General features: G+C 37.8%; 2 protein-coding genes and 1 long non-coding RNA gene across 19 annotated transcripts; 1 reads left to right on the forward strand and 2 right to left on the reverse strand.

The window, feature by feature from the left end:
- Positions 1-6,737: 6,737 nt before the first annotated feature.
- SPEF2 (sperm flagellar 2) lies at positions 6,738-93,844 on the reverse strand. Of its 13 annotated transcripts, XM_057431114.1 has the most exons (35): positions 93,774-93,844; positions 93,015-93,117; positions 86,049-86,301; positions 84,200-84,370; positions 82,427-82,567; positions 81,340-81,410; positions 80,263-80,470; positions 73,494-73,682; positions 72,315-72,502; positions 71,095-71,263; positions 66,378-66,594; positions 66,130-66,260; positions 65,841-65,907; positions 64,004-64,077; positions 63,097-63,200; positions 62,005-62,252; positions 60,508-60,616; positions 59,828-59,985; positions 56,557-56,717; positions 54,971-55,098; positions 54,739-54,877; positions 51,136-51,273; positions 48,606-48,766; positions 47,590-47,773; positions 45,432-45,570; positions 42,960-43,082; positions 40,076-40,214; positions 38,545-38,774; positions 22,509-22,615; positions 20,465-20,647; positions 17,292-17,384; positions 16,477-16,647; positions 13,152-13,340; positions 12,888-13,010; positions 6,738-7,161 (listed from the first exon to the last, which is right to left on the reverse strand). In XM_057431114.1, the coding sequence occupies exons 1-35, from the start codon at positions 93,829-93,831 to the stop codon at positions 7,081-7,083; spliced, it is 5,148 nt and encodes a 1,715-aa protein (XP_057287097.1). In that variant the 5' UTR covers positions 93,832-93,844; the 3' UTR covers positions 6,738-7,080. The 13 variants fall into 13 exon arrangements, 11 of the variants coding, with proteins under 11 accessions (XP_057287097.1, XP_057287098.1, XP_057287099.1 ...); XM_057431115.1 differs by lacking the exon at positions 20,465-20,647; XM_057431121.1 differs by lacking the exons at positions 6,738-7,161; positions 12,888-13,010; positions 13,152-13,340; ... (2 more) ...; positions 20,465-20,647; positions 22,509-22,615 and adding exons at positions 28,587-28,909; positions 29,004-29,127; positions 29,213-29,421; positions 29,505-29,713; positions 29,816-31,008.
- A 385-nt stretch (positions 93,845-94,229) lies between these two features.
- PRLR (prolactin receptor) lies at positions 94,230-240,359 on the forward strand. 5 transcript variants are annotated; one of them, XM_057431130.1, is made up of 17 exons: positions 94,230-94,424; positions 94,592-94,774; positions 96,087-96,171; positions 112,047-112,137; positions 219,516-219,585; positions 224,500-224,613; positions 225,568-225,700; positions 227,777-227,946; positions 228,638-228,804; positions 230,300-230,441; positions 231,926-232,058; positions 233,301-233,470; positions 234,817-234,986; positions 236,203-236,347; positions 237,176-237,275; positions 238,200-238,269; positions 238,883-240,357. In XM_057431130.1, exons 6-17 carry the CDS (start codon positions 224,544-224,546, stop codon positions 239,909-239,911), a joined length of 2,499 nt encoding a protein of 832 aa, XP_057287113.1. In that variant the 5' UTR covers positions 94,230-94,424; positions 94,592-94,774; positions 96,087-96,171; positions 112,047-112,137; positions 219,516-219,585; positions 224,500-224,543; the 3' UTR covers positions 239,912-240,357. The 5 variants fall into 5 exon arrangements, with proteins under 5 accessions (XP_057287113.1, XP_057287112.1, XP_057287114.1 ...); XM_057431129.1 differs by lacking the exon at positions 96,087-96,171 and adding an exon at positions 97,189-97,276; XM_057431131.1 differs by lacking the exon at positions 96,087-96,171.
- On the reverse strand, positions 96,018-97,926 carry LOC130610931 (uncharacterized). Its single transcript, XR_008975118.1, has 2 exons — positions 97,193-97,926; positions 96,018-96,175 (listed from the first exon to the last, which is right to left on the reverse strand). It is a non-coding gene; the product is annotated as an uncharacterized LOC130610931 (long non-coding RNA).
- Positions 240,360-247,026: the final 6,667 nt, after the last annotated feature.

Here is a 247,026-nt window from a genome sequence, read left to right on the forward strand (position 1 = left end):
AAGGGAAAAAAAAATCAAATCGAGTGCAAATGTCATTTGCTAGAAAAGCAGCAATTGAAGGGTAATCAGGATGTAATGAAACGCCTTCAGATGAAAATGTACTCCTGCCAATAATTACGCAAGAGAAGTTTAAGCTTTCTTTTTGTATAGGTATGTGTATGCATACATAGACACACATATTAAAAGCAAAGCAAAGACAAACCATTATGAGAAAAAGAGAGGAAAATGAGGTCTGTGCATAAGTTGAACTATGAAGTCAGTGTGGGCGCATTCTTTGTTACTGGTAGGTACTGCTGCTGCTTGTTAATTAACAGGTATGGTATTCATGCGCAAGACAAGTACAGGTTTTTCTCTAAGTACAGACAGCCACTTTTGCCACCTTAATGTAGCAAGGCCAAGAGCTAGAAACCTGTCAAGTCTTGAGGTACTAAGGAAAAACTCTGCTATTCTAAAGTGTAAGGATGTCTAAGGACGTTGCTATTGAAGCCATCACAGTGAGAAATCTTGAATGTGAAATGACTACAGAAGACAAAGGAAATGAAATTCAAAGTGTTTCAGAGAATCTTTAAATGAAGAATAGAATATTCAAAGGTCAGGAAATTCCCTTTGCTTTTACCTTTATAATATGAATGCTTCTAAACTAAATGAAGATAGTGATGCTTTATTTCTGTTTTCTTTGTTGAAACTCTATTGAATCAATTTCTGTATATAAATGAATGGTAAAGTGCATAATGCATATATGGTAAAGTCAAGGGTGAAATCTAGCACACATTTAAAAGTGATGGTGGAAGATGTCATTTCTGCTTAACAACAGTGCTACCTGGAGATAGCCAAAGTCATACTTTTTGACATCAGTAATGATTGTTACTAAAAAGTTCACTTTTTCATTCCTCTCATCATGGTGCTCATAAGATAATCAAAGACACGGCATAGCATCCATTTTCATCTTCAGGAGAGCTAGTTACTATAATCCATTTACTTAGGCTTGTGTTGCATCAATGAAGTCAATGATTTTGCAAGGTACAACTGAAAATAATAAATTCAAGACCAGAGAATAATTCAGGAAGAGAACTGCAGATGTCATCTATTTGAGCTTCTTGCTCAAGCAGTGTGTGCATGAGATCGATACAGTTTGCTCAGGGCTTTATGCGATCAAAAAAACCCTGCAGACTGCACAGCCCCGTTGGGTAACCCATTCCTCTGTGGGAGTCTTCTCATGGGGAAAAATGTTTCTTACACCTGTTTAAAATGGTGCCTGTTGTTGCTTTTCCTTCTGCCGTGCACCACAGTAAAGAATCTGACTCCATCTTCTTTGTAACTGTGTCGTCGGTATTGTAAAACTAGCTATATTCTCCAAAGCCCGCTCTTCTCCAGGATGAACAAGACCAGTTCCTTCAGTGTCTCCTCTCCTTGCAAGTACCCAGGCCTCCAGCCCTCTTGGTGGCCCTGCACTGAACCCACTGCCATTGTCTTTGTGATATTGGGAGGCCCCAAACTAGACACACATTTTAGACATAATGAGTGCTGACTGATGGAGGTTGATGACTTTTCTCAATCTACTAGCTATCCTCCTGCTAATACATGCCAAGATGCTGTTGGTCTTTGCTGCTTTTGACTTGTGTTCATTTTGCTGCCCACTAAAATCCCCAGGTCCTTTTCAACAGAGCTGCTCCCGAGCTGAAAACCCCCCAGTGTTTACCAGTGCAGGAGTTTACCTCTTTCAAAGGGGCAGCCTTTTGCACCTGTTCTTCTCGAATTTTCAGGGATGCCCTATGATGAGATGTCAAACTACAGAATCTTCATTACACATCATAATAACATTATTAACATTATTATTAATAATAATAATAATAGAAATAAAAGATTTCCACTGTCCAGGAAATTTTGCAGAATCAGAAACAAAATAAAATTGCTTTTCTACTTACAAATGACTGTATTTCTTACAGAATCTATTAGAGGCAACAAAAGCAGTACCAAAGCAAGTAATCTATACTGATGAAGTGAACAACATTGCATCTTCTGAAATTTTTTGATTGCTGTTGTTTTGATTCGTAACTATAGTACTGCAAATAAGTTTGTGCAGTATGCTTGATTTTCAATTTGTAACTATCATTCTGTGCTTCATTTGATGGCTTGGAGTACTTCTCTTTAGCAGTCTTCACACGTTAAAAAAAATTAGTATATCTAAGAGGCTTTTCACAAGAAGACTTCCTTCATTTATGAAGAATACAAAAAGAAACCATGGCTAAACCTCATGCTCAGTGGAAATTTTGAGGTATGGACCACAGAGAAGATTGAGGAACATTTCTTGCTATTATGGTGACAATGTGACATCACATAGCCACAGTTTAAAGTGAAAAAAAAGTACTCTTTAACAGTGTTTTGGTTACTTGGAAGTTTTTTAATCTTTCTGGACCAGACTGCTTCCTGAGAAATGTGTCTAGAGGGATTCATTCCTGTACTTATGTTCACATTCCTGAAACAGACTACTATGGAGCCTGAATTCTTTACAGAATGAAATGCTGAGTTCAGTTTATACACAGAGGTTTTATGTGAGCCAATGAAAATGAGGTGGCATTCTAATTCAGCAGAGCTTTTTGGTTTGTTGTTTTTTTTAAAGAACAGTTTTGCAGGGATGGAATACAGTAATTTTAATTATGGTATGAATATGGTTAATACAAATTCCATTGCATTTTTCTAATGCAATTTCTAATTCATTTTTAAATGTTTTCAAAGGCAAACTATCCAAGGCATTTTCTTCACAGCATGTTTAAGAATACCTGAAATAAGTGGAGTTAAGAAGAAATACAACAATAAAAGATACCATGCTGTGAAAACAGAATCAAGTATGTTGCATTTAGTTGACTGAAAGCCAAACTAAATTTTCAGGTTTTGGTTTTTATTACATATTTTTAATATCAAAAGTGCAGTTATTTCTTGTTTCAGTTTCCACCAAAAACTGGGGTTAAAAGAATTATCTATCTTGATTATAAATTCTGTGATGAGGAAATTGCCACAACATCTAGCAAGTTGCTTCAACAGTTAATCCACTTTCCTGTTAAAAATCTGTATGTTACTTTGAAGCCTAAGGTTCCAGCCATTGAATCTTGTCTTTACCAAAATGAGGGCACGTTACATGGATTCTTGTAAATTTATACTTGAACCTCCATTAAGTTTTCCTTTGACAAAGTAAGTGTAGATATGAAAACTGAACATGGCATGACTGTAATTCTACTGCCAAATCTGAATGCAAATCTACTCAGCATTCCACCTTCATGAGTCAAAGGATGTTTTTTATGTCTGGAGCCTGCATTAGGCTCGGAACTCCAAGTCTATAGAGTAACTACTGTGGCAATTATACAGAAGTGGCAACTGTCAACAAAAATAAGTTGCTATTGTTAAGGCATACACTTTTTGCTTTTTAAATTATGCGTTTATTCTTACCATAGATAAACACGTGCTATTTGACACCTCACCATGCAATCCATTTCACTTTTTATTATTTGACATTGTTTCACAATTTGCGTTTAATTTCAAACTTTATCAGCAATGATAAACTTTACATTGATAATGATAAATGATAAGGAAAGAAAGTTCCAAGAGAGCTGGTTAATATTCAGGAATCACTTCTTCCAAGCTCAAAACTGGTGCAACCTCATGGGCAATAAATCAAGCAGAGAGGGTAGGAGACCTTCGTGGATGAATAAAGAACTCCTGTCAAAATTCAGACAAGCAGGAGATGTGCAGAGAAGGAAGAATGGAAAAGGCTGCTTGGGATAAATATAGGGATGTTGTTAGTGTATGCAGAAATGTGACAAGGAGACCCAAGGCCCAGTTTGAATTGTAGATGTCTAAGGATGTCATGAACAACAAGAAAGGCTTCTTCAAATGCATTAATAAGAGGAAAATTAGCAAATAATGTGGGCCCATTATTGGATGGAACATCTCTTACATGAGGAGGGGCTGAGGGTGCTGGGACTGTTCAGCCTCAAGAAGAAAAGGCTCAGGGCGATCTGACCAATGTATGTAAGCATCTCAAGGGAGGGTGTCAAGAGGATGGGGCCAGACTCTTCTCAGTGATGCCAGGTGATAGGATAAGAGTGACCCAGGTAATGGGTGTAAGCTGAAACACAGGAAGTTCCACCTGAACATGAGGAAGAACTTCTTTCCACTGGGGTGAATGAGCATTGGAATAGGTTGCTCAGAGAGGTTGTGGAGTCTCCTTCACTAGGCATACACCAGGCTTGCCTGGACACAGTCCTAAGCAATATGTTCTAGGTGACACTGCTTGTGCTGGAAGGTTAGACTAGATGATGCCTGGTGGTCTTTTCCAATCTCAGCTTATCTGTGATTCTGTGGTTCTGTGACTTTATGTTCCATTCTAGGCCATAAGTAAAATATATAAACAGTGTATGTCAAAAGACTAATACTTGAAGAACTTTACCTAAATGGCCATTTATGGTTTCCCATAGCCAAAGCTCCCTTTTACTTCATTCAAATTTACAGATTTTAGGTGATAGCTTTTTATTTTCACATGAGGAACACTCAGTAATTAAGGCTGGGTTCTGTTAAAGAAACTAAATATGGAAAAAAGTAAAAATGTAAAGATTTTGTAATATACAAAAGGCAGAGAACTGCATTGTAATTTTTTTATCTACATAGTATTTTCACTTTAGAAGAATAAAGTCAAAGTCTTGTAGTAATATATAAATGTAACGTTTCAAGAGTATTAGAGATGAAATTCTGACCCAGTTGTACAGACTATGGAAGAAATTACTCTGGTAATAAAGCAGATAAATTTGTATGCATCATGAAGTCTGTTGTCATAAGTAAAACAAGGATGTTGAGGTTTTAGCATGGTTTGCGGGGGCACAACAAAGTTACATCTGTTTCTAAGATAGTACTTAGCTACAATATGCTGGTGTGGTTAGCACCTCATATGTAGAGTGATGAGACACAACATTATTTGCCTGAAGTGATAAGCTTACTGGGTTCTATTCTGAGCTTCATATATCACATATAGAGGCTTTGATCTGCTACCACTAGACTACCAACTTTCCTTTCAAAATTTGACTTGTCTTAAATCAACAAAGAAACAAAACTGCCATTATTGACATCAGCAAGTTCAAAAACTCCGACAAATGTTGGTTATTTTATCATAACAGAAACCATACTGTTTTTACAGGTAAGTCTGCTAGTTACTGTCTGTAACTATGCCAGTTCCTCTTTTTTGTACGCTGCTATTGCTTTTTTGATACATAACTGCTTTATACATGAAGCAGGCAATTTAGAAAATCAATTAGAAACATCAGCAAATGTTATAGAAGTACTATCCTATGTCATGCATGCTTGGCTACAAGGTAATAAAGATACATTAAAAATGTAAAAGTATTCTGTGCAGATAGCACTTATCATAGGGCAAAGGTTTGTAGTTCCCTATAAGTTAAATGACTTCAATGGGACTATTTGTATTCTTAGAGAGCAACGTATGTTAGGGTACCTTACTGATTCAAACCAGGCAAAGGAAGCTTTAAAAGCTACTGCAAAGCATAGAAAAAAGTACTCCAGAACGACAATGTTCAGCTATGAGTAGACATCTTGGAAATATTTACTTATTAATTATGTTTCTAAGCCAGTAAAACAATGTAGAATGCACCAGGTTTGTTTAAATCTTGGGCAGCTGACAGATTGCAAGTTAGAAGATATACAGTGTTCAGATAATCAGCTACCTACTTGCTATGTCCAGTCTTGAGAAGACTTGAAGCTGTAGATTAGAAGAATTGAGCACCACTGAAAACTGAGGGTATGAGACATAGCAGTGTTGAATTCCATATTCATTAATTACAAAGAGTGTTCTAAAATTTGTTAAGAAATTCCATTAAAAAATATTTGCTATCATCTAACAGCCGATCATGAGCCACAAGAGAAAAGTTGAATAAAACTGCAAGAAAACACCAGCATCCTATTAACAAGAAAATTTCTATGAAAATCATTCAGAACAACTTCCAGGAAAGCCAGTAAGTCAAACTGGGTATGGAAAAAGAAACAACCATGTCAGTAATAAATAAGGAGAGTGTTTCAAGACTCTGATTCATCTGTCACAGAAGGCAACTGCTAGATGTACTCTTGTGCCATAGAGATTTTTAGACAAACACCTATCACCTAAACAAACCACAAAAGCCTGAAATGTGGGCTGTATGGTGCCCTTGAATACACTGTGCTGGTTAAAAAGGACTTTTAATTGATTCCTGAAAACAACTGTGTGGAACCTCACTGTAAAGTCTATTGACTTACTTACAATATTACGTGCAGAATTAGCAGTGGAACTACGAACGGTGTAGCACCTACCTACTGCTTTGTTTGGAGCCTGCTCAGTGCAGCCCTGTGGGTGGGGAGGTTACTGGACAGTAGCACCCTTTGCTACCCATGCCCTTGAAATGCATTTGGTGCTGCACCAGAGAAAATGCCTGCAGGGTTTTAGTGAGTAAGAGCAGAGTTAAGCTGCAGTGAAGGGTTAGACATGCAATGGTTGGCTAGTGAAGATTTTTCATCTCCACTGTTAACAAGCAGTCCATTTTCATGTACATAATGTCTTTTTGGTAGTTTATCCTGAACTTTGAGAAAAAGTTAATTTATTAGCTATGAATTGCAACAAGTCTTTAAAAACTCAATTAATGAAAAAACCTATGAATCAATAAAGTATACACATAACAAAAGGTGACTAGATAGCTTAGCTTACTTAATAGAACTGGATATACTCTGTTCTTATACCAATTATTAATGAACACTGTCAGCTTTCTTTAAATTCAGAAACTGGTTTAATTTTATTTAGAAGTATCATCAGATTATTTAATATGTACTAGCCCTAACTTTTCCTCTTGGTATTTTCTTGTTGTTTGGTTGGTTGGTTTTTAATTTAAAGTAACAGAAAATGTGTAATTTCAATGGGATTTTACTCTCACAACAGTAAACAAATAATCCCTTCCCATGGAAGGGAGGACTGAAGATGCAAGAAGCATTTCTTATAAACTTAATTTAAAAACCCAAAACAACAAAAAACTTTCTTAGTATTCATGAAGATCATTTATCCATACTTTGATGATGATTTTTTCCATCAGATGACTGTGCTTCTTCGGATCTTTGGAAAAATATTTTAATATCCTATGGAAAGAAAAATGAAACATTAAAAGGTTATTTCATATTGCAGCCTCTTGTACCTTAAAAATGTTAGTAAAAATGCCGGTCTTTCCATGGGGTGAGCCTTCTAACTAGTGACTAAATTATGATGAAAAACTAACTTATATTGCTATAATTAATACTACCCTTGGATTACAAAACATGTGCTTCAGAAGGGCACTGAAAACCATGCTGTAACTTAGCTTAAGCACTAGGTATGTTCAGCACACTAATGAAAACATAAACATACAGCGACAATTACAGAAAGAACATCCTTCATGGCAAATTCTAAAATTGTGCCTGATTTACTTAACTAATATCAGTGGTATTACTTAGCTAATTATTATCTACACAACATCATTGCCTTCAGCAATTTTAGAAAACTAGAGTGCGTTAAAATGCAGTTCTTGAAGTATGTAGAAATCTCAAAAGTTGGCTTAAACTTGTCAGTAAACAGGAGTATTAAGACTATTGTTTAAACCACTGAAATATTATTCAGAACAGAGTCAAATTCTTCAATAAGTTTCTTTTACTTATATGTCATATTTCAGGCTGAATTTCAACAACAGTTCAAGGAAGGGGAAATAAAAGAAAGTAAGTAATTAGCATTTGGAAAATACCCACATTTAGGGGTTTTTTTTGTGCAGTTCTGCATTCTTTATAACATATCGTTTCATTTGTTAATTTCCAATAATTTTTATTAGTACAATCTTCTCTATTTCCTACTTCAGCAATACTATCCATCGGGTAAGTAGGATTAACAAGGAATTTTTGATTAAAAAATAATGTGCTATATGTTTAATATGAAGATAAATGGTATTTAAACTTTCTACCACTTTCTGGTACCATCAGTAAATACTTTTCTCTTCAGTAAAATAATTGAATCAGAACTGTTATAAAATAAATTAAATACTCCAGCATGTATTTTGTGCATATTTGTAAGATACAGTAACAACAGTAAGATGCAGAAACTGCCTGTATGTAATGATGCTTCACATGCCTTGTAAAATATCAGGAGCATTTCAGTAAGTACAGAGGAACCATGTTAAAAGATAATTTTAGCAGTCTTTTGGTTTAGAAGGTAGTACTAACACTTATCTTTTACTCAAAGAAACCCTTCAGTCTAAGGAGGCCATTTTCAGCACCTTGAGTCAGAAAAAGGAGTTTCAATTCCGGTTTGACAAAAGCAAATGTTAGCAAATGGAGCCTTCTGCAAGTTCATTATCAGTACTTATCATTACCACGCAAAGCAGATGAGGATCTCAGTTTAACTGTAGTACTTCTAGCATGATAGAATGTTAACTATATTATGAGACTTCTAATAAACATAAAGTTCAAATCTATGCTCCTGTAAAAAATTAGCTCAAGCAATCTACCACTTGTGGAGGAAATGATATATAGAGACACATCCAGTACTGTCACTGTGTTCATCTGTGTGGGAAGTGGAAGTTTTAAACTCCAGCAATGCCACAGAAGTATATCTTAAATATCAGTCTAAAAGTAAGCATAGCATGATTGAAAATTATAATCAATGCAGAAAAGAGAGTGACAGAACAGCATTTAAGAATATTTTATCTGGACAAGTTTTGTTTATGTTAACAGTTTTGCAGAGGAAAGCAAAACTAAACAGCTTCAAAACACTGGAGGAATAGTACTCCAACAGATTTACTACGTCTGTGTTTAATGAAGCAAACTTCATGTTTCTGTTACATGAATAGATATTTTAATATTTTTTAAAATGTAATAAATAATATTTTTCATTTATATTTGCATTTCCTAAGATTATTTTTTTTAATTGGAATATGTGATAACGAGAAAAATAACATAGGTCTCTTTTTTAAACTAGGTATTTAAACACTGAGCTGAATTTTCCTTCTCTTGCACTCTGGGACATTTAAAACACCACATGAAAAAGGCTTCTCAGGTTTCATAAGTATTACAACTACTGCCTATGGGTAGACAGTGATTCAGCAGTACTTTTTTCTGCATTTACTGTTGACTGTGAACTACATGGTCTACCTCACAAGCCTTACTGAATGTAATATGTATGAACTCTCCCTAGAGAGAAAGCATTATTACTTTGTTAAATGATAAATGCAGTTCTGAATGTTTGTTGAGTTGTGTAAAATTAAATAGTTGCTGTGCATATAAACAGATTTTGTAATGACTGTTCAACATACAGTCAAATGTGTGTTTTTTTTAATAAAGACATGTTAGCTATACTATAAAATCCTGTATCAGTGGAACTCCTATTTATTTGCATGAATATTTGAGTAATATTACTGAAATGATTAACAGGACCAATAATAACAGCAATAACAATATGACAATTTAGAAGGAACAAACTTGATCCAAGAGCCTAATTAAAATATATTTAAAGGGCCTGTTATTCAAAACAAAGACACATAGAAATACAATATGATCTTAAGGTCCTTTCCAATCCTAGCTATTCTATGATTCTATGATATTCCTGTCTTCAAAACTAGAGTTGTGTAAAAAGGACTAATCAGGACAAAAAAGTAACATTATGAAATGCATAATATTTTTTATATCAACCAACTGAATGCTAATTATCAAACTTCTTTGTTATCCTTAGTAATTATATCATGCTGCCTCAAAATAACAGATTAATGAAAGCAAAAATTTAAGAAATAAAATATATTTTACATGCATAAATCCCCAAATTTTAATTTATCACAGTCAATATTCAGAGTTACTAAAATGTGTGGTTGTTCCTGTATTACTGTATCTGTCTGTGACAGATTGAGGATAGAAGGCAAAATTTATAACAAAAAATAATACCAGCCCTGAAAAAGACCCCTTAGTAGACAAATCTTAATACACAGACCTCTGCAGTGGATAAAAGCAGAATGGCTTGCTTCTCCCATCTGAATCTGTTAGCCTACTAAAAATATTTTCTTATTTATTTGATTCAGAATGTAATTGAGTGCATTCATAAACACACACTTACATGAAGGTGTGCTCTAACTATTCTAAAGGAATGAATTTCATCTGATAAGCAAAAAAAAATTGTTGGTAATTGCAAACCACCTGAAAGTTCTACTCAAGACCAGAAAGACTACTTATCAAGACAGAAAATAGAGACCCCAAACCAAATGAAAACAAAAAATCCCAGATGAAATGTAACAAAATTTCCAAGTTTATTTGTTGGCTGAGGCTAACAGAAAGGTCATCATCATGAGCAATGTTGCCAGACGACTGGTACATGATTGGAGAAAACAAACTCCCTTTAAAAGACAACATATCTTACCTGGAGCAAATATTTGTATCAGAGATAGTACTGGTTAAAATAGAAAAGGCAATCAAGAGGCCAAAATAATCAGGTGCTCTCACTAAAATTAAAAAAAAATTGTAAGCTAGATATTCCATTTATAGTTTTCAGCAAAACATTTTATTTTCCACTGTTTATGACTGCAGTAGTAGAAAGATTTTAACCTTGGAAACCACACCCTAACTTGCTATATTTATCTTGTAAAAGATCTCAAAATAACAGCACTGTGGTTGAGTTTCATTTTTATAGAGATTTTTATAGTCTTGGGAGAATTTCTGAAAAAATAATTGATGCTAAAAATATTGTTTTCTTACTTTGGAAATGTTTTGGGAAAAAAACCAAACAACACCTGTTCACAAAGTATAGAATAGTCAAACTGTTCTTGGAGTTCATGACCACTGGGTCACTGTGCCTGTTTGCTGGTGAATATAATAATTTGTTGTAAAGTTGAGTAAGAAATTATGGATCTTCCCTCGTTAGTCACAATTTGAGAGTAAGACTGTGAAGTGTTCATGCATAAGACGGCAGTCTGTATTTACCAGTCCACTCAAGGAATATAATCTTCCCTTTTTAAGTATAGAAACTATAAAGCGCTGTATTTGAGACACAGTCAGTATAAGCCCTTGAAGGGGAAATTCTATGCATTACAAATGAAAATTGAAGCTCTGCATCATCTAACTGCCAAGTCAGTAGATAGAAACATCAAATGGATCTGCCAAGTGAGTACAAAAATGTATTATTTAAATGGAATGATTCTAATATATCTTTGGTAGGCAATCTGTAGAAATTTCTTTGGCCTACAGCATGTGCTTTGAAACCCTCTGCTACTGCCAGGATTCATATACAGTATTTTCTCACCTACACTTTTTCTCATAGTCTGACAATTTTTATAATTGTACCGCCCTGAACATACCCTACCAGCCAAATATAGGTGATTAGAGGTACCTAGCAGATTTTAAATGCATACTACAGTGTACTCTTTAAGCTATATAATATGGTTCTTCCTGAAAGTAGTACAGGAAGATTAGAAATTTTGATGAAGAATAGATGCTTTGCTCTTGATATTCAACTATTGCTTAGTGAAAAAAGGTTTTAAAAAGCAGCCCTCCTGCCTTTAAATAGCAAAGTATATGCATATGGCATTACTCAGTTAACAGCTGCTACTTTAGACCACACATTTGGTCTTCATGGGGAGCTTGCACTATGTTAAATGTTGCAAGTAAAGGAAGTACTTATGTAAAGAACAGTGCTTGAGATTGATCATGTACAAGAACAGCGAGCTGGTTTAAGAAACTGGTCTATGAGAAATTCAGTGAAGTTGGAAAAAAAATTCAAATGAGGAAATGCAGTACTCGATTAAACAAAAAGGGTCAGGAAGAAAGAATCGGGAAGGGAAGGGAGGAATGACCTAACATTCCATGGTGCTTATCTTCCCAAATCAGTCAAGACATTAACAGAGGCAGGATAGATACACATTCATACTTGTAATCTTCAGCTGTGTTGTCTTTCTCTTACATTGTCCTTTTGTATCTCTTCCTACTACCAAAAAATAAAATTTTAACCCTTGTTGACACAGCAAACATATTCTATTATTCTTATATCATGTCTTTTACTAACGACGATTATGAGAGCTAAAATAAGTGCTGAGCACTTCACTTCTTACAACTGTATGAATATAATAGAAAAATAGAAATAGAAATAGAAAGTTAGTCCTGGAGCATTATGTACCTTATTCAGATTTAAAGGTTGTGCGATATTATACGCCCCTGGTGTTGACAATCTCAAACTTGTGAAGACTGCTCATGTTTGAATTTGAGCATGCAAATGCAAGCATCCATTCATTTTGTCTCACATTATTTTCTTATACCCTATATATCACATATTTTTGCCATAGTTAGACACATTTAATACGTATATTCTGGCCCAAACTTGTGTTATGTGGAACTGTTGTAACATACATTTAAACATAAGTACAGGTAACAGGGAAGATCTAGAGTATGTCAGGGAAGAACATTTAGACCTGTACTACCTCTGCATGCCCTTTTCAGCAGCCTAGCTCGCCTGGGATGGAATGTGTTCTATCACATATCTCATAGTGTTTTGCAGTAAGATGCTCTTGGGAAGATAATTCAATCGGGCTCCTTCCTATGGGCAGGGGAAAGGCAATGCCACATATGATAAGGCAGTAGAAAACTTGTAGGCAGCTACAGGCCAGCAAAACAGGCATTAAAAAAAAATAGGTCAGAAAGCCATGCAGTCTTCTATTGATGCTATTTTCATTGAAAAGGAAACATCTAATCTCTACCTGCTATGCTGTATATTTGGCAGCACCTAAATTAATTTCATTTACATTTCTGGGATGATGCAGATTTCAGTATGCATACTCAAAAAGTTCTTGGTCCCAGAAAGCAATACTTACAGGAAGCTTATATTCTTGATAGCTGTTGATCAAATCTTGAATGAAAGAATGCTTCAAAAGGAGTGCAACCGGAATGGGTGTCAGATCTTTACTGCCTAACTCTTTGTACATTCTGATGAAATGCTTTAAGAAAACAAAAACAGAAAACAAAAAAGTGGTCAATTTATTGTTTCAAAAACAATTGGGGAAAAGCAAAGAGTGCAGCAGGTATTTATTTAACATAAAATACAACTTACAAAACCTTCTTTGAATCAACTTGCTTACCTTATCATAGCTGCCTTCCTTCTCTGGATTACAAAATCTATTATTATCATCATCTTTATTTCCTCCAGTACGAAACACTTTGAGTAGAGTTTCCACTGAAATTATTCCTTCACCCATGTAATTCAGGATTTCTTTCTCTTCTTCTATTAAAGTTTCCTCATCTTCATCTATGTTGATACAAGGAAAAGCCTAAGAAAGTGTAGGTATAATACTTAGTATTAATTAGTCAAGTTGTCTGCCAGTAGGTCATCTGTTTCAGTCAGGCATTCACTAGGGATAAGTGGATTGTACTTCCAAACTTCAGTTCAGATTCAGTTCAGTTCAAACAAAAATTGTCAAGTCACAAAAAATTATCTACTGAATTGTAGGATGAAGGAATAGATCCTGAAAGTCCAGAAATATCTGTAATGTTGGCATTAGAAGAAATTTAATAAACAACTTTTTCCAGGAACATGGCCAACATTCCACTGAGAAATTCATAATATTCTGAGCAACAAAACATAAAAATACTTACATGTTACAAATTACAATATCTACTAAGAACTTTGTGTTAGTATAAGGAGTAAACTTGATAATTATGGATGCTCACATGAAAAAAGTAGCATGAATTTTCTAGTTCAGACTAAGGAATCACTACATGAACTTCATTTAGGCTAACAGCATAGGCTCATCACCAGCTGCTCACAGACAATGAGAAGGGCTTCATGCAGAAAAACTGGAAGTTTACTATGAACTGAATGAGGTGTCTTTGTTTAGAGATGCCAAGTATAAAAAAAAACCAAAACAACAAAACAACAAAAAGAAAAAATAAACACCGAAACACCCAAAAAACCCAAACCCCAACCAAACCAAAAACCAACAACCCCCCCCAAAACAACAAACAAAACAGCTGTAGAGATTGTGAGCACAAAGATGAGAAAGGACCTCACATAGGTGAACAATGCGTTGACTAGATGAGGCCACTGTGTAGACTAACCACTAACAATAACAGGAAATTACATTTATTTTCCCATTAGGAGGGAGAGACTGCTGAGATTCAGTTGCACTCGTGCTATTTGTCTTAGGCCTTAATACAAGATCTTTACAACAAAGAAGGAGCAGAGTCATTGACAGAGTGTTTTCAACAAAACTCTTTAACACTCAGCAGTGGAGATCACCCAAATATTGACAGGCTTTTCTGTCCCTCACTGTACCATTTACATTTAGCTGTAAGGTCAACACAACCAACAACAAAATTCTTGAAAGTTAAAAGCCAAGCATTTTAAGTGAAAGGGGTTTTGCTATGAAGCTAGTCAAAGAGAAATCTCTAGAATATGTTTGTCTGCTTTTATCCTATTACTTAACATCTTAAATCAGGTGCTGCTATGTAATACACTGGCTATCTAAAATGTATTACAAAACTTGAGGTGAGCTGCATAGCTCTTTGTATTCCACTGATGAATATTCCACTAATAATATTTACTAGATTTCCAGTATCCTTATAGGGGGAACTGGCATTATTTAGATCACATGTAAACAGCCACAGTTAGAAAAAGGTTTAGTTTCTTATTTTGGTGCTGAAAAACATTCTGTCTCCAGGGATCTCTTATCTTTCTATTTGATGGATCTTGACTCAAACGTATCACAATACCAACTCATAATTTACTTTTTGCCACCTTGTGGTTGTGAAATACCCTGCATGAAATGTTGGCCCTATTGAAGCCAGTGGTGAAACTCATTCACTTCAGTGGAACAGGATTTTTTTAATTCTCTTTTTTTCTGTATTAAACGTGATTGTTGAAGTGCGCAGATAAGGAACACAAGACATAAGAAGAAAGAAATATTAAAACTATGTTCTATCAGCCCTGTGGTTCTGAACACCAACCTATAAAAGGTTACTATAATGTCAAAGAGAATCCACACATGCAAGATGCTTACTTAGCATCTAATTTTTTGACATTTCTAGGTTTCTAAGGGACTTTCAAGTAATCAGGCACAAAACCAGTCTGTATAATACATTGTGAGACATACATCAGGCATATCATGGACTCACAGAGCAAATACATTGAGTGGAAAAAGAAGCATGAAGAAATTCTCAGGTTGGATGTGGTATAATTCTTGCTTCTCAAATACATTGTGAATTCTAGATTGAAAGGAATTTTTCACCTTCAACAGTGACTCACAGCCTTAACAAGTTGTAGACACATACGTGATAATGCCAGTGCATGTAATTAGAGGCTTACAAAAGTCCCGACTAAACAGATCAAACCAAGCAGAAAACAGTGAGGAGGGGAATAGGTGTGTTGCTTTATATCTGATGACATGAGAGTTAGAACTTTCCACTGAAATATGGGAAACTATTCAGATCCACTGTATCTAATTGGGAGCATTCTGTACTCTCCTTCTAAGAAATGTAAAAAAGAAATTGTCCTATTCAGTCTCTCTCATGGACAAAAACTCCATTGTGCCAAATAAAAGCAGACACAGGGGAGTACAAGAATATATTTTGTCATTTGAAGTGATAAAATGTAATTATTAGTATGGGTAGAATTTGTGTGGTAAAATTATGCCCTTTCTACAGTTTCTGGAGAGCACAACTATATTTTAAGTATTAAGCAAATGATAGAGTCGCTGTGGTTGTGACAGCAAAGTGAAACATTTTATTATTGAGAAGAACAAGCTCTTTCAAAGCTGTGTACTGACACAAATTTTTTGTCTCAAAAAATGACTTATAATTCAATAATAAGTAACTGACACATACAGTATACTAATGGCAGTTTGGGGATTTTAAAAATAACAAGATGCTCCAGAAATGTTCAAAAGCTTCATTTGTTGTGGCAATACATTCACCATAGCTGTAAAAATATTTTTTTAATTATTTAATATAAAATAATTATTGATCCCTCTTATTTATGGGTAAGCCAAAACACTTCAAAATAACACAAAGGTATATATACTTCTAAATACCCCAAAGAAACATAGCAGAAAATAAATTATATCAGGCTTCATATCTTTAGATAACGATACTGTAAGTCATATTACAGTCTAATTTCTGAGGATTGATAGCTGGACTTAGTTGTGTAAGATTAGGGTCCTCTGTTCATCTGTACAAGTAGTTCCCAGAAAATATCTTAAACTTTCATTGTTATCTGGCAAGCAAACTTTCAGACTTTTGGAGGAATACTTATGAGTATTATTACTAAAGTCAGTGAACTACTTGCAGAGTTCCTGTGAAATCAGTGGGACTCCTTGTAAGGACTGGAGCTACTCAGAAACATACAGAAATCTAGATAATTTCTAATTTGCAAGAACCACTATTATCAAATATTTTACTGTAATATTTTACCACGTATGGAAGAGAATCTTCTTTTCTATGAATATATGTTCCAGTAGCAACGCTAAGTGCTCTGTAAACACCTTCAACTGGATCAGAGTGGGAGGCAAAATAAAGTAGCATCTCAGTATAGCTGAGCAGAGCAGGATCTTTTTTGGTATCGGCAAACAAACTGAAGAAAAACTGCAAAAGGACAAAAATATATAAATTAGTTTCTACAAGTGGAACTTAAGCAGAAATCAATGACTGTAGAGATGAAATAAAGTAATGACTGCTGATAAGTGAAACTATCTTTAAAAATGTGTTAAGGCTGTGTAAATCAAGATAAATAAAACGTTATTCAAGGAAACAGAAATCATCATATTTTCTTTTCTAGATTGAGGGCTTTCCTAGAACAAAGAGAAAATCATGACAAATAGATCCAAAATATTTTCTTGTATTCAGAGCATTCTATTACCTACTTCTTCCTTGAAGACTTCCACAAGCTTAGATGCAAAGATCATTTGCTTCCAATTATTTACAAAGCTAGTTACTGTGTAGCAAAATTAATGTGGTTCAGAGAAGAAAAGGAATAAATTAAGTCTTTCCCTTTTCCTCTAGACTATAATTTAGAATACTGAAGGACAATTCCTCAATTCTCTTCTACATTATTTAAAACTTTGAGGTTTTTATACATGGAAATCATACCTTGAGGTACCACCTATCCTTAAAAAACACTGAAAAATTGCAGCAGTAATGGAAAAAAAAAGACCCAAGAAGCATTTAATGATACCCATTGGTTAGAATAGTGAGTGGTCTCTTCAAAATACCTGTTTTTTTAAAGTTACCTTTATGAGCTCTCTTAGCCTATCTGAAGGCAAAGGTTCTGTGCAACTTTCTGTTATGCTTAGATCTTCATTTCCATTAAACCATAAGCCAACCTGATTTAAAAAAAAAAAAAGTAATTTATTTTTACACAATGAAATACATTGGTTTTCATGCTCTGTAACTGTTCAACAGACAGGTAACTAAGAGCTTAACTCCTGAGCTTAATCAGGCTGAATTTGTTACTAACATACATCGACACCAGAATAATTGAGTAGCTGTTTGTACTTCGTAACAGATACTTTGGGGATTACTGAAAATGGAGTAAGCTAGGAGTGACTCTATGCCCTTGAAAAGAGTGCAAATGAACTAGGTAGTTGTAAACCTACACTACCCAAGAAACAGAATATGATGCCAAGTTCTATGTGTGTTCTAGTTTCATCCTTTTAGGGTATTCTTTGCTACATCATAGCTTTTGTCCTAGCTGTTCTTCTGGAAGAAACTGTCCACACACCTCAGTATAATGAAGGCCAGAGTCAGGGCCCTTCCCATGCTTGCTTGCTCTCAACAAGAAGACAGTGGCCTGTAATGCCTACAGAGCTATAGCTATAGCTGTGCCCAGAACCAGTTCTCCAAAACTAGGCCAAACAAACATGAACTACCAGCTAGATCTTACCTTGTAAAACAGGATGGCCATGAACAGACTGCCTACAGAAAATCTCACTTGCTTGGAACTCATGCACGTTAAACCAAGCCAGGTTTAACATGTAAACAACATGAAAGTACGGACAGCTGAGTACCATTACCGGGGGGGTGTTCCCTAGCACTGTGTAGTTTACTAATACAGATGCAGAAAGAGGGGCCACCTGGGGCATCTCAAATTCCCAGTGAAAGGTTCTTCCTGTTATTCTCAATGAACATGCTTGTCATTGTTTCTTGTTAATGCAGTAACATAAAATAGTTTCATGACATCTTGAATGCACATAAGTCTCAGTATTAAACACAGAATAAAGTTTGTTACCAATTTTATTGAAAGATTTCAACATATGAAAAAAATCTATGTTCCCTATTAATAGACTAATATGAAATATTTCAAATAATTGGAAATCTACATGAATCACAGTTGTTAATAAGATGCAATAGTCTTTCTGTGTAGGCATTAACTTAAAATATTGTAATAAAGCTATAAATTTCGGTAGCAACATCCTTTTTCGCATTTCAGGTGAATTACTAGATTCTTGATTATATGAAATACAGCATTACTATGTGTTTTCTTTACAAAGCAAGACAATGAAATACAACAAAACAGGAAGTTCCAAGAGATTTTCAGAAAGGAAAAGAAATCAATAAAGCTAGCTTTCTGCTATTTCCTTATGTGAGTTATCTTGGAAAACTGAACAAATTAGTAACAAGACAAAAGACTTCATGTTGCCTTTGAAATCTTTACCAGAAATAGATCAGATGGTTTGCTGTAGATGATATAATTATAATATCAATGATAACACTTGATAAAGAATAATTTTGGTAACTCTCTGCTATTGTTCTTTCCTTAATTTTATGCACTGCAATGATTCATTAATTATCTGGTGCACTACGTTCTACAGGAAGTGAATCATCTTTTTTTCAAGAAAGAAATGAATAAGAAAAAATGAAACAGGCATTGATCTCATAACATTTGCCATAAACTGGTCCAAAAGGATACAACAAGTATTCCAATAAAAGAAAAATCAGATGTTCTTTATCAATTAATTTTAAATTAGGGGACTAAATTTTACTTATGTCTGAAAAATTCTCTTCTTGTTCTTCTCATAATTCTATATGAAAAATTTCCAAGTTACAGTACTGTCAGTAACATGAACCCTAGGACCTTGTATATCTACTCATATACAGTAGATATACAAGGTTTTCATGAGGCTTTAAGTGAAGAACATTTTGGTCATATTTTCAAAAATGAAATAGGGGTGACAGACATTACAACTTTTATTTTCAATATGAACTGGTTTCAGAGCAAATCTTCCAAGCAACGCAGACTGTTAAACTGAGGTGCTTTGGATAGTCTCTGAAGGTTCCCATAACATTCTCTCATGTACCTAAGTTATGTGCCTATTGATATAGTTCTCTTCTCATAAAGACAGCTGTGCGGCTACCTGTGTGTTTATGAACTTTTTAGTCCTGTTTAGTCTTTAAGCCACTATATAGACTGTAGGTTCAGAGTCATCACTCTACTGAAAGTCTGGAGGAATTAACAGAGTATAAGCCTATAAACAAATTAGCATACACCATTGCATATTTACTATCATTAGCTGAATGATAGTAAATATGCAATCCAGAAGTAAATTAATCACTCAGTTAATATTATGTTGCTCAGTTAATACTATATTTGAACTAGGATTCTGTGTTAGAAATTTGTATTCACAGTCTGCATGTCTTGTAACTGTTAGCTTATTTTTAAGCTTTAACACTTCAGTAAAAATCACCACATCCATAAATAACATGATCAATAAATAATCTGCATCAGTCTAATAGATGCAGATAGACTTGAACATTTTGTGGGGCTTCTGGCTTTGCAGAACTTGTTTCTTTGCAACTTTCCGGTATGTAGGGCTTGGCAGGCCCTCATGGAAGTTTTAAATTATTGACAGTAGTTCTGAAACTGACATATATATATCTACCTATATAAATTTACATCTACAAACATATGATACATATAGCTAGTATGCATTAAATGAATGAACCGGCAGTCATCCAAAACATAATTAAGAATCTAAAGTAAAAGTAAGCGAAAATTTAATGAGCAGAATTTTGCTAAAGGAATAAAAATGTATTCTTAGTACTCTTTCATGAAACTTGTTTCCTGAAAAACATTGGTGAACTATGCAATGGTGTCAAATAAGTTAATTGTAGTCAAAGTGCTCACAGACTAGTTTCTTTTGAACAGGAAGGATTTTCACTTGACATTTACTTTGGGGGAAGTAGGAAATGGAAGTAAAAAGTATGCTTAATTAATTAGATTTGTGGAACTACGGATAACATGGGTATTAGGCTTTCAATTTCCTGAAGACGCTAGAAAGCACCCTCAAACCCCAAAACATTTAAAATTCAGACTGAGTTTCTGAATGTGAATAAACCAAACAATGCATCGTTCAATTCAGAGTTTAATGAAAGAATATTATTTTAAAAAGGAAATAATTACAACCTGCATATAGTATTCCTCTGTAACGAAGCCTGATCCAGCTACATCAATAGACTTGAAGCTGTGTAGTGTTTCGAGAAGTTGTGTCACAGATGGTATTGGCCAAGGCTGTGCTGCTGCTAGCAAGAATCTGCGCCAGTCAGTAAGTTCTGAGTTCACTGAGAATGCAGATGCCAGATTTTGTAACTATAAACCAAAAAAAATTTCTACTGTCAAATATGCACGCATAAACATACTCTTTCAATATGCTATGTATACTTGGGTCTTTTACCTGGTGAGGATGCAGGACATCTGCAGTGAGATTTCAAAGATGAATAAAGGACATGTATCACTAAACAAAACAAGTCACAGACCACTGTCCATCACTGAGGCCAACTGGTACATGTAGTTATCCCTATAAATAAATACTCCAGCTCTCTAAAGAGGGGTCTATATCTAAATTGCCTATGAAATAATAGCCCTTGCTACATGCTAACTCCTGAACTATGCTCCACCTGGAAGAGTACTAAAAATGGAACAGACAATTTAGCAGCACGTGTACAAAATCTAGTAAATGCTTAGGCCTGTGCTTTGGCTCTATGTTGCTTACTCTTACAGGTGAACACCACATGGCTTTCCCCTGCTCCAGCATTATTTTCAGTTAGAAAAAAGTAGTAGTGGAAAGACACTGCATGTGTCTTTTTACCACTGAAGAAGTATGTGGGTAGCAAAGTGGGGTACAGAACACACATAGAATACATGTAAAGTCTCCTGACACAGCATTGCAAAGGCTATACCTGATAGAGGGAAAAATATTGGCAGTTTATTTCTGGTGTGTTGAGACCCTACTGTGTACTTCTACACTATCTTTTGCCCTGCAGCCAGATTTCCTTGTCAAGAGAAGTGCCTGGTTTTCTCCAGACTGGAGTTCAAGAAGGAAGCAATGTTTTTTCAGGAATTAGGGCCTGAGGCAATACAGACTGAAACAATTTAATTTGGTAATACCATAGATGTCAACTGCCCCAAGATTGGCAGGCACAGTACTGCTTATTATAATTCCAAAATTTATTGGAAATTCTATCATGTCACACAATTATGAAATGGGGAGATCAACGCAGAACAGCTTGTGCAGAATAAACGTGTACCCTAGCTTATGCACCATGCACTTCCTTTTGTATGTAAGTTCTGGCTTCCACGATAAATCTAATAGTCTCATTTTAAAATGGTGCTTTTAAGGAAGGAAAGTATGTTTTTAAATCTAAAATAGTACTTATAAGCACTAAAAGTTCTCAAAGAATAAAGAACATGGGATATATGCGCATGTGACCTATTAATACACAATGTCTGACTCACATTTTTCCCCTATAATTAATTTCCTGTGCTAAGATTAGATTTTTATATACTAATGATAGCTGTGCTTAGTGTTTACTAAACTCAGTGGGAATCCACTGCTCAGAAACTTTCAAATGGTTTACTCATGCTGTTCATCTGTGTGCAAAATATTTGAATAAAGCTGTTTCCCCTCATGTAAAATGCAACAAAACCTTAATGGGAATCATGGCTTACTGACAGAAATAATGATAAAAAATATGCTAAAACAAGTAAACCTTTCCATAGGGTTACAGGCTTACCAACAATACCTGGAAGTAAAATTAATAAGAATATTCACTGGTGGAAGACTTGGCAAGATTAAACTATAAATTTCCATGTTCCTAAATCTGAAAAATCTTGAATAAATAATTTTAAGGTCATACAGCTACAGATTTTATTCTCCTGTCTTGGAATGAAGAACATAAACAGTCTCCTTTTAACTCCTAGAAATTATTTTTGTATGGTTTCTAAGGAACTGCTAGAAATTGAAAATTGAAAACAAACAGTGCTGACTAAAGCATTTTATTTCTGCCACAGTGGCTTCCAGAATCCTTCTCTAGTGAAACAGAAGAATTTTAGGGAAAAAGTGATAACACCCTGTAATAGTTATACTCTTGACTTTATGATAGTAAAGACAATGCTGCATCTTCTACACAAACCAACACTTCAGTTGAAATGAAAATAGTAGTAAACTTACGTGTGGGAGTGTTAAGTTCATCCATGCATCAGGAAGGAAATTTGCTTCAAGATTTAAATTAATCACGTCAATAAATATGTCAACAAATTCTTTCTTTTGTATAAAACCTAATAAAAGAAAGTCAATATAAAAAATAATATTTATAATTTTAAATGACCTTTTTTTTTTGTTAGATGGAATCTATTTTTCATTTCAGTGGCCATATGGGAAAATATTTTATTTTGCTATTACGTACTATTGATAGTTGTAGTATCATTCAAGCTAAACACAAAATTCTCATTTAAAGTAAACATATGTGGCCTTTCTAATATGCAAATATTAAATATATCAATACACTGCAATCCTTTTGATACTTTCCTCATCCGCATTGTGGTCACTAACCCATACTGATGCAGTCCACACTGACAGTTAATGAGCAGTTCATGACTACAAATCAAATACACATTCTACTAACCTTTTCTTTCACTGTGCCATTTTAATGAATCATATATCTATCTCTGCTCTTGAAAGTAAGCATCCTGTTAGAGAACAGGATGGAAAACACGAACTGTTGTCTGTTAGACTTTGAAACAAAACTCAATTGCTTAAAAGGCTTCTTAGAATTGTCTTGTGGGAATTATAACTAACTCAGTCAATTTTATTTTACAGAAATCATGCGATAAAAAAAGGTGCAACAAAACCTATTTGGTTTTTTAGTTAGACACAGATTTGCTTATACGCAAATAGAATCTTCAAATTCCATGCACAACATTATAACACAAAACTGTGTACCAACATTTAACAGACTTATATGGGTCTTTTCTTTCAGAAATGGACATTGCTGACTTAGTGAGGATTTACTGGGAAATCTCTGCATTAATGACAAAAAAGAAAAAGTAAAATTAGTTTTGAATTATCTAAATTTTGAGAGACAAAGCTGATTTGGTCAGGTTATAATCATTGCAATAGTGTCAAAAAAGTAAATTTTCAGATTACCTTTAGAGCAAACACAGTAAGTGAAATACTGGAAGGACTGACTTTTTTTTTTTCTCCTTTTTATGGCCAAACTTGCCCTTTTGAAAAGACACAGCTATACATATTCTGTCAGCAACTTTTCTTTGGAGTAGAGAAGTGAAATATGTTAAGTTTATCAAGAAAAATTAATTTTGTAATGTCAGTATCCAAACTCACGTTTCAAGCTGCCAATTTGAATTAATAGTCTACAATCTCTGTAGACATGTTTGCCTTCAACTTGGAAAACCAGAAGTAATGCCCTCAGCCCATCTTAATGCAGCAGAGAAATCCAGTACATATGTAAGTTTAGAAAGAAAAAGAATAGATTTGGGAAGCTTAAAGTTCATTGGGAGAGCAAGAAGGGGGAAACACCTGGACTTGAAGCCTTATGTCCCACCATAAATTTCAGCATGAAAGTGAAAACTGGCAAAAATACTGGGAGGCTGATAACAGTGCTCTGATATCACCCCTTGAAGGATTTTGTGTTACCTACTTTCAGAAAGAACACCATGTGATAAATCATGTCCTATTTTCTGAAGCACCTTGCACTGCTGATTTAATAATTTTAAAGTAACCAGAGACTTGTATTTTGATGAGAACCTCAAGCCACAAGAAACAGATGATTTCCAGACAGCACAATACAGCCTGCCTTACAGAGGTATCATTACTGGAAGACTTCATAGAACATTCAATAAACCATGGAACTTTTTAGTGGTTCATGGAGAGAACAAGCTATGGGCCACTAAGAAGCCAAAGAAAACTTTGTATTAAAATAACAGGAAAATTATTAAATCTTATTTGCCATCTCAAATTTTCTAGTGCTTTACCATGAAAAGCCCAGCTACTGTAGTTTATATTTCATGCTTTACTAAAGATTCCCCTTCCCACATCTGATCCCTAGTACTCTGGAAATCTAATTTTTTTCTCTCACATTACCTTATGGTTTAAGCTGTTCAATTCCTACTATGATTTCCCTATATGACAACAGAAAATGCTGTTCCTGTATTTCCTGAGTTTCTGTCTTCCTAAATGAAATTGTTTTTTGTTTTACTGAAAAAAAAAAAAACCAAACTAAAATAATATTTATATCCTCATGTCACTTTTCATGAAGCTACATGACTTCAGAAATATATCTAAGGGGTATGTGAGGAGCAAAGAAATTAAAAAACTTGAATTATTAATCAAGAGATAATGTCTGAAATGGAATTAAAGGACCATAGACTAAAACACTAATCTCAATTTATAGAACTCTGGATTGTAGAACATGCTAGAACATAGTATTCAAGTAAATTTGGTATTATTTGCTGTAAGCCTATGGCAGCACTGTCAGGTGATCTGTAGTGTGTGCCCAGTTTTCTTCCTTTGAGGTAAGTGTGAAGAAACAACTCTCTCAGAACTAAACTACTTTCAATCTATTAATTATAGAATTGCTGATATGCTGTAGGTCAATTTCTTTTCCTTTACTACCTCCTCTTAAAATCCCTCACGTGGGTCAATTTCAAAGTGTTCTCAAAAAGTTATAATAGTTCAAAAACTTCAAATTGGCGTGACCTACTTCCTCCTCATCAAGTATTTAGGAGGAATGAGGAACTCTCAGAGAGAGATGAAATCCGTCATAAACACATAATAAAGGTATCAAATAACTTAGCTCAATGTATTTTTAGATATTTTGTCTCAGTTTAATGTATCTGGTTTTATATTGTAGAGCATGTAACTAGTTTTGAATATCTGATTGCATCACAAGACAAAAGGTGATTCATCAATTTAATTTCAGGGTTGTAATTGCTTTATTATCATGGAAAGGTGCTATGATAGGGCAGCTACACAGATGGTGCTAAGAAAAAAAATAGTGGTGTCTGCAAACAGTACTCTGCATATGGTAAAAGGAAATAATGTCCTCTGGGAAAGAATGGGAAAACAATTCCCAGAATCAGCTTTGCTCATCTGAAGACTGGTTTCTAAAAAAAAAGAAACCAAACCACCCAGTAGGTTTTTGTTGGATGATGTAGGAGACTGAATAGAAAATGAACTTATTAAATGTGTACAAGCACTTTTAATAAGAAGGGTTAGCAAATATTTGAAAAAATATCAGAATTCAAGATTTTGAAATACCAGAGAGATGTTCAAGATTACCCAGTAAACTTCACTGGAAACACACCAAAGTACTCTGAAGAAACAGACTGCATAAATTAATATACTTATTACATTACAGATTAAAACAAGCGGGAAAAGACTTCAAGCACATTGGAAACAGGATTAGAATTCATAGTGAACTTTACATACAAATTGGAGTTACACTCTAGGATAAAAAGGATACTATACAATAAGAATAAAAGTAAAGTGCCACAGTGGGCTGAAATAATGAACTGCATAAACATGACAATGGGGAACTTTTTGCCAATGTAAAATTTCTGTAGAAAAGGCTCTTGGGTTTATGGCAGATTAGAATATTGCCAGAAAGTAGATGGGCATACACTGGAAATAACATGTGCATTCTTTTAATCTGTTAAGGCTTCTGCTGGCATATAATTTTGGAATTTTCAGATCTAGTATGGAAACTAGAGTGCCCAGAAGAAAGCAACAAGAGTCATCACAGGCCTAGAAAAAGAGCAAGGTTGAAGGAATTCTGCTAGTTTCATCTATGAAAGGAATGTTATGAAAAAATTCAGCACTAAAAGTTAGTTACAGAGAGGGTAACTCCCTCTCCATAGCTGCAGTTAGGAAGAATGATAGGAAACAAAATTTATTTGCAGCAAAATATTTCAGAGACTGATAAAGAGCCATGTAATCAGAAGGACACCAAAGCACTAAGAAAAATAAACCACACATTCTACAGTGCACTATTTTAAAAGCTTATGAAAAAACAATGAGGGCAAATACTGCATACAGATTTTCTAACTAAATTTGATCCCATTTTTAGACATGGATGACTTCTTGATATCCATTTCCAACTACTTGTTATGATAGTAAGATTTTGCCAGCATTTTTCCAAGGGCAATGCATCCATTAATGGTTGGATTTGATGATCTTAAAGGTCTTTTCCAAAGTTGGGGCTGTTCAGCCTGGAGAAGAGAAGGCTGTGTGGAGACCTCATAGCATCCTTCCAGTATCTGAAGGGGGCCTACAGGGATGCTGGGGAGGGACTCTTCATTAGGGACTGTAGCGATAGGACAAGGGGTAATGGGTTAGAACTTAAACAAGGGAAGTTTAGATTGGATATAAGGAGGAAGTTCTTTACTGTGAGGGTGGTGAGGCACTGGAATGGGTTGTTAAAGGAAGCTATGAATGCTTCATCCATGGTGGAGTTCAAGGCCAGGTTGGACAGAGACTTGGGTGACATGGTTTTGCGTAGGACATCCCTGCCCCTGGGAGGGGGGGTTGGAACTAGATGATCTTAAATTCTTTTCCAACCCTAACTATTCTATGGTTCTATGGTTCTATGATTACCTTCAATCCTAATACTAAAAATGTGATGCTGCCCCCATGCATCATGGAAGCAATTTCAGTGTTACAGATTCTAAACATCCTTTTGTTTGTTACTTTGTCTTCTGCTGTTGGGACATTCTAGAGACACATTTCAAACTTCTTCTAATCTCATTATAGTTAAAATCTTTCAATTTGAAAACTTTGAGGGGAAAAACTTTGTGTTATGTCATTAAAGACAAAAACCTTAGAACTGGCAATGCCACATATCTAATAAGGTATCCCCTATAACACATACTGTGTCACTTATTAGGTGAAACATAATTAAACACTTTTTGTTATCTATAAACAGGCATATAACTCACAGTACTGCTCACTTTTTCTCATCCCTACAGATTAATTCTACTTGAATGGACTAACATCCTTTAACAAGGGATTCATTCAAAGCCTACTCTATTTCTGACATAATGTTCAGACCTAGAAGTACCACAAATATACATGCAAGACACACAGAAAAAGACTACATATGTATGTATGCATAGCATAGCACAGCATAGCATAGCATAGCATAGCATGTCTTCTGCAATTACTAGACATATTTTATATTGAAAGTGATAATGTGAGGTCATTCACCTTCAGATTTCTCTCAGATTATTTCTATTTCATCCTCACCACTGCTGGAAGAACTAAGAATGATTTCACTTTAGCTACCTTTTGATATAATCAATGCTTTTTCCTTGATGGTGGAAATATATTCTGCTGGTGTGCTTTACATTGATTGAAAATTATAAAGTAGGAAGTTGCATTCAGAACATGTAAAATTATGAAATCAGATAGTTCTCTAAACAATTCTCATTCTCAACTCCTAGATTAAAAATTAAGATAGAGCATTCTTATTGTAACCCTTACAAACATTTTTACAGGGGAAAAAAGTGGCTGAAGTTGTGAAGTATATTAGTCATAAGAAGTAAGAGCACTTGCTATGGGAAGACTGACATGTGCAATAAATAATCAGCAATGCAAAATGGATCTGCAGGAAAGGACTTCCTTCTGCAGAACAAGTCTGACAAAGATCTATGAAAGGTCATGTTAAAACTACATCCACAAGTGAGTTAAGAAGCAGCAACATATACAGATATGGAGAGAATGTATGACCAAAACTTCATAGGCTACAGAGGTCAAGCAGTCATTTGACAGAAATAAGGCACTGATTTTTCACACATTTATGAAAAGAAAATCTGTGTTTCAGAGTCAGTGGAGCTTGTCGAACTACTGAAGACTGAGATGACAGTTAACCCCAGTGGTTATAATGCATTATAACTCAGCTAAATGCAATAAACAATCAGACAGAAGTTGGGATCAGTTAGACAGAAGTTGGACAGTCATCCCTCTGTCCAAATGTTGCCAAGGTAACAAGGTACTCCATTATTTTTCCATTGTCTTCAGTTTATAGAAGGATAAATGTAAACACCTACTGGTGATTCCGCAGTGAACATAAACAAAAGCCGTGTTTTAACATTATAATACATTATGAAAAAAATACAAATTTTACACTCATTAGCCATGCAAGGTGTTCAGTTAAAGCGTCCATGTATGTCACAAGAAGACTGTGAAATAAAAAAAAAAGAGTCTGCAAATCAAACTCGAGGATAATCAGGTTTTTGACTTGTCATCATTTGTCACCTTCCTGTTGTCTTCTATTTCTCTGCCAAGTAGCATTCCACAAATGAATAGCTTCCTGGGGGTCAAACTTTTTGATATCTGGAGAGTTCATCTGAACTATCAGAAGATCGGTCACACTTTCAGACCTTAGTTTAGAGTGTAAATGCATCATGCTGAGTTTCATTTGACTGAAGCCTCTCTCTGTTACAGCTGAGCTTGCCGGCAGAGTTAGGATCAAATCTACTAACGTCAGGATGTTGGGATACTTCTTTGAATAATCTGAGTTCACAGAATCCCATGTCAAGTTCTGGATGTTCTGAAATCTAAAAGGCATGGTAAGAAGTATAATTAGCTATCACTAAATATATTTCCATAATCCTTCTGAGTAAACAGACATAAATGTAGGGTTTTTCTTACCTGTTATACAGTTCTGATTTCAACATGCTCCATTCAGTTTCTACTTCACCTGTTTCCACACTGGCAGCTTCTAGTATGACTTCATAGTGTTTAATCAAGACAGACACTTCCTTTTCACCAAATTCTGTAACAGAAGCAAAACAAAAATGGTTTTATGCTTTTAAGAAGTTTAGAAGGCACTTCAAATAGCCACTCTCACAGTTCTACACCTTGTTTCATTTTGCTAGGCCACAGTTTAAAACTTCCAATAGTAGTTGCTCCCAGAACATCTTGACTTGCATCACAAAAACAATCACGTAGCCTATTCACCAGACCACGTAGTACTTTGGTTCGTACTGCTGAAATATTTCCATTTCCAATAAGCTGATAACCATGAAAGGGCTGAATAGTCTCCATTAGGCGTTCCTTTGGACCAGCTCTGAAAGATACAGAATACAAACCAATATGTAATGCTCTTTTATTATATTCTAAGAGATCATGGTTCAGTTAGAAATGCCAGACCTTGTTTGATACATGTGGAGTGTTTCCAATGTTAACTGTATGGTTGCAAATATATCTGCAATGGAAGAGTTGTGATCCAGTGTAACACATGACAGAATGTTGAGGACATTAATGACATCCAACAGGAAGTGAGAAAACTTGACTATCTCCATTTTCAGAAGGAGGTGCAAAAGACCTTTGACTTTCTGCTGGTTTGAGGCCGTTTGAGCCTGGAAATCAATATAGAAAAAGAAAATATCAGGTATGTGGAACAAAATTAGCTATAGCAATTAATTTTTCCTTAAGTTACATCCAAATATTAAATTATTTACCTTATTCAGATGTAGAACAATTGCAGGATAACCTTTAAGGAGAATTTGTAGAGCTGTTTGTAGACGAGGAAGCCACTGGGAGCCCCCAATGCGAGAAGGTATAGCTGGGCGTAATTTGATGGCTTCATATGTGGCTTTCAGATTATTCTTATTTAGCGGTGAGTTATGATAAAAGTAATACATATTTCTCAGGAGGCTGATTAAGATGTTGTACAGCTGCACGCTCTTCAGCACTTCTTTGTAAGCCAGATTTAGGTGGTGAGCAAAACAACGCAGAGACAGTATACAAGGCTGAATTTCCCTCAGGAGCTTAGCTACCCCACTGTTTTCTCCTACCATGACACCTGTCCCATCACTTCCAAACCCAACTAATTTTCTTGACCAGTCTTGGCTTGCCAGGCTGAGCTGAAGATTTATTTGTAATGTTTGCTCAATTGCATTTTTTATGGTTGAAGCATCGGTTTTGTGAACAGGTTGTACCCCAACAATCTGGCAATGGACTTTTCCCTCATTCGCAAAGCGCACATAGACGACTGCAGCCGTTTTGAGTATACTGTCTGTGACTCCATCACTAATAACAGAAAAAAATTTACATTTCTCCAGTTTCTCTTTCAAAGCTCTTCTTTCCACTTCAGCAATAAAATGTATAAACATTCTTGCTGACTTCTCATTTCTAAACACAGAACCAATATCCACTCCTTTCATATCATCTAGTTTGCACATCCAGTCAAGGTCTGTAAAGGGACGACCAGATTTAGCAATAGCATGGCATGTTCTAAAAATATTTTCTACTCTACCTAATGTTATGGAGTTCATGCTCTTCAACATGTGCTCAGTAGAAGCTGTATGTGGTGAAGCAGTAGTGGCAGCTTCCATGCAGGTAGCCCAGGCATGAGCTTCACTACTCTGGTGTGTATTTATAAATTCCAGCTTGAAATCATCAGTGCCAGAACAAAAATTATGAATGTTTTCTCCCAAATCTACATTATGCTTACGACATGGCGCACAAAACATTATTCCCCTTTCACCATCATATTTTAACCAGGAGTATTTTGTTAGCCATATTTTTGGAAAGTGGCGATTCCTCTTTGTTCTCTGATGTTCCAAATCTTTCTTCTCTTTCCCTCTGTCACCAATTTCTCTCTTGCTAGAAGAATTACTCTTTCTTTTGAATTGCTTCAGCGCTTTTATGGCTATAATTTAAAAAGAAACAACTAAATATAAAATAGGTTTTATTTAATAAATTATTAATTTTTTGGTTGTTTTGTTTTCTTTTTTCATTGACATTTATTCTGTTAATTTGGGACTAGACTGTGACTTGCAATAAACAGCAAGAGAACAGGGAAATCTGAGATCTACTCTTAAATCACTTGGAGGCTACCTAGGACCCTTGCAAGAAATGGTCAGTTTTGATTCCAATTTCCTTTTGAGTACCAGAAGTCTGTCAGAATATGTAACCAGTAAACTGCAGCAGCATCAATACCATTTTAGAAACAGAGGAAAACAGTGACAGAGTAGAATTCAGAATGGTCTTTCAGGCAGAATGCAGAACATATTACTGAAGTCACAAACCTGTTACAATGCCCACAACACCTGACATTAACAGAAAAGTTAACTTGGAGCAAGTCCATAAATACATAATCCTATACAAGTCATAAAATGCATTAAGATGTTCTACGGCATAGGTAGCTGACTGGCTCTTCTTAAAATATATTTATATGTATATATGTATCTATATATATCTCCACAGAATGATTTTATTAATGTTTTGAGAAGCTTCACATTTTGTCCTTCAAATTTGAAACATTCTCAAAGTATTGAGATTGTTCTCAACATTAATTTCACAAATTGTTCTCAAGATGGTCATTCTTGTTTTTTGTAGGAGTAAATGCCATATGCAGACTTTTTTTTTTTTAAATTCTATCCCTAGAACTAATGAATTTTCTAGTTTTGAAAGTAATTTGATGGTTCTTTTTGTATACTGTTGCCATAAAGTATACTTTGCAAAGAAAGCAGTCAAATAACTAAGACAAATTCCATGCATGACTAAGGCAATACAACAAGAAACCTATTGATAGGGAAATAGCAGAAGAAAAGCACTGAGCAAATGACCTAAAAACAATCTGACTCACACCCCTCCTTGTAACGCATACATGAAGAGACAAAATTAGCTACATTCAGCTAATCACCAAAAGAAATGTCATTTCTGATGCATTAAAAGGTCTTAAGAAAGAGAGTCTTTATACCACACCCTTTTCTATTTTTCAAAAGAGGTAAATTTTCATATATGCATTAGACAATGCGAGAACTATTTGTTCCCCTTGTCATAAAAATGACAGTTTGCCTGCCCCATTCTATTCTGAACATCCTGAAAGGCCATTATTAAAAATTGTTAAGAATATGCAGTTTAAATACATTGCCATTATGAGAGATTCTTCTAAACAACTTTAAATTTGAAGTAGCAGCTGTAATTCACATGGACAGCAGAAACAACTAGACTACAGAAGCTTCTCCTGACCCATGCCCAAGTACCATACCCAGGACCAAAAAGAGAGAAGGAGAAGCATTCTTAACATGTGGTAAACATTAAAATCTTCTCTAATACCAGCCAGAAAACTGCAAGAGAAGGTGAAAAAGGGTGAGTGGAGGGGTAAGATTAACGGATCTGCAACTGCAGAAGTCAGAGGGTGAAAGGGAAAAAAAAAATCACTGTAACACCTCTGTAGTGATCACTGCTTCTTGAGGTGTATAGGCACCTGTAGAAATTTGCTGATGATTAGAAAAAAGGGGATTGGAGCAGATTCTATGAGCCACTGTCAAAGATGAGTTTCCCTGTAAAATGGACCTCCAATGACACCACCTTTTTCAAGTTTTGAATTTTTTCATTTCAAAAACCAAGGATTTAAACCTTAGAAAAAGACGTTTGGGACATTGTGTGTAAAAATGTATAAAATAAGTGATCAGTTGTATGCACCTTTAGAAAGACAGCATATCTTACAGTGTGTGAAAACAGTAAATACACAGCTAAGAGTCACGAATCAGATCATCTCTTTAATCCATCTAAACTATGATTATACTCATTACAAATGCTCTCTGAAGCATACTCTTACCATGCTTACCTAAGTAATTAAGGTTATGCAGTTACGTTGCCTGTGTATCTCTAAATCAATTTGTCTGTCTGCCAGTTCTCCCACACTGATAATTTTAGAATGGCAAATTTGAACCAAGTCTGTCAGTGGGCTAGAGTTACGGAGGTCTTATGAATTTCTTTCAGATCTGCTCCAAGATACAGGAGAAAGATCCTTATAACACTCATGCTGAGGAACAAACAGAGAGATGACGAGCTTTTATCCACTCTATGGCCAGCATGCATAAATCAGCCTAATCTCAGTTCCAGACCACACACACAGCATCCACTGCACCCTAGCTATGCAGACAAAACACAGAGGTAAGATGATATGTTTTTTTTTTTGGTTTGGTTTGGTTTGGTGTTTGGGTTTTCGTTTGTTTTGTTTTTTTTTGGGGGGGGGAGGGTTGCTTTTTTTGTTGTTTTTTTTTTTTTAACTGAGACTAACAAACATGGAAAGAAACAGGAGATGGACTAGTAGGAGGAAAAGTTGTGATTTGTTACAATGGCACGAGTGAAAGAACACAATACAAAACAAAGACAGCCTGCACTACTTGTGAAGAGACCCCATTTTCACATAAAATTTTGTCATCAGTGAAATCAAAAGGAAAACTAATGTAGAAAAAGCTACATAAAGTAGAATTGGTTTTCTTTCTCTTTTTTTTTTTTTTAAGTATCATTCTGTGATACACAAGGTGACATAGACAAGCACTTATATTTACATAAGCAGTGCAGAAACATAATAAATAAATATAAAAAAAACCAAAACACCTTAATGAGGAAATTAAGATTGTGAACACTACTGAAACTGAAAACAGTAAAATTAGCATTCAAAAGAGAGTATTTAAGAATGACACCAGCATAAGCATACACTAGATATATAACCTGTGAACCAGGACTGTGGCATCTAAAGGGACACAAGGATAAAAAAGCAATCAACATGCTTCAGTTATAAAGGCACAGATATATAAAAGACAGTATTTCTTAATGATAAACCAGTCAGCAGGTACGGTATGAAAAAATTTCCCTAAACCAAGGATCTGGAATAAAGATTCAGATTATAAATTTACACAGATGACAGATGGGCAGAGATTCAGAGCAGCCCTGTGGAGACGGACTTGGGGGTGTTGGTTGATGAGAAACTTAACATGAGCCGGCTTCAGTGTGTGCTCGCAGCCCAGAAAGCCAACCATATCCTGGGCTGCATCAAAAGGTGGTGAGGCATTGGAATGGGCTGCCCAGGGAAGTTGTGAATGTTCCATCCATGGCAGTGTTCAAGGCAAGGATGGACAGAGCCTTGGGTGACATGGTTTAGTGTGAGGTGTCCCTGCTCATGGCAGGGGGGTTGGAACTTGCTGATCTTAACATCCTTTCCAACCCTAACTAGTCTATGATTCAATGATTCTAAAAGGAGCGTGACCAGCAGGTCAAAGGAGGTGACCCTGCCCCTCTACTCTTGTAGAGTTCTTGTGAGACATGGAACTGCTGGAACAAGTCCAGAGGAGGCCATGAGGATGATCAGGGGACTGGAGCACCTCCTGTATGAAGACAGGCTGAGAAAGGCTGTTCATCCTGGAGAAGAGAAGGCTGTGTGGAGACCTCATAGCAGCCTTCCAGTATCTGAAGGGGGCCTACAGGGATGCTGGGGAGGGACTCTTCATTAGGGACTGTAGTGATAGGGCAAGGGGTAATTTAAACAGGGGAAGTTTAGGTTGGATATAAGGAAGAAGCTCTTTACTGTGATGGTGGTGAGGCACTGGAATGGGCTGCCCAGGGAGGTTGCGAATGCTCCACACCTGGCAGTGTTCAAGGCCAGGCTGGACAGAGCCTTGGGTGGCATGGTTTAGTGTGAGGCATCCCTGCTCATGGTGGGGGGTTGGAACTTGATGATCTTAAGGTCCTTTCCAACCCTAACGATTCTATGATTCTATGACAAAATATGAAGTAATTGTAAACCTGTACTAGAGATAGTTAATTTTCCATTTTTATCTCCTTTTCATAAAAATTTACAAAGACATTTAAACATTCCTACTCCCCTCAATTTTCACTGAGAAAAATAAACCCATAGCAATTCCGGACTTGAAGTTTGGATGATGATCTAGGCAAGTTATGCACCTTATAGCAAAACTGTAAGGGATGAATGAGTGAAAGAAACCATGAGGCTGAATTATATTAATCTAATTTTAGCAGTTTAAGAACTATTAATATGAGATACTTCTGTCCGCAGATAAAAAAGACAGGAGTCTCGAAAATATGATTCATTCCCTCCAAGATACTGAGACACTCATCATCGTCTACAGATGACTTTCACTTTATTTATTCACCAATTATTATCGATTCTATCACCAATATTTACTAATTAACAAGAACTGGGATTTTAAATTTTGAATTACACAGAATAAGGTATGGTTGCTTCTGCACAGATGCAATGAGGGGAGCGTTCCTCCATTGAAATCTTAATACTCGGATATATATACATTCAAATGCACAAAAACATATAGAAACATGTGAAATATGTTTCATAAAAGCAATTGGATACATAGATTTTAAACACTATAGGCAAATAGAGATTTCTGAAATTAGATAATATACATGATTTAGTAAGAGATATAATAGGAGGTGTAAGTAAAACTAAATCAGTAGAATTACCAAATTTTCCATTATCTGTGGGAAGAAGTATTGTATCTATTCTAGGTCTCTGATTAAAGGCTTTATATCCCCCAAACTGAGGCATTTTCTATCTATATTGTTTGTCTAGCAAAAGACACTTCTGTCTACAAACTTAACCTTTGTTATTTTCAAGTTTTGAAAAAAGCACATAAAAAGAAATATAGTCTTAGAAAAGTGAAGTTAGAGATGATGAACTTATTTCTACACTCACAGATGGGCTTCACTCTATTCACATCAAAGTCAGAGCATTAGAATTACTACCATAAGGTCTTGAATTCTTTCTGCAAAAATGCCTGTGAAGAGAAAGCATAATCTATAGACATTATTCAAGGTCAGCATATAATTCTGACTATTCCACTCAACAAAATATTTTACTAAAAGGTAATATTTCAGCTGAAATAGATGAACTATTTAATAGCCTATCTAGCATATTCCAAATCCAGCAACCCAGAAAAACTTAGTTAACAAGTCTACAATATGAAAATAGCAACATAATTTGATCATAGGCTGTCCTCTATGTTTTACTTGAAACATTTTTTGTATATTTGATGTTGAAGTTTTTTAAACCTAACTGGAATTTATTTCTATTGAATAATCAGTTCTATAATTCAAACTGGAATGGTTCATGAAGATGATGACTGTAAAAAAAATGAATAAAATTTAAAATTCTCTTGTGCAATTCAATCACAAGATGGAGAAGAAAGGTCTTGGATAGAATCTTGATCTGTTTCCTAATGCAAAATATCACCAAAACTGCATTCTCTGGAGCAACATTAGAGCAAAAATAGGCCATTCCAAATAAGTGCTAATTGTATTGACAGTATATGTCGTGATAGGAAGGATAAAAGGGAATCAAAGAAGATGAAATCTAACGGATGGTTAGTTTAATCTTGTTGATAAGAACAGGACATATCCAAAGACACTGTAGAAGAGAAAAGGAGGAAAAAAAGTATTAGTAGCTTCTTTTTTGACCTGCCACAGCTCTTCCTATAAAAAAGCAGCACATTCCTGAGGCAATATTTTAAAGCACTGTTAACAAATTTATCAAAGGAGTTAGTGAAATTAAGAAATACTGCATTTGTGAATGAAAATACTCCCAAATACTGAGTTTAGGAAATGGCACTTGGAATAAAAAAGAATAATTAAAATATTTCCTTATGAAATGAAAGACTGTGTCAGTACGTAGAAAGGTCCAGCACAGGCTGTATTTTTTGTCCATCGGTGCTTAGAATGGTGAATAATGTGATGTGCTTCCACGAAGAACCAAGTGTGCAGGATAGAATAAAGTTGTCTGATGAACCAGCAGTTCTTTAATACTTTAAATTCCTAGGAAACACAAAACTGTTTACAATTTCTGTAAGATATCTTTGGTAAATACCAAACAATTTATAAGTATTTTAACACTACCACTTTTTACTTTAATTTTGGCAATTTTTTAAACACATCATGAAATCACATCCTTTTGACATTTACCAAATATCCTGTGAGAAAACTGTTCACATGTTTATTTCTTCCAACATATTTTCTCCTTTGTTACTCTTTTATTTCTTGGATTGCTAGATAAAATTCTTCTTCATGGAATCTCCATAATGTCATAGAAAACAAGCTTAATATTCCATTTTCAGAACAACCTTAGGCATTTTGCTATTTACATAGCATAGAAGATTGGTAGATTCATTCTGTTCAGATTTGCCCTATACTCTATGCCTCACATGCTCATTTGTGTGGATTTCTGATATGAATGCTCAGAGGAGTGAGCATACGCTCAGTGAATTAAGAATTAGAAGACTAAGATGTTTGGCAGCCCATCTAGATCCCTTTAGAGGTCAAGAACACTAGTGTTTGTATTAGACAATTTTTTTTTAGTTTTAAGGATCTTGATGAATAAATGACTTAAAAGCAAAAGAAAACCTTTTAAGCAGAATGACAGTCAAACTGGTATCTGTGTTTCACCTCTAATGATTACAAATGTATAGATTTTTAGTTTCACATGGCATTATATATGCAATACTATCTATAGATAAGATGACATACATCTCTAAAGGAAAATCATGCTCAAAATGTAATTGGAATTGCTGCATAATTATACATGAAAATAATTTCTGAATAAAGAATTAAATTCAACTTCTTTGTGCCTTTGTGGCCTCATTAAACTGGATGAATTGGATCCAAAAGTACATATTTACACATTGTAGTTCATAATTTTGGTGGCAATCATACTAAAATTATAATTACAATATGAAACCCTGGTAGAAATTAAACCCTCTGCAAATATGTTTAACAACTTTCCATCTCAGTTTAAAACTGCCTTATCTAAATTATTTTGTAGCATTTATACAGTAGACGTAAGTTTTGCAAGAAAGTATTTTCAAGCATCCTAAGACCAAGGTTCCCAGAATTAGAGGGTAGGCACACAAACAGATACACATACAAAGAGAAAAAAAATATGTATCTGAGTTGACACTTGCAAATCACCCAAAACAACTGGTACACATTGACTTGAAGAATACAATTGTTAATAGTTATACTAGACCCTATTTAATAGTTCCATGAAAATACTAATTTCTTTAAAAATGTCTTTTAAAATAATATAGTTTCAGTGTTCACTGACCTATGAATTCTTAAGTTGAAGACTGGCATGTCTAACCAAAGTAAGAATGATACATACCACTCCTAAAAACGCATTACAGAGGAACCAGTTTGAGGAAAATAAGTTAGTTGGTCTTGAGGATATAAAGCCCATAGCAAAGACATTAAAAGCTTTCAAGTAGTCTAGTATTTCACATTTTCAATATTCTGCACTATATTTTTATACCTAGCAGTATCTTTAACAATATTGGTAAGTAATGTTTAGTAGCTCCCAGTAATTATTTTAAATTTTAAGTAGAAAACTAACAGTCGTTCAGAAATGAAAAGGAAAATTTTTTCTTACCTTTAGGTGCTACTTGGAGAAACTGCTTATGAAGCGCAGTAAGTTGTGACATAGTCAGAGTACTACTTCCAGAGGTCTCCATATGAGGAACGTGTGGTGAAGGAGCAGGGTCAGGAAACACTTTTACATCATTGTTGATGAAGAAATCTGTTTCTTCTAAAATAATTTCATACTGAATTTTGCTAGAACTCTCAATATGATGTCGCGCAACCTCAACCAGCTTTTCAACACTGTGAAAGTGTAAATGTAGAAAAGAGTGAATACTTTTAATAGACAATGTTAATAACATAGGTTCGAATTTTAATGAGTTTACACATCAAAAGCCTTCCTGAAGTAAGAATTACAAATTCTCTGTGTGAATTCTGTACTCAGCAAAATCATTATGAAGTTTAGTTCTCTCCTGGCAGCAAGAAATCTTTTAACTATGGTAAGAAATTGATATAAAGGGATAAATAAGCCATAGAAGAAAGCTGATTGAAAAATATGAAAGGATGAGACTTTCTTTAGTCCATAGATTTTAGAGGGCCTGAGCACATACGTTGCATGTGTAATCATCCTTTGTCTTATTTCAATGCCTTATTTTCTGCTCTGCCTCTAAATCCTAGATGCACAAAGCACTTTCTAAAGTAGCTTTGTGGAGAAGCATATGAACTCCTGTTTCAAGTGTAACGAGTACAATTCATATAAGGAAAGATGTCAGCTTTCTATAATGTTTAACTAGATGTAGGTTTGGCCTGGGGTGTCAGGTCAAAGGACATGCTGTTCTGTAAATATTGTGTCTTTCATAGTGGTTGTTGTCAAGAGAGCAAATAAAACTGCCTGGAAGGCAGAGGCGCACCCTCTTTGAGCTACTGACTGTTAGAGCCTTCACATCCTACATTTCATGTCTCTTGTCTTTGGCTTGCCCTGACATGAATCAACTAGCACTGTCCCAGGTATGCTTCAAAAGTTATTACAGGCAAGAAAGATTTTCCAAAAGGAAAAATGACCTCTTTCTTTTGGAGAATAAAATCTTTTAATTATATGGATAGGTTGTTCTATGCCAGATGCCCTAAATATGGTAGTCACATGCACATTTTATTTACTTTTTTTTTTCTTATGGACCTTGAAATAATTTTGAGAAATATTATACCTGGTGATAATAACAGTAAGTGGAATTTTCAAGCATATGTAAAGCCCAGGAAAAAAAATAACACCCCAATCTGAAGTGGTGAAGAAATGTCACTAGAATGACACAGTGGCTTCTACTAAATGAAATAACTGGTTGTTTGCTGATGCTCATAAATCTGTTACATCTGTAGACTACAAAACCAGCAGAACTGATACTTATCTCTACTGCTGCCAGCAGAACCTTCTTATCATTCAAGAAATGAACTATTACCTTCAGGTAGTTAAGATGAAATTAATTACCAGTTCGTTAAATTAAATTATTATTTTATACATTTTTTCCAGGTTTATATAAACAACTATCTTTACTTGCATAGCCTAGTTTGAAAAAAAAGGTTCCTGTTTAAAATCAGCTATACATTACCAGGACATTTCTGCCAAGAACCTGGATCCAAGCCACTCTTCCATATCTTTATAAGCCTCTTCAGCTTTCATCGTTAGCTCTTCAACAAATGCTAAAGCTTTTTCTTTTATAAGTTCTAGTCGAAATTTTATGGCTGCCTCTGTTCAAACAGGAATGTCATAACAATTACTATTTATAAAATTTGACAAAAATTCTCAGTATTAAGCACCTACAGTTTAACATGTTGACTTGTCTTTGAGCAGTAAGTTATTTATTCAATTAATCATATTCTTGAATTATTTTTCAGATCATCCATAATGCACCATGTATTTTACCAAAGTGTGTCTTCTATGGGTATCAGAATTCACAAAATAGCAAATACCTTATTGAAACTAATACAGAGGTGCAGAGGATGTTTAAGTAGGCAGTGACATTGAACTAAATTAACCCTAAACAGCAACAGACCTATAAGATTAATGATGCATGTGTGAGTAAACTGTTACAGATAAATTTTAAAGAAAACACATCTAAATCATTCTGTATGGTAGTCACAATAAAAGTTTGCTTTCTTGTTTCTAACTTCCAGACCTTTAAAATTAACCTTACTGGTTTTGTTCCAAGCTTCCCACATATAACTATCCTATACCTAAAACTCAGGTTAGAAATGAGTTTGGTTAGTGAGCACTGAGAAAATACTTCACCTCTACCAAAGTTATGCATATTTACATGTAACTTTTAAAACCATTAAGAATTTCATTATTTTTAGTTTTCAGAATACGAAGAACGGAGGGGGAAAAAAAAAAAAAAGCTGTCTCTAAAAGGCTAATGTTTAAAAAGAAGGATATAAAAAGACAAGAAATGTGAACAAGTCAGCAATGTCCAAAGTGAAAAGGATGCCAAGTGGATGGAAAGGCAGCTAAGGTAATGTATTGAGTGTACACGGAACAGGCACTGGAAGACATTCAAAGCCTTACAAAAGAAGAGTAAGAAATGAATATGAGTAGCTAGAGATCATTTTCAATGCTGAAAGAAAATTCAGATTCAAGATGAGGCTTCTTTGTATTAAACTTTCTACACTTCAGAATCTTTTAAAGAATTAATGTTATATAGTAAGAGGTACAGTAAGTTCAAAGTTCTAGACTGTAAAATTATTTATATTATGATCTTTATTCTATATGCTGCCAAGTTTTCAAAATACTTCGGTTTGGTGCTGAAACTCTTTCGGCAACCAGTGTGGAAAGATGGACCCTGAAAAATATAAGGCATGGCCTTTTCATGCTATTTTTTAGTTCACAGTAGAATGCAATTGTATACACTTTCAGTTTTGAGCAAGAAATAGTAGTAGTTCAAAATTTTAAATATAGAATGGATCTGGGTCTGAAATAGGGTTATTTTATTTGATGGCAAAAACTAAAGCTTCTAAGCAACCCGAAGATGCTCTGTGCCTGTCTAGTCACTTTTCTTTAATACAGGCTGCCTTATTTGTGACTTCTCTGTATTTTCTTTTAGTAGCTGTTATCAGTATGATACAAAGGTAAGTGTACAGCAACTTTTGGCTTCCTGCATCTTCAGAAGCAGGTATTGCACACTCATAAAGCTGCTCTTTTAACAGTGAGTAAAAGGAATATAAAATCAACATTAAAAACTTAGCAACTGTCCACTACTAGTGACTTGCTAGTCTCTGTGCATCCGGATAACCAAAAGCTCAAGAATCAGTTACCATAGCTGTAAATGAAACTATGATCCTCAAATGTACCAGCTATGTGTCTGTGCAGTTGATTTATCACAACATTTTAGTCTTCCTTCAGTTCTTATGTGGGCTTTTTTGTTAAATACAAGATGAAAATGAAGCAAATTCAAGAAAATAAAATGTGTCAATGACTCACTAGGATTTATCTTCATACTATTAAGATCCTCAAACTTACTACCATTCCTCTCCTCACTATCCTAAAATCTTAAGATTATTTATTCCTAAAATGCTTTTGGATTAAACCGTGTTGAAAGTGGTAGGTGTACAAGCATTTGGTGCGGACCTAAAGAAGCCTTATGAATATGTGTTTTGTTTATTAACTGAAGTTTGCCCTCTAATTTTCATAGTAAGTACTATGCAAAAGTTAGCCTGCCATGAGGGTAAAGACATGATGAGGGGCTTGCCAACTCTTGACAAACAGAATCTCTAACAGGTTTTATCTTCTCCTTAGTGAGAAAGAGGGCTCTTTGCTCTAGTCTAAACACCTATAAAAAAAAATATAAATCAACCCATTTACAGTCTGGGACTTATCTGTTTCAGATATCTACATTTTGCTGAAATTGACCAGCCGGATTGGAAGTTATTCAGTAAGATGGACAAAGAGATAGAAGGACTGAATAGTACATAGTTTTTTGAAGTGACTGTTGGGAAAGGAGTTTGGAAGAATAAACAGAAGCTGAGTCTTGTTGCTTGAATCCCATGCGGCTTGAGGAAGAGGGAATCAGGGAGAAGAGCATTAATAAATATATAATTACCATCAAATTCTTTCCCAGATCAAAACATTTCAAATATCAAATTCAACTCAGTCGAATACTGAAGAACGGCTAACCACTAATGTGAAATTTACTCTCTCATGAGAAATACTTGCTTAATCATGGAAAATTAAATTAAATTAAATTAAATCAAGTGAAAGACAACAAAAAGAAGAACGAAAAACACATTTCTATTTTAAATATATTTAACACATAATCATTGATGACTACCATCCTAACAAAAGAAAAAATCATGATTTCTTCAGGCACTCCTTTCTCTCCCCCTTTTTTTTTCACTTGTCTATCCATTTTGACTAGGGTTTCTAGCTAGTTTTGACTATGAAACTACCTAAATTAGGAATAACAATCACTCCCCGATCTAAGTAACCAAACAGTAACATACCCTCATGTTTCAAGGCACTGAAATATTCTTGCTTTATTTTAAGTGCCAGTTCTTGTTTCTTTAACTCTTCTGGGTTTATAGGAACTGTACTGTCTTCACCCACAGATGCAGTAGAAGATAGCCCTGCAGGAAAACAGACCTCCACAGTCTTTGGACTTTTTGTAATAAGCTTGTGTATCCAAACACAAACACTTACAAGACAGCATATTGTTTTAAATGAAAAATGGCACTTTCCAACTTACTTGATGCGACCATGTATGAGAATACAAAAGTGATTACTCAGGTCTCTTGTGTCAAAATAACATATTTAGATTTCTTCAATTGTAATTGATATTGCAAGACATGCTGAGATTAATACTACATAAAATTACTTCAGCACATACAACTGTATTAAAATTGGTTAAATTACATCCTAAAATGTATTTTTAAATAGAAAATCATGAATGAGCACGTGTGTCTCTGTTGTGATCCTAGATGGTCAGAATGTCCTCTTTGATCCTAAAATCTACTGATTTATCACAACCAGCACATAAATAAACCTCTTCTGATTGACAGCTGTTTCTTCTGGAGCAAATTCATGTTTAGCAAACTGTGGTGAAAATACTATGGTAGTAAATGTCATTGGCTGCCATCAAAGCAGTGAAAATAATAATGTTATTTTTAAAAAAATCATGTCAGGGGAAAAAAAAAAAAAGTTATTTCATGCTTTTTCTAAACCATTCTGTTAGCTGCTTTTGCATCTTGTTTTAACTTACACACCTATGAACAGACATTGTAAAGGTATTTTATCAACTTTTCAAAGACTGCATGAAATTGTTCAGTAACAACACTTTGACTGTTACTCAAAAATATTCAAATATTTGCAACTGCTTTGTCCGAAAAGAAGAACAGATGGAAATGTTACAGGAAAAAAGAAAAAAAACCAAAATTTACATGACACAGAGGGTCAACATAAAGCAAATGGTCAAATCTCAAAGTGATAAAATCACACCTGATAATTCGTATCATGCAGTTACTAGCCTATAGCTGTATCCTAGGCAACTCTTCTGTTACAGAAGGACCATTAGAATACTGTGTTTGTCATGAAATCAAAATCAATACTTTAATTACAGATACATCATTTGATACCTCATCTTCTACCATGAGGAATGCATAGCTGAGTTCTAGTTGCAGTTCTTTCACTTTATAGGTTTGTGAAAGAACTGTAAGGCATCTATGTCTGAACAAAAAATTTAGTTCCAAGAAGCAAACCACAAACCCCAACCTAACCACTTAGCATGCACTAGGTGATAGCTGCTGGTTTTTTATTACAAAGTTTTTCTAGAAATTTGAAAATCTGATACTCCCTTGTCTGGATTGAGATGCTAAGCACACATTGGGATTCCTGTGGGCCACAAATTAGGCATCTGTGTGGCTATACTTGTTCATCCTATTATGAGGAGAATCAACCAGAGAGCACTGAATCAAATGCCTTTCAAAGAAAAAAAAAGGAACAAAAAACTGCTTTATGCATAATAACTCTCAGTTGCAGCTTTCTGACTTGGAAATTAAGTCCCTGAATTTCAGGCTTCCCTCACATCCACAGGGCTTAAGCCCCTCTTTTGCTGTGTACAAAGTCTTTACAAAAAGCCTAATGCTTAGGCATAGGGTACTAGCCTTGCTTCCTGCTGGAGCTACAGCGGAAAGAGGAAGTTACTTAAAGCAGTACATGCTTAAGGAATGATTTATGAAAAAATATATAAACAGCATTGCATGCCAGAAATCCTTCCATCAGATGGCCTGGATTGTTAGGTTAAAGAGATAGCTTTTTAAGGTCTGTTTATCTTTTGCAGATTAATTTTGTATTTTGGACAGATTCTTGCCAGGCCTATGAGCAAGATTTACCCCTATGGGAGCCTGGGGTTTAGGACTATATATGCCATTAGATTTTACATTATTTACAGTATGTTACAGTTACATATAATAATAATGGACATTGACAGATCCATGCTACTATATGGCTGACGAATTAATTTCAGAATACCTTAAGGTATTGGATAATTTATCCATTCTATTCCTGTACTTTTAATATCTGACTTATGGCTGTAAAGTAGATGGAATTTAATGGAATTTTATTTAATTTGATGAACTGTTTCTAACTATTCAATTCCAAAACAGCACATAGAAAAACATTAATCTTTACTTTCTAGGTTCTATTTAGAATATTTATTTGCACATAATAATCATAATTTGCACGTAGTAAACGCATAATAATCATTAATATGATTAAATAAATGCAATTGTCTTTCAAAAGCCTCCACACTGCTTTATCACTATCAGCTTTTCAAATTGATATGTCACATTCATTGGACATTTCAAAAGAGAAATTAAATCCAAAAGAAATGCCTTGGCTGTCTTTTTTTCTGTATTAGTCATATGTTTACATTTCAGCAATTTCAAGCACTGCTAAAACAAGTTCTGCATTTCAAATACCTTTCTTCTTAGGAGCTTTTTTTGGAGATTGCTTTTCGGAATCTTTGGTAGCTTTGCTTGATGGCTTTGAAGATTTCAGATTTAGCTGCTGACCTTCTTCTTCTTCTTCAGTTTCTCTAAACTGTATTTCAGCTGTTACCTTGACACCATAGTCACACATAGTAAAGTACATAGTATTAACGCTGTGCAAGTACTGATTTACATAGCCGATACTTTCTGAAAATACTTAAATAAAATAAAGGACATATCATAGAATCACAGAATCATAGAATCAGCTAGGTTGAAAAAGACCTTTAAGATCATCAACTCCAACCTCTACCCCAGGACTGCAAAGTCCACCACTAAAGAAGAAAAGAGATTCAGAGCAGCCCTGCGGAGAAGGACTGGGGGGTGTTGGTCAATGAGAAAATGAACATGAGCCGGCAGTGTGCGCCTGCAGCCCAGAAAGCCAACTGTATCCTGGGCTGCATCAAAAGGAGCGTGACCAGCAGGTTGAAGGAGGTGATCCTGCCCCTCTACTCTGCTCTTGTGAGACCTCACCTGGAGTATTGTGTGCAGTTCTGGTGTCCTCAACATAAAAAGGACATGGAACTGCTGGAACAAGTCCAGAGGAGGGCCACGAGGATGATCAGGGGACTGGAGCACCTCCCGTATGAAGACAGGCTGAGAAAGTTGGGGCTGTTCATCCTGGAGAAGGGAAGGCAGTGTGGAGACCTCACAGCAGCCCTCCAGTATCTGAAAGGGGCCTGTAAGAATGCTGGGGAGGGACTCCTCATTAAGGACTGTAGTGATAGGAGAAGGGGTAACGGGTTCAAACTTAAACAGGGGAAGTTTAGATTGGATATAAGGAAGACGTTCTTTACTGTAAGAGTGGTGAGGCACTGGAATGGGTTGCCCAGGGAGGTTGTGAATGCTCCGTCCCTGGCAGTGTTCAAGGCCAGGTTGGACGAAGCCTTGGGTGATATGGTTTAGTGTGAGGTGTCCTTGCCCATGGTAGGGGGGGTGGAACTAGATGATCTTAAGGTCCTTTCCAACCCTAACTATTCTATGATTCTATTCTATGATTCTATTCTAAACTATGTTACTAAGGGACTCCTCTACATGGTTTCTGAACACCTCCAGGGGCAGTGATTCCATCACTTCCCTTGGAAGCCTGTTCCAATTCCTAATTATCATGTCAATGAAGAAGTTTTTCCTAATATCCAATTTAAACCTCCCATGGTGCAGCTTGAGACCATTATCTCTTGTCCTATCCCTTGTTACTTGGAAGAAGAGACAAGCCACCTCCTCACTCCATCCTCCTTTGAGGTGATAAGGACCCCTTAAGTCTTCTTTTCTCCAGACTAAACACTCTGAGTTCCCCCAGTCATTTTCCATCAGGCTTGTGCTCCAAACCCTTCACCAACTTCATTGCCCTTCTATGGACCTGCTCCAGCACTTCAGTTTCTGTCTTGTAGTGAGGGGGCAAGAACTGAACATATTACCCAATTAAATTGATTAATTTTTGATGAATCAAATATAAAATTCTACAGCAAAAATGCAAGACAGAGATAATGGTTTTAATTCTTGAAACCCATTAGCTGTACTTTAGGCTAAAGTGAGAAATGCAAGATTCAACAGTATTCAAAGCAAGACTACAGCTACACTGTAAGGGTGCAGATATTTGTTTACATTAAAATGATCAAAGAGAGGGGAAAGAAAAAGTTAACCTAGAAACCAACCATTTGAAAAGCCAGCTTAATTTACTTTCAGCTATATATAAAAACCAATGTAACCATAGCCTTTGAAGTTGTGAAAGGTTTGAGCAAACACTGCATCACAGAATAAAACTTGTCCCTCTTCTCCTGCTTCTATTGAGGGATTACGGGAGAATTTACCATGGAAGAAGCAGACATATAAAGTCAACATTCAAAATATTTCAGTAATGGAATGATTGGGCCAGTTATAAATAGCGGTGCTGATAATACACAATTCCAACATTTTCCTTGTAGAAACACAAACATATTTCATAGAAATATCAGCGGTGGAGCAAGAGGCTTGAAATTGAGATATACAGCGAGAAGGCTGTGTGTTTAGGGTGCCTACTGAATGTGAGGCTTTCTGGGTCTGATGCAGAAATATTTCAGTAAATACATGTAAAATGTAAAAACATTCCTACCATATTTGATACTGTTGTTGTTGCTGTTTGCCATGTATCAGTAATAAGACTTTCGTCTTTTCTAACAGTAGCCACTCCATTTTCAGAATTATCATCCTTAGCACTCTTCTGCAGAGATCCCTTGGGTTTTGATTTGGTAATAAGTATTTCTGGTACAGGCATTTTCCAAGAAACTAGAGGAATCCTTAAAAATTAAATATAAGGCATTGCTTACATCCCCTTTATTAAAAAAGTGTTAATTTATAATAACATTGGAGAATATGCTAAGAGAATGCTATTTTCAAAATTTGCCATACCAACAGAAAAGGGATGAACTTCCTTATGACCAAAAGTGGTTAAATATGTGGATGACAAGAAAACTGTCTAGTTTAACTACAGAAGCTAAGGAATAGTAATAGATGGATAAAACTATGCCAAATGATTGTCTGATCTGCTGATATATTCCACATGGGCTAGAAGCACAGCTTCATTACTCAGTTTCTAAATGAACTGCAAGTATTTTAAAAAAGCGGGTGTCATTATCAACAAAAAAAGCAGGAGTCATTATTGACGGCATTTTTTATATTGTGAAATCACTTGATGGTATGGCTTTAACTTCTAATATAGCATGCATCTTTGAAGACTCCTTTGATTTATATTTTTCATTACATAACCCATTTAATTACCTATTTTTTAAACTTTTTAAAGTTCTGTAATAATATTTAACTTATTTACGAGAAGATTATGCTGAAAATTATCAGCAGCACAGAGGAAGTAGAAAAATTTTCTACATCAGATGCCTTTCTAAGGCAGCTTTTAAAATGTTTTATAATTCTGAGATGTGTTAATGAAAATTACATAGGTAAATCAGTAAAAAAATCTATATACTTAACATACACGATGATTCAAGACTCATGAATTTACTATAATCCCTATTTAAAAATTCTTATTTCACACACATATTTCCCCATACACCCACAAAACTATCAGTACAATATATTTGTTGATATTTGTATAATTTAATAATGTATTTCTACCTTCTTGAGTTGTTTTGATCTTCCTTTTGCTCTGAATCCGTAATATCTACCAATGGGATCCTAGTAAAATCTTGACTGTACTCAGTTGGGATTTTTCCTTCCATTGCTCTATAATAATCATGAAGAAGTCTCTTTGTATCTTGAAAACGATCCACTTCAACCTCAAAAAAAAAAAAAAAAAGATAGAAATACTGCAATTCAAAACATGACAAAAAAAACTTCTGTTACATTTTTAAATACATAATAGAAGTGATTCTAAATCATAAGAGTGTGAGGGAGAGCAAACAGACACAACCCTATTTGAAAATTTATAGTGCATTCAAAATACTTCTATTTGCATCTATAATGTCATCACACTGGTAGTTTTAAGGATTAATAAAATTGGTAGAACAGGAAAAAATATTTTAAAAATAATGTTTGATGCATTAAATTTAATTAAAACATACTTTTATGTATATATTTCTATAGTAGTAAGTATGCTAACATCAATAAATTATATAGATCTTTTTATTCAAAAGAAATAAAATCCTTAATGGCATAACATACAAAGGGTTGAACGATTGAGAAAATTTTAAAAGCAATAGATTTTTTTATTGCTGGACCAAAAAAAATCAACAGACCTAAGTGTATTGAAGATCTTTAAATGAATCATCTTGGAAGAAGATTCAAAAAACATTTCACACCTGTCAGCTTTTGATTTATTGATACAGTATGGCGTTAGCTTCTAACTGACAAAACAGTGCTAAGTATTCATGGGAAAATGCACAAAACCACATTCACAAAACGAAGGATAAAACCTTTGTGGTGTAAACTTATCCATAAATTAAGGAGAAAATATCTTCTAGTATAATTGTGTGTACACAGAAAGGTGGAAAGAAATCTGATAAACGGCATTTATAAAAATCTATGTGTTCACACAGTAACAAAAGACACCTGGAGAATATATGTAACTTCCCACAGAAAAACCCAGAGATGGAGAGCTCAACACCAAAGCAGCCTATTTTTGGCTGTTGCTCAAACAAAGCCATAACGTAAAGATTTAGTTATCAGAGTTTTATTTCTGTTGTTTTAGCATTAACAGCTCCTTTATTTTATGTAGTATATACAAAGTAAAGAAATTAAAAATGTTTTCTTTCGCATTTTTCTTTATTAAACTTCTATATGTTTAATATATGTATTTGTAATTTTAAATGGTTAGTCTGCATATCCACAGAAGCCAGATCAAATTAGATTCATAGTGAATCTACTCTGGACCACATTGTATGTGCCCATGAAATTCGGCTACAAGAGAATAAGGATTGCAAAATTATATAAGAATATAAAAGTAGAAAAATAAAAGATTTAAGCTCAACAATATTACTTTTGGCTCCCTTATGCACATAATTCAAGATACATTTTTAAATACTTGGTCAGCAGTTACTTGATATTTTGACTTCTTTTAAGTTGGTGGCCTTAAGTCTTTATTTAGGGTGTTATTTAGACTCTTATGATAGCGCCTAAGCAACTGACTACTTCAGAAATGTTACCTAAATTACCACAATATTCATGAGATAAGAGAGTGGTTCCCTTTTTTATTAAAAACTGACACTGAAAATTAAAGGGCAGGAAGCCCACCCTAAGATGATTAGGCCTGATTTTTCAGCTAAAGTAGCTTCATGTGGCATGTGTTTAAAGTACTGTTTTCATTGTCTTCTTTAAAATTGCCAAAACTTTCATGCAATGGTCCCTGAGTTTACAGAAAAGTCTGTCTAGTCTAGATTGGTCTATTCCAGTTCAGTTCAGCCCTAAACTGAAATTATGCACCTAGAACAGCAGCCACAGGGAAATCTTACTTTACTTTAGGACCTGAAGTAATCCACATCAGGCTGAATGAAAGGAAGGACTTCATGTGGGTGAGGGGTGAATCAACTAATTGAAGATGGTCTCTTGAAAACTTTAAGTTAGCGATGTGAAAGCTGGGTCATATTGGAACAGGTTTTCTTAAGAGTAAAAAATGACATCACATAATCAAAACCATTCCTTGCATTTTTTTTTCAGTCTGTAGGTAAAATTTCAAGCCACATTGGTACAGTTACAATAATTTTGTGATACGGGAAACACAGGACAACCTTAACAGCAAGTGGGCCTACACTGAATGACGGAATGTGTAAATTAAGAGTAGATGTCAGTATAACCACAGAAGGATAAACAGCTGTAACATACATGTTACAAAATTCAGATGATTCACTGGACTGATAAAACTGCAAAAATAAGACTATACACTACCAATTAAAAGCTTGAAGGCTTGGACTAAAACAGTAGTGTTTTTCTTAACCTTCTCTGCCTGCTAAACAGTTAACTGTATGAATGTCTACGTTTCGTCTTTTAGCTTTCTAGATAAATTCAGAGGAGGCATGAACATTTGCTTATCTAATTCTCCATCCCTCACTTATTTGGATCCAACCATATGAAATTGCTCTGCAGCTTACTTAAGTCCTTCAAACCTAAGTCACTGTCCTCACCCACTGCAGACTCCATAGTAGATCCATACCTGCATAAGTGATAAGAAATGGTTCACTGCAATCCCCCTATGATCTGGTAACCAGCCATCATTCATGATATCAGTACGTTCCTGCTCTGCTGCTTCCCTTCGGTTATCACAAATATTCCAAAGAAGATCTCTTAAGTCCTGAAACACAAAATCAAATTTTTTGTCCAGGAAGCTAGGGACCAGGTTAGGAAAGCTAAGGCCCAGTTAGAATTAAACTTAGCTAGAGGTATTAAAGATAACAGGAGGGGATTCTACAAGTACATAGCAAATAAAAAACAGAATAGGGAGAATGTAGGCCCCCTCAGGAAGCTCTCGGGAGAACTGGCTACACAGGATTTGGAGAAGGCTGAGGTTCTCAATGACTTCTTTGCCTCAGTCTTCACTGGCAAAGGCTCTGACCACACCACCCAAGTCTTGGAAGGCAGACGCAGGGACTGTGAGAATGAAGACCTTGGGCCCACTGTAGGAGAGGATCTGGTTCGAGAGCATCTTAAAAACCTGAATGTGCACAAGTCTGTGGGTCCTGATGAGATCCATCCATGGGTCCTGAAGGAGCTGGCAAATGAAGTTGCTAAGCAACTGGCCATCATATTTGAAAAATCATGGCAGTCAGGTGAAGTTCCTGATGACTGGAAAAAGGGAAATATAACCCCCATTTTCAAGAAGGGGAAAATGGATGACCCGGGGAACTACAGACCAGTCAGTCTCACCTCTGTGCCTGGCAAAATCCTGGAGCAGATTCTCCTGGAAGGCATGCTAAGGCACATGAAAAACAACAAGGTGCTTGGTGACAGCCAGCATGCCTTCACTAAGGGGAAATCTTGCCTGACCAATTTGGTGGCCTTCTATGATGGGGCTACAGAACTGATGGACAGGGGTAGAGCAGTTGATGTCATCTACCTGGACGTGTGTAAAGCGTTCGACACTGTCCCACACGACATCCTTGTCTCTAAATTGGAGAGACATCAATTTGATGGATGGACCACTCGGTGGATAAAGAACTGGCTGGATGGCCACACACAAAGAGCTGTGATCAATGTCTCAATGTCTGGCTGGAGATCAGCAACGAGCGGTGTCCCTCAGGGATCAGTGTTGGGACCAGTCTTGTTCAACATCTTCGTCGCTGACATGGACAGTGGGATTGAGTGCGCTCTCAGCAAGTTTGCCGATAACACCAAGCTGCGTGGTTCAGTTGATAACGCTGGAGGGAAGGAATGCCATCCAGAGGGACCTTGACACGCTTCTGAGGTGGGCTGATGCCAAGCTCATGAAGTTTAACCATGACAAGTGCAAGGTCCCACACCTGGGTTGGAGCAATCCCAGGCACAGCTACAGGTTGGGTAGAGAAGAGATTCAGAGCAGCCCTGTAGAGAAGGACTTGGGGGTGTTGGTTGATGAGAAAATGAACATGGGCTGGCAGTGTGCGCTTGCATCCCAGAAAGCCAACCGTATCCTGGGTTGCATCAAAAGGAGCATGACCAGCAGATTGAAGGAGGTGATCCTGCCCCTCTACTCTGCTCTTGTGAGACCTCACCTGGAGTATTGTGCGCAGTTCTGGTATTCTCAACATAAAAAGGACATGGAACTGTTGGAACAAGTCCAGAGGGGGGCCACGAGGATGATCAGGGGACTGGAGCACCTCCCGTATGAAGATAGGCTGAGAAAGTTGGGGCTGTTCAGCCTGGAGAAGAGAAGGCTGCGTGGAGACCTCATAGCAGCCCTCCAGTACCAGAAGGGGGTGTGCAAGGATGCTGGAGAGGGACTCTTCATTAGAGACTGTAGTGATAGGACAAGGGGTAACCGGTTCAAACTTAAACAGGGGAAGTTTAGATTGGATATAAGGAGGAAATTCTTTCCTGTTAGGGTGGTGAGGCACTGGAATAGGTTGTTCAGGGAGGTTGTGAATGCTCCATCCCTGGCAGTGTTCAAGACCAGGTTGGATGAGGCCTTGGGTGATATGGTTTAGCATGAGGTGTCCCTGCCCACGGCAGGGGGGTTGGAACTAGACGATCTTAAGGTCCTTTCCAACCCTAACTATTCTATGATTCTATGAAATATGAGAAATAACTATGAAAGAAAACTTAAATATCTTTTTCATATTTATTATTAATTTTTTTTTTTTTTTGCCTGTGCATAAGGCATCTTCCCATTTGGGGCTTTTTTTCATTGTTATAATTGTGAAAGACTGATTAACGAGTCATGTTCTTACAGAATGGTGACAGAAGTAGCTTTACAAATGTGCCAGAGAGAATAATAAAAGGTATGAGATGAATGTGTAGGCTGTTTTGCTTTCCTCAGGCAGAGATCTATCTAAGCTAGACAAAGATACAAGAATACGAATAGCTAAGCTCTCAACTGCACCAACAATTTCCCACTTGAATTGTTTTCTATTACACTTACAACAAGAACACAGAAAGGGGAAAAAATATTAGAAAAATTCTGAGTATGTCAGAGTTTCAGTATTCTTCCAATTAATTTGGATAACTTCATGCAATTTTTTTTTCAACATTCTTCATAACTAAGGACTCTTCAACCAGTAAAGTAGATCTGATAGCAGCAGTATGTAGCTTACTGACAGCACTGAAGATCTATTAAGGATACAACATGCACGCAACCATTCTGTTCCCCACTGCATCTCTGCATGGAAATGGTGTGACAGACTTCTGTGTAATAAGAGGCAGCAGGAAGAGAAGAGTGTTAAATGGATCAGCTTCCTTGTAGTAAGATGGTGAAAAAAAAGGAAAAAATGGATGAATGTGTCCTTTTCTATTTGGAACAAGACAAGTAGTGCGGCCTAACCCACAGTGACTGACTATGTTGGGTGATAGCAATGGAGTAAGACAGAAAATGGAGAAATTACTGAAAGACAGCGTAACAGAGATGGGCTGCTCAAGCATATTTTATCAACAGTGATTCTGAGGCTGGACCATGATCCCAAAGCCTTGGATGCCCTTTAGGCTGTAGGCCTTTGAGGAATTTTTCACACACCACAAAATGGGGTGGATTTTTATATTTTCCAGCTGATATCAGAGAAATTTGTTTTTTCAGGATTCACAGCTGGCAGCTTCCAACTCAGATAACATATGAAGGACATGGAACTGTTGGAACAAGTCCAGAGGAGGGCCACAAGGATGATCAGGGGACTGGAGCAACTGCCGTATGAAGATAGGCTGAGAAAGTTGGGGCTGTTCAGCCTGGAGAACAGAGGGCTGCATGGAGAACTCATAGCAGCCTTCCAGGGTGCCTGTAAGGATGCTGGGGAGGGACTCTTCGTCAGGGACTGTAGTGATAGGACACAGGGTAAAGGGCTAAAACTTAAATGGGGGAAGTTTCAATCGGATATAAGGAAGAAGTTCTTTACTGTGAGGGTGGTGAGGCACTGAAATGGGTTGCCCAAGGAAGATGTGAATACTCCATCCCTGGTGGTGTTTAAGGCCAGGTTGGACAGAGCCTTGAGTGACATGGTTTAGTGGGAGGTGTCCCTGCCAGTGGCAGGGGGGTTGGAACTAGATGATCTTAAGGTCCTGTCCACCCCTAACTAGTCTATGATTCAATGATTCTATATACAATGAAATAATATTTTAACTTTTGCTATTTACTTACAGTAACTCTTTGGTGTAGTTCTGCTTTTGCTTCCTCATCTTCTCGCAGGTCATCAGCAATTGAATTAAAATCTGATTGCCACAGAGATACAAACTCCTGCTTAATATCAGGATGCTTCAAATAATCTTGGAATTTTTTTCTGTAAATTATGGTAAAAATGATTTTGGAGTTAAAAGATGTATGCTCCTGGGAAACACTAATATTACTGTAATTAGCTACTATTTCTACTTACCTAACATCTGCTAAGTAATAAATCACCGAATGCTGTTCATCTCTTAGACATCTAAGTATACTTTTGATGGTATTCATATATGTATTTTCTACCATTTCCCAGTAAGGTACTAAAAAACCAGGTATCTCCTGTGAATTTTTAAAAAACATAAAAATTAATCAATATATTTCTTGGCAACCCATTTAACTGTAGCATTAGCAAATATAAGATTATCTCATGAAATCATATTACAGTTTTTCTTTGCTGTGTATTTCTTGTGATTTACAACTGTTTATAACTGATTATAGACACTGTACCAACATATAGTTTTATCCATGGATTTATTTGGGAAGAAGTGGAAGTACTCAAAATACATGAGAAATTCCAGCAGAATACTCCAATATCTGTGGTTTTGGAAATGCTCAAAAACTAAGTGAAGATCCTAAGTGAGCACTTAAGTATCAAAATTTGATGGTACACAACTGCTAAAGCTGGTAGAAACCTATGCCAACTGTCTATAGTGTTGCAAAAGTGACATTTGACTGTCATGAAATACAAAATAAAGCCCATGACTAGAGTAAATGCAACATATATTAGATTGCTGCAGTCATGAAAGCAAAACTGGTAAATATTAAGAAATGAGTTACAGAACAAAATACAAAGCAACATTAAGCAGCCTTGAAATCTGAGTCTCAAATACTTCATGTAGTCCCAGCTCCCCATCTCAAAAAACTTACAGTAGAACAGACAGAAGGGCAAGAATCATGACTAAACATATGAACTGCCCACATGAGGTCAATGAAACAGATTATGACTATATTGAAGAAGCAAAGAAACACTGAATTAAACAAAGATGTAATAGGTGTCTGTCGCATCTTGCATACCTTCAGAGGGTGATATAGAATTATTATTCGTTGTATGTCACGATCCAAGAAAACAGAATCATCAAATGACCCAGGCAAACAGCAGGTTTAAAGTGGAGAGACAGATTTTTTTTTCCAGAATGAACATAATTATACAAGCTATATCATGGAAACCAAAATGTAAATTGCTTCAAAAAAAAGCAACTAGACATAATCATGGAAGAATACTCTTCTGAGAGTACACAAAGATGCAAATTTAAAAGTATCTCAGGAAACCCCTAAATTTCAGATCACTGGAAACTAGGAAGATGTCCCAGGGGAAAACATGTTAGAAAAAAGTAACCTAGGAGAAAGATTCGTGCACACTTTCCCCATTCTTACATTCTTTCTAAGAGATTCACAACTGGCCCCTGTCAGAGGCAGGAAACTGACCTAGTAACAATATGTTAGTATTTCATAGTATTAAAAAGTATCATTAAATTGGCATCCATGTGCTATTGTTCATCATTGTGAAGAATTTAGACAAAAAAAATCACCATTTAAAAATGTGTTTCCTTATTTCATATATTTTAGTAGCAACCATTATTTGTATTTTTCAATATTTATAATACAGTACTAGTGTAACTTTCATTGAAAAATATTGAAGAAAAGAACATAGACAAAAGATTCAGGTAGAATACGCATAAATTACTGAGAAAAATATATACTTTGATATTTAAGTCATTCAATCATGAATTAATGTACCTTGGGGAGTGGTTCATCTACATAAATCCATTCATCTGATCCTGGCTCAGTTGGTGGTAGTTCCACAAGAATAGGAGGAAGCAGGTCTTCCTGGGTATGTGTACCCATATTACTTACGTCAGCTGGTGAAATCTTTTCTGGTGATATTTCTTTAGCACATCCTTGTTATATGAACATACAATTAGTAACTTCAAAAGTATTTTAAGTATCAGTAAAAAGACTTAGACATCTATGCTAGTGACTAGTTCAAAATAATGGAACAGATTAATTATTTCATTATTTAGGGGTTGTTCATCAAGAAAGATAAAAATCAAATCAGTGATGCCAAAGTTATAAAATCACTTTCCATTTAAGCTTATATTTTGCAGGACTGATACTTTTCTAAAACCAGCACTGTGAGGAAAACAGGAAGATAATGAATTATTATATATGCATATACATAACAAATTCTTTACCAGGTAAACCAAAGCCAGTGATGTTGATACAATTCTGAGATTCATTGTCACTGTTATAATTTCAAGGACTACCTGCTTAATTAAAGAATGGTTGTAAACACAGCTTCTGTGCTAGACTTGGGAAACAGCGAATCAACAAAAACAAACACTGAACAAAAAACAGATAAATTGAGCTAAATCTGGCCTAATATGGAAAATACACCTTACTCTGATGAGAAGCTGAGAAGTATGAAAGATGATGTATGGGGGAAAAAAGAGACAGAAAAGATCATGTTAGAGAAAGAAACAAGTGAAAAACTAACCCTGCTAACCTATCGTATAGCAAAACAATACTGAATGTAATCAGCATCTTCAGAGCATGATTCAACCCTAAGATCTGAACTGATGTTGAGAAAGATACCAGCTTCTCCTCAGTGACCACAGAAGGATCCTACAACAACTAGATTTTTAAGTTAACATTAATTATCTGCTCAGAATCATGAGCATGAACTCTGGCCAGTTTTGCTGCTGCTTGAAAATACACAAAGAAAATAAACAGGCTTGCATTAAACCACTGTTGGAACAGCCTTACCTTTTTGTTTGAAGGAAGCTTAATATTTAAAGAGTAGAGCTGTTTTATTTTACTTTAAGTGTGACAAATCTGCCTCTGAAAAATAGTCTTGCTTTAATGGAAAAACTGCTATCATTTTCCTGATTTAAATTTATAAAATGAACAAAACTGTTGACCACATGAAATATTTCAAGTGCTTCAGCTTCTGCTAAATATTTTGCATTCTCTGGATTTAGCCTTACCATGTCCTTCCTGGAATGCTACAAATTAATATATTCTCATACCTCTGTTCTGCCTATACAAACCTAATAGTGAAGGACAGCTTGGAATCTATTAACATAAATACAAAATCAGGCATTATTAACTGACTGCAGGGATTATTGCTCCACATAAATAGTCCTTAAAGTACTTCTGCAAGATAGCTGGTTTCTAACCAGAAATTTTCAACTCCATTTGCATCAACAGGAATTCTGTCACTGACTCCAGCAGAAGCCAATGAACTGGAACTCCTTGTGTAGGAGCAGTGGTCTAAATTTTTACTGCTATAACTGTTAGGAGTGCTTTTCAAGCTATTACAGGTTTTGTTTGTTTGTTTGCTGTTGGTTTTGGTGGGGGGGTGGGTGGTAGAAGACACATCAAGACTTTCTTGTAATAATTACAGAGAAAAAAAAATGATTATTCAGAAGTCTACTAGCTCTAGCTTATTTGAGGTATCTTTTCCCTTGGGTATGTAATCATTTTTCCTTTCTTTAGGTGGTTCTTTCTTTTTGAATGATTAAAAGGAAAATTGGAAAAAAAATGCACCAAAACACATGCAAAAACCAGTCCAAGTTATCCATGTTTTTAAGCTGATGATGATAGATGACTATAAGTTGACAAAAACAGTTGTGGTCAATGGCTCAATGTCCAGCTGGAGACCAGTAGCGAGTGTTGATCGGGGATGGGACCGGTCATGTTTAACATCTTTGTCGCTGACATGGGCAGTGGGATTGAGTGCACCCTCAGCAAGTTTGCCGATGACACCAAGCTGTGTGGTTTGGTTGACATGCTGGAGGGAAGGAATGCCATCCAGAGGGACCTCGACATGCTTGTGAGGTGGGCTGATGCCAGCCTTATGAAGTTCAACCATGACAAGTGCAAGGTCACACACCTGGGTCGGAGCAATCCCAGGCACAGCTACAGGTTGGGTAGAGAAGAGATTCAGAGCAGCCCTGCGGAGAAGGACTTGGGGGTGTTGCTCGATGAGAAAATGGACATGAGCCGGCTTCAGTGTGTGCTTGCATCCCAGAAAGCCAACTGTATCCTGGGCTGCATCAAAAGGAGCGTGACCAGCAGGTTGAAGGAGGTGATCCTGCCCCTCTACTCTGCTCTCATGAGACCTCACCTGGAGTATTGTGTGCAGCTCTGGTGTCCTCAGCATAAAAAGGACATGGAACTGTTGGAACAAGTCCAGAGGAGGGCCATGAGGATGATCAGGGGACTGGAGCACCTCCCATATGAAGACAGGCTGAGAAAGCTGGGGCTGTTCAGCCTGGAGAAGAGAAGGCTGTGTGGAGACCTCATAGCAGCCTTCCAGTATCTGAAGGGGGTCTGTAAGAATGCTGGGGAGGGACTCCTCATTAAGGACTGTAGTGACAGGAGAAGGGGTAACGGGTTCAAACTTAAACAGGGGAAGTTTAGATTGGATATAAGGAAGACGTTCTTTACTGTAAGAGTGGTGAGGCACTGGAATGGGTTGCCCAGGAAAGTTGTGAATGCTCCATCCCTGTCAGTGTTCAAGACCAGGTTGGACAGAGCCTTTGGTGGCATGGTTTAGTGTGAGGTGTCCCTGCCCATGGCAGGGGGGGGTTGGAACTAGATGATCTTAAGGTCCTTTCCAACCCTAACTCTTCTATGATCCTATGATTCTATAATGACAAGGTAGTCATTATCATCTTTCTTACAACATTATGCTATCCCATATATTGAAGAAAGGACTGAATTCACTAATCCTTTACATCATTAAATTTAAATAAATAAAATGGACAATTTTCTTTTCTTTTTTTCAAACTACCTTTACAATTTTGCAAAACAGGTTCATATTCTCTCAAAAAGTAAAATCGCAACAGAGAATTTCCAATTTCTGGCATGACAGTTATCACTGACTCATATATTCCCAAATTCTTTCAAAGCCAGTAAAATATATGTTTCCATATAGTTACAGATTAGTATTAGTTTTAATTATAAAGAAAAATGTCTTCTAAAAAGTAGGAAAAGGAAAACTTACTTCTATTCTGTTTATTGAAAATTTCCTGTATTATAATTTCCTTCACCGTTTCACACACAAGGCTTTCTTCTGTCTCTGCATTGACTTTCACTAGAAGATTGTGATGGACTGAAAACCATTTCTCTAATTTTGGCCAGGTATCTAGAAAGCCTGAAATTCTACAAAAATCGCATTAATGTATAAAATTAAAATCTAACTAATGGAAAGAAAATATTTTACTAAAACAATAAACAAAAGAAAAAGCAGACCATCTATTTTAACACTAAACCAAATCCAGGCAATATTTTTGCAAAATAACACTCCATCCACATCAGCCCATTCATTTTCAAGATAGGAATAAAAAAGAAGAGCAGTTATATGATCCATGACAGATGTCAGATATATGTATGCATAGATACATACATATACGTATGCGTATACATATGGTTCATGCAATACATATGTGAAAAAAAAAACCTCTCCTTTGAATAATACCCTGGAAAAACAAAACACCTGAATTCTTATCTTCTAGGATTATTTATATTGTGCTAAAAATGAATGTACTCTTTAGGCCTCATATTAGAGAAATTCCTAAGCAAATTCTTAACATTATGCACGCCAGTACTATCATATGAGATTCCGATTCATTACATGCCTAAACATTTGGCTGAAGCAACTTCTTTGTACTTTGTATAACGCACCTGTGTAGCACCTTGTCTCTGCTGAAGTCAATCTTCTCCTCCAGGATTACAGAATCTGGATTTTGATTTTTGTTCTCCTGTTCAGTTTGAGATAGCTTTGATTTATCTGCTGTGTAGAAAACAGCACATATGAGCATATATTGAAAAAAGCAATTATGCAGGTACTTATTTGCACCAAGTAAGGTAATTATCAAAATAAAAATTTCAGTGTTCCATGATGCTAGATTTCTTCATGCAAAAACTAGGTACCAAACTTCTTAAAAGAAAGGAAAAGTCAGAGAAAATGATAGAGATATAAAATTGAGCATGAAAGGACCTGAAGACAGTGTCTTGCCTCTTCCTCTGTTTAAACGCATAGCCAATCATAGACTCATAGAACGGTTAGGGTTGGAAAAGACATTTAAGATCATCTAACATTTCCAGATATATTCTTTCAGTCATAGAAATCTCCAGTTGTAGAGGGGGAACATTCCTGCAGGTGGACTATTTTAGGCTTATCTATTATAACAGTTAGAAGGTATTTTGCTGGTCTAATCTGAATTATCCTTGAAGTAACTACTTCTGTTCACATCAGTGGGCAGCTATTTCACTGCATTGGAAGACAAAGTATTCTCTCACTCTCTTAGTCTTTCCAAAATTTTAAAAAAGCCTTTCATTGATTAGAAATAAGCCCTTTTTCATGGATTTCTGGTTTTTTTTTAATTGATCTTTTGACTCTTTCTATAACCGTATTACATTTTATGAAATCAATTCTGTTTGGATTTCTGAGATTATATCATTTATTATCACATTTTCAAAGTGTTTTGGCAACACAAGGTCTAACAAGAATTTCAGATGTCCATACATTCATCTTCACTGCATTGTTAATAAAAGCTAACAATGATTTCACCTCATCCTCACTCCTACCTATTGATAAAAGCTAAAGGTAATGGTGCTTTAATTCAAGCTATGTGCCATGTAAGCCCTGGAGTGAAAGCAGTGGAGAGGAATCTTCTCATAATTTGGACAATTCATGAAAATAACCTATGTTTTGCCAAGGTGAGTAAGCACAATTAAAAATGTGTGGTCTTGAAGTGAAACATCATTCAAAAAGCTTTTGATGTTTTTGCTTTTGCAGTCAAAATTGTCAGCTTCTGGTTGTTCACTGAATAATTGAAGACAATGCAAAGGCAGTAATCAGTAGCAAATTAACGCTGGCACATTTGTTTGTTTATCATTTTCTTCATCCCTTTCCAAATGGATCTCCTGGAAGAAAAAATACTTGCAAATGGAGAAGAAAGATGTCAAGAAAGCTAAACAATTTTTAATTTCATAATTTTTAGAGAAAAAGACAGATACTGTTATAATTGAGTATTTTAATTAAAATATGCAGTTTGCTGTTATGTTGCAAGTACTTACAATTTAGATATTTCAGTACTATAAACATCTTTACTTTCCTTTTACAACCATCAAAATCTGCTTGTCATTTTACCTTGGTAAAAGTAGTTGGAAACTTACACTTCAAGTTACCCACACGTTCCAGTACTACTGTGTCTGAAATATCCAATAACACAGAAATATCAAATGCAGGTGAGGTAGCAGGAGGCTTATCAGGGGCTCTAGGATCTGCAACAAGTGAGAGCTTTACAGAGTTTACATCTTCTGCTTCTGGATCAATGCCGGTGTAGGCTTTTTCAAATAGCTTTGCCTGATTAATTGTCATCGGAAAACCATCCACAATCCACCCCTTCTCTGGTGGTATTTGTCTAAAAATAAATGAAGTTTCAGATTTATACAGTGAATTGATAGCATAATAATAACACCTAAGGAAGAGCTTGCCCTAGCAGTCTCATTCTGAATTCAGTATATTAAATATCCTGTTGAATAGAGAATATGACACACATCATTAAATCCTGAACTGTAGAGCAATGGATTCTAGATCTGAAAAATAACATTAAGCCTAACTAAAAGTGAAAAAAAGCTTTCAAAACCACTCTCTCCACAGACTATGATCAGAGGTGTAATTACATTATTTTGTACTACACAGTACATTTGTACTGAAGTAGCAAACAGAAAAAATCTATTTCATAATTTTAAAATATACTAATGGGAGTAATATAACTGAAATGATATTCATGTGGGAATTTAAGTGCTAACTGCACATCTAGGTAGTTGAGACAATTTTCTGCCAAACAAGACAAAGATAAGTAACATATCTGCTAAAGTATGAATGTTTGGATTACTCATTTCACAAAACCTAAAAAAAAAAATAAATACTAGCCCATGCTGAATAGCTTCCAGCTAATAAATGAAATAAAGACATTTATATTCACATTAGTTATATTTAATGACTATGTGATAGTGATGTATATTTTCACTTACCTTCAGTAGTATGCAATAGTGTCTGCAAAATTTAGGGCCATACTCTACTGCTAGCATTCTACAACTAGCATAAAATGAATACTAACCACTAATTAGCTCCACTTTCAAATTAGAAGACTCCAGCATTAAAAAAAAAAAACTTAAAAAATATAAATATCTGAATCTAGAATACAAGCTGGATAACTAAGTTCTAAATAACTGAGGAAAATAAGCTGTACAGTTTCATACTTAATGGCCTCCAATAGGATATCAATTAGTAATTCATCAGGAATACTTTCTCCTTTCTTCAACAATTTCTGTGACGCAGCGCCAAGCTGGGCACGTACAGATAGCTGTGGAAGAGTGCAGTATAAGATTAATCTGCTCAGAATGTTCACAACAGTCACTATTAAAAAGAGTATAATTCTACTTTACAGATCACATACTATTTATTTAAATTAGTTGCATTACTAGTTTATATTTAACATTTCTTATTATCTCTTACGGAGAAGTAGTTTCAAATGATGTAAAAAAAGACCCAGTTTAAGCGCAATCTCCAAATGATTTACGTCATTACACTCATGAAAATGCCAGGCAGAAACAAGGTTGAGAAACAAAGGATATAAAGGCCAAGAAACAACAAGTTAGGTGTCCTGGTTCTTAGTTTATTCTGATTTTCATATATAGTAATTCCACTGATGGTTTCATACAGCGGCATTAATTCCAGAGGGATTCCATTATATCTGAGCTTCTGAAGTGTTTTCCAAGAAGCAATTAAGTCAAAGATACCATTGTAGAATTCAGTATTTTTCAACATAAAGAAAAGAAACCTTGTCACGGGATGAATGATCTATTGGCTTGGCAGCAGCAAGATAAGAAACACATTTTTACTAACTCAGAAATGGCATAATACCATATCTTACATAAATACAAGCCTTAACAAGAAGACATAGAACTTTAACAATACATACAACTCTAAACAATATGCAAAGGAATAATTTTTCATAATAAACTCTTTTCATATTTCAAATAGAAAATAATTGCAGGGAGGTCAACTAATTAATTCAGAATGATAAAAGGATGTCACCATTTCAGTAATTTAGCCACTTTAACTAATGCATCTTTAGAAAGTAGAAGCTAAAATTAGATTACTAACCTTTGATAGGTCATCTTGACTGTTATCTGATTTAATTTCTTGCCAAGATGGATCCTTTCTGACAGGAAAATTGCCTGAAATATGTACATTGTAAAGTTTGACAATTCTATTAATGTATAGATTGATTGAAGTATATGCCTCATTATTATTCTTTGAAAAATATCAATACAGAAGGTATATATAATTGTTAGAATCACAAGATCATTAATTCTGGTTGAAAGCAACTTCTGGAAGTCACCTAGTTTGAGTTCAACTTTCTGCAGAATGTGGCATCAGTTATGAGGTCAGACCAGGCTGCTCAATAGTTTACCCAGTGGGATCTTGAACATCTCCAAGGATGGAGACTACACTACCTCTCTAGGCACTTTGTTACAATGCTGGATAGTTCTCATGAGGGAAAAGCCTTTTCTTATGCCCAGTCAGGAGGGCAACATGATGGGATTTTATGGGTCCCTCCACATCAAAAGGAAATCTAGCAAAAATGTGTGCCAGTTGAGACATGCAAAAGACTGAGTTATCCCAAGCCCCTGAGACTAACAGAGAAGTCTGCAGCAAGAAAGATTTACCATTGGTAGAGGAGGATCAGCTTAAGGAACATTTACATAAACTGGAAATACACAAGTCCATGGGACCTCATGGCATATACCCACACATGCTGAGGGCTGATGTCATTGCTATGCAACTCTTAATAATCTGTGCAAGGTCATGGTAACTGGGGGACATTCCTAGGACGAGAAGAGTGTAGCTGCCTTTCACTTTTCAAAGCAAGAAGGGGGCATTGGAAACACAGAAGCCAGTCAGCACCATCTCAGTCCCTAGGAACTGATGGAGCAAACAAGCATGCAAACATTTTCAAGTACTGTAATGACAAGGGGATGACTGGGAATTGTCAGTATGGCTTTAGCAAGGGGAAACCATGCCTGACAACCTGACAGTGTTCTACAGTGAGGTGACAGGCTCAGTGGTTGATGAGAAGATGTTTACGTTTACTTTTGACACTGTCTTCCTTCACATCCTCATAGATAAACTGATGAAATATGGACAATGTAAGTGGACAGTGAGATGGACTCAAAACTGGCTGAACTGCCAGACTCCAGGGGTTGTGAGCAGCAGTGTGAAGCGCAGCTGACAGTGATCAGTGGTGTGTGATACACTAGTGTAGCCCAAGTGTGGATTGTAAGGCGAATATAGTTTATCATCTTCATTACCAACCTGCACAACTGAGACAGTCAACCCTCAGCAAACTGGAGGGAGCAGTCAATATACCAGATTGCTGTGCTGCCCTTCAAAGGGACCTTGATGGGCTGGAGAAAAGGGCTAACAGAAATATCATGAAGTTCATCAAAGGGAAATGCAAAGTCCTGCCTCTGGTGAGGAACCTCCCCTGCCTTCAGTACCAGCTGGTTGTCAACCCTCTTAAAATCGGTTTTGGAGAGAAGGGCCTGGAGGCCCTGGAAGAGAACAAGTTGACCATGAACCAGCAACGTGCCCTTGCAGTAAAGAAGGTGAACAGCATCAGACTGAAGCTGATCAATGTCTCTGGACCTCATAGTGACTCTGACATCAATGAATATCCTCAATCTCTGTTTCTGAATGTTGGCACTTCCTGCTTTGCTATTGTCCTTGTCACCTAGCTCACTTTCTTTCATGGAGCAGCCTGCATTTGATGCTCCCAAACACTAGGAATGTGTGGAAACAGGAAATTCATAACAGAAACTACTGTGAAAACTGAGAATTCATGAATATTACCTCAAATGTACAAGAGAAAGGGGAATTGTCATTTAAATCTAGTAAGATTACATGTACCTATACATATATAAGTAAAATATATACCCACCTTCGCTTCCATTGATAGGTATTTCTGTTTCAAGATTCTTTAATACATCCAGTGGTGGCAAGTTCTTCTCGACATTGATCAGTTATGAAACAAAACGGATTAGAAAGGAAACTACATATCACAGGAAAAACAAGCCTGTTAATTCAAGCTGACTCTTGAACTCTTTTAAGGCAAAACTTAGAGTTAAGTTTGAAATTTATCAAAAAAAATTTAAACATGCTTTTTTCCTTACATACTTCATGCTCATCTCCCTGTAGGAGCCAAAACCAAAATCAACGAAGTTGCTTACCTCATTTTCTTCCCCAGATCTCTCTGCCTCTTGTGGAATCATATTTTCTTCACTTTTCTTTTCATTTTTAAGAAAAGCTTGGATGGCCTCTTGAACCAAACCATCAACAGATAGTACCTGAATATTGCAAACTAATACACAAAAAAGAGGGATTTTAAGGCAAATAAAGACTAAAATTTAGATAATAAAATAAAGAATTATAGGAATAACAAACAAAAGAACAAATAAACAGAACAAACCCACTCTACCTTTTTCAACAAACTTTACACAGGTAGTTTTTCCACTAAAAGGTTTTCCCAAAATACATCCCTTGATAGGAAATGGAGGAAATACAGGTGAAGAAATGGGTTTTGGAGGATAGAAAATCTCCATTAGTCTATGAAGCACATGACCCAACATGTTATTATTAAGAGGAGGTTTGGTTTCACTGTTCTCTTCATCTGGGCACCATTCCCCTGTCATACTCTGTGTCAAACGACAAATTACCAAATAATTTGTTAATATTCCTTGTCTTTCATCTTTTTAGATATACGTATTTATACACAAACTGGATACATACAATAACCAAATCTGAATACTACCAAGTAATAAAATATTTTTTAGAATAGACACTTGTTAAAAACTTTAATTATGTCATAATCATTAGGCATTCATTGATATTCACTAGTACAGAGAATGAATCGATAGCAGATTTTTGGAATAGAAGGTCAGTATCTTAATATTCAGCACTCTAAAAATGGGTAACATTGCTGTCCAGTATTACACATCTTTGAAAATTTGTATGGATAAAGACTTCAAATAAATGTATTTGCCTAACACATAAAATAGAGTGAAAACTGACAAACAAATAACAAAAAAAAAAACACACACACACCCTCCTCAAAAAAAACCAACCAAACGAACAAACAAAAAAACCCAAACCCCAACCAACCAACCAAAAACTAACAGTCAACAATCCAAACCAAACAAGCCAATGTATAATTCAAACAATTATGAGGGAAGGAAACATTAGGTAGAAACTTCCTCTTCAACTACTCTGAGACCAATATAAATTTATCAGTACTACAAGTTACCAGCATACAGCTTAATGAGGTTTTGCTAGTAAAAATACTCTTACTGACAATCTCATTGGAAGAAATATGAGATTGGAAAGGTGTAGTCAAAAGAAGTGAACACAGAATTGTATTTTTTGCTATTAGTCACTCTAATATATACTCTACCACTACCGGATCTTATAGCTCTAGGAAAGTTCGGATGTCTAACTTCTGGTACAAAAAGCTAAAAGAGAATATTTTAGCATGCAGGGTAGTTCTAGTGCTGTATTAATTATTGTTTGGTTGCAGGATACTAAAAAACTGTTTGAAAGATACATGGACTAATAATATTACCAAATAGATTCTGGCTGGCCACCTCATTTAGCGTGCAAAATAACGGGTTGTTACACAGTCAAATATTTCAGCAAGAGAAACTCCAAGTGGGAAAAATAATGGAGAAAAAAAGAATTTCACAGTAAAAGTGGCTGAACGCAGAAAGTCTGTGGAATCTTTACCCTTGGAAATACTTAAAAGCTGACCAGACATGGTTTTGGGCAACTTTATCTGACTCAGAAGTTGGCCCTGCTTTGAGCAAAGAGGTTATACTAAATGACCTCCACATCCCTTTAAACCTCAACAATTATATCATTCTAAAATTAAATATTTAATCACCATTAACAGAAGCAACCGGTTTCAAAGTTCTGCTGAAATACAATGTTTTGAATCCATGTTCCAGGTAGAATATGCAACCTTTTCCTGAACTTACTTGCATGCATGATACATTTTCACAGCACACATTCTACTAACAGAACTTGATCAGTGTCAACTTTGAATATACATGCATTAGATAGAATGACACAATGTAACTTATTATCACTCTAAATGAAAATATCTCCTATTTTTAATCAGTAAAACCAAATTAAAAAAAATAATCTTGAGTTGCACAATAACCCTTCTCTAATCAATCTCAGAAAACATCCTTAGAATCATAGAATCATAGAATAGTTAGGGTTGGAAAGGACCTTAAGATCATCTAGTTCCAATCCCCCTGTGTGGGCAAGGACACCTCACACTAACCCATATCACCAAGGCCTCGTCCAACCTGGTCTTGAACACTGCCAGGGATGGAGCATTCACAACTTCCCTGGGCAACCCATTCCAGTGCCTCACCACTCTTACAGTAAAGAACGTCTTCCTTATATCCAATCTAAACTTCCCCTGTTTAAGTTTGAACCCATTACCCCTTCTCCTATCACCACAGTCCCTAATGAAGTGTCCCTCCCCAGCATCCCTATAGGCCCCCTTCAGATACTGGAGGGCTGCTATGAGGTCTCCACGCAGCCTTCTCTTCTCCAGGCTGAACAGCCCCAACTTTCTCAGCCTGTCTTCATACGGGAGGTGCTCCAGTCCCCTGATCATCCTCGTGGCCTCCTCTGGACTTGTTCCAACAGTTCCATGTCCTTTTTATGTTGAGGACACCAGAACTGCACACAATACTCCAAGTGAGGTCTCACAAGAGCAGAGTAGAGGGGCAGGATCACCTCCTTCGACCTGTTGTTTACTCTCCTCTTGATGCAGCCCAGGATACGGTTGGTTTTCTGGGCTGCAAGCGCACACTGCCGGCTCATGTTCATTTTCTCATCAACCAACACCCCCAAGTCCTTCTCCGCAGGGCTGCTCTGAATCTCTTCTCTGCCCTACCTGTAGCTGTGCTTGGGATTGCTCTGACCCAGGTGTAGGATCTTGCACTTGTCATGGTTAAACTTCATGAGGTTGGCATCAGCCCACCTCACAAGCATGTCAAGGTCCCTCTGGATGGCATTCCTTCCCTCCAGCATATCAACCAAACCACACTTGGTGTCATCCGCAAACTTGCTGAGGGCACACTCAATCCCACTGTCCATGTCAGCGACGAAGATGTTGAACAAGACTGGTCCCATCATTGGCTTTCTCAGAGAACATGGACCTAACTGAACCCATCATCTCCCGCTTTGACATCCTTCTTAATATGTAATTGAAATAACATGCTTAAAAAACCCAAATCCTTGTCCTATCTGAACCATTCTTCCTTAAAAAATAAGTAAAGACGGATCTGTTGTTTTAAACTCTAGGAGGAAAAATTAATTCCAAATTAAATGGGCTCCCCATTTAATGTACTCACCTTTCCGATTTCTTGCCCTTTTAAGCAGAAGTTTGTACCTTTCTTGAGCTAAAGTAGCTTACCTGTCAGAAACACATTTTCAGGTATCTAGGTGAAAGTTAAGTAATTCCTTGTCAACACTCTTGAGTGAAACCGGAAATTACTTGATATTTTGAGCAGTGCCTACTGTTAGGTTTATTTTGGGTGATTCCTTTAACTTATGAAGTGATTAGCTGAATCTGATGATATAGAACTTTCCAAATATTTTCAATCTAATGTGGAATGTGCATTGGACTGATAGCACTGTATCATGTTCTTGTATTTTATTAAATGTATCTGACACTTTTAGTCAGTATTCCTAACATAAACTTAATATTCTTGAGAGATGCAGAATTGCCTTTGCTAAGCTTTTTTTCTCAAGGTTTAAGGAAATCAGCATAAACTGCCAGAATGCCCTGCCAACATGCTTTTATCTAGAATCAATTGAAGGTATGTATTAGTAATCTACTTAAGTTTTTAGAAGACACAAATACAAGTTGGTGCCAAAAATTTTACAAGTCGTATGATACCAGCTCTTCAGGAATACTGATTCAGAAAGGCATAAGACTAACAGCAAATGGGAAAAATCTAAGTATGTGGATATACAGTTGAAACAGACTGGTACTGAAAAAGAGACTTTAAATGTGTCATTAAATGTTTGTGATCTCCAGGGCTTTACATCTAAAGAAGACTATTACGGTGTAATATAAACAACAGCATGATGGAAAAGCTCTCCAGTTTCCTGCCTGTCTGTCCCATATGTCCTCCCCGTTGGTCTTATATATATGCATTTTTCACCTAAAGAAAGTGATCATTAAATCTATTACGAGTTGATAAAGTCTGAACAAAGACCTTATAAATAGACACCAGAATAGCAGATAATAAATTATAATAGCAGATAATCAGAAAAAATGTATATTAAGATTGATACCAAAGTAAATTGAGCTGGCAGACATTCATCACAGCAACTGGTAACGAACATTTATACTCACTTCAAAAGAATGTACCAATTGGTTCAGGATGTGGATAAAAGCACATACATATTGTAGTTATAAGTTCCCAAAAAGTCAAACATGGGTTATTTGCCATGAGTTGGCCATATTCTAGTTAAATTTTTTTAGTTAAACTTTTTTACTTGAAAAAACTGAATATGTAGCAGGATTTTCTTTCCCCCCCCAAAGAAAAGTACCATTAATGTAATTCAGAAAAAAATTGTACAATACATTTAAACAGGAAAACATTAATACTTCATCTGTAACTTGTGAAATTATATTAAAGTATCATAAAGCTGACGTTTTAAGGCTCCCCGAAAAATAGTTACTTGTATTCTAATGGAAGGTTAAGAAAAATGCCAGTGACTTTCAATAATTTTCACTAATGCTACCATTTTAAAACAAATGCTTATCTCAAACTAATAAATCTTATTAGAAGGCTTTCACTCAAAATTGCTGAAATTAAGTCTATCAAGTTAATATATTGGTCCTACGAGCTCAAGAGGGAAAACCAAACAATGTTATACACACGAATGAAATCATAACAGCGTTTTAAAATTGTACCAGTTCTCCACTGCTATTAACATAAAATATAGCCATATATTTCATATAGAACCTCAGGCAATGAAAAGAAAATGCATGTTGAAATCTGATACTTGAAACTTGCAAAAGAACAAAATGAAACATCACAACAAAATATTTATGATTATGAAAAATCGAAGTGTATTGTCTTCCATTTTATCTTATCAGCTTGATGTACCTTGTATTCACTATAATCTTTTTCATCTAAAAGATTTAATTTATTCAGATGTAAAAGTTCTTCTGGGTGTGGTTCACTCGGCAAAGGCTGAATTGAAGCTTGTTCATATATCGGTTTTCCTTTAAAAAAAAGTTCCTTCCAATCAAGCATCAGCTTTAATGGAATTCTGCTGCAGAAGAAATAAATTTAAAGAAAGAAAAAGAATGAATTCCAAAACAAAAATTAAAGGGGTTAGATATTTGAGAATAGTGAACTCAATTTTACAAGAATCACAATGACAAAACATGCATATGCTAAAGTAGATATCATTTGTAATGATTTCTATAATTATTACAGCTTTACATAAGTTGTTGGTTACTTATATGACAGCCATAGGCACTTGTAGGCTTCAATATTTCACAAATGTGTCATCACACAGTATTTGGCTGCCAGAGCTGTGTAATAACAGTTTTGCTATAGCTATTTTTCCCTACTCCAAAATATTTTTTGCTTTTGTGAGATAAAGCTTCCTCTCATCAAAAAACAATAGATTTTTTTTTCTGGAACCTAAAATTAATTCAGCATTACAAAAGTAAGCTGAATTTTTCTTTTAGAAAGGGAAAATATTTATATCAAACAAGACAAACTACATATGGTAGCAAGCTAAATGTATACTTAAATTTAACATGTAGTCAAAATTAAAGTTTCTATTACTTGTTAGGATTACATCAATCTACTTCAAGTATCTCTATATATTGTGCACCACTCAGTACAAGCAAATGTGACACTAGCTTATACTGGAACCATGATTGTGTCAGACAAGGAAAGAATCAAATCATCACTAAACTGTGTTTAGGATGACTATTTTATCATGAACTCACTGGGCCTAAATTTATACAATTTCCATAAAACATTATCATATATATTTCACATGGTTACAGCTTTATTATTTTTACATACAATTCCATTAAAAGACAATGAAGATTTTGGCATACCTTCTAATACTATAAGCCTTACCCCACAGTCTAATCACTGAATACTGACGAAAGAACAAGAGCAACAAGGCCCCACTCCGGTTTTCAAAAGACTCCTACAGCACCAGCACTTGGACACTACTGCATTTTAAGGACCTTTTCAGACTCCGTGCTATTAGGGCATATCAGAAGAGGGAATCATAGCATGTAGAACTCTGAAGCCTAACACCTATGCTGTTATTTTTTGCTCTCAGCTACTATACTCACTTGTTTGTCAGAAGACGATACTCTCCTACTTGTGTTGACAAATCAATGATTTGGTTGACAACTTCCCAACATATAGAATAATGCTTTTTATAATGTGCCTGAGCTCTTTCAGCAGCAATTTTCTCATGATGTTCTCTTTCTTTAATAATTTGTTCTTCATAATCGATTTTTTCTTGTTTTGCAAGAGCCTAGAATTTTTTTTTAAAGAGTAAATTTGAGACTACAAAGTAAATTCTTTCACAATGAAAAGATTAAGAACACAGTTAGTGCTTAAGGGGCAGGGGAAAATGAAATGATGCTGTCTATTCCTCCTAAGAAACAACTATGTACATACACTGGTAAAGGCTTACTTCCACTAAAACCCACAATGGAATACTCATTGAGAAAACATGACAAGCAATTTAGCTTAAAAGATTCTGATCTGCAAATAATTTGATATTATTGATGCTGATCAATCTTTGAGAAAGACTTCTGGTATTGGTAGAAAATTATCAATAGTTCCCGTGACAGTGTGTTCCTTTATGCCAAAAGCATACTTAAGAAAGTTGTTGTAATCAACAGCTGCAGCTGCTGATAATTTAGGATGCCAGCTGTGCTGGAGAATTTGGAGCTGCTAATTGTTTCTTGCAGGAACAAACCTTCAAAACAAACCTGCAGGAACAAACCTGGTGATTTCTATTATCACATTATCGTCTACTATGAGTGTAGCACTTTGCAGTTTGTCACAGTTTATGAGTCCTTTCAGTTTATTAATTAACTCCAAGTTGAGTTTCCAAGGTAGAAATTAGCACTCATGAGTGAAAGTTCTCCAGCATTTCTCAAAAATTGATGTTAACAGATTACATCTACAGGAAATGAAAAACATGATTCTTTGAACATGGTCTTATGTCACTGTCTTGTCATTTTGCCTCTGCAAGACTGTACCTTTATAACTCAGCATACATAGATGTTTTCCTACAAAGTTAAAATGAGCTTGGAAGAAAAGATCAAAATCAGACTTTAAGTTTTCCAGCTTTATCCCTTAATTAACTTAGCTGTAACTCTGAACCTATATAAAAGAATATATTCCTGTCCCTAAAAAAGTCCTAAATTCTAACAGCTGACAATACAAATCCCATTTTATAAAAGGAAAGCTCTGTAACAGCCCTGCAGCAATTCAGGAAGTAAATAATCTTTTACCTCTTCTCTGTCAAGAGCTTCCTGGAATTCTTTCAGTCGTCTTTCTTTATACTTTTTTTCCCTAAAAATCCTGTTTTGCCTTAACACCTCTTTTTCATGTCGAACATGCATGAGTTCAACAGCAATCCTCCGCTCCTGCTGAGTTTGTCTCAATAGTCTGTAAATTAGTTGCTCCTCCCGATAAGCCTTCTAAAATATAAAAAATAATAGTATTAAGCACAGCTTAGAAACTATTTCCTAGACAACTCATCAGTTGCTCATAGAGAATATGGAGTAATATAACAGCATTTACCTTCTCCTTTTATATATAAATGCAAAACAACATATCTAAGTCATATATTTGTAAACTATGTGAGAACTGTAGAACTATAGAAGTGAATTCTATATGTCTTAACTGAGATAGCAAAAAATACATTTATTCATATTTGCTTCAGTACCTAAAGATATGTCCTTTCTTCAAATCAATTAACTTATCCTTGCTCTTTGCCAGTCCGTGTTGTACTCTGCTGGATCCTTGATCAGTCTGTTCTTCTACGAAATTTTCCCTGCTTTCTTGGGATTTGGGTAATTATGCTCTCCATTTTCCTCCATTCAGAAAAGTGGGATATGAGGAAGCATTCAGAGCAGAGGAAAACACAAGACTTCCTGGTAACAGTTTCAGTGTTCTCACTGGGACACGAATAGAATCCTCTATTTGGTACTATAAGAAAATCATTCTGAACCATTGCATGAAGCATAGTCAGTATGCACAGACACTTTGAAGGCTGTGGACTGTGACTTCTCACAGTACTTGTCAAAACATAATAGTATCTTCTCACTACTACACTTCTTTAAACTGCTCTTGGTATCTAAACTAATGCTTCACCTAACCTAACGTTTTGCCTCATTATTTTCACAGTCCAGAACTCCTTCTGACTTCTAAGCTTGCCTTTCAAGCTCCATTGCCAAATATCACTCCTACAGCAGTATTTTAGAGTATATTTTTTATTCACAGGACACTTATTTCAGATGTAGTAAAAATGCTATGATATGTATTCAAATTTAAGAACCTAAATTGGAAACTGATCTGAAGATTTCAAACTCATTTTCTTACGACCAGAAGAACAGGTAAAGCCAGTTAGTAATACTATGAAAGCCAAACCAAAGTAAAGTATCATTTCTGTTTTCTTTTAATCATCTGGTTTATTTTCCATTAGCTGTCTGTGACAGAGAAGGCAGAACACGTTACATAAATTCACCTGTAAATGAAAAATCAAACTAAATTACATATTATTATACTACTTATGAAAGGGCTCTACAAAGAGGTCTAGATCTGTGCTACTCATGCAACTAGGACATCTGCAATAGATTTCTAACACAAAGCTGTACAACATGGCTATTTTAATAATAACTACAATAACTACAACTTTCTAATTAATTTAGTTCTTTAATGTTGATGTTAGCGAGAAGCCAATATTTTTCAAACAAAACTCTTTCCATATTTTTTAGTTCCTTTCCCTTTATAATTGCTGGAAATAAACTACACTCAAATACTGGTGACTTGAAAAGCCTAAGCTTTGCATTTCCCTTTCAAAGCACTAAATCTCAGGACACTGCATGGTATTTTTAATGGCAAAGATGAAGTCCCATAATGCTTCAAGTGCATGCAGTGAATTTTGTGAATTAGATCCCATTTTGGAAGTTTTTTGCTTTGTACTCTATCTGTAGTGCTTGTACACTGCTTTTCTATGCATACAATTATCATCATGCATTCAACTGAAATAGAAAACAATGTAATAATAAGAACTTTGTATGTACTTTATATTTTCATATTCATCCTATGTGTCATTTGATACAGCTCATGTGATAAAATTTTCCAGTAGCACTGCCTACTGAAGAGTTGTCCAATTTGTCTCTCACATTCATGAAGTCAAGGCAATAAAAGTAGACATGATGCCCTTTCCTGCCTCAGTTTTATCTACTGTTTCTTTGGGTTTAGTATTTCATGAAGATTTCAATGAAGATAAGAGAATGTACAGACTTTGCTTCCCATTAGGAATAAATCATTTTCATTGTTTTCTTTAGCTACCACTGCTTATCCTCAGCCATGGATTGGTAATGCAGTAAGTGCTCCACCAGAGGAAAATGGATCTTCAAATCTTAATTCACAAGGAACTGATGTACTCACCCTAACACAGTGGTAATTGAACATACCCAAACAATTAACTGTATGGTGCAAATAGTTGGCTTAGTAAGAAATCAAAGCACCTCCTCTAGTAGCATGTGCTCTATAAAGGAAACAGTTCCTTTAGAACACTTCAGAACAGCCAAAAGAGACCTTTTCTTTGTTAACAGTGGAGAACATCAGTATTCTACACAAACAAACATTTTGATATTCTGCGTAGGCCTAAAAAGAGGTAGCCAGAAATTTCTGATGAACAAAAACATATGAAAAGGCAATTAACTCAGAGCTACACTGTGGACAAATTAGGATTCAGAATACCAAACTCACAGTTTCAAAAAGGGTGCTTATTGAAGCATTGGTAGCTATCTTTCATACACATAGTAATGGACAATGTACTAGAACCTAAGGCTGAAAAGTTTTGAAACTCCTGGAGATACTAGGACACAAAATAAAAATTGTACTACAATTTTTTGACCTAACATTTTGATGTAACATGTAAATATCAACTTTTTTACAGAGGATTGTGAAGTGCCTGAAGAAATCATAAATACACACTTTTTTTTTAGTTTACCTACTCAAGACAACAGTGTCATCCAGTGGCCAAACATTTATGCATTTACGTTTCTTGTTGCTCATACATAATGACTACATCAGGTTTTTCTATTTTTCTGTTTCCTTGTTTAATTGATGTTCAAATGAAACGATTTTGTCCTATGATGTAGTCATAAAATTTATGACCAAAACTTATAGTTTAGCATATATAAATCTATTTGGTTGACAAGCGATAATCTAGTAGCAATTCCTTTTCCCTCCCATGTCCATCTTCTCAATTTATTGTTGACAGTAACTTCTTATGACAACTTTTTAAAATCAGAGAGGTAAAATCTGAGAGCACTAAATAAAATGAGTACTTAGAAAAACATTTTGTTGAAGTGGTAGGGATCTAAGACTCAATTGGGATGAAGCCATGTTACTGTCAAACACTTTCAACTCCTGCCTATGAAAATCTGACTGGCATCCCCCTGTGCTCCACACAGAGGAGTGTCATGTGACTGTAAAGTATTTTTTCTCACAGGCTTGTAGTGTGCCAAACCTCAAGAACTTGAAAAAGACTCTTTTAGTAGAGGTTTACATGTACGGACACAAAACACATTAAAGCACTCTGAAGAGACAAAATTTGTTTGACTCTAAATGATCTTGTGCATGTGTTCATGTTTTATGCAGTATAGATCACAATCTGACCCTAATGTCTTGAAAAAAGCTACATTTCAGTCTGAAAATGCTTTCTGACTTGATATCTAATGTAGGGAGAAAGTAATTTTCACTATTTTGTATATTTATTTATTAAAGAAAATATCTATTCTATGATTCTATAAGAAGTTATTTTGTACTTGCTTTAAAGCCTCACTGGAGACAGTCTGATTGGCAGCACATTGCAACAATTCCTCCATTCAAACTGACAAGGCTTGTACTACAACTGCAGGGGAACCACCTGTCTGACCTCAACAGCACTGACTGACTTTGCTGGCTTAAAGCTGCTCTATTTATCAAATGCCTCAGTGATTGCTGCTGGACACAGGGCCATCAGGTGATAGCCATGACTATCAGAACCACTAGTCCAGGCTGCTGATGTCCTGCTGGGACTGCAACAGCTGATAGCAGTCAAAGAGCAAGTTTTGGGACTACAGTGATTTCATATACCTGGGTTGCAAAACTTCTTCATGGCCCACATGAATGTCAACAAGAACATGATAAAGATGTTGTTGAATAGATGGACTCTTGGTTCAAGCCAATACAGATGTTTTTCACAGAGTATTAGTTTGGTGGCTTTCTATGATGGGGCTACGGAACTGATGGACAGAGGTAGAGCAGTTGACGTCTTCTACCTGGACTTGGGCAAAGCATTCGACACTGTCCCGCATAACATCCTTGTCTCTAAATTGGAGAGACATCAGTTTGATAGGTGGACCACTCTGTGGATAAAGAACTGCCTGGATGGCAGCATACAAAGAGCTGTGGTCAATGGCTCAATGTCCAGCTGGAGACCAGTAACGAGTGGTGTCCCTCAGGGATCCGTGTTGGGACCAGCCTTGTTCAACATCTTTGTCGCTGACATGGGCAGTGGGATTGAGTGCGCCCTCAGCAAGTTTGCCGATGACACCAAGCTGTGTGGTTTGGTTGACACACTGGAGGGAAGGAATGCCATCCAGAGGGAACCTGACATGCTTGTGAGGTGGCCTGATGCCAAGCTCATGAAGTTTAACCATGACAAGTGCAAGGTCCCACACCTGGGTCGGAGCAATCCCAAGCACAGCTACAGGTTGGGTAGAGAAGAGATTCAGAGCAGCCCTGTAGAGAAGGACTTGGGGGTGTTGCTCGATGAGAAAATGGACATGAGCTGGCTTCAGTGTGAGCTTGCAGCCCAGAAAGCCAACTGTATCCTGGGCTGCATCAAAAGGAGCACGACCAGCAGGTCGAAGGAAGTGATCCTGCCCCTCTACTCTGCTCTCGTGAGACCTCACCTGGAGTATTGTGTGGAGTTTTGGTGTCCTCAACATAAAAAGGACATGGAAGTGTTGGAACAAGTCCAGAGGAGGGCCACGAGGATGATCAGGGGACTGGAGCACCTCCCATATGAAGACAGGCTGAGCAAGTTGGGGCTGTTCAGCCTGGAGAAGAGAAGGCTGCGTGGAGACCTCATAGCAGCCCTCCAGTATGTGAAGGGGGCCTATAAGGATGCTGGGGAGGGACTCTTCACTAGGGACTGTAGTGACAGGACAAGGGGTGAAGGGTTAAAACTTAAACAGGGGAAGTTCAGGTTAGATATAAGGAAGAAGTTCTTTACTGTGAGGGTGGTGAGGTACTGGTATGGGTTGCTCCATCCCTGGCAGTGTTCAAGTCCAGGCTGGACAGAGCCTTGAGTGTCATGGTTTAATGTGAGGTGTCCTTGCCCATGGCAGGGGGATTGGAACTAGATGGTCTTAAGGTCTTTTCCAACCGTAACTATTCTATGATTCTATATAGGTCCAGGATAAATATTGAGAAGATGCCTACACCAATAAATTTAAATTTTTCTTAACATCACCATAACACCTCCAGACATTAGATGCCAATGTTTATATATATATATATATATATATATATATATGTAATTTCATACTTTTCCTTTCCAGATATGCCATACATCTGAAATGCTCTTACTGTGAAACAACAGTGGAGATATATTCTAATTTCAGCATATATGACCTAAGCTAAGGACCCATAGTGCAATACTAAGATAAAAGACAACTAGAAATCACAGAACCCAGTAAGTTACAAGGTTCTGTTTTGATATGACCATTATGAGAAAGAAGGTCTGTGAAGTCAGTAGCCTAAAAGCTGCTTTTTGAATGAGTGTCTGAGGAGGAATCTGAAAAGCCTTGTGCTTTATGGGACAGTATTTAAATGAAATAACCTGCAACGCACCTTTTAGACACAACACAGGCATCCTCCAGAGATGTATCTTCTATTTCATAAGCCATCTATCCTGGCCTAAGCCCAGCCATAACTCAGAACCACACAGCCACTTTCTCCCTCCCTCCCTTTCCTTCCCCCCCCCCCCCCCCCCGCCCCCAGAGAGATGAGGAGGAGAATCGAAAGAATGTAAGTCCCACGGGTTGAGATAAGAGCAGTCCAGTAACAAAGGTATAACACGAACAACTGCTGCTACCACCAATAATAATAATGATAAGGGAAATAACAAAGGAAGAGAATACAACTGCTCACCACCCACCGACTGGATACCCAGCCTGCCTGAGCAGTGATCTCACCCTTCTGGGTAACTGCCCCAAGTTTATATAGTGGGCATGATGTGCTGTGGTATGGAACACCTCTTTGGTTAGTTTGGGTCAGGTGTTCTTTCTCTGCTTCTTCCCAGCTTTCCCTCCTCCCTGGCAGAGCATGAGACTCGGAAAGTCCTTGGTCAGAGTAGCAGCAACTAAAAACATTGGTGTTACCAGTGCTGTTCCAAGGCCAAAGTCAAAACCACAATGCTGCACCAGCTACTAAGAAGGAGAAAAAATGACTGCTACTGCTGAACCCAGGACAACATCAAAAAACAAAGATCTGATCTGCAGCATAAGTGTTTTGCTTCTTCATATTCCATAGAACTAACATTTCAGAATTCATCCAGTCCCGATCAAATTTTCATATTTGTAAATACAGGTTTCCAACCAAGGAATGACATTTTTGTTGCTTTTTAAGAAGTATCTTCTTCAGAACCACTATACATTTTGATAATTTGAAGGTCAACTTGGTGGGGGAAGGAATAAGAGGTAGGTCTTGAACTGAGTTTTAATAATCTTAGCTCTACTGCCTTCATTTGATCCTTTATGATTTATAAGGATGAAGTACGACATAAAGATGGTGAGAAAGAATGGACAACCGTCCACATTTTTCAAGGAAAAACAGTGGCATAGAAGTTATTTCCAGAGCTAAGCATACACACCTCCCTTTATTGCATCTAAATCTATTCACCTCCAAAAATACCATTCTTCTATGCTTGTAAGCAAATCTTTAAATTAGTAATTGTGCATGAGTTATATACTTCAACATAAATTTTCTCACCTCTTCAGCTTCATGTGCTATTAATTGGTCCATTAACATTTTTCGCCGTCTCTTTTCTCTTTGTTCTCTAGAAAATGTATCTTCCTCTAAACGTTTTTTAATTTTCCTTATATAGTCATCATCTGAATAAACACTTAATAGCTCAGTTGCTGTAGTTTCTGGAGTTGTTTCTTCCAACTTCTGTGTTTGCAATGATTCTTCTATATCACTGATTGAAAAGATTAAAAAGATTAAAAAGATTACTGACTTTATAGGAATTATGGTTCTTAGAGGTGTTTTCATTCAGATCCCTGTATAATTATGTGGAAGTCTGACAAATGCACAACAGCACTCTGTGGGCATTGTGGTTACTTTTTGCTGCTCTTGTGCCCCACAATGACCACTAAGTCCGGAGGAGGGCTCCAGCCAACACTGACTTGAGCCAACTGTCAATTAGTTCATTTGCTAATATGAAGTCAGATTCTATAGAAACAGGAAATTATGATGGCTCACAGAATATCAGAGAAATATGGGTTACTTTTTAATATGTTCATATGCTTTGGGTGCAGTTTTGCAGTTATTAGTCACATTTTGTTTACACACAGAAGTATCCACAGCAGTATGCATGAGTGCCACCACTTCTGAGTATGTTATGCATGTCACTAAAGATAACAGAATGACTAAGTTATTCACAAATAATTCAAGACACAGATAAGTCTAAGGAGAAAGGTTACTTCTATTTTCTCTGATTTATGTTAGTGTGTACGTACATCCACAACCATTCTTGTCTCTTTGCAAATATAACTGACCTTACAGACTCAGTGACTGGAATGAACAGAGAAGAGAAGCACTTTGTGTCCTTTGTTGCTATATACATGGTAAAAAGGAGAGAAGGAAGTTTGAGCCATCCCTACTACAACTAAAAGTAAAGTAAAAACTGTGATGGTGCTGGAGCTGGAGTATTTAGAGTGCTAGTGGAAAATCACAGTTAAAACTAAACAAGGTATCACATTTTCCTCAAATAGATGTCTACATAGATAGTAGGCACCTGAGGTAGGATCCTGATTAATCTTAACAATCTAATATTCAATTATTTACCTGTCAGTGATTTGGCTGTGTAGTGCGTAGGCAATAGATTTCTCAAATTTACTAATCTCCTTATATGCGTCCTGAAATAACAAAAAAAATAATGTTTTTTTTTCTCTTCACAAAACACAAAGGTTTAGTAGACTAAGGATTTACAAATTATTTTTTGTCATTTTAGTCCAATGGAAATGTTTACACTGAAAATATTTTTAGCATCAGATAGATGAAGAAAAAAACAAGACTATTTCCCTTTCCTACGTTTAATTTCCCTCCTGCCTGCCCTTTTCGCAGCCATGTTCACTACCCAGAAAATCCTAAGATTTTGCAGCTGTTCATTTTGCAAGATAATTCTGATTTTGCACAGGACTCCAGCAATTTATATAATTCCTACCATTCAGGGACTTGAAACAAGATATTCTGGCTATGATCTGCTTTAGATTTAGTAGCCTGAATTTATCCCTGATAGTCACTCAAGCAACTATGTTGCTTTTGTACACTCTACATCTAAATGCACATTGTGCAGCTGTAAAAACTGGTAATATTTGCATTCCTGATGACAACCGACTCCATGAACTATAAGATTACTATCTAAGTAATCTCCAGCACCAGATAATACAGATTTTTTTTTTTTATCACTGCACTGCCATCATCACTTGATTTGGTCTTTGACTACTGTCTATTTCAGCTGTTACTAACATTTTTGATAGAGCAGACAGTGTTAGAGTGTGTGTTACAGAAGAGTTCATACATTATGTGCAAACCGTCATGCACAAATGAGAAGGTAACAGTAGTCCTTTTATTTCACATATTCTACTCAGTAAACTAAAAGCTGTCAGCAATTATATTAGTATCTACCTATGGCATTTATTCAATAAGAACTTTCACTTACATAAAAGCTAATTTTTCCTAAGTAACAAATGCAGAATTATTCTAATATTTAGCCAAATTTCCACTGGTTGAATCTACTTCACCATTTTAACATTGTATTGTCTGCTTTTAGAGAGTGCAAGTACAATATTTTTAAATCTAAATGCTCCTAGGAATTATCTGCTTTGCAAGGTCATACAATTAACATTAAAAGAATACAGATGATAGTTACCTCTGCTTCTCTTTTCTTCCTTAAGAATTTGTTTGCTTCAATAGCTTTTATGGTGTGGCTTCGTGGTGGCTTTGGAGTCTGTAAAATGGCTTCTTGAATCCTAGCCATTATTTCATTTTGCCTCTTTCTTTCTATATGATGCTGAATATTCAATATCTTGTGTTCAGATAATGACGTTGAAACAAAATACACCATATAGCCCTAATACATTACCTATGCATCTATGAAGTAAATGTAATTAAGCCTTAGGAAAAAAGTCTTCCTGGAAGAAAGTAGTAGAGCTTATCAGGCTCCAGGCTTCAGCAATGGCTGAATTTACCCCTTTTTTGTTTTGTTTTGTGTTTTTTTTTTTTTAAGTGGACCACTAAAATGCCATAAAACAATTATTCTTTATCTTTTGTCTGTAGTTAAATGTTGTCTTACAGTATTCTCAGACACTGTAGTCATAAACCACCGTTTTTATACCAAGTAGATGCTGTGAAATGCATTTTGAAGTATCATTACAAATAATTTGACAATTTAGCAATATGCTAGTATATGTTTTCAATATTTGAGGATGAAGACTTTTTTTTTACACTGCCATTATGAAATGGTACATCTTATATACATAAGCAAATACTGTGATGCAATAGAACCCCATCTGTAACAAAAAAACCCAACCAGTTTATGCACAGTGGCTAATAGACATTTAAGGGCTTGTACTAAATTCTAGCTCTACTATGGCACCTGTTTCAAGTCAGAATTCAGAACAGAAACTCAGAATACCAGTTTCCTGGCACAAAAACTGAGAATACCATTATGTAATATTACTACTGAACAATGAGCGTCAGATGATCAAGAAGTAAGAAACATCTAAATTACACTACTTAGAAGTGCACTACAGTTACAGGCAGTGAAAGTGGATAAAAGGGTTTTTTACAAAGAATCTAGGATAGTTGAAAAATAAATATGCACTATATCAAAGATAGTTACAAAAGAAATATGTAAGATAACAAATATTTAAAAATAAGTATGTACTATAGCAAACACGATATTTTCTTCTAGAGTTTTATTTTTAATATTTTGGATATCGATTGTATTTTCTTTTCCAGATACATGAAGGGACTCTTTTTTTTTTTCATTCTTGTTCATGCAGTGGCAATAGAACAGATAAATAACCACAGACTCTCTTTCTTTATGCCACATAAAATGCATCTCAAATTAGTCAACTTCACTTTCACTGTGATTCAGCACGCCTTGGATAGCTGGCCAATTTCTCTATCTAAACTCCAGGCTGTACACAGGCTGTGTTACTGTATCTTAAGATATTAGTTTCTGTTTTTTATTTTATCAGAACAGCTACACAGAGCTGCATGTTTTGAGGCCATGCCCACTACAGGTTCCCTTTCCTGTGTCTTTTTCCTGCTTTTTGATCAAAGCTTCATCTTCATTAGTGCAGAACATCACAAAACTCTTTTACAAGGACACCTTAAACACATACAGTAGTAAAATTTGCACCTTGTCTTAAAATCTATAAATATTTTCCAAGCGTAACAATATGCAAGTATCCTTAATATAGTATTAAGTGATTTTAAAGTATCAATACTTTAAAGGCCTTATAACAGTATATTGTCTTTATAGCTACACATTAACGGCTGCTATGCTTATTCCTTCCCTTTGTTTTTGTATAACCATGACTATGTGGCACAGAATTACCAAGCATTCACACTGGCTTTAACTCGTTTTGTATATGACCTTAAGAAAATTCTTCTTCAGAACTATGTAAGAAGTCACCTTTTCAATGTTTCGCACTCTTCGTTCCTCTTGGAGCTTCTGAATTTTCTGTTGCTCTGCAATATGTTTACGAGCTATTTTATCTTCTGCTGCCTTAGATTTTTTTCCAAACTGCTCTGCAATCTGTTGTAGTTGCAAATCAAACTGATGAGGTGTTAAAGTTTTCAAACTCTAAAATTCAACATCAAGCAATTAAATCAGAAGCAGTATGAAACAGATTTAAATAATTAAATATTACAATTTTGATATAGAAATTTCAATCTGTTTTCCTGTGCTAATGTACACAGAACATCTAAACATGATTGATTATTTTTCAGAAAAAAACAGGACTAGCTCCATTGAAAATAATATGCGGATCTGAACTTAAGCAACACCAAACTTTGTCTAGTTTGGAGGAAAGGAATCTAAGGGGCAACCTCCTTGATCTCTACACCTTCCTGAGGAGGGAAAGCAGAGAGGGAGATGCTGGTGTCTCCTCTCTGGTACCCACTGACAGGACACATTGGACCAGTTCAAAGAGCCATCAGAAGAGGTTTAGACTGGATATCAGGAAGCATTTCTCTACCAAGAGGGTGACCAAACACTGCAACAGGCTTCCTAGAGATGTGATTAATGCCCCAAGCCTGTCAGTGTTTAAGATGCATTTGGACCTTGCCCTTAATAACATATTTTAAATTTTAGTCAGTCCTGAAGTGATAAGACTAGTCAGACCAGATGATTGTTGTAAGTCCCTTTCAACTGGAACTGTTCTATACTAGGGAAACGGATGGAAAATTCAACTTAAATATACGGAAAAAAAAAATACTGGAAGGGTAATAAATAATTTACCCAGACAGGCTATGAAGCCTCCACATTTCGAGATATTCAAAACCCAACTGAACAAAGTGCTGAGCAAACTGTTCCCGTTGACTTTTCTTAGAGTAGGGGAGGTGGATTAAGTGACCCCAGAGGCCCCTTCCAACCTCAGCTGTTCTACAATTCAAATACCATTCTGAATCTTTCTATTGACAGGAACCATTCTCAGTTCCTTTATGTTCTTTAAGTTGACCCTCTGTAAGTGAAGGGATGTTTTGACGGTTTCGTACTGTCCTTGGGCTTGTTGGATAACTTTCTGCTTGCAGACCATTTTTCAGGAAGTGTGTCAGAAAAAAAAAAGTGACATTTCACCCAGCTGAATTCAATTTATGATATATAGCTTCTTAAAGATTGTTCATCCTGATAACAAATTGTGGTCTGCATATGCTGAACATTACTGCTGAAGACAAGAATGTCCTTAACAGAATCTATTACATCAATACTGACTTCCTCTCGGATACTGTCTTTCTCCTTTGATTTTTCCTCTTTGTATTACTCAGCATATGTTTATTGCAGACTGGAGTGTAGTATAAATATATGGAAAGATATGCAAGAGAAGGAACCAAATGAGAAGGAACCAAACCGCTGTGGTACAAAGCTCAACACAATTATAAATAGGTTTCCTGAAGGGGAAATTAGTTTAAGTTGATACCCAGACCACAGCAGAGACTGCAATCTGTACTTATCAAATGAGTAAAAAGGCAGCTGGTGAGCAGCTACAAGCCTTTGTTGCTATACGTAACATAGAATGAGCCAAAACAAAGGAACACAAACCACAGATAATCAATATCTTCATGAGTCACAGATAAACTGTGTAATCCTATGTCTCTGTATGAAAAATATGACTAAGGATTGCTCCTTTTCCATATAAATATGAGATTTTGAATAGGAGATCTAAAAAGTGGGGAGGGAAGCAAGCATAATGCTTGTTCGTACATGTAAACCTGCTATGCTTTTTCCTATATATTTATACAAAATAGGCACAGTTAGTTACCTCTCGATACAAAACACTTTCAATAGACTTAAGCTTTACAGTTGCCGCAGGTATCATTGCTTCCATGGCTACTCTGGTGAGCTTTGTCTTTCTCTTTTTTTCCAAGGCAATATACAATTCATATAATAGCTTTGTTGCAGCCCCATGCTGTCCTGTCATGATGTTTTGGGCCACATTCTCATTAAACTGCACACCAAGGAGATGAAGCGTGGGCTCCAGGCGAGAAAAATTGTTAAGTTTTGCAATTGCAACCCTATATGATTAAGAAAAACAACACAGAAAAAAAAAAAAAAGAGCATAAACTTATTTTCAATTCTACCTTGCTTCAATAAGCATGGTCATGACATTTTTATGAAGATAGTAGGGGAAAACACAGAGGAGGACTTCCTTAAAATAATATGATACACACTTTGTCTTAGGTTTTATACTGCAGTACACAAAACTGCATTGGTCTAGCAGGCATAACGTTTGGAAAAAATAGAGAACACATTGGGTTACATAAATCTTGATACATACACACACAAAGTGCATCGGACAGCAAAAGCTTACCCCCAGTTGCAGCTAATTTTATCCCATCTAAAAAGAGTACAGAGTTAGAATGAAATTTCTATATAAATTGTATCAATTCACTTGAGCTCCAAGCAGCCAAAATTTAGGAAAAAAAAAAAAAAAAGGCATATAGTCCTTTAACCTGAACAATCCTTTGGCATACTTCTCCAACAAAAAGAAAGGAAAGATGGGTTGGACTAGTGTGGAAAACTAAGACTATGGTCTCAATGAGTATTTTACATTCAAAACTGAAATAGTGGATTGCAGGTTAATGTTTCTCTTGATATGCAGATTCTTCTGTGGAAGCACTCAAAATCAACAGCTATACAGGACAATACCCAGTAACAATAAATCATCACTGTATCACAATTAACACATTGAATTTCATTTCAAAAATCCGTAACTTCAACCTTAGTCAGAACATCATGCTTTCTACACTGCTCTATCACTTGAGTTCACAACAGTTTTTTCACATGAACCAACAAGCTTTTGAGGTCAACTGAGCTACAGCATAATTGTACAGAAATGTCCACTTTTAACTTAAGATGTTCCGGTAACACAGAACTCACCTTATTCCCAGAGAAAACAGCCCAGGAGCTCATTATTCTCACCATAATAGCCCGTACCTTATTTCTTACACAATTATATATAACTGCAGCTCACAACTATTGAAAATTTTTCTGCTATTTGAGCAAAGGCCCTATTGTCATAAATCACCTCACATGCATTGAGAAGCTGTGATGATACCACTTCTTAATGTTTTGTTCTGTAATCAGATCAGATGGCATTTCTTAACCTTGCGTCCTAATACAAAAATCTTATTTCAAGACAATTTTCAGGGAAAGCCACAATTTTTTCTTTTTTTTTTCAAATATGGACAACCAAATTGGAAAAAGTTTTCCAGCAGTATTCCTTTATAAAAGTAGTATCATTTTCTCAATTATTATTCCCTTGCTTTTATGTACCTGTATTAGCTGCTTACATTGCACTGTTCCTGGACATAGAATCATAGAATCACAGAATCGTTAGGGTTAGAAAGGACCTTAAGATCATCTAGTTCCAACCCGCCTGCCATGGGCAGGGACACCTTACACTAAATCATATCACCCAAGGCCTCGTCCAACCTGGCCTTGAACACTGCCAGGGATGGAGCATTCACAACCTCCCTGGTCAACCCATTCCAGTGCCTCACCACCCTAACAGGAAAGAATTTACTTCTTATATCCAATCTAAACTTCCCCTGTTTAAGTCTGAACCCGTTACCCCTTGTCCTGTCACTACAGTCCCTAATGAAGAGTCCCTCCCCAGCATCCCTATAGGCCCCCTTCACATACTGGAAGGCTGCTATGAGGTCTCCACACAGCCTTCTCTTCTCCAGGCTGAACAGCCCCAACTTGCTCAGCCTGTCTTCATATGGGAGGTGCTCCAGTCCCCTGATCATCCTCGTGGCCCTTCTCTGGACTTGTTCCAACACTTCCATGTCCTTTTTATGTTGAGGACACCAGAACTGCACACAATACTCTAAGTGAGGTCTCATGAGAGCGGAGCAGAGGGGCAGGATCACCTCCTTCGACCTGCTGGTCACACTCCTTTTGATGCAGCCCAGGATACAGTTGGCTTTCTGGGCTGCAAATGCACACTGAAGCCAGCTTGTGTTAAGTTTTTCTCATCCACCAACACCCCCAAGTCCTTCTCTGCAGGGCTACTCTGAATCTTTTCTCTGCCCAACCTGTAATACCTTGAGTAGTCAGTCACAATGACCCACATTCTTTCCTGTTAGTGCCTTCTAGATTACAGTAGCCTATCCTAAAAATGAATCTACATTTATCCCACCACCATCCCAACAGGTATGATTTTTCCTTAGCCTTTGCTAAAATACATTAAAGTGACATCAGCTTACCAAATGATCCACGAAAAACATGCTGTTCCTTAAGAGCACAGTCTAAATTTTAAAAAAACCTTATAGATATTAAGTAAGATCAGACAGTTAAAGGTTCCTGCAGGATTCCAAGACCGTACAATGAGTATCACACCGCAATAATTAAGATGCAGAAGAAATATTTTGGAATTGAGAAAACATTGCCTCAATTCTAAATAGTTGTCAAAAGATCAATATCAGAAAATAATTAAGAAAGGTGAAAACATCAAATTATCTTTACAAAGCTGTGAAGTACTGAGGTAAAGAACAACACACACAGTCCTCCTCCCTCTCATATGCCAGATACTCACAGAACTTAATAACTGCCAAGGCCCTTCCCTGGACTTGCTCAAAGATGTCCATGTCTTTTTTGTCAGCCCTTTCCTCCAGCCCATCAAGGTCCCTCTAAAGGGCAGCACAACAATCTGGTGTAGTGACTGCTCCTTCCAGTTTGCTGAGGGTCCACTGTGTCTCAATTGTGCAGGCTGGTAATGAAGGTGATAAATGATACTGGCCTCACAATGCACACTGAGCTACACCAGTGATTGCTGACCATCAGCTGCACTTCACACTGCTGCTCACAACCCCTTGAGTCTGGCAGTTCACCCAGTTTTGAGTCCATCTCACTGTCCAGTTACCTTGCCCATATTTCATCAGTTTGTCTATGAGGATGTGAAGGAAGATAGTGTCAAAAGTAAATGTAAACACCACATCTTCTCATCAAGCACTAAGCCTGCCACCTCACTGTAGAAGGCTGTCAGGTTTGTCAGGCATGATTTTCCCTTCCTAAAACCACGCTGACAACTCCCAGTCATCTGCTTGTGTTTAATATACTTCAAAATGTTTTCCATGTTTATTTGCTCCATCAGTTCCTAGGGACTGAAATGGTGCTGACTGGCTTCTACATTCCCAATGACCCTTTCTTGCTTTCCTTGAAGAGAGGGTGGCAGCTACACTCATCTCATCCTAGGAGTTGCCCCCAATTACCATGACCTTGCAAAGATTATTAAGAGTGGCCTAGCAATGACATCAGCCAGGTCCCTCAGCATGTGTGGGTATATGTCATGAGGTCCCATGGACTGGTGTATTTTCAGTTATGTAAATGTTCCTTAAAGCCAATCCTCCTCTACCAAGGGTAAATCCTTCTTGCTGTAGACTTTCCTGCTAGTCTCAGAGGCTTGTGATTTCTGAGTCAGTTTTACCAGTAAAGCAGACCAAGACAGAAAAGGCATTAAGTAATGCAGCCTTTTCCATGGCAGACTGAGTATTTGAGAATCTGAGAGGGATACTGACCGATGGAGCTGTATGCTGCCATCTGTGATGTAAGCCAATTCACCATGGCCACAGAGGCTGGTCCTGGATCTGTTTTGCACCAGCAGGAAGGCAACATCACAAGGGATAAGGAAAGGCTGAAGACAGTTACAGCATTGAGAGGTTAAAGAAACTTGTTCTTATCCTATGAGACACCCTTACAGAATAAGTAAATGCCCTGGGTATGGCGGACAAGGCACATAATGAGATAGAAGAGGAACCAGTGAAAACAGTCTTGTCAAAGGCAGAGATCAGCCCCTCACAATAAAACCTGCCTTAAGAAAAGCACCAAGAAGAAACAGTGGTGAGTTGTGGTCATTGGTGATTATCTCCTGTGCAGAACAGAAGCGCCTCTTTGCAGACCACATCCTCTTTTCAGGGCAATTTGCTTTCTCTCTGGGTTCAAAATTAGGGATGTAACTACAGGGCTGAAGAGCTTAATACAACTTTCAAACTACTACTTATTACTGCTCTTTTACATGGGTACAAATGATGTCGCAACAGAAAGTCTGAGGTGAATCAATGGAGATTTCAGAGCCCTAGGAAGAAGGCTATAAAATTTGGGAGTATTTTCCTCAATGTAAGCACTGATGGGCTTTTTTCCACTGGGTCCTGTGTACCATTCAGCAGTAAGCTCATGTTTTCTCTAGCCTCCCTTAAGCTTGCCCCTTCCTCTCCAGATCATGAACTTCACCAGGTCATGGTCACTGCAGATAATATATACCAGGTTTAGTAGATCATCTCCCCTCTTCAGCAGCTCAATCACATTTCTCAGGAAGTTATCATCACTGCACTCGAGACCTCCTGGATTGCTTCCGCTTGGCAGTGTTTCTTTTCCAGCACATACCAGAAAAAGTGTGAATGCTTCTCCCATAATGCCATCTTCTCAGGAATTCCTTAATTGAATGCATACATTTGGGGTGGGCAGACTTGGGCACTGGTTTTTTCTTCTTATTTACATCACCCTCCTCCTCTTGCTTGCCAGTCTAGACCACCACTTCCTTACCTGTTTGAGGATAACCATCTCTTCCCAGCCCCCAGTTCCTAGTTTATGGCTCATCAGCATCAGCCTGTTGGCAAAGATGCACCCAACCTGGTCCGATGGATCCATCTCTTCCTAGCAGTCCTCCACCTTCAGAAAGAATCCCATGACTACAAAAACCAAATCCCTGATGTTGACAACAGCTGCACAACCTGTAGAATCTGTCCTTATCAAGCTTTTCCACCTCACCAGCAGAATTAAGGGAAAAAACACCTGGGCCCCCCATACCTTTGACTTTTGCCTCTAGAGTCACTCTTGATATGGTCCAGGTCTGTCTGGCAGTATCCTTGCTGCCCACATAGGAGAGCAGCAACGGTAACAGTATAAGGGCTAGACAAGCCTCTGCAGTCCCTGACCCACCCCCCCAGCAAGCAGCAAACCTCCCTGCCTAGCAGACCTCCCTAGGTCAGCAGACAAGGTACCTCCACCTCCTGCAAGAGAAAGTCTCCAGCTACTATCCCTCACCTTACCCTCCTGGTGCCCTGGGGTGATCCAGACTGAGCCAGCTCAGATTCTTTATTGCTATCAGCCTCTCATCTGCCACCAAGACAATAACCCTGTTCTGCAGCTGCAGATCATTTGAGCCGGAACATGCCTACTCTTGCCAGAAGTCACAAGCTGCCAGTAATCTTTTCCCAACCCAAGAAGCACAGATTCTGCCTGCCCCTCTCTCAGCATAGCTGTGTGCTCAGGTTCTGGTATCTGTAGTGTCTCACAAGAAGATCCAGTCAATATCCTTTTCATCATCTGATGCTGACCTCTACTGACCTCCTTCTGTAGCAGCTTGACTTTGTGACACATATCCTCTGCGAGCACACACCTCTGAAGAAAAAGCTGCCACCACACCCTGCCCAAAGCTTGGTAAAGACTCTGGGCATTTCCTACAGCCTGAAACATAGAGAAATGCCTCCTTTGCCTGGACAGCAATCTGAGTTGAGGCCTCTGACATTCTCAGCATTTGCTCCAGTTGGTACTGGGAATCATGTCCCATCGTACATCATCACCTTTATTGAGCATGCATACACTGCCTCAGCCTCACAGCACATCTCCACCAATATCATTTTAGTGAAGATGTAACCGTCACCACTACACCGTACCTCTGGACTCCTAGCTCTACACAGCTCCTGAGGACAGTGTTACTATCTCCAGTCGTAGAGACGTCCTTGATTCATAGCACCATAGAATGGTTAGGATTAAGATCATCTACTTCCAGCTCCCCTGCCACGGGCAGAGACACCTCACACTTGACCATGTCACCCAAGGCTCTATCCAGCCTGGCCTTGAACATCGCCAGGCATGAAGCATTCACAATCTCCTTGGGCAACCCATTCCAGTGCCTCACCACCCTAACAGGAAAGAATTTCTTCCTTATATCTAACCTGAACTTCTCATGTTTCAGTTGAAATCCATTACCCCTTGTCCTATCACTACAGTTCCTAGTGAAGAGTCCGTCCTCAGCACCCTTGTAGGCCCCCTTCAGATACTGGAAGGCTGCTATGAGGTCTCCACGCAGCCTTCTCTTCTCCAGGCTGAACAGCCCCAGCTTTCTCAGCTTATCTTCATACAGGAGGTGCTCCAGTCCCTGATCATCCTCATGGCCCTCCTCTGGACTTGTTCCAACAGTTCCATGTCCTTTTTTATGTTAAGGACACCAGAACTGCACACAGTGCTCCAAGTGGGGTCTCGGAAGAGCAGAGTAGAGGGGCAGGATCACCTCCTTCGACCTGCTGGTCACGCTCCTTTTGATGCAGCACAGGATACGCTTGGCTTTCTGGGCTGCAAGCGGACACTGCCGGCTCATGTTCATTTTCTCATCAACCAACACCCCCAAGTCCTTCTCTGCAGGGCTGCTCTAAATCAGTTCTCTGCACAACCTGTAGTTGTGAGGGCCTGTAGAACTTTTTGGTCCAACCTGCTATTATCAGAGTTTCAATCAAAATGCATAATTTTCTTGAAGAATTACCAGTCTCTCTGGAAATACGAAGCTAATCCATATGTCAAATACAAGTAGCTTTTCACTTACTCATAAATGTATCAAATCTTGGTAAATTCTAGATGTATTTCCCACTGTGCATTAGCCAATCCTACCTGAAAACTAAATATTTGGCCTAATTTCTGTACAGACATGTTATCCATATGTACTAACCTGCTCTGTGAAAATTGATCAAAGTCATCCTGAAGATCATATTTATGTAGAAGTTCTCCTAGGAGGTAGCCATTAGAAAACTCTTCCGATATTGATCCTGGAACTAAGTTTGGGGGTTTTGTTGTTAGTAAAAAGAAACAAAATTTTTCATACAATGATTATAACACAATAGATTATTATTTTCATACAAAAGTTGTCCAAACTTTATTAAATAATTCAGAGGAATTTTAGGAAGTTGATCTAGCAGTAACTAGTTTTCAAGCCACCAATAAATCTGCTTTCAGTGTAGTTATTTTGCAACATAAGCTTTACACAATCAAAAATAAAAATGCAAATGAAAACAAAAGCGCTTCTCTTCCATGGAAAGTTGCTCCCTCCTTGCAGGAAATGCTTCTTCAAAGCCAGCACAACACCTGCCATGTAAAGCAAGGCTCTGCAAACTGCTTTGCAAACATATTAAAATACTCTTATCCTCTGGAGTCCTTATTAGCAGATGAAGCATGAGCTCCTCATACTCCCTGGGAGCATTCGCGCCTTAAGGAAACTTACCTTCATCTCGAAAGTCACCGTCTTACGCATGAAGGTTAAAAATGTACCTGAGGGGGTATCTAGACGCGGGGAACCGGGAGGGCTCGTGGAGTTGGGCCGCGGGACCCCCTCGACCCTGACCCTGCGGCAAGCAGCCCCCCGCGCTGACGGGCAAGCCTGCTATACCCCCGAGCCCCTGCGCGCTCCCACCGCAGCGGGGCCCGCACTCACCCAGGCTGCGGGAGAGCTGCACCTCTTCGTTCAGCCACTCGCACAAGATCTCAGACATGTCCCGCGGCGGCGGCGGCCCCACAGACAACCGGCACCGCGTCCCGTTGCCACGACGACCGGACGCTTCGCGTGCGCGGTGGCGGGGTGGAGTGGGGGGGGCGGGCAACGGTACCCGCCCGCTGGCGCCGCTCGCCCGCAGGAGGAGCGCGCTGCGCTCTGCGCATGCGCTGCAGGTGGGGCGGGGCGGGGCGACGGGTGTGCATTGGGCGGGCAGACGACGACGACGACGAGGGGGAGGGTGGGCTCGGTGTGAGCGGCGGGGCGTGCATGCTGCCGGCGCGGCAGCCGGCGGGCAGACAGAAGAGGGTAGAGCAGGGCAGAAGCAGCAGCCGAGCCGTACCTGAGGAGGGTCTGCCTGGAGCCGAGCGGGCGAGCGCGGGGCTGCCCTTAGGCTGCCCCTGACCTGGGGAGGACGCTGGTGGCAGCGTCCCGCTGGACACAGCCGGTCGGCGGCCCTTGCCCCTCGGCGCTCTCTTCGCTGTCCCGCGCCGCTTGCTGTGAGGTCTGTCAGCGCGGCGCGGAGTCCGCCTCAGCCGCCCTTCCCGCCTGCCCCAGCGCCTTCTCCTGGTTGCGGTTCGCTGCTTGTTTAATGTGTCTAAAACTTCCCCATTCCACCCCGACCTTGCGCTGCTCCCCTCTGAAACCGCTCTGGTGCTAGCGCAGATGGTGTTCAGCGGAGGAGTCCCGGGCTGAAAGCCTGGCAAGGAGGGAAACGAGAGAAAAACTAATTCAGGGTAATTTTCTTCAAATCGATTCAGATAATGGCACAAATTACTCTGTTGGCACCGTATGAAAGGGGGAGGGAGAGCAAGAGCTGCTGAAGAAAGCTGTGCCAGTTTGAATGCGTGCTACACGCTTACGAGGGTGTTTTTCAACAGCAGTGTTTGTGTAAGAAGTCTGAAGCGTCTGTGCGCCAATACAGCTGCTCCTGTGGCTCTACGGTAAGACAGTTGGGGGGGTCTGAGCTTGGTTTGAAATGAGCCTCGCTGTCCCTGTGCTTTGCTTTTTGTTTGCGCTGTTATCTTTGCTTTAGAATCGTGCTGAAGTAATTGGGTATAGTTTGGGTGCGTCCGGTTTGAGGAGCGTGTTAGAAAAATGTAGACTGTAGGGAAGAGGACTACATCTGAAAAATGCAAAGCATACCATGGGAATCTAAATTCCAGTTTCTGTCTCTGGAGGCAGATCTGCAGTTGATGGAGTTAAGTTTTCAAGTGCCTTTCAGTACAACAAAATCCTAAAGGATTATTTAATCTAGAAAAGATGGGAGCATGAGCATCTAGTGGTTAATGACAGGCAGAAAGCAAGCTAATAGTAATTTCCAAAAGTGACAGTGATTAACAGTTGGCATAACAACTTGGAATATCACAGATTCTGTTGCTTTAGAAGTCTTCAGATTAAATCTCTGTGCTTTTACAGAGTGTGTGCTTCACATGCAGATAAGTTACTGGGTTTTGCAAGAGTTAATGTATAACTGGCAAGTCATTTATATCTTGAGAGGTCATTGTAGAATTAGTAGCATATGAATAAATCGAGTAACAGGAAACTTAAAGAGGGTGAAAGTACTTTCAGGGCAGATGTTCAAAAATCCTTTTAAATATTTAAAATTTTATGTTAAGTTATAAAAATACGCACACTTTAGGGGAAGAAAACACCCCTTGGTTTTGTTTTGTTTTTTCAATATAATATTTGTAGTGGGAGTATCTATCATCAGAGTATGTTTCTGGTATGTTGTAGGGCAAAGAACAAATCTGTTGTACCTTCATCATGAAATTCTTTCCTCAGCTCCAGAAATCAATATATATATGTATACACATATATACATGTTGGTGTAAGTAGTCATTAACATGAATGTATGTTGATTTAAAAAATGCAAACAAGAACTGGTTTATATTGAGTTTAGAACTTCTTACCATATCACTTCTGACTTTGAAAACCTGGTACTTCCTGTATCTTTAGATTTTTTTATGGAATGTCTTCCTTCAAGTTCATTGTCATATTCAGTGGAATTCTAAATAGGTGATTTTGTTTATAAATAACATTGGTTCTTCCATCTTCTAAGATGGAATAAAATCTTGTTGAAGCTACAATTGTGAGAAAGATGTGGAATTCCTCTCAAATTCAGTAGTGATCTGCTATTCCAACTAGGTCTCACTTAGCTCTTTACAAATTAATGTAGCTTTCTTAACAGAATTCTGAGTAGTGGTGGGATAATGTAGTAATCAGTTTTTAACTCATTCTTTCCCTGAGTTTAAGAACTTGGAAGGACATCTGTGTTCTGCACTGTGAAAGCTGAGTTCAGAGATTGCTTAAAGGAAAATACTTGCAGACAACTAGTGAGGTAACTGTTTCACTAGTTCAGCCCTTGCTGAAAACACTGATATTTTTAAATAATAAGGTTATTTATTCTGTGCTCTGTTAATTTGTTATTTTTCTGCTAGGACTGCCATTGGGAATGTTCTGGAAATTCCAGACTGATTTTCCAGAGGACACTGTGCTTCTGATCACGTAGCTTTTAGACTCCAATAGTGGCCTGTGGAATGCATCTGAATTTTTCACCTAAAACTCTGTGTTTATTTCAAACTTTATGTATGCTCCTGTGGACTTGCTTTGGAAGGAAATAGAATTTATAGGTTGTATTTATAATGGTCAAATAAAAGACATCAAACAGCAATCTGTTGAGCACAGAAGTACCAAGGGATTATCTGTTGCATTTCATTCTTTTTGCCCTCTTGAAAGAAACTGCATATATAAGAACAAAAAAAAAAGAGCTTGTCGTATAATCAAGCCTACAGCTTTTGTGGATATTAGTTTTGAATAATGTGGACATGATATTGGTATGCATAAAAAAACTAGAAAGGAATTCGAGGTTTTATTACAAAAGGACAATCAAAGTACTTCTGTATGTTTAAGATACTAAACCGAGGAATTATTTCATCTTAATACAACCAAGATTAAGAAAAGTCAGATGAATTTGAATGAATTCTTAAATGGCCCTTAGATAGAAGCCGTACAGACAGTAGTATCACTAAACTGATACAGAGTAATGAAAGAATGTGTGGGTTCAGGAGTTTCCTTTTTGTACCAGAATTTGTTACTGCATGACTAAGATCACTTACAAACATGCTTAAGTATCATTTTTGGGTAATGTTACGTTCTTTGTTCTTTGCTTGGCTTGTCTTTTTCCTAGGGAGATACAAAGGCAGTAAATAGCTTCCGCTTCTTACAGGGCTTCTTTTCCACCTTTCCCTCTGTATTTTAATTATTCCTTTTACTTAATGTTGTTTATTCCCTCTGACATGATCAACAGATCACATCTTCTTTGAAATTTAATTTCAACGGTATTCATCCTGCACAGGTACTCTCCTCCCATCACCTCTGGATCATCATGTCTCTATTGAGGACAGAAGAGGATCAAGCCCTAAACAGAAAACCATGATCTTGAGGTTTGTGCTCACCACTCGTTTTCACAGCTCTTTGTTAGCTATATCTCTCAGTTCCATTCCCCATACTGACATTTAGAACACCATGATTCTGGAACCCTGCCCTGACTCCTGCTTGGTTTTGTGTGTTGCCACAAGACAAGGGCTGTATTATAGAATTATAAAATCAACTAGGTTGGAGAAGACCTTCAAGATCATCAGCTCCAACCTCTACCCAGGACTGTCAAGTCCACCACTAATCCATGTCACTGAGAGCCTCATCTACACAGGTTTTGAACACTTCCAGAGCTGGTGATTCCACCACTTCCATGGGAAGCCTGTTCCAATACCTGATCACCCCTTAGATTGATTCAGAGCATGTGTTTGTCCAGCCTAGTCTCCTGTCTCTGACAATGATCAATAACAAATTCTGGGGAAGCATATATTAAGATCTATTAACGTACCATCACGATTTTGTGATACTGAGACACCCTGCAGAACATTCTCCCAGCCACCACTGATTGTGCTGAAGGACTTCCTGCATCCACATGATCTAGAGCACTTAATGTTTTACTCCATGAACATGTGCATACGCTTTTGAATTTGTGTAAATGTTTTAATATAGACAGTGGTCTGTGGTAAGGAGTTCCTTATCTTAACCTGCCATTGTATGAATAAACTACATTACCCTTCATTACATGAAGAATTCCATTGTTTTGTGTATTTTGAAGCTGTATTTTCTGCTCACTGCTTTCAGCACTCCAGTAGTTCTGATGCTTCATCCCTGGCAGTGTTCAAGGCCAGGTTGGACAGAGCCTTGGATGACATGGTCTAGTGTGAGGCTTCTCTGCCCATGGCAGAGGGGTTGGAACTTGATGACCTTAAGGTCCTTCCAAACCCTAACCATTCTATGATTCATTTTTAAGCAAGAACATTAGGCAACAGACTTGCAGATTGAGCTGATGTTTTAAGTGATATCTTGCTTCCAATAAGTGTATAATAGATGTATTTTATATGTACATTTACTGCTCATCTTAATATTCTCTCCCCTTCCCTGTTTTGGGGCTAGGGGTTTGTGTCTCTGGAGGGAAACTGTAGTTCCTATTGCATATTCTGCTCTTTTTATTGTCTACATGAAGAATGCCAAGATGTGAATGTGCTGTAAAAAAAAATTCCTACACTTTAAGTAGTTGTAGTACTAACAATGGCAATGCTAATGTGGGTACATACAATATATATACAAGAACGGCAATTACTGCTTAAGTAGCCCATTTGTATTTTAAACAAGTATCTCTTATGTTAAAACACTGATGAGAATGTGTGATGCAGTCTGGAAAACTACAGGTATGCTGTGCGCAGGAAAATACTCTTAAGTGGGTGTGCTGTTTGCTGAGTGGATTATTAGTAGGTAGGTTTAACTTGAATAAACCTCACTAAATTACTGGATAAGATTAAGGCAAGAGAACTGCGAAGAAGTTCTGATGCTGTGAAGAAGAAACAGCAAAATGCTTCCAGTATGAGGAACAAGCATAGTGTTACAGCTGATGTTTGGATTATTTTCCATGCTGGCAATTTAGTAAGGAAGAGCATAATTTAACCTATTGCACAGAACCGTAACTCGCTTGCTGTATCTAAGACAATATGGTTCCATTTAGTTTAGTTATAGCAATTCCACATTTAAGCCAAGTTCTGAAGAATTTTTCAGCTTCAAATAAGAGTTCAGTGTCTCCAGTATAATTTGTCAGGAATCGCTATCTGCCATAGTGAGTAGTGGCATATAATACTGAATAATGTCTGAAATATTGATGCTGTTTGATTACATTTGTAAGAATTTTAAAGACTTACTAAAGCAGCCCTCCCCTGCCTTTTTTTTTTTTTTTCAAGTGTATATAATTACTGTCTTTCATTGAAAGTTCTGGAAGAGATTCTATGCCTTTAAGGTTATCCATTTCCAGAGCAAAGGAATGTTTTATCCAGAAAGCTTCAAAACAGTAAAAGCTGAGTGCAAGTGATGGAAATAAAACACCAAACTGCCTGACAGAATGAAAATTCACATACGCTAAATAAAGGAAGTAGAAAGTTTACTAGAACTTCTCTGAATACTGAGTACATACATGTCTTAAGGACACGGTAAATTACAGGGAGGTAGATACAGCTTTAAGCAAGTTTGCAAATCAAAGGAATAGAAAATTAAGGGCATTTTTATTTTGAAGAGTCGCTGTGATGCTACTGAATTGATTACCCATTTTTTGAGCGACTTATTTTTCTTAATAATTTTTGTTTGGTTTTATTATCAATCTGTCTTTAATACATGTGTGGTATGTTTTCTTCCATCAGAAAAGTGAGTATTCTGGCATACAGACTGATCCTGTAGTGATCAGTCTGTAGTAGTTAGAAGTAGCTGGGAAAGAGTGTAGGCAAGGGGTAAAAAAACGTTGAAGATTATAGAGAGTGGAATTGAGACAAGAAATGTGACTGATACAGATATCTAGCTAACCCCTTTAAGAGGGTTCCATTAGGGATGGAGCAAAGGGGATCAAGGCAACACAAATTGCCTTAGTTCAATTGCTTGAACAGTGCCTTGAAATTTTGATTTGCTATTTCTTTGCCATAGGAAATTGTATGGAAAACATACTGGCAAAGGATGTTTCCAGTCAATCACAATAATCGCCCACATCCACACACATATGTGTCATAATATAGTTAGAATTTAAATTATGTTAACGTTTTTCTTGTAGTCATCCTTTTCTGCACAGAATGGTCATGTGCTTGGTATGGATTTATGAAAGCTTTCTCCACTTTTATTCTTTTACTCTTCTTTTAAAGGGCAGCTAAGTAGTAAGTAAAATTCAGATGATTCATTTTTGTCATGCATAGTTGAATTCAGTCTCTGGCATAGTGTTTCTGTGAGATACAAACCAAGACCAGAGTTTTCCAGACAGTTACAAAATGTGAGTTTATCATTTTATGAATGCATTACTTTATATACAATGGCCTGATACATTTTGAGTAGTATTTGAAATACTCACAAGACCTCATCCGTTAGTATTATGTCTTTATTGTTCAATAAACGTTCATTAGTTGTGCACCATTTGTCTTATGTTCTTTCACTGTAGCTTTTGTCTAGCATTTGTAATGTAATTAGAATCCTTTTGGTTTTTGGCTGCTACTGAGATGCAGCTGCCTTTGTTTTTTTTTCTTATTTGAGAACTAGAACAGCTATTGTGCACTAACAGTTTTGTTCAGTTACGTTTTTAAGATATAAAATGAAGACTAGTGTAGAGAGGGGGTGCAAGTAAGCATAATGTAACTAGGTGATCTGGAATTTGGCTAGCATCCTTGCAATTAATGCCAGCACTTAAAAGCTTCGGATACTTGTTCTTTCTCATTATGTTGAAAGAGAACATTGGTCAAGTATATTGTATGTTGGAAATGTTCTTGGTAGAATACCAGGCTTTCACAGTTCTTCTTTAATTGACAGTTGTTAACTAATTAGGGTAAAACTGATGCTGTAATTAGTTGGGGAAAAAAGAAAAGGATGTTGATATAGTTAAAGGAGAGACCATGGGCTAACATGCCCAATTGCTACTTTTAATAATAAATTAATAATAAATCATGGCACGATAATGCTTGTATATATAATTTAATTTTATGAGGAGAAGATATGTGTAGACTTTCTTTTTTATAACAGTGATTTAGCTTTCAAGTTGCACATTTCTCTCATCTTATGCCAGTATGCATTTGTTCTCAGGCTGATTCAATAGATGTTTTTTTAATTGGGTGTAAGAGTTGATGATGATGATAGGGATAGTGTTGTGTTTGTGTTTAATGGCTACTGAAATACAATTTTGTTTAACAATATCTTTGTCTTATTCAGAAACTTCCTCCTTTTTTACTACATCCAATCTGACTAGAATATTGAAATGATGGAATAAAGGGTTGGCCTTAAAATTAATGAAATTCTGTGAAAATGTTTAATATAGAATGACTGAATACAGGCACTAATGAAAGATGCAAAGCAGCCATTCAGCTGTTCATGCTGTAAGTTGTGGCACAAATAAACATTTTTAAAGAACTGACAGAAATAATAACTGTTATGAACTTGTGTTGTAGAGCAATGACTGCCTTACTGTTACTGTTGAATCACTTCAAGTCATTCAATAACATAGACCACTCTGTGGTCAAGCCAGTAGTAAGACTAAATTAGTTTGGTTCTCTGCTTCTGATTTTCTCCAGCTATCCTACCACTTATTCCCATTTCAGACTCTTTTCTTGCCATGGATTCTTAGTCTGTCCTGCAATCAGAATTAATTCTTACTCATATATGTCCATTTATTTCCCCCTTCATATTCCTCAGGTGTTTACATTTGATGATGTGCCTGTCTTCTGATTTTCATCTGCTGCCCTAATCCTTCTTTCCTACTGAGTTTCCTATGCACATTCTGTTTCTTGGGAAACCACTGATCATGTATCCTCAAATTTGCATAATTATGGCTGTGTTCCTATGTATATTGTCGCTTACTCTGAACCTCTAAGTTCTAATTTATCTTACACAATTTACATTTGAAGTCTGGAACATCTTTTTCTGTGCTTGGGTTTCAAAAGCTGCTTGCTCCCCTGAGGATTTGCTGTCAGTATGCTTAGCTTTTTATGCAGAATGAATGCTTCCAAAGAAATGGTACCAATGACAAGTTTCTTTTCAGCAGCGCAGTAGCGGCATTTGTCAGACTGAATCATTAACAATGTCAAGAATGCACCTATTTCTTCCTGTCTCTTCTGAAAACCTCACTGAGTTTCAGGTAACATTAGTCAAGATATATACTCAGGTAGAGTATCTTCAAGTGTCAGTATAGAGGTGATCTGGCACATTACTGCTTCTCTTTTTTTTTTTCTTCTCACTGACGATCTGACAGTAAAGCTCATTCTGCCCTTTCTCTTGTTTTACCTCTCACCATACTGTTACTTAGCTTGCAATACCAAACACAGCTCAATAATAATAGAATGTAATAATACAATATAGAATAATATTTCTCTTCCTTCATGACATACTTTTCAAATTTGAATAATTATGTAAGTACAACTTATTCAAACATTTTGTAGGTCACTTCCAACTGAAATATTCTATTTGTCTTTTGAATTTATCATCCATCAGCTTGTTTGTTCAGAGAGAATGAGTATAGCAGTGTTTTATAGATATCTCTGGCTCAGTTTTTCTGTGAAAATCAGGAAGTAACATTGCTTTCTTTATGACAGTTCTTGATATTTAGATAATGTTTCTGTTGTCCCCATCTCTTCTGTATTTTTGAGCTACTATTCCCAATCTCTTTGTAAGATTAGAAGTAGAGATTTCCATCCTGCATGTGACATGTCTGCATATAGAACAGCAGCTGCTACAGGGGTGTAATTTTTCAATAATTTTAACATTCATTTTTGTTGAGCTTTATAACCTATTAATCCTATCACAAGGCATTGCTGTTCCCTGCTATCCTGATGAGAAAGTCATAATTACCTTTTTATCACAGTGTTATGCTGACCTGTCTTCTGGCATCATGTTGCATACTGTTGCTGCACTAGTTTCATGTACTTGAAAGACCTGCCTCAGTTTCTAAGATCGGATTAATATTGAAGCATAAGAAGGAGAGTTGAGACAGGACAAAATTTTAAATTATATAATTTCTTCTTTTGCATGCATTGTCCTTGTATGTATGGAGAACTTGATACTACGTTGTAATAGTCCTGTTGGAAACCTTATTTATCCTAATTTTCTAGATGCAGTATGTATGCCATGTACATTCTGTTTACACTCTTAATGTGCTAATTGCAATTCTTTGGAAAAGTGTTTGGGTCAAAAATGTAGTAGGAGTTCAAACCCTGTTCTGTGAAAGGGCAAAACTCTTAAAAATAAAAATATTTTTTAAAAGCCTGTACTTCTGTAAGAAGTTCTGTTTCACACCCTAGCTGAATCTTAGTATTTCTCTGGCCTCTACTTTCTGGTATGTTCCTTATTTCCTCCTCTTTGCTCAACTTTTACTGCTATAATTTTTCTTTACCACTGTTTATGTAAGTTTGTGTATTTTAATTCAGTCAGCTTTTGTTTTCTCCTGTGCAAGACCTGCTCATTGTCCTTTATATTTTTTTTCTGTTGCCTCTCTTCTGTGTTCTTATATTGCCTCACTGAAGTGAGGATTTTTTTCTGCTTGATTCAGTTCAGATTCCATTTCTTTTCATATTTATTTCATTTTTCAGAAATACTACAAGGCCTAAAATTCTTCTACATTTTATCTGGTCTGTAAAACTCATTATTTTTCCAGAAAGGTTTCATATTATAATGAGTTTGACATCAGACCTTGGCTCTTTGAGTAAAACTCCTAAACTAAATGTATAGTATATCATCACAAAAGAAAGAGAATGTATGCATTTAAGGGAAATGATTTTGCCGTAGTATTATGAAGTCTAGCAAGTTGTGTCAGCAGCTCTAACAATCTGCTGATTTACAGCAACTAAAAAACACGATATATTTACATATAAAAAATGTGTGTAAATCTTAACTCTATGATCAAAGAAGTGAAGTTTAAGGCCCTAAAATGTCATATGATATTTTGTGAAGTACTGTCATTTTTGAGCAGGATAAAATTCAAAGCCCAAAAAGGCATGTGTATTACAGTAAATAACCATTGGGCACATTCTTCGCTGACACATTATTTACCTAAGAGAAACAGAAATTTGCTAGCAAACGACATACTGAATCTGGATTTACCACGGCATTCTGGTGTATGACAAACGCTTCCATTATGTGGTATGAAACACATGCATGCTCTAAAGCTAGGAAATACGTCAACAACTTCAAGTTAGCAAGTATGTTAAAGCAGTAAGATTAAACCATTAGTTAGGTTCTGGATGGAGATCACACAACCATTATTGGAGCAATTTTCATTAAAGCAGATTTTCTGAATTGGACATACTTTTATAGAAGAACAATGCCACTTTACTAGAGAATGGAAGCAATGACTTGTAAACTGTAATGTGCAAAAAAATGAAGAGGTTCTGGTTAAATTTTTTTTTTTCCTTAAAGTCACCATTTTGACTAGAATCTTAAGTGTGAAGCTGTAAAACAAATCAGAATAATAGAATAGATGAAGCACAGGCATTTTAATTTAGAGTCCATTCATGAGCAATAAGAAAATAAAGTGCTCTGAGAGAGAAAAGAGGATTAAAGAAAGTGGGGCTATTTGCTTAGGTGGAAAATGTTGACGTATTTCTTTGCTCAATCCTTAAAATGTTGGTAATTTAAAAAGCTAAGAAAGGATTTAGTGATGCGTAATTTTTGGTGGAAAGATGACAAAGTTTACCCTTTATCTATCCCAGTTACACACACCTAAGCCTTCAAAGGATTAGCTTGGCTGTTTTTTGTGCCCCGATAGGACATCTCTTTATACTGTTACAGCTTCTGGCCAGAACAGGTATATAGTAATTTATTGTTGAGATACAATGCAATTTACTTAAAGGGCTTAGGATTATCTTTTCCTTTAATGTTTTGGCTAGAGTACTGTGCCACTAATTTTTTTTTTTTTTTTTAATTTGAAGATGCGCTTTCAATCAAGTTGTAAACATGGATATGTATTTTTTTATATATATATGAACAGTTTTATTTCTATTCTTACACAATTTAGTACTTTCTACTTACAACTCCAAATAAGGTGAAGTGTGAATTTTATGCTAATATTGTAAATAAAATCAAATCAGATTCTGGAACACAGAACTCTAGTCCTCACAGCAAAGTGCTAGCTGCTAGATCATTAGGAACCAGCTTGACTTGAAATCATGATCAATATACTGGATCTCATTTGTGGCAGGTCTGGGCGTTTGATGGCTTGTATAGGCAGACGAGATGTTTAAAGGGGGTAGGAAATCATACATTGTAATTTATAATTATTGCCAGTAATTACGGGGTATTGCCTCAACATGACTCAGAAATCCATTTATGATAGAGTTTAAACATGGGGAGATGATGGTGCCTGAGAACATGCATGAGGTGAAGATTAAAATGTATTTTCTAGTTTGGGTTTTTTTTCTTTCTTTCTTTCTTTCTTAGTTTAGCATTTGACTTTAAACATGTTTTATTTGTAGCAGCTCATCAGTTAATATAACTTGGGACTAATTCTCAGTGTGCTATTCACAGCTGCATACTGAGCTTTCCGCTTGTTTTAGTGTCCCTACAAAAATGTGCTGTAGCCTATCATTTAACTGAGGAAGAGTCTCTGGAAATCACCACAGCTTAAACTAGCAGATGTAGACCATATTTGTTGCTGTGTAAACTGTGCTGCTTTGCTGGTCTTGCCCAGCAATCTTCTATTTAGTCTTAACTGTAATGTGTTTTTCAGGGTTTCATCAAAATTCTTTGTCCTTTTGGCTAGGTACAGTGAGTGCCAAGTTTTTCTTAATTCAGGCATGTCTTCTGGATATTTTACACTAAATTGGCTTACAGCATTGGAAGTGGGTCTGGTGTTGCAGTTTATTAAAGCAGTAGTCTGTAATTCTATGTTAGGCTGTAAATATTTACTTAAAAGAAATCAAACTGTAAGAGAAATTTAGCAGCCTAGTGCTCTCCTGTCCCCTCTTGTGTGTTACCTATTTCTCATTGATTCTAGAGCAGTCAGTCTGAAAGAATATTTTTCACTGTACGTTTGAACATAATACATGTACTTTTGCTGTTAAATTTGTTATTGCATATACCATAAGTTTTTGTATTTCCTCTGAATGTTTTTCGATGAAGTCCTAAATTAAATGTTGTTATGAATGGACATGGTTTTGTGTATTCTTTGTATAGGGATTTTTTGTTTTATTTTTCTTGCTTTCCAGTCATGCAAAGTACACGAACTAACCATTTTCTTTCAGAATATAGACTTTTTTGCACTTTAAATTTTGGAAGCAGGCGAAATGATTATAAAGGCAATGGTGTATTTTCCTCTGGTGTTTTTTTTTTTTAATGTTGATAGGTAATGTGTATGATTTTTTTGTGTATTCTAGAATAAAAATTAGTGAATATACTTCTACGTGTATATGTATATATGTATGTAAGCATATATAAATCAGATACATAAATCTGTACCCTAGAGTTGTGAGAAAACAATTCATTAGTAACTGTGTTAATTGCTTTTTTTAGTGCATAAGAAAGACATATTTCAAAAAATACATTTTAAAAAAATTAAAATGGGATTGATGTGATGCATTTTGTAATTGCTTTTCTTGGCCCTGGGGGAAAATCTGTATCTCTACTTTAACAGTAGTTGTCAAAATAGGAAAGAACAGTAATATTGGAGAGAAAAAAACCTCATTTTGAAGCGGCATAAGTGTCTATTTTCCAACTTTTTTAATAGTACTGTATTGCTATTAGAAAAGAAATTATGTTCTCTAAGCTGGTGTAATAAATGACTTGGTACCCTGTAATTTAACTGTGTTTGAAGAACAGTAACCTGCTGTAGGAGATAATGTGAACTTTGTAAGGCTTGATGTTGTTGATTTATTATTTTAGGTTTTTTTTTTTCTGAAGACAGTACATGATTTTGAAATCAAAGGAAACCTCACTGCAGACGCAGCCATTAGAAAATGAGCTTTTTTTAAATTCATAAAGAGTAATATACCTCTAAAACTGTTTGGTTACCCCCCGTGAACCTGAAAGGTAGAATTAGTATTTCTTACGCACTAAGAAAAGTGCGTATTTCCTTCCCTCCTTGCCCATCCTCCCCCAGTCATTGGAAATAATATTCCTGTTACATGTACGAAGCCATGCAGTCCCAGAATGAAAGTATAAGTAATTTGATATAGAAATATAAGTCAGTATACAAGTCAAGGAATTTACATTGACTCCACTCACTCCCTTATCCACATGACAAAGTAGATGGTGATTTGATACTCTATGGTCTAAATGGCTTTGAGAGCTGTTTTGTTTATAGAGTACTTAGAGACTTCTGATGTGAGTTAAAGTGCAAATTCTGGTCAGAATTAAAACTGGCTTTTTCATAACTGATAGAGAGCATCAATAGCCAGGTCTGGATCTCTGAATAAAGTATAGATGGGTGAGAGGAGTTTTGCTGGTGCACTTCGAGCTGCTCACTGTATGTGGTAAGTCAGAATTTGTTACCCAGAATCAGTTGAGGTGAGCTGAAGAAGTTATCTTTGCGATTGCGGAGTCAAGGAGAACATCATGATGACAGTCTCAGTCCCTGAACTATTTGATCTGTGTTTTGAAGAGATTGATCAAAACATGGGTACACTATGTCTTGAGCAACTGTCTCTGAAGTCTTACAAAGCATTATGGAATATTGTTTAGATGATGAACTGAATGTACCAAGACAGTGTTATTTTATAAAAAATGAAAATCTGAATAATACATGATGTACATTCTATGTAACACATAACAGTTTACATAGCATAACCGTAGCTTTCTTCCGAAATTCAATTTCTTTCTGTCTACTTGAAGTAACCGCAGAACCAAAAAAGGAACATGGCATGAGTCTAAACTAATCCTCACCACCAATTTTAGTATAAGTTACTGACATGCTAATCATTTCAGTAGTGATCTGTAGATAATGCCAATTGCTCTTCAGATATTAATTTGACTAAAACTTTGGCAGTTAATATTTGAACTGATTCATATTAGTTTAAATCTTTAATTGCATTTAATTATAGTTTTGCTTATGAAACAAACAGCTGCACTTTTTTCATTACCTCTGTTAGTCTGCCATTTGAAAGGATTAAGTTTCTGTGCATCTCTACAAAGTATTTCTCAACTTAGCTTCTCTTGGCTGTATTTTGCACCTTATCTTGCATGTGGACTAATTTTTCCAGAATTTGTTATTGATCTAGTGCAGCTTTTCATCTAACCACATCAATGACATTACTCTTTACATTATTGTTTGCAGTAACCCATTTAGCTTGCCTGTCTTGGCTCAAGATAGTAGATATTAATTGTAACATCCCAAACAAAGCAGCATGTATAACTTGCATGTAGCATTCTTCAAAATGTTGTAACAAATTAGTTAAATGAAGTTGAGTACAATTGAAACTTCTCTAACCAGTTGCTGATAGATACTACCTGTACAATATTATGCAAGAGTATTTATTGAGAATATTCAACATCAGATTTTGAGAGTTGATGAAATTGACTATAAATATAGGTCCCACGTATAGGGAGCTAAAAAGGAAGCTTGAGTGAGATAACAAGATTTTCATAGCAACTTATATTTACTTCCTGTTCATTTTCTGGAAAAGTTATTAAGGACTAAGCTGCCAGGCAGCAGAATTAATTAAACTTTTGTTGTTGTTTGGCCACGAACACAGGTAGGTTGTTCCTCTACCAAATTAGAGAACATGGTTGTTTGGAAATGCAATTATTATGGAGTGTGGCTGGGTGGATACGCTTCAAACGCCTCTATCATTTCACCAGAGGACTGATGATGCTGGTGTATAATTCAAAGAAGGGAAGCTACTTCAGCTGGGCCAGCAACTGAATCTTGAAGTACAGCAAAGGTTTTCTGCAACAGCCAGAGCAACCAAAAGATTTGCACATGTAATCACAAAATCTTTGATTGTCCGTTAAATTCTGGGTTGGCTAAGTTTCTGCTGACTTTGAGACTGGTATGAGAAAAACTATGCATCTTTGTCTTAGCAGATAGTATGATTTGCATTCATAATTATATCACGGTAGGTAAACCAGATAGTGAGTTTGTGGGTGAATTTTGCAGCAGATCAGTCACCATTATACTTCCAAGTGTATGACTGGGATAGAAATTTGGCTGTTCACCATCAGAAGACAAGACTTAACTAATCTGATAGATCTTGTAGCAGACAGTCAAAATCTTCTTTCCCAGTGGACTAGAAGCCCCAAGACATGTTCTAGCCAGTTGATATGACAAATTATTAAATACTTTTTGCAACAACCAGGAATGGCAAATACACTATTTTGTAACATCACAAAGGAGATGCAAGGAGCAGCTTGTTTCTTTCTTCCTTCTTTGGATTTTTCCATTAATGTATCCTTCTCTGTTTATGTTTTCAACCCCTCCTCCAAGATACGCAGTGCTAATTCCAGCAAAATGACAGGAAAGCCACCTCTTTGTATACTTCTGGAAGTGCAAAATTCAGGCCTGCTGAAAACTTCACTTATTACTGTTAAATGAAGCAGAAAAAATAGGAAAAGGACCTGTACTGAGACAGTACAATATGTGTATTGCACGTACTAAGTTAATATACAAGGCAGGAGGTATCCTGCCACTCTATATTAAAAAAGTGAAAGCCAAGCCAGTTTCCATTGAAAACATAGCATTTCTGTTGGGAGGAGGTGCTGGGGGAAGAGGGAGGGAGGGAGGGAGGGAAGGTTCCATGCAACTGTGAAGATGGTTTCATAGTCAGGAACAGAGTGAATGAGGAGGGTATGACTTGGAGCCATGAAGGGGACACAAAGCAATGAGGAAGCCATGGGATGGCAGTCACTTTGCTTGAGAGACTGGCAACTCTGATAAAAGTGGAAGATTGAAGAAGCTAGGGTTTGCCGAACAGGGGGAAAGGATGTATACAACAATAACAGAGGTGGAAGAAAAGAAGAAAGGGGGCAAGAGGGAGATTTATATTGGTCATGGAGGTTGAAACAGAACATCCTAGGCAAAGAAATAGGGAGAATAATGTATTGCCGTGGGGTGCCTGTTGTGATTAACTGATGGGAGTCATAAGATTTTCTTAAATACCCTTAATTTTTTTTTTTTCCTCACGCTGAGAGTACTGTAATTTCTTATTACATTCTGTACTGTATCAGTGTGTGTCTTGCCTTTAGGCCCAACGAACTATTATAGATGAGACAGTTACTGACCAGTTGTAAATATTTTTAATCCTCTGCTTAGGGGGGGGTGATCTTCTCTGATAACATTGTGAAGACTGTATTAGGAAACAAATGTATTACATTTGCTCCAGTCTTTTTGATCCTGTTACTACTAGAATATTACAGATAGTAAGCACATCAGGATTACAAAAAATCCAGTTGCTGCACAGTCAGCAAGACAGAAAAAAAACTATTTGTGGTTTCTTTGAGGTTTTTTTAAAATCATTTATATGGGCTTATATTTTTCATTAGGAGGTCTTGTATATCATGTAAGATTATTGAAGTGTGACTGTAATCTGTTAATAAAAACTTTGACATTTCTGAAAAACTGAAAGTGAAGTGACATTGAACCTATGAACCTAGAAGGCAATAATAAACAGGAAAGCAGAAATATACAAAAAAATTAGATAATTATTTGGTTGTTGCTTAGTAGCTGCAAGTGAATGACCACTGTGTTGCATCAGCTGTCATTGCATGTTGAAAAGCTGGACTGTATAAGTTGTGGTGTAGTTAATATGCTAGTTAACAAGGGTCTATGAGTTCTGGACAATCAGCAGAATATCGTATAGAACAATTCTTTTAAAGTATTTTTCATTCTTGGTGATACGTCTTGCTTCTCACTGCAAGTAATGTGAAAACTGACCTGCAAACTCAGATCCAGTGATTATCAAATAATTATCAAGCTACTAGCTATTTTTGCTTAACATGTCTAGAACTGAAAAAAATTAAAAAAAGACATATTCTGTTTTTTAATTCTTTCTTTCTCTCAGTATTAATCATTTTTGTCAGACTTCCTCAAATTTGTTAGAACTAATAATTCTTTGAGTATATTCAGGTAATAATATACTGCCTAGCAAAAAAAGTTGGTTGATGCTTATAATTACTTTTCTGGGCTTTCTAAACTTTGGGTACTGCTTATCTAATAACCTTAAGACAATCTATTTTTTTTTAAATTAACAGCACTGAAATTGCTGTAAGGATGAATTTTCTGGTGTGGAATTTCATTGTGTTGTTTAATTCTGAAAATGCAAAAAGATACAAGGTGTTTAATACTGTTGAATCTCTAATTTCATAGTAGGAAATTGTAATAGATTTGCTGTGTTATGTTGAAATGTGTTCATTGTGAAGAATATTTTGGTTTACATTAGTTGAATTGTCCTAAGTTAGCAATGTTTTCTAAAATTATTAATTCCATCAACCAGAGACAATCACTTTGCCCGTTACAAAGTGTTACTTTACAGACTATGTAAGACATTTTGTAGGTTTTATTTCTCCATTTGCATCTGAAAGAATGCTGAAATTCTACAAATTTAACATAACATATCCCATCACTGAGGAGTTTGAGATTCTCTAGTGCTTTTTAGAAGAATTACTTTAGTGGGAGGAAGATGAGGTGAAAAGATATTACTCTATGTCTGTGTTCCTTGTACAATGTGCCGGCCACATCTGGAAACTTCATTCTTTGAAGTATGTAATGTCTTTATAACTATGCAATCCAAAAAAATATTGTTGTGTAGAAAAAGTATAATGAAGGAATACAGAGACAAGCAGGTAGTTAAACATGAATTACTGTGAGACAATTAAAATTAGTGGAATTACTTGCATGTCATAATGTTGCCCTAATGAGGGTTAATTATGATACAAGAATTGAAATAGGAGCTGTGATGATTGAAAACCTGTATGACAGGTATGTGGAAATGCTGGCAATTTGGGTTGCTTCATTTTGCTGTTAGACTTTTGGTAATTACTTGAACACACCTGACAAGGCATCATTAATTATGACAAAAAGAAAAATCTGTCACCATCACATTAAAAAAATGCATTTTGTAATGCTGAAAGCTTCACTGGTTTTTAGGAAATGGAAAATCTTCTGTCTGTACTACTGCTCCCTTTTTAACCTATGCTTAATTCTCCTTTTAGATATTGGTGGCTGAAAGAATCCAGAGTTTTTGAAACAAGAAGGTTGAAGCAAGACCTTCTCCTGCCCAAGCTCCTAACTCTGTGACATGATGTAAGCCATCTAACCATTTTATCTCTGTTTTTTCTGTTGTAGATAAAGAAAATTCACTGTTTTCTGTATTTTTAGGAATGCTTGTTTTTGAGTGAATTTCCTACCATGAGGAAAATTTTGTTTTTAAATGCCAGTTAATTAAGTACAGAAAAGCTGTTTTCAGATAAATTACAAAAGAAAAACTTCCTTCCTAACTTTTCCAGCTAAAATTATGAATTAGATTTGTAATACTTTCACAAAAGTATCAGCATCTTTCAACTGGTCTGTGTTACAGTCTAATTAATGTACATTCTTAATAACTTCAGGAAATAAAAATAGAGTTTTCAGAAGAATTTCTTGGTGAGCTAGGATGGTAGCAGAGACTGCAGTAGAGAGGACATAAATACATTGTTCGAAGACAAGAAGAGGCAATGGATTTGGAATCCTGAGTAGCTCATGTTTGAAGGGGGTGTTCATGGTTCTGACTGGATGACTTTGGTTAGCTGGCAGGATGCATACTACTACTATATGTGCTAGGAAAGACACTCACTTGTGACAAGTCCTGCTTGTAATAAAATAGTAATTGTTATCAACATATTATTTTATTTTTAACTTCATTTTTAGCATTAGTTTCCATACATTAACATTATTATAAATGTATTTAAATGTCATTTATATTTCCATTCTTACATGAATATGATTGTATGAACTTAGGGATTTGGAGTTCTTCTAGGGATATAAACATGAACTGCCAGGTAAGAATCTTGTTGTTGTTGTTAAGCATGAAATAACCCTGATTGTTTGAAGTTTTTTTCAGTTAATTATCTTTTCCTCTTTCTTATTCCTTCTTCTGTTGCAGAAAGCCTTATATTCACTTAACTTTGCTTTTGCTTTTATCTTGCCCAGTATGTGCTAGCCTACAACAGGAGTGAGGCTGTAAGCTTGGTTTTCATTCACTAGTCATTCTTTTTAAAGAATTTGAAATCAGATTGCTCACATTAGTAATTATTCTTTTTTAAGCATTTATATTTACTATTTTCTGTGTTTATCAGCTGGTGCTTTTTAAGGTCATTATGAAAATTAAGTTCCTTTCTGAGCTATAGATTTAGGGGTGGTTTTTTTTAATCTGCTATGAATATAAAATACATGATGCAAATAAAGCTGTGTTTGAAGTTGTTTGTTTCAGAATATCTAATAATTAACTCTGGGGCTTCCCTATAGGTACATCTTTGTCTAATAACCTTAGCTGTCTTTCTATATGTAGTTGCATTTCTCATAAAAATGACACTCCTAGGGAGACTTCTGTTTCTGTATCATTAAGGTTTGGAATGGGTAATTGTCATTTTTGTTGTGTATTTACATTATTTTTGAAATGTGTAAAGTATTTTATAACACTAATTTCACAGAGTATTGATAGTGTAAGGTGCTCATAGTCTTTACAGGGTGAACAGTCTTTTCAGTAATTCTTTAAATGTCATTTTCTGAAAGCCACTTAGTCTCTCTTCACTGTCTTACATCTGCAGTATGCAAATTTTGTGTGGTTCAGTTATCTGTGTAAGTAATAACTTTCCCAGAATTGAAATGAGCAGATAACGACTTATTAATAGTTTGGTATAGGCAGTATTTTATTCAAAATAAGTTTTTAAAAATTTTCAGATTTTGGGATTTAGACTTTTTCTAATTTATGAAACATGAGGAGACTAAAGCGCAGATAGCATTCACCAAATGCACTTGGTTTATTGTGCTTATTTTACTAGGCCTACTGTATCTACCTTATCACTCTACTATCTTGATATCTTAGAAAATTGATATTGTCTCTCTTAATGCATACTTTCAAAGGTCCCAATTATCTGTATTGGTTATTTAATATGTAGCCCATAAGTCTGTAGGAAAATAAGTCAGATCATATTTTTGCTTCTGAAAGCAATAGAATTCATAGTTTTAAATTCATACGTCTAATTTGACAAATATGGCCCAGAAAGATGGAGAACACTTGCTACAGTTTGTTGGGTGTTTAAAAAAAAACCAACAAATTCCGCCCAGAAACTCTCAAACCCACTATAATTTTCTTTACATTTTCAGTTCCACTGTTCCTGAAAATGGAAAGTCATTGTCGGAGAGGCTGTGTTCATAGCTGTGCTAAACCTTATCTTTTTTTTTCATGTAAGCTTCTATACTTCAGATATTTGAGAGGAAAAATCGAAAACCTAAATTTAACCGTATTCAACAGAAGATCAATTATATGAGTCGAGTGATGTATTCTTGGTGACCTGTGTTGCTAAGAAACAAACTCTTGTGTCAATTGATTAAATCTTCTTGCAAGTGTTTTTACCACAAGATCCATTGCAATGCCTTATTCAGGCTCTAACATCTGAAATCCGTTAACCATGAGGTCAAGCTTTTATCTGCTTCTTGACTTACTTTATTCTTGCTCCGTCTAAACTAAAATCACCAAGTCACCTTTCTGTGAACATCTACTATAAAGTTCCAGGTCAGCAGGGGACAAAGCAAAACTCCCTGTTTCTCCAGACTTACCTCACTCTTGTTTCTTGCTTTGTTCCTGGCAATGCTTTTGCCACATGGTAATGGAGCCAGGATGCCATCTTCAGCCCATTCTTGTTCTGCAGTCATTAGCATTGAATTGCAAGTTAGGTTAGAACACTGACTTGTTCTGGGCACATAGTGAGTTTCTGTTAAGTAAGTCAGTGCACACACACATGAAAAGTTTTTAACAGCTTACTGGTTTTGTATTAGATTAGTTGATATGTAGTCAGATAAAAAAATCTGCCACTGTCAGAATAGTCTGAAAAAATTTAAACCAATAAAATAATTTCTGTATAGAATTTCTCCTGTGCATTACAGCACTGCATAACTTTGTAGTGTAAGGAATCTGGCTAGATTGACTATGATTTTATTTTTCCTATACTTACTGAACAGTATTTTTAAAACATCACCTTCCTTATTCAGCTACAGACTAACAAATACATTTGTTTTCTTTTTTGACATTTTTTCTTAATTATTGTAAAATCGTTTTTCTGAAGTTTGAAATACATAGCCTTATTCACTGTGTATTTATGTAAAATATTGGTGCTGTGTGTAGCTTGTCACCGTCTCATTTCTATATCCACCGTAAAACTTCTTTTCAAATGTTTCAGTCTGGCACCCCAATACTCCCTCCCTCCCTTTCTATGCCAGCCATTATTGTCCACTTGATAAATTTTCAAAATATCTTTTTTTTTTTGGCTTTTTCTGGTGTTGTCTTTCCCACTAGATAGGAATTCATGGAGTGATCCCCTTACATACCATGGTTTCTTACCATCGCTTTGCTCTGCTAGCTGCAAAGTTCGTAATGATTTTGTTAAGGCTTTGCTGAGATTACAGACTGTAATACTGATCATTCAACATAAATAAAGGAGATATCATAGAATCACAGAATCATAGAATCAGCTAGGTTGAAAAAGACCTTTAAGATCATCAACTCCAACCTCTACCCCAGGACTGCAAAGTCCACCACTAAAGAAGAAAAGAGATTCAGAGCAGCCCTGCGGAGAAGGACTTGGGGGTGTTGCTCGATGAGAAAATGAACATGAGCTGGCAGTGTGCGCCTGCAGCCCAGAAAGCCAACCGTACCCTGGGCTGCATCAAAAGGAGCGTGACCATCAGGTTGAAGGAGGCGATCCTGCCCCTCTACTCTGCTCTTGTGAGACCTCACCTGGAGTATTGTGTGCAGTTCTGGTGTCCTCAACATAAAAAGGACATGGAAGTGTTGGAACAAGTCCAGAGGAGGGCCACGAGGATGATCAGGGGACTGGAGCACCTCCCATATGAAGACAGGCTGAGGAAGTTGGGGCTGTTCAGCCTGGAGAAGAGAAGGCTGCATGGAGACCTCATAGCAGCCTTCCAGTATCCGAAGGGGGCCTATAGGGTTGCTGGGGATGGACTCTTCATTAGGAACAGTAGTGACAGGACAAGGGGTAATGGGTTAAAACTTAAACAGGGGAAGTTCAGGTTAGATATAAGGAAGAAGTTCTTTACTGTGAGGGTGGTGAGGTACTGGAATGAGTTGCCCAAGGAAGTTGTGAATGCTCCAAGTTGTGAATCCCTGGCAGTGTTCCAGACTAGGTTGGATGGAGTCTTGGATGATATGGTTTAGCGTAAGGTGTCCCTGCCCATGGTAGGGGGTGTGGAACTAGATGATCCTAAGGTCCTTTCCAACCCTAACTATTCTATGTTTGTATGATTCTGTATTCATTCTATTCCTCACCTGTCTATATCCACTTTTAGTTTTTCATTGAACTTTTGCTCTTGATTAATGTGAGACTAGAATTTTAATCCAAATATCTAAATCTTAACGATTCGGAACAAATCAGATACCCAGAGAAGATCCGAAACTTACTAAGTCAACTGAAACTGATAGAAAATTATAAATTACAGCTTGCAATATCTTGTGCCTATCAGTTAGTGCTGTATGACTGTGACTTATCAGGCATTAACCATTATCTGTGTACCTTTCCGTGTTCTTCATTTGCTATATTTCATTTATTATTTGTAGCTGTATGCTTCCAGGTAGTACAAATAGCTTTGTAGGTCGGCTTGTACAATCTCAGCAACTTTTTGCTGACCCTTACTTCATACTCATTCTGAAATATTTCTAGGACAAATATCAGAGGCTCAGTAGGTCTGTTGATTTACAGTAGTAATAATGCTCCTCCTTCTCGGAAAAAGAAAAAAAAAATAATATTCCTGTGAAATCTTTGTTCTCTAGGCTAATTCGGAATTCTCAGCTTTTTTTACTAGAGATGAGTCAAATGATCGGACATAACTTACAGCACTAATTTGGAAATATGGCCTCTGAAACAACAGAGGAATTTTGGCTTCTGTTTGTGTAAATCATGTGGTTTTGGCTTCAAATTTTTGGTTTGTTTGTCAATTTTAAATTCCATCAGACTCATTTTGTTCTGGAGTTTCTAAACACCACAGGCCACTATTATTATTTCTAATGCTTGAAAGAGGCTACATTTCATTTTAGTTCTATATTCAGTAGATTTTGTTTGGTGCTGCTGTTCACAACAATGTTGCTTTATTGACAGGCAAATGCAGGATAGCGACCTCCCAAGCTCTAGGGTCAGAAGGTTTTATGCCACATGAGGTCTCACTTCCTTGGTTATGTGAATCTTAGTAGGTTACAGAGTGCCAGGGAACTTTCCCCCACACTGGATTCAGTTGTCCGTGTTGTTTTATTTTTTTTTTCAAACTGAGTTTTGCCCAGGGCATTGCTAAAAATTTCCAGAGTTAGGGAGTTTGTGTAGGCTGTTGGTCATTCCCACTTGGCAGTTTGCTTGCAGTCAGCCTGTTTGGAAGAGTTTAGAACATGGACTTGTTCTGTTCTAGAACAACTAGTCTGCTGGAGAGTCATGCATAAACTCATGACAGTTAAGTGATGAGTGCACCTGTAACTTCTAAGGACTAAGTTGTGTGTGTCCTCATACAAAGAGGACATAAGCCCAGAACTCACTGGAAGACAGATAGGAGGTGTTCTTGTGTTTCATAGAAACAAACTACATCTACTTAGCTGGGCACTGGAACTTTGTATGTGTAGCTCTTGAGCTAGTCTGCTCTATGTCTGTGAAGCTCCAGAATACATGCATCTTTAAAATTGCCAGTGTGACAGATTACTGTAGATTGATTTATTCTGAACTTCAGTAATGAGTTATAATGCTGTTATCATCAAATCACCTTTTCTGTATAGTATGTGGCTATAGAATTTCCATGCACTTACTGTTTTTTAAAGTAGAATGCGCAACCTTGAAGGTCATCCAGAATTCGTGCATTATTCCACATAGCCTTCAGCATGCCTAACTGTCAATAATGTTGAAATTCTGTGCCTTGCTTCTGTCCTGAATTAGCATCAAGAGGATAAACAGTTGCCTGCCATGGCTAAGTTGTGAGGTGAGGCATAAAAAAAAAATATGGTGGGCTTTGCATAGTCTAGCATGATTTTCTACTTCAAAACCAGTTAATTTGGTGCAATATATGTCAGTTCCTTTTGGGGGGGGGGGGGGGGGGGGGGGGGGGGGGGGGGGGGGGGGGGGGGGGGGGGGGGGGGTGGGGTGGTTGGTGTTGGGATCAAAAAGTTAAAAAAAATTAGAATTGTCTCCATTTGTGATGTCTTTACTTTCCAGATTCCTGCATTTTTATACGTTTCCTAATTCTGTCTGTTATCTTGTATCACCACCTGATGATTAATTCTTACTTGCGTATTACATGTAAATGACATGCATTGAATAAAGAATTCCCTTAGACTCTGCGCGCCAAGAATTCTCATGGCTCCTGGGTGTCAAAAGTGTCCATCCCATATAGGGAATGTCTTTGTAAGTAAGTAATACGAAAGGTTGTAAGAGAAGACATAGAATGTATGGAAGATTTTCACTGATTTTATTTTTAGCCTTGACTTGTACAAAATAGCACTGAATAATAGATTTTCAACTGGGCCATGCCGTAAACCTGGACATCACATGTGGCTCTGGATGCTGTGGCAACTGCAGCTGTGTTGTCAAGGCAACAGCCTTGTGCTCAGTAGGCAAAACCAATGAGGATTAAGCAAGACTATATTATAGCTAAGCCTCTGTGAGCTTATCAGGGATGAACAAGATCTGTCTGTTCTTCACTGTGCAGGTGTCCCTTAAGAGTAGTGGAAAAGCAAAAACACAGATGAAATATACCCAATTTAAATGTCAGATTTGGATTATTCTAACAAGTGAGTGCATTTCCCAGTTAGATGGATCAAAAGACTCCATTTGTGTAAGTAAATGTTTATATAAAATAGATACTAGCAAAGAAAGTAATGTGACATGTTTTTCTGTAAGCTTTGAAATGAGGAAGAGGCAATTGAAATACAATGAACTCCAGCAATCTTTTTGATCTTTGTTGTAGCTTTATACTCAGGCTGAAATTCAAACACAAATATGCCACTACAAATTTCCCACTGATAAGAAAGTTTATAGACCACCAAGATTCAGAATAGTTCTCAACAGTTTCAAGCACAGTGTTCTTCTCTAGTAAAAGGAATGAATGCATGTGTCACTGAAGTAAACTCACACTCCAACATACACATGTTATTTCATCCCATTTTTTTTTGGCTAGAAGAATCAATATCCAAATGGAACTGAGATAAATTAAGAGCGAGGGTAAAATGCCAAATTGATTTTTGCTGAGTGGGGAAGGAATTTGAAAGTTACAAGTTAATTATTTTCTGTTCAAACTTAAAATATTTTTCTTTTTCTAAAGGAAAACAGAATGCTACACTTCAGTTGAAGCTTCATAATAAGTAAGAATGAATAAATGAACAAGTAAATTTTACATGTTTTGGCAGAATTTCTGGATTTTTTTATGCTTTTTTTCATGTATTGTCACGTAACATCAAAGGCGATTAAATATCTTTCTTTGACCTATGTTTTAATTGTTAAAATCCAGGTATTAACAGCATATTTTTCTTGTGTCAGTATCACCTGAGGTGTTAAAAGGCCATTAAAAAAAAAGAATCAATGTTATTTGCAGATAATGTCAGATTAACTGTTTTCAATAGTAATACTGCCCTGTGCCTCCTACAGAGAAGTGAGGAACTGGAGCAAACTATGAAATGAGATGCATCTGATTATCATAGTGATATTGCTTCTGACATTATCTCGTGATCTATTTTCTTGCTTGGTGGTTTTATTTTTCCTGCTGAGGATAACCTGGCAAAGACAATGGATTTTGTCAGGTTTTGATTGTTCTTTTCTGATACTCCATTCTTTTTTTTTTTTCCGTGCTCTCATTTCTTTCTTCTTTATATCTGATTATTTAAAATCCCTGATTTTCTCGACTAGATTTACCGTTTTTACCATTTCATCTAAGTTACAGAAAAAAATCTGTATGTAAGATGTTTCTTATTAAAGAGGGTTCAGATGTTTTGCAGCATGTTTGAGGCTGTTACAGGAAACTTGAAACTTTTATTGCTGCATTTCTGAGAGTGGCCACTTTCCTGTTAAGATTTTGTATCAGAACATCAGGGGAATAAATGAAGCATGATACTTTTCCTAATTCATAGTCTACATCTCGACCTTTTTTCCCCTCCTTGCCTTTTTCCTACTTTTGTACAAATAAATCTGTCTTTATTCTCTCTTGGTTTGTCTTCTATCTGTTGCTTTATGGCAGTTTTTCTTTGCTTTTCAAGTAGAAAAATCAATGCTTTTGTTAAATACCCCGGATTCTGAAATGAGTTTGATGTGAATTAGATTAAAGATTTAATCTAGAGCTCATTAATATGAATGAACTTGACCAGCTATCCCTAATTTAGGGAGTAGAAGTAGAGTCCAAGTTGTTTTTTTTTCTTTAGAACAACTAAATGCTGTAACAGTTGGCCAGTAAATTTCTGCAAGTTACAGAATCACAGAATCATAGAATAGTTAGGGTTGGAAAGGACCTTAAGATCATCTAGTTCCAACCCTCCTAACCCTAACCCATGTCACCCAAGGCTCTGTCCAACCTGGCCTTGAACACTGCCAGGGATGGAGTGTTCACCACTTTTTCGGGCAGTCTATTCCAGTGCCTCACCACCCTCACACCCTTCTTCCTTATATCTAACCTGAACTTTCCCTGTTTCAGTTTAAACCCATTATCCCATGTCTTATTGCTACAGTCCCTGATGAGAGTTCCTGCCCAGCATCCTTGTAGGCCCCCTTCAGGTACCAGAGGGCTGCTATGAGGTCTCCATGCAGCTTCTCTTCTCCAGGCTGAACAGCCCCAACTTTCTCAGCCTATCTTCATACGGGAGGTACTCCAGTCCCCTGATCATCCTTGTGACCCTCCTCTGTACTTTTTCCAGCAGTTCCTTGTCCTTTTTATGTTGAGGACACCAGAACTGCACACAATCCTCAAAGGTCTCATGAGAGCAGAGTAGAGGGCCAGGATCACTTCCTTTGACCTGCTGGTCACGCTTCTTTTGATGCAGCACAGGATGTGGTTGGCTTTTTGGGCTGCGTGCACACATTGTAGCTGGCTCATGTTCATTTTCTCATCAACCAACACCCCCAAGTCCTTCTCTTTACACCTTATCCTGTCACTATAGTCCCTAATGAAGAGTCTGTCCCCAGCACCCTTATAGGCCCCCTTCAGATACTGGAAGGCTGCTATGAGGTCTCCACACTGCCTTCCCTTCTCCAGGCTGAACAGCCCCGACTTTCTCAGCCTGTCTTCATACGGGAGGTACTCAAGTCCCCTGATCATCCTCGTGGCCTCCTCTGGACTTGTTCCAACAGTTCCATGTCCTTTTTTATGTTGAGGACACCAGAACTGCACACAATACTCCAGGTGAGGTCTCACAAGAGCAGAGTAAAGGGGCAGGATCACCTCCTTCGACCTGCTGGTCACGCTCCTTTTGATGCAGCCCAGGATACAGTTGGCTTTCTGGGCTGCAAATGCACACTGAAGCCAGCTCGTCTTAAGTTTTTCTCATCCACCAACACCCCAAGTCCTTCTCCGCAGGGCTGTTCTGAACCTGTTCTCTGCCCAACCTGCAGCTGTGCTTGGGATTACTCGAACCCAGGTATAGGACCTTGCACTTGTCATGGTTAAACTTCATGAGGTTGGCATCAGCCCACCTTACAAGCATGTCAAGGTCCCTCTGGATGGCATTCTTTCCCTCCAGCATATCAACCGAACCACACAGCTTGGTGTCATCAGCAAACTTGCTGAGGGCACACTCAATCCCACTGTCCATGTCAGTGACAAAGATGTTGAACGAGACTGGTCCCAACACCGATCCCTGAGGGACACCACTCGTTACTGGTCTCCAGCTGGACATTGAGACATTGATCACAACTCTTTGTGTGCAACCATCCAGGCAGTTCTTTATCCACCAAGTGGTCCACCCATCAAATTGATGTCTCTCCAATTTAGAGACAAGGATGTCCTGTGGGAAAGCCTACAGCACCTGATTCCCAGGCGGTCTCCTATCCAAGTACTAACTGGGCCTGACCCTGCTTAGCTTCTGCTTCTGCTTATCTACTACTCTGCCACTTTCTGGTATAATCTGCAATCCTGAATAGGTAGAGCAGTAGCAGTCTTTCTGTGTGGGTCATTTGTGGACAAATAGGCAAATCAGCCTTTCTCTGTTCCCGAAGTGAGTTAGGTGTGTGCGCATAACTATTCTGAGATATTTCTGATGCTGTTGATCTTGCAGCAGTCCATCTATGCATGGCCCAAATACACATGTCCAGGTGTTTCAGCTGTGTAGTAGATCTTTTTTCTTCCATCTGAAATGCTGGCAAATTCAATTTTCTCATTCCATTTTAGAATACAGGTGTAACATTGGTCCATCTATTCTAAATGCCTTGTACCAGGAAGGTCTAATTTATTTGATCAGATTCAGACATAAATTCAGGATTAGTCACTGGGAACATATTATTGTGTAAAAGTATAACATGCAAATCAAATTAATTTAGTCCTATGTTCTCAAATCTTCTGCATGTGAATTATATTCCTTTAGATTACGGTGCATTAAGTTTCTCATGAGGGTGACCTAGTATCCATAAATCACTTTCTGAACAAGGTTGGACAAGTGAAACATTCAAACTTGAACACACTTCTTGATGAAGTCCAGTTTTGAAGTTATGAAGTCCAGATTTTTTCTATGTTAGTGGGTATATTATTCAACATACACATGGATTTAAAAAAAAAAACACGCAAACCAACAAACGTATTACTTTATGCTTTCACCAATCAGTCAAATTCACCCATTAAGTCAAAGACTGTCAGCCCCAGCAGCAATCTGTGAACATGAAAACTAAAGACATTTGTGGTATGTACCTTTGTGTCACTGCAGTATTGATATCAATAGATAGTGCTAACTGAAACAACTAGCCAGAAGTACATCAAACTTTTGCCCAGTTTTACTGAAACTAATCAACACTCATTATATAGAAAATTTTGCATACTTGACTGCATTTTGTTCTTGTTGTTAGCTCCTATAGTATGTATATTGCATGTCTTTTGTATACAAAGATAATCAAGCAAATAGAAAGGAGTAGGCTTTAAGATCTATGGATATTTAAAAAAACCCAATACATTGAGTGTGCTTTTGCATAAGTGTTCAAATTACAACCTAGTTTAAACTTAGGCGGAGAACCAAACCAAAACTATTACCACTGTGTTTGAATTGATATTCTTCCTAAATTCAAGTTGTTGTTTGATAGCAGCAGTAGATAATCATATTTAAAATTGTTTTACTGAAGCTTACTGTAATCTAACAAGCAGCATACAAGCTGGACTGTGCTTAAGAATGCTCCCTTATAGCTCACTGCATCTTCCAGGAGACAGCATGTGGCTTTCAAGAAATGAGTAGTAGCTGTGTGCCTTCTCCTGTGCCTGTTCGCATCTTAGCTCAGAGAGCAAGGAAGTTGCTGCAGAGATAACCGAACTATGAAGTTGTAGCCTTGCATCGGAGAAAAGTGAAGAGTGGCTCTCACAGCTGTCTTCTGTCTGTAAATAGAGAAGGTGTTTCATTTCAGTCAAGCTAGTTTGGCCTAACTTGTAGAAACTCTGTAATACTTGCCAGCAGTACACAACTTACTACCTTAAGAAAGGCAGTCCTCAGTGCCTGTTGGGGTTTTTGATCTCTTGGTAAGTGGTGTGCAGTTTTTGAGATTGTTTATTGAATAATGCAAAACATGTCTTTTTTCCATTACTACTTTTATTAAAGCACCAGTGTTTCAATTTAATTTGTGTTTCAGTGCTTTAGAAGTGATAGAACCAAATCCAGGAAATTACTAGAACAAATGAGAAAAACCATTCAACTGATTTGTTGCAAGGTCCTACACCTGGGTTGGAGCAATCCCAGGCACAGCTATAGGTTGGGCAGAGAAGAGATTCAGAGCAGCCCTGCGGAGAAGGACTTGGGGGTGTTGGTTGATGAGAAAATGAACATGAGCCAGCAGTGTGCGCTTGCAGCCCAGAAAGCCAAGCGTATCCTGTGCTGCATCAAAAGGAGCGTGACCAGCAGGTTGAAGGAGGTGATCCTGCCCCTCCACTCTGCTCTTGTGAGACCTCACCTGGAGTATTGTGTGCAGTTTTGGTGTCCTCAACATAAAAAGGACATGGAACTGTTGGAACAAGTCCAGAGAAGGGCCACGAGGATGATCAGGGGACTGGAGCACCTCCCATATGAAGACAGGCTGAGGAAGTTGGGGCTGTTCAGCGAGGAGAAGAGAAGGCTGTGTGGAGACCTCATAGCAGCCTTCCAGTATCTGAAGGGGGCCTATAGGGATGCTGGGGACAGACTCTTCATTAGGTACAGTAGTGACAGGACAAGGGGTAACGGGTTAAAACTTAAACAGGGGAAGTTTAGATTGGATATAAGAAGGAAATTCTTTCCTGTTAGGGTGGTGAGGCACTGGAATGGGTTGCCCAGGGAGGTTGTGAACGCTCCATCCCTGGCAGTGTTCCAGACCAGGTTGGATGAGGCCTTGGATGATATGATTTAGTGTAAGGTGTCCCTGCCCACGGCAGGGGGTTGGAACTAGACGATCTTAAGGTCCTTTCCAACTCTATGATTCTATGATTCGCTAATACTCTTTGGTGTCTCCATTTCCAGTCTGAAGTCTTGATAAAACCTAAGTAGTTACTGGTGATGCTTCCATTGAGAGATAAAACATTCTTTTGGAGGTAATAATGTTTGTCCTGTTAACAGACCTTCAGGTTGGCTGGGAATAATACAGAGAGGATCTGGATTTGGATTACCGGTTCTGGTTTTTCAGGGTATTAACAGGCCCACATACAAGAAAATGATTATTTCAATGCTTGTTGCTTAGGATTTATACTGAGGCACATGGTTGCTAACACAAAACTGTTGTGTTTCCTTAGGGGGTATTTAAGTCCTTTCAGACACAAGAACATAGAATTGGCTATATTGGATCAAAGCTGTTGTTCATTTTCCTGATACACAGTCTCTCATTGGAGTTGATAACCCATTCTTGAGAAAAAGGAAACAATCTGTTATATTTACAGAATAATCAGCTCAGTAAAGAACGTTTCATGTTAAGTTCTCCCAGTCAGTGCTTGTGAGGCTTCCTTTACATGCAGAGACTCTGCTCTGTTGTGTTGGATGGAGAAATTGAAGGAAAGGTAAAAGTTACTTACTAATGCTGCTGGGTAGAGGAGAGCAGCAAGGAAGGCTGATAGAAGGAAAAGGACACATAGATTGACAATGACACAAGTAGCTGACATTGTCTTCTGAATAGTCAGTACTTCACAAATACTGCCTGAACAAGAATGGAGAAATTGGGTGAAACTGAGGGTACAGTTCTGGGGAGAGGATAGGATTGTGTCAGTTATGAGTGTGGTGAGAAACTTGGATATGTCATAAGGGGAAGGAAGAAGCTTTTGGAATATTGATTGAAATTATGTTTCCTGATACACAGCTTATTAGGTAACAGCGAGAAAAGACCTATATGGCATCTGAAACGCTCCATGCGAGCTCAGCCCCTAATAGTAAACAGGACAAGAACAAAGTTGAGAAAAAGGGATATTTAAGCATTTCTTTTTGTCAGTTTTTCGCTAGTTTTTTGTTTCTGATTGATACCAGCCCAGTATGTTTTCATTGCATCGTTTGTTGTTTTATAAACCCACATATTCTTTTCTAAGTTACAGAGCCCAGAATTTTTTTCCCTTTTGTATGGTGCCTGTTTCCATACCTCTCCTTATATTTTTAACATTATAATTACAGTCCCTGTCTGAACTTCCTTCTGTTATTTTTTTACTCTTCCTGTTTTCTTTTTTATACATGTGATTGTTAGAACTGAACTAAGTATTACTAGTATAGATATGTCTTTGATTTCTGTAGTCCATATGAACACTGAGTTCCAGCAGAAGACAGTGCATACTCTCTCCTGTTCTAATTCTTATGCCTTGTTTTTGCTTAAGCTCTTTAGCAACCTCAGATATTAAGGAGCTTTTTGTTAGGTTTCTTTCTTAGTAGGTGCATTTGATTCTATCTCCAGTATATGTACAAGTAGGTCAGGGATTTTTTCTTTCAGTGACCACTGAGTTTGTAGTTACCAAGGAAATTATAGTAGCTAATGTGATTTTCAAGGTAGAAATTAAGTCTATGCTGTTCTGGTGTCTTCAACATAAAAATGACATGGAACTGTTGGAACAAGTCCAGAGGAGGGCCACAAGGACAGTAAGAGGGCTGGAGCACCTCCCGTATGAAGACGGGCTGAGAAAGTTTGGGCTGTTCAGCCTGGAGAAGAGAAGGCTGCGTGGAGACCTCATAGCAGCCTTCCAGTATCTGAAGGGCGGCTACAGGGGTGCTGGAGAGGGACTCTTCATCAGGGAGTATAGCAATAGGACAAGGGATAATGGGTTTAAACTGAAACAAAGGAAGTTCAGGTTAAATATAAGGAAGAAGTTCTTTACTGTGAGGGTGGTGAGGCACTGGAATGAGTTGCCCAGGGAGGTTGTGAATGCTCCATCCCTGGCAGTGTTCAAGGCCAGGCTGGACAAAGCCTTGGATGACATGGTGTAGTGTGAGGTGTCCCTGCCAATGACAGGGAGGTTGGAACTAGATGATCTTAAGGTCCTTTCCAACCCCAACCATTCTATGATTCTATGATTCTGTGTTGTCATGGTTGTAAGAGCAGAGTATAGATAAAAACACAGGCAACTTTTATATCTCATACACTGGAGCTTATGAAGGTGGGCCTGTAGGTTCTTGCTGTTAGCTCACTTAGTCATTTGTATATTCCTGCTTGCTTGAGATAATATGATCTAATGTATTATTCTTTGACACGCACACATTTTATTTTCTTTATTGATACTTTCAAGGGTCTAGGTTACAAAGTCCCTATCTGTCCAAAGAGTATTTAATGGAGCAATGTAATACCAGGACAACCAGAATCATAGTTAGGCAAACAGATATTCTTTCATTCTCTGGTCCCTTTAATCAGGTATCTGGTATGTTCTCGATTGTTTGGGATTGCAGATTTCCTGGATTGAAGCTCTTTTCTTGAGCAATATTGAATTCCTTAGCCTGTGGTATTTGGTCTGTTTTTATAGGTCCCATACCGTTTAGCAGGGCACATTCGTTAACTGCAGGTCAGATGTTCCCCTTGAACATTTTCGAGGAATTTTGAATTTACCAAGCTTTAAATGTTATAAACATACAGTTATATGCAAGTTTCATTAGAATCCAGCAGAAGAAAACTATTTATTACATACTTTACATTATACTAGACGCAAAGTAATACTTGCCTTTCTTCTGCAACTTAAACCTATGCTTTTCCTGAAAAGCGTAAAATCCTTTCAAATATCAGACTTCAGTTTTTGCTGAGACGGTAACTTTCCCTGGTTAGGATGGTATCAGGTCCACAGAAGTGACAGGTATTAGATACATAGTACCTGTTTTGCTTCAGCGTAAGTTCCACATAAACCTTTACTATAATTTGGCATATTTACATCACCCTGCTGCATCATATTTACAAGGTTCTGTTTAAATAGCCCATCACTTCACTGGCATTTTGGCAGCTCCAGAAACAGGTATTGCAGGTGGTTTTTTTTAAATTAAATATTTTAATCCATTTTATTATGTAGTTACAATTTAATTTTTTTTATAGTTGTGTTTAACTCTGCTTGCCTATACCGGAGTGTTGATGTGGCTGATTATTTTATTCCAGCTAAAAATTCCTTCTGATTGATCTCTAAATGTTCATCCTGTTGGCATGCCTGGAGTAAATTTCTCATGTGCAGTACCTTAATGAAAGGAATTGCATGGGATATTAATCTCATGCTGGCTGCAAATCTTTGCAAATCTGTAGCAGAAATATTAATAAGATTGTGTTTTAAGATCTGTAATTTTTCTATAGACTAGACTAGACTACACTAGAGTGGTTCAGTTGGAAGGGACATAGCAATATGAACTACTTTCGTTTTCCCATGAAATCTCTTACTTAGGTTTTGGTGATTTTTTTTTTTTCTTTAAGCATGAACCATACTTACATGCTTTCCCTTTATAGTTGGATTCTTTAGTTATAATTAAAGTTCATGTGGAGTCTAATAATATATAACCTATTTGTACTGACCATTATTTAAAATCAGAGTGAATTTTATTTAATCAGAAGAAATGGAATTGGAAAGACTTCTGGTTTGTGGTCCTGTTTTTTAATAAGTCCGTGGGTCTTGAGAGGCTATGATTAATGTTATAACAATCTAGCCAATCTGTTTTAATTGATTTTTATTATAATTAATATCGAGAGACAATAAGCAAGCAGCGCTGGGTGCGCCGGGGGGGTCTCTCCTCCGCCCGAGACACACAAGGGGAACTTCTGGGGATAGTCTCTGATACTTTTTGGTTTCCTGGGCTTCTTGGGTTTCAGCCAATCCCATTGTCTTCTTTTCCCGGGCTTCTTGGGTTTCAGCCAGTCCTGTTGCCTTCTTTTCCTTGGCTTCTTCAGCCAATCCTGTTGTCTTCTTTTCCTGGGCTTCTTCAGCCAATCCTGTTGTCTTCTTTTCCCCAGCCTCTTGGGTTCCAGCCAATCCTGTTGTCTTCTTTTCCCGGGATTCTCCACCTGTTGTTGGGGTCTTGTCTCCAGGTGAAGAAATATTATGTCTATCACAAGTCTGACCGCCATCTCAGCCCCCGTAAATTCTACTCCTTATGTGTTTATTTGTTCAGCACACAGATTTCACAACACTCTGTAACAGGACATACCTCTAAGTTACCTACCCCCCCTTTTCTAAGAACATTCATGCAATTTAAACAATGAACAAAACATTTCTCTGCACAATATTGCGGTTCACCCAGGGGAATTATTTCCTTGTTTCTTCTTCCTCCTCACTGTGGTATTGACAGGGACACTTATCATACCCTTTGCACATAGCACAATGATCACAAGGGATTCCATCTCCACACAAAGTGCAATGGTCACTAGGACCCCTGAGTTGCTGACACGAATCACTCTGATGTAACTCACATTAAGAACTCTGCTGTTAAGGCAATAAGTTTACTAGGATCATTGAGTGTAGAATTTGCAGTCACATTCAAATTTTGCCCTTCAACGTATTGACTTTTGCTGTTTTTTTCTAAATGGGAGTATTATCAAAAGGTTGTCTAAATTTATTGGTCTGGATTTTCAACTGGTTTAAATCAGCATAAGTCACTTTGAGTCAGTGCAGCTAAACTCTTTTGCTGGGGTTAAAATAAGAATTTACAGAGCATTTTTTGGAAGATCATACTGCTTCCTCAGGTATGAAGGAAAAAAGCTTATAGAATGTGGAAGCGAGGACAGGCGGCCTGGGAAGAATACAGGGACGTTGTCCAGGAAGCTAGAGATCAGGTCAGGAAAGCTGAGGCCCAGATAGACTTGAGCCTGGCCAAGGACATCAAGGGTAATGGGAATGGATTATGTAGGTATGTTGCCACGAAAAGAAAGTCTAGGGATAACGTGGGCCCTCTTGGGAAGGAAATGGGAGAACTGGCAACCCTTGATTTGGAGAAGGGTTATATATTTGCTTTGTTTTCTTTATCAGGTGGAAAGGAAAGGGCATTCAGAAGATTTCGGATGTGTTTTGCGGTCTGTTTCAGAACGAAAGAAAAGATCAATACAAAACAGTATTTCTTAACAGATACACTAAAATCAAACTACATGACTTTTTGTTGTACAGGTATTCAACCACAACGCAATAGTCCTTTGTTGTATCAAAACCAGAATTTACCTAATTACACATCTTAAGAAAAAAAATCTTTATGTGATTACCATTATGAAAAAGCTGTCATTTCTGTTTTAAAGCACTTCAGGAAACAAAACTAAGAGAGTCTGCCAACACATTTAGTTCTTCCATTTTTCACATGAAATTGTACCCTATGTTTTGTAACAAAATTGTGATTTTTATTTTTTTTTACATTTCTCCGCAATAGAAAGTGAAAATTGGTGTTCTTGTCTAAAGCAAAATAATTATAAGAATTTCTCAAAAACGACAGCACTCCTTAGATTTAAAATTTAATGTTTCTCTCCCGCATAGTCCCCTTTATCTGTTTCTTTTCACAGGTATTTATATCCCTGACCTTGGCCTGATTGACAGGGAAAGCTAAATTGCAAAGTGTTAGTATTTTTCCCATACATCAGTAAGATGATATTAGAAATAATAAATTCATTAGTAGCTTAACCAATGCTTAATTTATAAAAGGTGCCATGTATGCCGTTTTACAGTACACAATTTACTTAATATTATGAAATTATTTTTTCTGTCAATAAAAATCTTAAATACTATGATTAGATGAAAAAATAAGTGCATAAGTACAAGTATATTGTCTGCCTGATGTTGGAATCTTTTATTTGGTTACAATCAGTAAATATCAGTAATCATAAAGTTTCAGATTAGTTCTGCTCTCTGTGTCCAGTGAGCTGCTCCTTCTAAACCAAATTTTACTCTGTCTTATCTTTTCCCAGCCTTCAAATCATGAAGAACAGGGCTGCTGCTTCATCTCCAGGTGTATGCATTCCACATACCGGGTTATGAACTTGGTTTGAGAAGCAAAATCGAACAGAACATGGAAATTGTCAAAAATTGTTAATAAAAATTAGCAGCAAACATAAGACTGCTTTCCAATTGGTCATTTGGGGTAGCTGTTCTGTAGATACACTCACATATAAACCATTAAAAGCATATTGGACTTACAGCTTACATTTATTTCCTACTGCAGTATATACTTTTTCAATTATCTGTAATCTTTCATTACTATGTTATTATAGGCAAGTGCCTCATTCACACACATCTCATTCAGATGTTAGGTCCAAGTCTTAAATTCATCAACATGAACAAGATTTGTTATTTTTATGCTGATTTGGGAAAGAGTGGGCTCTCATGAAAAAAGGCTGGGTATCATACTTGGATATGAGTAAAATCTTGGTTCTCCATAGATACGCGCCTAGAAGGTATTTGCAGCTGTCTGTAATGACAAGACTTAGTTGCCATCTCTTATTTTTTTATTATTTTTTTTTTCTCCCACTTGTTACCGTGATTGCAGTTCTTCTAGTGTGGATACTTAACAACGGCCTGCTTAGATTCCTTGTCCATAGGCAGTGAAGTAGGTACTTCTCCAAGAAACTTGTCTTACTCTTTATCTAACATAGGTGAGATGAGTCACATTCTGTAAGAGCCCATTTCCCTTCACTGATCATATAGGGACCCTGTATAGCTACAAGCTCAGTTATAGGCATCTGGTTAAGTGAGGTGAATCCTGATTTGTCATTTGTGAAAGTATTATCTCTTAGTGAGCACATAATCGACTCTTATAGTTCAGTTAAACTTATAAAAGAGGAAACATTACATCCTTGTTCCAAGATGGGAAAGTTACAGTGACCTTTCTAGAGTGTTTTACTTGACAGAGTTAACTCTCACGATTGCTTCTTTCAACTACAGATTTCTCTAAATCTTCAGATTCACTTTTTTTTTTCCATTTATTGAACAGAAAACTTTTGCCTTCTTTTCCACTGCAGATATTAACAGATCTTGAAACTTTGATGCAGACTATGCATTGATGAATGGACAGTATGTTTCCTCTTTTAAAAATGCTAATAAGATGTGGTCACACAAAATAGATGTAGGCACATTAATAACTTCCCAGGGAAAAAAAAAGGGAAATCCCTATCTTGTTTCTCTTTCCCCAGTTCTGGCTAAAACAGTGTATTGCTTACCTTGCACGTGAGCATAGCCAGCTCACTAAAATGCCAGAAAACTAGCTTGGGAAACCAGAAGCTGTTTAACTCATTAAATCTTTAATCTTGAAATTATGTGGATGGTGTACCCTGGACAGTGAGACAGGGTGGGGAAACTGCATTACTGCAAGTGGGAAGGAAGGAACTGAACCAAAACTAAGAGAAACAGGAAAAAGTGAGGAAGCAAGACTTGTCAAACTGCTGATTTGTTCCACTCATTAAGTGAGCTGTCATCTCCAGATTTAATACAGCTGCACTTCACTGAATAGAATAATGAAAGATGATTTTGCCATAATTTCCAGTTCTGTGTTCTGCTGTCTGGATGCATACCTGTGTCTTCTCTCATCTCAGTTCTTATTTCAAGTATAATTCATAAAATTCTATATACATTGTAACTAACTACATCTTCTGGTTTTAGGTATTTTAAATGATTTTATCTTCTAATTAGGTCTTACAATTAAAGGACATTGATAAGGTATACCTGAAATAATATTATTTATATTAATATTGAGCTTCATCAGTGGTGTGGATTTAATTCAGCAGTTTTCAGTTATGTGGACATAATGAGAAATTAACTATAAAAAAGAATTATCTCATGCATTTGGGTTTTTTTTCGCCTTATTGTAAATTTTGCTGTAAGGAATACAAGGAATTCTTAATCTCTTCCTAAAGTATTTCTAAAAATTCTAACAAATACTACAAAATTGCAAAGACAAAACACTGAAATACCTTTATGCTTAGTCATGGTTTACTGTACTTTGTTGAGCCGATTATTTTAATTAATTCTCAGTTATTTCTTTCCACATTACTTGATCCCTTCAAGAAAAAGCAAAGGTAGAAAATATTTCCTCAATGATACCAGCTCTTTCATGTATGTTATGGATAAGTAGGAGTTTTCAGACTTCAACCTGATGACTAGAATTACAAAAACAGTAACAAATAACTAAAACTTGATGGAAATATTTTTCCTGCTGATTTATAGTGCATTTGGTTTCAGAAAGAATATGACTGTAAAACTGTTTCCATTGCTTTTTTGGAGGATTTTTGTGTTTCCATGTTAAACTCTGTAAATGGCAACAAAGAAATAAGTATTTCTGATCACAACCATGGTAAGATAAAGACAGTTCTTTCCCACAGACTGGTTGGAATCAGCTGTGACAGGATATATTCCTGCTGAGAAACCTTTCTGCTCTCATGTCTTTGTTACGCAGACTGTAGTTATGAATGCAAAGAGACTTTCCACAATTGGAGGGCGATTGCATACCCAACGGCTAAAATGAGGACTGGTAGAAATAGATATTTGAGTTTCACATCCTCTGTCTTTTCTGTCCCTGAGATTTGTCTATCCCAGGCCTGTTCTTTCTATAAAAGACTTCTCTTCTATAGCCATGGTTCTAATGGTCTAATACTTAAGAGTCATGACCCAACTGATTAAAGATACGTAGTGCTATACTCTTATTGGCTGTACCAGTGATTTCAACCAGCCTGCTTAAATATTTGAAGAGAACTCAACAAAAGTTCCTGTTTTGACAGAGGTTTTAGAAAACCTGGCCAAGTTGTGCCTTACCTGTCTGCATGGAAATGCTGAAACAGAAGAATCTGACAAAACCTAAAATGAAATTGATACGCAGTGGCCCAGGGACTTCCACCGTGAGGTTTGCCCTGAAAAAAAGCACATTCTCTGCAGAACAGGCTTTACAGAAAACACTGACCTGTCTGCATCGTTCTCTCTTGCATGACAGAAAAATCGAAGTGCCAGAAGAGCTTAGAATCATAGAATCATAGAATAGTCAGGGTTGGAAAGGACCTTAAGATCATCTAGTTCCAACCCCCCTGCCACGGGCAGGGACACCTCACACTAAACCATCGCACCCAAGGCCTCATCCAACCTGGTCTTGAACACTGCCAGGGATGGAGCATTCACAACCTCCCTGGGCAACCCATTCCAGTGCCTCACCACCCTAACAGGAAAGAAGTTCTTCCTTATATCCAATCTAAACTTCCCCTGTTTAAGTTTTAATCCATTACCCCTTGTCCTATCACTACAGTCCCTAATGAAGAGTCCCTCCCCAGCATCCCGATAGGCCCCCTTCAGATACTGGAAGGCTTACCCATTAGAGTAATGTCTCTTGTGCATAACAGCTATGCCTGGTGGTAATTCCTGTGATTTGGACCCATTTCTACTGCTTGCAAGGAGTGAGATTGCCCAGTGGACTCAAATAAAGTCTTAAGGGAGTGTAAGTAGCAGCAATCTTGAAGTCTTCAGTGAACAGTGTGGCTGGCACATGGAGGGTGTACGTGTTCTTATAAGCAAAGTTATGCTCAGAGAAGTAAGTTAAATGTACAGAAAGTTAAGTAGATAGGAAGGGAGTTGGAGCAAAATTAGAGTTCAGAACTTAATTTTAATTGAATAATTTCATGACTGGAATTAAAATCCAAGTTCTTGTATTTGTTGATGAGAAAGTCATTGCATGCAAATGATCTAGAGTTACTGCCTGTAACTGCTAATGGATAATTATGTTTGAGAAAGGTTGGATTATAGTAGTTTCATTTTTTTTAAGTATTAAGCATTTCATTTAATCCCAGGAATCCTATGTGAATGGAAACTGTTATGTATGGAGAGTTCTGAAGTAAAAATTGATGTAAATTGGTGTTTCTAGGTCATTTGTTCCTAGGCAAAATGGGTTCTTTTTGAGGGAGGTAAGATATTAGCCCTGCAGAATGGTGTAATAGGCCCCATGAAATAGAGGATTTGAGATCAGTGGCAGCTGGAAGGGTCTCAGTCTTTCAATCCAAAAAGCTTTGTTTCATTCATCCTTTGAACCCACCCACGGTTGTCAAATCCATTGTTCAAACTGTCATTGTGGGGGTTGAGTAGTTGAGCAGCCAGTGACCAAAGGACTGTCCGTAACATAATGGACAAGGTTTACTAGCTGCATATACAACCGTGCAAAACACAGTGATGTATAAACCCTATTAAGGAGACCTTATCTGTTCTCTAAATGGCCTGGGAGTCTAGAGCACTTGGAAATAATGAAACTCAGAAGTAGATTCAGCTTTCCTTCGTTCTGGATGTTCACAGGTTGGCTGTTCTGGTCACTTTCTGTAGTTTTCCCAATTCCTTGCTTGTCCTATTTTCACTCAATTCAGCAGTTGTTTTATTTTTTTTGAGCTACTATGCTATTTTCTGCATCACCTCCAGCCTTGCTTAAGAAGTCATAAATCATTGCAGCAGATGCTTGTTGTCTCATTATGTCTTGGGTTCAGTCTAAGTTACTTAGCTAACTGCCAGCTGCTTGACCTACAGAGGCCGGGTGGCAAAATCAGCTTTTGCTTGAGACTAAGTTATCCATGGTTAATAGTATCTTGGTGACAGTTGTTCACTAAGGTAGAAATGTCGCGTACCTTCCTCCAGTTCCCACAGTCACAACTAGTTTCTTGGTTTTGTTTTTATCTTTCTTTCAATAGTGCTGTACATTTAATGTTCATGATTATTCTTATTTTGGCTATATTAAGATATTAGAAGTTTTTTAACAATTGGACACCCAAGTAACAGTATAAAAATGTTCTACAAATCAAGAAAGTACGATGAATAGCCAAAATCAAAACTTCCCTTTTTATTTCTTTGTTTGGCATTTGGGCTGAACATATCTCAGGATCTTGGATTTATAATCTTTCTACATGCTTTTCTATTTCAGCAAGCTAAAACGGGTGCGATTTCTAATACACAATCTGGATTAGACTGCATTAGCAGTATTAAAAACATTTTTCTATTTCCATGTTTTCCAGATGAAATAAGAAGTTACTTTCATAAAACTGTACATCAGTCTCAGAACTATTTATATTATGTAAAAGTTTGAATTGAGGGTGGGTTTTTTTATCCAAATAAAGCTGGCTTTATTAAAAGTTTTGACTCCACTGGGAACGACTTTAACCTTTTAAGTAATCTTATTGATGCTAAAGCTCTCTGATGTTTATGTTATTTAGTTCATACGTGTTAAATGACATGTCATCTAGCATATGTCATCTAATACTTTGGGTTGGGATTCTTTAAAGATCACCAGCTCTCCTAATGTCAAAAGGGAAACAATTTTTCTTTCAGTTCCCTGTCTTTCATTGTCTTGTCTCATGTGATACCATAATTTCCAATTGTCATTTGAGACTGCCTACGATTTTACCTTTAACATTAAGCTGGAAGAAAAGAAGAACTTCTGAATTCCTCGATAAATCATAAAGACACGAAATAAAATCCAGTCCCAAATCTTTTTGCTTTTAAAAAATACCATGATTCAGCTCTCATAAACACAATGATGTAGACAAAGTCCAGATACCAGTTTAACACTGCATCTGACCAATACTTTTGCATATATTATACATTTAGTATTTGCCACAGCCTGTTGTTAATTAATTTAAAACCCTAACAGGACACATAATAAGTAGTCTATTCAGGAAAGTGTGTTTTTCTTCTGAAATAAATTCATCAGATTTCCCATACATAATACTGAGTCTTTCCTAGAACATTGTTTCGGTGCTTGGAAGGTTTTAAAAGAAGCTGATGGCTCAGCTCCTTTTAACATTTTGCCCACCACACTGTTGAAAAGTGTATGCTTATAATGTATGTGTCTGTTACATGACTAAAACTAGGTGGGATTAATCAGCATCTTGTTTTTCTTTATCCAATCAACAATGTGGTAATTTTTTAGATCCAGAGAAATTAAGAATATAGTAGTAATAGATTAGGCTTTCAACAGATTATATCAGAAGTACTGTAATGCATGTTTTCCAATGATGATATACATGTATGTGCATGCCTACATGTATACTGCATTCACTGTGTGTGTCTTGAGCAGAGTACAGCTCATTCTATAATCAGATTATTAGTTCAATCGTATTACAGTACTCGTATTCTGAGAGTATTCCTTTAATCCCATTCCCTTAGCATGCAGTAAATATGGCAAATAGCAGTAATGTATGTTAGGGTAGAGAAATAGTCCTTTCCTCTCCACCCCCATCTCTGTTGTTTTAAAATTAAAGAGTACAAGGGAAAGAAACCAGAAATTAAAATTCACATACTTTCCTCTGATGCCGTCTTCATTGTTTAGCTCCATTTTTTACAAAATAGCCATTTGGACACTCGGGAAGGTCATGCTGCTGAAATATGTAAACTAATAGGCAATGAAGTATCATGTCCTATAGGTTATCATACTTTATTAGCATTTGCAGCTTTGATGTTATCTAAAATGCCACTTTTAGCTTACTAGTCATAACATACACTTACAAAAGTAAAATGCTTGTTTCTTCTTTCTAATATATACTTAAGCACAATGTCAGTAGCCTTCCTATGCATATTAAAAAGTTTCAGCGTTCCTTTCTGCCAGGCAGTCATTAAGTCTGCATCTACTCTCTTGGAGGCCAGTTGACATGAAATATTCTATGTCCATGTTTTTCATTGTCTAGCCCTCCAAAACACTGTATTCAAAACACTGTCTTTGCATGCAGACCACCTACTGGGACTAGTCCCTTGTGCAAGCTACAGATTAGTATCCAGATCTGCTGTTCTCTGGGAGACTAATAGATGCCTTGGACGAGATCTATCAGTGACCATTCAAAAAATTTAGCAGTATAGGCAGCTGGGCTCTGATACCCAGGAATGTTCCTAGGTAACTATGATACACAAGGATGGATTTGGCCATTGCAGGGAACATGTCATAGTTTCAGACTGTAAAAATCAATTTGACCTTATTAGCACCTGAGTAAAATATGATGTGGTTTTATATCACACTAATGTGAACTTTTTGAATGTTGTTGCCATCTCTGTTGAACTGTACAATAACTTCAGGTTCTGAGTTAAAGAAGAAATTCACCTATTCTGTTTGCTACCTTCAACATGAATTAGACTAACAAATTTTACTGGAACGTTTAGAGAAAACATACGGCACCTAATTTTTTTTTGTGTATGTTCTTTTAGATTTCAACAGGTGTGAATGATTTTACCTACCCGTGATGTGTTTAATATATTAGCAAATACACTGTGAAATGTTTCGTTTTCACCATTTCAGTATTTGAGCACAGTATCACAATCTCTGCTGAATCTTGGCTGAGATACAAAATAAGACCTCTGGGTTTTGGCAGCACTTATTTTAGAGGATTTGTGTGTTAACAAAGTGAGTATTAAGCAATGTTATAACTAATACCGGTCAGGATTTAATCAAGGATAGACACCTAGCAGCTTAAAGGCAATATTCTGTAACATAATTCAAGGCAAGTCATTTTGGCAGATCTGTAATGGAAAATAACTACAACTTTAAAAGCAGTAATATTTTGAGTTCAAGAGCTGCAGGATTCCGTTACAGCATCAACAACCACTTTAAAAACATTACTGATGTAGTTTATGAATTTTTTTAGATGTGAAGAGACAGAGATCTCTGTGCTGAAGAGTTAATGCTGCAAGCAGGGAGCATATAGGTAATTGAGAGGTTAACTGAGAGATACAGATCAGAATCCTTTCCTTTCCATGTTTTTCATGTTTTTTCTCTTCTTGCCATGTCTTGCTTTAAATAATTTTTTTATTAATGGAAATTCCCTTCCAACTGAATACTTCATGATACATATATAATGCACTTCTATGTTCTTTTATACTAAAAAATTTTTTAAACCATTTGGATTTTGCTGCATTACTTACTTAGACCTGCTGTTTTTACCACAATGGAGACCTGAGTTGTCTTCTTTGTTGTTATGCCTTTACAAAATTTCTCTTTAGCACCTACACCACTGTATTTTAGTTTGAATTTATTTTTCTTTTTTCTGGGACTGCAGCCTCTGTCTCACAGCTTTCTGTTACAGTGAGCTTCAGGGCATGAGAATGTTCTGTCACAAGCTGCTGAAAACTGTCAGTAAGGTGAATTTTGGATGAATAGAATTCATTAGCTCTTGCATGCTGAGGCTGACTTACTTTCTGTTTCTTAAGAAAGTGTATTTATATTTGTTGGTGCATTCCAAACTAACGTGCTTCTGTTCTACTGTTGTTCATGTGTAAAATTCTTGTTTCCTAAGCATGCACCTTCAATTTATACTTAAGATGATTTCCTCCAAATGTATATGGCTGATTGCATTATTTCCAGTGTCCAGTCAAACACCACCTACTTTTTACCCACCTTTGTCCTTCACAAAGAAGCTGCACTGTTTTATAGTAATACGTATTAATTATCCTACTGATTTGGAACAGACTGCCCAGAGAAGTTGTGGATGCGCCATCCCTGGCAGTGTTCAAGGCCAGGTTAGACGGGGCTTGGAGCAACCTGGTCTAGTGGAAGGTATCTCTGCCCATGACAGGGGAGTTGGAACTGGATGAGCTTTAAGGTCCCTTCCAACCCAAATCACAGAATCACAGAATCCCAAGGGTTGGAAGGGACCTCAAATGGTCATCTAGTCCAATCCCCCTGCAAAAGCAGGGCAACCTAGAGTACATCACACAGGAACTTTGCGTGGCTAAATAGGGAATTGCTGGGTATGCTCAAGTGGAAGAGGAGAGTTTACAGGTCATGGAAGGAGGGGCTGGCCACTTGGGAGGAATATAAGGCTGCTGCTAGAGGATGTAGGAAGGCAGCTAGGATGACTAAGGCCTCCTTAGAATTAAACCTGGCGAGAAGAGTCAAGGACAGCAAAAAGAGCTTTTTCAAATACATGGCAGATAAAACTAACACCAGAGGCAATGTAGGCCCACTGGTGAACGGGATGGGTGCCCTGGTGACAGAGGATACAGAGATGGCAGAGTTACTGAATGCCTTCTTTGTCTCTGTCTACTCTGCTGCAGGCAGTCCTGAAGAGCCCTGTACCCCTGAGACCTTAGATGAAGTCAGGTCAACGGAGCGGTTTGCCTTAGTCGATGAGGAATGGGTTAGAGACCAGTTGAGCAATCTGGACATCCATAAATCCATGGGTCCAGATGGGATGCACCCGCGGGTGCTGAGGGAACCGGCGGAAGTCATTGCTAGACCACTCTCCATCATCTTTACCAAGTCTTGGGAAACGGGAGAGGTGCCCAAGGACTGGAGGAAAGCAAATGTCACTCCAGTCTTCAAAAAAGGCAAGAAGGAGGACCCAGGTAACTATAGACCAGTCAGCCTCACCTCCATCCCTGGAAAAGTGATGGAACACCTTATCCTTGGTGCCATCTTAAGGCATATCAAGGATAAGAGGGTTATGAGGGGCAGTCAACATGGCTTCACCAAGGGGAAATCATGCTTGACCAATCTCTTAGCCTTTTATGAGGAAATAACATGGTGGATGGATGATGGCAGAGCGGTGGATGTGGTCTACCTTGACTTCAGCAAAGCATTTGACACAGTCTCCCACAGCATCCTCACGGCTAAATTGAGGAAATGTGGTCTGGATGATCAGGTAGTGAGGTGGACTGTGAACTGGCTGAAGGAGAGAAGCCAGAACTGGGGCTGAGTCTAGTTGGAGGCCTGTAACTAGTGGAGTGCCTCAAGGGTCAGTACTGGGACCAGTATTATTTAATATATTCATCAATGATTTAGATGAGGGAATTGAGTGTACTATCAGCAAGTTTGCTGATGACACTAAGCTGGGAGGAGTGGCTGACATGCCAGAAGGCTGTGCTGCCATCCAGCGAGACCTGGACAGGCTGGAGAGTTGGGCAGGGAATAACTTGATGAAATATAACAAGGGAAAGTGTAGAGTCCTGCATCTGGGCAGGAACAACCCCAGGTTCCAGTATAGGTTGGGAAACGACCTGTTAGAGAGCAGTGTAGGGGAGAGGGACCTGGGGGTCCTAGTGGACGACAGGATGACCATGAGCCAACACTGTGCCCTTGTGGCTAAGAAGGCCAATGGCATCCTGGGGTGTATTAGAAGGGGGTGGTTAGTAGGTCGAGAGAGGTCCTCCTTCCCCTCTACTCCGCGCTGGTGAGACCGCATCTGGAATATTGTGTCCAGTTCTGGGCCCCTCAGTTCAAGAAGGACAGGGAGCTGCTGGAGAGAGTCCAGCGCAGGGCAACGAAGATGATTAAGGGAGTGGAGCATCTCCCTTATGAGGAAAGACTGAGGGAGCTGGGTCTCTATAGTTTGGAGAAGAGGAGACCGAGGGGTGACCTTATAAGTGTCTATAAATATATAAAGGGGGAGTGTCACGAGGATGGAGCCAGGCTCTACTCAGTGGCAAACAATGATAGGACAAGGGGTAATGGGTACAAACTGGAACACAAGAGGTTCCACTTAAACTTGAGAAGAAACTTCTTCTCAGTGAGGGCGACAGAGCACTGGAACAGGCTGCCCAGGGAGGTTGTGGAGTCTCCTTCCCTGGAGACATTCAAAACTCGCCTGGACACATTCCTGTGTAACATTGTCTAGGTGCTCCTGCTCCAGCAGGGGGATTGGACTAGATGATCTTTTGAGGTCCCTTCTAATCTCTAGCATACTGTGTGACTGTGTGTGTGTGAACTTGTCCAGGCAGGCCTTGAATGTCTCCAATGTAGGAGACTCCACAACCCCCCTGGGCAACCTGTTCCAGTGCTCTGTCACTCTCACAGTAAAGAAATTTTTCCTGATGTTCACATGGAACCTCCTATGCTCCAGTTTACACCCATTGCCCTTGTCCTATCACTGGACGTCACTGAAAAAAACCTAGCTCCATCATCCTGACACTCACCCTTTACATATTTGTAAACATTGATGAGGTCACCCCTCAGTCTCCTCTTCTCCAAGCTAAAGAGTCCCAGCTCCATCAGGCTCTCCTCATAAGGGAGATGTTCCACTCCCTTTATCATCTTTGTGGCTCTGCGCTGGACTCTTTCAAGCAATTCCCTGTCCTTCTTGAACTGAGGGGCTCAGAACTGGACACAACAATCCAGATGTGGCCTCACCAAGGCAGAGTAGAGGGGGAGGAGAACCCCTCTTGACCTAATAATGATCTAGGATTCTGTGATTCTCAGCTATATCAGTTCATAACAGGCTGATGGTACTTTCTGTACTGACTATATGAACATGGGAAAAGTTCAGTGATGTTTGCTTAGACACTTAATCTGGAGTTTATAATACAGTGGCAGATGGATGAACTGAAATTTATGGGTATTTTTTTAAAGGGGACAGAAATGTAGACAATTATAGTTGTAAGGACCTAGTAAATACAATTAACCTAGAAAGATTAAGAAAACAAAGCTTCCAATGAGCAACTAGTAGAATCCTCTACGATTACTAGTACTAAAACTGGACCAGGAGCGTGCTGTTAAATGGTATAGACCAGTGCTTGAGCTGTGCCTTGACCTTATCTTGTTTGCTACAGTAAATATTGCCAGTGAACACTTTTCACATTTTACTGTAGAATTTATTTTCTTTAGAGAGATTCTGAAATGCGTTGTCTGTCCTTTGAGGGAAAGGAGACAATTCTAGTATAGCACATTTATCTTCCTGGGTTTAGATCCTGTTTAAAGCCTTTGAATAGGAATGAATGGGCTCAAATTATTAACAACATAAGGTCTTGGTTTTTGTACAAATCAAGGTTACAGGCTTTCCCAAACACAAGGCATAAAATGAGATGTGACTAAAGAGGGACAGTTTGGAAAATGTGAAAAATCTCTCTGGCACAATAAGAGAAGAGAAAGACCAAGAGAACTTTAGCTCTCTAACAAGTAGAAAGGTAAGAGATTTTAATTAGCTTTCATTAAAGAAGTCAGTCTCAATGAGCTGCTGATTGCTGTTAATAGCAAAAGGGAGAGATAATGGTGTTGTGTTTAATTCTGAAGGAGAGAAATAGAACAATATAATCAAACTACTAATCTATAAACACCACAAGGGGAACAAGGAGATGAGTAACTTAACAGCTTTGTCATGAACAAAATTATGTCAAATCATTTTGATTTCTTTCTCTGAGGGGATAGCAGGCCTTATAGATGGAGAATCAGTAAATATTAGATATCTTGAATTCAATAAAGCTTTCAATGCTTCATCACATGCCATTCTCATAAGCTAGCTGTGAAACATGGAATTTATGTTAGGGTGAAAACGGTTGGAAAATCAAACCACAGGCATTTATCAATGGTTCAGCATCAAAAGTCTGTATCAGGTAGAGTTTTATATGCCTCCCCTCTTGTATCCAGTACTATTCAGGATTTTTATTAACTTCATTAAGCATCAGCATGAAAATAATGAAACAAAATAAAATTGATGTGATGAAACTGTAATGGTAGATAATCCAAAATAGCCTTTAAAAACTGAAGTCATGTTATGGAAAAAAAAAAAAAAAAAAGAGACAACAACACAAAAAAGAATGGAAACTTACAAATTTAGGTAGGAAGAAAATAGCCACACAGCAACAGGATGGGTAACAACTAATTACTAAGTCTGCAAAAAAAAAAAAAGCAAATATAAACTATAGCAGATCACAGGCTGAGGAAGTGTTAAGCCTGTTGAATCTGTTTGGTGTGTATCACCTCAAGTGTCTGAATATGAAATTTATTTTCACACTGAAACCATGCTTTGTTTGCAAAAGACTTCCTATTCTGCCATATGTTTCCATTGTTCTTTGCACATATTCTATCCGAGTTAGACATACAGCTACTTTCAGATTTACTAGGAAAACCTGTAATTTGTGAGAAAGGTAAGTATTATGTTGGATATAAAGAAGAGTACAGTCTGTAAGATGTGTATTTTTCCTTCTACTCTTCAGCAACAGCAATTACTAAATCAAAGTAATTTACTCATTTTTGGAGTGTTTTGCTTCAAGCAGAGGTAGAATAATTTCAGAGAATTTAGGAGAAAGCATCAAGCCTTGTCAAAAATCCAGATAAATTTAGGACAAGGGAAGAACTTGAAATCTTTGATCTTAAGAAGTCAAGCTCAGAGGATGAGAGTAGAAGGATGTAATAATTTACAAATACTTCAAATCTGCTGCAAAAAGGAACAGGTTAATCTGTATTTGCTCTGTGCACCACAGAGAAAACAGTAACAGTTCGAAATCACACAGTATGTTATGCAGGTGAGAGATTAGGAAGTCTCCCATGTAAGAATTTAGGCAAAATTATGGAGAAGGCAGAAATTTAGGTTTTTTTAAGATTTGTAGATTTCTTGGCAGATTATGGAAATCCATTGCTGAATCATTAAGAGTACATTATAAAAATGTCTTTCAAGAATGAGAAAGCACTTTGGTATTGGGGATACAGCAGATGCTATTTTAGGTTTTTTTCTGCCCCTATTTTGCACTGTCTTAGGGCGAAGTTCCAAATGCAACAGCAGCACCAGCGTAAGACCTTTCTGGTTTTCAGTATTTGAAGGTATATAATGTTTTCATTCACTCTTCCCTGCATGAAATGGCACATTTCTTAGTCATTCTTCATAGATTATTCCTGATATTTCCCTGCTTATTTCAAGTCATGGAATGTTGCCTCTCTTTTGTTTTGACACAATTGACTGTGGAGTGAGACTGTGAACTGAATCAAGCAACTTACAAACTCTTATTTTCTCAAAGATCTGATAAAATATGCAAGTCCTAGATTCAATTCACCATAGTTCCTCCCAAATAAATAAGATGACGTAATTGAACAGGCAGCAGAGGGGAGGAAACAGGAGGCTGTAGGTTGTAATGAAAGGCATTAAAATAAGCACTGTTAACATGAAAATGTACATGGATTTGCGGGGTCGGGGTCATACGCTTTTCCTTCGAAACCATTTAAAAACTTCCACACATTTCCATATACTAGTTATCAAGCATCTGTCACTTATATTCTAAGATACAAGTTAATTTTTTATCCCAGTAGTGTTGCATACCTTTGAGCCACACAGTAACAATGTGACTGAAATTTCAGCTGTAGCAACTGTGGAGAATTAGCTGATAGCATTTCTTAAGATGGGATGGGATGGGAATGGATGGGATGGGATGGGATGGGATAGGATAGGATAGGATAGGATAGGATAGGATAGGATAGGATAGGATAGGATAGGATAGGGTGGAATGGAATGAAATGAGATGTGATAGGATGGGATGGGATAGGATGGGATAGGATAGGATAGGATAGGATAGGATAGGATAGGATAGGATAGGATAGGATAGGATAGGATGGAATGGAATGAAATGAGATGTGATAGGATGGGATGGGATAGGATTGGATGTGATGTGATAGGATAGGATAGGATAGGATAGGATAGGATAGGATAGGATAGGATAGGATAGGATAGGATAGGATAGGATAGGATAGGGTGAAATGGGGTGGAGTGGAAAGGATTGGAGTGGAATGGAACAGAATATTTTCTGTTGAAAGGGACCTACAATGACCATCTAATCCGACTGTCTGACCGATAGTTAAAGCCTGTTGTTAAGGGCATTGCCCAAATGTCTCTTAAACATTGACAGGCTTGGGGCATTGACCACCTCTCCAGGAAACCTGTTCCAGTGTTTGACCTTCCTCTTGGTAAAGAAAATGCTTCCTGATGTCCAGTCTGAACTTCTCCTGGTGCAGCTTTGAACCATACCCATGTGTCCTGTCACTGGGTACCAGGGAGCAGAGCTCAGTACCTGCCTCTTCCCCTCCTAAGGAAGCTGTAGGAGATCAAGGAGGTCACCCCTCAGCCTCCTCCTCTCCAAACTAGACAAGCCCAGAGCCCTTAGCCACCCCTCACAGAATATTTCCTTCCAGTTCTGTCAACAGCTGTGTTGCCTCTTCTGGACACATACAAGGACCTTCATATCCTTCTTAAATGGTGGGTCCCAGCACTTGCCACAGTGCTCTAGGTGAGGCTGCACCAATGCTCAATACAGTGGGAGAATCACCTCTGTTGACCAGCTGGTGATGCTGTGTCAGATGCTGCGTTTGATTACAAAGGCTAAATAGAAAAATAATAGCATATGCATGTCGAGGTCAAATCCAGCACATCAAGGTGCAGAATGGTATTCAGTTATTCTTTATTTTCTCTGCTTTGTTGTCTAAAAAGGCAATGTTATTTCACCAAATTATTCCTGTTAACACAGATCCTATTTTTAAAGTTGCCTTTTTTTCTTGAAAACTGCATGGAATGCATGAGAACTATAAAAAAATTCTCAGGTAGTACATCTCAAAGAAAGTAAAAATGAGAGACTAACATCCTGAGGGAAAAAATTTTTCTTGGGTTTTTGAAGTATTCTCTGTTTACTGTGATCTGATGTGTTTCACAAATAAATATTCTTTTGGTGATAAACATTAAACAGTATTAAACTATACATTCATGTAGAATGAAGTTCTCCATGGAACCATCTAAATGATTACAAACAATTGAAAACCACTATGTTTAAGAGTCACTTCAGATAATCTGTATGGGAAATGAGAAAACACATAATTTATGGGAGAAAATGCATCTCCTATCAAAAACTCTCATGGACATTCTACATTCCTATTAGAAGGATAAAAAAAAAATGTTTTGAAGAGCACATACAGTAGAGGAGAAGGACCAGTGAAAAAAATCTATATGCCTTTGTACATTCATACAGTATCTACAATGAAGTTCCTTCTAGTGCTTTGCTAGAGAGATACTTCAGTCCAATCTATTAGCAGAAAAATAAACTAATAGTGAGGATATTTTCCAAAGCATTATTTCTGTGAGCCATCTTAAATAGATGAATCCAGAGAAGGAATTCATGTGTTTAATCCACAAACAAGGAATTAAAGCAGTTCTGCATAGTTAAAAATGCAGATTTTCTGCAGATTGCTCTGCATTTGCATGTAGCACTTGTAAAGGCAGACTTACAAATTGACGTAGGCTTGTAAAGACTTTCCTATTCCTATGAATCAGGTACATAGATATGTAGATTATCTAAGTATCTGGTGCAATAATTTAAGATAAACAATTGCAACTGTAATTATTTGCATCAGCCACCTTAATTGTAAAAGGTTTTTTTCAAGAACAGTGGGAAAAAACATCTCTAACATTACTTGGAAATGTAGAACCTCTGTTACTAGGTGTCTTTGAGAACAGCTGAGAGAAATACTTTTTCTAAATTACTTTGGTACACTTGATTATACTTCAGAACTGAAGAATGGTTTAAGGGACCTCAGAATATCAACTGTGCTCCGTACTTAATTGCGTAAACCCATTCTACAGGTTGTTTCTTTTGCTTTTGAAAGCAAAAAAGAAACTGAGCATTCTCCAGTTAGGAAGAACTCCTAATTTCTTCCCACAAGGTGGTGTTGCCTATACCTTAGATCTTCCATTTTGAAAGCATTTCCTGTTACTTGTATATATGGGTTAGAGGAGAAAGCAGGCACAAATAGCTTGATTTAATCATCTCTCTGCTAATGAAGTGGTGTGAATATATCGAATACTACACATCTGTTGTAAAGGGCACAGAGAACAGAATGTGTTGCTGTCTTTCAAAAGACTGCAATATGTTTCAAAACTACTGTAAAACTAAGAATATAAAGCTGTGGTTTGGAATAAAGGATCAAACCTATAACAAAACCGCAGTTTTCTTTGTCTCCATTTAATTATCTGTGTATATCAGCAAAGTAATAATAACAAAAGGTTTTGCTAAGAAACCAGTAGTTCACTTCCCTACAAACACCTTCTGAAGCAGATAGTTTGTGTGCGTATTCTGTCAGGTACTGAGCTCTCTTCAGATCATCCGAGTTGGTCTTACATGCTGCCACTAACTGTCCCTGAGCACCTAGGAGTTATTTTGCTAGCTCTCATACTCACTCAGTGGAATACTGTCAGCTGGATTCTTGCCTAAACCAGAACATTAGCTTCTAAAGCTAAATCCCAGCAGGGAGTGTGGCCATCTCTCTCCGTCATCCTAATATGTACGTGCTTACCTTCTGCACCAGAAGTTCCCTCAGCATATAGCTGTGCACACCCAAACATCTTTAGGAGTGTTTGTTCTGTAGAGGTGACATTTTCTTCCATTGGGAACATCATATATCTATAGTTTGGGTGGCTGTGGTTGACAGTGTGGTGTTCTTACCCATATTTCCAGATCTAGTTTTACCTTTTGACAGTGTAATGGTGGTCTAATGTAAATACTTCCATTAGTGACTTGTATGATGACACATCACCATTAGCAAATTTACAATAGATAAAAAATTAGTGAGTCAGGTCAGACTGAGGTCAGAGGAGTGAGGTCAGACTGAGAGATCAAGTGGCAGAGTTTCAACCAAAAGGATACACTTAATAAACCCAGGGAGTGGGCCAAAAGAAGGCTCTTGTAGTTCTGCATCCAAACCACATGCATCCATACAGACTGGGAACCAGCTGGCAGGGTAGCAGCTCTGTTGGAAAAGACCTGGGATTTAAAATGGATGCCAGATTGAAATGAGCCGACAATGCACTCTTACTGAGAAACAGGCAACTGTGTTGTGCTATTTTAGGGGAGGGTAACTGCATCTGTACTGCTGTGTTCCCCATAAAGAGAAAAGTCAACATTCTGGAGCAGAGGGCCCTTAGGATGATTATTGGCTTGGAGCATATGATACACAGGAAGAGGCTGAGGGAAGAGGTTTTGTTTAGCCTTTAGAATAATGGAGGATCTAGTTATATTACTCGACTACATAAAAGGCCAGACTATTCTAAAAAGTGTGTAGTGGGAGAAGGCAGTGGTCAGAAGTCATGAAAATGGAGATTTGGCTTGAACATAAGCAAAAAATCACTCAGAGTGAATTGGTTTAGCTAAGGGGGCTGTTGAAATCTCCATCTTTGCAATTCCCAAAGGCACCTCCTTCCATGAGGAAGTGGCCCATGAGAAATTAGGGACTTATCCTTTATCTTTCCTCTCCTAAGCTCAGAAGGTTGATTTTAGATTTTATTTCTTAGAGAAGCAGTACCTCAAAAGGGCTCTTAAATTGAGCGGAGCATGTTCAGCCTTAGGAGAATATAGCAATAATTGGATTTGAAGAAATTGGTTTTGCTGCCTTTACACTTTATTTTCTGTGCACATTTTCTGTAATTTTGTAATGGTAGTTCCTTATTCTGCTAGGAATTACTGCTAGGAATAATTCCATGAGAAACAGCATGAGCATGCAAAATTAGCATTATTTTTTCTATTTGCTTCCAACTGAGAGTAGTTCATAAATAATCTTACAAAGCTTTGTTATTTAATGATTTTGCTCAGATTTTTTTAAGTATTTCTGGAGGTTTTCAAATACGCAGTTCTATTGAAAAAAACATTTATTGTTATACACAAAGAGCAAGGCACATACATTCAATAAAAGTTCTTATTTTAGATTAAAGAAAACAATAAAATATAAAAACCAGCTGCTCTCCCTGCAGACAGGCAGTCTTGCTGTGATATTAAAATTCAAATATCAAGAAAACAAATATAATTCATATCCAAGTTCTACTTGTCAGAATGCTTTACGTGTACATTATATTGTTATTTGCCATGTGTTTTATTTTTTACTTTGCTTCCCATGGAATTTTTCTGGTTAGTGTGTTGTGTCCCACAAATGACTTCAGCAAATTATGTGAAGTTACTGTTTTTCAGGTCTCCAGAATTTGTCTCTTCAGGTCATATCATTGTAAAGCATCATGTCTTAATTTCTTCTTTTCAGTCTGTGGTTTGTAAGAAATTATCACAGCCATTTTCATTGCTAGTTTTCTACTGTGTGGCTTTGTCTCTTTGCTGAATTTAGTTCTTCATGTTAAATAGAAGCAGAAAAAAAGTTTAAAATCAAAGTAGGGATGTGCTACTAAGAAAACATTCTTCCAGTTTTGGACTACTACAATAGAACAGCATCAGTTAAAAACATAAATTAGGCATTGTAACTAATTTTTTTTTCTTTCTTGTTAACAAACTATCACATAGAAAATTTGATTGAATCTTAGGAAAAAATGTTAGTAATTACTAAGGAGAGACACAATTACCATTATGGACAAACTGTTTTTTCTTACAATTATGGCTATCACTCAGAGTCCACTAAGAAGGGGAAAAAAAAATAAAAATAAATAAAACCAAAACACAACAGAGAAATGGCTAGTAAAGATTTACTGTTAGTAATTATGTCAATATTAAACTAATCTGCTAGGATGCTTTTAGTATGCTGATGGTCCTTCTGTGATTTATTCTAACTAAGAAGTACAATCCTGGTCAAAAGGTGACCCCCCCCAGATACCCAAATAACAATTGAATTATTGTGGTTCAAAATAATCAAGTGGGAAATTGGACAGCCTTGATAGGAGGGAACGATTTCCAAATTTCCTGTTTGGGATCCAGCTATTTTTTTCAGTGGTTTCTGAACAATCCAGTAATGACGACTGAGACCTCTTTCTTCAGGCTTATTGCATGGGAAGGGGCTTGAGAATATCCACCTGTCAGAGAAAAAGATGCATCATGCCTCCTACTATGTAATTTTTTTATTTAAACTCTGCTAAGTACTGTTAGAAGAACAGTCATACTGAGTCAGATGAAAGGTCTGTCTGGTTCACTCTCTCTTCTCCAACAATAGCCAATAATTGTTACAAAAAGAGAATAATCTCAAGCAGACATACCTTTCTATTTTATAAACTACTACATTAATCATTCAAGCTAAGGCAAAATATAGCACCTTTCTTGTTAAGATAAAGAATACTCAGTAAATAAAAGACATTTTTCTACACAATGATTACCCAGATGTTAAATAAGACAGCATGGTGGAAATGACCCTGGCTGGATGCCAGGTGCCCACAAAGCCACTTTATCACTCTCCTCCTCAGCTGGAGAGGGGAGAGAGAATATGATGAAAGGCTCATGAGTTGAGATAAGGACAGGGAGAGATCACTCAACAGTTACCATCATGGGCAAAACAGACTCAGAGAAAATGAGTTTAATTTATTACCAAACAAATAAAAGTAGGGTAATGAGAAACAAAAACTACATCTTAAAACACCTTCTCAACAAAAACACCTGGAGCACCTGCTCCCTCTCCTTCTTCACTGAGCATGGTGTCTGCAGAGCTGTTTCTATCACATATGCTCACTTCTCTCTCCAGCTGCAGTTGCTTTTGTCCGGCATCTTTTTCCTCTTCTTAAATGCGTTATCCCAGAGGTGCCACCATAGTCACTGATGGGCTCAGCCTTGGCCAGTGATGGGTCCCTCTTGGAGCCATCTGACACTGACTCTGTTAGACATGGGGGAATCATTTGGCAGCTTCTCACAGAAGCCCCCTGTAGCCTCCCGGCTACCAGAACCTTGCCAATCCAACCAAATACGGAACAGCATTATTCTTAATGATCATATAGCATGATTTTGAACAGCAGTAGTTTTTTTTGGAAGTGAGCATTTTTTTCTATTTAATACACTTATTGGCAATAATTCTTAAGGGAGAATTTTCTTGAAATATATATACGTCTCACAATATGATATATTATGGCATTATATCATACATTATATCATAGAGATGATACAACTTGGAAAACTCTTAAGATAAAAAGTAAAAGATTTTTCAGCTTTGTTGGATAGCATAGATGTCAGGTCCAAAGTTAGATCAGAGACATGAGATTGTTCTGGAGCAAGGAACAGGAATACGTTGAGGCACACATTTCAGACAAGATTTTTGTATAGCCGTTCTTCTGCAGTCAGGGCTGAATTTGAACATCACTCAGGACACCCTGCTCTTGGCCATAATGGCTTTCACTGGTGGTCATCAGTAGAATGGCATGGAGAAGTACATTAGGCCAAGTTCATAATTGAAGAGATTGCAGTCAGAAGGAATCTCATCATCATTACATAGTTCTACCTCCTACATATTAAACACTTTATTGATTTCACATACATCTCATCTACTTCAACAATTAATGATTGATTTAGGGATCAAACAGCTTAAGACAGAGTTCTAACACTTTTGTATTTGAAGAGGCTAAAAAGTAGGAATACAATGAGGGCAATACATAAACTACACTTTTACAGCTGGTGCTTGTAAGACAATCATGTATGTTAGAAATAAAGCATTATTTGTGTTTAGTGTCTTCTAAAAGGCTGCATCTGCCCTACGGTAATGGATGGGACCATTTAGAATATTTGAAGAGACTGAATCAACTTAGGAGAGATTGTAAATATCTAGGAAACAAGGCCTTTGAAAGGCTGTTTTTATTACCACCTCTTTTTCTACTTGTCTTTTCAAACAACATGAGTTTCTGTTAGACATACTGTGCTAATTAGATGTAGAGTTTTGTGGAAATGCATTCCAGTTTAGAAATATAAGTAGGCTTTTCATAACAGTAAAAGTATCCAGTAAGAAATGACTCACTGTATGTTAGTGTAACTTTAGTTATAGATCAAAGAGATTAAAACAGTAACACTCTGACAGGTTTGACTGGGCTGTCACTTACTACCAGTACAGAGAGATCATGTTACTGTGTAAATACTACTTTTGTTTATGGCTTCACTGCTTATCGGTTAGATCTTGTATTGTTAACCCACTATATGTGCATGTGCATCTCACATCAACCAAATTGCTGAGATATAAAAAATATTTTGTTTATAACTTATGCAAAAAAAAAATCAGTCAGGATGAATATCACCTTTATTTCATGAACGTTGCCATGACATGAAAACCTATTTGTTGACAATAGATAAAGTTTATTGTTTTTCCCTTTCTTTGCATTATTAAATTGTAGGTTATTAAATTGGAGGGAGTGAGGTTTTGACACAGAAATATAATAAATGATGAAATTAAATACAGATAGTGCATGCAATCGCTATTCCCTCTACCATGTTCCATTTCTGTTTTAATAATAACCATAAGTGGGGTTATTATTTGGAAAGCTGTTTGATGACTGGCTGAACATGTGCGGCTTGTGCCCAGGCAGCCAAGAAGCCAACAGCATCCTGGCCTGTACCAGCAATAGTGTGGCAGCAGGGCCAGGGCAGTGATCATCCCCCTGCACCGGGCACTGGTGAGGCTGCACCTCGAATCCTGTGTTCAGTTCTGAGCCCCTCACTACAACAGAGACATTGAGGTGCTGGAGGGGGGCCAGAGAAAGGCAACGGAGCTGGTGAAGGGTCTGGAGCACACCTGTGATGGGGAACGGCTGAGGGAACTGGGCGAGGTTTAGTCTGGAGAAGAGAAGGCTCAGGGAGGACCTTACTGCTCTGTACAACTGCCTGAAAGGAGGCTAGAGTGAGGTGGGGTTGGTCTCTTCTCCCCAGTAACAAGCCATAAGGCAAGAAGAAACGGCCTCAAGCTGTGAACGGGGAGAGGTTTAGATTGGATATTAGGAAACATTTCTTCACAGAGAGGGTGCTCAGGCATTGGAGCAGGCTGCCCAGGGAAGTGGTGGAATCACCATCCCTGGAAGTGTTCAAAAACCATGTAGATGAGGCCCTCAGTGCCATGGTTTAGTGATGGACTTGGCAGTCCTGGGTAGAGGTTGAAGCTGATGATCTTAACAGTCTTTTCTAACCTAGCTGATTCTGTTATGTATATCTAATATATATATATATGTATATATAATTAAACTATGTGCCAGCTGTAATAGAATGAGATACTCATTGAAGGCATCCATGAATACCATGGGTTTGTTACCACTCTACAATTAAAAGAGATAGGAACATTTCTTAAATTTCTTTAGGAGGTAGTCAAGTGGTCAAGCAGGGCTTCACGATGTAGGAAGCTGTCCCATTCTACGATGGTCCCATTGAGTTAAAGAGTTACTTTATCTGTATCAACAGATAAACTCAGCTGAAAGTGCCAGCCTTGTACAGCAGAATATGAATTTACAGGGATTTACAGGGCAAGTGATAAAAGGCTGAATTAAGTTAATAATGATTAATGTAACATTAAAGAAGTTAATATTCAGTCTGTATTAAAAACCATGTCAAACTATTTTGCATACATATTGGACATGATGAGATAAGGATGATTCCTGAAAAACAGTTCTCAGTGATGACAGGCATATTCTTTATAGTTATGTAAATACAAAAGATGTGCTTATCATTTAAAAACAAAAACAAACATATGGAAACAACTGTAAAATGAGAAAATCTGGTTAATTCATTTGTTCATCACTTCATTCAGGCCTTCAGTTTTTCAGTTTTCTTCAGCACTGTTAGAGCTAGTTAGGTCTTCACATTGTACCACACTTAGTAGGAGTCCAGTTTTCTTTATTACACAACACAGATAACGAGTTGCACGGGGAACCAGCAAGGGTGGTAAAGGGAATACTTTGTCACTAGTTAAAGGACAACTTTCACACTGGATAAGACGTGACCTTGCTCCTGGCAGAAGTCCTGCCTGCCTCAGTCGCATGGCAGCCTTACCCTGGGAAAGTGTGAGGTCCCTCAGGACCCAGCAGCCCTCCCTTGCTTTGCTCAGCTGGCAGCCACCTTGCCACCGTCAGTCACACCAGCATGATCTCCCTGTGCCTGCCTGGCTCCCGAAGCCATGCCTGCTTGCCAGTGCACTCCATGCACACATACGTCACACTGAGATCCCACTGTGTGACCATCCACTACACGTCAATACAAAGATTGTCAGCGAGTCTGAAGGCACAAAAGACTGGGGATTTCTGTGACAAATGGCAGACTCGCATATCCCAAAGAACAGGAGTGCAAGAATATGGTGCCCTAAATGCAGACTACCATGGAGGTCTGGGGAATGGTTACAATGGCACAAGGTCCTGGCTATTCATAGGATCATAGAATAATTAGGGTTGGAAAGGACCTTAAGATCATTTAGTTCCAACCCCCCTGCCATGGGCAGGGACACCTCACACTAAACCATGTCACCCAAGGCTCTGTCCAACCTGGCTTTGAACACTGCCATGGATGGAGCATTCACATCTTCCTTGGGCAACCTATTCCAGTGTCTCACCACCCAAACAGGAAAGAATTTCTTCCTTATATCCAATCTAAACTTCCTCTTTTTTTAACCCATTACCCCCTGTCCTGTCACTACAGTCCCTAATGACGAGTCCCTCCCCAGCATCCCTATGGGCCTCCTTCAGATACTGGAAGGCTGCTCTGAGGTCTCCACGCAGCCTTCTCTTCTCCAGGCTGAGCAGCCCCAACTTCCTCAGCCTGTCTTCATACGGGAGGTGCTCCAGTCCCCTGATCATCCTCGTGGCCTCCTCTGGACTTGTTCCAACAGTTCCACGTCCTTTTTATGTAGAGGACACTTATGTTGAAGTGGTTTTGTTGAGGGGTGCAGAGAGGTTGTGGAAAAGACTCACACATGTGGTGACTGGAAATATGGTATGTGTTGAGAACAGATCTTGAAAATAAACCAGCATCAATGCTTTTTGTCCATGAGTAAAAATTCACAAATAAGGAAGGGCTTGATGGCATGGAGTGGATGCAGATGTCCTGGTCTTGCTTGCCTTGGCATACCTGTGGGTAAATGAGGAGGCATGGTTTCAGCTGCCACCCCATCATAGGCCATTCTTGGATTGGTCTGTCAAAATGGGCTGAGGACATCCTGGTCCTAGGGGTCCTTGCTGTACTTCTGGGATGAACCTGCTGTGTGACGAGAAGAGGGACTTCCGAGGCACATGGGTAATGTGAGAGTAAGTTGAGTGGCCATGGCAGCTGCCATGTCTTGTCTTGTGTGACAGATGTCCTGTAAGGACATTTTGTCTGCCTCTAGAGAGACTCGTGTCAGAGGCTTTTGGCTGCTGTTTCTTCAGAGGAGGTCATGGTAAAGAAAAGTAGGCAGCAGCTGAAGATAATGTCATTCTCTCTGTAGTTCTATGAATTCTTATTCCTGTTCTATTTCTTATAGTCTTTCCTCTAAATTCAAAAGCAGAGGCTTCTTTGTTTGCTTTCCTCTGGGTTGATTATTTTTTTTTCCCTTTTGCAGGGGGCAGGGGAGGACAGGGACAAACAGCCACAACCCCTGTACAAACTTACTCTCCAAGGAAGGCTGGAGGTTTATGGTAGATAAGTACTGAGTGAAAGGGAAAGACAGACTGTAGTCTCTTCTCATGTGCCCTTTCAATCTCACTGCTTGACATGCTCCTTTTAGCATTTTTCTTCACCTGTAAAGCCCTTTCCTGAAACTTTATTGCCACTTTTGAGTGTTTCCTTCAACTTCGATCTTCTTTCCTGCCTTTCTCCCAGTCCTGTGTGCTTCCTGTTGTGCTGGTTTTTTGCTGGTTTTAAGGGCACTGAAATTCTGTCTGCCTAAATGCCACAAGTCTGATGGAGTTCTGACGCAGAATAACATCACTGAGGTTGGTGAATTTACACTGATACAAATGTCATTATACTGAAACTAAAGTTAGGCCCTTGCACTCTTGATTTACAAAGACTTCCTTTCTGTAAATGATCTGTTGATGTTAGGGACTGCTGATTGGAATTTTAATAGCTTATTTTAACAGATTCCAAGCCTATGAACTTTTCTGATAAATCAGTCTCTGGAAATTAACTATTTATACTGCTAGACCAGCCACAGAGGAATCTTTCTCTGCTGACTATAGAGGCAGCCTAAAATCCTGACCTAAACCTTCTTTCTAAAGTGGATACCCCGGTTACATGACACAGGCTAAGCCAAGTTGATAATCCCTTTCAGAGACTGGCCAAGCTCTATTCTAGAAGTAGCTATGCTTTTTCTTTTTTTTTTTTACTCTATTGAAAGTCTGCTCCAATTTTTCATACTCCAGTTGTTAGCATCCTTTTAGTTTACTGCCTGATTATATTTGTGTTCTCTTTCTACTTGTTTTTGTTCCAGCATTGTTCTTTAGCCTAAACACCTACTGGACTTTTCCAGTGCTCACTGTACTTGTATTTATAAACATACATTACATTTATAGGGACATGTAAGTGCCTGTTCCATTTTCTGCCTCAACCTTTACTTTGCCACGCTAAACTGGCCAAGTTCTGTCAAGTCACTTTGTAATAGATGGGCTTTAGATCCTTTACCTCACTGTGGTGACCTCTCTTTTCTCCTGTCCTAATCTTTCTTTAACATAGATTTATCTGTATTCTGTGAATGTGAGATCTTACTACTACCTTAAAATATTCTCCTTAAGCCGCTGTTCTTAGGATCACAGTTGTCTTTTCTTGGCAGTAATCCACCAGAGGATGAGTGTGCCTGTACAAACTTGTCTGACTGGCTTGAATATTGCTAGTAGTGTAGCCACAGGCACTCAGTGCTCATTAAAAGCTGAAAAACCTAACTCAAAATCCTAGGGAAACATGTAAGAACTATCTCACGCTGCAGTACCTGCTGCCACAGTTACCAAGGTTGCATTATGTCAGCTAGCTATAAACTGGATAGCACAGGTATAAATGTCTGAAGTTACTCTTCTGGAAGATCTCAGTAATAGTTTTTAACTTTCATGCCACATCTTTTCCTCCACTAAATTGTTAGTGATTCAGCTTTTATTCTCTTTTTCACCATTAAACAGATTCCAGACAAATAAAGACTATTTTGTCTAGAGCAAAAAATGCGCATGCAGACCTTAACATTATATGCTTCTCTTACAGAAATTAAGATAGTGATGATGTGGACAGTACTTCCTGATTCACCTTCATTTTGAAAATCTCTCCACTAGGCAGGATCTTGTCTCTCCCTTCTTCCCCTCCCCATGTTGATCTCCCTGCGTTCAGCAGAGGCAAGCAGATGGAGAAATACAACAACCAGCCACAGCCTGTTACATCTTTTCTGGCTGATGAAATACGTGTTGGGTTCTACCTTCTGTTCCTTTTGTCATTTCTGAGGTGATAGCATCTTTTTAAGCACACGTTCTCTATTTACCAGGAGCAGTTTCATCCCTGTCAACACAGCGAGTCACTGGTGGAATTTGCTCAGAGCTGGCTAACACCGTGAGCATGTGATCAATTACAGGGCATAGTTTATGATACAATCAACTCCGCCTTTACTGCCAGTTATGCGTCCCATTCCCCTATTGCCAGCATTTATTTGACCTCAGAGCGAGCCTGTTCAGAAATTCACAGTAGGAACGAAAAAAAAGGAATTGTCTTCCACTAGTTTAGCTCCCTAAACTGTCTTAACATGGAGTCAGGCAGATATCACAGCACACATGATGCATGGAAGGGAAAAACACAGGTGGTGGTGCAGACAGAATCTGTTCTCACAGCAGCAGCTGGCATTTAGTGTAGCACATACTGAAGAAACACCTGAAGATTTATAATCTCTGTGTGTACAGATCACAAGATGTGTTCCTGACTCGAAAATGTTTGCCTGTCTTGCCAAGACTGTTTGAAATAGTCTGCAGAATGCCCATTTTATCACAAAATGTGAGCAATTCTGACCTTGATAGGAGAGACTTTAGTAACAATTTAACATCCACACCACATAAACTTGCTTTGTTATGAAAAAGAATGTTCTTGCTCAATCATCTTGCTCAAGAGAGTTTTCACTACACATGCATGCATTTTGTTTTCAGTTCACTGGCATGAATACAGAGAAGATAAAAATGTGATTCAGTGAAAGGATTAATATGTTAAAATGTTTTCAGTTGAGGCAGATGACTAGTGAATAATTGAGTATGTCAGTAAAATTGAAAGCCCAATTGCATAATCTGATACTCTTTTCAAATCACAGGAAAAAGCTAACAAAGAAATAAATTTAAAACAAACAAAAAAAACAAAAAAAAAGGGTTGTTTTTTTTTTCTTAAGTGAGCTTTTTGATGTAAAACCAACACCTTTCATTCTGTTATAAAAAGAATTTCTTTTTTTCTGGTGTCCTAGAATATAAAAGATAGGCTACTGGTGCACAGAGTATTCTGGATGCAGTTTATGTTGAAGGAGTATTATTTTTTTTCCCTTAAAAAAAAAAAAAAAAAAAAATCCTATGCAATAAGCATTTAAAAGGAACCACAACAACCTGTAGAGTATGTAGCTGACACTTAAAAATACTATTTTTCTGCGGATGCATTCCTGCACTCCACAGTACACCTCTCACCTTTAAAGCTGTCACACTCCAAACATGCTTGCACTGAAGAGAATCACTGTTTTGCCTAGAGCAAGGAGCATAAGTGTTGCAAAACTGACTCCTCCTCTACTGGGGAGAGCATGCACAAGTATACAGTTGTATCACTCCTAGAGCTGCCAGGCTGAATATTTTGCAGTCAGAGCTGTAAACCTTACAGGCTTTTTCTTTGTTTATGTTTCTACTTTGGGGTCTTTTTTCTCCCCTTTTCTTTCTGAATTTCTTTCTTATTTTTTTTTTTTTTTTTTTTCTTTTTACATATGTGGAACTCTTTCAAATGCTGGATTTTGAAGTCCTTGTTCAGGAAGCATTCATGAACTGACATGGGTCAACATACTTTTCGTTACCAGGCAAAAGTAAGTACTGCAGTTAAACCTGTTCCTACTGTGTGTTTACCTATGAAGGATTCTGTGTCATTGCATAAGGACAGTGTAGACTCTAGTTTCATTAGCAGAAATAAAAACTTTTAAAAAAAGTAAAATAATTTCAATATAGTATGCTAAATATTGTATGGCTCACATTCTGGAAGAAAAAAGAAAACAAAACATTTTTACTTGTCAGTGGTCTCTGTTAAAATACTGAAATAAGCCAGACACAGAGATGCCACTCCTATAAGTTTTCTTAAAATGACATTCAGGATTGTGTTTATTTTTGTAAAGCTTTTTAAATGCACATGGTAGTAATAATCTCATGATACTACTGCTTTATATTGTTTATGTTTACTAAGTATACTTTATTTGTGTCGTTCATTAATGAAAATAAGCTGGTTGAGGAAATAAGCTCCCGTAACTGCTGTCATACCTTCTACTATCCACAGTTCCCTAGCTATTATTTTATTCTTCATGTGTTGTCCTCTCCTACGTTTGTATATACCTTCAGTAGTTACCTGACCCTTTTTTTCATGTGTTATTAGCTTCAGAATTCTTTGATATTGGCATAGACTGGCAATGATCTTAGAGAGAAGGGGAAGGGGGGGGGGGGGGGGGGGGTGAGGAAGCTGGTAACTGAGCTGACAGGGAGTAAAGAAAATGGTGTGATTTGATCCTGAGAGTGTCTTTTTAGCCAGTTTCCCCTGCATTCTATTGAAACACTGGACCATCGTCATCTATATTTTCACTATTCCAACAGTCACCTGGGAATTCATTAATACTCTGGGAATGAATACGGTTTCTTTTGCTGAGTTCCCTCTAGAGAGCGCAGCAGCCTGCAAGACAGTGTATAGATTCTGTGTCCGTATTACCAGCATAAGCTTTGTGCTGTAGAAAAGCTATGCCGCAGCTAACATCCTTTTCTTCTTCTGAGATCTGGCTTGCTAGTATTGAGCTGAGCTAGGCAGTCCCCCAAGGCAGGCAGATGGATTGCCCAGGCTGTGAACATGTTTAAGCAACAAGTCATGCTTGAATGTCTGTAATGCATGCAGCCATTTATTCTATGCCCTTTTCATGGCAATATCTATGGATCAGTCTTCTGTGATGAAGTACAGACTAGTTAAATTTGATGGAAGGATTAACATACTCTAATCTGGCAAGGAGCTTGCAGATTTTGAAGAAAAACAATATCCAGAGAAATGCAGTTAGTATAAAGGCAATAAGGAGCCAAGCCTGATAGGTCATCCCAACATTTTTTTGTGGTGTTAAAATTGAACTAGAAATCTGTCACACTAAATTTTCTTGTGAAAGATGTAATGCTTTGATAGGGAGATGTTTTGCAGTGCTATGAACTCAGAGGGATAGTTCAGGGCTCAAAATTTTCATCTTCATTTTGAGCAGGGCTTTATATGTATTTAAGCTATTTGCATTGTATTGTCATCCTATTTTTTGTTGCCCAGCTTAAGATCATTTTTAAATGTGTTGAGTTTTCATGGCTCCAGCTAAATTAACATCATAGCAAGTGTTCTGCTATCAGAATCAGGGTACTCAGGCACAGAGGTGGCTTTTGAAAGCTCTGGCCTTCATTTAGAGATTGTGGAAGTCTGACTTCTACACCTTTCTTACTGTACTGAAGCAAAGGGAGTTCAGCCACTTCCTTCAGCTGCATCAGGCTATCAGTCTAAACTTCTGTGATTCTGTGATTCTGGTCTCTCAGGCTTGTATTCTTTACCAGAATTAAATACAGGTTAATTACAGACTCATAAAACAGTAGAAATGCTTTATTCCTACTGTCTTGGTTTTGTCTTGTTTGAAGCTAATAATCTGGTACCTCCAGAATCTTCAATTTACAAACTTTGTTTTTTATATATTTATGTACCTGTGTATACGTATGTAAGTATCAGCGCACTTTTTATCATCCAGGCAGGATTCTGTTAGGGTTTTGTTCCAAATTCTTGCTAGGCAATGCCCTTCCTCCAAAGATCTATCTGCTCCGCCATAAAAACCTTAGTTTTCTGTGGCTTCTGCTTCAGCACCATTTTTGGTTCCCATTTATTCCTCCAGAACAGCTGCCTTTCAGAGAGGCTGTTGGATTTCACAAGGTAGAATCAAAGGGCAGCTCAGACTGTACCATAAGTCCTTGTTTGTACTAATTAATTAGACTACTGCTCTAATACATTAACTCTCAAAGACTTCCTTATTGACCTTTTCCTAACTGGTTCCCTATACTTTTGGGGGGATGCCTTCATTCCCTAATTTGGTCTCCATTCTCATGTATCTCTGATGGCTATCCATTTCCCCTTAGCCTGGCTCTGATTTAGAAGTCTGTCACATGAATCTGTACTGATACCTGCTGCATGAGCAGAAAAGTTGAACTTACTTAATTTGAGGCTGATTTTAACCCCTTAAAGAGCCGTCTCATTATTTTAATATCTTTTATTGATTGGTCAGCTGCAGCTGTACTGTTCTGCAGTCCTTCCCTTACCCCAAGTTAGCACTGTGGAGCTGTTTAATTAAGCAGTATGAAATCAAGTGTACAGATGTTTTGTGTGCGTGTGTGAGCTAAATAATGAGAGAAGGCAATTTTCCTGCTTTCTTGCCCTTCCTCCTTTCTGTCTTTTTTTTTATTGCCTGGCCTTACTGAAGAGATCATGACCTGGCTCTGAGAGAAAAGATTCTCACAGGTCTGGTCCATACCAGTTTTTGGTGGTTCTATTTAGTATGACCTTTAGTCCTTGTAAAAAACTTACCTGCTAAAAGGCTTTCCTATTGAGTAGACTTTTTTGTAGATATTTCCAGCAAAGACACAGGTAATTCTGCTCGTAGGAATGCCTTTGCAGATAATCTCACAAGACTTTTATATATATGATTTTTTCAGTTCATTAGCAATATTGAAAACTGTTCCTAAAGAAATTGGAAGTATAAGGTGTTCTTAATTGTGTTTTGGCAAACTGAGAAGACAAACCTTCAGGCTGAACAAAGCATTCAGCTAATACTATCTAATCTGAAGGAAAACCATTTCAAGTCTTGTCTTTTTTTTTTTTTTAGAAATTAAAAAAAATAAATTATAAAACTGTCATATCAAAAATGATAAATTTCTTCATAGAAATCTGTGATGACTCATTTCAGTGTTTGAGGATACTGTTTGGGTTTTCTTTTTCTTCTGAAACACTGTATTTAAATTGATACATCTTCTATAAAAGTATCAGCTCACTTTAGCTTGTATGTATAGATAAAAGTTTTAACCAGAAATTTCCTTTTGTGTAAATTAAATCTCTGCTTTTCCTTTTCTAAGGTTTACCACCAAGTTTGGTATGGTCCGGAGTAGTACAAACTTTTATTCTGAGAATCTTGTGGGCCTGCATTCTCCAGAGCTTTTGGATAGAGCTTTGGTGTCATGGTTTAGTGCGAGGGGTCCCTGCCCATGGTGGGGGGGTTGGAACTAGGTGATCTTAAGGTCCTTTCCAGCCCTAACTATTCTATGATTCTATGAATGCCTTCGCATCACGCAAGTACACGTACTTTATGAGACTTGAAGCTGTTGCAACCACCATCAGAAATCTTTCTCATGCTTTTCAAATGTGAATATTGATAAATGCCAAAATGCTCTAATCACCTTGTCTTACTTGGGATATAGAACCCTACTTACTTTAGGAATTGTAAACTGTTACAGTTCCTAATTATTGACTGAACTCCAAAATCTACCCTTTTTTCCGTCATATTCAAGCATTCAACTCAGACTGCTTATTGTAAGAGCATTTCTTAGGATATCCATTAACTGTGATTAGAAAAGGGAGAGAAGAGAGACAAGCTGAGAAACAAAACAATCGTGTCTCAAATTCTAGCATTCATAAACACAGCTCACTGCTGTGGAAGAGTTCAAGGTGAGATCTGCATAGTTTAACATTTGAAAATCCTCTGCAGATTCATTTTTGTGAACTGCTTTATTCATGTTTTTCCATAATTCACTGAAAATTATGAAACTGGCAGATAAGAAAAGAATGTTTTAAAAATAATCATTGCAAAGATACAAACAAATGTAAACCTCAAAGTGCATATCCATTTCCATAGTCCAGGTTTTTTGTTTACATCATGGGCATTGCAAGGGCAGAGTATTCCAGAAGTATTTGTGATGCGAACATTTCAGAATAGTACTCAGAAGCTTTTTGAGCACGTGCACTCACGTGTCCACATACAGTAACTGTGAAGAATGCATGAGGTGCCAATGAGGTGGTCTCATGCCACTGGATGCACTCTGCAACACCTTCAGTGGGGCAGCTTGAACCCAGACTACCCCATAACACAGGAATCATTATTCCCTACTTGCAGCATGTAATGCCAAGTGCACCTGTTGATCTAACTGATGACTTTACTGCATATACCCCCCAAGCCTTGCAGTAGTATATGCCCAACAAAGCAGAGGAGTCCAGTTAGACTCCTTTTAGGGTGGGCTGACATAATGCACCAAAGAGGAGGTAAGGGATTATTTTAAATTTCTAAGAGACCTCTAGATAATGTAATTTTGGGGTATTTTTTTGTCTTTTGAAGAACCAAGGACACTGCTTTATTTTTGTGTTTTTCTGCCCCACTCTAGGTTGCTGAATTAAAAATGTGAAAGAATTACATTTAAAATAAATGTTAAAAATACAGTTTTCTGAAAGATCTGTGCTGTTCAGGATTGCACTTAGGTGAGTCGTCTCACCTGTGTATGTAGGTTATATTATCATTATGATCTCTCTAGCTTTACAGTTAATGATCTCTGAGAATATTTTACTTAGCACATTCATTATGTCTGATATTTGTTCTCCTTGTCTTGAGGAACTTTCTGATCTGATTTTCAACCCCCTGACAACCTGAGGTAACCAGAGATTTTTAGCATGACAAACCTCTGAGCACATTCATTGTTGCCTCAGGGTGAAGTCACGCCACATTAATAGTACTTTCAAATTGTCACACTTCCTCTTCCAGTGAACATGTGATACACAACTTTCCCTGTGAGGAAGTATGTACTGGTTCATTAAAAGAAGTCAATAAATTTGGCACTGATAATTTCTGGAAACTTTTAGGCCTCTAACTGGAACAAGAACAATCAGGAGCAATCATGATACAAAAATTGAAGTTTTATAGCTTGGGACAGAATAATCTGTTTGATAAATAGCACGTTTTAAATGCTTACATATGATGTGACACTTCTTCCTTGGAGGAAACAAGAAACAGCCTTTGGAAAAGCAAAGATGACTCATAGCCAAATCTACATCTGCTCACAGCTTGATCCAGAAATTTGATTGCTGCTGTTGCTGCTCTTCACCCCTAAACATTAACTGGGAAGTCATCAGAGTTCAAGGAAGCAAATCCAAAGGGAGTAGGCTTTTCCTTTAGAAGATTAATTTTACTTGATCATAATGCAAAGAGAAAATAAAGAGCAATTCACTTCAGTTATGGTAGGCAAAGTCATGTGCTATAGTGATAGGAAAGGAAAGTAGACCATGATTGTGTAAATACAGAACAAAAACAGCAAAAAAGTCTAAAAATATAAAAAATTAAAGATACGTACTTCAAGTTAAGAGTAAAGATTAGTTTTAATAACATAGAGAAATTGCCTATTAAAATGCAATAACTACCAGGTTTAACTAAACTACTGAACTACCAGGTTTAATGACAGAAGTCTGGGAATCTGAAGGCAGGCTTCTTGTGTGGCACCTTTGTTTTATGTAAAAAGATAAAATGCTTTGTCCATTTAATGTTATCGATTATGCTCATGCTGTTTTGTTTGAATACAAGGAAGATAAAAACTAGTTTGTTGGCTATTTGGCATTCAGGATATACTTCGCTCCAGGAAAAGCCCAACCTCATGTGTCTTATACCATCATATATCTGCTTAGCCTAAGTAATGCCAAGTTAACCCAATCTGCCTGCAATAATTACTAATGTATGTTAAAATACTGTTCACATGTAAATCCTCTCTCTGATGATTATTATATACTGCTTTCTATTATTTATAGATTGGAGAAAGGTATCAAATATCTTTCTTTATTCCTTGTTTGAGTGGTAGCAACTTGAATTTCTGTTGTGATTCAGAAAGATGAGGAGAGGGTGAACAATGGCTACATCCAAGGGAAATGTCATTAGTAACAGTTAAAGAACTTTGAGACAAGATGATGCAGGCCCCATTCCCTCTGCTTCTGCTGAAGACCTACCCCTCAAAAGTCCGAAGGCCATTGTCCCCAGAAGCCCTTCCCTCTTTTCCAGCCATATGACCCACTTAGGCCAGAAGTGCATCCACTCCCTCAGGCCCAGGATGTCCTCCTTTATCTGTAAGAGTCATCATTTTGTCATGGTCATGGCCATACCCTGTGTGATCTCAAAACACCCTGTAATTGCTGACAGCTGAAACACTGCCTTTTTCTGTACACCAGAAGTATGACAAAGCCCCTTGTATATACGTGTGTATACACACTATGCATACATATATGGGTATGCATTTATAAAGATACATGTGAGAGTTGGAAAAATGCATAAACATATCTTTATATATAGTTACACTTCTTCATAAAAACATGACTATATGGAGTGTGTTTATAAAAATGCTTAATAAGAGATAATGAAATTAAGTCAAAATTTGATGTAAATAGAAAGAAAATTAAATAAAAGGGAAGTATAATTGAAGGGTGTGGGAGTGTGTCAGAACAAGTGGGAACTGTGGAAAAATTTGAATATGCCCTTGGCAAAGGGCTAAGGCTTGAAGTTGACCAAGACCCAGACCCAGCTCATCCAAAGAACAGACAGACCTATGAGTCATACCAAGAGGCCCCTTTCACCTACCTTCAAACCAAGTAGATCGCTGTACATTGGGGCAGCCCTTCATCTTCATCCTGGGTTAGAAACTAAAGGTAACATTGAGCACTAAAGTCGAAAGCCAAAACAAAGACAACTTCACAAGTATATGTGTGTAGGGGCACCTACACTCCAAAGGGTTTTCCTAAAAAAGACAGGAGCAAAAGAAAGAAGTCAGTTGGTCTGGGATTTCGGAAATGAAAGTTTGTTGCGGGGAGTGGTAGGCAACTTTTGCCTACATCTCAGTGTGCTAACAGCTATTTGTAATACCGTAACAGGGACTGTACTGCATGAGTTGACTTATCCTTATGTCAATGTGGATTTCATAGCACCTTTTTGAAAACATAATCCTGGCTGATTACATAGGAGACAGAATTATGCTGAGAGCTGGTTTTGTTCCTGCTTAGGACCGCAGGATTCAAAAAAAGGAAAAGAACAACACTTAAAAAAGGAACAACAGTTTTGAAAGAAAAGAAACAGTGACAATGAGGGGGACAGGTCACCATAATTCAAATAATCGATAAATAAAGTTTCATTGAGCATTACTTAAATTGGTTGTCTGATGTTTGTTTTCCTATGTGCATGTAGTAGCAGCATGTTACTAGCCTGCAGCACCTATTAAAAGGTACTTACTGTGCTTTTGGGGAAGTGGGAAGCTTTGGCAAAATGAGTCTCTCTCTGAAACAGCCAGGAGTCCTGTTGATCCGAACAGAAATCAAGTGGCCTTGTGGCTTGTAAACCAAGATATAACATGCATCAGGCAGTGAGAAGCCACTTTAGAAGTAACAGGTGTCTATGGCATGTTCTAAACGCATTAGCAGTGTTAAGCTTCTCTTAATGGTGATGAGCGCCATTATCCAAATGTGCCTGGACTGTGTGTCAAAAAGACAGAATGGGTTTTGGAATAGCTGGAGCTTTCGAAACCATTTTTGCTACCTTGGTATTTACAGACCAAACAGGGAATCAATGTTTTTAAACCAGCTTTCAGACAAGCTGTTAAAGTAGAGCAATTTTCACTACTTTGATACTAATAATGAAGCACAGGGCTCTGTCACAAGATTGCTTTAACAGCGTGGTAGAAACCAAGATGTGGGGTTCTTTCACAGCATGCAGTTACTATTTGCTACATCGATGTGTTACTAGAGTTTATAATAAAGAGATACAACTGCAGCTTACACAGTACTGTCAGAGCTGGACATGTGGATGTGAAAGTTCTGCAAAGATTTGGAAAACCTGTATGGTTCCCTGTATGGGAATTGGTGCAAAATTAGAGTAAACGTGCCTCCATTCAGAAAGGAAGACCATTTGAGGATGTTTAGAACAAAAGAAAGATTTGACAATTGTTATGAGCAGATGTTCACAGTAGTTTAAACTATGAGAATGGGTCAAATACCCATGAAGTGCTTAACAGACTACAGTCACCAAGCTATCAAGGGCACAGTTTATTCCTGTGAGCTTTAAAGAAGTGAACACTGTTAAGGCAAATCTGCAAACTTGAAAAGTTTCTAGCAGTAAAAAGGCAAGCAAGGAAGAAACAGCTGTTTGTAAAGTGGACTTCCTGGCCCTCTAAGTTTGACAGCTGGATAAAAGCCTCTCAAGTCCATCATCTGGCATTTGGAGCCAGAATGGGAGAGAAAGAATGATGGTGACCTGTACTTTTTACATCAGGGTCCACAAGAATGCCTGAACCAAAATTTGCCCACAAAACACCAATTTGAACTTTACTAAACAGCTATTGAAAGCCCCTGGGAGCTGTCAGGCCAGTGGGAGGTGTGGTTTGCAGAAATACAATACCAACAGCTGGAATAATATTAATAGTGCTGCTGGGTAAAACATGGCATTATTCTTTGTGGCTATTCTATTATCCATCGATATGCATATTGCTGGAATATATAAACACGTACTAGTTCCAACAACAGAACTTTAACTGCTGACTAGCCGTAGGCCTGGTCTTCAATCCTGTAATTAGAAAAACAAAGATGAAAACTCTTGTACTTTCTGTACAGCTGGGAAGCTAGCAGTGTTTTTGGAAGCTTCTCTTTGGGTTGCCAGTGACAGTTTTGCTTTTCATCTGACATGCTTGGAAGGTTATCTACATCTGCATCTACATAAAGCTGTGTTGAGTACCAGCTGGTTGAAGATTTATTGTTCCCATTATCCTGCTGTTTCCAGCAAATGGTAAGGGCACTGAGATAACTGTGACACAGTACAAGCTGCATTATATGCTGTTGAATGCTGCATTATATGCCAATCTCATATTGATACAGGCAACTCTGAAGTAAATGCAAATTAAAACAAGCACATCTTATTTCACAGTGAAGAAGAGGTTGTGAAGTCGCATCTGCTGCCCTGGAAGGTTCTGATATTCTAAGAAAGCATATCATAATGCAGTAAATAATAAGTAGTGAAAGGAGTAGTGAAAAAAATTAAAGGACCCCTTTTTGTACATGAATTATGAAGGACCCCAGGTGGAGCAGAGGTTATATTCTACAGCCTCTTTTCAAAAGCTGTATAATTTTTCTAAAGGGGTTTGGAAATTATTAACACACACATTAAAAGGATGGCTGCAAACATGTCCACAGATGTGTTCAGATGTGTCTCCCAGGCTGTTGTGGCCAAGTTGTAAACACTGTCAAAGCAGGAGGTCTCAGGGTCGTTGAGAGACACATCACAGCCCTAAAGGGACAGCCATCCTCAAACCCTTAAAAGGAAAAGGACGGGTAGTGTCAGACTGCTGCAACAAGAAAAAGAGTAACAAACCCTACTGAACCATTGAAAAGAAACAAGAGATCCACAAGAAGATGGCCCATTCTACCACTAAAAAACAAGACATATTTTAATAAATCTGATCTTTGTTTATGGCTGCTCAGAATAATGTACCAAACACAAACTGGATTCATTTGAAGTGGTCCCAGTGCAGATAAGGATCAAGAAGAGCTTGTTCTTTGAGATGCCAATACTTCCAGCTATAACATAATTTCCCTCCATGGACTTGAATGGAAAACACTGTGTAGGTCTGAACAATCATGCTGGATCTCTGCTGCAAAATTTTTGCAGAAAAGAGTGAGTTTGATGAATTATTTATTGGCATTTACTTTCAGCGAGCTAGATGTTATGTTAGGAGACAGCTTCATTCTGGTTGTATGGCACAGGCTGCTGTGTACGGTGTAGGTGACCTGGAAGTTGCCCTCATCAGTTCATCTTCTGTCCTAACAGGAGACCGCTGCATCAGGTTTGGGAGAGCCATTTGTGTTAGAGAGGCCTTTTGGTAACTGCAGTCCCCTTCCCTTGTCATGCTGCACAATTTGGTTCCAGAAATTGCAACCCGACTATCAGTTACCCAATAGATATGGTCTTCTGGGGAAGGCCCATTGGGAACTTTCCTTAGTGCCCCAACACACATTCCTGTAAAGTTGAGCTTTTGTTCTGGTTTTCTATTTTAATAGGTGATGTTGCCCATATCCTGTAGCACAGCACAGAGTCCAGAGGCTGCTCAAGTAATACTGCGTGATGACCTGGTTGGGTTTTCAGCAGTCCAGTTACTTACTGGTCCCATAATTGTATTTTTGTCTTATTTAATTTTTTTCTATTCTTATTTAAACTTTGCTTATTTCAATACCTCTTAATAAACAATGTTTTGTATGAAAACTTTTTCACATATAAACTAATATATATCTAAAAAGAAATACATGTATGCATTTACATGTATTTATACACTCCTTTCGCTATAAATTTATAGAGATATTTACATGGCTATATGTCATATGTATCGAGAATATATGAGGGGCATTGCAGAGCTTCTGGGTGACCAGGAATGCAGGGGTTCAGCTGCCACATGTAGTGAGATGCACTGAGATCACAGAGTTTATACCATTAACAAAATGGCAGCTGTGACCAAATGCAGCCCCATACTGGGCAGGGGCAGGATATTCTGCTCTTGCTGTTCTTGTGGATTGACCAAGGCATGGCCTACCCTGCCGGCCCTGTCCTGGCCCTCCGAGAATCTGAAAGAGGACAAGGGGAAAGGGAGACAAAACCTTTTTTCCAGACAACAGGATACCAAGTCAGTTTCTGTAGTTTGTTCACATTTTGGTACCTGTGCGCTTCTGTTGCGTGAACACTTTTAACTGTTAGATCTGCCTAGTCACAAGAAGGAATACATTTATGACAGATAATTCAACAAATGTGATTTAGGGGCAGGACAGCAAAGAGTAGCCTTTATGATCAATTGTGAAAATATTAATCATCCATCTTAGGCAGTTAAAATTGAGATACCCTCTGTGTGTTGATCTCGGCTATAAACTGCTGGAAGTCACTGAAGTGAGTACTTCTTGGAGAGAACATGGAGATAAGTAACAGCAGTGTATGTTCCCACCGAAAAGAAACAATCTTCTCAAAGCAATCCAATTTCTTTGTGAAGAAGGTAAACATGTTTCAAGGACAGAAGAGCAGCAGTGGTTTCATACATCCTCACTGTGGTTATTTCAGTACAGTTTCATGAAATTTTCACAGATTAGCTAGATGTAGTCCAGATGAAAGTGCTGTACTGGATGCGCAGTGGTTATCAGTGGGTTGCAGTCAGAGCAAAAGAACAAATTGAAACCGGCTGCACAAGACTAACTGTGTGGTGTGGCAACTAATCAGTGTTTCATTAGTGATGTGGTTAAGATTATACCGTACGTATTTACAAGACAACAGTGAAAGGAGAGGGACTTCCAGTTTCATGGAGAAGAGAAAGCAGTTGTTAGGTTACTGTACTCCTGTTAAAAGGTACTAAACAACTTTTTGGATATCAGGAAGAAATTCTTCCCTGTGAGGGTGCTGAGGCGCTGGCACAGGTTGCTCAGAGAAGCTGTGGCTGCCCCATCCCTGGCAGTGTTCAAGGCCAGGCTGGACAGGGCTTGGAGCAACCTGGTCTAGTGGAAGCTGTCCCTGCCCATGGCAGGGGTTAGAACTAGAACATCTTTAAGGTCCCTTCCAACCCAAACCGTTGTGTGATTGTATGATAAAAAAAAGTTACTCAGTGAAAACAAGAGCAAGTTGCTGCTCTTAAACACAGATACTCAACTGCAAAATACAGAAAAGAGGTGATGAAGATTCAAAAAGGTATTGCGTATATAATGGTATAATGGCACACAAGAGGAACAGGATGCAGTAACGTCATCCTGCTGTGCAAAAAGTAAATAGCAAGCCAGGGTTTATAAATATCAGTCTGTTCTGAGGTGTGCAAAGTGATTCTTTTATTCTTTTCAGTATATTCAAGGCCTCAAATAAAATACTTTGTCATTCTGAGTCATGACACTTCATGAAAGATAGGCAGAGTCTGCAGAAGAGTAACAAGAACATTTAGAGGTCTGGAGAATCTGGCATATGAGAAAATGAACCAGGATTGATAAATCTAAGTCAGACAAGGATGACCTATTGGAAGTGCTCAAGCCAGTGTTTCTCAGCTTTGCAGAGAGACAAGCTGTCTGTTGTTCTGTTGCTGTTAGACTGCAAAATAAGTGTTTTGATTAAGTTGCAGCACAGAAGATACAGATCAGATATTAAGAATATTTTAATAATAAAGATAAAGCAGTAGCCTACATTGCCTAAGGAGATTGTGAAAGTCCCCTAATCGGAATTTTTTAAAAGCAGATTAAGCAAATCTTAAGAATGAAATTGGCATTGTTAATGCCACCTTAGGGCACTTAGATGGTCTAGATGGCCTCCTGAGACCTCTTCTAGTCTATGATTTATTGAGACACTCTTATGCATAAAATTGTTAGGTTTCACATTCTTTGAAACAGGAACTATATCTTTTGTATTTCTACAGGACATAGCAAAGTAATCCGAAGCTAGAAACTGTAGTCATTATAGAACCTATATATTAATAATGGTATGTAATCAGCATGTTGTGTTGGAACATGACTGTGAGTCACTGTGCTATCAGTGATGTGGTGGGTTGACCCTGTCTGCCCCGTGCCCACTGCCCGCCAAGCTTCTCTGTCACTCCTCTCCTAAAATGTGCAGAAGAGAGAAAATACAATGAAAGGGTCACAGGTCAAGATAAGTATGGGGAGAGATCACTCAGCAATTGTCATCACAGACAAAACCAACTCAGCTTGGGGAAATTAATTTAGTATATTGCCTATTAACACCAAAAGAGGATGAGAAGTAAGAACAAATCTAAAACCACTTTCTCCCTATCCCTTGTGGCTTCTCAGGCTCAACTTCACTCAATTTCTTTTCCTCCTCCTCCCAGTCTGCACAGGGGGATGGGGAGTGGGGCTTGTGGCCATCTCATCACACATTGTCTCTGCTGCTCTTTCCTCCTCAGGGGAGGACTCCTCACACTCTTCGCCTGCTCCAGTGCAGGGTCCCTCCCACAGGAGACATTATTCCATGGACTTCTCCAATGTGAGTTCCCACAGGCTGCAGTTTTTCATTAACTGCTCCAGCGTGGGTCCCTCCATGGGGTGCATCCTTCAGGAACAGGCTGCTCCATCGTGGGTCCCTTAGGGAGTACATCCTTCAGGAACAGACTGCTCCAGTGTTGGCCCCTCATGTGGTGCATCCTTTAGGAACAGGCTGCTCCAGCTTTGGTCTCTCTTGGGGTACATCCTTCAGGAACAGGCTGCTCCAGTGAGGGTCCCCTGCAAGGTTGAAAGTCCTGCAACAAACCTGCTCGAGCTTGAGCTCCTCTCTCCATGGGGCCACAGAAACTGCCAGGAGCCTGCTCCAGCATGAGCTGCCCACAGGGTCACAGCCCTCTTTGGGCATCTTCCTGCTCCAGTGTGGTGTCCTCCATGGGCTGCAGAGGCACAGCCTGCCTCGCCATGATCTGCACTATGGGCTGCAGGGGAACCTGCTCTGGTGCCTGGAGCACCTCCTGCCCTCCTTCTGCTCTGACCTTGGTGACTGCAGAGCTGTTTCTATCACATATTCCCACTCCTCTCTCTGGCTGCAGTCGCTGTTGTGCAGGTTTCTTTTCCCAGACTTTTTAAACATGTTCTCCCAAAAGCATTACCACAGTAGCTGATGGGCTCAGCCTTAGCCAGCAGCAGATCTGTCTTAGAGCTGGCTGGTGCTTTCTCTGTTGGACATGGGGGAAGCTTCTGGCATCTTCTCACAGAAGCCATCCCTGTAGCACCTCCTGTCACTAAAACTTTGCAATGCAAGCTCAGTGCAACCATGTTTCAGAATTGCCTGGCATCATTCAGATTATCTTGGCTGATTAGAACGTTCCTGGAAACTGTGGCAGTGACTGTTGTAGGTGAAAATCATGTTTTGATATGATCTGTAATAGAAATCAGCCATGATAAACTCCTAATTTATCATTTTAATATGTTTTTATCAATATAGTCACAAATCCAATGTAAGTGAAGAATGATTGTTATCCATATCATATTTGCAAAGCCTTTAAAGTTTGTTTTCTCCCAGAGCACTCAGATCAGATGGTTAATAATGCTGCCTACCTTTGAACTCAGGGGGCTCCTGGATTTCTTACTGTTTATTCATCATTGCCATAAAACCATAAAAAGATATTAATCTGGCCCTGCTGTTCAGCCCCTTGATAAAGGGGAATACTCTCTAAATGAATGATGTCCAATCTTCTGTGAAATGTCTTCATGAAAATGATTTTTTTCATGTACTCTTTTTAATGAGTAAGAATGTTTTTGTATTAACAGTATAGCATTTACATACCATTGCCTGGTGTTTATTGGCAGCTGCAGTCTGGAAGAGATGATACGCTGTGGTAAGGCTAATAAATGCTACAAAGCGAACGCTTTACAAACCAAAGCGGTTTAGAGGAGACACTTCAGGCAGCAGATGGAAGCGTGAAGCTATTTACAGCACACAGTGATGTTACACAACAGTTTTTGGAAGAAAATGTGGAAAAGAGTATTTCATTAACTAAAACTGGAAGGGGAATTGTCTACATTACACAATGCTAAAAAGCAGAATGTATTAGCCCCTGTGGAGGGTTACATTAATGCAGTGATACTAATGCAAATGCTTAAGCTAGTTGACTCAGAACTATCTTGATAATCTGGATGGCACTGATACTGACAGGAAGACAGACTCTTGATTTATGTTTCAGACACAAGAAACCTGATTTCACAACAGCAGTGTAAATGAAGGGTGAACCTTTATGGTTTAAAACAAGGTAAGTTTTATGAGAGTGAGGTCTTTAGAAAGACACACTCCTTGAATCAGAGCAACACCTGACTCTATCATAGAGCATGAAGGGATACTGCAGCCTTTGAATAGTGTATCTTTATATCTGTTACTGCAAACAGATTTTGAACTCAGATACACTTGTTTTTCATTAAAAAATTGAATGGTAAGTTCTTTGAATGATTCTATAATTCCTTTAAGCTGTTTTATCTACAGAATGAAATGCATGTTTCTTTATCTTTTCCCCAGTGTCGTCTAGATCTTTTCAGTATAATTTCAGTCCCCTTTTCCAACCTTCTGATGCACAATGGAAGATATAAATTAATGACATATATGAAGAACTGTTGGTGTTTTATGGAAAGTTTTATTTGTTGAGACAAAGTTCTATGGGAATAATAAAAAAGGATTTGGTTTGGTTTGGTTTTTTAAATATTATTTGGAAGGAAGATGTTTCTCATTATAATTTGAGTTAAAGTAGTTGAGAGGCTAGAACATTCATTCTCATGGAGTTTTTGAGAATCAGCTCCAGGTCCTTGCTTTCTTTCAACTTGAGTAGGGCCTTTAACTATAACAATCTCTGCCCTGGTTTATTTATCTTACCCACTGAAATAAAAGTATTACCTTTTTTGTTCCAGTTTGAAAGTCTGAATTGTTTCACCTCATGTCACAAGTAGTTAACTGGTGTTAATATTTAATATTTATGAAAAATGAAGTAGTTTAATTTCTTTTTGTGAGTAGTTCCACTCTTCATAAATAATACGGTATTAACTGTAGTAGGGATCCTGCCTGTCCAGCACTGCAGATGAATGCTTTTGCTATTGAATTATATTTTGTACTTTGCTCTCTGGTTCAATTAATATTTAATAGCTACACAAAAGGAACAGTTCAGGCAGGCTGAGTTGAGATACAGAAGTTGATACTTACCTAGAACTCAGTAGTAATGGTATTGGTGAGGACTGGGAGATTACCTGAGTGTCCTTGGACTTTTTAAGGTCCAACCCAATCCTAATCTGATCCTGCATATTCTTGATGGAGGCCATGAGAGGTCCTGTAACGAGATGTAAAGAATGAGTGCACTGAATTAGCTGTGTCTGACTTAATTTCTGCAGTTACATCTTATGGCATGCAGGGAGTGGTGTAAGAAGGAAAATTTAACTAGTTTAGAGATAGAAGGCTGTTTTGCTGCTGCGTTGTAGAAAATGAACTGTGATGGGTTATGGACATTTCAAGAAGGGGTAGATTCCTATGTAAAGTTGACAGAAAATGAGGTAAGGCAGTGATAGGGCCTAGAGATGCATTAAAATCCTGGAGTGTTAAGAAAGTAGGACAAGACACTGTTGTGAACCTTTGGGAGGAACACAGAAGAAACTAGGAAAAGATGTTGGGGTTTTTTGATTCCATTCAAGTGAGATTTAGGAATTACTACAAAAGAAAGCAGTCCAGAAGGCCTGGGATGTAGAAATGGACATGACTGGTAGATTTTTATGCCTGTTAGAAATAGGGCAGTCTAAGTCTTGGAAAGCTAAGAGGCATCCCAGGAGGGGTTTCTGGAAATGTTTATTCTGGGAAAAGATTGTTAATGCATAGTAAGTAGTGTTTTTTATTTTTCTTACTGTTGTGCAAGGAAGGGGTAGTACAAAAGCATTGTGTCAGGGCAATACAGCATTATTAAAGATTATGTTTTGGGGAAGAAATGCACCTGGATTGTGCCCAAAGAAACAGGAACAAGGCATTCCAAGGCTCTTCACATTCAAGTCTTCATATAGATAAAGTAAGGCGTCATCAGAACAAGATGGAATTGCTAATAAAATGATGGAGAGCACTATTTCACCAAAGCCAGGAGCTCTGTAGTTGAGGCTTCACTGTAGCATGGAAGACTTGCTTGTCAAGTTCTTGATCTGAACCAAGGAACTTTGAGAAGGTCTTGAGCCTATGTTTTTTATTATATACTATTGTGCTGTTAGAATACTTGAGGAAATGTGTTTTTTTAATGGGAAAACTTGTATTGATCTTTATTTTCCTTCTCCTTCAAAGCTGAATCTATCAAAGAGCAATGAAAGCTCTGTTTCAAGCTACAGCCCTGCATTTGTTAACATCTGTTCATCTGTGTCAGAACTCAGGTTTGAGATCCATTCTACAGTATCCCAAAATCCAACCCTGAATGCTCCAGCACTAAAATCTTAAAACGTGGTCCTTTGAAGTATCGAAAATGGCAAGCCAGTGTGCAACAAAACAGACCATTTACTGTCACTGCTGAGCAGATCCTGGAAACAAAGGAAAGGTGAACACCTGATTGCTGTTTCCTGGCTCCAGTAAAAATTAAGTATCAAGTTGAGACCAGAACTCAGGAATGCTCTAGAAGGAGGAAAGCAGCTTTTCTCCTCCCTTTTCCTGTTCTTGAGCAGCAGCACCCTGAACTGAGTTGCCATTTAATGCCAGGAACTAGGAATAATGTTGGAAAGAATTACTCTGGAGAGCAGGCACCAGTCTCAAGTGAAAAGATTGTCCTCTTTCAGCTGAAACCTAGTTTCTTATGGGTATTCACATCTTGCATAAGAGATGGAGTTGAGTTGATAGATGGAGTTGAGTTGATGCAATGTCATTGCCCAGTACTGGAGATTTAAGATACAGTATGATAGCATAATGAATTTTAGAAAGTGACTTTAAGGCACCCCCCACTTTCTTTGTTGAGGTTTGGTCTGATATTTTGGTCTGGTTAAGAAAGAATATTAACCTTGAAGAGGGTTTCCATCATGCATTGCTTGTAATTGCAAAGCTAAAGAAATTGCAGCCTACCCCCATCCTCCAATTCACTATCACTCTGTCATAGTGATAACAGCTGTTTATTTAGTGGTGGTATAAGCTGAATCACTGAGATGACTCAGGCTTCAAGAAAAATTGTAGCTTATGTTTTATTACAAACCCTTTCCATGATTGCCTCACAGACCCATGAGCAGTTCTATCAACTGACTAAAGTAGAAAATTGCAGTATGGGAAGAACAGTAAGTTTCGTTAGAGAAGCTTCCTGAGATAGCTGTATTGGTGTACATGAGCATGTTGTAGAATTACACCCCTAACATTGGGAAGAGCATAATGTACACTCCATGTACAGTGTCTGAGCTGAGGACTGTGAACCTGCTAGATGGGGAGCTGCTTCCTTCATTCTGACCCCTAATAATGGATGGTGCTTGACACATACTTAAAATTTGAAGTTTTTTTATATGTGAAATCACAGCTTTATATGTACTATGCATCCAGAGCCAGGTAGTTACGGTCTAGAGTGTATGGACTAGATTCTTTAAATAGGAGATAATTTTCACTGGATCCATAGGACTTTGTTCCTTCCACATCCCCATTACAATTTTTTTTCACCAGACCATAAAGCTTTTTTTTTTCTGGCTGGGTGAAGACCAGTAGCCACATCTTAGAATCATAGAATAGTTAGGGTTGGAAAGGACCTTAAGATCATCTAGTTCCAACCCGCCTGCCATGGGCAGGGACACCTCACACTAAACCATATCACCCAAGGCCTCGTCCAACCTGGTCTTGAACACTGCCAGGGATGGAGCATTCACAACCTCCCTGGGCAACCCATTCTAGTACCTCACCACCCTTACAGGAAAGAATTTCCTTCTTATATCCAATCTAAACTTCCCCTGTTTCAGTTTTAACCCATTACCCCTTGTCCTGTCACTACAGTCCCTAATGAAGAGTCCCTCTCCAGCATCCTTGTAGGTCCCCTTCAGATACTGAAATGCTGCTATGAGGTCTCCATGCAGCCTTCTCCAGGCTGAACAGCCAACTTTCTCAGCCTGTCTTCATACGGGAGGTGCTCCGGTCCCCTGATCATCCTCGTGGCCCTCCTCTGGACTTGTTCCAACAGTTCCATGTCCTTTTTATGTTGAGGACACCAGAACTGCACACAATACTCCAGGTGTGGTCTCACAAGAGCAGAGTAGAGGGGCAGGATCACCTCCTTCAACCTGCTGGTCACGCTCCTCTTGATGCGGCCCAGGATATGGTTGTTTTCTGGGCTGCAAGCTCACACTGAAGCCGGCTCATGTTCATTTTCTCATTGACCAACACCCCCAAGTCCTTCTCCTCAGGGCTGCTCTGAATCTCTTCTCTACCCAACCTGTAGCTGTGCCTGGGATTGCTCCGACCCAGGTGTAGGACCTTGCACTTGGCATGGTTAAACTTCATGAGGTTGGCATCAGCCCACCTCACAAGTGTGTCGAGGTCCCTCTGGATGGCATTCCTTCCCTCCAGGGTATCAACCGAACCACACAGCTTGGTGTCATTGGCAAACTTGCTGAGGGCGCACTCAATCCCACTGTCCATGTCAGCGACAAAGATGTTAAGATCTTAAGGACCAACATCATGTTCCCAAATTTTTTACTTCTCAGACTTTGATTGTGCTATGCTGTAGCATAAGCAAAGTCTGACTATGGCTGCTTTCTGTGATTCTGGAGACAGGTAGCTGAACTTCAGGTCTCCTGGGCTTGAAGGCTCTTCTCCAGTTGTGCAATGCACTCTTTTTATGACCCTTGCGTAGTAACTCCATGAAAGCTTGGGTATGTCATACATTGATTTGTAATATTTTTATGGGGCAGATAATGTTCATGCCCTTCTCTGCCTTTTGTTTCCTACTGCCTTGATCCCCAGCTGTGCTGAAGAGATTTACCTCAAAGAGTCGGTCATATTTTTCTTTACAGAATCTATTGCAGACATTCTGGAGCATTTTACAAAGCTGGTGTCTTACCATGTGAAACATAAACTGAAATCAAATGATATGAATGACACTAAAGGTGTCTTCTGCTTTGCCTAAAATAGGCCACTAAAGTTAAAAATACATAAGCAAGACTGTTAATTTTACAGTCAAGACTGTTTCTTTGCTTAGCTGATTGAAGAATCCCACAAAGGGATTCTGTATCATGTGTGCAAGGCACATGATACAGTAAACCACAGCGTGACACCAAGGAATTAAGACTGCAGGTGCACAGAAAGTGCACGTCCAGTTGAAGCTGTACACGGAGATCCCTTGTAGACATACCAAAGTAATACTGATTTATAGGTATGTTTTCTGCTAGAAAACTATTAACTAATGTAATCTTCTGTTGATCTCTAATACTTAAAAAACGCCTGTTAAAACTGACCAGAAGTCAACAAGGATAAATTTGGTCTGAAGAATGTATATTTAAACAGCTGCATTGTTCTTTAAAAGAATATGTCATGGTGACTCTGGAGTGCCAGCTCTGAGGATTGATCTCATTATGCTAATTCTTTAGAAAAACAAAATGAAAAATCATTCTATCCTGAAGATTTTTACTTTATACTACAATTTTCCACCACCTATTTTCACAAGAAAAAGACTGTTTACTTCTTAATAGATACTTCAGATTTTTTAACAGGCAAAGAGCTTTTCACAATCTTTTTAAAAGGGCCCAGTACCAACTCAGTTTCATCTTGTCCATGTCTTTTATTTTGTTTTTTTCTAATGTTCTGTTGAGTTCAGTGTAAGACACAGACAAGGCGTATTTGGTTTTGGCCGAATTAGGCTTTGCTGGATGAGAGTAGATCACATGACATAACACAGAATAGCTGAAATTTAGATTACATCAGTAGGTTCTGAATTTAATTTTGTTAACCACAGCAAATCCAAAATAGAAAAGAATTCTAAAGCCCTTCTTGAGCTAGAGGGACCACTTTAAATCCCAGAGCAGATTTCTTTGTAAGGGTTCTTAAAGGTCTAGGTTTCGCTAATGATGTAACGTTCAGGAAAACATATTTTCTTTGAAAAACATCTTCATTTTCCTTTCAAAGTTCTGCTTAAAACAGTAAGCGCTTCAAAAATGGATTAGAGTACACACACTAAATCCCCAAAGGTACTAGTGTTTCTGTAGAGGTGTTTCTAGAAGACCTCTGGAGAAAGCAATACTGCATTTGCTTCTGCTTGATTAATTCTTGATGGTGAAAGACATACTAAAATCACTCCTGAGCAAAGTGGCCAACAGTTATCATAGAGGTAAATAAGGACAACACGAAATTAGTAAGATACAGCACTTTGGGTCACAAAATAGCTTAGAGGCATTCGTACAGTGTGTTAAGCATAGTTAGGTATAGAACGATAGATAGCAGTAGTAAGTAATGAAGGTAATTTTTACAGAGTGGTGATAGTCACTAATTCTGAGAATTGCTGAGGCTTGAGAGAGGATAAGCAACTCGGGTAATATTTGATGCTGTAGGATAAAGCGAGAGCTCAACAAGCTTGCCTCCACAAGATAATTTTGTTTACAACATCTCTGTACCATTACAAAATGCATTCTTATGTATTCATTAAGCTCCTACCGTTTATGAATGCTAATGACATAGAAGGGTACAGAAATCTGCAGGATTTGTGGGGGAGCTGAAGTTGGTATCTTAATGAGAAGCAAATCAAGGACTCAGTCTGGTTATTCAGAAATAATAGGTGACTTGCTTTTAAAGTAATTCTATAAAGAGAAAAATTATTAAAAGCCTTCTCATCTGGGGGTTAAAATCATAGGAACAGATCACCAGAAGATAAAACCAGAAAACCAAAAACTGAAAGTTAACAAGCTCCTTTCAGTTCTGAGCAAGAGTCGCTTCCTCAGATAAGTTATCAGGAATAATGCCTAAACAAGGACTTTATGATAGCCGTCCATAGGGAGAACCAAGGCATAAGCTGAATATTGACACAAGGTACTACTTCGTGTCAATTGGCAGGAAGAAAGCCACAATATTGCACTTCAGCCAGGACATTTGAAGTCAAAGGTTTCTGAAATCAGTGGAGGCTGCTTAAGAATAGAGCCTGGTAAGGTCGCACTGTTACTTCTGCCCTTTTTCTTGATGATATATATATATATATATATATAATTATTTAGTTAAATGGATCAGATGTGTTAGCCTTAGATGTGCAAATGGTACTAGGTGTGTTGATTTTTCCTTTTGTCCTTGAACTGTCTAAAAATAACTTGGAATTATTTAAGTAACAAGAAGTAGGTATGTGGAATGCTAGGATAAAGCCCTGCTGCAAGTGTCCATTGGAAACTTAAGCCATGAGCAAACTACTGCTGATGTAAAATTCCCACTAGTCTAGGGTTATAGAATACTTCTGTATCGTGTTATTAACAAAAATCTATACAATCTTTGAATTTGAGTCTTAAATGCAACATTACTCAAAGAAAAGTAACTCCCAGTGTTTAGAATTAAATCAGGTATCTGCACCACAATTTTAAGTATTGGAATAAACAATCCATGTGTTAGTGAATATTACTAACATGTTAGTATTACATGTTAGTAATGTCCTCTAGGTTTTGTGTTTAATGAGAAGAGACAGCGGAAAGGAAGGACTTCAGAGGAAACACTTTCAAGCACACTTCAGTCTTTGTTAAGAAGCAGTTTTAGGATTAAGTCCACTTAAAAAATAATGTTTGTGAGTCCGTTTTATTTAATATAATGAAACACCCTGTGGGTTAGAACTAATCTGTTACTTCGCTACTTGGGGTTTTTCTTTCAGCTAGACGTAGTGTTACATCTTTGTACGTAGGTAATTTCTTTTAGAGCATTTTCCTCAGGCTTATGGAATGAAGTTGGACAAGCAAACCATGACAGGTTATCGGAAAACTTTGTATTTATTCAGAAACTAGTATCACCAGAGAGAGAAAAAAAAAAAAAAAAGGTGGTTGGTTTGTTTGTTTTCTTAACAATAGTTTGTTCTCAAAAAAAAAAAAGCTGTTTGCTTGGCATTTTCATTTTTATGTGAATGTATTGTGAGAATTTTATTCCTTGCATTAAAGAAATAAACTTGAGTTTATAACTTATAACTGTATATGTGAGAAATAAGACATTTCAGTTTAAGTAAAGAAAAAAACAAGCATTTGCTTTTAAAATCGCAGAAAGTTTTGAAGCAGCTGAAATGATGAATTGACAAACGTCTGGGCTAAAGCCAGTCTTTGTAAGACAATACCAGAATATAATTTTAAGGATCTGAGAACCACAAAACCAAGGGTGATTTAGACACAGTGACAGAAAGCCAGGCTGCTAATACGAAACATACTGCCTACAGATCTGAGAACAGTGCCCAAAATTGCTAACACAAAGCAACACACAGAGTTGGGTTTCGACATTGTCTTTCGTTTCATAAATTCATACAGATTTCAGTAGATGTTTAACTTTTCTCCCGCATTGATTTGTACAGTTATAAATCACTTGTTATTTTTGGTTTTTCAAGTTTTCACACAAGATTTCTTTTTCCAAATGATTTGTTGAGTTCCCAAGTCATCTGCTAATATCTGCTAATACTGGAGAATGAGGGAATCTCCATCACATAGCAGAACATGCATTCGTTCTCAGATGACTCAAGAATGTTGTGTATATAGAATCTGTGTTAAACGAGAGGTTAATAAAAAGATGCAGGCAGCTATGTGCTGGTCAGAGTAATTTAGGAAGTATGCAGAACTTTTTAACAGTTCTCTTAAGGTAGAGACGAAGAATTAAATAAATGCAGAGTAGAATCAAACACAAGTATTTTGAGCTGGTACAGACAGGTATAGACAAATCTGATACCTGTGTATATAGAAGTGCAGTAAATCTCATTGAACTTCAATAAATCATATCTTTTGTTGACACATAGGAAACTGGGATTGAAAACGAGGATTTAGAAGAAAATTTGCAGCCTCAGTGGATAATAGGTACCTCAGTAGATAATAACACTAGCAGAGAAAGAAAAGCTCTTGTGTAGAAGAGGGTTAGCTTTGAAATTCCTCAGGGCAGCGGAGGATCTCAGTCTTTAATACATCTTTCAATCACTTGGATAAAACAGCTAAGAATATGGTGATGAAATTTCCACATTATGCAAAGTTCACTCTTAGTATCAAAGCGCTTACGGGAAGAACTAGGTGACCTTGAGTTAGCAATGTAAACAGGATGAAATTCACCAGTTCAAAATGCAAATCCAATGAAATGGAATGCAACTGCAAGTGGACTAATAGTAAAAATTACTGTTTCAGCCAGCAGCTCATTAGTTGGAAACACAAGCAAATTGCTTTGGCAAGTACAATACTAGGACCTTTGGCCTGCTTAGCTGAATTATTTGATACAGAATCAGAGGAGCGTTAATGATGTTATGCAAAGTTCTAGGGAGCACACAAAAAAAAATTGTGAAGCTTTACTCATTCATATTCAAGAAACATGAATGAAAATAGGAGCAGAAGCAAAGAAAGGCTCTATTCTTACTCTTTCAGTAGACTTTCTTACAAGAAGATTCCTCAAAACTAATCTGTTTACCCTAGCAAAAATTCTGAGGAGGAATCAAATCACGGAAGAGTTTGTGTGGGCTGGGACCTTTAAAGATCACCAAGTCCCATTTTTGCCACAGGCAGGAACATCAAAGCCCCATCCAACTGTCTGCTGAGAGGGGATATTGTATCTCTCCATAACAGTGAAGGAGGAATGCCAAAGGCAGGCTATAACATTAAGGACAGAGAGGAAAAGAAAATGCAAAACTCTTTGAACTATCTGAGCTACAGGAACAAGTAGATAGAAAATAGAGAATAAATATTAGTGGGAAATTGGAAGGTTATTCTTTTCCGTTAAAGCAATTATAAGCTGGATCACCTCCCACTACGAACAGTCAGAGCCAAAGAAGTAGTTACTTTCAAAATGTATTAGTTCATTAACAGGCTTATGCAATATGGTTATTCATAACAGCAGGTGGCTTGGTTGAATCAGGTGGCTTCTTCCAGGCTCTACACCCAGTTGTTGCCTCTGTAAGGGTGAGTCTATAGAGAAGACTATGGATGACAGATTGCTGACATATTAAAGGTCCACCTTAACTCAGAAATATTTTTTGAAGACTGAACCACGACACTAGTGTCAGCTCTTTGCCTAATTTGGCTATTATTTTGGTAGCCTGCAGCACATACTTTCATTGCAGGTCTAGGCAATGGTCAGAGCTGGTTCATGTATGCAGGGATATAAGGTTTTCTCACTCTTGAGCTTTTGACATATCAGTGAAGAATATGAAAGGCTTCATTATGCCTTTGTGAAAGCGAAGGTGCTGCCTGTGGTGGGAAGGAAGTGATTCCCTCAAGGGATGGTTGGGCAGCACCTGCAGGACAGGTCTGGCCGGTGTTTCCACAACTTTCCCAACTGTCTTTCTCGATCTGTGCAAGTGAAGGTTGTTCCTTGGGAAAAAATGTGAGGAAAGGGAAAAGGTAAAGGGGTATAATCCCACATTTCAGGTGCCTCTTCAGAGTCACTGCTGCCTCTATTAGTGGTAACTGCTGCTGACTTTATAAAGCCCTATTTTATTGACCTTTTGTTTAGGTTAGTACTGGTTACCACATTGGTGAGTGGGGCAATTGCCTTCAACTTGCACTTTTCTTTCAGTACTTTCTGTCTACCTGCTAAAGGTTTTGTGAGGATTGCACAGGGCAGTTACACATTGCATGTGTAACTGCCAAACTAAATAGAGGACTATGCAAGGGAACTGCTATATGTGTTTATGTAGTCCAGCTCTGTGCAATGGAGATAAGCTTTTCACATTGTTCTCTTAGATTCTTACCCTGGTTTTTTATCAGGCACCCAGTAACATTCCTGACTCTGTCCAGTACTATGGAAATCTGCAGTGTGCACTGGAGTGGGAGTAGTAATTACATAAACACTTCTGGTGTTTATGCATTTCCCACAGACCTCTTGGAGCCTTTGTGTAATAATTTTATACAATAAAGAAAACTATAAGTATGATGAATCATACTTGCCATGAAAATTAAGCAAGATCCTGCAGTTTGGTGGGTCAGGCAGCTTCCCTGGGTTCTGTACAGTGCAGTTGTAAATTTTTTGTCATTGGCAATTTCAGGAAGGGTTGGGTTGAGTGAGTGTGTTGGGTCTGTCTGGGATGGAGTTAACTTTCCCCATAGCAGCCCTCAGGGTGCTGTGCTTTATATTTGTAGCTAAAAAGGTGTCAATAACACACCAGTCCTCTGGCTACTGCTCAGCAGTGCTGCCACACCATCAGGGCTGTCTCTCCGACATAGCCCCTACAAAGGCCAGTAGGCTGGGGGTGGGCAAGAGATTGGGAGAGACATAGTCAGGACAGCTGAACCAAGCTGACCAAGGGGATGTTCCATACCATATGATGTCTGCTCAGCAACAGAAGGTAAGATAAAGGGGGAGAAGAAGGGGCAGTAATTATTAAGGCATTTGTCTTCCAGAGCAACCTCTAGGCATACTAAGGACCTACTTCCCAGGAGGTGGTTGGACATCGCCTGCTGATAGGAAGTAGAGATTTGATCCTTTTTTTTTTTTCCCCTTTGCTTTCATGTGCAGCCTTTGCTTCTTCTTTACTAAACCACTGAAGCTACCAGCTTAATTAACTAGAAAGCCTGGTGAAAACATGTACATTTGTGCAAACTGTTCCAAGGACCGGAACTATCTTCTCTACTCTCTTTTATCTCCCTTCATACACTCTTAGAGAAATGTAGTGTAGCACAATTTGATTTTACAGTGATCAGTCATGAAACTGGCTATAACTTCAGGACTGGGTGTGATGCTGCAGCTAAGTTAAGCTAGTGAATGCTTCTGTAAAAGGAGGTCCTATTCACCTATTGCTCCCTCGGCTTCTTTGTTCCTACCTGCCAATGAGCACCAGCCTTCTTTGCACCATCTTTGGTGCTCACTGGACCTTTTATGAAGCTGATTTAATTTGCTAACCTGACAAAAGGTTTTTTTCAAGGTCATTTTTAGTTCAGAGTTCAAGTGGCAACAGGAGAGGTGGGAGCATGTGTCCAGGAGCAAGGAAAGTGAGGGAAGTGAGAACTCTCCACGTCAGCCAAATTGTCAGAATGTCCCAGCTGCAGTCTCAAATACATGATAAACTGCCCAGAAGGAAACTAGGTAGAGACAGAAGTTTGTGATGGTATCAGAGATACATGTGTTCATCATCTGTGCAAGGGCTCAGCCCCACAATGGCAAAATAAACCTGATGATAGCAAGGCTCACCCGTGAGCCTGGGTGGCCAGACAAGTCCATACAGATGAGGCAGGCTGGGGATCAGGCCAGAAGCTCAAGTTCAGTGCTCAGGGTCTGTGTCCAGATCAGTGGGGTGCCTGGCACAGCTGCTGTATAGCTCAGGATGGGACCAAGTATGAGACCCTCAGCTTAAAAGCCGCTGCAAAGTGAAGTGGAGGGAGACACCCACTGAGGCTTCTCAGCAGAGCTTTCTGGAAGAGCTGTCTTCAAAGCTAGACACTTGCGCCAGTACTGAAACCCAGAAGACAAATCCCCAGCCAGAGGGAAGGTAGAAGAGATGTGCTTATAGCTCTGGCAGCTTTATGAAAACATGCATTAGCTCAGAGCTAAGACTGCAGTGAAGTAATAAATGCTTTGGCTGGGGTGGGGAGGGAGTGTGTAAAACGTTTTCTCTTCTGGCATCTACAGTATCTGATTTTTATGTTCCCCATATTGTAGATAGAGAATCAAATAGTACGGTAACTCTAAACAGCATTTGCTTTCTCCAGAAACAAGAAGATGGTCTGTTTGGAGGATAGACATTTTCTTGCAGTTGGATTTACTCAATGCACAGGGACCATAGCATCGTTTATGGTATCTCCTTTTTCGTGCAGTAAATGGAAAAGTTCTATAGAATTTTGTAGTTCAAATTCAGACTCCTAAAGCCTTTAAAAAATCATATTTAAAAAACCGAGAAAATACATCTCTTTAATAAATTCCTGTTCTATCCTTCACTTAATTACCATATACAGGACAATGACATGGTTAATGAGTTATGAATAATTCACTACTACATTTAAAAAAGAATCTTGTCTAAAACCAGGTTACATTAAAATGTTCTGTCCTTACCAGAATACTGTACTTGTCATCATAGCACAGTGGAATTATTCTCTTTAATAAATTGAAATAATATACTTAGTCTTTTGCAATGTCTTTTGGTGACCAGAACTCTCTGCTGTCTGAATGTTACTGAAGATTTTCTTATATTTATTCTGCTTTAACATATTAAAGCTTTGTTTGGTTTGCATTAAGTAAGAACAAATTTTTAAAATTCTAACATTGTCACTAAATACATAATGACATGGCTGTCCATCAGCAGCCCTGACCTTTTCTGTTATGCTTCTAAAGATGAAAACATATTTTTCTCTTCAAACTCACAATCCCTGTACATGAGACGTGAATGCATGGGCAAAGGTAACTTGATATTCTGAGGTTTTTAAGAATCCTGTTTATGCAAAACTGAAATTTACAACTTCTGAGTGTGGTGAAGGTGTTTGCCTCTAATTAGAGGTATGCTAACCTGTGTTTTTCTGCAGTCGTCTCTCTGTTCCTATTCCTGCTCATGTAAGTAACAATCAAAGGATTTTGATTGTTGCCTTTCATTGCCTACCTTAACTCACTCCACTCTACAGTAATGGAATAACCTTCTCACCTCAAAGTACAAACTCCTTGATTTTGCTTTTGTCAGTTAGGATAGAAAACTTCAAAGTGTGGAATATCCTTCATTAACTTTATAAATCCTTACAGATAAAGCTAATCTCTCTGGGGATTTGGAACAGTATAGAATCATAGAATGGTTTGGGTTGGAAGGTACTTTTAAAGGTCATCTAATCCAACCACTTGCAAGGAGCAAAGCCGTCTTCAACCAGATCAGGTTGCTCCGTCCAATCTGACCTTGAATGTTTCCAGGGATGGGGCATCTACCACTTCTCTGGGCAACCTGTGCCAGTGCTTCACCACCCTCTTTGTAAAAATTTCTTGCTTATATCTAGTCTCAATCTCCCCTCTTTTAGCTTAAAACCATTAGCCTTTGTCCTGTCCCTACATGCCTATGTAAAAAGTCCCTCTCCAGATTTCTTTTAGGCCTCTTTAGGCACTGGAAGGCTGCTGTAAGTTGTCCCCAGAGCCTTCTCTTCTCCAGTTTTAACAAACTCAACTCCCCCAGCCTGTCTTTGCAGGATTGAGATCAGGCTTATTTTGTACTACAGTAATAGCAACAAGAAAAGACCCTTTCTAAAGGAGTTGCAAATACCTACTGACTGCTGCCATCCTCTAAATTCACAATCAGATTTGACATGGGCTTATCAGCAGCAACCCTTGCCATGTCCGTAACTGTTCCTCTTCTGTGTGTAAGAACAAGGTGTCCCAATTTCCGGTTTTATTGCGTTAGGAAAAGAGAATGATATATACAGGACTGCAAAACAATGATCTATGAAGAGTGCCATGACTTCATGAATATTTCATATGCTTAGCCTGTGAAGTGCAATTATTATAGATTGGATTTTAGGAATTCATTGTGATGTTCATTCATCAAGCTGTACAGGAACTGTGAGAGGAATGATCCTGAAGACAGTTAAGTGTCTTCTGAAATTAACACCCTCCAAGCAAGCATTTGAGGATCATGCTTACTTTATAGTAGTGCACTTCCAGGATTCTGGCAGAGCAGCATTGTTGTATAGTCAAGAAAAAAGAGCGCTAAATAGAAAAAAAAAACTTTTTTTTTTTTTTTTATTAAATGGGGAGGGTGAACTTGCAGGCAATGTTCTTATTGAAACAGTCTCAGATCTTGGGGAGGTATCTGAAAGCGGTTGAGGCCTTCCCTGGGTCTCAAGGGAATGGTGGGGCTTAGAGCAAGTGTGTAAATGGACTTTTTAGGATAAGGCAATCCAAGAGAAAATGCATTCTTATAAAGAAGCTGTCTAGTCACGGCTCACCAAAACCATTGCTTTTAGCGGATGCAGGAGCTGTCTCAGTGCCTAAGAGGAAAAGCTGAAGCCATAGAAGGAGCACTCTGTTCTTGCACTTGAGCATACTGGTTTTGATAATCTGATAACACTAAGTTTGTTAGTCTGATAACATCGGTTTTGTTTTGTTAACACAGTTTTGGTTTTGTTAACCAAATCTGCTATTTACCTGTTTTGATATATTTACTTAGTTTTGATACATATTTACTGCATCAATAATTACACCTGCTCTTGGCTATCCCAGTAGCTCAGGACCTGAATTTGTGGATTAAATCCTTCTCTATCAAAATCTCTTTAGTAATCACTGCTGCACATCTTTGCAAGATGTTGTGCCTGTGTAGTACAGAAAGTAAATTAGGCAACAGTTTTCCTAAGATCATCATTCCACCAGACCTAAAACCTGTTCCTTGTATTTGGTAACAAGTATGTTGTTTCCAAACTTCCCAGGCCAGGGCTTACATAAGCCTCTCTCTGCTCCCTGACCTCCTAGTGCTGATGCTGGCAATTAACAGTTACTGAGACAACTGCTTCATCATTTGAGAGCTAAGCTGTTTAGAGATCAGCTCTGCCCCAACAGGATGGGGACCTTTAGCCATGTTGTGGTTTGATCAGCAGCTAAGCACCACACAGCCACTTGCTCAGTTGCCCCCAGTGGGTTGGGGCAGGGAATCAGAAGGGTAAAAGTGAGGAAACTCATGGGTTGAGATAAAGGCAGAAGCAAAAGCTGTCACAGAAATCTTGCATTACTGATAGCAAGATCCACCTAGCACTTGCCTCCCTTTCTACTTCATGTCAGCATGTAAGCCTGTTGTATAGGGCACCCTACTTACTGCCTTAGATGTCCACATTTGGTTTTGTTGTGTCACCTTGCTGTCTGAAACTGAAAAAGGATGAGCTGTAGTCTGGCTGAATGCAAAATCAGGCAGTTTCATATTTCTGTGTCTCTGACAGTATTATTACTCAGCAATGCAAAAATTGCTCCTTGTCCACTTCATGGATAAAACAACAGAACTGTAGAATGATGGCAACACTGAGGTCACACTAGCATCTGCAGATAAGATCACATCATTCCTCAGGTGTTGGACTATTAGTAATGGGATTGTAATTTCAGGATGTGGAAGACCTGCTAGGCCTAATTTAATGAATTCAGAATTAGCTATTGTGCATTTTCAGAGCTTTCCTGGGAGTCCTTCCTGATCCAGAAGTGGGTTGGCATTATTTGGCCACAACACGCTCGTTAAAGATTTGGGAAATTTTACTGTTGTCAGGCCCTGTTGCTGTAACTGTTCCTGGTGAAAGATGCTCAAGGCCATCTTTGTTCATTGCTTTGGCCGTTGTGCTCCTGACATCACTGCTGCTTTCCATGGAGGCAATATGAACAGCTGGGCCAGAGGTTTTGTAAGAAATGTATAACTATAGATGTTCTCTGGAGAGCCCATCAGAATATTGCATCATGCTCTGGTAACTGACAAGCTACTCTAAACCAATTCATGTTCAGCTTTATCATACACTTTGTGAAACACTCCGATTCACATATTTCAGGACTTCAGAGTCTTCCTACGTGCTGTGATGTTAATTTGTTCCCATGAAGAGGTTTACAGTCAAGACATGAATGTTCTCACCTAGAGACTTCAGGCTTACGCTTAGGTCTGCTGTCATATGGTATGTTCTCCAATTCAGATGATGACTTTTTATCAGCTATCTACTGGGTACACTCTCAGTAGTTTAAGGCCTACTGGTGTTGTCCATAAAGTCAGCTTAATACAAGCCTGGATACAATTACTGTAAGGCAAATGAATACTTTGCAACCCACGAAAAGACAGTAAAGAGTGATGGCCCTTGCTGTTTGTGTCTCCAGGCCCATATCTAAGCTATTGCCAAGCCTGAGGCTGACTTTGGTTAAAAAGTTTGTTGAGGAAAAGGTCTTGCTTAAGTTTCACACCACTATGACTATTCTTGCCTTTTCTTTTACCTAGTCCTGAGACTAAATCTACTCTCTTCACCCCCTGCAAACTCTTCTTTCATCTTCCTCCTTATCCCCATATTTTTATAGCTATAGACAGCAAAGAGTTTTGAGCCAGGCAGACAGAAAGACTTTTCTGCCCTCACATGAGAAATATTAGTGGACATGTTGGGTGTAGGTGTCAAGGTGTTGGCATCAGGGGGCTGCAGGGGTGGCCTCTATGAGAAGTCAGGGGATGCCTGTGCTGGACACAGATCATTCCAGCTGGCTCCACAATACTCAGCGGTCCACATAGGACACAACTGAGCCCCTCAGTGAAGCTGGTGGTAAGTCCGTGAAATCATATTTAAGAAAGGTTAAAACATTTCATGGCAATGTGAGGAGTAAGGAAAAAAGGTGTGAAAAACAAGTGTGAACACCAGGGTCAGAAAAGAAGAGAAGGGGTGCTCCAGGTGTCAGAGCAGGTATTCCCTTGTACCTTATAGAAGAGACCACAATGGGGCAGATACTGACACTGCAGCAGTTGGAGAACCCCATGCTGGACAGGTTGGTATTTCCTAAAGGAAATGCAGCCTGTGGAGGAGCCCATAAAGAGGAGGTTCTCCTGACAGGAACTCTGGTCCTTGGAGGACCCACACAGGAGTCCATTTTTTCCTAAAGGTCTTTAGCCTGTGAAGAGGACCTTCAGTGGAGCAGTTCTTGAAGGACTGCAGCCCAAGGGAAGAGGCTATGCTGGAGCAGGGGAGTAGCATAGGAGAAAAGCAAGGTGAGGAAGGAGCAGCAGAGGTGAACTACTGTGTATTGGCTGCAATCTCCCACTCCCCAGTCTCCCCTGGACCATTCTGGTGGCAGGGAGTAGAGGAGTCAGGGATGAAGAAGTGAAGCTTAGCTTTGGAAGAAAGTGTCAGGAAAGGTGTTGTTTTAGTTTTGTCTTCGCATCTTGTCACCGTCCAGAGCTGGCAATGCATTCCCCTGGTTGGATCCGTTTTGCCCAAGATGGTAATTGGTTAGGTGATACCCCTGCCTTTATCTCACAAGATTTTTTCATCTTTTTTCTGCCTTCTGTCTTGTTGAAGAGGGGGATAAGAGTGGCTGGGTGGGCATCTGGTAGCTGACCAAGGTCAACCCAGCGTGGTAATAAAAATAAAGGTTTTCCTCCTGTTTTTTTTCCCCAACTTTTTATGATAAGTAAGAGGACTTGCTTGGATTTGACACTCATGCTTAGATGCTTAGATAGCCTTTATTTGTGTATGAGCTCAGAAAATGCTCTGCCCAAGGCACAGTCTAATGGGGCACACAGGCACATTTGGCTGTACTTGAATGAGATTTTGCCTCCAATAACTTGTGCCAGAAGGGTTTTTCCTGTCTTTTTTTCTATAAGTGTTTTGAATTGCTGCCCAGACTTTTCCTGCTTGCATGTTGCTTTCCTGTCAAGGGCAAATGAGCAGCTTCCGTAAAAGCTGATACTCAGTAGAGACCGAAGAACAACATCACTATTTTCCCTTTTCCAGTCATTTCCAGGGCAGTTCTGCTGCCCTGCGTCTTCTTCCTCTGCTATTTCTAGCATAATCAATTGGTGCTGTCATATCTTCTAGAAGACATTGCGGGCCTGCCTTTAATTCAGTTCATGATGTGTTCACCCGAAGCCAGGACTCCCTTTGCTAGGCAGTATGATAATGGCGTTTGAGTGTAGAGATTATGGCTGCAGCCTGGAATGCCTTATAAGAAAAGATGGCATGATATGACAGGGTCCCTGGCCTCCATCTGAAACAGTTCTTTGGAAAAAGCATGTGGCAAGGCTGCCAGTCCTTGTTGATATAATCAGCCTCCTCCATTTGGCCAGAGCATCTCTGACAGCCTTGCATGTGTCTACATGCTGGCACACATGTTTTTCCTTAGAGGCTCAAAGCACATTCATCAAGCACTGCAATGGAAATACCACTTCAAGAGGATGACTAGGCATGGCATTGAGCTTCTGTCCTGAAGGACTGTGCCCCATCCTTTGTGGCTTCATCTGGACTCCTGTCAGGTCCATGACATATTGTACTGTCTTGGGATCTTTGTCTTCTGTATTAGGTGATAATGAAACAGATTCACTGCAGCTCTGCTCCTGTTTGTGGCTGGCTAACTTTTATTGGATGGATCCTTCCACAGGGAAGGGTATTTCTTTGTATGTGTACCCACAGGTTCAGTGGAGGTCAGTAAGCTCAATAGCATCAATATTCCTTTCAAGGAGGAGGAAGGGGTGTCCCTGCCAGATGGATTTAGCTAGTAATTGTATCTCATTGTTTCTGAATTGTAAAACTAGATGGCTAGGAAGATTTTGTTGGAACAATGATGTACTATGGTAATAGGACACCACCAGCTGTGTGAATAAAAGTTTAGCCACTAACCTTTTAGAAGATATCTATAGTGTATCTTGAAGGCCCTTTTTATTCTTCTCTATCGCATTGTTTGTTCCAGTATTTAAAGGGTGGCTACAAAGAAGGGAGTCACATGGAAAAGACAAGGGGTAATGGGTACAAGTTACTCCTGGAGAGATTCCATTTGGATGCGAGATGAAATATTTTCACAATGAGAACAATCAGCCATTGGAATAACCTCCCCAGAGAAGTGATGAACCCCCTAACACTGGACACTTTTCAGATTTGGATGAACAAGGTGCAGAGACATCTTGTCCAGATCATGCTTGGCCAAAGAAGGTTGAACCAGATGATCCGTGAGGTCCCTTCCAACCTGGGATTCTATGATTATGGTGATGAAATCATGCACTCTTACAGGCTCTGTAGTTCTCCTCAAAGGACGGACCTCTAAGTCTTCTTCCCCACTCCTCTTCCAGTTGTCCCTGTCCCTAGATTTATTATAGTCATAGTTTCTTTATTTTTGCCTTACAGCTGCATCCAGTCCACCTGTGGCATACAGGCAGTGATGTCCACATGGTACGTGGTGTTTTCAAAAACTTGATCCTACCTGCACAAACAAATAAAATAATGAAGGTTCTATACTCCACTTGGTTTCATGTTGGCTTGGTCTCTAGCTCTGAAATGATGTATTGCAGCATGTTCTCCATTTTGCAGGAGGATGCTGTGGAAAGCATTGGGCACTCAAGAGGTTTCACTGTCTGGTGCTCTCAGGGAGTGTCTTGACGTGCTGAAACTTGTCTCTCTTCTCAATGCCAGAAACCCTCTGGTACTTCAGATGTAGAAAAAGACTGGGCATCCTCCATTGCTCGCAGGATTTCTCCTATTGCTGCCAGTACAAAATGTTCCCTTTTTACATAATTATGAAACTCTCTTGTGTTTATACATAAGCAAAGAATTAGATCCCTTCTGACAATAAGCAGCAGGCCGATCCACTCTATAGATTGTTTTACTGCTCTTCTTTTTTTTCTTAAATCAAAACCTTATCCAGACCCTCTGTAAGCTTCCATTTTAGCCTGACAGACTTAGGTCATTAATCTTTCTGCTGTGGTCTGGAAAACATCTCCAGACTTGCTCCCAGATGTTTTGTTCACTTTCTTATCCAAAATGTGCACCCTGTTGACGAATCTAAAATTTTAACCCAATCATGGGTACTTTTTTTTCCACAATGCCATTATAAAACTGTATGTTCTACAGATCACTTGCAAACTCAATGCATAAATAGCTTTACTAAATCATTAAACTTACCAATTTTAATTTTCCCAGTTTGTCTGCTAAATTTGTCCATCACCACTACTGCCACCATGCAAACACATACTGGTTTTGTTTTCACATTAGTTTTTTGTATCTGCAGGGAGTAAGAGAGGTAATTAGCTTGTTTTGGAGTACCAAGACTACTTTTAATGAAAGCAAGCGTATTTACTGAGGAGGTCCATTGGAGCAAAGCCATAGCCCCCATCTTGGAAACCTCTCAAGCTTTAATTCAGGCAGTAGCTGTTTTGCTGCGTGCAACATGGAGTCTACAAGATTTCTGCATGCTGTGATGTGGGCCACAAACATACACACTTAGAAGTCTGAAGTAAAAAGTCTAGGTTGTCTGTGATCTAGAAGAGTGTTCGTCTGACAGCTGGACCCTAAGAAATGTTGATATCCTGTGTTAAAAAAAAGTAAGGCTTTTCTATTTTTAAATACTTAACGCTTATTTGCACTGCTTTTTACTTTCATTTACTGCCCTGGACCTTCAGAAAAGTGGAAACTATTTTAGAATCCTTTAAGACACCCTTGTCTCCTCATCACAGCACCTCTGCTTGTATTAATGGCTTTTAGAAAGCTGAACGTTCCAAGTAATGTGTAAATGATATATGACACGCTATTCCATCTTTTTGGTTGCTGTAGCAACATCACACTAAATTACGTATTAGTCAGTAGTCCAGGCCAGCGACTGTCTTTTTTCTAGAGCATGGTTTACACATTATGAAGACTATTAGAAACAAATGCTAAAACAGATAATTGACTATAGAAGCAGTTCCAGCAGAATGTGCATGAGAAAGCATTACATTGATTTGGTTTAGAACTGAATCTGTGTATTAAGCTCCATATATAAACCTTTCAAATTTCCTTCATATCCTCTTTGTCGTGCAAGTACATACACCATTTTTATATGCATGAAATGAGAGAAGAAAAGCAAGCATGCTTCAAAGGCAGGTAAAAACTGAGAACTGGAAGTTCCTTGTGATGACCCATGTATATCTGTCCTACATCTGTGTTACTCAGTCATATGATGCTACTGTATTTGAAGTGGTATTTTTATTTCTCTGTGTACTATGATGACACAGATTTTTGCAAAATCAAATAGAGAGATTATATCTGAAAAACAGCTATCAAAACACCCTTCCTATGAGAAATAACATGAAATATTAAGGACCTCTGGTCAGGAAATTGAAAGTATAATTTGAATGTTTAAATGAGATCTAGATAAGGGGTAATGTGTTATAAATTCTGGTATGAGCAAAATACTCATTTTTACAGCTTTACATATACTTTTATATGTAAATTTGTGCATTTATTTTTATTATTATTGAAGAGTCTAATCAAAAAAACCTTACTAGTCCAGATCTAATTGTTACAGAGAAGGGAAGAATACAATTTCATAAGTCTCCAAAATAATAATACAATGAAAATTGTTGTGCACATAATGCCTAGATTCTGTCTCTTTTTCTCTGCTCATCTTTTCACTGCCTCTGCCTGCTAAGGTGAACAATGCTAGTCTGCCCCAAGCAGAAAGGAAGGGTGAGCATCACAACAAATCATCAGTGCTCCAGGTCTTTCAGTGAGAGGAGTGAAACGATGATGGTGGGGTTACTTGCACTTTTTTCACTAGGAGGAATATGATATTGGTATTCATGGTTTCTTTGTCCCATTCTTTAGGACAGGCTCTGAGCCTTTTTTATACATTTGCTATTTATTCATTGGACTGACAGTTTACACTGCATCCAAGTTTACTCTACTTACAATATTTTGGATATTGTTTTTCATTACCTTCATTTTTCTCAGCTCAGTGTGGGCATTCCTTAACTCGTCACTGGTGAGTCGGTTATAGCCCCTGGATTTCTAACGTCAGCTTGTTTCAATTTTCTTATCAACCTATACCTGAACACCTCTGCAGTGCATCCTGTGTCCCCATTCTCAACGCTTCTGCTATCACACTAGGCTTGTATTCCTCTCCACTGTATCATTATGCCATTATTAAATATTTCATCATATCAGAATAACTACATGTTCCTACTCTAAATAAAAAATACAGTTATACCATACACAAGAGAAAACTAAAAGTAAAATAAATTAGGAAAAATATTACTACGCTCAAAAAAAGTTGCAAGCAGGCCAAGAAAAGTTCAAAGTTGGCCTCACAAGCCTCAGTGCTGTGAACTGGCAAAGCCAGTACAGTCCAAAGACCATCACTAGCAATTGCAAAAGTGTGTCTACAGGCGCACGGGGCTACAGTAGAGGATGGCTACACCTTTGAAGAAAAATGAACGTGAATCTGAGACAGAGTTTGATCCTGCACCACAGCATGACAAGCATCAAGGTGCTGTTATTTGCAGTATCTGTAAGCACAATTAAAGAAATGGAAAGTCTCACATTAGATCAATGTCTGTAAAACCAAACACTGAATTTTTCAGTTTGCTGGTCAAGTAAATGGACAATAACTATGGCACATAGTCAAAGTGTTGCCATTCTTGAAAGAAAAGAATTGAAGCCGTTGTTCATTTTATAAACTTTTACTTAAATAATCCACCTATAGTTATCTTTTGTGAATTACAGTTCATCAGAATAAGAAAGAGGTTGATGATTTGATCATAAAATAGGAAATAACTTGGTTAGCTTAAAAAGCTGCTTGAAATTCCACTCTACTTTCAGTTTTACTTTCAAGGATGACCCTGAATGTGTTGATATGGGTGTGGCCTTCAGATGACTTGTTTCATAACTTCTGAGGAATTGTTCTCATTTCTTGCATTACATTTTTCTTCTTGTTTAAAGATCATACTTACTTGCTAGAATTATTCCAATTAAAGTTAGCTCAAGTGTCAGTGAGATCAAGGGGATATTTTTGTTCTTGTAGCAAACACCGTGGTTTTGCTTCTCTTTAATCATGCAAGTTTTACATGCATTCCATTTAATAGCAAACCTATTCATTTTCATTTTTTTGTTGTATTTTGCCCGATGAAGCAGAAGTACCTGGCTGGAAGTCAGATGTACCATGTGTATTTTCAGTTAATATTAAATTCAGTGAGATTTCTCTGTATATATTGGTCTGAATGTGAACAGTGTAGAGCAAAAGAAGGTATTAAAGCGTACATGTGATGTGCAGGTAGACTCCACAACTCGTTAAGGTTGTAAAGCAGGTATGCTTTTATTCAGTGCTGAGGCGCATGGGGGATAGCTCCTCCAAAGGCATGCGCACCTCAGCATTGTTCTCCTTCATATTTATCCTCTAAACTAGTACATATTCATGAGGTTACACAACACGCCTATACATATTCATGACCTATCCCTGCTTCATATTATAATGAGGTAAAGATCCTTGCTTGCATAGGGTCTCCTGGTGGTCATGGGCACGGGTCTGAAGATGAAGTGAACGAGTCTTCCCTGAACTTTTCATCTCTAGTCGTTGTGCATGTTCCTTGGTGATTTAGTCACTGTCCAAACCGCAGAGCTGATCTCAGTTGGTTTAGGGGTCCGGAGAACAGGAGTTACAGTTCCTTCCTCCTATCAATAGCCTTGGCCCTCCCACTCTGTTCCGGCAAGCATGGTAAGTGTTGAGCACGTATTTGCTGAGTAAGCACAAGTAAGCAGTAACATTGTTAAACAAACGGCTTAACCCTAACCCCCTCCCCGTACATCGGTTAACCCTTCGCATCACATGGGATTGGTATAGCGGGTAAAATAACTCAGTAATTAACTTAGAGGACTGCTTGCCATATTTTTGTTACTGGTCATTATTAGAGATAATGGCTTAGATGAACTTTTGTCTAATCAGAGAAAGTGCGGTGATTTACAAAAGAAAAATGTATGTGATTTTTATTTTTCCCCAACATAGTATTCTTAAGGGCCTGATTAAAACAAAAATAAGTTCACTATTGCATATTCTTTACACCTTAATTACAGAGTCTAGTTGACTTAATTGCCTATGCTTACCAACTACTGGTGTCATTTCTGTATCCCACTTCTCCCAGTGGAAAAAAATAATGACCTAGCACTTGCAGACACTGAAAATTTTGAACTAAAAATGAGAAATAAATCAAATCAATGCTTTGCACTATAAAAGGGAAAAATGAAGATACAAAAGTCTTTTCTTTTGGAATTTGTCTTATTTTCTGATTCAAGCTGGAGTTCATTTTCATGATTCATGTAATATTTTAGTAACGAATTTTGTCACTAAAAGTGGATCCTGGCAATGTCGTGGAAGGAATAATTGTGTAAATGATAAGGTGTTTCATCTTGGATCTAAAGAAACTGAATATAACATGTTCACTGTATATATTCCCAGTATTTGGTTGGGGGGTTTTCCTATTTCATCTTCAGTTGCCATTTTTTATTCTCAATAATGCTGATTTTGACAGCAACAGTTACTGTGGACAGTTTTGCAAGTTATGTTAAGTAGTCTTACACACAGCTCAGGTTTCTTGCAGTGTCACTGGCAGAGCATGTCTGAGCTTCACTTAGTGTAGCCACTATTCTGATGTAAGAATACCTCAAAGGCAACACTTCTTTCGTCAGGAGCGGTTGTAATATTTAGCTTAATTAGAAAGAGAGTGGGCAAGAAGGAGGATTTGTATTCTTAATACAGAACTAGGGAATAAATATCCATTGTTCAAATGTACTATTAATAAATAAATAGTTGTTTTCTTGGAAGAAAGGATGTTAGACATTTTCAAGATGTATGCATTTCAGCCAAGCAATATCATAATTAAAACTTTGCGCCTTCAAATCTTCATCTTTATCTAAGATCAGATTTCCTGATCCTGCCTCACACCAATCTTAATTATATTAGATAGGATCCATATTTTTTCCTGGTAATCTCATTAATAGGTATCAGTATAATCAAGCAGATTAGAAAAGGTTAATTATCTAAATTATTATTTGTAATTCCAGAGATTACTAGGGACCAGTTGATTGGCTTTAGTGAAGGTAATAATCTTCTCTAGCTTTCATAATTAATATGCTATTGCAATTAAATATAAGATCCAGAGAGATGGAAATGGTTGCAAGCTTGTGGAAGGTTATCAGAAAGAAGCAGGTAGAAGTTACAGTGCAAAACACTGTATGCCCCTAGTATGGTATGTTACCTTCAGACAGGAAGAGTCTTCTGAACCGTCTCCTGTGACAGTTCCAGATGTCTTTAGGTGCCTAGTGTGGCACTTAGGTAAAATCAAAGCATACAAATGCTTTTTCTTCAAAATCTAGCAGGTGCTTGCGTTTTGATTTTGAAAGTTCATAGGTGCCTAAGCTGAGGCAGTGCCTAAGCTTGGTGTGTGTGCCATTTTTGTACTAGAAAGAGTGGCTTCACTAAGGATGCTGAAAACATGACAAATTCATACCAACAGTATGGCTCCTTTTTTCCCAGTTACAAAATACATTCTTTGTGTATGTGTGCTACTGACTGAAAATAATTTCTTATCATATCCTTAAAGTTTCCAGATCAAACTTAGGGTCCTATTTGCAAAAGTGTAAAAATAATAGAGCACCATTCTCCTCCTTCATGTGCCAGACCCCATGGGGTCTTCCTATGGCAGTCTCAGCTGCCTCGCTATCCCCCAATGGAGATCTCTTCTTTTTGACCAGCATTAACAGCAAAAGCTGCAGGAGCAGCTTGACTGGTGCCTGTATTCATCTGCTGAGTCTCTGTTGCCCTGCCTTTGCTGCAGCTCTTGTACTTGCTGCACAACCTGTAACACAGTGAAACAAAATCAGCACTTGGGATCTGAAGTCCACAAAACATTTGGACAAGTGGAAACTGAAAATTATTATTTAGGCTCAAACCTAATTAGTATGTTTTCCTCTTCAAGAGTGTGTAAGATTTGCTGTGTCAGCCAACAAAAGCTCCTTGTTTCATTGGTATTCTTCTTAAAGTGGTTGTTATTTTAATTGAAGCTCAGTTACATATTCTGTATTAGTAGGTCCTGGTTCATCTCCTATTTTTGATCTTGTTTAAATAAAACTAAGGTTAAGAGGATATTCATAGACATTTACCAAGGATTTTAGGGAGATAAGCCACCCAATGACTGGAGTATTTTGTCTCATTAATTAACCTTTTTTCTCTCAGCACCTTCCCCAGCGTTTTTGCTTTTCCTTCCCATATGCCAGCTGCCTGCACAGAAAACAAAACCAGTTGAAAGATGGCATGTCATGATAATAAACCTCAAGTACGCTATTGCAGGCTTGTTCACCCATAGATATTTTATGCGTTTTCATGTTCAACTGTTTGACAAATTCAAAGCTGAAAGAGTTCCTGCACTAAAACCTTCCTCTACATTAAAATAGCCTCCAGTGATCTTTTGAGAAAAAAATAAATTTAGCTGAATGAATGTGTTTGTGACTGAGTCACATAGACTGTGGCATAAAACCCATGGGAAATCTGATGGAAATTTAAAAAAATACATTTTATTACCTTTAATAATACATTTCACTTTTTTGACAGAATATTTTTAGCCCTGTGCTTCAGGCAGCAGTCATCTCTCCTGCTGGGGGAAGTACTGAAGGTCTGCACTTACACCATAGAATTCGCTACTGCCGAGATTCACTTTTTCATGGCATTTTTATGCTATGATCAGTACCAGTTCTGAGTTTCAAGTATGCTTTTATCTACATCTACTTTATGGAAATCTTTCCTAACTTATTTTCTTGCTAGTTTTCCTCATAGCTTCCTTAATTCAATCTGCTGGTTTGCTTTCAGCTTTGTGTTTGTCTACGTGGTCTTTTTTAGCCAATAGGGCATTAGGATAACCAAGACAGCCTGGTAGTTTCTTCTCATTCTTACCCTGTTGATTTGCATTATCCTTTGACGGAGCAGAGGTGCTTGCTTTACTCTAAAGGAGCTGAGATTGGTGAGAGCAGATAGCCTGATAATTTGTAACTGATAAAGTTTTGGGTGCTTTTGTAGAGTCACAGCAGTAAAATACTGTCCTTGTTACTCACAGCTGCAGAATTTATTGTACGCGCTTTACAGTGGTGGTGTACATAAACCGAGGGCTTCTTTTCCTGATGTGTAAATCATTAACAGAACTGTATGTGTTTTATATAAGTAGTGATTACTTTTATCAAGGGCATGTGGTTACAGCAAAGCATAAAACTGGTAAAGGTTCAAATTCAGCAATACCTCATCTCTGGCTGCAAAAATTACATCTGTAATTTTATAATTTAGATGGACAGTAATTGTAAAAAATATAAATACTCCTCTTCGTTACAGATAAATCCAGCTACTGAAAAGCAGCTTGGGCTTAGAATCTGCTTTAACTAATCTTCTTTTCCTGGAGTCAGGCCGTGTTTCCTTAAGAAGAATCTAAGCAGCTTGTCTTCACCCTTGAGGACTGTACAGTCTCATTGCAGTTACTCACAGAACCCCTCCCTAGCCTGTGGCTCCATTCTGCCCTTCTTTTGTGCTATCTTGTGTCAAGGTTATTGTTCTGTGCCTATTTCTATCAAATGCGTTTGGGTCAACATAAACTTTGTTTTTCTTCTTTCCTCAGTGGAAGAAACATTTGGAGGACAAGTTAATACTTGATCTGGCTGGGACAGGCAGTGGAGGCTTGAATTTGCGGTCTTGAGTTTTGTATTATTCAGGTTGACTTATTTCATGGGAGGTTTTATGAAGGAATCAGTCTCCCCATTCTTGGCTTCCAAGAATATTTTATTGGCATTTATTTCTTGCAGAAGTTCTTCCAAATAACTTCCTAATTTGTGATTTTCTGGATTCTTCTTAGCTTGTACTACACTTGCCATAGAAATGCATCTTAACCTGACATTTAAAAAAAAAGCATGGAAAAATGCAGTTTTATACAAATTACTTTATCAGCAGCTTGTTTAAGAATATTATGTAGTGCAAAAATAGTATTCATTAGATCCTTTTAATGCTTAAAAGTCATCTAATTATACATCAGCTGCAAAATAGACTGAAAAAAGGTAGCAAAGCAAAATATTTTTTTGAAGGAAAGATTACAGGTTTACTTCATCTTTCTTTTTTTCTTTTTTTTTATGCATGAAGCAACATACAGTATTTGCCATACAAGCTTTGATGGTAAAATAACCTTCCAGTTTTATTTTTGGCTGTATTCAATGTATTTCACTCACTGTGCCCTCATAGAAAATGGAAATAACAGTAATTTCTATACAGTTTATAAAGTGTGGAAATACAAAGCTATAATGAAATTTGCTAGAGGAAATTTTAAGTTGTTCTGACTACTTTTTTTGTACTGGAATTACCTCAGTGGAGTTGAAAACAGCTGTTTACTATAAGAGATGTAAAGTGTTTCAGCTTGTTTATATAAATAGTTCCTTATTTGCCTCCGTAAGGGGAAGCACCTGAAAAATGATACCAGCCAATGCTACTAGTTCTTCTAGTGTCTTTTCAGAAAATGTAGTCAAATAATACCAGAGAATGGAAACAACAGATACGTAGGACAGGAGGTATTTTTAGATGTGAGCCAGGTGAAGACAGGACTCCACCACCAGCAAGGTAGCCACTTTGTACAGAATATTTAATATACAGAATTGTTAAACAGGCAATGCTATGTGAGTATCCACGGTGCCCAGGATTCTTTCCAGTTCATTGAATAAAGTGCCTTAGAAATCAGAAAAGACTAAATCAGATTTTGGTGAGGTTTTTGTTCAAGTGAGATTCTGATCTCTCCAGTTTTAGTTTCAGGAAAGTTTTCTGTTTTATTCAAATTCAGTGTGGGATCTTAATGTTTTATTTATTAAGACAATGAGAAAACACTATGAATTTGCATTTGGATTTTCTTCTCCACTGTTCATAAAAAGGCAAGACATTATTACTTTTATATTAAAATCAATAATAACTGAACATGCTAGTGGAGACCTGCTGCATTATCATACTTGCTAAGCCCATTTCCACACTAATTCCGCATAAACAGCATGGGCTTATTTAAAATAAAGATGTTACATTTCCTGTAAGCTAGTATAGAATACATTCTGAGTCAGAGTGCAACTTTTCAATATTTTTCTCAAGTCTGCACAAGCTACTTATATTCTGTATGCATGTTGCATGTGAAAAAGGGCATTACACTCACCTTACAAGCAAGAGAATCCATCAACATCAGCAAAACTTGCAAGGCTTATACCACATAAGCACAAGTAAAAAAAAAAAAATGTAAAGAATAGGAGAGTCTTAAAACCTTATTATACTTTCTGTTGTTGAGTAAAGGCAAGAAACTGACTTTTCTCTACACATAAAACTTTATTGTACCCCTCCTTGAAGAATTAGCTTCAGTGTCTTGCCATAGTAAAGACAATAGTGTATGTGTTCCCAGGGCCATGAATAGGTATCTTGAGCCTTGGGATCTTAGGGACTGAGAATAATGAACTGATAATCAATTATTGATATAACTGCATTCACTTCACCAGTTTTAACCTAAATATTTGTTGTCCAATGATCTTATTTAACAGGCAAACAATCTTTCTCTCACAGGCTCCATTTGTCCCATGCAGTCCAGTTTAAAGAAGTGCTAATGCTAACCAGTAAATTGTCTCTTACTCTGCAGCTGTAGGTTTAAATGAGCACCTGCAGAATATCTCTGTCTGCAGAGAAGGAGTCAGTGGCATTAAAAGGAATGGACTAGACCTGGGAACATGCAGCTTTTTATGAAAATGACAACAAAAAAATGAATTCCCACCAATACTAATCTTTTTCAACTGAAACAATAGGCAGCTATCTTTCTAATCTTGCCAGTTTCAAGAAGTACTTTCTTCAGAAGTATGAAATGTTCTTGAGCCATTTCTTTTGCACACAAAGTTTGAATAGGTTTTGTTTTAACAGTGAGCTGGCTTTTTTTTTTTTGTGCACACTTGTGTAAGTTTTGAAGTGTTCACCTCAAACTGGCTGGGGAAGGCTGATAAATTATTCCCTAATTTCCAGACTGTTTGGTTATTAACCATTTCTCCTGAGAGTATGAGAGCCCACAGGCTGGTTCACAGTCTTTGTTGATCTCCTGGCTCTGTTTACCCTACCTCCATACTGAGACCATCTAGTTTATGTACAGCAAAGTACATTTCTAACTGTGTCCACACAGACAGGATGCAAGGAGAGGGATGATCAAAATGCACGGTGTAACAAGCCTGATAGTCAAGTGTCAAAACACAACTCGGTAATTGTCTTACACATATCTATTTTTAATATACTGGTGAGGTTTAGATCTGTTCAGTGTCGCAGTGACAGTTCTGTGGGAGCTGATGAGATTTCTTCTATGCAACTCATAAAAAAAAAAATTAATCAGAATCATTGTTTCAAGTTGAGACTGCTATGACGAAACAGCAGTACTCGCCAGAGTTGACTTTCATGATCTATTTGAATTTTGTTTCCTTTCATAGAAAAATACAAGTTGCTGCTGACATACTTTTTTATGTAGGTCAAGTACATTTTAATTTTTCGTTGATTGTTGGTACTTTGCATTTTTTTACACTGTTTTTGTTGGCTTTTAAAGAGCGAGAAAGGGCCAGAGACATCACAGAATGAATGTGTAGTTACTGCATCAAAAGGTCAGCCTAAAATTCAGATAAGTGCTCCAAGAAAGTGAAAGTTTTGGATCACAACCAGAGAGTGCCAAGAGGACAGCAGAGCTATAAACAGAAAGGAAAGTATGGGCCTGCATTTTCCTGATGGCAGCCTTCCAGTACCTGCAGGGAAGTTACCGAGAAGATGAGAACAGGCTCTTGCTGTGGTGTGTGGTGGGATTAAAAAAGACAACAGGCATGTATTGAAACAAGAGAAGTTCTAACTAAATACGGGGTAGTTCAGCCTAAGGAGAGTCAAGCAGAGGAATGTGTTGCCCCAGAGAGTTTGTGCAGTATCATCCTTGGAGATTTTCAAGCTCTGAATGGGTAAATAGAGCAACCCAGTCTTGTCTCACAGGTGACTGCTTTCAGCAGAGGGTGAATTAGAGATCCACCAACCTCCCAAGCTGAATTATTCCTTGATTCTGTGGTGCTGTGCTGTTCTGCTTAACCTTGATAGTACCCATGACATTTGGGTGACCCTGCTGGGTCTTTCTACACTTCTGTTTTCCATTTTCAGAGCGTTTCTTACAATCCACTTACATACAGACACATTGTCTTTGTGCGCAGCATTCCCGTGTGCATGTCCCACAGTTACCTCTGCTTTTTGAATTCTTTACTAGCAGTGTCCCCACTAAGAAGTAAAACTTCAGTAGCCAAGTACTCCACTGGTCTTTTTAGTCTTAGCAGTAAAAACTGCAATATCTAGTTCAGTGTAATTTTAACTCATACAGGAGTTTCATGGATATAGTGCTTCATGACCATAAATCTTGTGGGTTTGTTTACTACATACTAGGTAGCTCTAAATGTTCATAGAATTTCATGGAGTTCCAAACAAACATGTTATATTTGGTTTTCCACTTTCCTAACTTAAGCAGCTGTTGTATGTCTAGAGTTAAGGTCAGCTAGCTTTTCTGGCTTTCTTACTTGTGTCAGGCAAATACCATTGATTTGTTCTTCAAGACCATTTTTAGAACATTTCTTTTGTATGGAAAGTTAAACAAATACATGCTTCTGCATGTCTAATTCAAAAACAAATGATTGGCTGACTTCAGTCTCCAAGGATGGGGACTCCACAATCTCTCGTATACAAACTTGCAGTATTTAATAGGCAGCTTAAGAAATATCGATTAAATTGCTGAATAATTGATTTCTTAAGAAAAATTGAAAAAGAAAAGTTTCTTTGTCCCTTTTCCCCTACAGCTGTCTTCTTCCTCAGTCTCCCCTCCCTTCGGCATGCACACGTGTACAGACACACACACAACAGGAAACAGAAGTTTTACTTTTATCTCTGTTTTCCATAGTTCTCCTGACTACTGCAGCATGCCTTCCTTCTCAGCAGGGGTTTACTCTTGAACTTCTTTCATTCTCCCTCCACATCTTACATTCTGCATCTCATCTGAATAGCCAACTCTATCTTCTCTGCTGTGATTACCCATGAATCCAGACCTTTTCTTTTCCTTTTGTCCAAACAAAAATAGTGACCTGTCTCTCTGACATTTCTCCATGAATTTGTCACCAGCAGTGCAAGTTGGACAGGGCTCAAGACAGTTCCTGTTCAGTCATCCAAATCCTTTGTTTCTCACATTTTTCCTCAACTACTATAGAAGACTGCAAGTTAGGCAGCAAATCACATTTCATATCTGAATTCCTGTCCAGGCTGTCTTGAATGTTTCTTTGTGTTGCTGTTCTAAAATACTGTGTTTTCTGCCCACCAGATCTCTTTATGTATTTAACAATGAGAAGCCACTGTACAATGAACAGAAAATGTGGGCAAAGAGCAAGCAAACCTCATTCTTTCGCATCCAAGTATCCTGAACACTAAACTATAGTCACATTCTGTTCTGGTTATCTTTTTTCTGTCCCTGTATTCTTTAATTCATAGCCAGAGTGAAAACAAAAGGGGTAGACAACAACTCTAGTCCAGATTACTCTATGCCATAAGAAGAGATTTGGGATTGAATTTCCCTCTGATGAGATGATGATTTAACTTATGCCTCCTGGTTTCTAGGCAAATGATCACACAAGTCTACTTTTATCTAAGTAAGTGAAGCAATAATTTGTAATACACAGGTTTTTAAGAAGCCCATGTCCTATTGGCCCAGGTGAAAATCCATAATGGAGAACCACATGATCAAAGCGAAACAAAACACTGTTACAGACTTACCAGAAAAATAGAAAACCATTCTAAAATCACAAAATAATCATTGGATATTTTGAAATGTGAAACTACTCTTGGTTTCCTAAGGAATATACAGGCCCCATTCCTTACAATATTGTGTTATCCTGCCACCCAGAATAAATCATATTTAACAGAGGGTGAAATTCCCAAAGATTCCTGATAGAAACATACAATTTTTCTGGAAATTGTCAAATGACCCTAATTGGTGGGTCCTCATGTGGAAGGAAAATTGTGCAGAGGTTAGTTAACATTGAGTTCCATTTGACAAAAGCCCATTAGTTCCACTGCTCATGGGAAAACCTTTTTTTTATCCAGGCTGGTCTCAGCTTTAATCATGTGCTATTGCTGCGTTGTAGAGCTTAACTCGTGTTGACTCAGTATTGCAAACCTGAACCTGAAAGAGCTTTTGTTCTAACAAAATTACAGACTTACTATATTCAAGGGCACAACGTGTTAGCAGTGGCCAAGAAATGTTTGATGCAACTTAGGGTATAAGGGATAAGCGAAGTCTTTAAGCCACACATCACACCCTAGCACCATCATCATAGGTGAATACCACTGTGGTGAATACCACGGAACTATTTTAAAATATTTTTTTATTTTTTTTATTTTTTTTATTTTAAAGCTGGTTTCATACCAGCTTTCTGTCATTCAAACCTCGTCTGCTGGCTTGAGGAAAAGGATGATACATAAATCATTAAGAAATCTGGGATGAGTATTCTCTTCCTCTGTGCTGCCATAGTTATAGCTGGCACAGAGCCCATCTTCTCAGTTCACGGTGTCCTTAGTCATTGTATTAATTTGTGTGGCAAGTTTTTAGTAGCAGGGGAGCTGCAGGGGTGGCTTCTGTGAGAAGAGGCTAGAAGCTTCCCCCATATCTGGTAGAGCCAAGGGCAGCTGGCTCCAAGATGGACCCGCCACTGGCCAAGGGAGCCCATCAACAACGGTGGTAGCACCTTTGGGAGAATGTATTTAAGAAGCAGGGCAGGGGGAGAAACTGGCACAACAGCAGCTGAAGAAAGGAGGGGGAATATGCGATAGAAACATCCCTGCAGACACCAGGGTCAGTGCAGAAGGAGGGCAGGAGGTGCTTGAGGAGCCAGAGCAGAGATTCCCCTACAGCCCATGGTGCAGACCACGGTGAGGCAGGCTGTGCTCCGCAGCCGATGGAGGTACATGGTGGAGCAGAGATCCACCCGAAGCCCTTGGAGATCCACACACCAGAGCAGGGGAAGAGTGTGAGGAGTCCTGCCCTGAGAAGAAGAGCAACAGAGACAATGTGTGATGAGCTGACTACAACCGTCATTCCCTGTTCCCCTGCACTGCTCAGTGGAAGGAGGTATAGAATCTGGGAGTGAAGTTAAGCCTGGGAAGTTGGAAGGGGTGGGGGGAATGTGCTTTAAAATTTAGCTTTCATTTCTCGTTACCCCACTCTAATTTGATTGGTAAAAAAAAAATAAATTAACTTTCCCCAAGCTGGGCTGATTTTGCCCAGTAACTGATGAGTGATCTGTCCTTGCTCTTATCTCAACCCACCAGTCTCTTATCATACAAATCATACTTTTATCATATGCTCTGTTGAGGAGGGGAGTGATAGAGCAGCTCTGGTGGACATCTGGCATCCAGCCAGGGTCAACCCACCAGAGTCAGGTACTCCAGCCAGATTCATGACCTACAACATTTTTCGTCATATAAGTAGGAGGCTTTGCTGGGGTTTAATGTCAAACATACTTGTGTAAGTAAAGCTGCAGGAAAAACACAGACCTGCATGTTTTGTAGATGTCAAAAAGAAGAAAGACTCATGTTCCTCAGCAATGAGAAGTGTGCTGTCACTCCAAGCTTTTTGTAAAGTGATAATCATTAAAATGCTCTGGGATGTAATTTCAGTGCAATCACTGAAAATGTCACTGAAATAGAAATGCCAGGCATATAATGCTTGTTAGGGGTTACCAACCTGCATGCTGATGGAGGGAGAGAAAAAAATATCAATAAATGACAAAGCTTTTATTTTCCATGCAGTTAGCCAAATGCAAACAAATGAACTTTGTGAAGAACAACAGTTTGTACCCAGGTTGAGAATTTATATGACTTTTTTAATGACTTGGCTGTAAAGTAAAAAATAAAGTGGTTTGCAAAGGAATTCAGTCATTGGCTGCTGCTTTTGTTATGAACACAGTTCCTCTAAAAAAGGAATCAGATTTTGACTAATGGAAAAATATTGTGTAAAAGTAAATAAAAAGAGATTCAAGAGTAGAACCAGGATTTCCTGAACCCCAGCGCCAGATCTTATGCATATTCACTAGTGGAAAGTGAGCATAGTGGGGCTCTAATGCAAAGTCCTAAGAGCTGGCCTCATAATCTCCCCCTTTCTCAATGAATGGAATTAGTTACATATTTTAGCTTTGGTTTTTGAGTGTTATACTGAAGGTCTTGCCAGTCTTAAGTTTAAAGCACCTGCAGTGCTGTCTCCAGTTCAGGGCTTCCTATTAGAAAAAAGACAACTGACGTACTGAGGTCCAGCAAAGGACCACTAAGATAAATAAGAGACTGGAGCACCTCTCCTATGAGAAGAAGCTGAAAGAGCTCAGGCTATTCAGCCAGGAAAAGAGAAGGCTCAGGGGAACATCATCAATGGGTGTAAATACCTGATGGAGAAAGTAAAGAAGATAGAGCCGGGCTTTTCTCAGAGGCATCCAGAGAAAGGGCAAGAAGCAATGAGCACAAACTGAAGTATAAGAAAATCCATTTAAACATAATAAAAAACTTGTTTCTTTGAGGGCATTCAGACAGTGGAAAGGGTTGCCCAGAGGGGTTGTGGAATTGCTATCCTTGGAGATACTCAAAACTGTCCATTTTGCAGGTGGGCAAGAGATGTCCAACATGTCAGAGACTAAGCTATTGGCGGGGATGGAAACAGAACTCTGGAGCTGAGTTCTAATTCTTTTTCTTCTTCAGCAGTACACCTGCTCTCTGATACTCATTTCTGTCTTCCCCACCTCTGGTACCTGGAAGGCTTAATATCCTCTATGATTCTCTGCTCTTGAATTTTTTTCCCTCCTCTTATCCAAAGATTTGTCCTCCAGAACCTATGCTTTCACTGAGGAACGTAAAAATAACATCATGTCTTACAAACAGCAGCAACAAGTCTTTAAACTGGAAGTCTAGTTTTAAAGCCTTTGAACTAACGGTTATTCCTACCAATTTCACTTGCAGACAGCCTGCAGAAATGCCTCTGATTTTAACAGTTGCCCCCTGTATTTCTGAAGTGCTTTTTAAGATAAAGATATTGATGCTAGCAGTGCTTCCTGCTGATTGATTTCCTATCCAGTTGATGCTTTTAGCCCATAATCTAGAGTATTTGCACTGGCACGATAGCAAAAGCATAAACTCTTTCTTGTCCTTTTTAGTTTCTAGTAATCGATTGATTTTATACAAGTATTTAATCCACTGAGTGGCAAAAATGCATGAATTCAGTGAAATAAAATTATTTCAGAGTGTATACTAGTGAACTTAATTCCATAGCAAAACTGACCTTGAGAAGCTGCTACTAAGCCTTCAGATTCCTGCAGGAAAATGCTTGCTTCTTGAGGTAGATTATGTCAAATGAGGAATAACTCCATATTTTTTTTTCAATAATTCACATCCATTTTGTGTGCTACTTTTAAAACCTCACTTCATATTCTATATTTTATATGTAGAAATATTTTGCAGGTACTATATTAAAAAGAATTCTTAGGTGCTGTGAAACTGAGGATTAAAGAAATATAGCAGTGTGTAATTCCCATTACGCGCATCACACAGAAAGCAGAAATCTCAAAAAGTAAGTTTGAATCAGTAGGACTCTCGAAGTAAAGAGGTTCATACAGACAGCATAGTAAAGGACTAAGTCCATGTGCTTGATTGCTGAGCCTTCTGAAGCACAAACATATAATTTCAAGAAATTCTGCTTGGTAATAACACAAAAAATTAGATCTGTCTGGCCTGTGAAATCCTCTAAGAGTGAATGAGCTTCAACAGGTGAAATTATCAGGCATGGAGCATGTGAAGAAAATGTAGTATTAATGATATCAAAATCCATCACATGGAAAAATAGGATAACAAATGATTCCTGTAACACTGATGGTCTTTATGGTCTTTATAGCCTTCTCCTCAGCAGAAGATTCTTGCCTTTGCCACATAGAGGATGTTAAGAGTGCTTTCTTCTTGCATCTGCTATTCACAGTTGTCCCATGAATAGATCATTGAAATACAATAGAGCTTTAATATTATGCCCAAAGACAATATTCGCATATGTCTAGTCTCAGAGATGTACAATCAGAACATGATCCTGTAGAAGGAATCGCATTCCTTTTACAAAGGAGTATTCTTAATAAATAAATAAGCTAAGAATGTATGGCCATACTTTGTATAGCAACATGGTTATAATTGTGCACTTCTGATTTGGAGATGTTCTATTTGTATATTCTGTTGTACACATGTAATTGTGAAACTCTTCTAGGAATAGGAAGGTATAAAAACTAAGCACTCTTGCTCAGATCAGAGGGTTTGAATTATAAAAAAGAGCCTATGACTGTCTCTTTTCATACGCTTCTGCACATACACTAGTATTTTCAAGTACCAGTTTCATCTTTGAAAGCATTAATTTTGTTCAAGCAGTTAATAGCTAAGCAATTAAATCAGAGCTGGAAACTGAAGGAGTGGAGTAGATTTTGAAATGGAATGCCCATCAACAACCTGCAGAAGCACTGCTCTTTTGTACCACTGGAGGAGAAATGTACCAGAAATCGTTATTAAAAAACTGCCCTCTTTGTTTTTTGTATCAGAGACAAAACAGCCTGTGAGAACTGGCTAAATGTTACTGTGTTTATTCATCCTTCCAAAAGCTGGGTCATTGCCTATCTCTTGTCCATGTAAGCTAACACACCTTTCTAACTGCATCTCCGACTTCTGACAAAGGGCAGTAACATATCTGTAGGTAGTGGTTGTCTATTCAGATCTGTACACCTGTGACTCCTAATCTGTGATATGGATGCCTGTGCTGAGTAGCTCACACTTACAGTTCAGAATGAAGAAGTGAAGTTTGTGTTGGCATGATGCTTCATTGGCAGAAGGCATCTAAACCAGTTTAGCAACATTGCAGAGATGGTCTTAGGTTATCCTTAGCACGTGTTATTCAGCACCATTTAGCTATGAAGAAGAATTATCTGGGTTATTGAACAGCTAGTTAGTTTTTGTACCAGTCAGCATATTTCATAGAAAGTAGCGATGTAAATGAAAAGTAAGACAAAAGTAAGCAAATGTTTAAATGTACCTAGGGCTCTGAAAGTGCGATAGAATTAAGCTTAAAGAAATCTAAGCAGGAAAAAAGGGCAGAAAAATGGTACTTATAACCCAATAGACTTCTGTGATTCACTTCGTCTACTCATTTCTAAAACGTATATTTCCATCTAAAGACTTCATAATGCCTCTATTACCCATCTGTATTGTCTGCAACTGATTTGCCCTCTTAAGATCCTATTGCTATTTCTGATGTCTTGAAAAGCTACCACAAAGCAATGCTCAAAACCTGTTCTTCATTCAGATAGAACCTTTGCAAGCCAAGCGCCCTACACTCTCTGAGCTGCACCTGGGACAAAGATGCAGGGAGGAGGAAGGAAAGATGCCTCTTTTACCCACTTTTGTGCATGATTCTTAGAGCCCTAATAGGTTCTGTGTGCTTGAGCTTCTTCACAGATGCTTTGTTCTATGCTGGTGTTAGCCACCCAGGGCTGTAATATTGGCAGCCCTGTTAGAGGTGTAACCATCTCATGCATTCTCACAGGTGCATGAATTAGAAGACGTTAAGGGAGGCAGAGATCTGACTGTTCTGGCTCAGGATTCCTACCATGCCCAGTTAAACAAACAATCTGAACTGGATTTGAAAGTCTGGTGCCAGTATCTATTAAAGAGTGTCAGATTATATATTCATCAGTCTGTCAGTGAAGCAAGTGAAAGATTAAAAGAGAAATCTAAAATATGGTTGCATTACTCTTCAATGATTTTTTCATTTAAACTATATAAAATATGCTGCTACCTAGGGCATACAGCCAAGAAGATGAAGGCATATGACCATAAAAGGCATTACTGAAAAGGCAACTTGAAAAGATGCAGGTAGCAATAATGACTGAAGTGTGGATCCAAGTTTCAATAAAAATGACTTTTATATCAAATGAAAAGGTCAGGTTTTATGTAAGCAAGGATTTAAAAGCCTGTGTTATTACCACCTAAAGTAAAACCCAGTTAGAGCATTTTTTCCTCCTGCCATTTCATAAATGTCAGCATAAGGTTTTTATTTCAGGGTTTGTGGATGAAATATTTTGGATTAAATGCAAAAATAATGTTTTTACCATTTGAAATATGATCAGGTAACTGGGTGCCTACAAAAAAGTACTAATTAAAGTTCATTGTAATGAAATATAAAACAAAATGGGTTGATGTTAATTATGGAGGCTGATAATTGATTTCTAGCAATGTAAATTATGATACTTAAAATTATTTCAGCTGTTAGTAAAATTTACTAGTTTACCTTAATTTACTATGAAGTCCTCTATATAGAGGGCAAGCATGAGGGTTCCTGATGCTTATGCCTTTTCTTTGATTCCCTGAAAATTTAAAATACTTCTAAAAGAAATGCCATTGATATATCAGATTTATTACCTTTACATTTTTTTTTGTGTGGGTTTTTTTTTGGCATTTTTGTGAGATAGCCTTTGTCCTATTAAAACATGCTGATCTGACATTTCAGGTGCTTGGGCATAAAAAGTCATCATTATTGGAACTTTTGAATTTTGGTCAGAGTTTTCTCTTAGGTGAAAATCAGGTGGTTTTGCTTGCAAGCAGTTCAAAATTGACAACTTCAATCCCCATTCATCATCCCTTCCCCTTTGGCTCCTAAACTGGCTGGAGGTTTTATAATCTTTCAAAGGCAGAGGACTCCAGTCTTGATTCTACTTTCCAAGGTGATGTCATTACCCAGTACAATAAGGCTTATAAAACTTTATAATTCTCATACACACCATAGATACAATTTGAGACTAAGTGCAAAGAAGGAAAAATTGCACAACCACTGAAGCAACAAAAGCAAATCAAAAACATTCACTGAAAAAGCAGATGTAGCCGGATGCATTAATAAATGGTATAACCAAAAGGTCTTGATTTCATTCTGAGTCTTTTTTCACCAAATAACTGTAGAAAAGCAATAAAATATATTTTGCATTAGTATAGAATGTAAGTTTTGTTCTTTGAAATCTTTCTTTCTCCAAATTCTCTTTCATAATTATTTATTATTTAATCAAGAAGTGGTTAAATAAACTACATGGAGTAGTAGGGCAAACTGAAAACATTCATATGAAATCTAATCAGACATATTTGGTGGCAGAAGTAGGGGAGAGGCATTCTTCTGTCCTCAGTTTGTTAAAAATAAATACTATCCATAATCCAAAACCTAATATCCTCTGTTTAGTTAATCTTTATTCATTGGGCCATTTGCTTGCCTTTATAGAATCCTAGAATCACAGAATAGTCAGGGTTGGAAAGGACCTTACGATCATCAAGTTCCAACCCACTGCCATGGGCAGGGACACCTCACACTAAACCATCGCACCGAAGGCTCTATCCAGCCTGGCCTTGAACACTGCCAAGGATGGAGCCTTCACAGCTTCCCTGGGCAACCCATTCCAGTGCCTCACCACCCTCACAGTAAAGAACTTCTTCCTTATATCCAATCTAAACTTCCCCTGTTTAAGTCTGAACCCATTACCCCTTGCCCTATCACTACAGTCTCTAATGAAGAGTCCCTCCCCAGCACCCCTATAGGCCCCCTTCAGATACTGGAAGGCTGCTATGAGGTCTCCACGCAGCCTTCTCCAGGCTGAGCAGCCCCAACTTTCTCAGCCTATCTTCATACCGGAGGTGCTCCAGTCCCCTGATCATCCTCGTGGCCTCCTCTGGACTTGTTCCAACACTTCCATGTCCTTTTTATGTTGAGGACACCAGAACTGCACACAATACTCCAGGTGAGGTCTCACGAGAGCAGAGTAGAGGGGCAGGATCACCTCCTTCGACCTGCTGGTCATGCTCCTTTTGATGCAGCCCAGGATACAGTTGGTTTCTGAGCTACGAGCACACACTGAAGCCAGCTGCTGATGTTAAGTTGCTCATTGACCAACACCCTCAAGTCATTCTCCACAGGGTATTGCTGCAAAATGATTTCTCTCTCTTTGCAAAATGAATTTCTTCAAGTAGTTTCTTGATGCGTTTTATTTACTCTGACAGAGATGCAAACACTACCTGTTAGAAATGCATTCATCACTAAGAGACAGAGTACGGTCCTTGCAGTTTCTAAGGAACAGAGCAAGTGAGTTAATAAATGAATGGGTTAATGAAAGAATACATTGATAAACTTACCTTTAACCTCCAGAGATTGCAGTGTAAGTCTTTATTCTGTAAACAAGTACATAAAAGTCTCACAGTCTGCAATCTCAGATTCATTTCCTTATACTGTAAAACAAATGAAAAATCCAAACCACAATCCAGCATGACTGAAAATCTCCAAGAAACAGCAGCCTGGATTGAAGATGGGGGGTAGATCAGGTTAGTGCTATAGTTCATTCAGTTCATGTATTCATCATGAAGAAGTTAGGAAGGAAATCTGTAATCCTCATCGCAGCGTAATTCCTTCAGAATGCATATTGAAGGTTTTAGGACCTTCAGTATTCTTTCACTGCAAAACTGCAATTATAAAGCCATTTTTTCTGGAAGAAGAGAATCTGTGTGGAACTTAACAGGGTTGTGATACAGCAATAGTGATACTGGTACTGGTTTGGCATATAGAAAATTCAGAATAATTTGATATTTTTACTTTCTGGAATGAGACACTCTCTGTAAGGAAGCTGTGTGGTTTTTACTGACATAGGAAACTAATGACACTGAGATAAACACCTGAAGAAAATAATCTGCTTAAAAAATGTGTCAAACACAGGAATGAGTTACCAGAGATCTATGAAATGCCACCAGTATACTTCTCTGCACATCCACATATTTCTGCATTAGAGGGAGTGTATAATACTTCAGGTTAGAAGTGTGAAAAGATTAATTATTTTAAGCTCAGGAAAGTGAAGGCTGAAGGTTGAATATTGTTTTAGTGTTAAGAGCAATTGTTTTATTATTGAGCAATTTCTCTTAAATAATTGTAAGAAAAGATTCTTCCCTTTAGTTTTAGATTACAATGAAACACTTGTTTCATTCCTTTAGCCAACAAGTGTGCCTCTTGATCTGTATATGGCACTAGTAGTAGCCTTTAGCGTGCAACCACAAAGCTTTTTTTTATCAACAAGTTTGAAGTTTGGGGAATATGTTTGAGAAATCTTCACATATAATAGGACATTGATTGTTTCTATTGGTTTGATTGGAGTAGTAATTTTTGGTAATTGTGTTCTTTTACTTAAGCAATTCAACTGTAAAATGTACAATATGTACTCAGAATAAGACAAAGAAACAGCTACTTTCACAGCTTCATACTGAGGACCTCCTGAAAAAGAGAACACTGAAATGGGAAACAATTATTTGTCCAATAGTTTTCTTTGCTCCCACTGATAATGTTAATTACTGAGCATAACTGTGATTGAACAAGAACATTTATTCCCCTGCAGCCAGGTTACAGTCTTACTAGAGTTGTAAAGCTCTGAGGAGAGACTCCAGACACAGACTCAGCCAAAATGGACTATCTCAGTGAGAGGAAATAAAGAAACTGTGCTAAGGCTAAGGTCACAGCTATCTTCAGCACTACCCTACTGATGCTTTTAGGCCCTGCGATACAGAACATTCTTCTCCTCCACCCAACTCACTGCCTGTGTTCCCCAAGGAAAGGCTGTTTGGGGGTGGAGCTTTGAAACACAAAGGGGAAATTGGAATACATTCAAAATTACAACTTTATCCAACCCTTTACTGCCCAGTGCCAACAGATTGTTTTTTTCCCGTTTTGCATCCTTCCTTATTGTCTGTTTTCCTCAGTCACTCCATAAACCTTTCACACTTTTCTCTCTTACTCTGTTCCCTTTAATGCTTTCAAAGTTCTGCTCTTTTGCTTCCTGTAAAGTTTTAATCATTTTAGTCTCTCCTTAATAAGAAATAAACTTCCTCACCTGTCCACCAGCATCTTTGCCCCAAAATGACAAATTAACATTTCATGCTATTGCATTGTTCATTGAAATTCTATGTATAATTAAAGAAAGATTATCAGAAATTTTTCATTGCAACATGGGAATGAAACTTTTTCAATGGGAAAAAAAAAAAAGTTACCACAAAACTGCAGTTATTTGCTAAATTTCAGAAAATGTCCTACCGGAAAATTTCAAAATTTCAGAAGTGTATGTTTTGATGTAGTACCTGGTTGTAGAAATCAGAAAAAGTAGAGAAAAGTTTCTTTAGTTATCATAACCATCCATTTCCCCTTAGAAACAGGCTTCCTTTTAAATACAGCAAATTGTGTGACGTTTTACATGTCTCTGTGAAGTGATCCAGATCTAAGGCAGCTTGTATTTGGGAGAATTCTTCTATTTAGCCAATTCTGAATCTAACTGTGTTACCAGCATGCACACTGGCAACCAGATTTCTGCCCTTTCTAAAACAGGGAGCGCTTAGCCCTGTCTTTTAAAGTACATCTCACCTTATGTCGTGGTTGAATATGTGCATTGCAAACATTATTTCTGCTATATTCATATGTATGATATCATATATACACACATAAAAAAGAAATCGTTTATCACCCCCAGTTAAATCTGATTCCCTGTAATGGCATAATGTTTAGCTGCCAAATAATTTCATGGTATTTTTATTGTTCTCATTAGGCTTTATGTAAATGGAATGAAACAAAAGTATACCCTGGTAACTGAGTAACACAGCTTCGCACCTGCTCTCCAGGTGATACAGATCATTCTTAATGTCAGTTATAAAAATATTCGACTTTGTTTTAAATTGTTTAAAGAGAGAAGACTCTCTTTATGAGTATGAAATAGTATGAGGAAGTTAGTATTTTCACATATAAATAGTTTTTCTTGCTCTTGCAGGTAAGTTGCCCATTGAAGCGCATCTAAATTATTTCTCCACAGCATAATGTATTTGGATGGGATGTCAGAGAATAGTTAGTTAAGCATAGTGGCTTTTGGGGGGTAAAACATTTAATTTCAGTCTGTTAGAGGCAGCTGAATCAGACAGCCCCATAGATGTGAGGCTGCTGTACATCATACCTTCAAGTACTGCCAGTAGCAAAGCTGAGCAAGCTGGTCCCAATGGGCGGGCACATGGACAATAAACACACACAGGGGCCACACACATCAACAACGTATACATTTTCACATATATGTCTGTATTTGCAAAAAAAGCAAATGGGTGGCTCTAGTAGCTAGTGTTAGATGCTCAGTCAACCCAGTAGCTGGCCTCAGATCCTCTAGTCTCCTCAGTCGAGGGGCAGTTGCATATGAGGTTTGCAATCCCACTCCTCACTGACTAATCCATCTGAAAGTTCACTAGCATTCAAATGTACCCACTCAGAATGGAGGACACCCAGACAAGAGATAGTTAGAAAGAGGACTTAATGAAAATAAAGGGTAGACTACAGTGGTCAGGTGCACATCTCAGTCAGAGAAACCACCAGTTCACACTTAAATGACCGGTTTATTCCCCTTTTTGCCTTATTTTCCCATGCTTGCTTCTCCCCAGTCCACTTTGATCCCATCCTTTCCTCCCCAGATTCTTTCCCACCTGCATCCTTAACAAGTGTTATACCCCCTTCAGTCTGTGAGGCAGGAAACAGATTTGTTCAATTGGCTCCTCCTGGTATGTTCCACACAAAGGACAATGATCTGACTGCACTTGCGTAGTTTTAGGGGTAGCCAATTCCCTGTGCCCCATTCTCACCAATTGAGCCGCCAGGTTTCCTCCCTAGATCCCATCAAGTTTTATCTGATGCTGTCCCAGCCTTTATGTAGATGGTTATTAGCCTTCAGTCACATAGCCTAGCACAATCTACTGGTTACATCTAAACTGCATCTTAAATTGCTAAAAAATTTTGTGCTTTTATTCAAACAGATAAAGGAAAGAGAGTGTACAGTTGCTCGCTGTTGCTCTCAATGTTTAAATGTACTGGCTTACAGTGTCAGTATCTGAATCAGCTAATGCAAAAAGAGATTTTTTTTTTTTCTCTTCACGTTTTAGGAATAAATTAGTGATACTTCCAATAATATACTAATCCTGGAATATTTTTTCTTTGCAGGTTATCAAGTGATCTGACATTCATGAAAATAGAGGAACAAAAATCTTCCTCACACACATGAATCCTTCAGGTAGGAAACTGATATTACATGACCATGCTATACATAAATAATATTTAAAATTACTATAGCAAGATAATAGAGTTGGGCTTGGTAGTTGGTAGAAATGAACTTCCATCATATTTCAAGTGCAATTTTTGAGTTGTATTGTAAATTGTAATGTAAATTCAAATACTAAAATTTTATTCTTTACAGCTTATGATTTTCTTATCCGTGAAAGACTGCTGTAAAAAATAAGAATCCTAAAATTATGGCTAAACATACAGACCACCAGGGAAGAAAACAGAATATTCAGGAGCCATGAGACTGGTAGGGTAACACTGTTGTTAGCTAAACCAAGTCTTACTGGGAAAACAAGGCAGTAGAGATGGTATTCAGAAAAGAAAAAAAAATAGTAGGAAAGGATCAGTTTGTATCTTGTTACATTTCTGGTATTAGTCTGAGCAAAGTACTTGAGTGTTCTGTGTCTTGGTTCCCCATCTGTAAAGTAGGGAGAATGGTGCTTTCTTTTTTTCTTGGCTTTTCTTCCAGATGTTAAGAGTTATAAAAAGAGTTTCAGGCTCAGTTCTGTAAATCACTGGGAGTTAAGTGATTACATAAATACTTTGATGGAGAAATAAGTGTCTAAACTATTTTCAAGAATCTGCAGTTTCATGATTTTTCTTTTTCAGAAATTACTTAAGTGTTTCAGACTGTGGAGCACATCTCCATGGGCGAGAGAAGTTGTTCCATTCATCATCACATGTAACTGCTAATCAAAGGAAAGATTACAAAGGATCGTTAGGAGGAATTCTGCTTGAGAGAGAAATTTAGGAAAAATACATTAGAAACCCTTATATAGACTTTTCAGGTGAAAAGCTTTTTCACCTGAAAGAACTTGTAGGTGCTTCCAGTTTATACAACAAAAGAAATACGAAGTTAAGTCCCAGGAGAGAAGTTAACTGGATGACTAGTTTTCCTTACACAGCCAACAGCAGGAATTAAGCATCCTCACAAAGCACTCACAAAAGCAATGTGCTGAAAGCAGCCACCTGGAATCAGCCAAAGGAAATTCATATCAGAGATATGTCTGAACTCCCTATCTTCTGAGGAACCTATATATCTCCCTGAAGGCTGTAGTGGGTGCCTGAGGGATTCAGAATTTGGAGACCTCCAATTAGGGCTCATTCAGAGAGCTGATCTCTGGATGCACTGCCCATCCACAGCTTTTAATTTGCAGTATGATGCAAACCATCACTGTCACTCAGAAACACATCTATAGTGGTAACGATGCCCAAGCCTTGGCTATGGACATACATCAGTATTGGCATTTGAGAACTTAATGTGGGAAGACAGGCTCATGCAATGTCTCCAGTATAATTGAATATATGGCTAGTAGGATTCTGGATGGTCTAATAGCCTGTCACATTCTTGCATTATTTAGTTCTTTATTTGCAGTTGGTTTCATACAGCTGTAGTTCAGCCTTTCAAATAGTAATGAACTGCTGTGTTTTAAGACTCCTTAAACTGCCTTCCCCCAGGCCTGAAAGATGAACACTGTTTATCATCATCACTAGTAGGGGTGTGAATCTTGTCTGGTAAAGTACTTTCGGCTATAGATTTCTCTAGCAGCACAAGCAAAGCTTGTGATGGACATAATGTCATTGCCAGTGGGTTCTATACAGTTATTCCCCTTCTTGCAAGCCTGAAAACATTTCAGATAGAAATTTTTTCCATCTTTGCAGAAATGAATAAAGGCTTCTCTGTCAATCTCAGGATATTTATCCATCAGCATAGCCAAGAAAGAGAAAAGAATGTATGAACTAGAACTCAATTAGGACAAGGATATTTTTTCTTCCAACCCTAGTCCTCTGCACCTGATTTCAGTATTGGTGTTTAACTTTCAGCTTCATTCAGCAGCATTGCAAGCACTGTTTTCAAACCTACAATTTCATAATATTATTAGTTATAGAGCAGGGTTATTTTACAGGCATATTTAAATCACACTGTTGTACATGCTAAAACCTCAGTAATCATTCTAATTTCTATCAAGGCACACCGTTTTCTGGGGTGCAATGTGCAGCTGTTGAATACTATTTAACAGCTGTCTTAAAAAGGAGAAGTTCAAGTACGTCAGAATGCAATAACTTTGTTGGAATTAAATAAAAGCTCTCAAAAAGGAGGCTTGTGATCTTTTAATTATCAGTTACTCAACCTTTGGTTTTGCATGGCATTCTGGCAAATCATTGTCCACTGTGCCTCTTATAAAAGAATACATTGAGTCCTAAAAATGAGGCATTCCCTCACAGCATCTTCATTAATGCTAATTACCCCTTTATGAAAACATCGAGTCATAAACAGGGGAGATGCACTTTTGATGCAGTTACAACAAAGTGGATATTATTTTTTCTACTAAACAACATTTCAACCACAAATACCAAATACAAGGCAACCATGGAAACACAGGCACTGGAACAAATGGAATATGGTTAATATGCCTGAAGCCTTCTGGCCACTGCTCTGCTGCTGCTCACATTCCTTCAGAAAGCAAAACAAGTATCAGAATGAAGCTTTTCTAGGATTCTTTTAAGCTTAATCTTCAAATAAACAGAGGTCCTAATAATTTTTTAGTAGAAAATAATTTGAAAGCACTAAATCCTGAATGTAAAATAGGATGTCCAGCCATCTCATGCTTCTGCAGTTTTCTAACTGCTAATAGTTCAAAGTATTAAACTTGAAACACAGGCCTAGAAAGCATATATTAGATCACGAAGTCCAGTTCTCAGCTGTCACATCCAACCATGTCATATATATTTCATAATAGATCAGACTAGCTGGGAAAACTAAATGGGATTGTCATGATTGGAAGACTATTCCAGAAACCTGCTGCTGTGATGGTAACATTTTTTCTCTAATTTTATGAGCTAATTATGGCCATCCAGTCCTGCTCCAACATTTGCTAGAGTTTACCCATTCTTATTTTCCCTCTTTTGATGCTAATCTCCTGCTACGTTTACAGAAGACAACCATCCTTGCGTGGAGCAGAAAGCCAACTCTTTAAATTGCCATCATGAGACACCCCGTGTCCTCTGCTCATCTTCCTAGCTGTGGTCTAAATATTTTCTAAATGGTTAACCTGGTGGGGTTTTTTGCCAAATAGAGGTGACAGGAACTGTTCATAGAGTTCAGTCTGTGTCAGTAATAGAACCATAATCCTTCCCTGTGTATGTCCTGTTCTTTTTCACAACCACTTTGCAGAAGCAGTTCATGATCATCTGATTTTTTTAAAAAACAATGTTCCCAATGAAAAACACCTAGGTTTACATGCATTAACTTCATCCCATTTCTACTAATTTGGTTCCTTAGTTTTTCAGCTTCCAAAATGATCCCAGTTTCTTTGAATACTCTTCCTTTATGATGCTTTCTCTTTCATTGTATTAATAAATTTCATTCTTTTACCCACTGTAATCCATTTCTTGTCTGTCAACTCTTTACACAGAAGAGATACATCTGTTAAAGTAAAAAAAAAACCTAAATCATAGTACCAGTTCTCTAAAGCACAGTATGAGTCTTATTTTGAAAGTGCTGCCTTTTGCAAATGCTGCAACTATTGTCAGAGATAATAAAATATTTTAAGTGGTCTCGTAAGTACATGAAATAGTTACTGTTTATAATTCAGTATTTCACCTTCCCTTGAGAAAAAACGTGCCTTGCTCTTGCATGCTTTCAGTAGTCTGCACTCTGCATTACACCAAGTTTTCAGCTCATTTCTGAAGTTAAACACAACTGTTTGTGCCTGCCATTTGTTTATAGTCATAAAATCTGAATGCGCTTACACAAAACTGGAACTCATATTAAAATTACTTGCTCTCCACTGACTGTATATGCACAGATTGCTGCAAGTGAGCTTAAAACTAACCCAGATGTGATTTTCCAGGCTGTAGCTAGGAAGCATGTGTTAAAACGTGCTTTCATATTCAGAAGTGGTATATGGAAAGGTAGCCAACTGTTGTTCTCCAGACTGTCCACAGTAAACATGCTTTGACTCAGTTAAATTAACCGATACTTCCGTTTGCCTTCGTGCATAAAAAACATTTATATGCTGACAGATTATAGTTTCTTGATACAGAAAATGAATTGCATAATGAAAATTGAGTCATCTGATAAACCACAAAGCATTTTTCCTCAGCAAAGAGACAGCTTGTTCCCACGCTGTGCTACACTGAATGGGTTTCAAGCGTACAAATACCTGTCAGATGTGCTTGGTAGGAATAGAAAGCCAAGGTAAGGAGTTTCCTATTCAGATGATAAGTTGTTCTTCTTTAAGGAGTGAGGTTGGCTACCGAGAGTGTAACAGCCCACTCCAGTCACCATCTCCAAACAGGACGAGTACTGGTGGGACAAGCAGGAGGTTTGCTTGAAGTCATTCTGTCTCTTCTACAGGCTAATCAGATTTAGCAGCAGCAGCGACTCCTGGCCGCGCTGAGCTGTAACCTGAATTCTGAGGACATCTAGTGGTGTCAGCCCACCACAGGGACTGCGTCTTCACAGCTGGTGGCTTCTCACTTGCACCTCGCTGTGTTTCAGCCAAGTTCTGCCACACTGCCTCTGGTTTTTACAAGAGGCTGATTTCTCAGATAAACTAATGGGCCTAGATGAAGAGCTTTAAGAAAGGCACACAGCATCTCAAGATGCCAAATATATATGTAAGATTTGTTAATGCTACAGAATTGTAATCTAGCGCTGTTAACCATTCAGGAAGAATTACTCACTGCTCTGTGATCCAGTTTTTCTGCTTCTGAAATGGAACCATAGGTGTTGCTGCACCTTTTTGAGCAAAAGAAGAATCAATTAGCCGCAATTCAAGAAGGACTTTGATCAAGAGAAGTGATACATATTACACGTTAAGCATTGTTATTGACTACTGCATGATGATGTATTTTGCAGTGAGCCTTTGATCTGGTATTTCCTCCTGAGGAGAAGCAGGCATCATGAAGCAGAAACTGACATCATCAGTTCAAATCATTCTGCTACTTGCTCTGACTGCAGTGGGTCTGATGGGTAAGCACAACGCTTCCTGAAACACTTGTTTTCTCCTTTAAAACAGTTTCTTTAGAAAAGTCTGAGGCTTTACCTGATCTGTCCTGACCACCACTGGAGCCTGTACGTATCTAAATTACTTTCTTCTAAAGTTTTGTACAGAGATTTTGGAAATGACTTGAGTCCTCTCTTCTTTTCATGCTATTAATTTCATGATTATATGGTGGCAATGGTGAAATGCGCTCACTCCATCCCTACACTCACTCCATGCTTGGGAATTAGCATCATATAATAGTAACAGTATTAGAAGTAATGGTATGGAACTTTCATGAAGTAAAGCTAAGCTTAGGTTGAAAAGCCACATGCTTTACAAGTCAGAATGTATGTAAATTTATGGCCTATGTTTTTGGTAGAAGTTAATGACAAGTAGTCTTAACAGGAAATAAATGTTTTGGGATTATCAGGGAATATTCAAATAATTAATGAATACATTCAGTTTACCAATACACAAAATACTGCATCCAGCCCACTGATTCCTTCTTTTTATTACTTGTCTTGCCTACAATTTGCCCCAAATATCTGCAATTAATGAAACTTTGGTTCTGTTGCAAAGTTGAAGTTGAAATTTAGTTTTAAGATTACCTGAAGACAAAAATTCTTCTATATTTTAGGGGGGGGGGAAAAGGTCACACATTTACTTCCAAGCTTTTAAATTTAATTTGAAGGTAACTGGACACTTTCTAAGTTTAGGTTAAACTCAAATTTTCATTGGAAAAAGATAAGTAAAATAATTTTAGTAGCTATTTTAGTAAATTCTGAGGCTTTTCCCAGGCAGATTTGCTTGACAAATTCAGTCTGTAGTTTCAGATCATTTTATTGTCCTCAGAAAAGCATTCCTTGCTGAATATGTCATTCAATCATAACAACCAAAAACATTGTCCAACTCTAACTAGCTGGATTTCTGCACTTCCCTAGGTCAATCATACCCTGGAAAACCTAAGATAATAAGATGTCATTCTCTAAAAAAGGAAACCTTTTCTTGTTGGTGGAAGCCTGGCTCAGATGGAGGACTTCCTACCAATTACACCCTGTTCTACAGCAAGGACAGGTAACAATGCATATGTCTTCTGTAAATGATCAAGTGATGATTATGACAGAACAAGGGAATGATAGCATTAATTTATAAAGGTGTTTTTATGAAACACTGTTAAATCTCAGATAGCCAACAAGGGCTGCAAGAGATGAATGGTTTTCCCTTGTAGGAAGAAAACATGACCACTACCGGTCCCAAGCCTTCAGCCTGTCCCTACTGAAACTCATCTGGCCTAAAATCCCACTAATCTAAAGACATTCTGGGAAGGGTGTATTTATCCATCTTAATCAGGAGGCACACAGCTTTTAGCAGAATGGCATGCTTCACTGAGGAGAGGACCATCAAGGCACCGTGGGGCCATGGGGGCTCCCCTGGGGCAGCAAGGCAATACCTCCATCCCTGGGAACAGGGCAAGCTGCAGGGCAGCCCAGCCTTCAGCATCACACACCTCCCTGGCAATAGAGCAGGCTGAGACCTGGCTGCTCCAGGATGTCAGCCCATGGGGTGGGGCTGGCTTGAGGGGAAAGTTGAGAAGTACAAAGCTGTGGGGAGCTGGAGACCAGCCCTACTGCAGCAGGCTGACATGGGGACCTGGGACCCAGGCAGTGTGTGAGAGCTGGTGGTGCCTTCAGGGTCCTGCCAAAGAGCTTGTCCAATGCTGTGCACAGCAAACCCCCATCTGGAGATACATAGCATCTTTGCTTCCCTTTCTGGATTTGTAGCCAATCTAGTGGTTCCCAAAAAGGGAGTAAAATCAGATGTGGCTATTGCATCCCAGAAGTTAATGTTCTGGTTAAGTCTGTGATTCATTCATCTGTTTAAGAATAAAATGTGTATATGTTTAGCAGCTCTGCTCAACCTGTGCTTCCTTGTATAATTGCCCTTTCTTCCTGAAAACAAGAGGTCTCTGAATAGGACCCAGTAAGCAGGGAGGCTCAGAGATTTAATATCTTTGAATAAATCCCATGAGGTTCAGAATAGATAAGGTAAAGCCTCAGACTTCCCTGCTTCAACTAAATAAATTCCAAATCATTTGGAATTTGGTAAATTCCAAATCATTTGGTATTGATCAGGAAAGACGCAGCTTTTAATAAAGTTACCATACTCAACAATAATTTTATGAAAGTTCAGATGTTTCAATCTTGATCAAAACAGAAATTTTAATGAACATTTTAAGTCATGCTTATCACAGCGCAGAACAGTCCTGCTTAGAGATAGACAGGAATGTTTATCCATTTCATTAAATCCGCCAAACACTAGGCGAATACCAGGCACTGCCAAGCACACCATGTGTGGGCCACAGTTGCCTTTCTTAGCTCATTGCCTCTCAGGTACAGTCCCCTTATTCCCACCTTCTCTTTGTGAACCGGGACAAAACTGCCTGGAAACTAAGAGACCTTGTTATTAGTGGTCCACTGGGCATATAACAATGTTCATCCTTGAACCATCTCAGCTGGTGCTGTGGTTTCACGCAGTTCTTCCCACCTGGGATAGGCTCTGAGTACATCACCCATTCAGCTTTAACTGAGCACAAAACAATCCCTCTCCTAAAAAAGCCAAAGACCCATACAAAAGTAATATGTAAGCGGTCATGAATTAATTAGATATTTTTTACTGAGACAGTTGTGATAATGATCATGTTAAAAAGCAGATAAATTAACATCTTGCAGAAAACCAAACTAATAAAACACTTGTCTGCCATAGATCCCATTAAGGTTACTTTCCAGGGGAAATACGTGAAGATATTTAGCAGCTTTTCTTCTTTAGTCAAAATGAATGTGTTTAATTTGCCTTTTAACTTGCTTTTAAACTTGCTTTTAAACATTTTTTTAAATTGCTTTGTGCTGTCTCTGGAAATTTCTCTCTCCATTCTTTTGTTGACATATTCCTCATACTGAACAACTGCAGTAAAAATAGCAATGAAACATTATGGTAATAGCATTTGACACTCGCCAAAATGTTTCCCAGAGGTGGGATCATATTCAAGTTTAAACATTTCAAATTTCTTTGCTGAACATAGGCCATTACAAGAATATTATCTGCTTTGCTTAATTTCCTAAACTTCTAACTTTTTAAATGATTTTATTTCAGTGAAGAAAACATCTATGAATGTCCAGACTACAAAACATCAGGTCCCAATTCCTGCTACTTTGATAAAAACCACACTAATGCCTGGACAACATATAATATCACTGTAACGGCAACAAATGAGATTGGAAGTAACAGCTCAGATCCTCAGTACGTGGATGTGGCTTCCATAGGTAAAGAGAAGAATGAAATTAAAAACAAACTAATTGGAGATGTATGTGGCTTTTAATCCCAGAGCAAGTAGTGGTGAGAGATTTCTTTCCTCATCATGTGAAACTTGCTGTGGAGAACAGTTTATATACAGATGATCAGAAATACGCATTTTTAATTTATGTGAAAACTGCATTCTACTTATGAATTAAGTAACTGCATATTTTATTGTCATTTTAATTATGGCTAGAAAATTTGCTCCAGGATTTTTTTCCAGATGTAAATATCTTTCTGGCTGCTAGCTGCAGTCTTGGGAGGGTAAAAATAACTGCTTAAGCATTTTGCCAGCTTTTTGTAGTATTTCATATTCCCACTCTGTTCTGCTTTCTGCATACACATAACCTACACATTGTAATGATAAATGTAGTCAGTCTTTTTAGCTATGAAAAATCTGTCTGACATTTTAATATTGCAAGAATAGCCTGATGAAATGACAATTTGTATTTCCTTAGCCTGGCGAATATCAGGCACTGTGGTAAATCAGTAGCCACTTAAATGCTATTAGAGAGAAAGGAAAAAAAAGCTATTATACTGTTATCTTAAGAAGTGTGGAATGATCTGGAATTAATGTGATTAAATACAAAGCTGTAAAGGAGGTGCCTTTTTTCCTGAGAGAAAATTAAATCATTAATGGCAAACTTTTCACTTATGCAGTTCAGCCAGATGCTCCTGTGAACCTCACTCTAGAAACAAAAACATCCTCAGGCATAAGGAACCTTTGGGCAAAATGGTCTCCACCTCCAATAGCTGATGTCAGATCTAATTCACATGTGTATCACTATGAGCTACGGCTGAAAACTGAAGGAATGGAAGAGTGGGAGGTAATGGGAAAATATATTTATTGTGTAAATGCTCTTCTGGTGAGTTGTCTTGTCTGAATTTCACTGGTATTATAAAAAAAAATAGTTTCTGTAAGGATTGAAAAAATATTGTAACCAAATCTGACTCAAGAAAAAAAAAATACTGTAGTAGTTTGTAGACACAGGATTTGTATGATTTTCCTATTGTTGTATAGTATAAAAGCCTCTGTAGTGCACCAATATTTAATTGTAATTTTCAGCAATGTGTCTGTTCCCAAGCATCAGAGATTGCTCAGTTCGTATAGTTTAAACCAAATCAGGATCAAAGCAGTTTATTGATGCATTAAGATGTAATTAACAAGCAATCATTTAACTCTGCAGTCAAGGTCAGTATTAGCAATAGAACAGACTAATCACAATACCAGCCACTTGAAAGCATTAATAGACACCTACAAATTTATAAACACGCTTCTGTAACTAGTCCTAGAAGTATGCTAAATGCAGAAATTCCCCTCTCCCAGGGTAGGCTACAAGCACACCCCACCTCCTGCAAGTACAAACTCCTCTAAGTACAACTGCTTCTGGAGGGGACGTAGATGCTTTAACTTAACGTGAAGCCGCATCCCTTCTACCAAGACACACACCAGTGAGAAAGAGCTGTTCCTGTCTGCTTCAGCCTGTGCTGTCTGGAGTGCAGCTACTCACAGCATCAGAGAGGGAGCTGCTCTGGCTGGCCCAGCAGATGCTAGCTGAGCAGCTTCTGACCGCATCAAGCTGAACTTCAACCACCGATAAAGATTTCAATTTCCTCTCCGTTAAAGCTTTCATGCTTCCTTAATACTGCTTTTCAGGCTGACTCTTTTTGTTTCTTAAGTCTCTCAGTTATTCCCTAAGTACTATTTAATTAGTCTGAGTGTCATCATCATCTTCCTCTCAAACATGATCAGGGAGGGAGCAGAAAGTTTGGGGTGTCCTACTCACACAGGCTGTTTCCACTGATGTTCCCAGCTGTTATTGTCTTGCTAGGAGTGGGCCATAGTACTCCACAGGTCAGATGCCAGGATGAAATACCGTTCTTAAGACCATAGTCAAGTGGACTCAGTGCTACCTAAGTAGTTGATGCCTTAATGATAGAGAAAGCTCTGTGTTTTGAAAGACTTCTGAAGACAGTCAAAGGACCTGAGGAAGGCACTTAATAATAACTGGCCACTGAGAAGTACTACACAGAGGGCTTGTCTGTGAGTTGGACTACCTATAGTGCTTCTTGCACTGTGGATCTGATGGAGTACTAACTTACAGGAAGTCTACAAGTAAATATGTTCTTGAGTGTCAGAATCTCAGTGTCACTGAAGTGAGATTTTCTGTTAAGTCACTACCTTTGCTTCTTTGAAATCTACATCTGAATACCCAACCAAAACCCTTGCTTTTCTGAAGTCAGTGACACAAGCTCCTTTATGGCTTATTTATTAAAATGGATGAATTGTTTATTGTTTTTCCTGTCCATTTTGTTTTCCAGACAATATCTGTGGGAGTGCAGACACAGTACAAAGTGATTAGGGTACAACCTGGGGTGAAGTATGTTGTTCAGGTCCGTTGCATGTTAGACCTTGGAAAATGGAGTGAGTGGAGCTCTGAAAGACGCATTCAGATCCCCAAAGGTGAGCGGATGATTGCCGTTCTGTTAATTGTTTTTAAATTCTAGTTTATTCAGTGCTGTGAAAGGTACATAAATGGCAGCCCTGAAAACCTGGTTCCTCACACAGATACTTCATAGTGCTGGGGGAACATCTTAGTGCATCTTCAACATACTTCATGTGTAACCACATTTTAGTCTTGTTGATCCACTCAGTATCCTCTGCTCGAACTGGCTATGACAAACAAGCTAGGATTTACCAGGAAGTCACTTCTGATACAAGTGTGCCTAAATAATCTATTGCTCCTCTCCCTTTATTACAAAAATCATGTTGATTTAATCTGCCACTGTAGGTACCGGGTAATGGTACTTGTGTAGGAATCATTCATTTGTTCATAGGAATCATTCATTTGTTCATTAGTAACTGAAATGAAAGCACTGCTGTGTCTAATAGAGCATAACATTTGCAGCTACTATGACATGGAAATAACTATCTGTGTTTTGTGGGTTTGAGTGGACACATTAAATATGCATGACATCCTGTCTTGTCAGACACTTTAGCCAAATCTTCTGTCACTGATTGTATTGTTCATTATTTGACGTGGAGATTGCTGAAGTACTGTTAATAAAAAAATACCTTTTAAATGTCCCATTTTCAGATCTGGGAATTTAGAGCTTAGGCAATTAGAAATTTGGAAAATCAATGTCCCTACTCTACATAGTAGAAGGTATTTATTATTGATGTAATAGGACCATATTTTGCCACAAATACATAACTACAAAAAGTTTCAATCCCACCTTTTGACTGGCATCCTATTCAAAATCTAAACATTTTCCTCTGCCCTACTCAAAGTGCTCTGCTTAATTATATAAAAACATTATCAGGAATCCAAATAATTATAAATTGCTTGGGAGCAGTCAGGCTGAGTACTGAGCATAATGTCACTTTACAAGGAAATATGAGAGCTGCTTTTTTTTGTATCTATCTTTGAAGTCAGCTCCACATCATAGGTACTTCAAAAGGAAATTACTGGAAAGGACATAAACAAATGGGGAAACACTTTTTTTTCCTGTAAAGCCCAAAACAAATGACAGCATATTTTTTAAACAATAAGAGGCATCTTAAAACACAATTTTTAAAGAAAAAATGGTTTATGTTGAAAACAGATTGGATAGCAGAATGTATTTTAAATCATTTATAGAACATGCTATAACAGTAACTGAGCAGCCCTTATCAGATACGGTGGGGAAGAGCTAAATCCAAGGAACCAAAACATAACTTCTCAGCACAGCTGCAGTGAGAAAGGATTCTGAATCCAGGTCAAAGTAGCAGGCTGCTGCCCTAACCACTGAACTGTTCTTCCTTTCCTACACTAATATGAAGCAAAAGTTTTCTTTCCTTGTAGATAAAAATAGTATTTTGTTGTGCTCTGCTTGACGCTTTGTAAGTTCAGCGCTGACATAATGCATTAATCTTACTAACCAGTTCATTTCTTTATGTTTTAACAGGACAGTCACCTCCTGAAAAACCTACAATAATAAAATGCCGTTCTCCAGAAAAGGAAACATTTACTTGTTGGTGGAAACCTGCTTCAAATGGAGGATATCCTATTACCCACACTTTGCTTTACAGCAAAGAAGGGTAATAAGCTATGTGCAACTATTCAGTATTTTATTGGAAGGTCCTGGAAAACTAATCCAAATCAGTTTGGCTTTTAGGAGATGTCATTTTCCATAGGACATGGTTTTGTCCAAGTGATATAGTCTGGAATAGCACTAAGGCCGAAATAAGGTCTCTCTATAACATCAGGTTTTTCAAATTTCAGTGAATTCTTCTGCCTTGAAAGACAGACTGCCTTGAAAGGTGCCATGGTACCAGCAACAGCATAAAAGCATGCACACACCTGTAGATCTTTAGCCCCACAGCCCCAGAAGTAAAACTTTCCAAAATGATCAGATACTAAAATTTTCATCTTCTGACAATGTTTATTTTGCACAGGTATTCATAAGCCATGAATGCCTCCTGGTTTCTGCTGTAATCTTGGTCCTGGAATTTAGATCAAGTGCTAAACACTTTAAAGCAGTAGTCAATATTTTGTTTGGGTCCTGTGAACTATTTCTAGTTCACCCAGCACTGCTCACCCTTGCACTGCCCCAACTAGATGCTAAACTCTGTACATGTTATCTGAAAGCTAGGTCTTAGTGCAAAACAACTACTGGTTCAGCCAGCAAGGGCAACCTATGAGGTCCACATCCACAACTTTCTCTTTTGTTACTGTGCCTCTCAGAGAAGCATGGAAACAAGTACTACATACCCCACTTTCTCTTCTATCCCTGCTCCCTTTGGGAAGCTTGGCAATGGATTTGGAAGACAGGTACAAAGTAGATGTTTTTGAGGAACAGGTGATGAAAGACCAAAATAGATTCTAACAGCATATTAAAATGCAGAACTCATGTAAGTGTGAAATGTACGTTGGAAATACTCATGTTTTTTTTAATAGATGGGTTAGAAGACTTCACAATCACTTCTGCTGGCTGTCTGAAACCTGTAAGGTCTATGCAAAGGGTAATGGCATTCAGAAAAGTAAGAGCTGCACTCTTTTAGCCCACTGCTGCATCTATAACAGCCTAAATCCTTCAAGTTTTGTAGTCTTTATTTTTTTGGGGGGGGGAAGGGGGGGGGGGGGGGGGGGGAGGAATGCTTATTACAGTCTCTGGAATTGTCCAAGGATTCTTTAGTCTGAAAACAGTTTTCCAATTTTTTTACATTTCCAGCCATGAAAAACCTGATCCAGCCCCAAATAATGCTGAACTACTAGTAATCAATCAGGTGTTACAGTCTCTGTAATCCCACAGTCTAATCACCATGATTCTTTCATTTCAGAGAAGAACAAATTTATGAATGTCCAGACTACAGAACTGCAGGCCCCAATTCATGTTACTTTGATAGAAAGCACACCTCTTTCTGGACCATATACAATATTACTGTGAAAGCAACAAATGAAATGGGAAGTAACGTCTCTGATCCTCATTATGTGGATGTGACTTACATAGGTAACAGATAAAAAGCATTTCTGTGGAGCCAAATAATTCATGAGTATGTGTTTTAATTCAAGAATTTTAATTCCAGCTTTTCTCATGTATAGTATTATACCCAAGTTATAAACTTGTAAGAACAAATAAGATCGTCTTGATTACTGAGAAAAAGGATCAGCCACCAGCGAAACAGATTAGACAAAGACCATCAATATTCCACCCAAACAAACTATAAACAACACCAAAGCCACAAAAGAAACACTTAACAACCACCCACACCCCACAAAGTATGGTGTAATAATGAATTAATATTCATCTCTTTACTGTTTTATTTTCAAAGGAAACCTAAAAATTCTAAAAGCTTTAAAAATGTATCCAGATAACAATTTATTGTTTTTCCATGTATCTTTCAGTCAAGCCTTAAGAAACATCATCCAGCTAAAATCTTTTTCCACTCTACCAGCAACTGAAACCAAATTGAACTTTTAACTAATAACACTTACATTTGATTTGCCTAAAAGAAGTTTCCAGACCCACAAGAAGCTGAATTAGTGTTCTTTATAGCAGTGTACTGATAATCTCTTTTCTCAGACTTTTTCCACAGAGTGACTGTGGACAAGAATTTAGGTATTTTTCTAAGGGAATGGAACATTATCATCAATAAACATTTTGTTACAAGGATCTGGCTGCCAAGAGTCTGGCAGCTAGAGAAAAGGCTTTATATTTTACCTCTATGACCTGATTACTTCATGAAGCTTTGTATGAGTGATAAAATACATGCACAATATGCACAAGCTTTACTTCTGAACTGAGCAATTTGCAAACCTGCGTTCCATTTTGGATTATTTTTGAAATATAGACAGGGTTTAATATTACTGGTTTTATATTTAAATATCCTTACATATGCATATAGGCATCATGTTGTTGTGTTTTCTGAATGTAAAAGATGGGGTGGGGTACAGGTTTCATCAGCTACATCTGTGTTTTCAGCATTCCTAAATATATATGCCAACTTTGATACAATTATGGGAAAACACAGCTTTCATAACACACCACTGAAGAGGTTAACAGTCGTGTGGAAAAGCAACAATAAATGTAACGTAAGAAAAAATTATTTCTGATGATAAATGATTAAGGCAAATCTCAACATGAACTCAACATATGAACTGTTCTTCAGTTTTTAATTTATATTTATAAATCCATGCTTCCTTTATCAGGAAATTCTTGATCCCTGTTTTCCAGCACCATTTCTAAATGACTAGGTACAACAGAAGTGGTAACTGACCACTCACACCATTTTATATTGCTACTATTCAAGGAAAAAATAATTTAGACTCTTACTGACAGTTCTTTTATTTTAACAGTACAGCCAGATCCTCCTGTGAATATAACTTTGGAATTAAAAAAGTCAGTAAATAGAAAACCATATTTAATCTTGACATGGTCTCCACCCCCACTGGCTGATGTCAGATCTGGATGGCTTACCCTTGAATATGAGTTACGACTAAAGCTTCAAGAAGGAGAGGAATGGGAGGTGAGGATGTTGCAAGTCTTTACTAGATGGTGTTTTCTGGTCAATTAGATTTTGTCAGCCAGGTCACACACCTGAATGTAATGAAACAGGCACAGTGAATAGTTCATCGTTTTTCAAAAGTGCTTGCATGTAATCTGCAATTACCTACTGAGATGACTGTTATCTCAAATGCTGTTGCATGATAGCAGGTGACAGAATATTTATTTTTAATTGCAGCCATTATATATTAAGCATATTGGCATTACAGTTTAAATTGTTTGTTCTCATTTAGCCAGGATTCTTTTTGATAACTTGTTCTTACCTACAAGTACTTCTTGGGTAACAGAAAGTTCACTGACATTATGTAAAATCATATAAAACTTAAACAGGGGAAGTTTAGATTGGATATAAGGAAGAAATTCTTTACTGTCAGGGTGGTGAGGCACTGGAATGAGTTGCCCAGGGAGGTTGTGAATGCTCCATCCCTGGCGGTGTTCAAGGCCAGGTTGGACAGAGCCTTGGGTGACATGGTTTAGTGGGAGGTGTCCCTGCCCATGGCAGGAGGGTTGGAACTAGATGATCTTAAGGTCCTTTCCAAACCTGACTATTCTGTGATTCTATGATTCTATATAAATTTCTACAAAAAGCCACTGGGTGATGGTTGTCATGGCCACATAATAATTGTATACTGCCAGGATGTGCAACTACACAACTGGGCAGCAAATACTACAGCTATTTGTATTTGGCTGCATCCCCTTTTTGTCTGCTGCAGTACTTTCCAGACATCTCTGTATCTCCTCCTTCCTGCCACTGAGCTTCCTGCCCCCTTGCCATTGAAGACCCACTTTTTAACACCCTGTGCAGTCCCACCAACTCCACATTCCTTCTTTTCTCTTTTTATTTTCTTCCCCATCTCTGTTCCCTGACACCACTATAGTTCCAACCTTTACCATGGTTGCTCCCTATTTGCCCTATTCTCATGATGTGTTTTTGTAGTACTTTGATTTGTACAGTATACCAGAGGCAGATCTCATTCCCACTGAATCATGTTAGAAAGCTGAACTATAGAAATAAAATAAATGTACCATTAGTCTATGCCTCCATGACAGTTACTAGGAAGCTATGCTGATTTGTTCTATATTCCCAACTTCATTATGAAGATTTAAACCCAGCTCTGATTTTCACAGAAAAATGTCTCAATTTTACATGAATTTTATCATTTTTATTTAATTTCCAGACTGTTTTTGTTGGACAGCAAACACAGTATAAAATGTTTAGTTTAAATACTGGGAAGACATACATTATACAGATTCATTGCAAACCAGATCACCATGGATCATGGAGTGAATGGAGCCCAGAAAAGTATATTCAAATCCCAACTGGTGAGTGGCCAGGCATCCCTTCAGTAATTGCTGTTACATGGAAGTTCACATAATACCTCTGTTAGCTGTTTGTGGCACCTGTGCAGACTGACATCCCATAGTTTGCCTAGGACAGGTAAGATCATTGCTACGTAACTGAATTCTCAGTGTCCCTGCACCTTACCCTGTCAGCTTTCCCCTTTGTTACCTTTTGGAGTAAAGAAGTTAAAGTCAATTCCTTTACTTATTTAAACAATGTCTTTTCTATTTATTGCCTCATTTGTTCTCGTGATGGTAGTTTTTAATTAAAAGAATACCAGTAACTGCATTAAAACTGCTACACAGACAACAAAGAGTGACTGCCTTCAGACAGTAACAGCTTTTAATTACTTTTTGTCTGGAATGAAATTGAAATAAACACTTAAATGTAAAAAATGTTATGTTACCATAGAAATCCTTAAAAATATCTAGTCCTAGATGATTTAACCCACCATTTAATTAATTGTATGATATGTATTTGATAATTAAATAACTACAGTATTGGAGTAATTGGATTTGAACCCAATTGCTATAACTGGTTGTGACAAAATTTTCCTCTTCATATATTTTTTGCATCATTTTTCCAAGAGAGTTTATTTCCTGCACAGTGCTATTAATAAAAAGCATAGTTATTATCAGACACTACAATAGTTGTTGAGATCCACCTATGCTAGTAAAGGTCTCTATAATCAATACTACATTTGGCAGTTTGGACCAATTTTTAAAATAAAAGTAATTTGAGACCTTTTTTGCATGCTGACTATGCATACAGCAGATGCGCATCTTTAAATAATTCTGTTTGTTTCTTAGAATATAGAGTAAAAGATATGGTTGTGTGGATCGTCGTTGGTGTTTTGTCATCTCTTATATGTTTAATCATGAGCTGGATAATGATTTTAAAAGGGTACAGGTAAGTCACCAATTTCACAATTGCATGGAGCTGAAAATCTCAGCAACCTTTTCAAAAATTCAATCTAACATCTGATTCAATTTCCTATAGGTTTTGTGTTCTCTTATAAACTACAAGTTACAGGTATTTGACTTTAAATTTGCAGCTGATAACGAGGTATTTCTGTTCGTATGGGAAAGTGGGCTAAATTCTCAGTTGGTAAATACATGTCCCTGTTAGATCTGACCATCTTGGATAGCCTCGTAAGTATTCAGCAAATATAATATGGAGTATCCCTGCCTCTATAGAAGACACACCTTTTGGTTTTGACCTGATTTTCTAAAGGAAACAAGGTTATATGGTCTTTCTGCTCACCTCTTTGCCAGTTCCCAAATAATTTCTTAGAACACTAAGTTCAATCAGCTCTGAAATCAGAGAGAGATGTCATAAATTATCACTTCTTTACAAGTCTTGCAAAACTACTGGCTGAGTAGAAGAGATTAAAGCATTGATGGAAAAGCCAGCAGAAGTCATTCCTCATAATATATATAGCAGTAGTGAGTCGACAAGTATATACACCCAGGCCCACTAGTCCTCCTGAACTGTGCCCCAGATAGCTGTTTCTTGGCCAGTTTTGAAGCTACAGTGACATTAGGGAAGTGGAGGTTAAGGGACAAAGGACAGCAAAAACATATTAGCAGTGTTACCTCTGCAGTTGAATAACTTACGTACTTTTTCTTATAAATACATCTAAGCGTGAGTTGTGAACTGTAACTGCATCTCTACATTACCTGGCTTGAGAGGTAGACAGGAAATGGAGGTCCAACAGGGAGACATCAGAGAAGGGAGAGGTGTTTAAAATGTCAAACATAAAAAGAACGAATAGGAGAACAAAGAGAGATAGAGCCCATACTTACACCTTGTGTGCTTGTTCTGTTTTTTTAGAATGGTAGCCTTTATCCTACCTCCAGTTCCAGGACCGAAGATAACAGGCATAGATAAACATCTGTTACAGGTTAGTATCACTGATAGCAACAAAAGAATTCGCCATTACTTTCCTAAAGTATGTGTTTGCAAGTACAATTGCCATAATAAAGTATAAAACAGCTTCAGTTGATTTGATCAATGTTAAAAATAACATTTTCAGATTGGCTGTGTAGAGGGTATGTGTGAGACAGTCTTGCCTTACACTAGTAGTAGGAGGGTATTTAAGAACGGTTTGTGACTTTCCTTGGGACACCACAAGAGCTAATGCCTGTGTGATCTTCCTGCCAGTTCTTATGGAAGTTACTCTCCACAGTCTCTTGTGGTGCTGAGGAAACAGGACATTAGCTGCTCCATCATTCTCCTCCATTTCACTCTTGTTAAACCCATGAGACCTGTACCTCCCAGAAGCTCCCAAATCCTTCCATTTTAGAAACATGAATTCTGGGACTGTGCCTCCCCACTGAGGGAACTCAAGAAATCTGTTCTTCCACTATTTTCTGCAGCAATACAAACTCCAGTATAGGTCTAGTGATATAACTATTGAAATCTTTGTATATTAAATATGTAGGCTGTTCACAATTGTTCTAGTCAGATAAATCCCAGGGTTAACAGTGAAAAAATGTATCTTGTTATGCCCTTAGAGAGGAAAATCTGAAGAATTATTGAGTGCTCTTGGTTGTCACGGTTTCCCTCCAACATCAGACTGTGAGGAACTACTGGTAGAATATCTGGAGGTAGAGGACAGTGAAGAACAGCAACTCATGCCAAGCCGTGACCATGGTCATGCCAGCAAAAACACAAAAATGACACCCAAGGAAACAGACAGTGACTCAGGACGAGGGAGCTGTGATAGCCCTTCTTTGCTTTCTGAGAAATGCAAAGGGTCCCGTGCCCGTGCCCTTCCATCAACACTTCAAACACAAGGCGTAAGAAATGTTCAAGAAAACAGAGGAAAAGGAAGCTGTGAAATTCTGTGTCTAGCCTCAGAACAGAGAATAATCCCTGTTAACAATGAGAATCCAAGATCATCCACATGGCCTCCAGCTCAGTTACCTAATAATCAGCCTCCTATGTTTGCCTACCACAGTACAGTAGATGCACATACAATAACACTGGGTGCCACAAATATGAACATTGTACCAGTTTTGGTGGGAAATGAAGAAAATCATCAGCCACAATATCCTATCACTGAAACTCTCCATGACAACTTGGAAAATCGAGGAGAGATGGAGAATTTCCATTCCAAAACTGACCAAACCACAGTGCAGGTCAAACAAAACAGACCCAATGACCAGTCACCTTTTTTGAATCCTAGACTAATGGATTATGTAGAAGTTCACAAAGTCAAACAAGATATGGACCCAGCAGTATTACTGAAATGTAAAGAAAATAGTGGACAAAATGAAAAATACACTGTTCCAGGAACCAGCAAAGAATACACCAAGGTCTCAACAGTTGTGGACCATAATATTCTAGTGTTAATGCCAGATGCACACAACCAGCAAACGTCTGTGCCTCAAGAACCTGCGGTGGAAACACCTCAGAATGTCCAGCAAAGTGAAGCTGAAACAGATACAAGCTACATTGCCACAGCCCCAAGTGAGATGAATAGAGAGGACAGTGCATCAGACTACATGGACCCATCTTCCTTTATGCCTCCCTTTAAATAACTAGTAGTTTGTACAGTACATACACAGTATGTATGTACAGTAAAACAAAGCCACATAGCAAAGAGTTCCTTAAAAAAGTCTAGCCTCCTATGTGTATTACACAGAAAATAAACTGTGGGTTGAGGTAATAACCATGGAAGTGAACCTTCGATCATTCACACATGTTTCTGACACACAGAAATGAGGAAATGGATATTATCTGCTATGAAAAACACATTGTAAACTAATTATTCAGCTCTCCAGATCTTCTATTAACTGATTAAATCTGAGGGAATACTGCAGATTCAACAAAGATGAAAATCATTACAGATCAATCAGTATACCATAGTGATCCGAGGGGTTCCTCAATCAGTTAAATCCTATTTTCTTCTGAATGCATGCTGTCACTAGATGAAGTTTTCTTTACATTTTTCTCAATCCTTAAGTAGAAAGGAGCTCTTATATATGACAAATCATAAAAGAGAATGTATTCAACAAATTACAGTAAAATAAATTCTTCTAAATATTTTTTTTGCTTTGGTTCAATGTGACAGAAAATTTGCATCCCATTTATGTCCTAGTCCAATCAAACCAAACATGAAAAAAATAGCAGGAAAATATTATATGCCTTACTGTATATAATACACAATTCTACTCTAGTAAAACCCCCTATGTTTAACAATGTATTTTTAAAGGCTATTTTTATATTACCATTAAATAAAAAAAGCCAAAATAAAATATTTTTTAATTTCCCAATGCTATTTAACTACTTAGGAACTTTTCCGTTTCCTTCTGCTGAGACAGCAGTAACAACTAAAGCTATAATTTCTATATAAAGCATAAAATTAAACTTTCTACTAATTAAAAATATTGTCATTTTTAACTATATTTCTAATATATTGCAAATGTATTACTTTTTGAATTGCAAATTATTTCTTTCAAATATTTTTTATCACCTGTAATTATAAAATTAAAATAGAATCTATATTTGAGAGCAAAGCTTCTTTCCCACTGAATTTATACTCCAATGCCAATCAGGTGATCCTTAGGCATTGCATTTCTTTCTTTACTTGGAAGGAAAGTTTGAAGTCAGATTTTTCATTATGAACTTACAAAAAGTAATTTGGAATCTAGCCTACAAAGTCAAAGATATGAGGCATAAAGTCTGAGTCAGAACTCTGCTGAAATAGTGGTCAGAATGAGGAAAGAAAGGCTGGACACATCTCCAGAGCAGCAATGAGAACAGTGAGGATTCCTCATATCTGTGTAACTGAGGCAGAATCAAAATGATACTGGAATGGTTCTGAACTTACTGTGGTCCTTCTTTGTTGAAACAAAAATTTAATTTACTTCAGGAAAGTATGATCAAGTGATGACTACTTAAAACTGGGCCAAGTATTTAGCCAGTATCACTAGCTTCAGGGGAAATGGGAAACATGAGGTAAGAGAAATTGTACTGTACATGGGCAAGAAAGTGTATTTACTATAGATGAGCTCTTTTCTGTTCTTATCCTTCCTGTACAGCTTTACATTTCTTCAGCTTTTCATGATTTTATGCACTGAGCCAGCCTTCCTGCAGTATCAGGTAACGTGCTGCAGAGCCAGGCCAAAGAGACTTTCAGATTTTGAAGGTACCAGAAGGCCATATCTAATTGGCAAATCAGATTCTCACCTTTTACCTTCATGCCAAGGAACTGCTCAAGCACAGATTGGTTGAGCTATCTAGTCCTTCCACTGCCAGGACTTCAGAGTTTAACTAATTATCTGTGTGTCCGTAAACACACAGTGTCAGTGTACACTGAAACTTTTACTTCAGACATCAAATTTAGAGCCTGTGTCGACCACACAGACAACATACTGCCAACTTCCAGAGGTTGACCAGAGCAGACTAGATGCTCTCCTCAACATGTTGGGAGGTATGCTAAATTCTTAATTCAGGCAATTATTTAACACTTGAACCCATGAAGTGGTTATTCCAGACAGCATATAAACATAAAATTTTGTTTAATTGTAGTTAACAGGATGGTTTTACTGTAGATATACTGTTTGTAGTGTATCTTAAAAATTTTCTAGAAATGCTAAAAGTACTGCAAAAAACATACCAGTTTATCAGTCAAAACTGGAATGTTTTGTATTCTGCAAGGCAGAAATTAGTCTGCGCTTGTATGTAAGCTGGTAATTTACTCTGACAGTGCTCCACTGACACTTCACTTTTCTGACTGAATTGGACAGAGCTGATCCAGATAAGACACACTCCCTTTCTTTACACAGCTAGCCGTATCTGACCCAAGCTGTTTTCTACACCTGATGCCACACATGAAGGCATGCTGCTACAGGCCTTCTGTGATGCATAGAGGCAATAGGATCTTATCAAACTGTAGACAACAGATCTTCCTTATGTAGTGGATTTCTTATAGGAAAACACAGATGACTGTTTTAAACCAAAGAAAGCATGGTATAGGGTGTCAGCAGCAGGCTTTTGCTGTCTTATCAGTTACTTTGGACCTGAGGCACAGAGACACAACTTTTAGCAGGTGTTTATGATTTGTCCTGCCTAACTGTAGGGATCTATACGTGTACCTCCAGTAATCCACACATAGGAGAAACTGAAGAGTTATTATGCTTTGCCATAAATTGGTACTGAAGCTGCAAAATAGCTGTAGCCCAGATTACATTGTGAGGTGCAGATTCTCTCACGCCTTTGTTGAGGAATGTCTCCATATGCGAAATCATCATGGCTTTCTGTGAAAAGGGAAATTCAGCCAGAGTGAAAAAGGTGCTCATTGCTCTGAGTAGCTAAACTTTTTAAGGGATTTGCTAACAAAATACAATTTGAACACAAGTTTCATAAATATATTTGTTTAAGCTGAACAAATGTACAGGTTGATTCTTTTTCCATTGGATTTGCTTTTATTTTCCAAAACACCTTGTTAATTTCAAGGTGGGAACAACACCTTCTGAAAGTGGCCTTTAACATCTGAAAGTACATTAAGAAGATAATAAACTACTGTTCTGTAAAATCAGAATAACCTTCAGCTGAGTGCATGGGCCTCTGGATGTTTAAATACTTCTTTCTGTTTGCAACAAGATTTTTGCTTGCAGCTCTTTAAACTTAATGTTAGGAAATAGATTACATGAGATTTTGCAGCAGTTGTACAGAGTCAACTGTTGTAAAATTATGATGCGCCAATGGGGGATAACATGCTCTTGACACCTCTTTTGACAAAGAGAGGGATGAAGCATGCAACCGAATTTACCCCAGAAACAGGGATTAGCCCTCCAGCTCTTGCACCATTAGTCAAATTTTTCATTTGGATTTATTCTGTGAAAAGTTTGAATGGTGTTTTCAATGTCAAATTTATATATGCATCACTTCAAGTGTGAATTACTTTTTAGTAGTATAAAAGCCCTAAAAGAAAGCATAAAGGCTCTTCAAAGTAATTAATTTTATAAAATCCATAAAACAAATACATATTTTTTAATTAGTAACCTTTCCTTTGGACTTGAACTAATTTTATTAACAGTTTTTCTTCAGTATTGACAAATACGAGTTCTTAACTTTTCTATTAGACTTTTTTCTCTAGCAGATGTATTTGATGTACAATTCTAGTATTTAAGCATAGCATTCATGACTTCTAAAGAAATACAACTTACTGAAGTGTGACATGTGCTTACAAAACTCACTGTCACATAAAATGCAGCTTGAAGAGTGGTTATGGTGATACAATGTAACTACGAAAGTGTAGTAAACTGACCTTATATCATTCTAGTAAGACGATACATGTGTTTGGAAACAAAGTGTAAACCAAATATGTAATGATAATTGATTTATGTTAAAGCAGTGAATTCTGTAGTATATCTATTTATGTGTCTATATTTAAATGGCTAGAAAATATACAGTTGCTTTAAATGTCATTTAAGTATTTAAAGTGCAGTGACAGCAGCTGTTCAAAATTAATAAGCAGATTTTTTTTTTTTTGTGATCTCTGAAGCATTGCATATATGGGGTTCACATCATGAAGCCTGTAAATTAACTGTAAACAATATCAAGGTGTTGTGCAAGGAAACCAAAGTCATCTAAACCAGTTGATAGATATTAGACATCTTCTATAAAGCCATAAAGACAAATGTAATGAAAGTGTCAAGAGATCGGGCATCATATTCTCAAAGAATTGCTACCTCACTTTTTTTTTCTTTTGCTCCCTTTGAAAAGGCAAACAAAAACATTTTACTTTGTGTGTCAAATTGTGAATCAAAAATCTCATTTGTAATGTTCAAATTATTTTTGTTTACTCACAGCTTGTCATGGAATCATCACTTGTGTTGCACTGGTAGTATTAGGATGGGATATTCAAGATGTGCAGCAAAATTAAATTGTTTTAATATGAAAAAATAAGAGGCATTTGCAGGGAAAGGCATACTGACCAGCTTGGCAGCCAACCATCAGTCCCTTTCCTGGGACACAGTGCCTGTGTGCCCAGCTCACTGGGACTGAATAAGCTGAGTTGTCAGAGATGCTCTCATTCTGGATCTGAGCAATGCAACTAAGCATTTATCAGTATATTTATATACTGATATATATATATATCAGCTATTTAGAAAGACATGCTTTCTGCTGAGTTCTTGAGAAAATCTTCAAAACTCTGACCCTACATGAGTGAAAATGGAGATTAGCATTGCTCTCAACTATCTCATACCCTCACTAAATTCAGACTTCATTTCCCATGGGTGTGGAAAGATAGGACTAAATTACACGAATTGGAACGATTGTGTGGTACTGCCTTAAAAACCATTTTGAAACAAATAAGGGCATTTTTTCATCTTTCCTATATATGCTAAGCAGGAGATTAAAGATAAATGAAATATAGAAATACGTTATATATGGGGATAGAAAGAGCTTAAAGCTCACAGTATCATAGAATAATTCAGGCTGGAAAAGACCTTTAAGGTCATAGAGTCCAACTGTAAATGTAGCACTACCAAGTCCACCACTAAATGGAAAGAGGGATGCAACTGCTGCTGCATGTAGCAGAATGGAAGATTAGTGTAGTCACTATAGAATTGTACATAGGTAGATAATTAGAGAAATCAGAGGGAGTAGACATGCATTTTGAGTACAGCTGAGAAGAGAGGGAGGGAGAAGGATAAATGTAAGCAAAAGAATCAAATGGAGAGTCGATAAGAAAATACAAGAACCTGTAGAACAGAGAGAGGTGATAAATGAGACTGTGAGGAAAAAGAAGGAAATACTTATTTATCAAAAGTGGGAATATGCACAGCTACCTGAGACAGTCCACAAAAATTGTGTAGCCTTATCAAATGCTAAAAAGTTGATAAAATGCTGAATTGGCTACTACATATCAGCTACTGTACAGTAGCAGAAAAGTCCTGTACCTGAGAGGTGGTCATTCACTTTCTATCAGTTACAGGATTTTCTTCCATATAGCTGACACTGGTCCCAGGCAAACGGAATACTTGAAGAATTAGACCCCTTACCTGATCTGCTTTTTCTACATTCCTGAGGAAAAAAAATCCAGAGAAATAAAGTGTCCCACACTGTTTTTAAAAACAACCTTCAATGTTTCATCAGAACTATGGATGAGGAGAATTTATCCATTTGCATTGTCTCTCACATGTCTATCATTCTTAAGCATTCTTATACTTTTTATTTATTAAAGATAACCTAAGAGCTCCAAGAGAAAAAGGCCTTTGTGCATACTACTAAATGGTCTCTTGGACTTCTGGGCATTGCGTAGTTTGCGCCTGTGACAATGTGTCTGTTAAATATTTTCCTTAATCATAAAGTCCCTGCCTTGGTGATAAATATGGAAAATTGCCAAGCTAGGCTTAAAATATATCTCTTCCATTTAAGCAAAGTTTTTAAGACAAACTACTATATCTGTCAAAAGTTATTGAGAAAAAAGCCTGAATTAGCTGTGTGGCCTCTTGCAGTGCTGGTATGTTAAAAGTTCTTGTATTTTTGGAAGGTTTAATGTCCTGTTCTACTTTGTGATGCTGCTTGTCTTGGACCTTATCATTATTTAATTTTTTTTTTTTTTTTTTTTTTTGGACAATGCTGCTTTTCAGTCTATTTTTGTGAGCTGCTGAATACCTTCACCTCATTTTGACATCAGTGAAAATGGAAAGATTTAACTCTGATTCCTACAAAGACTGCAGTGGTCAATTTTAGACATATAGTACCAAGTAGATTTTAACAGGGTCCTGGAAATGTTTGTAGGAGTAACTTGTAGAAAATATCCCTTCAGAAGAAAAGAAAATTATACACACCTAGGAACAGGCAGATTTTTCTACATGCAGAATACATGCAGAAGTATAATGATGTCATATTGCATTTTTCAATATTCATAATGCTGTAGATTACTCTTAATTCTCATCCCTGTGTCCTTCATTCCAAAAGGAAGAGGAAACTACTGCTCAGCTATACTCAGAAAGCATTCCTGGGCTGCTTTAGTGTTGTTTATTTTTCATCTTGGTTTTTTTATCTGATTTTTTTATTCTGACTGCAAAAACATTTAGAATAACACAACCTTAAATTCCATATATGCATTGTCTGGCTCAGAGATACTCAGCACTGCCTGGGCTTCTGAAATCTTTATATTGTGCTTGATAGATATTTTTAGTCATTGTGTAAAATACAGCAATACTGAAGGTGGTGGTCTGAAAAAGTACTGGCAAGAAAAAATGTATCAGCAGTCACTGACTAATTGTATTTGTTCAAATTTCTGCCATGAAGTTAAGTTCAGGTCAAAGTCTGTAGAACTTCCTTGCCTTCAACTGTGCCAGCAAGTCTCTCAAAGAAACATATTTATAAAGTAAATTGCATGTTCTGGATAATATGCATCTCCCATCAGAGAAAGAGATGATCCAATATTTGAAGCAAACTTGTTTCCATTTGCACAAACTATTTCATTGCTAGCCTTGTGGTACAAGCTAGGCATTTTTTACATTATAATTTCCAAATTTGTATGCAGCCTGGAGCAAGGTATCGTAGGTGTCATCACTGTAGCAACAGAATGACTTGAAGCACAATGATTCTATAATCCATATCCAATGTTTTGTAAATTTCTAAAATTTAAAAAATTATAGAAAGTAGATTTCATATGCAGTGTGTACAT

Source organism: Pezoporus wallicus, unplaced genomic scaffold (assembly GCF_028554395.1).
Source record: "Pezoporus wallicus isolate ANWC-B61680 ecotype Strahan unplaced genomic scaffold, APGP_CSIRO_Pwel_v1 contig_8692, whole genome shotgun sequence".
NCBI lineage: Eukaryota > Metazoa > Chordata > Aves > Psittaciformes > Psittacidae > Pezoporus > Pezoporus wallicus.

Bases quoted from the DNA above. Each gene is read 5' to 3' on its own strand.
- SPEF2 (XM_057431121.1), bottom strand. From the start codon at position 93,831: ATGTCTGAGATCTTGTGCGAGTGGCTGAACGAAGAGGTGCAGCTCTCC. The intron at 66,595-71,094 runs GTACATCAAGCT...CGTTTGACACAG, and splicing joins AAGATTATAGTGAATACAAG to AGTATGACAGGGGAATGGTG. The intron at 55,099-56,556 runs GTACATTAATTC...AAAAATTCACAG, and splicing joins TAGATGAACCACTCCCCAAG to GAGATACCTGGTTTTTTAGT.
- PRLR (XM_057431133.1), top strand. From the start codon at position 223,652: ATGCTGACAGATTATAGTTTCTTGATACAGAAAATGAATTGCATAATG. The intron at 230,442-231,925 runs GTGAGCGGATGA...ATGTTTTAACAG, and splicing joins ACGCATTCAGATCCCCAAAG to GACAGTCACCTCCTGAAAAA. The intron at 233,471-234,816 runs GTAACAGATAAA...TTATTTTAACAG, and splicing joins TGTGGATGTGACTTACATAG to TACAGCCAGATCCTCCTGTG.